Consider the following 288,358-nt stretch of genomic DNA (forward strand, 5'->3'; position numbering starts at 1 on the left):
TTTTAATGAAATCAACAAGCAATCTATTTGTTTCATTATGATCTTGTACATACTCAAATGGCCGATTGACTGATTATAAAATTTAGGTCTTGAAGACCAAGTGCTGGAACCTATCAGGATTATTCAGCTCCATAATGAAGGGGAAATATATAAATTTATATGACTGATAATGAATAGGTGAATGATGACATACTAGTAAAATTCATTGTTAAAATATGAACATAAAAATGAAGAATGATATTGGATAGAACCCACAAAAAATATATATTAAACTTTTATATTCAAAATATGTACTTAGTATATATAATAAATATGGCTAAAATCTTTATTAAATATATCAAGATCATATCTCATAAAATAACCAGATTCTTTCAGATAACCCATAAGGTTATCTACCTCAACGTGATCATTTAAAATTTCTAAAATAGTCTTCTCAGTTAGTAGTACTTTGCCCTAAGGTGATTAAATTTAGGACAGTGCGCCAGCATGCGCTCAACGGATAGCTGACCACCACAGTGAGCACAAACTGGGGCACTGGCTCCTTCTAAAATATAGCTATGAGTGAAGCGGGTATGGCCAATCCTAAGTCGTGTTAGGATGATCTCAAATCTTCTGTTATGATTAAAACCGGAACTCCAAAAATTGATACTTTCTCTAATGTTTCTGTACTTCGTATTTGTGGATAAAATGGGAGAAGTCTATCTCTGCTGCCATTTTGTGCGAATGTATCATCTGATAACTGGACACATATCCAAATGTGGCACCTCATTAGTTAAGAAATCACATCTTGCAGCATCCTTTGCTTTACTATCAGCCAGTTCGTTCTCTTCTAGACCAGTGTGCCCAGGAATCCAACAAAACTTTACTGATCTGTGGCTAACAGAAACATAAAAAAAAGCCATTCCTGAGCCTTTTGAGTTAAGGGATAGGTAGGGTTAAACTTCTTTAGGGCTTCTAAAACACTCCTTGAGTCACTATATATTACTGTGGATTTGAATTTCTTATCAGAAACAAGATTTAAAGCATCAACTGTGGCTGTTGCTTCAGCAGTGAATATGGATGAGGAGTCTGATAACTTTTTTATATATGATTCCCCCTCACACACCACTGCACATCCTACTCCACATCATCCGATTTTCATCCGTCAGTATAGATTTTCCTGTCATTTATATGCCTCTCATCATGCTCCAAAAACTTGTTTCTGACTTCTGCTTCTGGACAATCTTTCTTCTTTGTCTTTTTAATGCAGACATCTATTGCTGGAATAAACCATAGAGGGATAGCAGGATGTTTAACTTGTAGGATCTTCTGTGTTTTTATGCTTTCATCCTCCGGTTCACCCAGCTGTCTGATTTGAAATGGAACTGAAGATCTAGGTCCAAAAAGACTTGGGTCACACTGTTTTAAGATCTCAAAAGAAGGATTCTCCTTCAAGCTTTTCAGCTACATGGTGTGTCTCAGACCTAGCTCATACCTCCTTAAGTCCAGTGTGAAGTTCTAAAAGCTCCAGTGCAGATCCTTAGCCCCATATTATGCACAGCTTCCAATTCCTTAAGTTTAGTCTTTGAAGCAGATGAGTATACTTGGCAGCCATAGTCTAACTTAGATAAACATACTGCATTATAAAGCCTTAACAATGATTTCTTACCAGCACCTCAATTAAAAGTAGATACTACTTTTAAATTATTTAGTGATCTCTTCACTTTCACTTTTAAGTGGTCAATATGATTATTCCAAGTGAGCTTTTCATCAACGACCATTCCTAAAAATTTTACTTCAGTAGAGTAAGGTAGAATAATTCCATTTAAGGCAAGAGTTGGAATGGTTTCCTTAGTTCGGCATCCGCAGAACCGAGCAGCAACAGTTTTAGATTCGGAAAATCGAAACCCTTGCTCATTAGCCCACTTGCTTACTTTATCAATGGCTCTTTGCATGAACCTGCTCGTAGATGCTACATCATATCCTCTGTGCAGTACAGAGCCAAATCATCTACAAATAAAGAGCCTTTTACTGGTGATGATATCTTTTCTAATGCTCCATTAATGGCAACAGCAAAGAGAGTGACGCTAAGGACACTACCCTGAGGAACTCCCTCTTCTTGTAAGAAAGGTTGTGATACAAGATTCCCAGCTCTTACCTTTATATATCTTTCTGATAAAAACAAATTTATAGATCTAATAATTTTTTCTTTAATGCCATCTTATACAACTTTTTTTATAATACCATAATGCCATGTCATGTTATATGCCTTTTCTAAATCAAAGAAAACTATTGTTTGGCTCTATTTAGCAAAACCTTGCTGTATTTGGTATGAGAGCCTGAGCAAGGGATTTAAAGTAGATCTACTTTTCCTAAAGCCAAACTGGAATGAAGAAAGCAATTCATCTGTTTCTAAGTGCCATATAGGTCTGGTGTTAATCATCTTTTCCATCAGCTTACAAACACAGCTGGTAAGAGCTATTGGTCTGTAGCTGCTGGCTTGGTTTCTTCATAGGGAGGATTAATGATAATTTCCAGCTCTTAGTAATAATACCAGTTTCCCAGATTTCATTTATTATATCTTAAAGACATTTCTTTAACTTTTTTGGGAGATGTTTCAGCATTTCATAAAGTATTTTATCTTCACCAGGGGCTGATGGTTTGGTATTCTGCAAGGCACCTTTGAGTTCCTGCAGTGTAAATTTTGCATCATATGGTTCAAAATTATTTTCACTTAAATCAAGATAAATCTGGGCATTTCTAATGTCTTGGAATTCTAGAGAGTAGTTCTCACTACACGATATTCTCAAGAAATGTTCCCCTAATTTTTCTGCAACCCTCTCTGGTTGGGTGATTAGGTCACCATTTACCTTAAGGGTAGGCACAGGTTCAGGGACAAACTTGCCATTTAGTTTTTTAATTTTCTTCCAAATCATTTTGGATGGTGTTTTTGAGCTAATGCCATTATTGTAGTACATCCATGACTCTCTTTTTGCTTTTTTAAAATATTTATTTTGCTTGGCCACAGCACGTTGGTAAATAACTTTGGCTTGGGCAGTTCCACTCCTCTTATACTTTTATTTTCTAGTGATCTTTCTCATACTACTGCAGGTTTTGTTCCACCAAGGAACTGCTGGTCTAGAGGGTTTCCCTTTTGTTGTTGGAATAGAGGCAATTGCACTGTTGATGGTGGTGTCATTGAAGTAATTATATGCCTCTGAGATGGATGGAAATGATTTTACATTCCTGTCCATGAGAAGAGACTCACTAAATTTCTTCCAGTCTGCTTCATCTACCTTCCATTTGGGAGGTGACTCTGAGGGCTGATTCTTAACTGCTTTTATATGAATTGGGAAGTGGTCACTCCCATTTGGATATTCATTTACTGACCATTCATAATCAATGTGAACACCAGATGAGCAAAAACTCAGATCGATAGCTGAATAAGTATTGGAGTAGATGTTATGGTGAGTCATGGCTCCATTATTGAGTATAGTGATATTATGATCATCCATAATACCCTCCAACATCCCACCCTTGGCATCTTTCGTGTTCCCACCCCATATGGGGTTGTGAGCATTAAAATCACCAAGGAGGAGGAAAGGAGTAGGAAATTGATTGATCAGTAAATGAACATCATTAGAGGTGAAATCCAAATCAGGAGGAAGACAGATGGAGCAAACTGTAATTTGCTTGTCTAAAATGAAAGCTACTGCTACAGCTTGGAGATGAGCATTAATTGATAGCACAGAGTGTTGCAACGACTTATATGCAATAATTGCTGCACCTCCCTTAGCTCTATCTCCGATTGGTGGTAGACAATTACACATGCTGTACAGTGAACCCCCTGTATTCGCGGGGATGGGTACCACACCCCCGTGAATAGCTAAAATCATGAATACATAAAACCCCTCTAAAAACACTTAGAACTGCCCATTTTGATACTTTAAACACAAGAAAAACCCTGTAAAAATGCTTATACCTGAGTATTTTAATAGTTTTATCACAAAAAGTGCATTTATTCATGAAAATTATCTGAAAATACAGTAATTAGTGAATATTTCTCAGTGAAAAATACCGCGAATGGGTGAATTTTCCACAAATAATGGGTAGATATGTTCCATAGAGAAACCCGCGAATGTGCGAGTCCGCGAATCGTGAGAACACGAATACAGGGGGTTTACTGTAATTTAACCCAGGATTAAATTGTGTGCTTCCAAGCTCAGTTTCCTGGAGACACACAATACCTTGGCTATGGTCATGGAGCAGTACCTTCAGCTTTTCACCTTGAGTCCTAAGATCTCTACAGTTCCATTTTAGTATTGACGTGAAAACTATTATTTTGGGCTTGGTGGAAAGCCCTTTGGATGGAGCCTCCTCATGTACTCTCTTTTGTTTATGAGTATTATCAAGAGATGATTTGGAAAGGACTGGTCTTAACAGGTTTGGTTTATTACCTGGATTTACTGGTGTCATTTTGTTCCCTTTCTTGTCAATTTGCTTAAAGTCAGGCTAGGGTTCTTGCATCGAGCTGATTACTTCGTATCTATTACTAAGTGATGCACGTTTTATTGGAGGAGAGGATGAGGGGAACGTCTTCTCTTTTGGTGCTTTTGCTCCTCGGTCTCCATTAAATCAGGCAGAGACTCTGTCTGAGACAATTCCATTGTGGTTGGGTTAAGTACCATCTTATCCTCTTGGAGGCTTGTGCTCTAGCCTCAACAGGCCGAGCACCTGACCCAGATGGCTGGGCCACTACCACAGGGGTTGATGCACCTGCTACATTAGAGGGTGTTGCCAGGGCATCCCTAGTGGTAGATATGGGTAATGGCTTAAGAACTTGAACACAGCTCATAGGTTGTTGTCCTAATTGTCTTTTTGCAAAACCAATCCTTATATGTTCTGCACTGGCTTATTTAGTGCAGACAGTTCAAATTTGTAAATTTCACAATTTTTGTTATTGGATTTATGTTCCAGTTGACAATTAACACATTTGGCTTTTCTATTACATTCACCATCATGATGGACACCGGAGCAGTTTATACATATTTTAGCTTGTTTGCAGTTTTTTGATGGGTGGCCAAACTTAGAGTAATGATAGCACTGAATTGGTCTTTGCTGGAAAGGACATACCCGTACCCTTTCATTTTCAAATATGACATGAAAAGGTACTTCAGAGTCTACAAAGGTGACAATGATCATGTTGACAATAGCTGCCTTTTTCACTCTCCAAAGTGAAGTGGGACTCATTATTAGAATTTCTTCTTCTGTCATGTCATAAAGGTCTTCACCAAATAGTACTCCTCTCCCATAACTAAAACTTAAGTGGGGCTTGATCTTTGTAATCATTTCATCATTTTTTATGTCCAACAAGGTCAGCATATATGCTTGAGTTGTGATTTTGGCATGAATAAGAATGGTGTTCTTACCAAAACGAGAAAAATCACCATTCTTTATTCCTCCCACCTTTTCCTGAAGAAACCTGCAAAATTTATAGTAATTATAATTTTCCTCCTTGGCTGAAGCTACCACCCACATGAGAGGTTTAGGAGTCCTTATTTCTGCATTCTGGTTTCTCTCTGGTTTGTCCTGAGCCCATTTAGACAGCACATAAACGTCCATGTCTTTGGGACTTTGTCTGTTAAGGCTCCTTGTACTGTAGCTTGACCTATTTGTATGGCACTTATCATATACTAGCCTTTAGAGCCTCATCGTGGCTACTTAAGGTACCCCACGTTCCCATTTAGATTCAATATTAATGAAGTTCATCCTGATTTCTACAACAGTTCCAAATGATTTCAGAGCTGTCAAGATCATTTCATAATTACAACAGACTGGTAAGTCTTCGATATGGAGCATTCTCAAATTTTTCACACAAACTGGCTATGTTGAGGATTTAAGTTTAGATGAAGATTTCTTAGAGAAGTCTGTGTCCTTGCTTGAAGTCGTCATCAATGAAGTATGGCTAGAGGGTCCAGGGGAGGGGAAGTCAGGAGGGGGATCAGGATATTTGTTATTACTGCATTTGGTCAATTTATTTTTGGAGAAGTCATCAACATTTGGAGAAATTTCAATCTCCAAGGTGAATGCCAGAAAAGTACCATCAGAGGGTCCAGGGGTACTCGAATCCTTAAAATACTATTCATAAAGATTTGAGAGGGGTAAAAAAAATAATAATAAACCTGAAAACCTTAAAAAGATATCACCAACCTTTCATTAGGTTTATTCTTCCACTAATGGCACAAGTGAGAACCAACTCCCAGATGTCCTCATCCCTACCCTACCCTACAGGGGATGGCACAACATGATTATAGTGGCCCAAGTGTAAGCCAAACCCACTTGCTAGGACTGATAATATTACAAGAATACAATCATCCTCACCCTAGCCATATTATGGGCAAACTGGGTAGAATACCAGGAGTCCTATCCCCAGAACCAGACTTCCATGGAATCCATGGTCCAGCCCTAAAGAATAGTTCTGCCTTTGAGCTATCAATCTGATGACTCTCAGGTCCGAATATTATCGGGCAGTTGATGGTCCTACCACAGTTCCCATTATTTAGCTTCGGATATAAACCCAATCCCAGCTATGATACCTTTTCCTATTTATCAGGTCCAATAAATTTTACAAAAAGTGGAAAATTCCAAAAAATTAGTCCAAAGAAATATATAATACATGAGACTTTTGGACTCAAACCCAGAAACAAATTCCTGGGGGTTCAAGAGCCCACCCTCACCACATCAAGGTGGTCTCACATCGAGGGGGAGAGGCCTCTGTGAAGTCACTCAAGCACCTAATCTTAACAACAGCACCATCCAGCAATACTGACTGTGAAGCATTCAACCGAGGATTGTTAGAGCTCCGAATACTCCTAACTTCACAAGGCATTCCCCTGCCCAGATCCTGTATGGCCGACCTCTCAGGTCATGCATCACTGCCCACCATCAATTATTTTCACAAGAGTGGCAGGCCAAGACTAAGGGCTGTGACCGTCGTGCTGCTGTCCGTGCTGAGCAGGTCAAGACTCGGTACGACAAGCAAGCTCATCCCTTAGCAAGCTCATCCTTTAGCAAGCTCATCCTTTACCCAGATTTAGTGTTGGACAAGTTCAGATCCAAGACTTGACATCTCACTGCTGGGACAAAGTTGGAATTGTCATGGGATGTGGGACGTCCATGGATGATGAGATTGATCTCCAAAGTTGTTGTGTGTGGTGGCAAAACCGTCGTTTCCTTCGCCCACTGACACCCTCTAATACTGACCCCCTCCCTACTTCCTCCATGACCCCTTGCTCCGACCTAGAAAAGCAGTCCTTAGAAAATATCTTCCCAGTGACCCCATGTTGTTCTCAAAAACTCAGAGGAAAGGAGTCCTCTTGAGAGTGTGCCACGAGCATGAGGGAGGGAGGGAGGTGTTGGTATATGAGAGACCGTAGTGTGTTTGATGTACAAGAAAGACTTTGCTTATGTTCACTGCATTTATTCCCTTGTACCCTAATACTGAATATTTCATTATGTTAATAAGTATACTATTAAAATATCTCCCTTATTAATAATAATATTCATATGTTTATGTGCAACTTACTCCTCCTTAAAGTATGTATGTCATGGCAATAATGACATTTCACCATGTTGACAATACTGTTGCTTCAGGGACAATCATACAGTTAGCTGGAGACTGTCCTGATGGTTACCTCTAATTTGTGTCCAGTGTATATTTTATATTGTTCCACAAGATTATACTGTAAGAACCTACTTTACATTGGTGTTTGCTTTCACCCACCATTAGTGATAAGCAAGATCTCCATAGACATACAGTTTAACAGTACATAATATTAACCCAAATAATACTGACATTTGAATCTACTATAAATATAAATTACTCAAACTCCTTAAAATGACATATTTTATGAATATCAACTTCCTAAACAATAGGTAAGATAATCCAAAATAATACTGACCAATCTGTATATATTAAAAATACAAACTCCTGAAATGTATTAAAAATGACAAATTTTAAAAGTAACCTGTAATTTTTCTACCTATACAAACCTGAGGTCTTTACATGAGGAATTTGCTTCATTGTAGTTGGAAACCAGCTGTTTAATTTTTAAACAAGATGGTTAGGTAAACTACCATCCACCTGGTGGGAGTCCCACCCACCCGGACATTAAGCTTTCACTTTGCCTTTTGGCCCAGGTATCAGAATAAGGGGTGGCATGAGGTGAGCAGTAAATGTAAAGACCTCAGGTTTGTATAGTTAGGAAATATACAAATTACTTTTAAAATCTGACTTGCTTCCTTGGTGGGAGGAATCTGAGTAAGCTTCTGAACTGACTGGTAGTTCGCCACACCTGGGCCTCCTTCCTGGTTGTGTAGAGCAAAGGGAGGAGTCCCTGCCTCTGACATGTTGAACATATTTGCTCAACTGTGAGACTTTTGGACCTTTTCAAATGAATGGGTGTGTAGGCAACATTAATTCAAAAAAGGCTAGGTTGCTAGGCCCTCTCTCCCCTTGTTAGAGAGAGGGTAGGACTTGCTCCTAGTGATCTAAAGAATACAGATAAAAAATAGGAAGGGTGCTCAGTTGCACAACTCACGTGCATCAATTGCCAGTCCAGCACAAGACAGCTCGTTAACCTAGGGTTAGGGAAAGAAAAAGGGAGGAGGCCAGTCACTCACACACGCACTCTCTCTTTCACAACTGAACACCTTAGGTGAGATGCTGCCTGTCCCACTAGGGGAGCTGGGTAAGCTACATAACTTGTTGAGCAGCAACCACAGGACCAAAGGAAAAAGTGCCCAAGGACTTGTGGGCAACGTCCTGAAGATAGAAGGTGAAGGTGGTCTAGCGCGACCACACCCCCACCTTTAGTACCTGAAGGTCTGACAAATTCTTCCTGAATGAGAGGGTTGGAGCAATGCCCAACAAGTCAGCCTCCTAAGAACAAGAGTCACATCCCACGCAGGAGCCGAGTTCCTGGGAGGGCAAGACCTTTCGAAGCTTCTCATCAGCAAAAAAATCTCCAGCAAGGATTAGGCCCTTAACAGCTGAGACTGAGAGAAGCTTCTCTTGGCAAAGAAAGATGAGAAAGGCCACTACCCGCTGGTACGCAGACAGAGGATTGATGCAGGTATCCAGACATCTCTATTGCTGTGCAGCAAGACAAACCTCTCGCTCACAAGTGATGCTGGATAGTCTCCAGCCGTGAAATGAAAGGTACTCCACTGACTGGTGGTACCATTCTATGTGTGGTTAACACAGAAGGTTGTGCCAGGGGGGAATCTTTCGGTGCCTCACAGAGCAGAGCTAGCAGGTCTGGATACTATATGGCATGTGGCCATTTGGGAGCTACCAGGGTCATTCTGAGATACGGGGTGATCATTGCCCTGTTGATCACCTTGTGAATCAGACAAAACAGAGGAAAAGCGTACATGTTTAAGTTCGCCCATGGGTGCTGGAAGGCATCCTCTTTAGATTCTCCCATGGGTGCTGGAAAGCATCCTCTGCTGCAGCCCATGGGTCTGGCACAACAAAACAAAACACCTGTAGCCTTCTGTTTTGACATGTGGCAACAGACTGATCGCCAGTTGACCCCCAAGGTCAAACAGCCCCTCTATGATGTCTGGGTGAAGGGACCACTCTGTCCCTACCACCTGACCCTGGTGACTGAGCTTGTCTGCCACTACATTCCTCTTACCTGCACTGTCAACAGGTGAAGCGGAAGACACACTGGGCCCCTCTGCTTGTTGACACATGCCACTACTGTGGTGTTGTCACTCATCAACACTATGGAGTGCCTCATCACTTGATCCTGAAACTCTTGGAGAGCCAGGAAAGCTGCCTTGAGCTCCATGATATTGATGTGAAGGTGCCTGTCATTCCAGCTCCACACACCTGAAATCAGCAACTCCTCCAGTGTGAGCCCCATCCCTTAGTCAATGCATCCGAGAACAGAAGCATCTCCGGAGAGGGAGTGCATAGAGACACATTCTATTACGAGGTTCCTGTCATCTACCCGCTAGAATAAGTCCCATCTCACTTCCTCTGCAAGAGGAATGAGAAGGAATGGGGGTTCCCTTGCTGGAGACCAGAACTCCTTCATCCTCCACTGAAGGGAACGAAGGTGAAGCTGCCCATGAGGGACTAGCTTCTCCAGGGATGACAGGTGACCAAGAATGACTTGCCACTGCCGAGCTGGTTGCTCCCATTGAGACAGGAACAACTGTGCTGCCTCCCTGAACCTGCTGATATGTGAGTCTGAGAAGACTCTCACTGCTGCCATACCTGTCAACATGCCTAGGTACTTTATCCTCTGCTTGGTTATGAGATTGAACTTCTTGAAGTTTACCACAACTCCCAGTTCAGAGCAAAACTCGAGAAGGCGATCCCTGTCCTGGAGCAACTGCGACCGAGAGCTCACCAGGACTAGCCAATCGTAGAGATACCTCAGGAGACGTATCCCGTGTGAGTGGGCCCAAAACAACATCAGGAACAGCTGAGAGCCCAAAACAGAGTGCCCTGAACCAGAACACCGTCTCCGCAAAGATAAAGCGGAGGTACAGTACTTGTGAGAGGACAGATGGATGGGTACAATATTTGGAAACACAGTGGGTCCCCAACAGATCACAGATCTGCAATTGCACTTTCAGTTAATAGCAGGTTTTTCTGTAGAACTTATCTCCAAATATAACATGGAAAATTCACTACTTCGCAGATTTTTCACAGAGCAATATTCACTAATTACTGTATTTTCATTTTATTTTCATGACTAAACACTTTTTTATGATAAAATTATTTACTAATTTTCAAATACTACTACTGTAAACACAGCAAAATATCGATAAAATGTTAAAATAAAAACCCTAAAAATCACAAAACACCTTACTATGTAAACATACCTCAGTTCACTTACAGAATTCATTTATACTGGATCATTATGCTGTATACTGATCTACTATCATCGTACTATGTATGCATAAAAAAATGATTGTCCTGATATTTGTAATTGTTTTTACCGATGTAAACATAATATCAGTTCACCCTCTCTCTCTCTCTCCATGACATTAACTATGTGTATGTTATTATTATTATTAAAAAAGTTTAACCAGACCACTGAGCTGACTATCAGCTTTCATACAGCTGGCCTGAAGGATTAGGATGAAATGACCAGTCTAGGCTAGAAGCCTAGCACTGGGACCAAATAGGTCACTCTGTATGGTTATGAATGAATGAAAATGAAATTAAAAGCTGCACAAGGCATACTGTACTCTCTCATAGTGTACACACTCACACAATAAATACATTTATACTCATGTTTCCATATATACTCACTGAAAAGGTATATTAAAATCCAAAATAAATTAAATAAAATTTTAAAATTTAGTCAGTTTTAAAATATTAGGTTTTCGTATTTTTGTTATTTACTTTTTATATTTTATCAATTAAATCACAGTTCCTCATGAACATTAAAATGGGTACTACTGAAAATGTTGAAGATTCTGATAAAATTTCTTTTATTGATCTATTTCCAAAATTTGATAATCGCTGCAGGTTATATTTTGGACATTCACACAGTACATGCTTAACTGTTATCAACACTTTGCAATCTGGGCATTCGGGAGGAGGGCCACATGGACTGTTCATTAAGTGTCCATGTGTCAAACGAGTATGTCCTATTCGAAGACGCGTCAGAATTACTTGTGTATCTCTCTCTCTCTCTGATATGAAGAACTCCATTTTCCAACACTGGATTTTATCTGTTTTAATTTATTATTTTCAGGTTTTTAATTCCATATATTTTGCCATTTACTTTCAATGATTGTTTTTATATATCTTATACAGTCGCTAATAGGGATGTCTACATTTGCTCTCGTCATGTGAACTGCTTCTTTAGCTGCTTTATCAGCCACTTCATTTCGTTTAATCCCTACATGGGCAGGGATCCAACATATTTCAATATTTTTTCCAATATTATACAATTTAGTCTATGTGCATGAGTTGTATTTTTGTTCTCTCTCTCTCTCTTAATGGAATATGAATTACTGTATCATAAATACATTATGATGATAAAAAAATGATTTACTGATTTTCAAATATTAAACATTAAAATATCAATATAATGTATTTTTTTAATGCACTCTTGAAATTTAACATAAAGCAACCCCCATCTCTCTCTCTCTCTCTCTCTCTCTCTCTCTTAATGAAATATGAACTACTGTATCATTAACATAAAAACTCCAGGAAGTTCACAAAGCCATCATCGAATGAGCACATACGTAAGTGTTAAAATTTTGTATTGCTTTGACGTAGGCTCCATGACAACATGCTTCTGGTTGGAGGAGTCGGAAGTAGCTAATCAAAGAGCTAGTAACAAACCCCCTATCTCCTTGACGACATGCTATTGGCTGGAAGGTTTGGAAATAGCCAATCACAAAGCTTGTAGCTGAGATGGTTTGTGATATACTGTCAGAAGGGTAAGTTGTATTTTCTCTCTCTCACTGAGATAAGAGAGAGAGAGAGAGAGAATATTTTTTATGCATATGTAACATGTTTATTTTTGTATAGTTTTATACATAACCATGGTTACTTTGTCATTCATTTTTCATATTTTCCATGCTATAATTACAACTTTTTGCATTTCAATAGCCAAGAAAATATGTTAAAATACAGTAAACTAGGCAAGATTTTAGCATAATTCTGTGGAATTCCAAGTCTTTTTCTGGTAGATAAGTGGGAGAGGAGTGAAGCCCTCACTGCCAGTCCTTTTGACATATTGACATGAAGGGTCTGGGCAAACATTCTCTCTCTTTCTCTCAGATAAGAGAGAGAGAGAGATATTTTTTATGCATATGTAACATGTATATTTATTTGTTTTTAATAGTTTTATAGATAAACATGACGTTACTTTGTCATTAATTTCTTCTTAGTTTCAATGCTGCATTTCAATAACTAAGAAAATATAATAAAATATAGTATTTAGGTAAGGTTTTAGCATAATTCTGTGGAATTCCAAGTCTTTTTCTGGTAGACAGCTGGGAGAGGAGTGTAGCCCTATCAACCATTTTGACATATTGACGTGAAGGGTGCTGGGGGGTACCAACTTAGCGTGGATTTTCGCTTACTGCAGGTGGTTGTGATCCTAACCCCTGCGAATATGGGGGACATACTGTGTGCATCCTTCAAGTTCACCGTAAGCATGAAGTCGGACTCCCTGATGGTTGCGAGCACATAACATGTCATTTCCATCATGAACAGAATGTGGCGAACGAATCGGTTCAGGGGAAAAAAGTTTATGACCAGCCCCCAACCCCCCATCACTTTCTCTATGAGAAAGATTCAGCTGTAAAAGCCTCGGAACCAGTCTTTCATGACTTACACAGTGCCTTTCCTCAGCATCACTTCCACCTCTCCCCATAGGGCAAGGTCCTTCCTTGACCCAGGAACATGTCTGGAGATGGACTGGACTGTTGGTGGCCGAGACTTGAAATGAAGTAGATATCCATCCCAAAGGACATCCACTACCCATGTCTCTACTCCGTATCGCTGCTATGTTGCCCAGTGGCTCGATAGGCATCCCACACCAACGGCAGCATGTGCGGGGGTTGCCACTCCTAGCGTCCTTCTATCTTCTTGCCCTTCCCCCTTTTTGACTGGAAGGAGGGCTGAAAGGAGTATAGCTGTATGCCCTTCCTGGCAGGGGCAGAAGAAGGGTGGGTGTTCTGACAAGGACCCTTTGAAGCCTGGGACTTCTTAGGGCCCGTAGAGGAAGCGCCAGCCTGGCCCGAAGGTTGGGCCACAGTGGCACATGAAGGCCTGGAGGTCTTTGCCACTGCCTGATGGACAAGTTGGTCGCTGTTCTTGACTCAACATTTGTCTACCACGGCATCCTGCAACTCTTGAGGGCAGAGAGAGGTGGAACCCAGCAACAGTCTATTCTGTAGGGCCAGTGCTGACTCAGGGCCCACGAACTTGGATCCTTGAGCCAGGACAGTGTCCCTCCTCTTAAGCACTAAGTTTGCCGGCAGGTGAGCCATCTGGTGGGCTAGGTAGGTAGGTAGGTAATGGCCCTACTTCCAGACCGGCTCAGTCCCATGAAGGTGGCTTCCTCTTTGGGGTTCACAGAACTCGAAGAAACAGCGACCTTGGACAATGTGAGGGAACACAAGTCCAACCACAAGACTGCCTGAAATGCCACCATAGCAGTCGATTCCAGGTCCACTGCTTCTTACTGCAAGAGAGTGATACCCTCTGCACTAAGCTGCTGCAGCAACAGACCCAGACCCAGATGAACCAAGTCTGTTTGGGTGGCAAGGATTTCTCCTAAGATGTATAGAAGCACTTCAGTTGACGGGGAGGAGGAGGAAGCATCTTATCTGAACGGCTAGAGAGAAGTGAATTCTCCTCCCCAGAGACCAGAGAGTTCACTTGCTCTTAAACCTGTTCCGAAAGATCGGACCATGGCAGGTCCAACAAGACTCTGGGTTCCTTCTTGCTTCCCCAGTGGACTTTGAGGGCAGAAGGACAATTACAATCATGCCCTCTGCAACTCATGCAAAGGACGTGAGGGTCAACGTGAACAGATGAGCAGTAATGGTTGTAAGGCTTAGAGGCGGTACCAGGACTCACACGCTTAGTACCAGCCTTCCGCTCATCAGCGTTATCAGATGATTCGTGGGTTTGCATGATACACTATCACAAACACACAAATATACACAAGATATTTAAAAAACACCAAGAAAAAATCCCACTGCGAATGTCGGGAGAAAAACCAAAGCAAAACGGCAGGCAGGGTACAAGAGACTTCCACATCGCACGATGGCCGAAAGCAAAATGAATGCTTACCATCCAGGTGGGCGAGACTCCCACCAGGTGGACGGTAGTTAACCATCTAACCACCTTGTTTTAAAAGTAAAACGGCCGTTTTCCAGCTATGCTGAAGCAAATTCCTCATTAAAGACCAATGGTTTGTATATTGTGTATGGACACTGATATATTTTATGAAGATCAACTTCTATAAAATTAAAAATCTAAAAATAAAAATTAAAAATTTAAAAATAAAAAAATAACTTTCTCTTCAAGTATCCTGAACAGGTAATACTGTAGATACTTTCATTCTAGCACTTGGAGACAAAATACCATTTACATTCAACAAGGGCATGATGTCACTTGTGAATATTTGATCTTTAAGGGACTAAACCAGTCATGCAAATGATTGGAGCTGACCAGCCATTAAGATATCATGTGGGTGGGTGTTCAATTATCAGAGAGTCAAGAACAATCTCCCACCATTGTATACCTGATTTGATATTTTCTCTTAACTACCAAACTGATTTGCCTTATCATGTTGCCTATTCATCTAAAGAAATACCAATGAAGACTGCAAAGAGTTGTTTTAGGGCAGATCTGTTGGGGACAAATATTTTATGAATATGATGAAATTATCAATGAATGGTCTTTTTAACCATGCATATGTTTCACTGATAAAGGTGAGTAGAGTTTAAGGGTACTTCTTACTGGCTACTTAATGAGTTTAACTTAACTCTGTACAATACACTATATACTGAACATATGTGGTACACTAGACCTCAGGTATTCGTGTGGGTTAGGGACCACAACTGCCCGCGAATAGCTAAAATTCACGAATACTTGAGACCCCCTCTAAAAATGCTTATAACTGCCTATTTTAATAGTTCAAACACCAAATATACCTTAAACTATCATTCTAAAGCACTTCATATCATTTCAAAGTTATCATACAACATTACCCTTAACAATATATGGCTTACAGCTATGTGTAAACACTCCTACTACTCTTACTCTTACCAAGGCGAAAACTAATCAAATTACCACTACATTCAGGCACACACATTTTCTTTCCTACAGTATTCAAGCCTTACTGTTTTCTTTTAACGTAGATAGGGGTAACATTGGTATGTACATCGTTTGGCAAACGATTTTTAAGAAAAAAAAATTCTATTGATGCATTGCTGTGTTTACATTAATAGTAATATTTGAAAATTAGTGAATCATTTATCACAAAAAATGTATTTCATCACAAAAATAACATGAAAATAATTAGCGAATATTTTAGATATGCTCTATGTACTAATTTATTTCTTCTTTTTTATATGTGGCATCTCTTCTTCCTAACAAACACCATATTCTTTGGAAGCTTGAGTTTCAAGTCAATGGCCCCTGTGGGCTTGTCCCATATGAATAGGTTTCATTTACTGAATAATAATAATAATAATAATAATAATAATAATAATAATAATAATAATAATAATAATAATAATAATAATAATAATAAAATAATAATAAAAAATAATAATAATAAATATTAATAATAATAATAATAATAATAATAATAATAATAATAATAATAATAATAATAATAATACGAAAAAATCCGCAAATAGGCAAATTTTCCGTGAATTAGTTGGAGCTATGTTTCACAGGAAAATTTGCGAATAGGTGAACCTGTGAATGCTGGACCGCGAATAGTCGGGGGTCGACTATACAGTAATAGCAGCCATTGATGTGCACTTTCATGGCAGATTATTTTAGCAAGAAAATCACCAAGAGCTTACTTTGTACCTATTACGAAGGTTAACAGCAATAATTCTAATACAGTACTATACTAAGCAAAGTTTATTGATTTCTCCCTCAATAAAACATGGGCATAAAACATACAAATGAGTCATCAACATTATTAATAATATTTTAATAAAATAATCTTCAAAGTAGTAATACTGTACAGGCAAGCATAAATATATTTACTTGACTACTTGAGCTTACACTGTACTTTAAATAAAGAAAACTTACAATCTTTAAGTGTACAGAGTGACAGTTATCAAATATGTTTGCTTCAATAAATGCCACTTCTTCATGTATAGACTTGATTCTCATACAAATGATACTGTAATGTTCAAATTCTAAAATTAAAAACTGTAAATATTTCCTGAAATTACATTATCAGTCAATGAGAAATTGAAATTTGAGTCATCCGTTTAGATGAACATCATTGGCAGGATAACCACAAATCAATACAATCAAGAATTTAAACTGATATACATTAAGTATTAAAAGGATTTTTTCTTTTTAAATTCCATTACTGTACTACTGTTGCCAAAAATTTCTAAGACTACTGGCAAAAACATTCAACTTGTTATAAGTGGCTTTATGATGGCAACTTTCATAAAATATTACATGTAAAGTCATAAGTTGCATGTTTAAACTTCAAAATAATAAAATCACAGGCTTACTTTCAAATATTACTACTGTACAAACCTTAAAAGTAGAAAATCAAACCTTTATTGGGTCTACTGGCATAAATTTACGCTTTACAACATGGATATTTTTGTTAGAAAGACAAACGACGTAACTGTGGTCAGTATAGGTAACTGTAAAATAAAAGGAAAAGATAAGTATATGTATCCATCATGCAGAAAATATGATCAGTTTTTCATAAAAATTATTTTTCATCAAAATATAATCCACTCATTTAAAAGAACAATTTATAAAAAATACTTTCTGAACAGCAGACCATCCAGAATGTTTCTTAGAGAAAACCAATGCCTTATTAACATTATCCATCACACTATTGCTTTTGACGGGTAGACCGTCCAAATATTACAAATTGAATAATCAATGCCTCAGCATGATAATTCACACTTAAGTTTCTGAAGGGTACATCATCCAAAATTTACAAAGAAGAAAACTAAAACCTTTGCATAAACCTTTATACAGTACTTCATTTGTAGGGTGGATCATCTGAGATTTATCAGTGCCTCAGTATTATTATTAATACTTCAGTTTCATAAGTGTAGATCATCCAAAATTAAAAGAGCAGAAAATCAACAACTTTGAATTATCTTTTATACTTCAGCTTTGACAGTGTATATTATTATTATTATTATTATTATTATTATTATTATTATTATTATTATTATTATTAAAATAGTTTAACCAGACCACTGAGCTGATTATCAGTTCTCACAGGGCTGACCCGAAGGATTTGAGGGAAATACCAGGTCTAGGACAGAGGCCAAGCACTGGGACCAAATAAGTCATTCAGTATGGTGATGATGATTAAAAAAAGGATTTTGACAAGGGAAAAATCTATTTCTGGATCGGGGTCCCGTGTCACCCGGTGAAATAATCCATTCAGCACTTATTTCTAGGTAATTCCGTTGCTAGATACCAGAGAAAAGCTAAATGTAAAGCTGGGGTTACTACCCCAGAGCGAGCTCAAGAAATGGAGTCGTGTATGGTAAAGGGTGAGATTGTCACAATCACGGGACCCTGCCCTATAAAGATTCCCAATGTCAAAAGTCCCAACGAGAGGTGCCGATACAAGCCCATGCACTACTCGCGGACTGTACACAAGGCAATACTAGCCGCATTCCATGTTAGCACCCACCCCACCAGAATGATGTTTACCATGGGAGGGAGAGAGTGAAAAACAGGGGTGGGTCACCGGGTGACACGGGCCCCCTCCCCAGAAATAGATTTTTCCCTTGTCAAAATCCTTTTTCTGGATCGGGGTCCCATGTCACCCGGTGAAATAATAACAGAGAAATAAATATCATTCTTATGCTATTAAAGACAATGAACTGCTTGTAAGGGAATAACTTAGGCAGTGAAGGGGAAAGTGACTAAGAATCAGAAAGGGAACCAGAGAGGGACAAAGTTCCTTGCAGGAATTTAAGAGCTGCTACAGATTTCGAATAGAGACGTTGAAAACTAGGGGAGAATTCCACCCTGAACATTTGGTAAGGTCCCCCAAATTCATGTAATGAAAATAATTAATGTAAGTGGCCACTGCTCTAATACCATGAGTTCGGAATTGAGCCTGAATAGGCTTGTATTAAGAAAATACAAAACTTGCTGCCTAATAGCAGACACAATGACAGTATCCCCCCCTTTTCTAATAAAAAGAGGGCCTGACAAAATTGCGAGGTCCTGTCTAAATAAGCCTGTAAGGAATAAACTGGGCACAGAGACAGACCTTTTGAAAGGGGAGTACTTTCCAAGGTGACCACCCAAAATGAGGACCAACTTTAGCTAGAAAGTTAGGGTGAGGAATTCGCAACACTACCCCTGATGTGGGGAAACCAAAATGGTTGGTTCCGCTAGACAGGGCAGACAGTACAGGAATACTAGCACTAGAAGCTAAGCTGATTAAGATTAGGGTCTTCCCCAACAAGGAAAGGTAAGAACAAGATGATTGTTGGTTACCGAAGCTAACTCCGATACATTACTCAAAGACCAGGAAACCGAATGTGGACGGAGTACTGGTCTCAGACGAACACAGGCCTTAGGGTTGAAAGTTAAGGGCCTGTGAGTCTGATTTCAACAAAACACTTTCCTCGGGGCCGATGCGGCTGCATCATTACTGTAGCTTCAGAAACTATGTGAAGAGTGCTAGTTACTTAACTGCAGAACCATACTGCAGCAGAGTAGAATCCCTTGTCTGATTCTAGGAAGACAGTAATAACAGGACCAATACCAGTTTCCCCCTAAACTGTAAATTTCACAAAGACCACAAAGCTAGGGCACCGTAACTTTGAGGAGGCTGACACAGGCTGAGTTTATACCACTCGTGGCAGTTTTGGGTCGTAGATTTGGAGCACCAAGGTTTCAACCCCAGAAGGAGTGGAAACCAACTGGCTTCCGGCCCGTTGGGAGTTACTAGACCTACTCAACCTTTGAATGTTCTGAACTTGTGAAGGACTTAAATAACAGGTTCACCGGGGGAACAGATAAACTAACTTCCACCCGTTCAAACCTAACGACACTGTGTCCGTGGAGAGAGCTAGAGGGTCCAGGTTGGGGGGCTACACAACAAGATAGTTTGTGGCTGAATTGGGTTGCAAACAGACCTACTCCTAGGTCCGGAAATAGATCGCAAAACTACCTGAATGACGCTCCATCTAAGGACTATTCCGACACCAGGGGGGAGGTCCTGGATAGGGAAACTGTAGCGACCTTTTGGACCCCTACGAGAAGGGTGGCAGACAGATGCCACTTGTGTCTGTTTGCTATGGAGAAGATTGAACCATAACCTGATTGATTCGATTCGACTTCAAACCCACTTGTTTACGCAGCGCACTACTGCTGTGTTGTTCAGAACCAGCCTTAAATGAATCCTCCTGGGAGGAAAAAGTTTTCCCAAGGGCAGGAAGACTGCCACAGCCCCCCAAAGCATTGATATGGAACTGCCGGAACGCGGCCGACTAAGTTCCATGTACTTCATGGAGCTAAAAATATCCACCCCCACCCGCCCAGAGAGGTGACGGTGTGGAATACTGAGGCCGGAGGGGGAAGCTGAAGAGGAACTGACTTCGATAAGCTCTTGACTGTTGCCCAAGGCCGGAGGCCCTTGTTCAAATAGGAGAAACCAGGGAGACACGTCCCTGACTCCGCCATACCCCGTTTATAAACTCCAGCTTTGACTTCAGAAGGAGAACCGTCACTGAAGCAAACTGAAGAGAGCCCAAGACCTTTTCTTGGGCACGGCGAGAATGCGCTTGTGTTGATGAAATGCCTGGTTGCCCTTGCTATCTCTTTCCGCTTCCACTGGATTCACAACCACTGAAGGCTACCCTCCGGAATCAGGCGGGATTCCTTCCTGTGTACTTGGAAGCCCAGAGACGCCAGAAAGCCGATTATAATGGCCGGCACTCTCCGGCAATCTTCGACGCTGGATGCCCAAATGAGCCAGGCGACTAGATATGCGGCTAGCATAACCTTCTAATACCGGAGCTGTTGAACTACGGTATCGTTCAAACTGGTGAAGATTCTGGGGGCTGCATTGAGGAGGGCATGATCCTGAAGGGGTACGCCTGCCCCCCGAGCCTGAATCCCAAGAAGGGAGAGAACCTTCCTGCAACTAAGACGTGATAGGAAGCGTTGGAAAGGCCTATAGAGTTGGTTACGGCTCCACGGTGCACTAGGATCCGAACCTACAAGACTGTAAGCAACCGAGACTTGTCGCATTGAATGAGGAATATAAACGGGACAAGTCTGGAAAAATATTCCAGCGAAAGGGAACTTCTTTGGCAGACTGAAAAAGTCTGCCTTGCAATTACCAGTGTCTCGCTTTCTTTAATGCCTGTTTCCTTAACAGACCTTTCACAAAGTCCTCCAGAGCCCTGGCCGGTAACTGACAGAACCTGATTGGGGGAGGGGGACAAACAGTCCAGCTCCACCCCAGGCCTTTGATAACTATACTCTGGGCCCAGGGACTGAAGTTCCACTGGCCCCGAAAACGGTACAGCCTCCCGCCCACCTGAGAAATACCACTGGGAGGAGGCTTGCCTGCCTCCCCTGGAGCCTTTGCCTTCCCAATTTCTCGGAGAGGAGCAGGATGCTTCCCTGCCCCTGTGATAACCCCGAGGCTCAGTGCCTCTGGTAGAATGCCTAGTGAAAATTCTTTCCTTGGGTTTTCGTATGAAGCAATGAAAACCCCGGTGAGACATGGGGGAGGCGGAGACATATGGGGGAGCCACTAGGGGCTGATGTGTTGGTTGAACCAGCACACATCGAAGTGGAGGCTGGGAGTGAGAGGCTGACGGTTGTCCAGGGGCAGGAACCTGAAGAGCCTGCACCACTGCCTGAGCAGGGGGGCGCTTGAACTACATGAACTTCTTGCCGGACTTGGGATAGGGCCCGACAAGTACAGATTGTTTCTGCTTGTAGGGTAGACCCCAACGAGAACGGAGGCTCTGATTAACATTAGTAGCCCCGGACAGACCGTAACAACGCCCACCTGGGGAAAAGATTAATTCCCCAGGTGAAACTGTTCATAAGTCTTTTCGGCTCAAGGCGGAACGTGGCTGCCGAAAGATGTGTTTTCAGCTGTCCATCCGGACTGTGATGAAATTAAACAGGTCCTGCAGAAAACCTGACAAGAGGGATTTTATCAGGACCCGAAACAACGAACCGCCATTATATACCACAGACATTGTTCCCATTAAAGTCAAAGATTTCCAGGACCTGGCAAGCCTGTCCTTACACCTTGTTTCAGTTTCTGGGAATCGACTCCGGAAGCTTAGGGAGCTGTACGCTGAATAAATTAGAAGCGTAGTCCGGAGATTTGTCAGTGGTTTACTTCCGAAACAAGCCTGTTGATAAGAGGGGCTACATTCGGAGCACAAGGGGTAGGAAGCAGGTCTCTTAAAGAGAACACGGTAAAGACACCTTTTGCTGGCGTGAGCTTGAAATTCTCCGCCTGGCACTCCGCTAGAATCCTCAACAGAGACGATTGTGCCCAGGCCCTAGGAAAGATGAGGGTTTCCTTAGGGATCTTGTCAGATAGATACCATGCCCCTTCTGCCAGTCTGGCAAAACCCGGATAAGGGGATACCAGACCGGAAGGGAAGAAATGCAATTCCGCCAACCTCCGTGTGCCCACACCCTCGATAGAAGGGTACCTTCATGCCGGGAAGCATAAAGGGTTAGGCGCCAAAGGTTCCCCAGACCGAAGGGGAAAAGGGGTGGAGGTGTCCAGAACGGAGTAGGATTCCGGAACGGAGCAGGATTTTTCAGGTGATCCGCTGTTAATGAATCCTGAGATTAATCCCTTTTGGGATTTAAGCTCCTGGGAAAGGGAAAGCACGGACCCATGAGGCAGATAGCTGGTTAGATAGTTTTGATAGTTTGTCAATGACCCTCATGTCGAGCTCCTTATAAGGAGACCCGTAAAAGAGTCTGCAACAAAGGAAGGAGGGGGTAACCGCCTTACTCTGCTTGGGCCGTGTCCCTTTCCAGAAGACGAGGCCTAACTCGTGGACGGCACCGGACTAGAGATCCGTGACGTCCTCGAGGGGGTTCCGGAGCGGGTCTTCTGGGTTTTAAAAAGGCCTTTCTTGACTGATTTCACCTTAGGGACGGTAGACCAAGAACCGCCCAAAAGGGATGAGGATCTAACGAATCCCCTAAAGGAAAAAAGCAAAAGAAGGAAAAGAGCTAAGCGGAAAAGTTTGTCTCACTTATTCCCGAGCTAAGAGGAAAAGGTTTGTCTTGTTTGTCTCACTTATTTCCGCACCTACTTATCGCTCCGGGACGATGTTCACAGGTTCGAGAACGAGACTGAAGGCCGCAACGTCTTCAGTAAACCCTCCGTAAATAGCTAATTTATTTTAAGAGGACCGGGTCATCTCTTGGACACCGGTAGTCATAGGGGCAGCAACTTCTTCAGCAACTGACGTTGAGATCTGGGCGCCGGGGAAAGGAACATTACAAATGTCCACCGAAAAAACATAGGAATTTCCGCCTCTACGTTTCGCCCGAAGCTGCTGACCCCGGACTAGAGGGTGTGAAGCGAAGAGTTACGAGACTTGCGGCCGGCCTCCAGGAGGGGGAAAATTAGGACCCCAAACACCGGAGGAGCAACTATTAATAAGTCATATGAGACGGAGTTTGGCGGAGGAAGACCGATAGGTGTATACGAAACCTACCGATTCATCAAGAATCTTGCCCGGAGAGAGCCCAAACACCGAAGGAGCGACTATTAATAAGCCATATGAGGCGGAGTTTGGCGGAGGTAAAACTGACAGGTGTATATGAAACCTACGGATTCATCTAGTAGCCTGCTCGGAGAGAGCATAGCGTACATCACAACCTTCCGGGTGCCAAACTATTAATTCTCCAACACAGACCGCACACCGGAATGGGAACTACAGACTCCGTGGTCGCTGGCTTGTTGCAGGATAGCGGAGCATTCCTGCACTTGACAAAACCAGCTGAAAGGGTATGAGATATGAGCATGCTGGAACGGATGCCGGAGCAGAGTACCGTAGCAGCGACTTAGCCTAGTCAGACCAGGAAAACCCACCGGAGTAAACCAGAGAGAAAACCGGACTAACAGTACAAATCTCATAGACACAAAAACAGAGTCAACGGAAACATTCCGGAGCGACCATGTTTTAAAATTATGTGACGGATACAAATATAGTGGGAAGGTTATGAACTGTTCGGAAGTGGGCGCACTCAGAGCCAAGAGTGATAGCGGTGTGGGGGATAAACACCGACCGCTAAACACTATAACCGCCGGAGCGGTAAGCAAGGAGAGCGCCCAACAAGATAATGAAACATCGAACAGGTAGTTAGCAAAATGGAGGGGGAACGCCGAAAGCAAATAAAACAGAAGACAGTTAGGTGGAAAACGCTAACTGGCCTCGTATGAGATCCCAACAGCGAGGTGCGGACTGGTAAGAAGCACCACGAAGGGAAACAGTCGACGTAAAAGGAAGGGGGAAGGATAGGCCAGGAGGTTGGTAACCCAAAGTAGCGACCAGGGGTGGGACAGCACTCCCTGGGCGCCCAGAGATCCTCATACGTCCCCTCGCAATGTGAGCTGTGTTGCACGACAAGAGTGAGAGAAAAGGGGAGGAAGGGCAAAAACCTCTACGGCCAGGAGAGCAAAGAAAGGTAAATGGAGTGTGAACAGGAGTGGGGAGAGCACTCCCGGTCACCTCTAGGTCCTAGGTGGGGTGCCAACCAATAAGGTCAGACACTCAACACCGAGGGACAAACCAATCAATGCAGAGGGAGGGGATGTAGGCTACAGCACAAAATAAGGATAAAGTGCTCTCAAGCCTTGATACGTTAACAAACCTTGAAAACGAACCAAGGGGAGAGAGAGCAAAGGGATTGGGTAAACGGGGAAGAAGGGGTTTCTCGATACAATAAATATAGTTGGTAAGCGACCCAAAGAAGGATTGAACTAGGATAGGCTACGCAGGTAAACCCTCGCTATTCCAGCTTAACCTATCAGGAACAGTAGCCTAAGTGAAAAGCCGAAACAGGGAGAGGGTGGACGTAGGCTATATACCCAAGCCAAAACCAAACAAAGGGAGGCACCAGACATAAAACTCATACGTACAGATCGAGATCGCAGACATGAAACTCATATGTACAGATCGAGATCGCCCCCCCTTAACGTTTTTTCCCCGAAGGGAAAAAATGCTATAGCCTACCCCTAGGCTAACCTAACTGAGGCGATGCAAAGGAAGGAAGCCTAGGAGAGGGAAAAAAAGGCTAACTAACCAACCCAAAATAAATGTATAATATAACAGAAAATTACTATAAGGTACATGTAGGAGGATAGGCAGGCCCAACACGACATGAACGTGAAGGGAAATGGCCGACCTCCAGTTATATAAAAGTACCCAAAATAATCAACAAAATTCAAAAGCATCCGAGCACAAGGTCAAACGTAAAGAGAATAATCTTAAATGTACCAATGAAAATCATGTGAGAGTCTAAAATAAGGCATAATAAAGCCATAATAATAAGCGAATAGGCCCGAGGGGGAACCACGTAGCCTAAACAGCAAGACCGCACTTGACCAGCAAGGGAACATAAAATTCACAAAATTTACTAAATTGCAAAAACAAAGCAAAAAACCGTAACAGTACCAATGAAAATAAGATTCCCAGAAGCTAAGAGAAGTGAGGGACAAAATTAAGGCATAATAAAGCCATGATAATAAGCGAATAGGTCCGAGGGGGAAGCTCGTAGCCTAAACGCCAAACTTCACTTCTCGTAGTAAAGGGGCACAGAACAAACATAAAAATAATCAAACCCACTTAAATTAGGAATCACAAATTGGGAATATATCCCAAACAAGAAAAATTACAAATAAATTACACAAAACAAACATGCCGACCCAAGACCAAGAGAGGTCATGAGACTCCTGTGAGAGGAGATCGAGACGGGCGTTATAAATCCCTTTAATTATTAAACTAAAGGAAAATAAGGAGCCTCAATCGCCTAAAAAACAACAAAACACTGGTACTCAAGATGTTGAAGAAGAACCTTGTGGGGATGCCATAATAGCGCAACAAAGGCACAAAATAAGGAGCACAACAAAATTACGTGTGAACGAAATCGCGTGCTAAAATGGAATGCGGCTAGTATTGCCTTGTGTACAGTCCGCGAGTAGTGCATGGGCTTGTATCGGCACCTCTCTCGTTGGGACTTTTGACATTGGGAATCTTTACAGGGCAGGGTCCCGTGATTGTGACAATCTCACCCTTTACCATACACGACTCCATTTCTTGGAGCTCGCTCTGGGGGTAGTAACCCCAGCTTTACATTTAGCTTTTCTCTGGTATCTAGCAACGGAATTACCTAGAAATAAGTGCTGAATGGATTATTTCACCGGGTGACACGGGACCCCGATCCAGAAATGAAATTAAAAAGTGCACAAAGGTACATGCTCTCATACTGGAACACACACAATAAATACATTTACTCATGTTTCCATATACTGTACTGTATACACACTAAAAAGGTATAATAAAATTCAGAATGAGTTAAGTAACATTTTAAAACTTTGTCGTCTTAAAATTCATTAAATGCCCTAAGGGTTTTCATATTTTTATTATTCATTTTCATATTTTATTAATTAAATCACAGTTCCTCATGAACATTAAAATCGTAATTATTGAAAATGTAGAAGATTGACAAAACTTCCCTCACTGATTTACTTCCAAAAGTTGATAAATATTGTTGGTTATATTTTGGACATTCACACAATACATGTTTGACTGTTATCATCATTTTGCACTCTGAGCACTCAGGAGGAGGGCCATGTGGTCTGTTCATTAAGTGTCCATGTGTCAAACAAATACTGTATGTCCTATTTGAAGATGTGCCAGGATCTCTCTCTCTCTCTCTCTCTCTCTCTCTCTCTCTCTCTCTCTCTCTCTCTCTCTCTCTCTCTCTCTCTCTCTCTCTCTATAAAAGTCCTCATTCCATATATTTTTCCATTTATTTACAATGATGATTGTTTTTACATACACCTTATGCAGTCATTAATAGGGATGTTTAAGATGTTTACATTTGCTCTTGTCATGTGGACTGGTTCATTAGCTGCTTGATCAGCTTCTTCATTTCATTTACCAACATATTTCATTATTCTTTCCATTATTATACAACACAACAAATTTTTAAAGTAATTTGTATTTTTCCTAACATACAAACGTCAGGTCTTTACATATGGGGATTAAGTTTCAGTGAGCTGGAAATCCAACCGTTCAACTTTTGCAAGGAGGTCTAGTAACAGTTACCGATGGTAGGGGCAGAAGCACTGCCCACCTAGTCAGTATACATTCAGTTCTATGCAGTTTACCTTCTGGCCCAGGTAAAAGAATGAGGGGTAGTGAGAGGTGGGCCCTTAATGTAAAGACCTCAGGTTTGTATGTTAGGAAAAATACAAATTACTTCAAAATTTTGTCACCTGTTCCTACACGAATACAAACCCTCGGTCTTTACATATGGGAGACTTACTTTTGGAGGGAGGATTTTGAGTAAATCTCTGAACTGACTGGTAGTTTGGTTCACCTGGATACTCTCTTCCTGGTCATGAAAGAGCAAAGGAAGGAGACCATACCTCTGATTAACTGAACAAGAGAGATGTTCAATCGTCAGACTTCTGGGCATTTCAAATTAAAGGAATGTAATATCCTTGATTCAGAAAGGTTTGGATGAACCCCAAGTGTCAGAGACTCTAAAGCTAAGAATAACCAACTGGTTTGCTCATAGTTAGTCCCTCTCTCCCCTTGCTAGAGAGAAGGAAGGATATGCATCTACTAATCCAAATAGAGCCAGATTATAGGTAGGATACTCAGTCATCTAGATCACCTGCATGCATGCCAGTCCAGCATGTGACAGCTCATTTGTTCCTCTGCCCACTGGAAGAGGAAGGAAGACAAGAGAAAGGGAGGAGGCCAGTCCCACACACGCACCTTCTCCTAGCAGCCGCACACCTTAGGCGAGATGCAACCTATCCCTCAAGAGCTGGGTGAACTACACGACTTGTTGAGCATCCACCATAGGATCCAAGGAAAAGGAGTCCAAGGACCTATGGGGAATGTCCCAAGGTAGAAGGAGATGAATGTAATCTGCACAATTACATTCCATCCTAGTACTCGACTGATACGTTCTTCCTGAACGTGATAGACAGACCGATGCCCCTGGCCTCGAAAGGTCTGGTCCAAAACACACTGATGTCACCAAGAAGTTGACGGATATGCTCATTTGATCATCTCACAAGTCAGAGAAATGACAATTTGGACACTGTTTCTCGCCCAACTCGAAGCTAACAAACGAGTTGTTAGCATTGGGTTGAAAGTCTAGTCTATAAACAGGCAACAAAAACACATCATTTTGTCATTTGCACCAGAGGACCATAGAAGTGGAATGATCCATCTCACTGATCACTTCGAAACATGTAGAATGACGAAAGGCATAAGCTTCCAGATGTAAATTGGTACCAAAGATGTCTTGATATAATCAAAGGTGCGAGAGAACAGAACAGAACAGCGCCAACTTCGTAAGTCCAGAAAGAAGGACCATGATCAAGCTTCTTAAGAGGTTGAACGAATTTCCGGAAGTCAAGATGCCAAGAACTGTGGTTAAGTTCCAAGAAAGGAAGTATAGGAGACTGCTGTCCTGGTCAATGTTCTGAAGAATGAAAAATCTCTGGGGGAGGATAGTGTAACCATGGCACTACCTTGGTGTCATTGCTATCAAAGGAGTGCCTATTTGGACACTGAGACTCCTGAAAGTCTCTTAAAATCCACACAATACTATCTCCTCGGGCTGTGGATCAACTGGGAATACAGCAGTAAGCTACTGCTTACATCTCCCACTCCTCACAGGATGAGTGTAACTACATCGTCAAAAGAAATGGCGCTCCGCAACAGAAAAGCCCGAAAAGTCTGAGAGTTCAGTATCATCCCTAAATAGGGAATCTCCTGAGACAGAATCAGAAGGGATTTCTTTTTGTTTATGAGGATGCCTAATTCCTGTGTCAGGCAAAGAGTTCTTCTCAAGTCCTCCACGCACTTTTCCTTTAACGACGAGTGGAGAAGCCAATCGTCTAGAGTGGAGAAGCCAATCATCTAGATATAAGTTGATGTTGATTCCCAGAAGGTGAAGCCAATTCCCCAGAGGAGCAAGGATTCGTGTGAAAACTTGAGGAGTCGTCGATAAGTTGAAGCATAGAGCCTGGAACTGTAGTAACCTGTCCTGAAAAATGAAGCGTAGAAATTTCCGTGAGTCTGGATGAACAGGGACGTGAAAATAAGCATCCTGCATATCCAGGGTGACCATCCAGTCCCCCTGTTGTACTGAGGACATGACAGAGCAAACGGTCTCCATGTGAAATTTCGTCTTCAGTACGAACACGTTCAAAGCACTTACATCCAGAATGGGCCTCCAGCCCCGAGGCCTTTGAGACCCGAAAAGGCGATTGTAGAAACCTTCTGCGTGGGGCTCTAGCACTTCTTCCACTACTCCTTTGGAAAGAAGCAGTTCGACTTCTTGAAAGAAGGCCAAAAACTTTGTGGAACCTTTTGAGTACGCTGTTAAGGCGATTGGAGATGTAGTTAAGGGAGGAGTCTTTACGAAAGGAATGGAGTAGCCCTCCTTGAGAACCTTGATCACCCAGGGGTCTGCTCCTCTGTTTTCCCATTCCTTCCAGAAAAGTAGAAGTCTGGCTCCTACCTGGGCACGGAGGACTAACTTCTCACTTCTTGGGGGTGGATTTGAAAGAAGACCTCTTAAACCTCTAACGCCGAGCCTCTATTTACAAAAACGTCTCCCGTATGCCGGCGGCGTTCGGGAGTTAGCGCCGAAGCGGAAAAAAAGTTTTTTCAAAAAATCACAGCACGTTTAGTTTTTAAGATTAAGAGTTCATTTTTGGCTCCTTTTTTTGTCATTGCCTGAAGTTTAGTATGCAACCATCAGAAATGAAAAAAAATATCATCATATATAAATATTGAAATATATGACAGCGCAAAAAAAATTTTCATATATAATTTTATACAAATCGCGCTGTGAGCAAAACGGTTAAAGCTAACGGGTTATTTTTTTTCTTTGTATTGTACACTAAATTGCGATGATTTTGGTATATAACAAATTGTAAAACGATCAAAGCAACACAGAGAAAATATTATCACAAAATGATGCATGAATTAAAACGCGGACGTAAAAAATGTTTTTTCAAAAATTCACCATAAATCAAAATATTGTGCTAGAGACTTCCCGTTTGTTGAAAAATGAAGCTAATTGATTGAATATTACTAGACTGTAAGTGTTTTAGCTTACAATTGCAGTTTTCGACCATTTCGGTCGAGTTAAAGTTGACCAAAAGTCGAATTTTTCTATTTATCGTGATTTATATGAAAATATTTCAAAAGCGATAAAAGCTACGACCATGAGTTATTTTCTGTTGTATTCTACATGAAATTGCACACATTTTCATATATAAAAGTTTATGTAACGACTAATATAAAACGGTGCAAACATTACGACAACGTGACGAAAGAATTTCTGAGATGTTTGGCTGAGTTACCGCGCGGACGTAAGGAAAATGTTTTTTCAAAAATTCACCATAAATCGAAATATTGTGTTAGAGACTTCCAATTTATTGCAAAATGAAGGTAAATGATTGAATATTACTAGAATGTAAGAGTTTTAGCTTACAATTGCGTTTTTCAACCATTTCGGTCGAGTTAAAGTTGACCGAAGGTTGAAATTTTGGCAGTTATCGTGATTTATGTGAAAATATTTCAAAACTGATAAAAGCTACAACCATGAGTTATTTTCTGTTGTATTCTACATGAAATTGCGCACATTTTCATATATAAAAGTTTATGTAATGACTAATGTAAAACGATGCAAACATTACGACAACGTGATTTGAAAGAATTTCTGAGATGTTAAAAGTTTCTGGCGCAGATGTAAGGAAAAGTTTTTTTTTCAGAAATTCACCATAAATCGAAATATTGCACTAGAGACTTCCAGTTTGTTGCAAAATGAAGGTACATGATTGAATATTACTAGAATGTAAGAGTTTTAGGTTATAATTGCGTTTTTTTACCATTTCGGTCGAGTTAAAGTTGACCGAAGGTTGAAATTTTGGCAGTTATCGTGATTTATGTGAAAATATTTCAAAACTGATAAAAGCTACAACCATGAGTTATTTTTTGTTGTATTCTACATGAAATTGCGCACATTTCTATATATAAAACTTTATGTAACGACTAATATAAAACGGTGCAAACATTACAACAACGTGTTAAAGAATTTCTGGCGCGGACGTAAGGAAAAAGTTTTTTCAAAAATTCACCATAAATCGAAATATTGTGCTAGAGACTTCCAATTTGTTGCAAAATGAAGGTAAATGATTGATTATTACTAGAATGTAAGATTTTTAGCTTACAATTGCGTTTTTTTTACCATTTCGGTCGAGTCAAAGTTGACCGAAGGTTGAAATTTTGGCAGTTATTGTGATTTATATGAAAATATTTCCAAACTGATAAAAGCTACAACCATGGGTTGTATTTGCTGTATTTTACATGAAATTGCACACATTTTCATATATAAAACTTTATGTAATAGCTAATATAAAACAGTGCAAAAATTACAACAAAATGACGAAAGAATTTCTGAAATTTTTCGCTGAGTTACAATGGACGTAAGGAAAAGGTTTTTTCAAAAATTCACCATAAATCGAAATATTGTGCTAGAGACTTCCAATTTGTTGCAAAATGAAGGTAAATGATTGAATATTACTAGAATGTAAGAGTTTTAGCTTACAATTGCGTTTTTCGACCATTTCAGTCGAGTCAAAGTTGACCGAAGGTTGAAATTTTTTGTAGTTGACGTACGGTACGTCCACTCGGCACCCAACAGACAATTTTAGTCGACGTATGATACGTCCAGTCAGCATTTAAGGGTTAATGGACTTCGTAGGAAGTCGGAAGTTTGATCTAGGTCGAGGCTGGGTCATAGCTCTCCCTCCACAAAAGGGTTGAGACTGAAGAGGGGAGAATGATCTAGATGAGGAAGGCACAGGTTCCTTAGGACGTCTAGTGGACTGAGTCAACAAGTTTGAGGTGGACTTGCTCTGTAACTCTAAAAGAATATCCTTCACTATGTGTTGAGGAGAGAGGTGAGACTTTTCTAAGGCAGTGAAGAGTAGAGCTGACTTCTGAGTCGGCGAGACTCCTTTCAAGACGAACAAACACCAGAGCTCCCTCTTCTTAAGGACACCCATAGAAAAAAGGGAGGCGAGTTCTAAAGAGCCATCTCTAATTGCTCTGTCTGAGCATGAAATAACTCCCTGCCAACTGGAGGCAAGATCTTCAGCTAAATCCGGGAAGTCTTCAATCTTACTCCCTAGCGCCCTGATGGCCCAATCTAGGAAACTAAATATCTCAAACACCTTAAAAATATTCTTGATAAGGTGGTCTAGTTCGGCTGAGGAAAACATTATCTTGGCCGACAATAAAGCCTTTCTACGGGATGAATCCACCAGACCAAAGAAGTCCTCTTGGGAGGAGGCAGGAACTCCTAAGGAAGGAGCTTCCCCAGGGGCATAGTAAGAGTACTGTATCTCATCTTCAACAATTTGCTGGGCGGAAAGGCAAAAGTCGCTTTGCCCTGTTCTCTCTTAGTGGCCAGCCAGGCATGAACTTCTTTGAGAGCTTTCTTCGAGGAGGAGGAAAGAACAAGCTTGGGTAGTCAGGTACCTTCCAATAGATGTTTTTCATGAGGTAGGTAGAAGCTGGAGAAGTAGGCCAAGCAGGCATGAAGAAGTCCGGGTAGTTCTCCAGGAGGAAACGCAGGAGAGACGAGTAGGAAGATGAAGAACCGTATCCTAAACAATCTCTTCCTCCTCCGAAGAGATAGAAGACAGTGATTTATCCTTGGACCCTGGAGCAGAAGCAGATTTCTTCAAAAGACCCACAAGCTCAGTCAATTGGCGCTTGAGTGGGGCTAAAGAATCTTCCTGGGCAGATGAAGAAGGTGGAATAGCCAAAGAAGGTGCATTGGTTCCAGAAGAAGAAGCTGGGAATTCGGTTGTGGGCGTTGAAAGTTTGGGAGTTGGCGCCGGGCGCTCTAGAGCTGAAGTCTGGCGCGAGACGGCGGGCGTCTGGTGCTCACTGGCGGAATTCTGGCATATATCAGCGGGCGCCGGGTGCTCACTGGTGGAATTCTGGCGTGAGTCGGCAGGCCCCGGGCACTTATCAGCGGTATTCTGACATGAGTCAGCGGGCGCCGGGCGCTCATCAGTGGACGTCTGGCACGAGTCGGTGGGCGCTTGGCGCTCGGAAGAAGATGGGTGCTTAGCACGCTTATAGCGCTCAGGGCTGTCTTCAAAGAAATAACGAAGATGAGCAGGAGAATCAGGCTGGACTTGAAAGCTGCAGGAAGGCTGAGGGCTAGTCTCTCTATACCTCTTGACAGCCAGGGGAGAAGAATCGCTAATATTCGCATGTCTCTTCAGTGGGTGTGAAGAAGAAGAGTAGCGATATGGCTTCTTGCACAGACTGGAAGATTCCGAATCAGAAAGTCGATGCACAGGAATGCCTTTCCAATGGTGTTTAGTCGAAGCCTAGGAGCGCACGACAGGCTCGACAGAGGGGGGACTGCCTGTGGGCAAACCCCACCAGCCTCCCTTGGACCTCCGGTATGTCTTCTCCCCGGTGCGGGGGAGCAGGACAGTGACCTTCGTCTAGGAGCACTGGTGGGACGGACAGCCACCTCCTCAATATTCACAGCACTATCACTTCTCACTACACTGTCAACACACATTTTTTTCCATTAGAGATTTAATAGCTGACCCCATTTCCACAATGGTACTAGATAATAGAGTAAATTTCTGATCAAACCTAGATTCGAGGCTGGCAATGGCACTAAGAGCAGAATCATGGAAACCTGGAACAGGAGCAGATGGTAAAGTAGGAGGAGGAATTGGAGGAGTGATAGCTCTGTCATCCCCTACACTTTCCAAAGGAATGGACTCTGCATTAGCCCTACTTTCAGCCCTAATGGCTGCTTTCCTCTTCTTATCCCTTTCTAATTTGTCTAGATGAGATTTCAATGTTTTCCATTTCTTATCCTCCCAATCCTGACACTCTATGCAAGTATTATCCTTACTACATTCTTGCCCCCTACATTTAGTGCATTTTGTATGAGAATCGTATGAAAGCTTAGTTAGCCTAGTTCTACAACCCTCGGAACAAACTGGAATCCAACATCGTTAACTAAATAAACTAAAGTTAACTCGAACGACAATTCAACAATGGCAGCAAACCACAAAGCAGCAAATTCTGAGTACTTCACCAAATTCATGCAAAGCAAAGCCAAAAGGCGAAGAAGCAGCTGCTTGAAAACTTCCGATGTTAACCGGAAGCCGGCAGAAAACGAATTGAGCTGTCCGCTGGTTTGTTTCCTCGAGTCCCGGATGGTGGCGGGACGTTGTCACCTACACACTAACGATAACAGCGCCACTGCACGAATTTTGAATTTCTAAGCTGCCGTAGGTTAGGGAACCAATAGCTATGTAATTACTCGGTAAGTTACTTATATAAAACTCGAGTGTTTGCTTTTCAGACTGAGATATCGCTTCTGAATACTCGTATGGCAAAGTTTTTAGGGAAGGCTAGGAGGAAACTGTGGGTAAGTACACTCTTTGGGTTAGTTGTGTATTAGGATTAGGGGGAACTAACCTGTTCAGGCTTTGGATGACTGAAGCAGTTGTGCCCAGTGAATAGGAGCAGGGGGGGGGGGGTGACAAGTGGTGACGTCATTGAGTCGGGGTTATCAAAGTTATCCCACTGTTCCCGTTTTCCTCGAGGCCAACGCTTTTGTGTGGAGAAGGGACTGAAGTGGTTCTCCTTCATCGTTCGCTTCGGCGCTTAGAATTTTTTCTTTCTTTTGTTTTTTTTTTATGGGTCGCAATTGTGGTTAGGGACTTCATGGTTCACATGTGACATTAGTATTTTGCTGTTTTGGGGTTAATAGTTCGCACTGACATTAGTGGAGGGAGTTTGCTGACCTTTTAATTGTTTTTCAATTATTTTTGTTTTTGGTTTGTTTTATGGAGCTGAGATCGGGACATACTCTTGGAACTTGGAGAATTATTAATTCCGACAACATGGCGGAGGAAGATAACGATAAAGTTACAATGTTACATAAGTTTACATCGGTGAATGCCGGCGTTCGTCCTTTCCAGGCCAGGTGGATGGTGTTCTTCCAGTTCCTTTCTAAGTTTTTATAGAGGAGGTGATGAACTTCTTGGTCGCTAAGAAAATAACAGATGGGGTAGAAGCTTTTAATGAAGCAAAAGGTTTCCTTAGTTTGGATAAAGGAGACATCGGAGAACATTGCTAGAGTCATCACTTGTTGAAGTGTAGGACCTGGGATGATCTTAAGGAGAATTTTGAGAGCAGCGTATGGAACAGCTGGAGCTGGCGACGTAGTTCGAGATCTCAGAGCTCTTTTCAAAGTCCGTAAAGGCCAAGATTCGCTGGTTACGTTTAGTGCCAGGTGCTTTGATGCTACAGGGGATTTCTCGAAGGAATTGAGGAATTCTGGCTGGGTGAATGGAGGTGCTATTACAACAGAGGATTTGGAGAAACTGTCACAGTATGCATGGATCTTGAATCATGCCCAGGATGAGATCGTAAATAGTTTTGACAAGGAAATAGAGAGGGGGGCGGACGAGAGTTTGCTTTTCACACAAGTTAGAAAGCATTTAGCAAAGTGTCCTACAGTAGATAGCTCCTTTACAGATGGGATGCTGAAATCTTCCGGGGTTATTCAGAAGCATCAAACACAGTAATTCTGACTCTACAGTGATGAGATTATGTGCCAAGACAGAGGACGAGAAATCTTCTGTGAGTTCGGGATCTCAAGGACGTTGCTACAATTGTAATATGCAGGGCCATACCAAGAAGTTTTGTAGAGCGAAATATTGTAGCGCTTGTAAGTCAGCATATCATGCTTGGCAGTTTTGTCCACTTCTTAAACAGGCGGAGTCTAGAAGCACACCTTGGGGTGCTAGTCTTGCAGGTCGGATAGCTCCTAGAGGGGGTTTTCCGGAAACTGCTAGGGACGGGCAAAATTTTTGGTGGACAGAGCAACAGAGTACGAAAAAATGAAGATGATGGTTTCTTGAGATATAGGACTTCTGGGGGAACTCTCGGGGTTGAAGCCGGTTGTAACTGGGTCGGTAGACGGGATAAATGTAAGGGTCTTTATAGATACAGGTGCCTCGATAAATTTAATGAATTGAGTTGTTCAGGTCAATGTTTCCCGATTGCTCTTTGAGATCTGCGAATGAGGCTGTATGCGATGTTCAACCAAATAGGTTACAGATTTTGGGTTGTGTAGATGTAGATTTATCTCTCGGGGGTAGATCTTTGACAGAACCATTTTTGGTTGTACGGGGGAGTGCTTTGGAGAGTACATTGTTACTAGGTCAACCGGAGTGTCGGAGAAGAAAGATATCTGTTCATACAGGGGTTTCTGGTATAACTGTGAGAGCGCCTGGGGTGTTTGTGCCGTATGAGGGGACAGATGTGTGTAGTGGATGACGATGGATCGGGTGCACATGAGGATCTGGGGGTGAATGCTGAACATTTGTCGGGGGATGAGAAATGCTATAAGGGGGTGTTGATGGATGATGTGGTGCTTGGTCCGGGAATGGTTGCTATGGTGAAATTGCGAGTGAAAGGAGTGCATAAATCCAGACAGATGTGTGTAGATGAAGGTAGCGAGAAGCTGAAGGGGGTTTTGTGTATGGGTTCTATAAATAGGGTATCAGGTTCAAGGGACACTAGGGTGGAATTGCTAAACTGCAATGATTCAGTTCGCAATTACCAGAAGGGTATTTATGCAATCGACTTTGTTGACTGGGTCAATGAAGATAATTCAGTGAATATTGTTGGAGATTTTTGTTCTTTTCGGAGGCAGATTTACAAGCTAGAAGGCAAGTTTTTAGCCAATGCTGATTATAAAGAGTATGTTGGGGGTGTACTGCAGAAGATGTTCTGGCCGAGTCTGTGGACATAGTCACACTCGAAGGAGGTAAGTTAGGATTAAAAAATGTGTTAGAACACAAGGTTCACTTGAATGACAAAACTAAGCCTATCTTTGTTCCTTCATATAGGATTCCTTTTAAGATTAGGGAACAGGTAGAGCAAGAGGTTAATAAGTGAGAATAAGAAGGCATTGTTAGGCCCAGTTCATCACCCTTTTATTTCCTGTTGCTAGCAGTGCCTAAGAGGGATGGTTCAGTCCATGTGTGCGTAGACTTTCGGAGGTTGAATGAGAAAACCATTCCTGATTGCTACCCTGTGGCGTGTTTGCCAGATTTATTTGTAGAGATAGGAGGGAGACGCTTCTACTCCTAAACTGATCTAATGCAAGGGTATTTGCAGGTACCACTTAGTGAGGAGAGTCGAAAGTACACGGCCTTCTCTTTGCCGAAGGGGCATTATGAGTTCACACAAATGCCGTTTGGTTTAACAGGCAGTCCGATGACATTTACTAGGCTAATGAATGCAGTGTTGCAAGGCTTGTGAGGGAAAAGGTGTTCATCTACATGGATGACATCCTAGTCGCCATGGATTCAGTGGAAGAACATTTAGAAGTTCTGAGGGAACTTTTTAGAAGGCTTAGATTAGCAGGTTTGAAGATAAAGTTAGCCAAGTGTAATTTTCTCAAGAAGCAGATAGTATATTTAGGTCATGTCATTTCTAAAGAGGGTGTTGGAGTGAATGATGATAAAGTTAGGGCAATTGTAGAGTTTGCTACTTCCAAGACTAAGAAGCAGATTTGGTCATTTTTGGGGATGGCCGGATTTTTCTGTAGATTTGTGAAGGGTTTTTCTGTTCTGGCCTCTCCCTTGACAGATGTTCTGAGGGATGATGTGCAGTTGGTATGGGGAGATAGACAGCAAGTAGCTTTCCAAAAAATCAAAGATGCCTTGATAAATGCCCCAGTGTTGAGGTTTCCTGATTTGGAACGTCCGTTCACGTTGGTAACAGATGCGAGTTATGACGGTATCGGTGCATGTCTTATACAGAAGTTCAATGGAAGACTCCATCCGATTGCATTTTATAGTAGGAAGTTTAAGACAAGAGGTAGTAACGAACAGTTATGGTCGGTAGTAAACTAAGAGGCCTTTACCGTAGTGTCTAGCTTGGTGCATTTTAAGATGTTGCTTTTGGGCAATCAAGTAGAGGTTCTGACTGATCATAAGCCACTGTTGGATCTTTTTAATAAGCTGGATCTTTCCCCCAAAAAAGCCCGGTGGTATTTGACAATCAGAGATTTTGATGCTAAGCTAAAGTATATAGAAGGTAGACAATGTCGTAGCAGACACCCTTAGTAGGAGTTTTCCTGATGAAGACGGCACTCATGTATGTTATGTATCCAGGGATAGCATAGATTGGGATATTAGTTTAGTAGAAGCAAAGCAAGATGAAGATGAAATTCTGAGAGACCCAAAAGTGTTTCTTAAAGGGATTAGTTAGGAAGGGTTATAAGCTTCCTTTTGCAGGACTTGAATTAGAGGGTAATTTGTGAGTTAGGAAGATTAGATACAGACTAAGAAATAGTGAGGATAAGGGTGATACGACACAAATAGTTGTTCCTACAAGTTTAGTACCTACGGCATTGGATATTGTTCACGGTAGGTCTGGCAGTCCGCATTTGGGGATTGAGAAAACTTATCAAAATGTATGGGGGCAATTCTTTTGGAAGAATGTGCTTAGCGCGGTAGAAGACTTTGTGAGAAGCTGTTCAGTCTGTGCGTGTTAAGCCATCAAGGGCCATTTCGTGTAAATTGGGTTCATTCCCGATTCCTACCAGACCCGCAGCAGGAGTCCACATGGACCTGCTGAGCAATTTCTGTGAATCTAGTTATGGCCATAGGTACCTGTTGGTGGTTGTTGATGAATTAACCCTTAAACGCCGAGCCTCTATTTACAAAAATGTCTCCCGTATGCCGCGTGCGTTCGGTGAGTTAGCCTGACGGAAAAAAGTTTTTTCAAAAAATCACAGCACGCTTAGTTTTTAAGATTAAGAGTTTATTTTTGGCTCCTTTTTTTGTCACTGCCTGAAGTTTAGTATGCAACCATCAGAAATGAAAAAAAATATCATTATCATATATAAATATTGGAATATAAGACAGCGAAAAAAAAACATATAATTGTATACAAATCGCGCTGTAAGCACAACGGTTAAAGCTAATGAGTTAATTTTTTTTAGTTGTATTGTACACTAAATTGCGATGATTTTGGTATATAACAAATTGTAAAACGATCAAAGCAACACAGAGAAAATATTATCACAAAATGATACATGAATTCGTAACACGCAGACGTAAAAAAATGTTTTTTTCAAAAATTCACCATAAATCGAAATATTGTGCTAGAGACTTCCCGTTTGTTGAAAAATGAAGCTAATTGATTGAATATTACTAGACTGTAAGTGTTTTAGCTTAAAATTGCAGTTTTCGACCATTTCGGTCGAGTTAAAGTTGACCAAAAGTCGAATTTTTTCTATTTATCGTGATTTATATGAAAATATTTCAAAACTGATAAAAGCTACAACCATAAGTTATTTTCTGTTGTATTCTACATGAAATTGCACACATTTTCATATATAAAACTTTACGTAACGACTAATATAAAACGGTGCAAATATTACTTAACAACGAGACGAAAAGAATTTCTGAGATGTTCGCCGAGTTACAGCGCAGAGCGTAAGGAAAATGTTTTTTCAAAAATTCACCATAAATCGAAATATTGTGCTAGAGACTTCCAATTTATTGCAAAATGAAGGTAAACGATTTAATATTACTAGAATGTAAGAGTTTTAGCTTACAATTGCGTTTTTACCATTTCGGTCGAGTTAAAGTTGACCGAAGCTTGAAATTTTGGCAGTTATCGTGATTTGTGTGAAAATATTTCAAAACTGATAAAAGCTACAACCATGAGCTATCTTCTGTTGTATTCTACATGAAATTTCGCACATTTTCATATATAAAAGTTTATGTAACGACTAATGTAAACGATGCAAACATTACAACAACATGACGAAAAAATTTCTGAGATGTTTGGCCAAGTTACGCAGCAGATTAAGGAAAAAGTTTTTTTAGAAATTCACCATAAATCGAAATATTGTGCTAGAGACTCACCAGTTTGTTGCAAAATGAAGGTACATGATTGAATATTACTAGAATGTAAGAGTTTTAGCTTATAATTGCATTTTTTTACCATTTCTGTCGAGTTAAAGTTGACCAAAGGTTGAAATTTTGGCATGTTATTTTGATTTATATGAAAATATTTCAAAACTGATAAAAGCTACAACCTTGATTTATTTTCTGTTGTATTCTACATGAAATTGTGCACATTTCCATATATAAAACTTTATGTAATGACTAATATAAAACAGTGCAAACATTACGACAACGTGTTTAAAGAATTTCTGGCGTGGACGTAAGGAAAAGTTTTTTCAAAATTCACCATAAATCGAAATATTTCTGAAAACTAGAGACTTCCAATTGGTTGCAAAATGAAGGTAAATGACTGAATATTACTAGAATGTAAGAGTTTTAGCTTACAATTGCGTTTTTACCATTTCGGTCGAGTCAAAGTTGATAAAGGTTGAAATTTTGGAAGTTATCGTGATTTATATGAAAATATTTCAAAACTGATAAAAGCTACAACCATGAGTTATTTAATAGTTGTATTGTACATGAAATTGCACACATTTTCATATATAAACTTTATGTAACGGCTAATATAGAACAGTGTAAAAATTACGACAAAATGACAAAAGAATTTCTGAAATTTTTGTCAGTTGCACGTGGGATCCAGCAAAAGTTTTTTAAAATTCACCATAAATCGAAATATTGTGCTAGAGACTTCCAATTTGTTGCAAAATGAAGGTACATGATTGAATATTACTAGAATGTTAGAGTTTTAGCTTACAATTGCGTTTTTCGACCATTTCGGTCGAGTCAAATTTGACCAAGGTTGAAATTTTTGTAGTCGAACGTTCGACGGTACGCCCACTTGGCACCCAACAGACAATTTCAGTCGACGTATGATACGTCCAGTAGGCGTTTAAGGGTTAACTAGGTTCGTAGAGATTTTCCTGTTGAAGCATAAAACAGCTGAAGAGGTGGCAATTGCATTCTTTAATGGGTATATTTGGCAGTACGGGTCACCAGAGGTTCTGATTACAGATAATGAATTTATCAATCGGACAATTCAGTCTGGCGGATGTAATGGGTATTAAGAAAGTCAATATTATACCCTATAGACCTACTTAATGGCCTGTGTGAAGGGGCAAATAGGAAAGTCATTGAAGCTCTTCGAATGACCGTGGGAGGTAATGATCCAAATTGGGATCGATATCTTCCACAGGTCCAACACAGTATTAACACGTCAAGCAATACCATTGGAATGTCTCGCAATGACACGCTGTTTGGTTACCCTGAGCGGGGTGCGTTCGATTTGTTGCCCATTCCATCAGGTGACGATACAATTAGGTCGCTGGTAGGTACCGCCAAGGTCTAGAGAATACAAGGTCTTCTCACGGCTGACTCAAAATTGGGATCTAATGCGCAGGTAGAGGTTGTGACGTCACGCGGTCTACTGACTGATCAGTTCGTTTACAGACAAACGGTTGTAGGCCTTGCTTCCACATATTTGGTATTGATATTGTCCGTAATAGCGGCCTTATATTTTTCTCCTTCTTGCTGCAATTTAGACAGTTTAAGCGATGTGAGCCAAATCTTGTGCAGTAAACAGGTACTTTGAAAATAGGAAAAAAATAGGCATCTAATTCTTCATAGATTTCCTACGGACGACAAGTGTAGCGTCGCAAAAAGATGGAGCTATGATAAAGGCACAAACGCTTTATATGAACCTAGATCAAAAGTGCAATGTGTAAAGGTCAGGCCTTAGAAACAGCTTATTCATTATAATTTTGACACCGATATAACTAAAATTCTCCTATTTGAATTCATCATTAAGATAGCGAGAGCTGGATTTCCTATAGTTGGTATGGTTCATGACTTGGGGCAACAAATATAAGGTTATGGAATTCAATAGGCATTGGCGTAACTAATCCAACATTGTTAACCCTGCGGATAATTGCAGGGAAATACATGTATTTGCCGATGCTCCTCACTTGATAAAACTCATCAGAAACACTTCACTTTCTTAGACCATGGATCTAGGTTACGGACTGTAGGACTGCTTACATTGAGTCAAGGAACTAAATAAGAAAAGTAAAGGTGATCTAATGACAGCTCGAAAACTATTTGAAAAGCATTCAAGTGTTACAGGTATGGAGGGTACGACAGTGAAATTAGCGTTACAGTTACTCTGCCACTCACAAAAATCTCAAACACTTGAGTGGAGAAAAGGTCTGATTGTGGATAGGCACTGGGAGAGTGCAATCCAGTTCATTTGCCTTGTTGATAAGTGGTTTGATTTATTCAGTTCTGGAGTGCTTTCGATAGAAAGGCTTCACTGTGAATGCTTACGGGCTAATCTTAGAAACCAAAACAAAACATTGCAAGAGATGATACACCTATCCAGAACAATGAAAAGTCTGGGAGGAAAAGGACTTTACCCTTTCCAAAAAGACCTTGTGATACCTTGCAAATCTCTAACGAACTTGCCAGGGATGTTAGGTGAAATTTTGCAATATCATACATCTTGACTCATAGGTTGAATCGAGATTGACTGGATCACTTTTTGGCTGACCATACGGTAAATGGGTGCATGTCATCAGCACCCATCACCTGTTGAATTTAAGCGCCCAGTATGAGCCCATCTCCTGGGAAAAGAGAGAACTCTGTGAGGCGCAAAATACAATGTTGAAAATTGTATTAGCTCAGATAATATGACTGAGGTCTCAGTAGTTTTTCTAACTTGATAACTAAAGAAAGCACTTCTTACGAGGGTGAAGAAACATCTCTTCAGAAAGCGTTGTTTATCGGCAATATTGTTTGAGATTTGCCAATGGAGGAATTGCAGGATGTCAATGAAGACAAAACTGAAGAAGGAGGCATGTAATATGTGGGTGGTTTTGTAGCCAGTAAGTTTCCCAGTATGACTTTCTAGGAACTAAAGAACCGAAGGAGATGGCACAAGGATCGGCACTATAAGTAGAACAAATGAAAAGCCTGGGGAGTGCTGTCCCACCCCTGGTCGCTGCTTTGGGTTACCAACCTTCTGGCCTATCCCTCCCTCCCCTTCCTTTTACGTCGACTGTTTCCCTTCATGGTGCTTCCTACCAGTCCACACCTCGTTGTTGGGACCTCATACGAGGCCAGTTAGCGTTTTCCACCTAACTGTCTTCTGTCTTATTTGCATTCTCGTTTCCCCCTCCATTTTGCTAACTACCTGTTCGGTGTTTCATTATATTGTTGGGCGCTCTCCTTGCTTACCGCTCCATTGTTCTATAGTGTTTAGCAGTGGTGTTGTTCATCCCCGCTATCACTTTGTTCAGGATATCTTCCTCTCTTGGCTCTGAGTGCGCCCTCCTCCAGACAGTTCATAACCTTCCCACTATATTTGTATCCATCATATAATTTTAAACATGGTCGCTCCGGAATGTTTCCGGTGGCTCTGTTTTTGTGTCTATGCATTTTGAACTGTTAGTCCGGTTTTTCTCTGGTTTATTCCGTGGGTTTTCCTGGTCTGACTAGGCTATAAAAAGTCGCTGCTACGGAACTCTGCTCCAGCGTCCGTTCCAGCATGCTCATATCTCATAATTTTACAGCTGGTGTTGTCAAGTGCAGGTATGCTCCGCAATCCTGCGACAAGCCAGCGGCCATGGAGTCTGTAGTTCCCATTCGGTGCGCGGTCTGTGTTGGGGAATTAATAGTTTGGCACCGGACGGTTGTGATGTATGCTACGCTCTCTCCGAGCAGGCTACTAGATGAATCCGTAGGTTTCATATACACCTGTCGGTTTTACCTCCGCCAAACTCCGCCTCACATGGCTTATTTATAGTCGCTCCTTCGGTGTTTGGGCTCTCTCCATGCAAGATACTTGATGAATCGGTAGGTTTCATATGCACCTATCGGTTTTATCTCCACCAAACTCCGTCTCATATGACTTATTAATAGTTGCTCCTCGGTGTTTGGGGTCCTAATTTTCCCCCTCCTGGAGGCCGGCCGCAAGTCTCATAACTCTTCGCTTCAGACCCTCTAGTCCGGGTCACTTCGGGCGAAACGTAGAGGCGGAAAAATCCTATGTCCTTTCGGTGGACATTTGTAATGTTCTTTGCGCTTCAGATCTCAGCGTCAGTTGCTGAAGAAGTCGCTGCCCCTTTGGCTACCGGGGTCCAAGAGACTCCCCGGTCCTCTTAAAATAAATTAGCTATTTACGGAGGGTTTACTGAAGACGTTGCGGCCTTCAGTCTCGCTTCTCGAACCTATGAACATCGTCCTGGAGCAATTAGTAGGTGCGGGAATAAGTAAGACAAACTTTTTCCGCTTAGTTCTCCTCCTTAGGTTTTGCTTTTTTTTTCTTTGGGGATTCGTTAGATCCTCATCCCTTTTGGACGGTTCCTGGTCTACCGTCCCTAAGGTGAAATCAGTCAAATAAAGACTTTTTTAAAACCCAGAAGACCCGCTCCGGGGCCCCCTCGAGGACGTCACGGATCTCTAGTCCGGTGCCGTCTACGAGTTAGGCCTCGTCTTCTGGAAAGGGACACGGCCCAAGCAGAGTAAGGCGGTTACCCCCTCCTTCCTTTGTTGCAGACTCTTTTGCGGGTCTCCTTATAAGGAGCTCGACATGAGGGTCATTGACAAACTATCAAAACTATCTAACCAGCTATCTGCCTCATGGGTCCGTGCTTTCCCTTTCCCAGGAGCTTAAATCCCAAAGCAGGATTAATCTCAAGATTCATTAGTCAATGGATCACCTGCAAAATCCTGCTCCGTTCTGGAATTCTACTCCGTTCCAGACACCTCCACCTATTTTTCCCTCCGGTCTGGGAACCCTTGGCGCCTAACCCTTTATGCTTCCCAGCATGAAGGTACCCCTTAATCGAGGGTGTGGGCACATGGAGGTTGGTGGAACTGCATTTCTTCCCTTCCGGTCTGGTATCCCCTTATCCGGGTTTTGCCAGACTGACAGAAGGGGCATGGCATCTGTCTGACAAAATCCATAAGTGAAACCCTCATCTTCCCTAGGGACTGGGCACAATCGTCTCTGTTGAGAATTCTAGAGGAGTGGCTGGCGGAGAATTTCAAGCTCACGCCAGCTAAAGGGGGTCTTTACTGTGTTCTCTTTGAGAAACCTGTTTCCTACCCCTTGTGCTCGAATGTAGCCCCTCTTATCAACAGGCTTGTTTTGAAAATAAACCACTGACACATTCCTGGGGACAGATATCACAGATATGTTCACAGTGAATCTTCTAACCCCGGACTACGCTTCTAATTTATTCAGCGTACAGCTCCCTAAGCTTCGGAGTCAATTCCCAGAAGCTGAAACAATGTGTAAGGACAGGCTTGCCAGGTCCTTGAACTCTTTGACTTTAACTGAAGCAATGTCTGTGGTATACAATGGCGGTTCGTTGTTTGGTCCTGATAAAATCCCTCTTGTCAGGTTTTCTGCAGGACCCAGTCCGGTTGGACAGCTGTTTTCAGCAGCCACGCCCGCCATGAGCCAAATAGGCTTATGAACAGTTTCACCTGGGAATTAATCTTTTCCCCAGGTGAGTTGTTGGTCTGTCCGGGGCTACTAAAGTTAATCAGAGCCTCCGTTCTCGTTGGGGTCTACCCTACAAGCGGAAACAATCTGAACTTGCCGGGCCCTATCCCAAGTCCGGCAAGAAGTTCATGTAGTTCAAGCGCCCCCCTGCTCAGGCAGTGGTGCAGGCTCTTCAGGTTCCTGCCCTGGACAGCCGTCAGCCTCTCACTCCCAGCCTCCACCTCAATGTGTGCTGGTTCAGCCAACACATCAGCCCCTTGCCCCTAGTGTCTCTGCCTCCCATATGTCTCCGCCTGGAGTTTTCTTTGCTTCATACGAAAACCCAAGGAAAGAATTTTCACTAGACATTTGGCCAGAGGCTCTGAGCCTTGGGGTTATCATAGGGGCAGGGAAGCATCCTGCTCCTCTCCGAGAAATTGGGAAGGCAAAGGCTCCAGGGGAGGCAGGCAAGCCTCCTCCCAGTAGTATTTCTCAGGTGGGTGGGAGGCTGTACCATTTTCGGGGCCACTGGAACTTCAGTCCCTGGGCCCAGAGTATAGTTATCAAGGCCTGGGGTGGAGCTGGACTGTTTGTCCCCCTCCCCAATCAGGTTCTGTCAGTTCCGGCCAGAGTTCTGGAGGACTTTGTGAATGGCCTGTCAGGCTTTTTCAGTCTGCCAAAGAAGTTCCCTTCCACTGGAAAATTTTTCCAGGCTTGTCCCGTTTATTTTCCTCATTCAATGCGACAAGTCTCGGTTGCTTACAGTCTTGTGGGTTCGGATCCTACTGCACCGTGGAGCCGTAACCACCTCTATAGACCTTTCCGACGCTTCCTTCACATCTTAGTTGCAGGAAGGTTCTCTCCCTTCTTGGGATTCAGACTCGGGAGCAGGCATGCCCCTTCAGGTTCATGCCCTCCTCAATGCAGCCCAGAGTCTTTGCCAGTTTGAACAATACCGTAGTTCAACAGCTCCGGTATTAGAAGGTTATGCTAGCTGCATATCTAGTTGCCTGGCTCATTTGGGCATCCAGCGTCGGGAATTGCCTGAGGGTGCCGGTCATTATAATCGGCTTTCTAGAGTCTCTGGGCTTCTAAGTACACAGGAAGGAATCCCACCTGATTCTGGAGGGTAGCCTTCAGTGGTTGTGAATCCAGTGGAAGTGGGAAAGAGATAGCAAGGGCAATCTTATCATTTCATCAAAACAAGCATACCTCTCGCCGTGCCCAAGAAAAGGTCTTGGGTTTTCTCAGTTTGCTTCAGTGACGGTTCTCCTTCTGAAGTCAAAGCTGGAGTTTATAACGGGTATGGCGGAGTCAGGGACGTGTCTCCCTGATTCCTCCTATTTGAATAGTGGCCTCCGGCCTTGCACAACTAGTCAAGAGCTTATCGAAGTCAGTTCCTCTCCAGCTTTCCCCCGGCCTCAGTATTCCACACCGTCACCTCTCTGGCGGGTGGGGTGGATATTTTTGGCCCATGAAGTACATGGAACTTAGTCGGTCACGTTCCGGCAGTTCCATATCAACGCTTTGGGGGGCTGTGGCAGTCTTCCTGTCCTTGGGAAACTTCTTCCTCCCAAGAGGTTTCATTTTAGGCTGGTTCTGAACAAAACAGCAATAGTGCGCTCCAGTCTGTAAACAAGTGGTTTTCAACTCGAATTGAATCATTCAGGTTATGGTTCATTCTTCTCCATAAGCAACAGACACAAGTGGCATCTGTCTGCCACCCTTCTCGTAGGGGTCCAAAAGGTCACTGCTTTTTCCCTATCCAGGGCCTCCCTGGTGTCGGAATAGTCCTTAGGCGGAGCGTCATTCAGGTAGTCTAGGAGTAGGTTTTTTGACCCAATTTATCTTCCAGCCCCCAACCTGGACCCTCTAGAAGACACAGTGTTGTTAGGTCTGTTTGCAACCCAATTCAGCCATTCAAACTATCAAGCTGTCCTTCTGGGGTTGAAACCTGGTATAAACTCAGCAAAACTGCCACAAGTGGTATAAACTCAGCCCCTCAGCCTCTGATGTCCTGGCTTTGTGGTCTTTGTGAAATTTACAGTTTAGGGGAAACTGATATTGGTCCTGTTATTACTGTTTTCCTAAATCAGACAAAGGATTCTACTCTACTGCAGTATGGTTCTGCAGTTAAGTAACTAGCACTCTTCACATAGTTTTGAAGCTACAGTAATGATGCAGCCGCATTGGCCCGAGGAAAGTGTTTTGTTGGAACCAGACTCACAGGCCCTTAACTTTCATCCCTAAGGTCTGTGTTCGTCTGAGACCAGTACTCCGTCCACATTCGGTTTCCTGGTCTTTGAGTAATGTATCGGAGTTAGCTTTGGTAACCAACAATCATCTTGTTCTTACCTTTCCTTGTTGGGGAAGACCCAAAAATTTTTAATCAGCTTAGCTTCTAGTGTTAGTTTTCCTGTACTGTCTGCCCTGTCTAGCGGAACCAACCATTTGGTTTCCCCACATCAGGGGTAGTGTTGGATTCCTCACCCTAACTTTCTATCTACAGTTGAAGGTCCTCATTTTGGGTGGTCACCTTGGAAAGTACTCCTTTCACAAGGTCTGTCTCTGTCAGTAACTTTTATTCTACAGGTTATTTTGAGAGGACCTCATTTTTGTCAGGTCACCTTGAAAAGTAAGTGTAAGGTACCAGAGGGTCTTATTACAAGGTCTGTTTATTTTTGTTTTTGTTTTTCCTTTTTTTTCTTGTTTTGAGATTTAATAATTTAGGGTGGTTTTTTTTTTTTTTTTTTTTTTTTTTTTTTTTTTTTTTTTTTTTTTTAGACAGTTTACTCATGACCGTGGTTTGGGCTAAGTTTTGTCAGGCTCCTCTGTTATTTTAAAAAATGGGGGGTACTGTCATTGTGTCTGCTATTAGGCAGCAAGTATTTTCTTAATACAAGCCTATTCAGGTTCAATTCAAAGCTCATGATCTTAGAGCAGTGACCACTTACATTAATTATTTTCATTACATGAATTTGGGACCTTACAAATGTTCAGGGTGGAATTCTCCCCTAGTTTTCAACGTACTGTTTGAAATCTTTAGAAGCTCTTAAATTTTCAGGGTAGCAGGGAATGTTGTCTCTCTCTGGTTCCCTTTCTTAGTCAACTGCCTCAGTTATTCCTAGTTTTTATTGTCTTTAATAGCATAAGAATGATATTTATTTCTCTGTTATTATTTCACCGGCTGACACGGGACCCGATCCAGAAAAAGGATTTTGACAAAGGAAAATCTATTTCTGGGGAGGGGCCCGTGTCACCCGGTGACCCACCCCTGTTTTTCATTCTCTCCCTCCCATGGTAAACATCATTCTAGTGGGGTGGGTGCTAACATGGAATGCGACTAGTGTTGCCTTGTGTACAGTCCGCGAGTAGTGCATGGGCTTGTATCGGCACCTCTCTCGTTGGGACTTTTGACATTGGGAATCTTTATAGGGCAGGGTCCCGTGATTGTGACAATCTCACCCTTTACCATACACGACTCCATTTCTTGGAGCTCGCTCTGGGGGTAGTAACCCCAGCTTTACATTTAGCTTTCTCTGGTATCTAGCAACGGAATTACCTAGAAATAAGTGCTGAATGGACTATTTCACGGGTGACGAGTTAAAGTGGCTGTTGGAGATAGGTTTATGTGAAGATAAATGTCAGAAATGAGTTGAACTATAAGCTGGGTCCGTTATTTGAAGGTCCTTTCCGTGTTGTGGAAGCAAAGAAGGGAAATAGATTTGTTGTTCTAGACGAGAACACAGGTGTGTCTCAGTTGACACATATATCTAAGATTAAAAAAACGGGTTACTGGGAATCGCTATGGGTTAATTCCAGTGTTGTACTGGGGGTATGATCATTTTTTTCCTTTCTCTTTCTTTTTCTTTGGGGGGGGGGCGTATGTCTCTCTCTGTTTTTTTTAAATGGGTTGTAAATGGGTGTGACTTATGATGTGGTTTACCTGGGGGAGGACATTAGTCCGTAGAGTGTGCAAATCTTTAATTGTCCCAGTTCAGTTTTTGTTCGTATGTGTTGCAATACTTAGTTAAAAGTAAGTGTAAGGTACCAGAGGGTCTTATAGATATATAAATTTCTTTGTTATTTTTTTTTTTTTTGTTTTTCGTTTCTTTTCTTTCTTGTTTTGAGATTTAATAATTTATAGGTTCTTTTTTTTTTTTTTTTTTTTTTTTTTTTTGAAGATGCTGAAGTTTCGTCTACTCATGACTTCAGGGGTCGTGGTTTGGGCTAAGTTTGTAGTAAGGCTAGGCCTGGGTGTTATTATAGAGGAAGACTATGATGTATGGCTGTCTTCTGATGCAATATCTTTGAGTACAGAATTTGAAGACTTGGATTCCGCAAGGTTCGAACTTGAAACATTCCGGGGGAAAGTTTAGTCACTTAGGAAGTTTCTGAGCGAGATAGAAACCGGACAGGATCTGTCTGACCCGTTACGGAATTGGTTACACAAACCCAATGCTACTGCGGTTAGTGTTCAGGGTAGGATTGAGAAGACTTTAACATGGTTTCCACAGGTAAATACTTCAGCCTCTGAAACTTCTTTTTCGAGAAGGAAGAGAGCAGCCCCATTGGCAGTTGGAGCAGTGGTGCTCATATGAGCGGTTGCTAGTACATCAGTTTCGAATTTGGTAAGAATTGAACAGATGCGAGCAGATTTGGCTAACCATGGTAAAACTTTAGTGACTTTATGGAATAGTAATAAGGAATTGAGGGAGGGATTTGATATGTTATGGAATTCTTTAAATGGGTTACTAGTCACAGTTGATAAGATGAGGGGAGACCTAGATATTACGATAGCGTTGCCTTCCTGTCATACTACCTTGTTGAATATTGAGAAAGAAGCAGAATCCGTGTCATCGGAGATTCAAACACATATTCAGGAAATAGTGGCTGGTTCTAAGGGGCATATTTTTGCATATATTCTTCCTCTCGGGGCTTTAGAACCGACTTTAATGAACACAGCATATCGTCTTGGGTCTCAGGTAATTTTTCCTGGGGAGAATTTGTATAGATATTATGGGATTCTTAAGGTTAGGGTTTCTGATAGAGGGTTATTTGTAGAAATTCCAGTTAGTAACTTAAAATCATTTCATAGTTTTATCTTACGGCCTTTTCCGAGTACTTTTAATGGCTCAGTAGTAGTGTGGGACGATGAAATATGTATCTTTTGAGGGACCAGTTGCAATCCGCATCTGTCAATTATAGGTCAGAATGTGTGTTGGTGCATGATAGATATGTTTGTGACAGTAGGGTCTTTACCCTTGCTAACGCTGACTGGTTAGGATGTGAAAAGATGTTAGTTCATGACCAGATTCCCTCTGACTGTGACTTTCGACCATTCCAACATGAGTACGAGGTGGCCTCTACGAAGACCTTCGACGCAGTGTTCTGCCAAAGTTGCGAAGTCTCCGTCCGGTGCCACAATTCATCAGACACGTTCCTTCTACGGAGATCGAGGCTGGTTGATGCGACGTGTAGCCTAGGCACGCTGAGGTTCCGAGTTCTGGGCAAGAGCGTCTTCAATTCTACTACTCAGATCTTCATGCAGCATCTTCACAGGGACCATCGGGTGGTTTCAGTGCCGCCTTTAAGGAGGTTATTTCTACCACTGCGCCTTTATCTCTGATTTTGAAAGATGAACTTTTCCCCATCCCAAATCAATACCTCCTCATCGCGATTATAACAGTGTTTGGGGCGGTTGTCATCATGCTCGCAGTAAAGTGGACTGTGCGGTCCACATGTACAGGGTGCGTGCCCACACTCACACCTGAAGGTTAGCCTGCTGAGGGTGTGGCTGTCTGGTGGTGCATGAGGCCGGAAATTAGACAGGGCTATATCCTTAGCGCTGGGGTCAGCACTTCCTTTGGTACAAGCATCTAAAACATGGAATAAGGACGAGTGAATTAACAAGTGGGCATAGAAACCACTCCAAAAGTTCCTGAGGAATACTGAGTGTATATCTGACGTGTTTCCTCATTAAAGAAGCTTGGTGTCATTCGTTGTAAAGTGTGAGACCACATGACCTGACATGGCAGGTATGTTCGCCAGAAGTTACAGGTTCCGGTGCGGATGTACGTTTGTACGTGTCTTTTGGGGCGGGGTCCCAAGATGGGAGGAAATAGGAAATAGGAAATAGGAGGGCATTATACGACCAGCCCGTGGGTGAAGTGTGTTCAAACCTTAAGTTGTCTGATACGCTGTGATGAGGTAAGAACCACATATATTTTACTAAACTGTAATTTTGTTTGATCCATTTATGTCATGTGTTTTTTTTGCTTTTGAGTAACATGGGAGGAATTCCTATTTTTGCCTTTTTCTTTTGTATTTTGCTTACTTCATTGCTACGATATACATGGGAGGAATTCCCATTGTTTAATATTTCGATTTTTTTAAGAAACTAAAGGAACAATTCCAATTTTCTTCCTTAGGAGTTTCACCAATCAAAGAGGTCAAGGATGTACTCTGTAGGGAAGAAATAGACTCTGACCTATTCTTATGACCTATGCAAGTTATCGAATATGACTATTTTCAGCTGGGTTATTTTGGGTAACTAGAAACTAGGACGTATAATCACGGCTGAATTCTTGGAATCGCATCTTGTCAAGATTGTCTCACATCTTAATATTACCTTTGCCATTTAGTCTTGTTAAATATTTAGAGAAAATAAATTATTTTGGGTAAAGAGTTTCGTTGAAGCCTGAGAGAGAGAGAGAGAGAGAGAGAGAGAGAGAGAGAGAGAGAGAGAGAGAGAGAGAGAGAGAGAGAGAGAGAAGTCAGTTTGAGTGAGTGTCGAGGTCATCAGAAGGGCTGCCATAAGGGGAGAGACGATCAGACTTTCAGAAGCAGGTAAGCAGAAACGTCCTGTAATTTTCTTGGTAATATATTTTAAGTGTGTGCAAATTCTTATTTTATTCATAGTCCAAGGGGGAGGTAATTTTACTATTGAAAGCAATTGCACATTTATATTCAACGACTCAAACAGTCCGTTAGCTCTAAGAGGGAAAGGTGGTTGGTGATTGTTTATAAATACATCTCTTAATTCAAATAATTTTTTGGTTGGAGAATCACCTGTCTGAATTCTCAAGGCAGTCTTCATTGTTACAAACTATCGATGGAGAGACAGTGGTAGTTCACCATATTCAACTTGTAAAGATGAGGTTGGTGATGATCTAGAGGCTCCTGAACATATTCTAAAGCCTTCATCATGAACTGAGTCTAACGTTTTCAGCACTGCATCTGATGCTGAGCCATATATTTCACTTCCATAGTCAATGATAGACAGCAATGTTTCTTTATACAGCACAGTAAGGGTATGTCTATCGGCTCTCCAAGTAGTGTTTGATAGTTTTTTAATTAGATTTAATGCTCTGTTACATTTAGACTTTACATATGTTATGTGGGCTTTCCAGTTCAAGTGAGCATCAAATACTAATCACAAAAATTTTGCTTTTTACAATTGGTGTCTACGATGGTTTCTGATTTTTAAATCTATTTCTTCACCTTTTCTCCACTTTTTATTTTTATTTATATAAAACATTACTGCTCGAGTCATTTGTATGGATAATTTACAGTCTACAGATGAGGCCCAATCATGTATTTTTATTCACCCTGCATGTTTTAAGCGAGATACTGAATAATATACAGCAAAATCATCCATATACAAGTTACTTTTAATTCCAATAGGTAGATTATTACTGATGTCATTTATTGCTAATGTAAACAGTGTGCCACTAAGGACGCTTCCCTGTGGAACACCATTTTCAAGTGGAAATGTACTTGACAATACCCCATCAATTCTCACTTCAAAAGTGTGTTTTGTCAAAAAGTTTTGGATAAACCTGGGTAAATATCCATGGATGCTGTTTTTATGTAATGTTTTTAATATTGCATATCTCTATGTAGTATCATATGCCTTTTCAATGTCTAAAAAGACAGTTATAGTAATTTGTTTTCATTCAAATCCTCTTCATATGTGGTCTTCTAAGTTAGATATAGAATCCAATGTAGATCTGTTACATTGTGACACTGAGGGAGTCAAAATTTATTTCTGAAACCAGCCCGTGTCACGGTGAAATTCCACATTCTTACGAATTTCTGGTACCAATGTTGCTAAACATACCAAAGAAAAAAACTTGGGGTGCTGGGTTACTGCCCCCAGATCGAGCATCTTCAATGAGGCGTCGGTGTAACCGGCGGTGAGTGGAAGAATCCGCAACCACAGAGGCCACACTCGATGAGCATCCCCATGTCAGTCACGCGGGAAGGCGAGGGCGTGCCAGCGCCAGCTCACAAGCCACTTATGCGCGGCTCAGCATCATCTGAACTCATTCCATTTCACAGCACTTGATTCTGGCGCTGCTGTTTTGTTGCCTTGTGTTTTCTTATTTTCTTCTGCATCATGTCGTCGAGCATTTAGTATCAGTTCATTGCCATCTTATTGTGGGGTGTCTTATGATTTGTTGGCTGTCTTGGCCCGTGTTGTGGTATCATTAAGCGTTATGGCCTTCTGGCGTCCCCAGCCAGCCATGTTGTCCGCGAGTTTACCCACCCAGCTTGTTCTGTTTGGGTTTCCTGGTCGACTCATGTTATCTTCCCCATGGGTCTCATCCTGGTGGTTTTACAAGCTGGGTTGTTGGTTTTTCTCTATGATAATGTTTTGATCCATTACCTTTGAGTTCCGCATCGGGTTCCGTTATATTCCTTGAAGCATCTCCCAAGATGTTTCCTCTTGGACGGATTTAACTTTATAATTATAATTTTATTATTTATTATTATTATTATTTTGCTGATTGCTTTCGACATCATGCTGTTAACCTGCCTTGTCTGATTCCGTGGGGGCCGTCCAGGCTCATCCTGTAGCCTCACCGGTTTGGCTATCGCCCGAGCAAATTATATTTTTGCCCCATTTTTATTTTATTTTATTTGTTTGCACACATGGGTGATTTGGTTAGTCATGCTGTAGCCTAGTGTATGTTAGGCTTTTATGGCCCATGACCTCCTGCTCTTCCCTTCCCTGAGGTTGGGTTGGGTGGGAGGAGAGGGTCAGCAGGTTGAGGAGTTTCTGTTGTCGTGCCTTCCTCTGTCCGTTGTTTGGAGTGTTTGAGTGGACCTACTCTCTTCCTCTTCCTTACAGAAGAGTTGAAGTTTCCGTGGGTGTGTCTCACTCCACGTGTTGTACTCACCACGTTCGGCTCTGGCTGGTCTTACGACTGGAAATTTCTCTCCTATTTGACCCTTTTCCCCTTTCCTTCTCCCCCTTTTTTACTTTGGGCCAGGCTGCATCTGTATTATTATAGGTGAGAGTAGAGGTCTTAGTCGTTTTCCCTCTTTTCCCACTTGGGTGTAGGCCGCGTTGGGAATCACGCAGTTGTGGGTGGCTTCTCCCCCAACCTCCCCTGTTTTCCTCTGCTCTGGCCTCTCCCGCCCTGTCCCACCCACTCCCCTACCCTGTTTTGGGTCCAGCTACGTCATCTTCTGCGATGGGTGATGTCAAGTGTCGACTTTCACTCCACGAGTTGTGGATCTTTCCTGAGTCAGAAGTTCCTCCTCCCAGAGCTGATTCAGGTGACTCGTTGCTGGAGCTCGATGCTTGGTTACCCGCTCTCCTAAGTTGAGCAGGTTCTGTCGAACTTCTCAGGAGTTTCCTTCACCGACCTTGTTCTATGTTCGCTCCGGCGTTCGAGATACTCTAGTTGGTTGTTGGCGCTTCATCTGCGGTGGATAGTGGTGTTTGACAGCCTCACCCTTCTTTGGTTCTCGATAAGACCTGAATTGGTGAAGGTGATTACGGACTCGGGAACGTAGATTTGTATATTTTTGTTAACCAATTGTATATTTGCATCTTATATATGTTTATATTTCCCAGCGACTCACATATGTAGTTTGTGTATGTTTGTTACTGCTGGCGTGACATGGAAGTCAGATATGCGATGATTTATTTTCGACCACCCGCCGTCGAATATGTATTTATTTGTTATTTCGCAGTGGTCGCAAGTCTGGTGATTTCACCGCCAGGTTCCGCGATCACTGTTCGGCATCCCTTGCGGTGGGGTCCGTTGATTCGGCTCCTCATTCGCCCGGTATACTCCGGCAGTCGAGAAAGTTTTTATCCTGCCACCTTAATTTTAGATTGCTTTCTGTTAGGCCCGTCTCTGGCGGTTTTTCATTCGCGGAGCACTCGGTGGTTAACTAATCTGCCTTAGCGAGATTTAAGTTTCTTAGGAAGGTAGCTCATTTACTGTTTTTCACTTACAGACTGTTAGCTGTGAGAGCGGGTGTACCGCCACTCTCCAACAGCTGCGATGCATGTGGTGCAGTGTCGGACACGCGGATGTCTTGGTCGACTTGATGATTTGGTCGTTTGGCACCTGGAGGCTGCGAGGTGTGCTTTGCTCTTTGCGGGTGCACCCACGACGAGTCGGTAAGCTGTTTGCTTTCCACCCGCATGTTAGTTTCTGCCTTCCATATTGCAATATATTGCGATATTTTGTGTTTTTATTTTATTTAAAAATTGTTTTCAGCCTCCTTTTGATTCACCCCCTTTTTCAGGCGGCGGTCACTCAGAAGGAGTCTCTTGATCCTCCACGCGCCTGTATGTGTGCTGTGGGTATCGGGTTTGGAGCGTTCGTGGAAGCCATGATCCTCGACGAGAGTGGAAGAATCTTCTCTGCCCGGGCCCCGGATACGCTCTGCTGGCCATTACCAGCTGAGGTAGCACCTGTCATCGAACGAATCGGGAGTTTGCTGACAGCCACTCGCAAATGAGACCCTCCTACGCGGAGGTTTGAGAAGGGCATTCGCCGCTCTGGACTTGGACCTGGGCCCATGAATACTGAGCAGGACCAGGTGGGTGGTGAGGTAGAGTGGGCAGCAGGAGCGGCGCCCTCTTTGATTCCAGCCATCATCCACCTATTCATTTCAGGGCTTTTCTAAGTCTTCCATCTTGAGGACAGTGCTCCATCTGTCCCCAAGTTGGAAACTTAAATGGAAGCGAAAGACTTCAAGTCTTCGTCTTCCGGGAAAGGCATCGCCCTTCCCCATCCCGAAAAACAAAGTTCCGCACCTCTGGCCTCCGGGAGCAGAGCTGGAACCTCGGGCAAGAGGCAGGTAAGAGAGGCGGCAGACCCAGCCCTCCTGTAAGCCTCCAGCTGACCCCTGAGGCATTTGCTGGGATGCTTTTGGCTGGGTACTGCAGGGGTTGATTTCAGCTTTCTAGAGCTTGCTGACAGGTGCAGAGTAGGGTGCAGTGCGTGCCAGCCGCTCGGCGGTGCCGGACCTGCTTCTCAGATCCCTGATACTGCCTCCCCTCCCTCCTTTTGGCATTGGAAACCGTGGCGTTTTGCTCTCGTGCCAGCCATGCGAATACCCCTGACTTCTCCGAGGAGTTTGGTGCGAGGCGTGGAGGGTTAGGAGTGCCTCCAGCCTCTTGCCCCTGCAGGAAGCCGTTGGGGCGGAGGAGAAGCCTGGGTACCCGTCAAACAAGATCCCAAGGAGACAGTGGTCTTCCCTAGGGACCAAGCCCAATCGGCTCACTTCGCACTCTCACGGGTATGGCCCGGAGAATACAAAACTCACTCCATTCAAAGGCAACTTCTCCCGTGTTACTCCTTAGAACAAGTTGCCCACTCCCTGCCTGAATAAGTTGCTTTGAGCGGGCCCGGGGCCGGCCGGCAAACACTGCCTCAACTCAGGAGTGGACTCCACATCCCTGGTGACTTCGAGGGTGAGGGATTCTGGAGGGCGTCCATCCACGTTTCTGGTGATGGAGTGGAGAAAGTGCCCTTCTGTGCGTCCTCATAATTCAGCAAGCAGCTTCCCAAACTTCCAAGCTCTCCTGGCGGAGTTGAGGCAGGATAAGACTGGCTGGTCTTTGAATTCCTTGTCTGTGGGGCGGTGGCAGTCTCCTGCATAGACAGACAGCTCTTCAGGTTCTGGCTAAATCCCTGTTAGCAGGTTTTCAGTCAGACCTGTAGCAAACTTCATGGTGGCAAAGTTGGAGTGCCGCAGAGTGTTTACAGATGCCACCATTCGTCACTTGAGCCTAATAAGCTCATGAAGAGTTCCATCTGGGGATTAATCTGTACACGAGGGTGAAGTCTCAAGGTCTGGCGGGAGCTAAGGCTAATCAAAGCCTACGTGCTGGGTGGGAGTATTTCACTTCCTTCAATGAGAAACTCCAAGCTGGCAGTTTCCCAGGGTAAGTTGGGGCAGCCCCAGAGGGAGAGACACAGGAAGCCTCATCACAGACAGTGGTTCAGGCTGTCCCAGTCTCGGCGGTGGGCCAGCCTCCCCTCAAGGCTCCTTACTGTCATTGCTGGTTCAACCCAGCCCAGCTTATGCTCACCATCGTGGAAGTCTCACTCCCGGGCGTACAGATTCCCACCTGAGAGCGTGGAGTGTCTTTCACTGACCCCTTAGCCAGCGCAAGGAGGCAGAGGTCGCGCCCCATACAGAGGTAGGCTGGATCCGCCTCTCGGGGAAAATCGGAGGCCGTGGTAGAAGCAAACCTCTTCCTCCCACTGAGACCAGTCAGGTAGGTGAGTCGCCTCTGCTGGTTCAAGACCAGTGGACCTTCAACCTGGGCACACAGCCTGTGTCCAAAGGTCTGGGTTGGAGCTGGATCAGGATCCCCACTCAGCACGATACAGAGTTTACAGCCCTCCTCCAAAACCTAGTTTTTGTGACAGAGCTTCTCAACAAAGAGAGCAATAAAGGATGGGCTTTCAATTTGGCAGGTGTTGTGTTTAAGTTTGATAGGGATGATTTGGAATTATAAAGTATAATGTTATGGATCAGACGATTTGGCATTTGAATAGCTCAGTGTGGTTCTGCTGGTGGAACGTGCCTCATGATGTGGACATATAAGTGCGTTCTTGTGAACTCCTCTCCTACTGGGTTTCAAACTAGAAACAAGCCTACTCCTTCAGAGTCATGCCTTTCCAGACTCAATATGGCCCCCGTTTTTGAAACTGGCGGAAACAGTCGTTCAGCAACTACGGTCCCGGGGAATCTCCCTGGCGGCTTACCTGGACGATTGGATAATCTGGGCTCCGACAATTCAGGAGTGCCGGAAGGCTACGACCATAGTGATCAAGTTCCTGGAGTCGTTAGGCTTTCAGTTGAACAAGGAGAAGTCCACGCCTGACTCCCAGAATCCCGGTTCCAGTAGCTGGGTCTCCAATGGGACCTGACCTGTCTGAACTGTCCCCTCTCGCCATCAGCGGAAGGAGATTACACGCCTTCTGGAAATTTTCGGAAGGGGGCAAGCAGCATCCTGCCGATACTCAAGAAAATTCTCGAAAGCTCCTTCCCAGTTAAGCCTCAGTGACGGACCTGCTCTTGAAAGCGAAACAAAGATATAAACAGTGTAAGGCGAGCCAATATCCCTGAAACAAGGGCAGAACCTCGCTAATCCGCGAATCTTGAGAGAACGAGATCCCGACCATGGTCACAGCCGGTAGCCTGTCGAAGTGGTTCCTCCATTCCCCACCTCGGCGTTATTAGTACGGATGCTTCATTTAAAGCGATTTGGGAGAATTCACTCGCAAAACAAAAGTTCCGCGGAGGCGTGGTCTGCAATGTTCAACCAGTTTCATATAAACACCTTGAAACTATGGCGGTGTTTCTGCGACTCAAAGCTTCCTTTACGCGAGCGCAGATTCATCAGGCTTTGCGGCTGGACAGTGCCTTGGTGGTTCATTGCATCAACAGGGCGGCTCTTCAAATCAGGTAGCGTAAACTGGTGTTGGTAGCTATCTTCTCCTTGGCAGAACAAACCACGGCTGGCATCTGTTCAAGCCACCCACCTACTTCCGAAGTGCGAGCGTGATGGCGGGACCACCAGGACCACTCCGTTGGAGGCAGGTGGTCTCTGGGCGGGGACTCCTTCAGGATGGATTAGGCGCTGGGTTTCGGGCCTCCAGGTGGATCTGTTCTTGCGGAGGAGCCGTCACAAGCTTCCCTGTTAAATGGCTCCCAACCTGGACTGAGCTACGCCACGGATGCGATGTCAGATTGGAATTATTTGGGAGAAGGGGATCTGCTCTGCTCCTCCAATAAACTTGTATTTATTTAAAGAAAGTTCTGCACAAACTCAGGTCCATTCAACGGCCAGTGGCTCTGGTGGCTCCTATTGGCGGGCAACTGGTTCCTCTGCTACAAGAATAAAGTTCTTGAGTATCAATCTTAAACCAGACCTTTGGCCAAGTAGGCTCGAAAGCAAAGAACTGTGTCAGCTTCACCAAGAATTCAGAGATACTCCCTGGTTTTATGGACATAAAGTTTGCTGCAAGAAGGGACGACGTGACCCAAATCAACACTGTTTTGAATCAGACAAAGAGAGATTCTGCTCTCGACAGTGTATTCGGTCAAAAATTGGCGTCCTTTTTAAAGGCATCTGGAGCTCAAACTGCCCAGTGACAACCAACTTAGCAGTTGCTGTTTGGGTCATTGTTTGAAAAGGCGCACCCACGGCCACTATTACTACAGCTAAATCAGCAAAGAGGTATTTTTATGCGGTTTTAATGTCGACCTTACAGATTCATACTTCTCCTCCATCCCTAGAGCATGTGCCCGTTTGAGACCAGTAACTCGCCCTCATTCCGTTACCTGGTTCCTCAACGATGTTTTGAAATTAGCCACTGACATTGATAACTCTCTATGCTCATATCTGGATCTGTTAAGGAAAACCTTGTTTCTGACTAGCGGCTGGTGAATTTCAGAATATCGGCCCTCACTAAGTGATGATCATGTTGATTTCCTTCATCCCGGAGAAGTCCTCCTTTCCCCTGATCTTACGTTCCTAACAAGAATGAGACCACTCAGGACTGGGTGGTGCGCCCTGGAAGATGGTGCCTCTTCCTCCAGGACCAGTCATTATGTCAGTATACCTTAAGTCTTACCTACCGAAGACTCCACGAGTTTAAGTGGATTCATCTTTTTTATCAGGAGAAAGGTGGTACTCTCTCTTTGAATGCTATAAGACAACAAATTCTGTATTTTATTATAAACAAGCTAACCAGTTCAGTCCCAAAGGTTCATGATATCAGAGCAGTGGCTACCTCCACTGTTATTTTTATAATATGGATTTTGCTGAACTTACCCAAGTATACAGGATGGAAATGCTCTAGTGTTTAGCATACTATTTAAAATCCTCAGCTCTGGAATTTTCTACATTGGCTGTAGAGTGTCATCTCACATGATGTCATATCACTCCTTTTCCCCACTCCTGCCTGCTCATTTATTTCACTGCCTGCTTTCTGAATTAATCATGTACTGCCTTGCTCCTCATAATCGATACTGGTATTAACCTGATTGTTGTCTTGTGATTTAGTTTGATATGTTGTGAGTTTAGATTAAGTCAGAGTGAGTACTGGGCGGTTTTATTTTGTTCATGAACCTCAATTTTTGTCTTTCATTATATCTCATTGTCTTAGGTTTTAAGTTTATAATTACTGGTTTATTCTATTGGGTTGTGAGGGCCCTTTATTTTTACCCCTAATTGTACTGTAGTTGGTTATTCTACCTTGTTCCTAGGTTAGGTTACAATTTCATTATCTTTTGATGTAGAATTGTATTATTCCCACCAGTATTTACTATAGTTAAGCCCAATTTTCATTGTTAGAGATATTTTAGAAAGAATTAAATCCCTATTTTCCATAGCATGTGTTTCTTTCGATTACCTTTGTATACTGTTGTAGCTTTGCAGTCTTGGCATGATTCTCTGACACACTATTTCACCGGGTGACCTGGGCTGAGCTCAGAAAAAGGATTTTGACAAAGAAAAATCTATTTCTGAGGAAACCCGTGTCCTCAATCAAGCTAAGTATTTACAGGTGCAGGTTCGCCACCCCTACTGGCTCATGCCAAGCCTGGGTGTGGTGCTGATCTGGAATGAGTTCAGATAGGCGCTGGAGTCGCGTGGCGAGCTGGTGGCGTGGGGCGCTGATGCGGCCGCTCTTCCCGGGGATCTTGACATGGGATGTCTGTCGAGTGTGGCTCTGTGGTGTGATTCAACTACTCACCCTTGGTTATACCGTCTTCATTGAAGATGCTCGATCTGGGAGTAATAACTCCAGCATTCTCACAAGCTTTTCTCTGGTATGTTGTAATATTTACCTAGAAATTCGTGTAAGAATAAATTTCACCCGGGTGACACAGGGCCTCCCTCAAATAGATTTTTCAGCCTTCAAAATCCCTTTGTCAAATGTGCCATGTTAGTCTAGCATTTACCATTTTCTCTAGTAATTTGCATAAGCAACTTGTTCAAGAAATTGGTCTTTAATTGTTTACATTACTGGGATCCTTTCCAGATTTGGGGATAGGAATAATTATAGCTTTGTGCCATTCATCTAGAAATAAATTTTGAAGCCATAAGTGATTATAAAACTCTAATAAGTATGACTTTGCCAAAGGTGCTAAGTGGCAGATCATTTCACAACAAGTATTGTCACCTCCAGGGACAGATTATTGCTGTTCAACAGAGCAAATTCCAACTCTTCCATATTAAATTTTCTATTATAATATATCTTCTATGGTTTCAAAATTTTTTATTAATTCTATACTATTTTTCTTTGTGCAGAAGTGTTCATCTAAATTTTTATCACTGGTTACTTTTGCAAAGTTTTCGCCTATTACATTACTTATTTCTTTTGGATCAAATTCTTTTCCATCTTTTGATATGGCATGTCTAGGTGGTTTAACATGGGTACCAATTATTTTCCTGAATTTTTCCCATATTTTTTGTATGGGAGTATTATAAGAGAGATCTGATACCTATTTCCTCCATGAAATGATTCTTCCTTGAATTACTTTTTTTTTTTTAATTTTGCAGATATTTTGTTATACAGAGGTTTTAATGTATCAATTTCTAATAATAATATAGTTTTTGTAAATTTTCTTAAATATCGGTAATGTTTTATTCACTCAATTTTCTATTCAAATTATCTAATCGTCTTCCAATTTGGTGTTTTATTTATATTAAATCTGTTAGTTTTCAGACCACCATGGGACTTTGTGTTTTGTTGGATGAGATTTTGATTTTGGTATTGCTTCACCAGCAGCATTTTTAATGAAATCAACAAGAAATCTATTTGTTTCATTATGATCTTGTACATACTCAAATGGTGGGATATTCCTAGTGTGGAATTCATATGGTTCCCAATCTACTTTATAAATGTTATATTGAGGGACATGCTTGGCAGGATTATTTTGCAACAATGAAATTAATATTTGGATATGCTCGCTGGTGCACAAGTCATCAACTGCATACCAATCCAATCTGTCTACTATGCTTGTTGTACACAAGTTCCATGTGTTTTAGAAAAATATGTGCTGATTTCGTTATCATTTATACAGAACATGTCATTTGAATCTATGAATTCTTCTATTTTACTTCCTCCTCTATTTGAGTTTGTACAATTACAGTCCCATATTGCATTGTGAGCATTAAAATCACCTACTATTAAAGTAGGTTCCTAGGCACTGTTATATAATTCTTTAAGTTTATCAGTGTCGTAATATTTATTAGGTTGGTTGTATAAATTATAAATTACATTATTATTGTTTTTTACTCATATTCTAATACTCGATATTTGCAGTCAGTAAAGTTTACAGGTACTGTGTCATAACATACTTTGTTATGTACATAAATAGCTGTACCTAAATTTCCCTCTTCCTCTCATGATGTAGATGGTAAGGTATATTTACCTACTGTTGATATTGTTTTGTATATAAATAGCTGTACCTAAATTTGCCTCTTCCTCTCATGATGTAGATGGTAAGGTATATTTACCTACTGTTGATATTGTTTTGTTGACATGTTGTGAAGATAATATCACTGGTTCATATTCTTTTAGTAATTGTCATATTTCTCATTAGTCTGTAGACCAATTATATTCCATTGTATAATATAGCTATTGAAAATATTATGTTAGAGTGGTAGAGTTTTACTTTCTTTTTTGTATTATCAACTTGGATTTTTCTAATAATTTACTCATGACATTCATTTGTTTTTCTTTATAAAATACTAAGTGCTCAATGCACATGCAACCTTTTTCATGGGTACTCAAATCTGTGGGTTTTTTTCTGTATTCCATAAAATTTCTTATATGTTTGTTAAACCATCTTTTGTTATGTTTTTGTTGTTATTGCACAATTCAACAAAACAATCATTACATCCACATGTGTTTTCATGTACATTCCTTGTTTCATTTGCTCTTGTACCAATCATTGGTGATGGAGTAATCTCCTCTCCCTTAACATAATCATTGTTGTCTATGGTGAGATGCTCTTCCATTTCTTCAGTGTTTTGGATATCTGTATCCATTGGTTCTACTATTATTTTAGGAGATAGAGGTATATTCTTAGCTTGTTTTTGTTTTTGTTCTTTCTTCATATCCTTTGTCTTTGGTTTAACCGAAGTTCCTCTAATAATAGTCAGTTTGTTTTGGGTGGCGTTCTCTCCAACGGTCTCATTTTTTATCTTTAATTTTCGGTCCTTCACAACTTCCCTCTGGTACTTTTGTAGTAGTATCTTCTTGTGCTCGTATTTGCATTAACATTTCAAATGAATCTGATATAATATTATCAATATCCTCTGTACCCGTTTCTTGATTCTTTACCATTTTAGTTTTTATCTGTAAAGCATTAATTTCTTGAGATTTATTTAGCTGTGTTTTATTACTTCTATCTGTATGTGCTTTTGTTTCATTATTGGTTTTTGTTATCAAAGAATATGTAAGTTTCTTAGCAGGATCTTGAATTCCTCTCACTTTTAGTACTAATTAAGCCTCTTTTATAGACATCCCTGTTCTTTCTTGTAACATTTTTAATTCCATACTGTATATGCAATACATGAATTCTTTTGATCTTGCAAGATGATTCTGACCAGTTTATACACTGGTTCATTGCACTTCCATTGTGTGATTTGTTCAGTAGATCCACCATTGTGTGGTTTGTTCAGTAGATCCACAATATACACATACCAGTTCATTTCTATATTATTTCTTTGTGCGCCCGTACTTACTGCAACTTTGACACTGCAGTGGCTTTGGGACATAAGGTCTTAACTCTTTGTTTTGGCGTAAAATTTTTATTTTCTGAGGTAGATCTTCACCCTCAAATTTTATTTTTGCTATTTTTTATATTAGTTTATTGCTTTTTTTTTACCTGATACAGCATATGCCTCACAATCCTGGACCTTGGGGTACCTCTTTTTGAGACAGTCTAATAGCATTTTCTTTTTGATTGGTTCACTGTTATTTTCAGGAAGTACAATAGTACCCTGAATGCTGCTCATCGGATCATGTTTTTCCACTTTTACGTTAATGTTATCTATATTTTTCAAAGACAAATACTCTTCGGACTGACTTTTTGTTGTGGCTTCTATAGGCCAAGTCTTCTCTTTTATTTGTCTGAACAACATTTCTGCCATTGGATGCCGATTTAATGGATAATTTTCTGATTTTAAGGCTGAAATATTTTGGTCAGCTTCCATGGTTAGAAATCCTGACCAACTTCCACTCCCAAAGAGGGAGCTGAAATGAGTCAGGTTGGGTCAAGACAATATTTACTTCTTTTGGGTTTTTTCTGCACTGGAGCATAGGGTTCCATTGTAATTATACTAGTATGTTTCTTGGATTTTTCCAAACAAAGGTTGCCAGAGGAGGTTCTAGCGGTCATCAACTGTGCTGAGACTGTACCATCATCAAAGGGACCAGGGGTACTTAAATCCTTATGGTCACTATTCATAAAGATTGGAGACAAAAAAAAAAAAACTGAAAACCTTAAAATGATATCATCAGCCTTTCATGGAGTTTATTCTTTCACCAATGGCACAGGTGAGAACCAACTCCCAAATGTCCATGTCCCTACCCTTCCCCACAGGGTATGGCACAACATGATTACAGTGGCCCAAGTGTATATCAAACCTGCTTGCTAGGACTGAGAGTATTACAAGAATACAATCATCACCCCCTAATCTGTTATGGGCAAACCAGATAGAATGCTGAGAGTCCTATCCTCAGAACCAGACACCCTGGAATCCATGGTCCAGCCCTAAAGAATAGTTCTGCCTTTGAGCTATCAATCTGATAACTCTTAGGTCCAAACATTATCAGGCAGTTGATGGTCCTACCAAAATTCCCACTATTTAGCTTTGGATATAAACCCAATCACAGGTACGATATCTTTTCCTATTTAACAGGTCCAATAAATTTTAGCAAAAGTGGAAAATTCCACAAAAATTAATCCCATTACCCCGTCTTTTTGATCACTCATATATGCGTCAAATGAGACACATATCTATTTCCCTTCTTTGCTTCAACAACACTGAACAGACCTTCAAACTTAGGACCCAGCTTATAGTTCAACTGATTCCTGACATTTATCTTCAAATAAACCCTATCTCCAACAGCCACTTTAACTCTATCTGGCTTTGCGTTGCTCCTATCTATCATGTCTCGCGTTTTCATTTCAAGATTCTTAGCAAGGCACGCATATCTATCTTTCGCAGCTGCTATTAGCGACTTTACTGTATCGTCACCTGTTGGAATAGGCAATAGATCAAATGCGCCTCACGCTGGATATCCAAACAGCGCTTTGTTGGGAGACATTCCAGTGGTATCGCTATGCATGATACTGATACTATGCTGGACCTGTGGAAGATAGCAGCCCCAATTTGGGTCATTACCTCCCACAGTCATTCGAAGAGCTTCAATGACCTTTCTATTTGCTCGTTCACACAGGCCATTCACTTCCGGTCTACATGGAATAATATTCACTTTCCTAATACCCATTACATCTGCAAGACATTGCATTGTGTTATTTATGAATTCACATCCATTGTCAGTAATCAAAACCTCTGGTGTTCCGTATCTGCAAATATACCCATGAAAAAATGCAATTGCCACCACTTCCGCTGTTTTATGCTTCAACAGGAAAATCTCTACGAACCTAGTTAATTCATCAACAACCACCAACAGGTGCCTGTGGCCATAACTAGATTCACAGATATTGCTCAGCAAGTCCATGTGGACTCTTGCTGCGGGTCTGGTAGGAATCGGGAATGAATCCAATTTACAAGAAACAACCCTGTGATGGCTTACATGTATTACGGACTGAACAATTTCTCACAAAGTCTTCTACCTAAGCATATTCTTCCAAAAGAATTGTCCTTGTACGTTCTGATATGTCTTCTCAATCCCCAAATGTGGACTGCCAGACCTACTGTGAACAATATCTAACACTGTAGGTACTAAATTTGTAGGAACAACTATTTGTGTCGTATCACCCTTACCTTCACTATTTCTCAATCTGTATCTAATTTTCCTAACTAGCAAATTACCCTCTAATTCAAGCCCTGCAAAAGGCAGCTTATAACCCTTCCTAACTAATTCCCTAAGAAATGCCTTTGCATCTCTCAGAATCTCATCTGCATCTTGTTTTATTTCTACCAAACTAATATCCCAATCTATGCTATCTCCCAATATATAACATACATGAGTGCCTGGCTCGTCAGAAAAACTTCTACTAAGAGCGTCTGCTACAACATTCTGTCTACCCTCTCTATACCTAATTTTAGCATCAAAATCCCTGATTGTCAAATACCACCGGGCTCTTTTTGGGGAAAGATCCAGCTTATAAGAAAGATCCAACAATGGCTTATGATCTGTCAGAACCTCTACTTGATTGCCCATCAACAACATTTTACAATGGACGAACGACAAGACCACGGCAAAGGCCTCTTTGTCTACTACTGACCATAATCGTTCATTGCTACCTCGTTTCTTAAACTTCCTACTGTAAAATGCAATCGGATGGAGTCTTGCACCGATACCGTCATAACTCGCATCTGTTACCAACGTGAACGGACGTTTCAAATCCGGAAATTTCAACACTGGGGGATTTGTTAAAGTATCTTTGATTCTCTGAAAAGCTACTTGCTGTCCTTCTCCCCAAGCAAACTGTACATCATCCCTCAGAATATCTGTCAAAGGAGATGCCACCACAGAAAAACCCTTCACAAATCTATGGAAAAACCCGGCCATCCCTAAAAATGACTGAACCTACTTCTCAGTCTTGGGTGTGGCAAATTCTACAATCACCCTAACTTTATCATCATTTACCCTGATACCCTCTATAGAAATGACATGCCCTAAATATACTACAGGCAGTCCCCGGGTTACGACGGGTCCGGCTTACGACGTTCTGAGGTTACAACGCTTTTTAGATGTATTCGTCAGAAATTATTTCCCGGTTTATGATGCATGTTCCAGGGCTATGACGCATTGTACTCCGATCCGACGGAAGAAATATGGCTCCAAAATGGCAGAATAATAAAAATTTTGAAGTTTTTTTTATGAAAAACTCAATAAAAATGCAGTTTACATCGTTTTCAATACACCCAGAGCATTAAAAGTAAGGTTTTCTTAGAATTTTTGACGATTTTTCAGTTTACAACGCGGCGTAAGAACGGATCCCCCGTCGTAAACCGGGGACTGCCTGTATCTGCTTCTTGAGAAAATTACACTTAGCTAACTTTATCTTCAAACCTGCTAATCTAAGTCTTCTAAAAACTTCCCTGAGAACTTCTAGATGCTCTTCTACTGAACCAGTGGCAACTAAGATATCATCCATATAGATATGGACTTTTTTCCCTAACAAGCCATGCAAAACCATATTCATCAATCTAGTAAAAGTCATCGGACTGCCTGTCAAACCAAATGGCATTTATGTGAACTCATAACGTCCCTTCGGCAAGGAGAAGGCAGTGTACTTTAGATTCTCCTCACTCAGCGGTGCTTGTAAGTATCCTTGCATTAGATCAATTGAACTGTATAAATTTTTCCCTCCTATCTCACAAAATAAATCTGGCAAACACGCCACGGTAGCGATCAGGAATGGTTTTCTCATTCAATTTCCTAAAGTCTACACAAACCCTAACTGATCCATCCTTCTTTGGGACTGCGAGCAATGGAAAATTAAAGATTGATGAACTAGGCCTAACAATGCCTTCTTCTTCTTACCACTTATTAACCTCTTGTTCTACCTGTTCCCTAATCTTAAAAGGAATCCTATATGAAGGAACAAAAATCTGTTTGGTGTTTTCTTCTAAGTGCACCTTGTGTTCTAACACAGTACACCTTGTGTTCTAACACACTTGTTAATCCTAACTTATCCCCTTTGAGTGCAACTATGTCTGCAAACTTGGCTAAAACATCTTCTACACCCCCAGCATATTCTTTATAATCAGCATTGTCTAACTGATCCCTAAAAAATTGCCCTCTAGCTTGTAACTCTCTTTCTGAACAATAACCAAAACCCCCAACGACATTCACTGGATTATCTCCATCGACCCAGTCAACAAAATCGGATAAGTACCCTTCTGGTAATTGCGAACTGTATTGTTACAGTTTAGCAACTCCACACGTTTCTCCTGACCCCGTTACATTATTTATCGAACCCGTACACAAAACTCCTTTCAACTTCTCGCCACATTCATCCACACACATCCATCTGGATTTATGCACACCTTTTACACGAACTTGTACCATCGCAATCATCCCTGGATCAAGCACGACATCATCAGTCAAAACTCCCTTATAACACCTGACAATACCCGGCACCCGTTCACCACTCAGCCCCGGACCCTTATATACTCCTGAGACATTCTCATTCATTACATTCACGTCTACCCCCCTCATATGGTACAAACACACCAGGTACCGCCACAGTTATAACAGAAACCCCCGTATGAACTAATATCTTTCGTCTCCGACACGCCAGATGTCTCGGCAAAAGCACACCCCCGTATTACTAGAAACGGTTCTATCAAAGATCTACCCCCGAGAGATAAATCTACATCTACACAAACTAAAACCTGTAGCCTATTTGCTTGAATATCACATACAGCTTCCTTCACAGGACTCAAAAGCCCAATCGGGAAACATCGATCTGAACATCTCTTTGTTCATCAGGTTAACAGATGCACCTGTATCTAGAAAAACCCTTACATTTCCACCATGTACAAATCCAATTACGACTGGTTTCAACTCCCGAGGGTTCTCCCAATAGTCCTATATCCCAAGAGACATCTTCCTTCATTTCTTCACATTTTGTGTCCCAGTTCCCCAAAAATTTTGCCCACTCCTCACAGTTCCCGATAAACACCCTCAAGGAGCTATCCTACCTACGAGACTAGCGCTTTGAGGGGTGCTTCTAGACTCCATCTGTTTCAGGAGTGGACAGAACCACCAACCATGGTATGCGGACTTACAGGCACTGCAATATTTCACTCTAAAAAACTTCTTGGTGTGTCCCCACCTATTGCAATTGTAACAGCATCCTTGAGATCCCAAACTCACAGCAGAATTGTTTCCTCCTGTCTTGGCACATAGTCTTGTTACCGTAGAGTCAGAATTACTCTGGGTCTGATGTTTTGGAATAGCCCTGGAAGATTTTGGCATCCAGTCTATAAAAGAGCTATCTATAGTCGGACACTGCTAAATGTTTCAAAACTTGTGTGAACAGTAAATTCTCATCCAAATTGCTCTCAATTTCTCTATCAAAGCTATTTACAATGGCGTCAGGGATATCATTCAAGATCCATGCATACTGCAACAATTTCTCTACATTTTCTATTGTAATTGTGCCTCCATTTATCCATTTAGAGCTTCTCAATTTCTTAGAGAAATCCCTTGTAGCATCAAAACATCTGGCACTAAACGTAACCAGTGAATCTTGGCCTTTGCGGACCTTGAAAAGGGTTCCGAGATCTCGAACTACATCACCCGTTGCAGCTGTTCCATATGCCGCTCTCAAAAACTCCTTAAGATCATCCCAAGTCTTACAGTTCAAAAAGTGATGACTCCGGCAATGTTCCCCGATATCTCCCTTATCTAAACTAAGAAAACCCTTCGCTTCATTAAAAGCTTCTACTTCATCTGTTATTTTCTTCGCGACCAAGAAATTCGTTACCCCCTCTATAAAAATTTCAAGAGGAACTGGGAGAACGTCATCCACTCGGCCTGGAAATGGCCGGACACCGGCATTCACTGATGTGAACTTGTGCAGCATCGTAACTATCTCTCTATTTTCCTCACCCATACTTGCAGTTCCAACAGTATGTCCAGATCTCAACTCCATAAAACATCCAAAAACAAAAAAAAGAGAGAAAAAAAAACTATAAAAAGTCCCTAACCGCAATTGCGATCCATGGAAACAAAAAGAAAAAGGAGAAAAAAAAATTCTAAGTGCCGAAGCGCACGTTGAAGAAGAACTACTTCAGTCCTCCCTCCACGAAAGAAGTTGGTCGCTTAGAAAAAAGGTGCCGTAGCCTAACTCTGATAACTTCGTCTTAACGCCGTCATCACTCATCACTGGCCCCCTTGCTCCCACTCCCCAAACAACTGCTTTTGTCAACGAATGTCTGAACTAGTTAATACCACCTCAATCTTATTAACGAGTAACACAAAGTGAGTACTTACCAACACTTTCCCCTTACAGTCCCTCTTAATCTATGTTACGCTAATATTCGAACGGCATTACTTCAATCTGAATATAAATACATGCGAAAAATATGCAACCCCACTTAATTTACTCCCTAACATCCCCACATCGTGCACTATATTATACACAACCGCCTTTCCTCAGCGTCTCCTTCCCAGGGGCGACCCAAAATTACCTCAGTTAGCTTACAGAGCTACCACCTCTCTCTCTTCATTCAAAGACTCACTCTCTCTCTCTCTATCTCTCTCTCTCTCTCTCTCTCTCTCTCTCTTTGCTCTCTCTCAACTCTCTCTCTCTCTCTTCTCTCTCTCTCTCTCTTTTCTCTCTTTGTAAGTCACTAACAAATAACTAGCAATGAAGATTCCCAAATATTCCAAACTCTCTGTCCTGACTAAAGAAAACCAAGTCACAATTCAATGGTACACCCAGGTCATAAATTCAAGTCAAAGTCAGTTAGATATACTGAGTACAATCTTGACCTCTATACATGTCGAAACATTTGAGGAACCGAAAGAAATTCTCTCATTAGTTTCTACAACATAAAAATGCAAAAATAAAGGGAATTCTTCCCATGTTACTCAAAGCCCCAAAAAATATATAATAAGGGAGTGAGCAAAAATATATAAAATCAAGATACAGATGGAATTCCTCCTTTTCTGTCCAAAATCAAAAGACATATCAGAAATTGACAGTTTATAATTTAGGAATCAGATGTGCTTCTTACCTCCAGCAGTTCTGATAAACAGTTCAGAATCAAACGCCTTCACACACATACACACACAGGTTTCTAACTTTCGATACCTGTGTACAAGGTTTTGGCTGGTCTCCGAATGACCTTTGATTCCCCCATTTCGCCCCATCACTGCTTGGGACCAAGCCTCAATATAGTACGTACAAATATACATCACCCAGTGACATCCGGATTTTTAACAGGATAAAGCTTCTAGAAGTTTCTTTTGCCGATTTTACAATCACGCACATGTGCTGTAAACAAGGGCATTTTGAGGGAATGGACACTACAGTACTAAATTCGAAAAACACACCTAAGCATTCGCTACATGACATGTTCGGCCACCTGATCACATACCTTCGAAAAATGCTATCATCGGGTTTACTTAATCACCATCCCTTCTCACTCGTGGGTGGTTGCTATGCCTGTTTGTCCATCGTTTCATATAGAAGACTCTTGAACTCAAACCCAGGAACAAATTCCTGGGGTTCAAGAAGGCCCCTCACCACGTCAAGGTGGCCCCACATCGAGGAGGTCAACTTGTAAAGATGACAATGATGATGATCTAAAGGCTCCTGAACATATTCTAAGGCCTTCCTTATGAACGTTTTCAGCGTTGCATCTGATGACGAGCCATATATTTCACTTCCATAATCAATGATAGACAACAATGTTGCTTTATACAGTAAAGTAAGGGTATGTCTATCAGCTCCCCAAGTAGTGTTAAAGTTTTTTAACTAATTTAATGCTCTTTAACATTTAGATTTCACGTGTTATGTGGGCTTTCCAGTTCAAGTGAGTATCAAATACTAATCCCAAAAATTTTGCTGTCTGGCTAATTGGTATGCTGTACTATGGTTTCCGATATTTAAATCTATTTCTTCACCTACCCTTTTTCCACTTTTTACTTTTATAAAACATGACTGCTTGAGTTTTATCTCAGGAAATTTTAAAGCCTAAAGATAAGGCCCATTTATCTATTTTTATTATGCTTTTATTATTGATTCATTCTGCATGTTTTATTCGAGATGCTGAATAATATACTGTATGGTAAAATCATCCATTTACAGGTTAGTTTCAATTCCAATAGGTAAATTTTTATTAATACAGTACAGTATCATTTATTGCTAAAGTAAACAGTGTGCCACTATGGACGTTTCCTTGTGGAACACCATTTTCAAGTGGAAATGTACTTGACAATACAGTACATCATCAATACTCCCTTGAAAAGTGCAACTTGTCAGATAGTTTTGGATAAACTTGGGTAAACGTCCACAGATGCTGTTTTTATTTAATGTTTTTAATATTGCATATTTCCATGTAGTCTCATATGCCTTTTCAATGTCAAAAAAAAGGATTTTGACAAAGGAAAAATCTATTTCTGGAGAGGGGCCCGTGTCACCCAGTGAAAAAGTCCATTCAGCACTTATTTCTAGGTAATTCCATTGCTAGATACCAGAGAAAGCTAAATGAAATGCTGGAGTTACTACCCCCAGAGCGAGCTCCACTAGATGGAGTCGTGTATGGAAAAGGGTGAACTACAAAAACACGGAACCTTATCCTATAGAGATTCCCAATGTCAAAAGTCCCAACGAGAGAGGTGCCGATACAAGCCCATGCACTACTCGCGGACTGTATACAAGGCAACACTAGTCGCATTCCATGTTAGCACCCACCCCACTAGAATGATGTTTATCATGGGAGGGAGAGAATGAAAAACAGGGGTGGGTCACCGGGTGACACGGGCCCCTCTCCAGAAATAGATTTTTCCTTTGTCAAAATCCTTTTTCTGGATCGGGGTCCCGTGTCAGCTGGTGAAATAATAACAGAGAAATAAACATCATTCTTATGCTATTAAAGACTTAAATAGAGACGTTGAAAACTAGGAGAATTCTACCCTGAACATTAGTAAGGTCCTCTAAATTCATGTAATGAAAATAATGTAAGTGGTCACCGTCTAAGATCATGAGCTTAGAATTGAACCTGAATAGGCTTGTATTAAGAAAATACTTTCTGCCTAATAGCAGACCCAATGACAGTAACCCCTTTTTTAAAAGAGAGGATCTGACAAAATTGCGAGGTCCTGTCTAAAAAGCCTGTAAGGAGAAAACTGGGCACAGAAACAGACCTTGTAAAAGGGGAGTACTTTCCAAGGTGACCACCCAAAATGAGGACCTTCAATTGTAGATAGAAAGTTAGGGTGAAGAATTCGCAACACTACCCCTGATGAGGGGAAACCAAAATGATAGGTTCCACCAGACAGGGCAGACAGTACAGGAAAACTAACACTAGAAGCTAAGCTTATTAAAAATTTTTGGGTCTTCCCCAACAAGGAAAGGTAAGAACAAGATGATTGTTGGTTACCGAAGCTAACTCCGATACATTACTCAAAACCAGGAAACCGAATGTGGACGGAGTACTGTTCTTAGACGAACACAGACCGGAATTACCTAGAAATAAGTGCTGAATGGACTTTTTCACCGGCTGACACGGGACCCCGATCCAGAAAGACAGCTATAGTAATTTGTTTTCATTCAAATCCTCTTCGTCTATGGTCTTCTACACTAGATAGAGAATCCAATGTAGATCTGTTATATTGTGACCCAAAATTCAGTGGGAGTCAAAATTTTATTTTCTCGAATGTGCCATGTTAGTCGAGCATTTACCATTTTCTCAAGTAATCTGCATAAGTAACTTGTTCAAGAAACTGGTCTTTAATTGTTTACATTACTGGGATCCTTTCCAGGTTTGGGGATAGGAATAATTATAGTTTATGCCATTCATCAGGAAATTTCATTTTGAAGCTATAAGTGATTATAAAATTGTAATAAGAATAACTTTGCCAAAGGTGCTAAGTGACAGATCATTTCAAAACAAATATTGTCACCTCCAGGGGGAGATTAATTGCTGTTCAAGATAGCAAATTCCAACTCTTCCATGTTAAACTTTCTATTATAATATACTGTATATCTTCTATGTTTTCAAAATTTATTGTTATTAATTCTATACAGTAAACCCCCCCGTATTCGTGTTCTCATGATTTGCAGACTCACGTATTCACAATTTCTCTTTGGAGCGTATCTACCCATTATTCATGGAAAATTTGCCCATTCGCTGTATTTTTCACTGAGAAATATTCACTAAATACTGGATTTTCATCTCATTTTCATGACTAAATGCACTTTTTGTGATAAAACTATTAAAATACTCAGGTACTGCTCAAGTTACGATAATTCACCTTACGATAATTCGATTTTGCAATGGGATAATCAGTTAATACTGATATGACATTATTTATAAAATATTTTTAAATTTCGCGAGGGTGCAGGCAGCAGCATAATTAGGCAGTGAGAGAGACCAAATTACAATGGACAACTTTTCCTCGATCTCTTTATCCCATCTTCTAGTTAAAAAAGTAAAAGAGAATGGTAAAAGTATTGTAAGTAACGTTATACTCTTGCATAAATGCGTACAGCCATAAACAACCGACCAAGAATCTGTTGTTTTGCTTATAACCGAATCAGATAACAACAGCCGTTTACCTGTATTTCAACCATTGTACAGTAATAAACAATTACCGTAGGTTATGGCACAAATGATGTTACGTAGAATATGACATATTTTTTTACATTATACCCTTATTTGGTATGCATAAAAGATCGCAAGGAAATATACTGCTAAATTTAAGCTGCAAGTTGTAGCTGAAGCTGAGAAAGCAATGTTCAAGCTGCTAATGACTGCGGTAAACGCCCCGTATTCACGGGAGATGCGTACTGCACCCAGCCCCCTGCGAATACATAGCTAAAATCCGCGAATACTTAAAACCCCTCTAAAAACACTTAGAACTGCCTATTTTGAGAGTTTAAACACAAGAAAAACCCTCTATAAATGCTTATACCTGAGCATTTTAACAGTTTTATCACAAAAAGTGCATTTAGTCATGAAAATGTTATGAAAATACAGTAATTAGTGAATATTTCTCAGTGAAAAAAACCGCGAATGGGTGAATTTTCCCCGAATAATGGGTAGATACATTCCACAGAGAAATCCACGAATAAGTGAGTCCGCGAATCATGAGAACGCGAATACAGGGGTTTACTGTATACTGTAAATTATTGTGCATCAGCAACATGGATGAAACTCGATCATAATTAAAATGGAAAAGAAAGTATTTTAATCAAAACTACTGGGCATGAAAGGCCACATTATTGCTATTTTTACGCCGATAAACGATAAATACATAAAGCTCATATTATGATGAAATAAAGTGAAAATAGCAAACGGAATCTTAAATTTTTTTACGTAAAACAAACACCCCCAAACAACCATCGTCAATCGTCATCTATGAATGGATAAATTAATTTCACAACGAGACATATTTTAGTTATATTTCGACTTAAAAACACTTTGTATAACGAAAAATAACCTTGCCCCTTACAAATAAAGTACCTAGACTCTAGAGATTCATTTACGCTAACTAGAAGCAAGAAAAGTGCTCTGAACTCAGTTAAATGCGGCGAATAAACGCCGTGTAAACATTTCCAAACCAAAATACTGATCAATATGAATCCAATTTTTAATACAAAAGCAATATAAGAATATATACAATATTATTGGATACAGTGAATTAAGGCATAACATTTTAAAAGATCCATGGAAAAGATGCATATTCATTATGTTGATGTTTGTCTAATACGATATGCGAATATAGAGTACAGTATAATGTAAGCTATGCTACCATGTATGTGTACAATATACTGTATCATAGTGTAGGGTAAGCTAATTCTTGTTTGTTATTCAATTTCTCTTTGTATTGACTTATCATAAGTCACTTTGCATGAACCTCCAGAATTAGCTGATGATAATAATTACTATACCGTGTATGTAGAGTATATTTTATACTAGGCTAGGCTACCATATTTGTATACAGTACATGGTACTGAATACCTAGCTAGGCTATGTTCGAGACAGTTTTGTACTTCTTACGGCAACAAACTTTTTTTTTTTTTTTGGAACCTAACCCCATCGTAAGTAGGATAATATCTGTATAAGCATTTTTAGTTTGTTTTGTGTGTGTTTCAACTATCAAAATAGGCACTTCTAAGTGTTTTTAGAAGGGTTCTAAGTATTTGCTGGTTTTAGCTATTCACCTGGGAGGGGGGATGTGAGTGTGGTATGCATCCCCCACGAATATGGGGGGTTTACTGTAATATTTTTCTTTGTGCACAAGTGTTCATCTAAATTATTGTCACAACTTACATTTGCAAAGTTTTCTCCCATTACATTGTTTACCGTATTTGATTCCAATTTCAAGGACATAGAGGGAAAAAAATGTTTGCCTATGTTGATTTTTTAAAAACTGTAGTATTAAGTTATCATATGCATATTGTTTCTTACCAACAGAATCCCGAAAACATTAATAAAGAAGTTATTTACCATATTTATATTTATCAAAATATGTATTATACAATCAGTAGAAAGCTACCTCATAGGTTTACCAATAATTCATTTGTAAACATTGTTTCTTACCGGCAGAATCAACAAAAACATTAATAAAGATGTTTTTAGTTTGTATTGTTATTATATCCATTATATATTATAAAAAGTATGCAATAGGGTAAAATCCAAAATAAAAAGTTTAAAATGTAAATGGCTCGAGTCTCGTGAGCAACTGAACAAAGCCATGTTATTATTCTTAAAAGAGAATGCTAGGCTGAGTATCAAGAGAATGCTAGCACAAGTTTCAACTCAACGAAGCCTTGTTTATTTTAAAGAGAATGGGAATTGTCAACCACCAATTGATCGAAGCCATGTTGTTTGCTGGAATTTTGCCAAGCCTTGTTATCCGTAAAGCTCTCAAGATAATCACCCTGGGTAAGGAATGTGGAATGCAGTGAGCTGTAGAGCGGCGATAATGATCCCATTTTAATGAAAATATCGATAATAACAACGTAGATATTGGGGTGATGGTAAATGTGATAATGATAAATAATTATAATAAACTTTGTTTTTGTTATTAGGATAAAGAATGTTAGGCAAGGCTCAACATCTATGTGTTTCATGTATAATTTCGGCCAAAATTTTAAATTTTGAGCCTACATTTTACTCCCAGGGGATTTTTAGGCCATTTTTTTGTTACATTACTTAATTCTTTCGGATCAAGTATTCTTTTCCCATCTTTAATATGGCATGTCTAGGTGGTTTAACATGGGTACCATTTATTTTCCTGAATTTTTCCCATATTTTTTGTATGGGAGTATTATTAGAGAGATCTGACATATATTTCCTCCATGAAATGATCCTCCCTTGAATTACTTCTTTTTTCAATTATGCAGATAATTTGTTGCACAGAGGTTTTAATGTATCAGTCTCTAATAATAATATACTGTAGTCATTTCTGTAAAGTTCCTTCTAATATCGGTAATGTTTCATTCATTTTGTTAAATTTTTTATTTACTACTCGTCTCCCTACTGAGTGTTTTATTTTTATTAATTCTGTTAGCTTATTATTTTTATTAATTGTTAGCTTATCAGACCACCATGGAACTTTGTGGTTTGTTGGAACAGGTTTTGATTTTGGTATTGCTTTATCAGCAACATTTTTAAACAAGAAATTTAAAAGTTTCATTATGGTCATTTAAATATTCAAATGTTGGGATAGTCTTAGTGTACATTTCATATCACTCCCAATCTGATTTTTAAATGTTATAGTGAGTTACATGTTTTGCAGGATCATTTTGTAATAATGCAATTAAAATTGGGAAATGATCACCGGTGTGCAAGTCATCAACTGTATTCCAGTCTAACCTGTCCACTATATTTGAGGTACACAGAGTTAAGTCTACTGAGGAAAATGTTCCATGTGTTTTTGAATAATATGTGCTGACTTTGTCATCACTTATACAGCACGTCATTTGAGTCCGTAAATTCTTCTACTTCACTCCCTGCTCTATTTGAGTTTGAACAATTATAGTCCCATATTGAGTTATGTAGGTTCCTTGGTACAGTATTGTTAAGTTATTCTTTAAGTTTATTAATGTCGTAATTTTTATGAGATTGATTGTATAAATTATAAATTACATAATTATTGTTTTTATTCACATTTTAATACTGCAAGTCAGTAATGTTTACAGGTACTTTGTCATACACTACTTTGTTATGTACAGATATGGCTGTACCTAAATTTCCTTCTTCCTCTCTAGTGTAGATACCAAGGTATATTTACCTATTGTTGATACTGTTTTGTTGACGTGTTGTAAACATAATATCACTGGTTCATACTCTTTTAGTAATCATTGTACTTCTCCTAGGGCAATCTGGTCTGCAGACCATTTACGTTCCATTCTATAATATAGCTACTGAAAATATGTTATAGCAGTTGAGTTTTACTTTCTTTTTTCGTATTATCAATTTGGATTTTTTCTAATAATTTACTCATGAAATTTATTTGCTTTTCTTTATAATATATTAAGTGTGCAATGCATAAGCAACCTTTTTCATGAGTGCTCAAATCAGTTGTTTCTTTTTTTCTATATTTCATAAAATTTCTTATAACGTTTGTTAAACCATCTTTTATGTTTTGTCAGTACTGCACAATTCAACGAAACAATCATTACATCCACATGTGTCATCATGTATATTTCTTGTTTTATTTGTTCTTGTAACAATTATTGGAAATGGAGTAATCTCTTCTCCCTTGACATAATCATTGTTAGCTATGGTATGGTTCTCTTCAAATCCTTCGATGTTTTGGACATCTGCTTCCATGGGTTTTACTATTATTTTAGGAGATAAAGGTATATTCTTAGCCTGTTTTTGTTTCTGTTCTTTCTTAATATCCTCTGGCTTTGGTTTAACCACAGTTTCTCTATTAATAGTGGGTTTCTTTGTTTTGGGTGGTGTTCTCTCCAAAGGTCTCTCTTTATCTTCAATTTCTGGTCCATCACAACTTTACTCTGCTACTTTTGTAGTAGCATTTTCTGGTGCTATTTGTATTAATACTTCAAATGAATTTGATCAAATTTTATCATATCATTTGTACCTGTTTATTTATTACCATTTTAGTTTTTGTTTGTAAGGCATTTTCTTCTTGGGATTTTTTTTCTGTGCTCCGTTGCTTCTCTCTGTAAGCGTTTGTTTCATTACTGGTTCTTTTTACTGGAGAATATGTATGTTCCGTAGAAGGATTTTGAATTCCTCTCACTTTGTTCCAATTTAGCTTCCTTTACAGACATCCCAGTCCTTTTGTTCCAATTCAGCTTCCTTTACAGACATCCCAGTCCTTTTGTTCCAATTCAGCTTCCTTTACAGACATCCCAGTCCTTTTGTTCCAATTCAGCTTCCTTTACAGACATCCCAGTCCTTTCTTGTAAGATTTTCAATTCTGTATTGTACATATAAAACATGCATTCTTTGGACCTTGAGCGATGACCTAGCACATAGTTTACACACTTTGGCCTACTACACTTCCACTGCCTGGCATGTTCGTCAGAACCACAATAAGCACTTATTCGTTCACTTCGACAGTTTTTCTTCACGTGTCCATATTTACTACAATTTTGACATTGTGGTGGTTTTGGGACATAAGGGTCTCAGTTCTCTATTTTGGCCCAAAATTTTTATTTTTTGAGGTAGGTCTTGGCCTTCAAATTTTATTTTTGTAATTCATAATATTTTATTATTCTATTTACTCTGTATTATATTCTATTTACACTGTATTATATATATATATATATATATATATATATATATATATATATATATATATATATATATATATATATATATATATATATATATATATATATATATATATATATATATATATATATATATATACACACACACACATACATTTATATACATTTATATATATATATATATATATATATATATATATATATATATATATATATATATATATATATATATATATATATATATATATATATATATATATACACACACATACATATATATATATATATATATATATATATATATATATATATATATATATATATATATATATATATATATATATATATATATATATATATATATATATATATATATATATATATATATATATATATATACTTTAACAACAAAAAATGGCCTTTTTAACAAAAAAATGGCCTAAAATCCCAAGCGTCCTATGTACATAATGTAGGCTCAAAATTTAAGAATTTTGGCGAAATTATACATGAAACGTCACATAGATGTTGTAGCCTTGCCTAACATTTGGTGTTATCCTAATAACCTATTAAAAAACAAAGTTTATTATAATTATTTATCATTATCACACTTACCATCACCGCAATTACTACTGCTAGTATTATAATCAATATCTACGTTGTTATTATCGATATTTTCATTAAAATGTGTTAATATCATTATCGCCGTCTACAGCGCATTGCCGCATTCCACATTTACAGACTTACAGTATGTGTGCTGCCACCTACCTTGGTGATTATCTCGAGAGCTTTACGGATAACAAGGCTTCGTTCAGGTGGTAGTTGGCAATTCCTGCTAACATTCTCTTTACGCATAACAACATGGCTTTGATCAATTGGTGGTTGACAATTCCTGCGACCATTTTCTTTAGGCATAATAACAAGGCTTCGTTGAGTTGATACTTCAGTAACTTTCGTGCTAGCATTCTCTTTTAAGAATAATAACATGGCTTTGTTCAGTTGCTCATGAGACTCGAGCCATTACATAGGAAATATTTTTATTTATTGGATTTTACCCCTTGATTGCATACTTTTATAATATATAATGGATATATATAACATATATTACCGTAGGTAACATCTTTATTAATGTTTTTGTTGATTCTGCCGGTAAGAAACAATGTTTACAAATGAATGTGTTGCAATCTATTGGTAAACCTATGAGGTAGCTTTCAGCAGCAGACGAAACATTCGATCGTAGTAAATGGCTGATTGTATAATACATATTTTGATAAATATAAATATGGTAAATAACTTCTTTATTAATGTTTTTGTTGATTCTGTTGGTAAGAAACAATATGCATATGATAACCTAATGCTACAGTTTTTACTTACCAAAATCATATGAGCATAGGCTAGAAACCTTATTTTTTTCCCTCAATGTCCTGCTGAAATTAAAAGCGCCCTATGCAGACATGCATCTTATAAGCCATCAAATACGGTATATATATATATTACTAAAAGGACCTCATTCAAACTGGTTGGTATTTAATGGAGTTTTTATTTTTTTAATAAAAACTCCATTAAATACCATCCAGTTTGAAAGAGGTCCTTTTAGTAATTCTACTAATGCACAGAACAATTTGTATGTATGTGATAAAGTTAATATAAATAATATATATATATATATATATATATATATATATATATATATATATATATATATATATATATATATATATATATATATATATATATATATATATATATATATATATATATATATATATATATATATATATATATATATATATATATATATATATATATATATATATATATATATATATATATATATATATATATATATATATATATATATAATATATATATATATATATATATATATATATATATATAATTATGATTAGCAAGAACTCGCTAGCAAATTGCCTCCCCCTTTTCTTTTGTTGTTCTGTTGTTATCATAGCGCTTTCGATCGATAGTAGACCATCTTCTGGGTTTAAAAGATTAAGGCCACTCCCTTTAAGATCTTTCTTCGAGGCAAAGTGATCTCTGTCTGGTAGTTTCCTTGCAGGCAAAACTCCTGCGGGCATCAGCTGGAGATGATTCAACACCCCCATATGTTGGAAGTGCCCCCTGCCCCATAGGAGGAGATAAAAGCAGAAAACACGAGGCCTCGACCTCACACACGTGCGCGGGACAGGGAGTGAAGAGGACCCAACACCTGGCCCCATCGATGCCCTTGCATCCTAACCACGTGGCCCTTTCAAAGTATACTTTCTCCTCGTGCCCTTCGACCGCGAGCCCTTGATCGCTCCACAGTTGAACTGCCGGATGCCCCACCTGCCATTGCCCGGCCCTTCGTGAAATTCCCACGCGTTGCCCTTCTTCAAGAAGTCCCCATCGCCGTGCCCTTGCATCCTAATACATGGAAGAACTCGCCCTTGGAAATCGCAAGTCATCCACGGACCAATTTTCTACGTTGGAACCACACCTGTCTTACGGTAATGTGCCCTGGAAAACCTCCATTCAGTCACGCTTTTTCCTCGTAACATTTACTTGAATTGAGCGCCATTAATCAACGAATCCCTTGTCTAATGTCCGTGCGCCTCTAGCATCGGCAGTACTAAGTCCTTATTAATTCATCGAAGCCCTTTGGCACCCTCAGTGCAGTTTCGAATTCATTATTCTTTTGTCTATTTTCATTACTGGCGTATAATGTGCATATCTCTCATTTCAGAGGGACCCTATTTCGTGGAAGCTTCTTGGACTGTGTCTGGAATCCCCAGTTTCATTCATCCCGAGGAATCCCCTTCAGGATCAATAATCTACTTGCGTTCCTCTTTCCCCGCACTGATGTCATTTATGTAAATACACTCCTTTAAATTTGCCCACGTGTTTTACGTAATATTTCCCTCAGTAACAAGAGCCCTACGCTCATATGAAATTCCCTTTGTTTTCCTTTTTTTTTTTACGTTTTCCTGGACCCACGAAGTCAGAATCACAAGGCTGAAAGTACCTTAAATTGTTGCTACCTGTCTCACAGAGAATATTTCAAACTAAATCGCCAGGGTAAAATATATATATATATATATATATATATATATATATATATATATATATATATATATATATATATATATATATATATATATATATATATATATATATATATATATATATATATATATATATATATATATATATATATATATATATATATATATATATATATATATATATATATATATATATATATATATATATATATATATATATATATATATATATACAAATATATATATATATATATATATATATATATATATATATATATATATATATATATATATATATATATATATATATATATATATATATATATATATAATATATATATATATATATATATATATATATATCACAATCTTGGACTTTGGAATATCTTAATTTTAAGAGAGTCCAATAGTACATTCTTCTTGATCAGTTCGTTATTATTTTCAGGAAGTACAATAGTACCCTGAATACTGTCCATAGTGTCAGGTTTTTTATAATTACATTTACATTATCGATACTTTTTATGGACAAATAGTCCTCAGATTGGTTTTTTGTTGTGGCTTCTATGAGCCATGTCCTTTCTTTTATTTGTCTGTATGACATTTCCGTTGTTAGATGTCTTTTTAACAAGTAGTTTTCCAACTTTAAGGCTGAAATTTGTTGTTCTGTTTCCATGGTCAGAAACCTTGAACAATTTCCTCTCCCAAAGATGGAGTCGAAGTGAGTCAAGGTTGGGTCATGTCGATATGTAGTCATTTTGAGTGTTTTATATAGTGTAAAGATTAGCGCCAAAATACGCTATGAAAGCGCCCGCCTTTCTGCTTTGCTCGGCCGATAGATAGGCCTCTGTCTATTTTGAACCTGGGAGAAGTAGTGAATACTGGTTCGTGTTAGTTTGAACCAGAAGTCGGGGGGTTATACTCAAGATTTAATCTTTTTGCCCTGGGCAGTAAACTGGCTTTGCATCGTTTTTCTTTGGTACAGAGTAACCCGTTTTCTTTGATATAGAAGCGTGACTAAGGTCAGGACATTTGCCCCTACCCTGTCAGAAGCAATAAAAGGTCAGGGCGAGGACAGCTCTTTCTCACACACCGTCGTTAGTTTAAGCCGAGAGGGCACTTACCTTGCCCACTGCCCTCCGTTCGCTCGCCGCCATGTGGAAGTCGGCTGCCCTTTGCTCCGTGTCCCGACCCACGTGGCCCTCAAAGACTGCAAGTGGGGATCGCAAGTCCCAAAAGCGAGCTGATACTCAACTGCGGCCTTTTCATCATCCCAAGGGCACCCTTTTTCCGCCCCAATCTACGACTTGAAGCAGTACCTTGGTGAGGGAGGCCCATGCTGTCGGCATAAACACGTGTACCTCAGGCAGAAGAAGGCCGCGGGGCGCCGGCGTCGGCCTTATGCCCCCTACAATGTGGTAAAAAGTACCCAAAATGAGTTGCTAGTCCAGATTACTTAAGCCCTTGTGCATTGATTAACTTCTGGGCCCTATAACTGTATTCCCTGATGTTTCTTGGTTCAATCGGCCCATGTGTTCACTGCCTCCCTTCCTCTGAGTTCACAAATGTGGCTCGAATTGATCCATTTAAGCCCTCCCAGCGCACACGGAGTAATTCATTCCCAATTCCAGCATTAGATTAGTAACCTGGGTCTAATATCTTTTCAGAGGACGACCATAGCAGAATTTTTCCTTGGTCCGTGTTCCTGGCATTCTAAGCTCCTCCCCGCCGGGAGGACTTCTGCAACAACAATTTAATGTGTTCAGTTCATTTCCCCTTTGATCTTGTGTCCATTATGAATATACCTATTTTTGTATCCGTGTTTCATACACTTCCCTTTGAGAAAAGAGCCCTCCGCTCCTTGTATCACTACAATAGTTTGTGTTTTATATGTCCTGGTTATCTTGCAAGGCCCTTTAGAGTAAAGTAATAAATGTGGAGTCATAAGAACCTGCACCAGGAAACATATAAAAATGGCGACCTGACCAGTGATTCTCATGTAATGATTTTACATCCCCCTCTTCCCTTTGTTGTTTGTGTTGCAATTTGTGAAATCAGCAATTAGCTCAGCTAAGCTGGATACGAGACAGATTACGAACCTTTGAAAAGCCAGCGCAACAGGCCAAGGAAATTCTGCGTAAGTAAACTGTGTTTATTTAGCGTAGGACACTTTAGCAAACATGACTAACCCTAGGAATTTTTTTTATAGTAGGGCGCATGTCAGAGGAAAACGAGAGAGAATCGCAGGAAATTTAGCTTTGGAAGCCTTTGCAGCGGCTTGCATGCCATTCCAATTAGGTTATTTAGGTGCTAACTCATTAAGGAATAGTGCACATAATATTCCTCCTGTGGCTTAGTGATTTGAAACGAATCCTTAAATGGCGGCGTGGAATCGACCCGGAAAACAACGTGTTGAAAGTCGAACTAGCATCGCTGACTCATTTACTCTCGTTTAGAAATAGGAGCGGCGTATATGATCGCCAAGGGCGAAAAGGGTCAACAACAGTGGTCTGTTCCTTCAGTTCGAGGAAGTCGGGGCTTTGTTTACTTCATTCATTCATTCGGTGCAAACTGGCCTATAAGATAAACACGAGACACGACGGCCGCCATTCGTGGCCAGTTAGGAATGTGTAAAAATTTGTTTGTTTGATTTTCTTCGCTCTACCAAATTGTTTTGCATTATTGGGGGTCTGACATCATATATTGTTCTGTTTTTTTTGTGTGTTTTGTTTTGTGCTTTTACTACGGCTGTGTGTGTTGCCTATCTGTTATGAATGTGGGATGGCCACCCACCTAATTGCCCTTGAGAATAACACTTCTCCCATGAGTCAGTAAAATTAAGACTTCGTCTGTCACGGAATTCTAGGAGCCTATATATTCTATTCTTGTCCCCAATAAACCGGCCGTCGATTACTTTGGTGAGACCAATTCGTTTTCAATTCAGTCCCAGATAAGCCCGCCTCGTCGGTAATTCGGGAGACCCATATATATCCCAATCTAGTCCCCAAATAAACCTGTTCGTCGGTACTTTGGTGAGACCAATTCATTTTCAATTCAGTCCCCAGATAAGCCCGCCTCGTCGGTAATTCAGGAGACCCATATATATCCCAATCTAGTCCCCAAATAAGCCCGTTTCGTCGGTAATTAGGGAGACCTATACATTCCTGTCTTGTCCCCAAGTCAGCCCGTTTTGTCAGTACACTGGGAGACCAATCATTGCTAATCATCGTCCCCAACCAAGCCCGTTTGTGGTGGAGACCAATCATTTGTTCTGTCATCACGATCACCCAATCAGCCCGCTCGATGATGCATCGGAGACCAATCGCTGCTAATCATGACCCCGATAAACCCGCTAAGTCGGTACCTTCCAGAGACCAATCATTTGTTAATCATACGTCCCCAACCAAACCCGTTTTGTTGGTACATTAGAGACAATCATTGCTAATCGTAAATCGCCAACTAAACCGTTTGTCAGTACATAGGGAGACCAATCATTGCTAATCAAAGTCCCCAACCAAACCCGTTTTGTCGGTACATTGGGAGCAATCATTTGTTCATCATTGTCGCCCAATCAGCCGCTCCGTCGGTAGAATTGGGGGAACCAATCCTTCTTATCCACCGTCCCCAACCAAACCCGCTAAGTCGGTGCCTTGGGAATTGTCATTTTGTTCATCATCGTCCCCAACCAAACCCAGTTTTGTCGGTACCTTGGGAACCAATCATTTGCTAATCATTGTCCCCAGCAAACCGATTTTCGTCGGTACCATCGAACCAATCATTTTGTTGTTCATCATCGTCGCCCAATCCAGCCGCTCCGTCGATGCGTCGGAACCAATCATTTTGCTAATCACCGTCCCCAACCAAACCCGTTTGTGGTACCTTGGGGAGACCAATCATTTGTTCATCGTAAATCTCGCCCAATCAACTCCGTCATTAAATCGGAACCAATCATTTGCTAATCACCGTCCCCAACCAAACGTTTTGCCGGTACCTTGGGAAACCAATCATGTTCATCATAAATGCCCAATCAGCCCGCTCCGTCGGTAAATCGGGAGACCAATCATTTGCTAATCACCGTCCCCAACCAAACCCGTTTTGTCGGTACCTTGGGAGACCAATCACTTGTTAATCATCGCCCCCCAAATCAGCCCGCTGTGCCAGGGCGGGAGATCATTCATACGCCCTTTGGGGAAAATTCCAAATTCCCACAGCTCTGGGAAATTAAATCTGTGTGTTACTTGCATCCTCTCCCACCTGCAAAATGTCGACACGGTCTCCAGCAGGCGAGGATTTCAAGTTCTTCATGTGTCCTCCGGGGAAGAACTTCGGCCTTTCCGGGAGAACTAGGGCTGGGTCCGGGAGGATGGACGCCATACAAGAAAAAACAGAGAAGACAGGCTCAGGAGAAAGCGAGAGAAGAAGCAGAAAGACAGGCTCAGGAGACGAGAAGAAGCTGCAAGGCAGGAGCAGAGAAGCAGAGAAGGAGAGAAGCAGAGAGACAGGCTCAAGAAGCGAGAAAGCGGAAGGGAAGAAAGGAGGACAAAGCAGCGTGCCCATGAACTTCGCAGTAACATAGTGGCCTCAGCACTCCACCTGCCACTCGGGATGAGTGCCTTCAGCCAGGCTCTGCCTGCATGCCAAGAGTGGACGGAGGCCGAGCCCGGTGTGGCTCGACGAGCGCGGGAACAGTTTTTAAGGCCTGCCCCTAGTACCTTCGAACTCTCCCTGGTGTTGGGCAAGTTCCTTGGAGAAGGCCTGATCGCCTACCACAAAGCCCTCCCGCCCGGGGAGCAGGAGAATTAGGAGGTAGATCGCCAGACTATATAGCGTGCAAGTAACCCCTGAACACTGGAGGCTGGCGAGGGCAAGTGAAAGAAGCCAATCAGACCTGGGCCAACTGGGCCTGCAGTCAGCGTGCCAGTGCCAAAATGGTTCGAGTCCGTGGGGTTGCGACCCTCAGCGAGCTGTCGAACAGATAAAAATAGAGCACTTTCTACTCTACACCCCTCCCGACCTCGCCACTCCGCGTCGCCCGAGAGGAGCCTGCGACGTTGGTGGAATGCTGTCATCGCCGACTCCTGGGATACTCATGTCACCCCAGGCTCCACTCCGAAAAAAGCAAATTACTCCACCTGCCTTCCCTTCCCGGGTGCCCTCCGCCGAGAAGAGTGGGCAATCCCACAGAAACCCGTTGTGTCTTGGATATTGCAAAGCGGGGCATTCCTCCGATCAGTGCGGAGCAAGAAGCCGGTTCCTCTCTCCTGAAAGCCGTAATCAACTGCCTGTGCCCTCCACAGGGCGGTGCAAGAAAAGACTTCAGCCAGACCTTTGCGGCGTTACAAGGTTTATAGCCATTCTCCGCATGGGTGAAGTGCCCGAGCAATAAACCGTCAAATACTCCCCACCGTCGCCTGGCAGTAACGAATCCAGATCCTTAGGCCCTCTGACGAGGTCCCATCAATGGCACCTCCTCGGGGTAAATACTCCAGCTGCGCCAGGTCAAGGCATTTGGCGACTCTGGCGCGCAAATTTCCCTCCCTCATAAGAGGAGGGACAAAGTTCCATAGACTATAATAGACCGGCGCAGCTTGTCACCATTGAGGCATCGTGATTTTAAAATGGTCTCCTACGGTCCAACTGAGGGTCACCCGACCCCACAGAGCCAGGACGCTTCATTTCGCCCGTAGCGAAACACATTCCAGGAGGCTATGGCGTCCTCCTGGGCCAAGACTTTCGTCCATTTCAAGCCACAACCATTCGAGATTTGTTCCCAATTAATCATCCAAATCCGAGTCAGTGCCCGGCACAGCATCAGTGCCAGTACGAGGCTCAAGCCAGATCTCCCTTGGAGAATCTCAGTTTTCAACTCCTCTGCCAGTGCCGCTTAGGCGCACTGAGCCGTGCAGTCTCCGTCCCGTCCAGACAGGCGAGACCACCACCACATCGCTACCAGCGCCAGTGCCAATGTCCCGGTGCCACGAGCTGGTCTGCACCACATGCAAATGCGACCCGCCTCCAGCCATCCCCTCTCTCGCCACCCGTCGCCAGATTCCTCCATGAGTCATGGTCTGCCCGCCTTCCTGGGCCGATGAACTCTGCGAACCTGCGCCGGTTAGTATCCAAGATGGTGAACAAAGTTCCTGGGTCATTAGCCATGGCATTAGATAGCACCCATGCGCCCCTTTGGCCTCAGGCCCTCAATTCCGACCAAGAACGCGGTCCAAGGAGAGAGAGGTTCGCGGCGAGGAGTCACCACGGGTGTAGGCGTCGCAGGTAGTCCACCTTGAGCTCCCAAGCTCTTCTGGCCCCTGTGCAAACTTGGCATAGGGCCACTTCTTCAGCGACGATCTTGGCACCTTTCATCCAGGAGAGGGATGTCAAAGGCCTTCCCCTATCTTCTTCCTTTCCTTTGGAATTTCTATCCCTCACCCTTCTCTATCGATCTTTCCTTCACTTTCCCTTCCTTACCACATGAAGCGGCTTATTAACATGGATATCATCCCCTTTAAAAAATGCATTAATCATTTGAAGCAATGCAGAGAGAGACAGAGTGGGAAGTGGCAGCCATACGCCCGCCCCTTTTGGCACAAGGCAGGCGTGTCAGCTCTTCCTGAAGGGTCATCTTAACTGGATTTTCTTTCAACCCTTGGGCTGAGAGTTAGCTCTGACCGTGCGTCTATTGGCAACAGAAGTTAGATTAACACTTAAACGCCGAGCTTCGCCCATTACAAAAACGCCTCCCGTATGCCGCAGCTGATGAGTTAGCGGCGAAAAAAGTTTTTTTAAAATTCACAGCACTTTAGTTTTTAAGATTAAGAGTTCATTTTTGGCTCATTTTTTTTTTTTTGTCATTGCCTGAAGTTTAGTATGCAAACCATCAGAAATGAAAAATATCATTATCATATATAAATATTGGAATATATGACAGCGAAAAAAAAAACTCTTATATAATTGTATACAAATCGCGTTGAAAGCACAACGTTAAAGCTAATAAGTTAATTTTTTTTTGTTGTATTGTACACTAAATTGCGATGATTTTGGTATATAAATAAATTGTAAAACGATCAAAGCAACACAGAGAAAATATTATCACAAAATGATGCATGAATTGTAAAGCGGAAAAAAATGTTTTTTTTCAAAAATTCACAAATCGAAATATTGTGCTAGAGACTTCCCGTTTGTTGGAAAATGAAGCTAATTGATTGAATATTACTAGACTGTAAGTGTTTTAGCTTACAATTGCAGTTTTCGACCATTTCGGTCAAGTTAAAGTTGACCGAAAGTCGAATTTTTTCTATTTATCGTGATTTATATTAAAATATTTCAAAACTGATAAAAGCTACAACCATGAGTTATTTTCTGTTGTATTCTACATGAAATTGCGCACATTTTCATATATAAAACTTTATGTAACGACTAATATAAAACGGTGCAAATATTACGACAACGAGACGAAAGAATTTCTGAGATGTTCGGCCGAGTTACCGCAAGCAGACGTAAGGAAAATGTTTTTTCAAAATTCACCATAAATCGAAAATATTGTGCTAGAGACTTCCAATTTATTGCAAAATGAAGGTAAATGATTGAATATTACTAGAATGTAAGAGTTTTATTACAATTGCGTTTTTACCATTTCGGTCGAGTTAAAGTTGATAAAGCTTGAAATTTTGGCAGTTATCGTGATTTATGTGAAAATATTTCAAAACTGATAAAAAGCTACAACCATGAGCTATCTTCTGTTGTATTCTACATGAAATTGCGCACATTTTCATATATAAAGTTTATGTAACGACTAATGTAAAACGATGCAAACATTACAACACGTGACGGTAAAAGAATTTCTGAGATGTTCGCCGAGTTACTGGGCGCAGACGTAAGGAAAATTTTTTTTTTTTTCAGAAATTAACCATAAATCAAAATATTGTGCTAGAGACTTCCAGTTCATTGCAAAATGAAGGTACATGATTGAATATTACTAGAATGTAAGAGTTTTAGCTTATAATTGCGTTTTTTGACCATTTCAGTCAAGTTAAATTTGACCGAAGCTTGAAATTTTTGCAGTTATCGTGATTTATATGAAAATATTTCAAAACTGATAAAAGCTACAACCATGAGTTATTTTCTGTTGTATTCTACATGAAATTGCGCACATTTCCATATATAAAACTTTATGTAACGACTAATATAAAATGGTGCAAACATTACGACAACGTGACAAAATTTCTGGCGTGGACATAAGGAAAGTTTTTTCAAAAATTCACCATAAATCGAAATATTGTGCTAGAGACTTCCAATTGGTTGTAAAATGAAGGTAAATGATTGAATATTACTAGAAGGTAAGAGTTTTAGCTACAATTGCATTTTTTTACCATTTCGGTCGAAAAAAGTTGACCTAAGGTTGAAATTTTGGCAGTTATCGTGATTTATATGAAAATATTTCAAAACTGATAAAGCTACAACCATGAGTTATTTTCTGTTGTATTGTACATGAAATTGCGCACATTTTCATATGTAAAACTTTTATGTAACGGCTAATATAGAACAGTGCAAAATTATGACAAAATGACGAAAGAATTTCTGGAAATTTTCGGCGAGTTACGTGGGCTTAAGAAAAAGTTTTTTCAAAAATTCACCATAAATCGAAATATTGTGCTAGAAACTTCCAATTTGTTGCAAAATGAAGGTACATGATTGAATATTACTAGAATGTAAGAGTTTTAGCTATAATTGCGCTTTTTCGACCATTTTGGTCGAGTAAAAGTTGACTGAAGGTTGAAATTTTTTGTAGTCGATGTGCAGTGCACGCCCACTTGGCACCCAACAGACAATTTTAGTCGACGTATTATATGTCCAGTAGGCGTTTAAGGGTTAATAAATAAACAATAAATACCTCACTCTGTTATCCTTCGTTTTCTGTGTATATTATTTACTCTTGCATTTAATCTTTTCTCTCTTTGTTAACGAATCTTGAGTCACAAGACTCCTGCCCTTACGAGTTTTACAGTTGCCCTTTAATCCTGCTGTGTGGCCCGCCTTAGTAAGAAGTAACGTCCTTCGCTTGTCATTCTGTATAGTTTCCTTTTTTTTTTTATGTTTTATTGAGTTATCCTTGTGGAGAATGTTGGCCCTTGTCCATTTTTCCCTTTATTTGTAATAACCTCCCATTCATACTTCGAAGTCTTTAGTAGCCTATTTATAGCTTACACCCGAAGTTGTAGTCCTGCAGACGTAAAATTTAGCGTAGTTTAAGTTAGAATAATTAAAACCGCGAATAATCCCTTTGCCTCGCCACTGTCAGAATACTGTCACTTCATTTTAGCGTTCGTGGAGGTATTAGCTATACTGGTCGGGAGCTTAGGAACAGTTGTATTTCGATTGAAAAGGAGAATTGAATTTTATTATTACAATTTCTGGTAAAGGGATATTATTTAAAACCAACGGTGTATTGTCACTTATACAAGCCTCTTCAAGGCACAACTAATCGCATGCACGTAACTCCAGGATAGCATTAAGAAGTTGGTTGTTTTACATTTGTTTTCCTTTTACCTACTGCCTTGTATGCTTTATTTTTTTTGTTGTTGTTATTTTGTAACTTTGAAGTGTTCTCTGTTTATTGTCTTTGAGTGCCTTCTTACCCCAGTAAAGTAAAACAAGTAAAGAATGGGTAGATTCAGTACTTACGAAGTATTTCAGCAAGAATTAATTTGCAAGTAAGGGCACCCTTTTCTTAAATTGCAATCTGCACTTAAAGTAAACCTCCAGTTTGTTATTGATTAGTATGGCAGCAGAGTTTTGCAAATAAAGTAAAGTAACAGTTGTAGCAAAGCAGAAGATAGAGTAAAGTCGAACGTTTTCTTCGCTCATTTTTGCTGTTATCGAAATTCGCACCCGATTAAAGGGTGTGAATTTCATCTTGCCAGGGGAGCTGTAAAGATTAGCGCCAAAATACGGAAATGAAAGCGCTCGCTTTTCTGCTTTGCTGGTTTTGAACCTTTGATAGATAGGCCTCTGTCTATTTTGAACCTGGGAGAAGTAGTGAATACTGGTTCGTGTTAGTTTGAACCAGAAGTCGGGGGTTATACTCAAGATTTAATCTTTTGCCCTGGGCAGTAAACTGGCTTTGCATCGCTTTTCTTTGGTACAGGAGAGTAACCCGTTTTCTTTGATATAGCCCTCCGTGACCTGGGTCAGGACATCGCCGCCCGTGTTCCCCTGTCCAGAAAGCAATAAAAGGTCAGGCGAGGACAGCTCTTTCTCACACACCGTCGCTAGTTTAAGCCGAGAGGGCACTTACCTTGCCCACTGCCCTCCGCTCGCTCGCCGCCACGTGGAAGTCAGCTGCCCTTTGCTCCGTGCCCCAACCCACACGGGCCCTCAAAGACTGCAAGTGGGGATCGCAAGTCCCAAAAGCGAACTGATACTCAACTAATGGCCTTTTCATCATCCCAAGGGCGCAAATTTTTCTGCCCCAATCCACGTTTTGAAGCAGTACCTTGGTGAGGAGGTTTTGTTGACGCCCTTTTTCTGTAACACACTTCTGAAGTACCTCAGGCAGAAGACGCCGTGGGGTTCTCGGCACGTCAGCCTTATGCCCCTACAATGTGGTAATGTACCCAAAACGAGTTGCTAGTCACGTTATTTAGCCCTTGTGCATTGATTAACTTCTGGGCCTATAACTTTGTATTCCCTGATGTTTCTTGGTTTAATCCCGGCCCATGTGTTCACTGCCTCCTTCCTCTGAGTCACAAGTAACAACTCGGGTAAGTCCTTTGCGCCCTCAGCAAACACCGGAGTAATTCATTCCCCGAATTCCAGCATTAGATTAGTAACCTGGGTCCTAATATCGTTTCAGAAGGACGACCATAGCAGAATTTTCCTTGGTCCGTGTTCCTGGCATTCCCAAGCTCCTCCCCACTTCGGGAGGACTTCTGCAGCAGCAATTTAACATGTTTCAGTTCATTTCCCCTTTGATCTTGTGTGTTATGAAAATATACCTATTTTTGTATCCAGGTGTTTCACGCACTTCCCTTTGAGAAAGAGCCCTCCGCTCCTTGTATCACTCCTATTAGTTTGTGTTTTATATGTCCTGGTTATCTGGCAAGGCCCTTTTAGAGTAAAGTAATAAATGTGGAGCCATAAGAACCACCTGCACCAGGAAACATATAAAAATAGTAATAAAACTTATTAAAGTTTTAATATCACCCTGATTTTGATTATTTGGATTATTCAGAGAATTGTCTATTTCCATGCCAGATTTACTCTGTACTGGAGCAGCAGTCGTCAACTGTGCCGGAACGGTACGAACAAAGGGCCCAGGGTTACTTGAATCCCTATAATGACTTGTCATAAAGATTGGAGAACAAAAAAAAATGTAAACCTGAAAACCTTAAAGAGATATCATTGCCCTTTCATGGAGTTTATTCTTCCACTAATGGCACAAGTGAGAACCAACTCACAAATGTTTGCCCCCTTCTCTACCCCACAGGGGATGGCACAACATGATTACAGTGGCCCAAATGTAAGCCAAACCCACTTACTAAGACTGAAAGTATTCCAAGAATACAATCATCCCCACCCTAATCAAGTTATGGGCAAACCAGATAGAATGCCGAGAGTCCTATCCTCAGAGTCAGATCCCCTGGAATCTGTGGTCCAGCCCTGAAGAATAGATCTGCCTTTGAGCTATCAATCTGTTAACTCTCAGGTCTGTACATTATCAGGCTTCGGATATAAACCCAGTCCCAGCTATGATACTTTTCCTATTTAATAGGTCCAATAAATTTTAGCATAAGTTGAAAATTCCACAAAAATTAAGCCAAACACATATATAATGATATTTGGGGCTCAAGAGCCCCCCTCACCACGTCAAGGTGGTCCCAAGTCGATCACTCCAAATAAAGTTTTCATTCATTTTTGTATTTATCTGCATTTACTTGCTTTCCCTTAGAGGTTGACATAAGTTTTGTGCCAAAATAGATCCCTGTTGGGATCATAAAATACTATTTCTAGAAAATGTTGGAATTAACTATATATCATTTACTCTACACTATCAATAACCTCAGAAAATCTGCATAAGTACTTTCAGACATGAAACATTTAATACTTGCTGGATATTTTTTTGAAAGCTTCTCCAGAATCTCCTGGCCATAACTGAGCTTTACTGGTGCATGACAACAGGCTCATTATAGTAGCTCCAAGTTGCTCTGCATTTTCAAGCTCACCTCCAGACTGAAAAGAAGAAATGTTTTTAAATTAAACAAACCACTGACTTACATAGCATTACGCTGTGGGTTTTAGAGCAGACCCCATCTCTGTAGTCAAAAAATTAATATTTAAACTCCCTTTCAAAGGACTTTACATACAAGCATCTTTCACCTGTTGCCTTTAGTATTTTAGGTTTAGCCTCAAAATACAAAACAACCCATCTAAACCCTGCAACATTAACCTATCAAATGACTCCAATGTCATGTGATACAATGGACTCCTGAAATTCTGCCACTCATGTCCCCCCATTCCTGCGTTGCGGCTTCTAAATCTCCACTCTTCTCCAGCCTCCTTTCTACCAGCTACCATCCAACTAAGTTTGGGTCTTCTAACTCTTCTGCCACCCAAAGGAGCCAGCTGACACTATCATGCACTCTTTCCCCAGGAACTGGGTGAGGGACATGCCCAAGCAATCTTCATCCTACTGATATCTCTTCTAACTCTATCCTGCCACCTGATTCCTAGAATTCTTCTTAAAGCTTCAGTCCAAACTAAAAAACTTTTTTAGATATAGCTTTATTATCATACCATGATTCACGCCATATAGCATTAAAGACTTCTGTATAATCTTACTTTTGTTTATAATTTCTGCATATTATGATTTGCAGATCTTAATTCAACCTGCGGATCCGCCGTTTGGGCTTTCACTGAATTCCAATACAAGAGAACATGTATTGGATACGAGTTCCTGAAATTCCTATTGTGCACACACACTGTCATCATTAACTCTTTGATAGGATTGGTTTGACATCAATAATGTATATCATCTCTTTGAATAGAAGTACTGGGATACAGGGTGAAAACTTGGAAACCTTGGAAGTCAGATGAGACTTGGGATACAATACAAAACTGACTACAAAGCCAAAAGAAGGTACAGGTAGGCAAAATGCAGGGAGACAGACAGCGTACAAGAACATGCTAAGTGCTAAGTCTACATAAAGCTCAACAAAGATCAAATGATGAGAGTATATTTGGACAACCAGGTTGTGAATGTTGACAGAGCCACAGGTGTGCCACTGGTGTTGGGGTAGCCTACAAAATTATTAATGAAATGTCCAAGGGTGAACATAAAGAATAAAATACCAGTCAAAAGGAGATTATTATTATTATTACAGGCAGTCCCTGGTTATCGGCGGGCTCAGTTATCGGCGATCCGGTTTTACACCGGTTGTCTAGTGACGAAAATCAGCAATTTTCAGCATCAAAAATCACCTATTTCTACTTATCAGCGCCAGTAATCGGGTATTGGCCCTGATGCATCCCTAACAGAGGTGCCAATCTCTGTTTATCGGTGCCGATACCCAGTATCAACGCCGATAATCGCTGATTTTCGGTTATCAGCGATTTCTGCTTATCGCCATGCTGTCAGAGCAGAATCCCTGCTGATAACTGGGGACTGCCTGTAGCAGAGTAGGTTAACCAGACCACTGAGCTGACTTTCAGCTCTCATAGGCCTGGTCCGAAGGATTAGAATAAAATACCAGGTCTAGGCCTCAGGCCAAGCACTGGGATTGTAAGAGGTGTGAAAAAGAATGTAGGTGGACATGTACAGTACTGCTAGTTTATTAAGAAAGCAGGCCGCTTATAAAGCAGCGTGTGGACACCATACAAAGGCATACAATAGGATACAGGTGACCCGAGGTCAATTGTTCTCAATGTGAAACAGGACAGATAAATACAAATAACATGTAAAGATAAAATTACAAGAATTGACACAATAATGTTCTGACACATGTACAACGTAAACAGGCACAAATGAAATCAATAACAGATACGTTTTTACATAGATAAAAATGTGGCTATTTAGCGTGACCTAAGCTTGTGGGAAAGGCACCGTAGAAAACGGGAGGTTCACTACAAAAAAACCCATTGAGCGGGGACTTTACAATACTTCCCCCCACAAAACGTAAGTAACGTCTGATCAAATTAGGTATCTGCTGGGCCGCTGGAGAGTGCTGCGGCTCCGCAAAGTCAGCTGGGGGGTGCTGTGTGAGCAGAAGCAGCTGGCTGTGGCGCTGTCTGGGTCCAGGTCCTTCCAAGGATGGCCACGTGATTTTCTTTTGGGTTGGGCTGGCTGCGGGGCGACATTCCTGCGGAGGGCACTGCATGGTATCGTCGATGTCTTCCTCCAACAGGACGGGCTTGAGGCGGTCTACAGACACCCAGTCGTCCTTCCCGTGGATGGCCAGCTGGAATGCTTTGTTGTTCCTCTCCAGCAGGTGGAAGGGCCCCCTGTAAGGCCTGGTCAAGGGCGGGCGGACAGCGTCGTTCCTGACAAAGACGTGGGTGGTGGAGGACAGGCCGGGAGGCGTGAAAGGCGACATCCTATCGGTATATGTCTGCTGGCAGGGGGAGAACTTTCCGACCATGTCACGGAGCCTCTGGACTGTCAGGTTGTGGCGATCTCCCGTGATGAGTTCGCCCGGGACTATGAGGGGCTCCCTGTAGACTTTTTCTGCTGCAGACAGGTCGCTGTTGGCTCTGGGGGCGGTCCTCAGCCTGAGAAGGACCCAAGGCAGCTGGTACTTCCAAACTTCGGCAATGCAGCAGGCCATGAGGGACGCCTTCAGGGACCTGTGGAATCTTTCCATCAATCCGTTGGCCGCGGGGTTGTAGGTGGTGGTGCTGTGGTGAGAGGTCCCCAGCAGGCGTGCCAGGGCGGTCCACAGCTCAGACAGGAAAGCAGGACCCCTGTCGGTGGTTATGTGGTCCAGGACACCGAACCAGCTGATCCAGCTGGAGAGGAAGGCCTCAGCACACGCAATGGCGGTGGCTTCTTGCATGGGCGTCGCTTCGGGCCACCTGGTGGAGCGGTCGACGATTGTCAGGAGATACCTGGCCCCGCCTGATGGGGGAAGGGGGCCTACCACGTCGACATGGATGTGTCTGAACCGTCTCCCCGGCTGGGGAAACTCGCCCACCCCCGACTCGATGTGCAGCCCTACTTTGCTGGTCTGGCACCAGATGCACTGCCTCACCCAGGCCGTCGCGTCCTTCTGTATACCGTGCCAGACGAACTTCTCTGACAACAGCTTGGCCGTCGTCCTGCCGGAGGGGTGAGACAGCCCGTGGATAACATCCAACACCAGCCGGCAGCGGGAGGCGGGTACCAGCAGGCGGGGGTGGCCGGTGCTTATGTCGCTCAGCAGTGATGGACCGCCAGGGGCGAGGGGCACGTCCTTCCACCTGAGTGACGTGATGGCGGTGCAGTAGGCTGGAATCTCTGGGTCGGTGGTCTGCTCCCGGGCAAGGTCCTTGTAGTCGATCCCGAGCTGCACCACGTTGAGCGCGATCCTCGAGAGGGTGTCTGCTACAGGGTTCTTCCTGCCGGGGAGGTACTTGATTGTGCAGGTGAACTCCGCGATGGTCACGAGATGCCACTGCTGCCTGGAAGACCATGCATCCCCCTGCTTTGTGAAGGTGTGGACCAGTGGCTGGTGGACTGTCCAGATTGTGAAGGGCATGCCCTCCAGGAGGAACTTGAAGTGACGTACCGCCCGATACACTGTGCAAAGTTCTCAGTCGAAGGTGCTGTAGCGGGACTCTGCAGGGCTGAACTTCCTGCTGAAGAAGGCGATAGGCTGGGGGGGCTCCGGTGACGACCTGCTCCAGGACAGCCCCACAGGCGACGTTGCTGGCGTCCGTCGTCAGCTGGTGGGCCAAGGCGGTTGCCTCAGCGAGGGCGGCCTTCATCAGGGAGAAGGCCCACTGTTGGTCAGGTCCCCACACTATGGCCTTCGAGTGGTCCTTCAGGATCTCCGTCAGGGAGGCCATGGTGTGCGCAACCCTGGGGATGAATCTCCTGTAGTAGTTGACCATCCCGAGGAATTCTTGTACGGCCTTGACGGAGGTAGGGGTGGGGAACCTGGTAACGCCTGTGACTTTCGATGCAAGTGGACGGACACCCCCCAGGGTTATCTCGTGGCCCAGGGAGTCAACTCTTTTGACACCGAAGGTGCATTTATCGAACCTGACAACGAGGCTGTTCTCCTGCAGGTACTGCAGGACCTTCCGGATGTGTCGCAGGTGTTCTTTGTGGTGCCTGGAAAAAATCAGAATGTCATCTACATAACAGATGCAGAAGTTCAGGTCCCCCAGGATGCTGTCCATCAGTCTCTGGAAGGTTGCCCCCACGTTCCTCAGTCCGAAGGTGGAGAAGGCGAAGACGTAGGACCCGAAGGGCATGATGATGGTGGTTTTGGGGATGTCCTCTGGAGCTACTGGTACTGAAAGTAGGACTTTAACAGATCTAGTTTAGAAAATATTTTGGCCCCATGAAATGAGGCTGTGAAATCTTGCATGTTTGGAAGGGAGTAATGATCTGGTTCCATTGCGAGGTTGAGCCACCTGTAGTCACCGCAGGGTACCTAGGAGCTGTCTGGTTTCTGCACCATGTGGAGGGGAGAGGCCCAGGGGCTGGAGGCCTTCCTGCATATGCCCATAAGCTTCATCTCGGCAAAAGCGTCCTTGGCCTCCTGAAGGCACCGAGGGGGGAGCCTCCGGAACTTTGCGTGCGTTGGGGGGCCCTTTGTTTTAATGTGGTAGATTCCATGCTTGGCAGGGGCCCCGGGCACCTGACGCAGTTTGGGCTTGACGACGTCAGGGAACTCCTTCAGCAGCTGGGCGTACTGGTGTGGGGCGACGGAGTAGATGGCAGGCGCACTGGGGCCTGTCGCCAGGGGGTGGGACTGGCAGGAGTCGGTGTCCAACAGGCACTTGTGACCGACGTCGACTGCCAGGCCGAAGTGGGCGAGTAAATCCGCGACTATGAAGTTCCAATTGTACCTACGGCCAAGGATGGAGACTGACAGGAGCTTGGTGCCGTAGGAGAGGATGGGGGACCCGTTGATGGCCGTCAGGGAGGCAGCCGGGTCCGCCGGGCATTTGCGGTCCTCTCTGGATGGCGGGAGCACTGATCGTACGGCCCCAGTGTTGATCAGCATCATCCTGCAGGAGATGGTGTCGCGGACGTAAAAACCTACTGGTTTTGGGCTCCTGGGTCCCTCTGCTGCCATGGCAGCCTGTGCTGTTGGCCACCGCCTCCTCCGTTTTTTGGATGGGCAAAGGAGCAGGGGGGTTGACAGTTCTGGGCGTCCTTGCCGTACCGCTGGTGGTAGTAGCAAGGCCCCGGTGGTTGCTTCTTGTGGTGGTATATTGGCCGCCTCCTGGTGACAGCCCTTATCTCCCCCTCCGTGGCCTCCTCCGGCTGGAGGGAGTTGCTGGGGTGTGCGGGCGTGGATGCCCGCTTCGCTGCCCTCGCAGAGTCCATTAGCTGCTGCGCCGTCCTGATCAGGTCGTTGAGCAGCACTGTATAAGGCTCAAGGATCTGGGTCCGAACCTCCGGGAGGAGCTGACGGAGGAAGATCTCCCTTGACAGGCTTATCTCCGACTGCCTGCCTCTACCATCCGTCCTGGGCAGGATGAGGAGGTCCTGGATCACACTCCAAGTCTCCCAGAGGTTCTGGTGTGTCGGGAGTTGTTTACAAGGTCAAGGGCACGGGCGGCCCTCTCAGAGACCGGCATGGAGCAGGTCTCGACGAGAGAGGCCTTCAGCTTTAGGTAGGTGACAGGACCTGTGGCAGACACCGACGGGGCGATCTTCATGTAGACGTCTTCTGGGAGGGCGTTTATCACGGCGTCTGCCTGCAGGACCTCGTCGGCAAGTCCCGCCAGCCTGAACTGCCCCTTGACCCTGTAGAGCCATGATGACGGGTTGCTTTGCGTGAAGGGCAGCAGCTTTATGGAGAGGGTTGACCTTGTTTGGTCCGTCAGGATGGGCAGCGCGCGAGGAGCAGGTACCGGTGTGGAGGAGCACGCGAGCCTTGGCGTGGGGGAGGGCGCGAGCGGTCGCGCCCGTTTTATGCGAGAGAGATATCAGAGTCTGCGAAGTTCGCGGTTATTTGTATGTGGGAGGGAATGTCCGCGTCCATACTCGCTTCTGCACTCTTACTTGGAGTGAGTTACACTCGCGTCAATACGCACTTGGGGGCGCGCTGTGTGGGTCTGCTAATGACGCTGGTGATCTGCCGACGAGAGTCGGTACGCCCAAACGCTTTGTTAAAGCGCTGTGTTTAGGCAGTTGGGGGCGTGGGGTAGTTCATGGAGCCAAGACTAGGTCGCTGTACGAGTCCGCTAATGGCTCCGGGAACCACTCCGGGGTCACCACTGTAAGGGGTGCGAAAAAGAGAGTAGGTGGACATGTACTGCTAGTTTATTAAGAAAGCAGGCCGCTTATAAAGCGGCGTGCGGACGTCATACAAAGGCATACAATAGGATGCAGGTGACCCGAGGTCAATTGTTCTCAATGTGAAACAGGACAGACAAATACAAATGACATGTAAAGATAAAATTACATTATTGACACAATAATGTTCTGACACATATACAACGTAAACAGGCACAAATGAATCAATAACAGATACGTTTTTACATAGATAAAAATGTGGCTACTTAGCATGACCTAAGCTTGTGGAAAAGGCACCGTAGAAAACGGGAGGTTCACTACAGAAAACCCGCTGAGCGGGGACTTTACAGGATCAAATAGGTCTTTCAGTATGATGATGAATGAAAATTAATTAAAAACTGCACAAAGGTCCATACTCTCATACTAGGTCCATACTCTCATACTAGAACACACACACATTGGGTCTGCTATTAGGCAGGAAGTATTTTCTTAATACAAGCCTATTCAGGTTCTATTCTAAGCTCATGATCTTAGACGGTGACCACTTACATTTTTTTTCATTACATGAATTTAGAGGACCTTACTAATGTTCAGGGTAGAATTCTCCTAGTTTTCAACGTCTCTATTTAAGTCTTTAATAGCATAAGAATGATGTTTATTTCTCTGTTATTATTTCACCGGCTGACACGGGACCCTGATCCAGAAAAAGGATTTTGACAAAGGAAAAATCTATTTCTGGAGAGGGGCCCGTGTCACCCGGTGACCCACCCCTATTTTTTCATTCTCTCCCTCCCATGATAAACATCATTCTAGTGGGGTGGGTGCTAACATGGAATGCGGCTAGTGTTGCCTTGTATACAGTCCTTGAGTAGTGCATGGGCTTGTATCGGCACCTCTCGTTGGGACTTTTGACATTGGGAATCTCTATAGGATAAGGTTCCGTGTTTTGTAGTTCACCCTTTTCCATACACGACTCCATCTAGTGGAGCTCGCTCTGGGGTAGTAACTCCAGCATTTCATTTAGCTTTCTCTGGTATCTAGCAACGGAATTACCTAGAAATAAGTGCTGAATGGACTTTTTCACCGGGTGACACGGGCCCCCCTCCAGAAATAGATTTTTCCTTTGTCAAAATCCTTTTACTCATGTTTCCGTACATCCACACTAAAAGGGTAAATTAAAATTCATAACAAGTTAAGTAACATTTTACAATTTTGTTGTTTTTAAAATTCAATAAACGCTCTAAGGGTTTTTGTGCTTTTGTTATTTACTTACTTTTATATTTTATTAATTAAATCACAGTTCCTCATAAACATCAAAATTGGAACGGCTGAAAATGCAAAAGATTCTGACAAAATTTCCTTTATTGATTTATTTCCAAAAGTTGACAGTAGCTGCTGGTCATATTTTGGGCACTCACACAATACATGTCTGACCGTTATTATCACCTTGCACTCTGAGCACTTGGGAGCAGGGCCAAATGGGCTCCTCCTTAAGTGTCTATGTGTCTAACGAGTATGGCCTATAAGGAGATATGTCAGAATTGCTTGTGCATGTCTCTCTCTCTCTCTGATATGATGAACTCCACTTTCCAACACCAGGTTTTATTTGTTTTACTGTATTTATAATTCTCAGGTTCTTCATTCCATATATATTGCCATTTACTTATAACACCCACCTTTATGGGTGTTACATAATCAATAACAGGGATATTTACATTTAATCTGATCATATGGATTGATTCTTTGGCTGCTCTCTCAGCCTCTTCATTTCCCCTGATCCCTACATGGGCAGGGATCCAACATATTTCTACATTTTTCCCATTATTATATAATTTATGAAGTAATAACTTAATTTGTTGTATAATATTTTTTGGTTTGTAACTCTGAATGGCTTTGACGGGGCTTCTAGTCACTAAAAGTTACAAAATTATTGAGTGATGTTTCTTTAATTATATTTATAGCTGAAGAAAGTGCACACAGCTCTGCTGCGAATATTGAAGCATTATTAGGTAGAGAGAACTGATAAGTTTTGTCCTGGGATACTACAGTGTACCCACCCCGTGTTCTGATTTAGATCCATCTGCGTATATTGTGTAATGTGGAACTTTTCGGCTTATATACTATACTGTATGTTGTCTATGGTGTTCTGGTGTATGAGTAACTTTTTGATAAATATTTTAAGTGTGTACAAATTTTAATTTTATTCATTGTCCAAGGAGGAGGTAATTTTACTATTGAAGGTAACTGTAAATTTATATTCAGCAACTCAAACAATCTTCTGGCTCTAATTAGAAAGGGTGGTAGAAGATTGTTTATAAATACATCTCGTAATTTAAATAATTTTTTGTTGGAGAATCACTTGTCTGAATTCTCAGAGCACTTTTCATTGTTACTAGCTCTCTATGGAGGGAGAGAGGTAGTTCACCACGTTCAACCTGTAAAGATGAGGTTGGTGATGATCTAAAGGCTCCTGAACATATTCTAAGGCCTTCATTATGAACTGGGTTTAACATTTTCAGCGTTCTGTCTAATGCCAAGCCATATATTTCACTTCCGTAATCAATGATAGACAGCACTGTTGCTTTATACAGTACAGTAAGGCCATGTTTATTGGCTCCCCAAGAAGTGTTTGATAGTTTTCTAATTAGATTTAATGCTCTTTTACATTTAGATTTCATGTATGTTATGTGGGCTTTCCAGTTTAAATGAGTATCAAATACTAATTCCAAAAATTTTGCTGTTTAGCAAATTGGTATACTATGGTTTCTGATTTTTAAATCTATTTCTTCACCTTTTTTCCACTTTTTACTTTTATAAAACATGATTGCTTGAGTTTTATCCATGGAAAATTTGAAGCCTACAGATGAGGCCCATTCATCTATTTTTATTATGCTTTTATTAATGATTCATTCTGCATGTTTTACTCGAGATGCTGAATAATATAGAGCAAAATCATCCATATACTGTACAGGTTACTTTTAATTCCAACAGGCAGATTATTACTGATATCATTTATTGCTAAAGTAAATAGTGTGCCACTAAGGACGCTTCCTTGGGAAACACCATTTTCAAGTGGAAAATGTTCTGGACAGTTCATCAATTCTCACCTGAAAATTCCATAAATTCTTCTACTTTACTTCCTGCTCTATCTGAGTTTGAGCAATTACAGTCTCATATCGGGTTGGGAGCATTAAAATCGCCTACTATTAATGTACGCTCTTTGGTATTGTTAAGTAATTCTTTAACTTTATAAATGACGTAATTTTTATTAGGTTGGTTGTGTATAAATTATAAATTACATGATTATCATTTTTCATTCAGATTTTAATACCTGATATTTGCAAGTCAGCGATGTTTACAGGTACTTTGTCATAAACTACTTTGTTATGTACAGTCGGCCAAATTAAAATTGGCAGAGTTTCATAATTTTTCGATTACCTGCCTGACGCACGATTCATGCCTGATTAATATATTTATCTGTTCGAAGATGGAATAAATGTTATGTAATGGCGTTAAAATCAGTCACTGTAATCTTTAGAACATCATGTTATAGTATTACGTAAAACTATTTTCCATATAACAAAATTCACGTGAACGAAACGAAGTGATAAAAAACGTCGAATCACAACCACTGCCATAATAGAGTGTTGCCACATTTCCACAGCACTGACTTCCATGGTAGCCTAAATTTTAAAGTCATTTAACCCATAGCTTTCCTTCACAGTCCAAAGATCATTTCCTTTAACTTCCCGTAAATTGATCACAATAATTTTTTACATTTACTAAAACAATTTTAAATAGATTTAAGCTACCATAATTAGATGGAACCCTAAAACTGCTGTCACTCTGATGTCTGCTTTCGACGTGTCAATCAAGACATTTCTGGCTCGATCAACTTCTGCTGCTTTATGATTCAGCGCAAACAACCATTCGTTGATGGCATTTTATTCAGTCATTTTTATATAAAAAGATATATAAATATGCAAATGGCCGAGAATATAGGACAATGAATCATAACATATAAGAAACTAATATATCTGACTACAATAAACCCCTAAAAAGAGTATGAACATTTTTTTCCACACTTGGTGTCGCAGACCGTAAAATGAAGACCCCACTTCTGCATCAAAACTTCCACCGGAGACCACATTTGCACATTTTGGCAACAATAGGAGACAGCTATCATTAGCAGTATCACATAAACATAGTCCTTATATTATCATTTCAGTATAGAGTTGATGGTAGTTGAACTCACAAAATGCTATTAAAGATAAAAAAAAATTATAACAGCGTGAAAAATAGGCCTAGAAGTGGAACTCCTCGAAGCCCCAGAAAAGAGCTAGACAATATGATTGTTGCAGCTGTCAAAGAACAGCCCCAGATGACAGCAGTTGCTGTGAAACAGCAGCTTGGACTGCAAATACGTGTGCAGACTGTGCGGAGTAGGTTGCATGGGGCAGGAATGCATCACAGGATTCTGGTATGGAAACCGTTGCTAACGCAACAGCATGAAGAAAGGATGGGACCTGTTTATTCCTGTTATAAACTGATATGTAGTATATATACTTGAATGCATTATGTTATATATAAAAAAACAAATGGCAATTCGACTATAAAACGAAAATAATACATAGCTGCAAAATGAAAAATCTTTTATTTGATCTTTATTACTGTATATATACTGTATGTCCTAGACCTAAAGCTAAGAAATGACCAATAACTATTATGTATTTGACTGTTCACACAGCAATTTTCTATTTAATGGGGATTATACTGCACATTTATTTTCATATAGTTGTCTTGATATATAATTTTTATTCATACCTATAGGCCATTAGGAAACATTGTAGTTTTCATATTTCTGGATCGGGGTCCCGTGTCACCCAGTGAAATAATCCATTCAGCACTTATTTCTAGGTAATTCCGTTGCTAGATACCAGAGAAAAGCTAAATGTAAAGCTGGGGTTACTACCCCAGAGCATTATGCTCCAAGAAATGGAGTCGTATATGGTAAAGGGTGAGATTGTCACAATCACGGGACCCTGTCAAAAGTCAATGTCAAAAGTCCCAGTTAGAGGTGCCGATACAAGCCCATGCACTACTCGCGGACTGTACACAAGGCAACACTAGCTGCATTCCATGTTAGCACCCACCCCACTAGAATGATGTTTACCATGGGAGGGAGAGAATGAAAAACGGGTGGGTCACCGGGTGACACGGGCCCCTCCCCAGAAATAGATTTTTCCTTTGTCAAAATCCTTTTTCTGGATCGGGGTCCCGTGTCAGCCGGTGAAATAATAACAGAGAAATAAACATCATTCTTATGCTAATAAAGACTTAAAACAGAGACGTTGAAAACTAGGAGAATTCTACCTTGAACATTAGTAAGGTCCTCTAAATTCATGTAATGAAAATAATGTAAGTGGTCACCGTCTAAGATCATGAGCTTAGAATTGAACCTGAATAGGCTTGTATTAAGAAAATACTTTCTGCCTAATAGCAGACACGATGACAACAGTAACACCCCCTTTTTTAAAAATAGAGGATCTGACAAAATTTGCGAGGTCCTGTCTAAAAAGCCTGTAAGGAGAAAACTGGGCACAGAAACAGACCTTGTAAAAGGGGAGTACTTTCCAAGGTGACCACCCAAAATGAGGACCTTCAACTGTAGATAGAAAGTTAGGGGTGAGAATTGCAACACTACCCCTGATGAGGGGAAACCAAAATGATTGGTTCTGCTAGACAGGGCAGACAGTACAGGAAAACTAACACTAGAAGCTAAGCTGATTAAAAATTTTGGGTCTTCCCCAACAAGGAAAGGTAAGAACAAGATGATTGTTGGTTACCGAAGCTAACTCCGATACATTACTCAAAGACCAGGAAACCGAATGTGGACGGAGTACTGGTCTTAGACGCAACACAGACCTTAGGGATGAAAGTTAAGAGCCTGTGAGTCTGGTTCCAACATAACACTTTCTCGAGGCCAATGCGCTGCCGCATCATTACTGTAGCTTCGAAAACTATGTGAAGAGTGCTAGTTACTTAACTGCAGAACCATACTGCAGTAGAGTAGGATTTTAACTGATTTTAGGAAAACAGTAATAACAGGACCAATATCAGTTTCCTCCTAAACTGTAAGATTCACAAAGACCACAAAGCCAGGACATCAGAGCTTGGGGGGCTGGACGCAGGCTGAGTTTATACCAGACGTGACAGCTTGATAGTTTTTGGCTGAATTGGGTTGCAAACAGACCTACTTCCAGGTCCAGGAAAAGGTCACAAGACTACCTGAATGACGCTCCGTCTAAGGACTATTCCGACACCAGGGGAGGCCCTGGATAGGAAAAAGTAGGGACCTTTTGGACCCCTACGAAGAAGGGTGGTAGACAGAGGCACTTGTGTCTGTTGGTTATGGAGAAGAATGAACCATAACCTGAATGAAGCAAGCTTTCGAGTCCAAAACCACTTGTTTACATGGCGCACTATTGCTGTTTTGTTCAACCAGCCTAAAAATGAAACCTCTTGGGGGAAGAAGTTTCCCAAGGACAGGAAGACTGCCACAGCCCTCCAAAGCGTTGATATGGAACTGCCGGAACGTGACCGACTAAGTTCCATGTATTTCATTGGGCCAAAAATATCCACCCCACCCGCCCAGAGAGGTGACCGTGTGTGGAATACTGAGGCCGAGGGGAAAGCTGGAGAGGAACTGACTTCGGTAAGCACTTGATAGTTGTGCAAGGCCGGAGGCCACTATTCAAACAGGAGGAATCAGGAGACACGTCCTGACTCCGCCATACCCCAGTTATAAACTCCAGCTTTGACTTCAGAAGGAGAACCGTCACTGAAGCAAACTGGAGAGAGCCCAAGACCTTTTCTTGGGCACAGCGAGAGGTATGCTTGAGTTGATGAAATGATAGGTCGCCTTTGCTATCTCTTTCCGCTTCCACTGGATTCACAACTACTGAAGGCTACCCTCCGGAATCAGGTGGGATTCCTTCCTGTTTACTTAGAAGCCCAGAGACTCAAGAAAACCGATTATAATGACCGCACCCTCAGGCAATTCCCGACGCTGGGTGCCTAAATGAGCCAGGCAACTAGATATGCAGCTAGCATAGCCTTCTAATACCGGAGCTGTTGAACTACGGTATTGTTCAAACTGGCAAAGACTCTGGAGCTGCATTGAGGAGGGCATGAACCTGAAGGGTACGCCTGTTCCCGAGTCTGAATCCCAAGAAGGGATAGGACCTTTCTGCAACCAAGATGTGAAAGGAAGCGTCGGAAAGGTCTATAGAGGTGGTTACGGCTCCACGGAGCAGTAGGATCCGAACCCACAAGACTGTAAGCAACCGAGACTTGCCGCATTGAATGAGGAAAATAAACGGGACATGCCCGGAAAAATTTTCCAGTGGAAGGGAACTTCCTTGGCAGACTGAAAAAGCCTGACAGGCCATTCACAAAGACCCCCAGAACTCTGGCCGGAGGCTGATTGAACCTGATTGGGGGAGGGGGACAACAGTCCAGCTCCACCCCAGGCCTTGATAACTATACTCTGGGCCCAGGGACTGAAGTTCCAGTGGCCCCGAAAATGGTACAGCCTCCCACCCATATGAGAAATACTACAGGGAGGAGGCTTGATTGTCTCCCCTGAAGCGTATGCCTTCCCAATTTCTCGGAGAGGAGTAGGATGCTTCCCTGCTCCTATGATAACCACGAGGGTCAGAGCCTCTGGCCAAATGTCTAGTGAAAATTCTTTCCTTGGGTTTTCGTATGAAGCAAAGAAAACTCCGGCGGAGGCACGTGGGGGAGGCAGAGGCACATGGGGATGTTACAAGGGGCTGATGTGTTGGCTGAACCCGCACACATCAAGGTGGAGGCTGGGAGTGAGAGGCTGACGGCTGTCCAAGGGCAGAAACCTGAAGAGCCTGCACCACCGCCTGAGCAGGGGGGCTCTTGAACTTCTTGCCGGACTTGGGATAGGGCCCAGCAAGATCAGATCGTTTCCGCTCGTAAGGTAGACACCCACGAGAACGGAGGCTCTGAGTAACATTAGTAGCCCCGGACAGACTGTAACAACGCCCACCTGGGGAAAAGATTAATTCTCCAGGTGAAACTGTTCATAAGATTTTTCGGCTCAAGGCGGAACGGGCAAGCCTGACTTACACCCTGTTTCAGCTTCCGGGAATTGACTCAGGAAGCTTAGGAGCTGTACGCTGAATAAATTAGAAGCGTAGTCCGGTTAGAAGATTCATTGTGAACGTATTCTGTGATATCTGTCTCCCGAAATGCCTCAGCAGTTTATTTTCAAAACAAGCCTGTTGATAAGACGGGCTACATTTGGAGCACAAGGGGTAGGAAGCAGGGCTCTCAAAGAGATCACGGTAAGACCCCACAGCTGGCGTGAACTTGGAATTCTCCGCCTGCCACTCCGTTAGAGTTCTCAACGGAGACGATGTGCCCAGCCCCTAGCGAAGATGAGGGCTCACTTATGGATCCTGCCAGACAGATGCCATGCTCCTTCTGACAGTCTTGTTTGTCAGTTGAAATAATATTTTCTATCGACAGATATGCTGAAAATAACATCGGTACTTCTTCAAGGCGTAGTGGTAGAATATCAGCTGGGTATTACGGATGGATTGCTGCTGCCAATGGACCGGGAGGGCTAATTGCCATCGATGGCGTTTCTGAACACCAATCAGTGTATCGTTAAATTTTACTGGGACATTTTAGTACCCTCATTTCTGAAAAACTATTATTGCTGTATCCCATGCCAGTATATATCACCATAGACAATTCTGCGGTCCACAATGCAGAGGTTGTAAAGTAATGGTTCCAGCAGAATCCAGACGTGGTTCGAATTGACTGGCCTGCCAAGTCTGCAGAGCTGAACCCAATAGAAAACTTATGGGCCTACATGACCCAACAATGTGGTGTTAATTGTGCTTACACCAAAGAGAACCTTATAAAGCATGCAATAGATATTTGGGAAAACTTAGGGCCAAAAAGGGGAGCAGCAAACACTTGCGAAGTCCTCGTTGCATCAATGCCAAATAGGATAAGATGCGTGTCAGATGCACGAGGATTCTACACAACGTTTTAATGAGTTATGCTGCCTTTTCATATAATGTGACCAATTTTATCATTTTATTCTCGTTAGTTTAACAGTGTTATTTTGTATTTGACTTCATTTCGGCTCATTTACTTCTTTAACATTTTCTTATTCATGTGAATCTATACATACAGAACTTATAGGCCTATGTTAGTACTGAATTCCTGCTTAATTCATCTCTCTCTCTCACACACATATGCATAATATATATATATATATATATATATATATATATATATATATATATATATATATATATATATATATATATATATATATATATATATATATATATATATATATATATACATATATATATATATATATATATATATATATATATATATATATATATACCTCTAACTTCCGGAGCAACAGCTCGAAAAAGAACAATCCAGAAAAGTTCAGGGAAAGGCACTGTCCTTATGCATTTTATTAAAATATGCCGACGTTTCACAACTCCTCATAGTTGCATTTTCCAGGCTGCAAACAGCGAACATGGCAATCAGTAAATTAAAATTAAAATCACAAGTCAGAATTACAATTACAATAAAACGTTCACAATAAAATGACTAAAACCTATCCTAAAAAGAACAAGTAAGGCTGTATCAACCTACCCAGAAGGAAGTTAAAAACAAACTACTGCACTCTCGCATTGAGTATTAAAAAGAGAGAGAGAGAAAATAAATAAATAAATAAACATACAGACAGAGAAGAAACAACTTAACAAGACCATCAGGCAATAAACAGTTGTGTAGAGGATGTGTGGGAGTTTAATGGTGGTACAGTTAATTTAATAATAATAGATTCAAGAATTGTTAAATCATTTGCTTTTTGTACTTGTCCTACTACTGAAAAATCTTTATTTTCTATGAATGTTTACATATCTTCGAAAGTGATTCCTGATATTAGACTGTTCAGGGCTGGATAATCTGCTCCCGGTTCTAAAGCTGACTCCTCTATGAGCATCGATGCCAACCCGCAACAGCCTCCTAGTACATCCGACATAGATCCCCTGACTACATCTGGGGCACTTGTACTATATATAACGTTGGATGCAGAAGGAACCCCAACAGTTGGCGCTCTCTTCAAGTTTAAAGACCAGCTCAGTCCCTTGTTTACATCCAACGTTATATATAAGTACAAGTGCCCCAGATGTAGTCAGGGGATCTATGTCGGATGTACTAGAGGTTGTTATGGGTCGAGCATCGATGCTCATAGAGGAGTCAGCTTTAGAACCGGGAGCAGATTATCCAGCCCTGAAACAGTCTAATATCAGGAATCACTCAAGATATGTAAAACATTCATAGAAAATAAAGATTTTTCAGTAGTAGGACAAGTACAAAAGCAAATGATTTAACAATTTTGAATCTATTATTATTAAATTAACTGTACTCTGGGTGATCCATTAAACTCCACACATCCTCTACACAACTGTTTATTGCCTGATGGTCTTGTTGTTGTTTTTTCTCTGTCTGTATGTTTATTTATTTATTTATTTTTCTCTCTCTTTGTAATACTCAACAGTGCAGTAGTTTGTTTTTAACTTCCTTCTGGGTAGGTTGATACAGCCTTACTTGTTCTTTTAGGATAGGTTTTAGTCATTTTATTGTGAACGTTTTATTGTAATTGTAATTCTGACTTGTGATTTTAATTTTAATTTACTGATTGCCATGTTTGCTGTTTGCAGCCTGGAAAATGCAACTATGAGGAGTTGTGAAACGTCGGCATATTTTAATAAAATGCATAAGGACAGTGCCTTTCCTGAACTGCATTTGGTTTATTATATATATATATATATATATACATATATATATATACATACATATATATATATATATATATATATATATATATTATATATATATATATATATATATATATATATATATATATATATATATATATATATATATATATATATATATATATATATATATATATATATATATATATATATATATATATATATATATATATATATATATATATATATATATATATATATATATATATATATATATATATATATATATATATATATATATATATATATATATATATATATATATATATAAGGGATTTTGCCAGAGGAAAATCTATTTCTGAGGAAGGTCCCGTGTCACCCGGTGAAATTCCATTACAGCACGAATTTCTAGGTATAACAATGCTAGATATACCAGAGAAAAAGAGCTTTCAGGAAAGCTGGGGTTACTACCCCCCCAGTCGATCGTCTTTAGAAGACGTCGGTATAATGAAGGGTGAGTGAAATACCACTACCACGGAAATATACTGAAAGATCTCTCCTTATCAAAACCCCTGTAAAAGAGCGGTGAGCCGTTACAGCTCCCACACCTAACACCCGCCAGGACGGCGACACCAGCGCCACCTACTTCATTCCATGCTAGCACTAACCCCAGACTTGGCATGTGCAAGAAGGGGGGGAGTACTAGACTAGACAGGAGGGTCACCGGGTGACACGGGACCTTCCTCAGAAATAGATTTTTCCTCTGGCAAAATCCCTTTTCTGAGTTCCAGTCGTGTCAGCCGGTGAAATAGTGATAGAGAATCATGCCAAGACTGCTACTACTGGAAAACAAGGGGGTAACCTGAAGAAAAGGCAAAATTGTAACGAAAATAATTTTAATTAAGGAATCTCTTCCATGAAGCAAGAATACTTAAAAGTAAGGCAACTTAATTTTAAGGCACACCAATAAACTTAACACTACAAAACACTGGAGGTCCCGGTTTGATGGGGAAAACCTCAAAAATCTTAAAATTACTTAAAAGTAGTGAAACATGAAATGTGCACAGAACAAGAAATACAACCTTAAAACTATATATGTAAACTTAGGCTTAAACATGTAAGAGACAAGACTAATGAAAATAACACATACAATTATCTGGGGTAACGTGGAGCCAACAAAAACTGTCCAGTACCCCAAAGAAAACAATTATGGCTAAACAGATTACAGTTTTCCATCATCAAATACAAATATATCAATATGAAGAGCTAGGCAGTGAGGCATAAACGACCAGGAGAATAAGCAGAGAAGTAAATGAGGTAGGCGGGCGGGGGAAAAGGAAAGGATATAATTATTTAATGTGGGGAGATGACACTTCCCACTGCTATAGTAGAATATTTCAGGGCTTCGAGTGATTTTTAAATAGTGGCGTTTAAACACTAGAGGTGATTTCCAACCCGTATATTTTGATAACTCTGAAAAGTCCATATTATGAAAATAATTAATAGAAGTAGCAACTGCTCGAATATCATGAACTTTAGGAACTGAGTCTGGGTTGGCTTGTTTAATGAAATACAGAATTTGTTGTCTTATACCATTAAGGGAAAGAGTACCACCTTTCTCCCTGATAAAAGAGGACCCGACTTACTCTGTGGAGTTCTTGAGAGGTAAGATTTAAGTGTATGGACTGGACATAAAGATTGGTCTTGAGGAAGGGGCACCACCTTCCAAGGAGACCACCTGTCCTGTGGGTCTTCGTTCTTAGCTAAAAATCTAGGGTCAGGGGAGAGGAGAACCTCTCCAGATGGGAGGAAGTTAACAAAATTATCACCTCTAGTGAGAGCCGACAGCTCTGAAATTCTAGCACCTGAAGCCAAACTAAGTAAAAATAAGGTTTTCCTTAACAGATCCTGATAAGAGCAATGGAAGTTATCCAACTCTGATGCTAACTTAAGGACGTCATTGAGAAACCACGTAACCGAATGTGGACGTGATACTGGTCTCAGACGAGCGCATGCTCTGGGGATGGATGAAAAATAAGAATCTGTAAGGTCGATTTTAAAGCCGTAAAGAAATACTTTCTTCAATGCCGACTTGACTGTGGTAATAGTGGCGGAGCCAGACCTTTCTCAAACAGTGATCTAAAGAAGGAAACTCCTAAATTAGTCGTCATAATTTTGGCTTCAGATGCTTTCAGGAAGGAGGCTAACTTTTTGACTGCTGAGTCATATTGCCTAATAGTAGAATCTCTTTTATCTGATTCTAAAAACAGAGTGTTGACAGGGTCAATGTTTGCTCCTTTTGAGCTGCGAACTTTATAAAGTCCATAAAACTAGGGCATCTTGAATCCTTGAGGAAGCTGACACAGTCTTGGTTTGTACTGTCTGAGTCAGAATGGGCTTGGGAACCAAGACTCCGTAAGCCCAGTTCCTGAAGGAGAGGGAACCAATTGCTCTTCGGCCAATAGGGGCTACCAGAGCTGGTTGACCTTTGAATGTCCTGAGTTTGTGTAAAACTTTCAGCAGCAAATTTATTGGGGGAACAGATAAATTCTCTCCCAATTGTTCCAATCTACTGTCATTGCGTCTGTGGCTAACGCCTGAGGGTCCAGGTTGGGGCCACGTAACAGGGGAGCTTGAAGTTGCTCTCCGTTGCGAACAGATCCACTTGGAGTCCCGAACCCGGCGGCAAATCCATTTGAAAGATTCCGCATCCAGGGACCACTCCGTCTCCAACGGGTAGTCCTGGACAGGAATCCGCCACCACGTTCGGACACCTGCTAGGTGGGTGGCTGACAGGTGCCAACCGTGCTTGTTCGCCAGGGAGAAGATAGCTACCATCACTTGGTTTACTCGACCTGATTTGGAGCCGCCCCTGTTGATGCAATGAACTACCACTGCGCTGTCTAACACCAACCTGATATGAATCCGATTGGGAGGGCGGATTTTCTTCAGAGCCAGAAAGACCGCCATGGCTTCCAGGGTGTTTATATGGAACTGCTGAAACATTGTGGACCACGTTCCTTGTACTTTCTGTTTTGGTGAATATCCCCCCAGCCGCTTAGAGAAGCGCCTGTGTGGATAACTAGTGCCGGAGGGGGAAACTGAAGTGGAACTGTTTTGGACAGGCCCTGACTGTGGTCCAAGGTCGCAGCCTTGTTTTTAAGATCCGAGGGATAGAGGAGACCTTGTCCCTGAGCTTGGTGTTTGCTCGACTCCGCCACACACTGTTTATGTCCTTTAATTTGGCTTTCAAGAGCAGGTCTGTTACTGAAGCAAACTGGAGAGACCCGAGGACCCTTTCCTGGGACCGACGGGATGCTGACTGGATTTTTGAGAAACCTCTTGGTGAGAGATGCTATCTCTTTCCTCTTGGAAGGAGGGAGAGATAACGTGTGGGAGGACAGGTCCCACTGAAGACCCAGCCATTGAAACCGAGACTCGGAGTCAGGCGGGACTTCTCCTGTTCAGCTGAAAACCCAATGACTCTAGGAAATTGGTGACTATGGACGTGGCTTCCTGACACTCCGGAACAGTTGGAGCCCAAATTATCCAGTCGTCCAAATACGCTGCTAGGGATTCCTTGGGACCGGAGCTGCTGTACTACCGTATCCGCCAGCTTGGTGAATATCCTGGGTGCAATGTTCAGACCGAAGGGCATGACCCTGAAGGAGTAGGCTTGGTTCCCGAGTCTGAAACCGAGGAACTGAGAGAAGTTCCGCGCAACTGGGACGTGATAATAAGCGTCTGAAAGATCGATAGAGGTGGTGACGGCTCCACGCGGAAGTAGAGTCCGAACCTGAGCTACCGTAAGCATGCGAAACTTGTCGCATTTTATGTAGAGATTTAGACGCGACAGATCCAGGATCACTCTTTGCTGATCGGAGTCTTTTTTGGGAACAGTGAATAGCCTGCCTTGAAACTTTAGGTGCCTTGCTTTCTTTATTGCTCGTTTGTTGAGCAATTCTTTTACATAATCCTGTAGGATTGATGTGGGTGGCTGGTAAAATCTGTTTGGAGGAGGAGGGTTCTTGATCCAGCTCCACCCCAGTCCCTTGGACACAATGCTGTGTGCCCAAGGGCTGAAGGTCCATTGGTCCCTGAACCAATACAGGCGACCGCCTACCTGCGTTTTCTCAGTGGGAGGGAGCGGGTTTGTTCCCTCTACCACGTCCTCTCCCCTTGGGGTGGTGTTAGACTTTCCTCTGTAGGGGTTTTGCCCCTTCCTCCCTTGCCACTATTGAGGCCGTGAAAAATCCACGGCCTTCATATGTAGGGTTGTATGCTGGTGAGGATACATAGGAGGGCGCCGCTGGTTGGACCAAAACGTATTGTTGGGGTTGGGACTTAGAGGTAGATGGCTGGGCCACTGCCGAGACCGGGACGGCTTGAACCATCGCCTGATGAGGCCTCTTATGTCTCCTGAACCTTTTTCCTCCTCTCGCCTGGGGGCCGGCCGATTCTGGGGTCTTGCGCTTATAGGTGGGAAATTCCCCACCGAGAGCGAAGACTCTGATTGGCCCGTGTAGCTTCAGACATGACGGATGTAACCTCCTCCTTCAGGGAAGAGGTTAGGTCCCCAGATTGAACTTTTAATGAGCTTGTTAGGCTCGTGGCGGATTGTAGCGTCAGCAAAAATGAATTTTCTACATTCCAGCCTAGCCATAACAAACTCATGCAAGTCTAACTGGAAGGTCGCCAGGAAAGACTTAGCTAGGACCTGAAAAAAGGGTTCGTCCGAGCCGGAGACGGCAGTAGCTTCAGTAAGACAGCCGGAGCTCAAGGACCGGGCTAACTTAGTCCGGTCTCAAACTCCGCCTTTAACAATGATTCCGGCAGCTTAGGAGTTGCTCGCTAAACTGCGTGGAAGCGCAAAGAGGGTCCAGCTTGCCTACAGTGAAAGTGGACGGGCGCCCACCCAGAACTCGTTACTTCCTGGGAATACCAGGGAAGTAGGGTCTGTTTCCCTCAATTGAGGAAAGGGATTCCCATCGAGGCATGCTCGGTCGTGGCCAGAGCAATTTTGTCCATGCAAGGAGTGGGAAGATCTTCACCTAGGGTGAACATCGTGAAATTGCCCTTGAAAGGGGTCAATTTTGTGTTCACTGCCTGCCACTCCGTCAGAGTGCGCAGGAGAGCCGACTGGGCTTGGTCTCTAGGGATGATGACAGTTTCCCTAGGTACCTTGTCTCGACCTAATCCAGGCTTCTTCCGTAAGCCTCATGAAGCCAGGATAAGGGGCAAGAGATCGGGGAAGAACTCCAACTCCTCCAACCGCCTCGTGCCCAGACCGTCTAAGGTAAGTTTGCCATCATGTTGATGGCCCGGAGTGCGAACCGCCAAGGGTTTCCGACATCAAACGGCGGGAGGTCCGCAGTGTCGGGGATAGAGTACTGTGGTTCTGCTTTAGGTTGGTGAGCCAAACCTTCCAGTACACTGTCATAGGTGGCAAACTTTTCTGAGATCTTTTCAAATCTAGAATCTAGGTCCTCCGTGAATTGTTTGTACAGTTCAGTGGCAAGGGCTTGTGCGTCAAAAAGAGGCTGGCGAGGAGGGCTTGGTTTTGCCGCCCTCTTACTCGCGCCTTTGCTGGAGGAGCTAGATTTACTCCCGGAGGCTACAGGTCCTGGGACCTTAGCCTTCGACGGGGAAGGGCAATGTCTTCTTAGAAGTCGAGGACTTATAGCCCTTCGCCTTCCATGAAGTCTTCAACTTGGGGATAGCAGACGGAGCTCTATCACCCAAAGAGGAAGACTTCACAAAACCTGCAAAAGATGATACAGATGAAGCAGGGAGTTAAACAAAGGGGCCCGCCCCAACATCCTCACTTACCTCTCCACTTACCACCTGGTCCTGCTCCGTATTCATAGGTTCCAAGTCGAGATTTAGGCGGCAACATCCTCCGAGACCTCAGCGTACATGATGTCCACTTGAGGTGGCTGGGTCGCATCACGGATCTGCTGGATAATAGGGGTGGCAAGTTCTTCTGGTACTGCAGCGGCCACCCGTGCGCCGGGTAAAGCAGGTCCTCAACCTGGCGCCGAGGACGAGGGCTTCCCCGACGGAACATTCCTGCCAAACCCAGCCACCCAGGCCCGGAGGGATTCCAAGGCAGACTTCTTGGAAGTTTCATCCGCCTGCAAGGAAACCTGTAGTTAGTCAGGAATGCAAAGACCGGCGGAGAATATAAACAATAATAACAATATGAGGAGCATGGACCGGAGGAAAGAAGACTTTCACTTACCGACTCGTCCTGGATGGTTGAGGAGAGAGCAAAGCAAACCTCACAGCCATCGGGTGCCAAACAACCAGGTCGCCCAGCCGGACCGCACAACCAGCGTGGGTCCGCACACCACGTGCCCGTAGGGTTGTTGAAGGAGGCGGTACACCCGGCTCCTCACAGCGAACAGTCTGTAAAGGTAACAGTACATGAACCTCACACTCTAAGCAAAATAAAGCTGGCAAGGCCGGAAACTCAACTTACAACCGAATACTCCGTGGAGAAGAACTACCAAATTAAACTGGGACAATAAGCTTTAAATGCACAGAGTGGAAGTTTAGGATTCATACTCGGAGGACTCCGGGAATGAAGGAACGAGAAACCAGAAACCAACCATAAGGGCTGCCAGAAAATTAACGGCGGAGCCCCAGGTGTGGGACCGAATCACGTATATGGTAGAACAAAATAATAATAATAATAACAATAAACAAAATTAACAATGATGGTAACCCTCCGGAGACCGGAGGAGTCTGTATGCTAGCGTGACATAGAATCATCCCACATCTATCTCCCCGCCGGAGAAACAAATGGGTAAAGGATCAATGTTCATAACATACGGGTGGCCACACCTAAACCCTAACCGTGAGCTCGATGGGGAGACGAGAGGTGAGACAGGATTCGAACACGCTCGAGCAACCGAACCACCCACCCCACCACAGCGAAGCTGGGGACGATATGGGAGGGAGCGAATCCCTCTACCAATAGGAGAAGTCCCTGACTCGGAGAAAACGCCATCTAGCGTCACCCGCACGAGTCGCAAGGCTGAGGGGGGGGGGTAGTGGAGAGGAGTAGGCTACCGGAAGGGGAGAGGAGACAAGGAGAACATGACACCCGCTCAACTGCAACCTTCCTTCCCAATGAACTTGGAAGGGAAGCCTACTCCAGGGAGCTACACAGCCCAAAGTCCAACATCTCCTAGGCGTAGCCTAATAAAAACCTAACCTAATATAGGTTAGGAAGGAGAGAGGGGTGAAAAGGAGAGGAGGAACCAACAGGGAGAGAAATTTTGTGCCGAGAGCCAACAGGGAACGAGAAGGGGATAAGTAGGCGACTAGCCTAGAGAAACACATCCAAAGAACTCGATTCCTCCGAAATTGGGGGAAGAGGACTAAGGGGCTCACTCTGACCCTAAAACGAACCCTGAGGAACAGCAACAAAACTCCCTCAACCTGATCTCCACACCCAGGGCAAGGGATGGAGCCCACACTACCACCACCATACAAAAACAATCAAAATAAAATTACGCTCACAGGAAGTGTAGCCTACCTCGGGAGTAATTCAAAATATTTTATAAGGTTCATCAGAGGCAAACTACACAATAAAAAATAAAAACAAATAAAACTAAAAACATTAAACTTAAAATAAGAGCACCATCTTCAAGAATAACATAATAGCCTATGAGACTAAATGAAAAAGAACCCGACCTGGTGGGGGTACAGGATGGAGCAACTCCTAAGAGAGGCCGACAGGCCAAAAATGCAAAACAAAAACTAAAGTTGGAGGGGAGCCATCGCACGGAACCACCAGGAAGGAATTCAAGGGCTAAAATCTAAATATATATAGCGACTGGGAGAAAACTCCGACCGAAAGAACAGAAGGAGTCGCCTCGCTGGTCGACATGGCTGATAGGGGACGCCTGTGTGGCGTCATAAGAAGATCCCAATATTTATGAAAATACGAGACCAAAACAGCCATAATTAGATCAAAACCCCACAAGAAGATGGTACTTAACTTAGAGATGGAAAAGGTGCTCGAAGCCATCGTAGATGAAGAAAAAATAATCCAAAATAGGACGAGCACACAAAAGAAGCGAACGATATCACGTGCTAGAAAATGGAATGAAGTAGGTGGCGCTGGTGTCGCCGTCCTGGCGGGTGTTAGGTGTGGGAGCTGTAACGGCTCACCGCTCTTTTAGGGGGTTTTGATAGGAGAGATCTTTCGAGTATATTTCCGTGGTAGTGGTATTTCACTCACCCTTCATTATACCGACGCCTTTCTAAAGACGATCGACTGGGGTAGTAACCCAGCTTTCCTGAAAGCTCTTTTTCTCTGGTATATCTAGCATTGTTATACCTAGAAATTCGTGCTGTAATGGAATTTCACCGCTGACACGGGACTGAACTCAGAAATATATATATATAAATATATATATATATATATATATATATATATATATATATATATATATATATATATATATATATATATATATATATATATATATATATATATATATATATATATATATATATCATATATATATATATATCACCTGCTAATATTTTCATCTGTTTGTTAGCTTTACTCCTTATTGGACTGCATTACAACTTATGGATTTCTACCTTTTCTTATGTATATATGTATATATATATATATATATATATATATATATATATATATATATATATATATATATATATATATATATATATATATATATATATATATATATATATATATATATAAATATATATATATATATATATATATATATATATATATATATATATATATATATATATATATATATATATATATATATATATATATATTATATATATATATATATATATTATATATATATATATATATATATAAATATATATATATATATATATATATATATATATATATATATATCTTATGTGTGTATATATATACTGTATATTATATATATATTATATATATATATATATATATATATATATATATATATATATATATATATATATATATATATATATATATAAATTTAGTTTTTATTGTAAATATCAGAAATAGACCTAAATGAGAAAGTTACCTTTCATATTTCATAACCTTTCAGCTACGTATAGTATGCTCACGGCAGTAGGTCTAGGCATATGTGTGAAACTGATTCTAATTAATTTCTGTTTAGGAGAAATGAATATCTACATCAAGATTAACCCAAGAATGCTTTCTGAAAGTAATTCTTTTGTCCTAATGTATTCTTCAGCTTTGACTCCCACAGCTTTCCACCGTGTGAGGATGAAACAGGATGACGTGCAAGGAATTAGATTGAAAAAAGACTAAATTGTTTTCGTCTGATTTCTTATGTTGCTTTTTGACATGAGATAGCAGATTAATATAATTTAGATATTGTCAATTTAAACATTCACATGACGCATCCAATAGAGATACTGCTGAAAATAGACCTACTGTAGGTAATCAGGTGTCAGAGTCAGAAGTCAAATTTAGGCCAACTAAATGTGCCATGCCAATTATTTTATTGATCAAAGGACAAAATTAGTTGAATTACACTTTGCTATTAAAGAATGTTGACAGGCTTCATTATTATTTATCGGCTGTAGGTAACGAACGATGACACGGCAGTACTGTACGATATGTTGGGTCATCGTCAAGACTTGAGCAGAAGCAAAGCCAAATTCCAATTGCTTCTGAGGCTGTCACGATTGAAAAGCAAATAATCTGGCACCTTCATATGGCAATATTTCCATAACGAACAACGAATAAAGAAACTGCGCCAATTTTTCATTGGCCGACTGTACATATAGGCTGTACCTAAACTTCCTTCTTCCTCTCGTGATGTTATGCTAAGGTGTATTTACCTATTGCTGACACGATAACCATTGTACTTCTATAGCAGAGTCCACCTAGCTTTGCAGCTAAGCCCGCCCACTGCACGCCAGTGATTGGCTAGCTCTCGAAGGGGAATGATGTCACACTAGTTAACAGTCCAAATGATTACCAGTACGGATTTGACTCCGTTTGGTAATGCTGAGCTTCTTGCATGAATCATGACACCACAGATTTGAGTTCCCGGAGTTATGAAGTATGCAACTGATATCTCTGATAAAAGATATACAGTACATATTAAGTTATATATCATTATGAAGACCATGAATCATTTTGTCTGTGCATCTTTCTTTTATCATGCGCAGCCTGAACACACAAGCATCTTGCTTTTTTTTTTTTATTGGTGTTGGCCTAAATAAGCAATCCCACATAGACCACATTAATTGAAATGAAGCATAGATTTATGCAGCTATGTCAAATGTTAAAATCATTCTGAAATTAGGCCTACATGTCAATTTCCTACATTCTGAGACAATGACAGGGCATAGGCCTACACGTCAGTTTCTTACATTTTGAGGCAATGACAGGGGATAGATCTACACATCAATTTATTATACTTTGAGGCAATGACAGGGCATAGGCCTACACGTCAATTTCTTATAATCTGAGGCAATGGCAAGGCATAGGCCTACATATCAATTTCTTATAATCTGAGGGAATGACAGGGCATAGACCTACACATCAAATTCTTATATTTTGAGGCAATGACAGGGCATAAACCTACACATCAATTTATATTTTGAGGCAATGACAAAGCATAAGCCTACGCGTCAATTTCTTATATTTTGAGGTAACGGCAAGGAATAGACCTACACGTAAATTTCTTATAATCTGAGGCAATGACAGGACATAGGCCTACACATCAAATTCTTATATTTTGAGACAACAATGACAGGGCATGGGCCTAAACGTCAATTTCTTATTGCAAATAGTTTTCTACCCATATCTGTTGAAAATAGAGTAGCTTTTAATTAATATAGTGCAGGCAGTCCCCGGTTATAAGCGGGGGTTCGGTTCTGAGGGTGTGATGATAACCAAAAATTACTGCTAACAGAAAATCGGATATTTTTGGGGGCTTTTCTGGCAATTTTCAGGGTTTATCGGCGCAGAAAAGCGCCGATTTTCAGTTATTGGTGCCTCTATTAGGTATGTATCGGCGCCAATAGCCAATTATTGGCGCCAATCAGTAGAAATTGGCAATTTTTAGCAGCGAAAATTGCCAATTTTCGTTGCTAGACAAGTGCCGTAAAAAGCGACAAAAATTGGCAATTTTTGGCATATAAAATCACCAATTTCCTCTCACTGGCACCAATAAGCCCTGAAAATCGCCGAAAAAGTGCCAAAAATTGCCCATTTTCAGTTAGCGCCAATTTTCAGTTATCATCACACCCTCATAACGGAACCCCTGCCGATAACACGGACTGCCTGTAGTTTCAACAAAATGATATATAATGCATATGCATAAAGTGGAATGTACACGTATAAGCAAATGCACATACACATATTGTACATGCGTGGATGGCCATAGTAATTGTAACACCACTGATACCACAGAGAATAAAAGTAAAACTTGTGGGCATGTAGCCGATGGCAGACACACATCAATCATAGCACTGTCCCAGCCTTACACACAACTATCAAACTGCTCTCGATGAACTATATTGAAAATATATTTACGAAAGGGATAAGAAATTATATTACTGTGATAAGTAAATATATAAGGTTGCTGTAGCATATCTATGAAAATGAAGGCTATGGTAGGAAAGCATCATAAGATACTAAACGAAATAAGAAAAAAATAAATGATAGCTGAAAAAGTTATGTATGATGATCCAAACCAGTCTGCGAGTAAACCATGATTCATTTACTTTCGGGGGCATTCTTGTGGATTACCCTGTTGGACAAAAGGATACATAAGAGTCAGTAATTCTCCCTCTCTCTCTCTCTCTTTTTCTCTGTAGTTAGGAGAGTATTCTAGTGTAGAATATATTCATAAAGATCTCAATTACTTTTACTTAAAATAAATGACAATTTCAATTAACAAGAGTAGGCAGATAATTCTTTACACCAGTATTTTATGAATAGGTCTATGTTTATTCTGCAATGTTAGGTTACCATATGAAAATTTTTCGAAGACACTACAGGCACCATAACAGCAGCAACAAAACCAAGAATAACCACAACAAGAACCACAATAAAATGGCTGAATATAGGATAGCCCTATAATCCAAACATCATAAAGACATAGAACATTATAGGTCTATGTTATTTTTTATGATCCTGTTATTTCCAAAGGAAATCATGTCATTAACCCTTAAACGCCTATTGGACGTATCATACGTCGACTAAAATTGTCTGTTGGGTGCCAAGTGGACGCATCCGACGTCGACTACAAAAAATTTCAACCTTCGGTCAATTTTGACTCGATTTAAATGGTCAAAAAACGCAATTGTAAGCTAAAACTCTTACATTCTAGTAATATTCAATCATTTACCTTCATTTTGCAATAAATTGGAAGTCTCTACCACAAATTTCGATTTATGGTGAATTTTTGAAAAAAAATTTTTCCTTACATCTGCGCGGTAACTCGGCCGAAAATTTCTGAAATTCTTTCGTCATTTTGTCGTAATGTTTGCACCGTTTTATATTACTTGTTACATAAAGTTTTATATATGGAAATGTGCACAATTTCATGTAGAATACAACAGAAAATAACTCAAGGTTGTAGCTTTTATCAGTTTTGAAATATTTTCATATAAATCATGATAACTGCCAAAATTTCAACCTTCGGTCAACTTTAACTCGACCAAAATGGTAAAAAAAAACACAATTATAAGCTAAAACTCTTATATTCTAGTAATATTCAATCATGTACCTTCATTTTGCAACAAACTTGAAGTCTCTAGCACAATATTTCGATTTATGGTGAATTTCTGAAAAAAAAAAACTTTTTCCTTATGTCTGCGCCCGGTAACTCGGCCGAACATCTCAGAAATTCTTTTGTCACGTTGTCGTAATGTTTGCATTGTTTTACATTAGTCGTTACATAAACTTTTATATGTTAAAATGTGCGCAATTTCATGCAGAATACAACAGAAAATAATTCATGGTTGTAGCTTTTATCACTTTTGAAATATTTTCACATAAATCACGATAACTGCCAAAATTTCAACCTTCGGTCAACTTTAACTCAACCGAAATGGTCGAAAAACGCAATTGTAAGCTAAAACTCTTACATTCTAGTAATATTCAATCATTTACCTTTATTTTGCAATAAATTGGAAGTCTCTAGCACAATATTTCGATTTATGGTGAATTTTTGAAAAAAACATTTTCCTTACGTCTGCGTGGTAACTCGGCCGAACATCTCAGAAATTCTTTCGTCACATTGTCGTAATGTTTGCACCGTTTTATATTAGTCGTTACATAAACTTTTATATATGAAAATGTGTGCAATTTCATGTAGAATACAACAGAAAATAACTCATGGTTGTAGCTTTTATCAGTTTTGAAATATTTTCATATAAATTACGATAAATAGAAAAAATTCGACCTTCGGTCAACTTTAACTCGACTGAAATGGTCGAAAACCGCAATTGTAAGCTAAAACACTTACAGTCTAGTAATATTCAATCAATTAGCTTCATTTTTCAACAAACGGGAAGTCTCTAGCACAATATTTCGATTTATGGTGAATTTTTTCAAAAAAAACATTTTTTACGTCCGCTTGTTACTTAATTCATGCATCATTTTGTGATAATATTTTCTCTGTGTTGCTCTGATCATTTTACAATTTGTTATATACCAAAATCATCGCAATTTAGTGTACAACACAAAGAAAAACAAAATAATCCGTTAGCTTTAACCATTTTGCTCACAGCGCGATTTGTATAAAATTATATATGAAAATTTTTTTTTGCGCTGTCATATATTTCAATATTTATATATGATAATGATATTTTTTTCATTTCTGATGGTTGCATACTAAACTTCAGGCAATGACAAAAAAAGGAGCCACAAATGAACTCTTAATCTTAAAAACTAAGCGTGCTGTGATTTTTTGAAAAAAAAAAAACTTTTTTTCAGCTTCGGCGCTAACTCCCGAACGCCGCCGGCATACAGGAGACGTTTATGTAAATAGAGGCTCGGCATTTAAAGGTTAACAGCTCTCCTAGGGCTGGCCCGAAGGATTAGATTTATTTTATGTGGCTAAGAACCACCTGATTACCTACATTTCTGTCATTGGATGTCTTTTTAATAAGAGGTTTTCCAACTTTAGGGCAGAAATTTGATGTTCTGTTCACATGGTTAGAAACCTTGACCAACTTCCACTTCCAAAGAGGGAGTTGAAGTGAGTCAAGGTTGGGTCAAGACAATATCTATTTCTTTTGGAATGGTTTTGTACTGGAACATAAGGTTCCAGTCTAATTACATTAGGATTTTTGGGGGGTTTTTCTAAAGAAAGGTTGTCAGAGGACATTCCAGCAGTTGTCAACTGTGCTGAGTTAGTACCATCAAAGGACCCAAGGGTACTCAAATCTTTAAGACAACTACACATAAAGATTAAAGTTAAGAAAAAAATAAATAAATAAACCAGAAAACCTTAAAAAGATGTCATCGGCCTTTCATGAGTTTATTCTTCCACCAATGGCACAAGTGAGAAATGACCCCCAAATGTCTGCCCCCTACCCTACCCGACAGGGGATGGCACAACATGATTAGAGTGGCCCAAGTGTAAGCCAAACCCACTTGCAAGGACTGAGAGTATTACAGGGATACAATCATCACCACCCTAATCATGTTAGGGGCAAACTGGATAGAATGCTGCGAGTCCTAGCCCCAGAACCAGACTTCCATGGAATCCATGGTCAAGCCCTAAAGAATAGTTCTGCCTTTGAGCTATCAATCTGATAACTCTCAGGTCCAAATATTATCGGGCAGTTGATGGTCCTACCACAGTTCCCACTACTTAGCTTTGGATATAAACCCAATCCAAGCTATGATTATCTTTTCCTATTTAACAGGTCCAATAAATTTTAGCATATGTGGAAAATTTCACAAAAATTAATCCAAATACATAATGATATATAGGACTCTTGGAATCAAACCAGGGAACAAATTCCTGGGGTTCAAGAGCCCCCTCACCACATCTAGGTGGTCCCAAGTCAAGGGGGGGTATCAAAAGGAGGGGTGGATCAATAATGGAAGCAGAAGGGCAACACTGGGCAGAACATTTTTTGTGATGTAAAAGAAGAGGTATGAAGGAGATAATTTCATTGAGATACAGTGGCATCTCAACTGATAGTTGGGAGTCTGCCCTCCATGTAACAAAATCCATTGCATAACAAAGATTTACTTATAGCCTACACAACACCCTGCACCCAACTCACACTGCTTACAGTGTACACTAATTCCGTATAAAGTAATTCTGTAATTATTATTCATGTAAAATATTTACTTATCATTCAATTACAGAAATATATCTGGAAAATTACAGCTAATATTTTTCAAAGAAACTTTGTATTTCCCACCATATCTTTTATCAATGAACAAACATCCAATATTGTTTTTCTGTCTACTTTTCTTTCTGGTTTGCAGTCATCTCTAACCTTGTTAGGCCTCATGGTGACTCACCCTGTATTGCACTAGAATCACCAAAATTAACAAGAATACAAAACAGTTTAGTGGAGTTGTGCACTGAACAACAGCTATGGGTAAACTAAGTGCTTCCTCTTTGCTTCAGCTGGGACCCACACACCTGAATGCACCAAATTCCACACATTTTAGCCACTTGTCTTTCTCCATTTTTAAACGACGCAAAAGTTTGTTATTGGAGATTTCTCCTTGGATAAAATGGCCTTCATCGCAACTGTCCATCAAGTGAGGTGTTCTTTAAACAAGGTAAGAATGTATATCCATATAAAATAAGGTTTGTATTCTTAGAAATAGCTACAATTTAGAGAGCAATATTCACAAATTTAGTGGTCCTATTTATTATTATGATGTAACAAAAAACCTATACAGTAAACACTCAAACAACTAATCTGTAAACAGACGAGAGAAAGGCGATGCTGTGGATAATCATTACATTTTCTCTTACAACCAGCATCAAGTGGTAAATCATTAATGGCATATGGATCCCCAAGCTCTACTTTATTCATCTGCAAGAGGGAATTGCCAACCAGAAATTAGGGTGTCACTTACTTATAGACAACTGAAAACTTATTCAATAGTCATTAAAAGAATCAGTACTGCATTTACAGTACTAGAGTCAATGAAAAAAGGCAAACTTGGAAGAAAGATACTAATGAGAAAACTCTAGTTAATTTTCCTAAAAAACTGATAACTTTCGAATAACTTAAAAAAAATCAAGCAGTGAACTACATTGCTTGAATGAAAGACAACAGGTTCTATATTAGTTTCCATTATACCTTCACTGCAAATGTAGGCCAGGAATACTTTATCCCCTGCAAGGCTACATAAATCTGGCCATTCTGAGGAATTGGACATTGAAGAAAAACCCATTAAAATGGTCAAGTTTGTATCTCTACTGCTGACAGGACTTACATCCTCAGTAAAAATCATACAATAGAAAATTTCTTACTTTCAAGAGGGATGTTAATTTAACAAAGTGGTCAAACTAAATTTACTTTGAATTTCAGGATGAAACAATTTATTCTAAAGATGCACATAGTAAGGGATACAGTTATATGTATCTGCAACACTGCAGATGCATATTACAGTACTTACAGCAATTACAGCTCCATCTTCACTCAAAACTAGATGGCCGACCTCGTCAGGAATTCTGCCTATTCCATGCATAATGCTGCTCTGAAATAAACAAACATATTAGACAACGGAATGGGTTGTGTGAATATTGTATTGCAAATCCAGTCTCAAACATGAACAGCATATTACTGTAATGCTTCAAAGTTGTCTCTTAGCAGAAAGGTCAATTCACAGATGTTGCCACTTAACAAGTTCTCAAGGATTTTTCAAAGTAATATTCCTGAAGTAGTCATGTGTCACAAATTTCAAAGACCATGCACCAAAAGCAATCCTTGAAGTTTGTAAAAATTTCTAGGGTTAGGCTATGCTTCTGAAATGCTCATAAGTTCCAAAATATCACAATTTTTGAAAGTAAATTGTACAGTCACCGCAAACAGAAATCGGACCTACTTGGCAACTGGTAGCATAAACATGGTTATCATCAAGGAAATAAAAACAAACAAACATAATAGAGAATAGTAGCACCTATTTTAATATTTAGTCATATTCCCCTTGGCTTTAAGAACAAGTTTGAGCCGTTTAGGCATGCTGTCAGCCAGTTTCTGGAAGTATTGCAGACATTTCATTCTCCCAGATTGTGGTGATTTCTTGTTGCAGGCGCATGAGGGATGATGTGTTAAACGACTGAAGCTTCTTTTTCATGACATTCCACCCATTTTCGATTGGGACTGTTACCAGGCCACTGTAAGACCTCAATATTGTGATCAGTGAGCCACTTGGTAACTTTCTTGGCCTTATGACATGGAGCACCATCGTGCATGAAGACAGTGCAGCAGTGAGTCTCATATGAAGGCAGGAGGTGATTTTCAAGAACTTGACTGTAGTGGTCAGAATTCATTGTAACATTTTTTGGGAGGAAGTGCAATCCTCCACGACCTCTTAAACCACTGAAACATCCCCAAATCATGACAGATTCGGGGTGCTTGACGGTGGCAACTGTGTAGGCAGGGTCGAATCTGCTGACTGAAGATGGCCGTCTTACTGTGGTAGAACGGCCCTGAATACACTGGAATGGTGATTCATCTGACCACATGACCTTCCTCCAGTCATCAGCTGTCCAGTGGATGTATTTCTTGGCGAAATTCAGTCAAGCTTTCTTCATACGATCTGTCAGAAGAGGTTTGCGTGCAGCACGGCGGATGGGCAGCTGGAGGTCCTTCTGGAGACGGTGTTGGATGCAGCGGATTGATACATCTTTTAAGAGGATTGGGTGAGTTGTTTTTAGCTGAGAAGCTGTAAGACAAGGGTTTTTACGTAGTTTACTCACAAGCAGATGATCAGTGGCCTTGGAAGTCTTCCGTGGGCATCCAGGATAAGGTTTTCTTGGGGGAACGACGTTGGGTGGTAGATCACGAGCGGCAGCCAGCAGCAACATTACGGTTGACTTTGCTCGACCAGTACATCTACAGATTTCTTTAATAAGCACTTTTTCTTGCCTCCAGGCTAATATGCGAGCCTTCTCCTCCTTATTCATGTGTGCATGACCCATATTTAGGGAATATATAAAGAATTAAAAGGCAAGAAGTGCTCCAGTCCAAATACTGGGATCTTGGGGACAGAGCAAATCAAAGCAATAACCTTTCGGTTTGCTGTCTGGGTCAGCACTGAGTCCTGAGGCACACACCTCCCACACACACTAGCACAGGAGAGTTGCCAGATATTACCAGCCAACTCTAGCTCAAACCATAGGGCGGGAAATGCAAATAGATTTCGGACATCTAAACAGTGGATTCTTATGGGTTAGGTCCGATTTCTATTTGTGGTGGCGGTATTTTTCCTTACTATACAAACCTGAGGTCCTTTACATTAGGAATTACTTTCAGGCGTAGGCTGGAAACAGCCATTAAACTCTTGAGCAAGGTGGTTAGGCAGTAACTACTGCCTGGTAGGCGGGAATAACCACCTGCCCGGATGTAAACATTTCAGTTTGCCTTTCGGTCCAGGTTCAGATTGAGGGGTGGCATGAGGTGGGCATAGTAAGTAATGTAAAGGACCTCAGGTTTGTATAGTTAGGAAAAATACAATTTACTTTCAAAAATTGTGATTTGTTCTGACACAATATACAAACTGTCGGTCCTTTACATTAAGAAGACTGACTGGTTGGAGGGACGAATCTGAGTGAGTCTCCTGAACTGACTGGAGTTCTGCACACCTGGGCTACTCCTCCAGGTCGAAAGAGCGAGGAGGAGTACCATGCCTCTGACATATTGATCGGAGTGTAGGAACTGCAAGATCAAATGTCAGATACTGGACCTTTTCGCATGAGTGAGGAAACATAACTCCTATGAAATAGGCTGGAAGGATCTAGAGTCGGAGGCAGTAAAGAAAAGCCGAGATAGGGTTCCCTTATAGCCAGTCTCTCCTTCCTCCCCTTGCTAGAGGAAGGAGCGGAATTGCTTCTATGATTCTAAAAGAAAAATAGAAAAGGTGCTCAATGTGTAGTCTAACCGCATCAGTACCAGTTCCGGCAGCTATTGGTTCGAGTCCTATTCTCATCCCTAAGGAGGGGTAAGAGAACACGACTTGTTGAGCAGCCACCACAGAGCCAAGGAAAAAAGTTCCAAGGGCCTGTGGGCAAGACTGAAGGAAGAAGACAAAAAGTGTGGTCTAAGAGACCACGTCTTGCTTCCAGACCAACAGAAACTTCCAGAATGCGAGGGATGGACCAAGCCATCGACTTCGTGAGCTCTCGGGTGGAAGGTACCGGTATCGTCGTCGTCAGCTGCCGACTACCTACTTTGATCGCTTCACGAAGTCAGGAGGAAGATGTGTCCTTAGACAATTCTTCCTTGGGAGAGACAGTACTAGCGAAAACGTTGACGACATCCAGGTTAGGAATGTCGAGCATTTCGGAAAGTACCACAGCTCCCTAATAGGGAAAAGTAACGAATGATCTGGATCATCGACACAGCGTCCAAGGAGGAGGGGAACAAGAAGGACTCGAACCCGACAGTAGATGCCAATGGATTCGGAGTCCACCTGCAACATCCGAGAAGGAGTCGAGGTATGATCGCCATCCCTGTTCTTCCATCTTCTACGCCAAGGCTGGAGTAAGATGAGAGATGGTCCTAAGAGGGCACATTTCTATCCGACAACTCTCGTAAGGCGCGTGCAGAGCATGGACAGGAACCCTAAACGAGAGTCACATGCCAACCAGGGAACAGTTCCCTGTGACAGCACGACTGAAGAAGCTTCTTGTCCGTAGCTAACTCTCGACTGGGGAGAAGAAGGCTACTTCAGATAGAAGACTAGGTTGCAAGGGCCTACGTTCTTCACAAATGAAAGGGAGAAAAGCAACCTCGGCAGAGAAGACGAGGAAATCCAGATTTGAAGAACGACTCTGACCCGAGAAGAAGTTCCGTCAACAACACCATCAGCGAAGATGGATCCAGTACCTGGGACAGTGTTGCAGAGGACTTCAAGGGATATCCAGCTGTATCCGTTGCCACTCGGCCAGAAAGCCTATGCTTGCAAGGAAAGCTGGAAGGTCCCCCAGTCCTGAACACACAGGGATGTACTGCCTCAAGAATCGCTTCTTGTGTAGCTGCTACATGAGGTTGGGTCAAGCGGAATTCTTCTCAATGCCTCGGCAATCAGGTCAGATGAAGGCGAAGTCTTCAAGTATTTGTCTGTAACTCGGGGTGAGCAATGCTTGTGAACTCCTAGCGAAACAGACAAATATGGAGGGAAAAAACGTAGATATCAAGTTTTCCCCCAAAAAGACAGCATGCCTCACCAAAGCAGCCCCTGGTCTGGTAAGAAGGAGCGAGAAAAACTACCGACTTGTTGTGCAGGGAGGCAACATAAGGAAGGTAGGGATTTCTCAGTCGAGCAGTCTCTGCATCAATCTTCATGAAGAAAAGAGTGAGCAGTACGTTCCGTCCCAATCACTCAAACCCGAGGCCAGGCTTGCCTACCAATACATCCCCACCAGGAATGCATCTGGTTAATTGAGCTGTCGAGTGTGCAATAGAACAACACTTGAGTACCTGCAAATGTCGAGATGAAACAGGAGGAAAAAACGATTAGCTCTTGTTTGTCAACAAATGCCACTACTGTACTGTGGTTTTGTTGTTCAACGAAACCAGTGAGTGCCGCAAAACTCTTTCTGAATTCTTGGACGGCCAAAAGGCTGCCCTGAGCCCAGGACGGTGACGAGAAGGTACTAATCGTCTCGGTCACACAACTTCAAGACAAGGTCTTACCGGTGCGCGCCTATTCCTCAAACTGTAATCCGTAAGTAGACACAAGATGTGAGGGGAATATGCAAGCATATTCAAAGGTTCCTTCAATCAAGCATTAGCCTAATTCCTTCCTCATACTTCGAAGAGGAAAGAAGGACGGAGGAATGGAAGCAGACTTCCATTCTCCACCATGGGGAAGCTTCTGCAAGATGACAGGGTATTGAGACAATTAGCTCTAGCCGGGCTGGCATTTCCTGAATCGGGAGCACGGGAGAGGTGGCGGGACGCAAGTTCGATGGAAAGAATTGCCTAGACCTAAGGGAAATGGATACTTCTCCTGAAGGAATCCATTCCCAGGTCTTGGCAATGTCGCTGCCAGTTCCAGTGATTCGATAAGTATCATTCCATCCAAGCATCAGCAGTTGCAATCTTCTTCTGAAGCCTGCGACTTCTTAGCTAAGGAGTTGAGGGGGGGCTGGCTTGAACTCAAGGTCGAGTTGAGATGAATAAGACCCAAACATCTTGGCCATTGTCCAAAGGACAACGCAGTGCCCTGGTAAGAACCTTGATTACCGAGGTATCTGGCAAATCTCTGAAAGAGAAAGTCAGAACCAAGTAAAGATTCGTTCCTAAGGGTTGAGCCAACTCGGGACTTACGAAACCGGAGATCCGAATTGGGACAGTCCTTCTTCTTAGCACCAGAATTTCCCAAAAAACTGCAGTCAGCAAGACCCTCTGAGGCAAGAAGAATTCATATTCTGTCGAGGTTGGGGGGGGGTGGGGGGAAACTAGGTATCTCGACCTGAATTAACTCCTTCAAAGAAAAGAATTCATCAAATCGAGAACGCTCTCGGAAGCCAGGACACTCTCGGCCCCTCGGGAACTACAAGGATTGCAAGTGATGAAGATTATTCATTGGGGGAGCCGTGGTCCTGTCCTGGGGATCCTTGCGCCGACGAAACGGTGCAAAGTTCTCCGAAAACATGGCGGCGATCACAACTTGAAGAGGAAGACCCTCGCTGTTTCCAAAGTGTGAAACTCCTGTACCTCTCCCCTTGGAGGGAGACATTGACAGATCCCATGAAACCCTCCTCGGCTACCTGGTTATACTACGAGAGAATCGGGGGACCAACACCCAAAGCACACCAAGCAGCCGAACTCTGAAGAAGTTCGTCGGAGCTCTCTCTGTCCATCTCGCGCCTCTCGGAAGAGAGTCAGTCCCTTAGAAGTCCTGCAGGACTCCCAAGGGAATCTCTTCCCTGCTTCTTCTGGTGTTCAAACCGACAGGATCGAGACATCAGGCTGGGAACCCGACCGAGCACTGGCAAGCACTCGGGGAGCGCTTGTGGTGCTGGCAGGAAGAGCTGAGACACCTGGGTGCCTCGGCCCTTTCTCTCGCACCGCTCCCGAACTGGGAAGAGGAAAATCTCTCCAAACCAGAACGGGATACTCAATATTCCATAGAATCTCAAGCACTGGGAGCGGCTCGCGAACGAGCGCCCAAAGCAGCCCCCATCCTAGAGGCGGAACCTCTACGACTGGGAACAGGATCGCAAACCAAGGTCTACGCGCCCGCAGCTTCCGAAACACAAAACCCAGGACATTGCGAATCATTTTCCTAACCCGAAGGTCGGGAAAAGCTAACGAGAGACCCACTGCCTCCTCGGATGGAGACAGTCCCCTAGACGTCCAAGGGCATCAAGGGGAAGAAGCAGCCTTCCTCTCATTCGGCCAAAGGAGGTCTGTCCGATTCTCGGGACCCCCTTGGACCTCAGGAGAGGAAGGGAGACGCAGCAGAAGACGAAATTGAAGATAAGATGAAGAAGACGCAGCTACTTCCACAGGGCGGCTTCCTTCACCTCCACTCCGACAGTCAGGCAGGAACACAACGGACACGGCCCAGGACACCACCACCAGCAGAAGCAGCAGGCATGATCAGGACAGCCAATGCAGGAGCTATGGCAGCAGTTCGGAAGGCAGGAGCTACTGCAACGGCCAGGAACATCACTTCAACAGGGCGACTTCCTTCATCTTCACGCCAACATCTTCTACACGATGGCGGACATCGTAACCTCTGGGGCAGCTGGCAGGAACACAAAGGAAGCGGCCCCAGGCAAGACCACCAGGAGAAGCGGCAGGCATGATCAGGAAGCCGATGCAGGAGCTACAGCAGAGGTTCAGAGGGCAGGAGCTATTGCAACGGCCAGGAACGTCACTTCCACAAGGCAACTTCCTTCCCCTTCACGCCGACATCTTCTACAGGACAGCAAAAATCTTAACCTCCAGGGCAGCTGGCAGGAACACAACGGAAGCGGCCCCGTGTACGACCACTAGAAGTAACGGGCACAATCAGGACAGCCGATGCAGGAACTACGTTAGTGGTTCAGAAGGCAGGAGCTACTGCAATGGACAGAAATGTCACACAAAAGTCACCAGCAGCAACAGGAACAATCAGGGTGGCTGAGGCAGGAGACCAGGAAGAGCAGCCCAGAGACTGTCGTCGAGTTGACAAGAGCATAACAAAGGGAACAGCAGGAGCAGATGGACCACAGATATGCCAGAGGCAGTGCAACAGCATACATGAAGACCAGCAATGACAGCGATCGATCTACATCGGCAGGAACAGAGTCAGAACGATCCCGACGTAGAAATATGTCATCTAACCAGGTAATGTGGTCAATCCCGAAGCAACAATTTGGGACTGCTTCATGCGAGATATCCTTTCATATATCCAGCCAACTACTGCTGTGTCTGCGATGCTAACTGTCAACCCGAAAGAAAAAGCAAAGATGATTAGTAGAGGGGGACTCCTCTCGCTACAAGGGGAACTGCCCGCTATGCAGCGGGAGGAGGTACTCTAGAAGAGGTCGCCCGATTGCTCCCTGCCCTGGTCTTCGCCCAGTGAGCGAGCGCAGAGGGCGAAGGAGAGAGATCTACTAAAGGGGAGAAGGAAGAACCTACGGGAAGGGAAAAAGGATGGAGGGGAGGCCACCATGGGTGCCGTTGAAGCGGAACTTACCGACAACGCACGCAACCTCCCACCCGGCCCGTAGTTCTCGAAGCAAAGGCGGCAAGCATCACTCAGCATAAGTAGGAAGGAAGTAGTGATGCCCCTTATACATGGAGGGCAGAAGCCCAAGAAAGGAATGAACTCCTACGTCCCGATGAATGTAGGGGAGCGAAGATATTACGTCTCAAACTATATCTCCGAATGTACAGGGGCGCCTTCAGTATTTACGTAAAGGCCTGTTGGAAGAGAAGCATTACCACTCGGTTACACTTCTCCAATTACGCCCTTGGCCATCAAACCCAAGACACAGCGCAGGGAACGACGGCTTATGCAAGGTTATCACAAATCGTGGGTTTGTATTAATAAATATCAAACACACGTATATATAAACAAAAATACAAAAAGACCCACCAGGATAATAATGAGCTTAATGACAGTCAGGCAGAGAGAACCAAAAACACGTCAGCAACGCATGACGGCCGAAAGCAAACTGGAATGTTTACATCTGGGCAGGCGGGTATTCCTGCCTACCTGGCGGTAGTTATGCCTAACCACCTTGCTCAAGAGTTTAACGGCCATTTCCAGCCTACGCCTGAAAGTAATTCCTAACGTAAAGGACCGACGGTTTGTATATCGTGTCGGAACAATCATATACATTCCAATGCCATATAGTGGGACAGGTGATTACAGACAGTCCATCCAGATCACCCAAGTACTATTTACTTTGCTTATTTTGAATGCTGATGGCACGAAGATGTAAACTAACTCTGAAAATAAGTATGATTCATCCCAAATACAAGAGATTTTGCATTCCTGACAGGAGAGAGAGAGAGAGAGAGAGAGAGAGAGAGAGAGAGAGAGAGAGAGAGAGAGAGAGAGAGAGAGAGAGAGAGAGAGAGAATATTAACACAGTATAGCCAATTTTGAAAGTAATTTGTAATTTTTGTAACATACAAACCTGAATTTCTCTAAATAAGGGTAAGCTTGTGAACACATTCTGAATCAACCATTCAAACACATTGGCAAGGTAATTAACCACCAACAGGCAGGGGGAAGCCCTGCCATCCTGGTGGTCTGCAGTCCACTTTGCCTTCTGACCCAGGTGACAGATTAGTGGGGTGGCTGAGATGGCCAATCATGTAAAAACTTCAGGTTTGTGTGTTAGGAAAAATACAAATTACTGGCAAGATTTGCTATTTGTCTCTACACAAACACAAACCTTTGTTCTTTACATTATATGACTTACCCATTGCTAGAAGATCTGGGTACTCTCTGAACCAACTTGTAGGTTCACCCAACCTGGGTACGTCATATTCCTGGTCCATTCAGGAGCAAAGGAAGGATGACCCTACATGTCTAGCTTGCTGCCCATGTGGGATGTTGCCGCTGCTAGACTTCTGGACCATTAAGTAATGGTTTTATAATGTACCGTAATTACTAAACCCTGAGAGAATAAAATGTTGGGAGACAATACGGCTGGCCTAAGTCATTGAGAACCTAATATATCTATCCTCCTCTCACCCTTTCCAAGAGGGGAGGGGAACTTGCATCCTTTCACAACCAACAAAATGGCTGATGCTAACCTACATTCTCGCCTGTCCGGCTTGTATACAGACAGGCACACTTCACTCTGTAACTTACAAGAAAGGGAAAAAAGAGCGAGAAGAAGAAGAACCAGTCACTCCTAACCTTTCCTTTGCCAGCAGAATACTTTTGATGCGGTGCCATCTGTCACAAAAAGGCATGAACTAGTTACCCAACCCACAAGCAACCACCACCAGTTCAAGAAAAGTTTGCCTATGGCCAATGGGCAGCATTCCACAGTTTAAAAAAAATGTTCAAGAGATAAAAAACAATTACATCTTCACACAAAATACCTGATGATCTGACAGGTTCCAACTGAGTGCAAAGGATAGGGTGATGCCCCTACCATCATGAGCTCTCATCCAGGGTTGCATACTCAGTCTTTACACAGAGTGAGTCACATCTCCACAGATCAACTCACAGGCCTATTGGCTCTGTTAGAACTAACTAAAGAAACCTCAACATTTAAGACTGAAATGTCATGCTCTTTTCAGATTATCATGCAACACCCACAACAGAGACAGCTGTAATCTACACGTCACCACTGAAAGTTCAGTAAGAAGGTGTGTGAAAGGGATTCAAACTTACATGACTGACAGTTAAGTCTCGACGAAATTCAGGACAATCCTGAACGAACAGAACTCCAACCTCCTGAGTTCCACAGATATGAGAGCTCTGGTGACTTACCCACACCTATGCTGATGTCAGGGATAACTGAAAAATGATATTTTTATGATAAAATAAAGTTTTGTACATACTTACCCGGCAGATATATACTTAGCTATAGTCTCCGGCGTTCCCGACAGAAATTCAAATTTTTGCGAGCACACGCGACAGGTAGGTCAGGTGATCTACCATACCCGCCGCTGGGTGGCGGAATAGGAACCATTCCCGTTTTCTAATCAGATTTTCTCTTCTACCTGTCTCCTGAGGGGAGGCTGGGAGGGCCATTAATCGTATATATCTGCCGGGTAAGTATGTACAAAACTTTATTTTATCATAAAAATATCATTTCTGGATCGGGTCCCGTGTCAGCCGGTGAAAAAGTCCATTCAGCACTTATTTCTGGGTGGTCGATCATTCGTTTCGTTCACATGTCCATCATTGTGTTTTGTGTACGTTTTTCCAATGCGGCGCTCTCCTTAAGTTTTAACTAGGGTCTTTTCATCTTTTGTTTTCCCTTCCCCTGTTTGCGACTTTCAGCGTAGGCTAATAAGCCTCTTGTTTAAGCTGAAATAGCAAGGGATCTCGTGTAGCTTCCCTCTCCCTGTTTGGCTTTTGGGAAAAGCTTAGGCTAATAAGCCTCTTGGTTAAGCTGGAATAGCGAGGACATCACGTAGCCTACCCTAGTTCTGTCATTTCTTAAGGTTAGTTTCCAGTTATTGGTTATGTCGACACACCCTTACCCCTTCCCCCTCCCGAGTGCTCTCTCTCCCCTTGATTCGTTTTCAGTCTTGTTAACTTATCAAGGCTTGGGAGCATTCCTTTCCTTTTAGCCTATAGCCTGTGTCCCCTTCCTCTGCATTGTTTGGCCTGCCCTTGGTACGGTCTCTGACTTTACCAGCCTATACCCCCTCCTGGGACTGCTGGTGGCAGGGGAGCTTCCCCTCTCCCCGTCCACCATCTTTGGCCTTCTTTGCCTCCTCTTCCCCCTTCTGACCATGGAGGTTGTTCCTCTCCCTCTCCTGCTTCTCTCGCGCTTGCTGGGTAGCTGTCTCAGTCAGCGAGTGGGACGTGTGAGACCCGGAGCGCCCGGATTGTGCATTCCCACTCTCTGGTCGCTTCTTTACGGTTCTTCCTCCTGGTCTATTCATCCCTCCCCTCCGTATGTCATCTCCGGCGTGTCGTTTAATTTGACGACACTCCGGTTTAGTCCTATTCTCGTGGCCAGTCAGTGTTTTCCACCTGACTGTCTTCGTGTCCAGACCTTTGACGTTCCCTTCCTTTAGCTAACCACTGTCTGCTTTTCTGTTATTCGAGGCGCATTCCTTGCTTCCCGCTCCGGCGGTTCTAGTGTTTAACGGTCTTCCGTTATCGCTAGTGTCAGAATTTCATTCTTAGTTGCCGGAATGCGCTTACTCCGGACAGTTTTAACCTTCCCATTTTATTTTGTATCCGTCACTTACTTTTAAGGCATGTTACTCCGGCTAGTTCGGTATATTTATTATGTTTATTATGTTTATTTTGTATGAGATTTTATTTTAATCCGGTTACCTTCGGATCATTCCGGCAGGTTTCACGGTTTTATTTTATATACTAATGTGTTGCTCCAGCACACTACTCCGGCACCTTACACGGTGTACTCATAATCTCATACTTTTTACAGGTGGTGCGCTGCCAAGAACAGGGTGCTCCGCGGCCCTCCACCAGGCCAGTGGCCCAAGTTTGTCGGTCCCACTCCGGGTGTGCGGTCCACGTAGGGGATCTCATTGTTTGGCACCCTGACGGATGTGATGTTTGCTACGCTCTTTACGAGCAAACTATCGATGATTCGGTAGGTTGTCATGCATCTTTCCTTTTAGCCAAACTGTATTTTATCGACTTTCCGATTTCCCCACCTTGGTAAACCGCAATAATGTTTTTCTTCCGGCAGGCTGACCGCAGAGTCTCGTGATGAGCTTCAGGCCCTTAAAGTCTGGGTTAGCAGCTTCGGACGCAACGTAGGAGCTGGCAATCCCTATATACTCTCGAAGGACATTTGCAATGTCCTTTTTCCCGGCGCTTGGATCACAGCTTCAGTCACCGACGATGTTGCTGCTCCGTTGATTGCCAGGATTCGGGAGTTGACCCAGCCCTCTCCAGACGGTTCGGCCCTGAGCGGTGGCGTTTCTGAAGACACGGCGGATCTTGACCTTGGCATTGAATCTCCGAACATTGTCCCGGAGCATCAAGCAGGTAAGGGGGTTAAGTGAGGCAGGTTCTTCACTGTTTAGCTCTCCTTCTTCCACCGTTTCCTCTTTTAAAGGTTTCTCTAAATCCTCATACCTTACGGGCATGTCTGGATCTATTGTCCCGAAGGTGAAGTCTGTCAGGAAGAAAACCTTACCTACTCCAGCAGGTCTATCTGAGGTCCCTCCGGCGGCGCGGGCGGCGAGCCCGTTCCGTCGACGGCAGTACAGCCTCCCCTCCGGGTCACAAGCAGAGTCTCAGTCGCGTCAAGTGGTTCCCCCTCCTCCTGCTTTGGATACGGACTCTTTCTTGAGCATTTCCTTGAGAGATTCTTCCGCGAGATTTGAGAGAATCGACTCGAGGGTAGACAGCAAGCTTTCTGGTCTTGCCAATTCTTTTCAGTCTCTTTCGGAGAAGGTGGAGTCACAACAGGAATTCATCCAGGACTGGCCGACCAGCGGATCTCGTTCTAGGTCTCATTCTGTTCCTGACCCTTCCACTCTCCCTCCCCCTTCGATCTGGGGAATCCTTGGCGTCTGGCCCTTTATGCTCCAGTGCACGAAGGTACTCTCACCATAGAGGCTTTGGGCACAAGGAGAGTGGAAGAGTTGGAATTCTATCCTCCGGACCTGACATCCCCTACACAGGTTTGCCAGGCTGAAAGGGGAGGTTTTGGAACAGGTCTGATAAAGTCCCTAAGGAGACCGTTATCTATCCTAGGGACCAAGCCCAGTCGTCTTTGATGAGGACACTTACGGAGTGGCAAGCGGAGAACACTAAGCTTACACCAGCCAAGGGAGTGTTCACTATGTTCACTCTAAGTGATGTTCTCCTTCCTCCTTGTACTCGAAAGTGGCCTCTCTGACTAGTCAGGCTTGCTTGGAAAGTAAACCCCTCCCTCATCTCCGGGAGACGGACCCGACATCTCTCGTCTTTCCCGGGGCACCGAGTTCTGGAAGGAGCCCTAATACGTTTCTGGTGACTCGGCTTGACCCAGACTGCGCTTCTGATCTGTTCAGTGAGCAGCTCCCTAAGATCCCGGAGTCGCTCCTGAAAGCAGAGGCTGATACTAAGGATAGGCTCGCCAGGTCTTTGAACTCTTTGACTTTAGCAGAAGCAACTTCTTTGGTCTATAGGGAAGATTGTTCCAGGTCTTGACGAAATCTCTCTTGGCGAGTTTTCAACAAGACCTTTTTGACTTTATGACTGCCCGACTGGCCTGCCGGAAGCATATCTTTTCGGCAGCCACAGTTCGGCATGAACCAAATAAGCTTCTGAAGAGTTCTATCTGGGGAGCTAATCTTTTCCCACAAGAAGAAGTTGACGCAGTCTTATCTGAGGCGGCTAGGGTCAATCAGAGTCTCCGTTCTCGTTGGGGTCTACCCTATAAACGGAAGCAGTCTGATCTTGCCGGGCCTTCCCTAAAGTCCAGCAAGAAATTTAAACATTTCAAACGCCTCCCGGCTCAGTCCTTCATCCAAGATCAGCCTTCAACCTCTTCCTCCCAGCCTCCGCCTCAGTATGTCCTGGTGAACCCGTCACATCAGTCTCTTGCTGCCCCCTCCTCGTCTCCTCCCCGGCTTTCAATGCTACATAAGACCTGAAAAGCCAGGGGAAATTCGCTCTAGGCAGTCAACCAGAGGCAACAGACCCGTGGCTATGTTAGGGGAAGAGGAGCCCCAGCTCCTCTCCCAGGAACAGAGGAGGTAGAGGCTCCAGAGGGAGGAAGCAAACACAGGACTGATGACATACATCCTGTGGGTGGGAGGCTGTACCACTTTCGGGCCCGGTGGACCTTCTGTCCCTGGGCTCAGAGTATAGTTTCCAAGGGCCTAGGTTGGAGTTGGATCGACGGTCCCCCTCCACCAGTCAAGTTTTATCAGGCTCCGACCAAGGATCTCGAGGACTTTGTGGAAGATCTTTTGCAGAAACAGGCTATAAGGAAAGTGAGGACACTGAAGTTCCAAGGCAGGCTCTTCAGTGTTCCCAAGAAGGGTTCCGACAAGCGGAGAGTAATTCTGGACTTGTCCCGTCTGAATTCCTACATTCGTTGCGACAAGTTTCGGATGCTTACAGTCTCCCAAGTTGGACCCTACTGCCCCGTGGAGCCGTAACCACCTCTTTAGATCTTTCCGACGCCTCTTATCACGTCCCGGTTGAGAAGGTTCTCCCCCTTTCTGGGGTTCAGGCTCGGGAAGGCAGGCATATTCCTTCAAGGTGATGCCTTTCGGCCTCAACATAGCCCCAAGGATTTTCACCAAGTTGACAGACATGGTGGTACAACAACTCGGTCTCAAGGGACTACGCTGGCGTATCTGAGCGACTGGATCATCTGGGCATCCAGCGTCGAGGAATGCCGGAGGGTTACATCCGTGGTGGTCGACTTTCTAGAATCTTTTGGCTTTCGTGTAAACAGGGAGAACTCCCGCCTGGTTCCGAGCAGTTGTTTTCAATGGCTAGGAATCCAGTGGGATCTGAATCTCTCACACTCTCTCTTCCTCCTCCCAAGAGGAAAGAGATAGCCAGAGCAACCAGACAGTTTCTCAAGTCCAAATGAGCCTCTCGACGGGCCCAAGAAAGAGTTTTGGGCTCCCTTCAGTTCGCTTCAGTGACAGATCTGTTGCTGAAGGTAAAACTGAAAGATATCAACAGAGTGTGGCGGAGTTGAGCAAATATCAGCCTCAGAGACAAGGTGTCTCTGATTCCTCCCATCTTGAAAAAGAGACTCCGACCTTGGTCGACTGTCAAGAGCCTGTCCAAGTCAGTCACCCTGCAATTTCCTCCTCCGGCATTGGTTATCCACACAGACGCCTCCCTAAGCGGGTGGGGAGGATATTCTCAACACCAAGAAATGCAGGGGACTTGGTCCCCATGTTCCGCCAGTTCCATATAAACGTTCTGGAGGCCATGGCGGTCTTCCTTACTTTAAAAAGCTTCTTCCCCAAGAAGATTCATATAAGGCTGGTTCTGGACAGCGCCACGATAGTCCACTGCATAAACAGGAGAGGTTCAAAAATCCAGCCGGATCAACCAGGTAATGATTGCACTTTTCTCCTTGGCGTGCAAGAACAAGTGGCACCTGTCTGCCACTCATCTTGCAGGGGTCCGAACGTCGTGGCGGATTCTTTATCAAGGACAACTCCCCTCGAGTCGGAGTGGTCCTAGACAGGGCCTCGTTCAATTGGATCTGCAACCAAGTTCCGGGCCTGGAGGTAGATTTGTTAGCAACCAAGCTCAACAACAAGCTTCCTCATTACGTAGCTCCCAACCTGGACCCTCAAGCTCTTTTCACGGACGCAATGTCATTGGATTGGAACAGGTGGAAGAAGATTTATCTGTTCCCTCCAGTAAACTTGTTGTTAAAGGTCCTTCACAAACTCAGGACATTCAAGGGTCAAGTAGCTCTAGTGACTCCCTACTGGCCAAAGAGCAGCTGGTTTCCACTTCTGCTGGAACTGGAACTGAAACTTTGCCACATCCAAATCCCCAGTCCAAAACTAACACAAGTAGTACAAACTCAGACTGTGTCAGTATAGAGGGATGAATAAATTTGTTTTTATTTAGCATTTCCCAACGTAGAGAGAGAGAGAGAGAGAGAGAGAGAGAGAGAGAGAGAGAGAGAGAGAGAGAGAGAGAGAGAGAGAGAGAGAGAGAGAGAGAGAGTGTAATTGTCGTTAGTGAGTGCTTCGGTTGTTGGAAGAGGGATGAGGTCGTTAGTTTGTTTACGGCGCTGTCTGTCTGTGGAATATATGTGAGGATTTTTCGGTTTTGGAGGCAGTTTTTGAGTCAGAGGTAGTGCTGGTCAGTCGTTTTTTTGGTCTTAAAACAGTTTGTTTGTGTGCTGATACAGAGTTGTTTTTCCTTGTTAGTGTGCTGTTCTTGTTGCTGTATGTTCGTGAGTCGTGTGTTTTTCTGTTTTGGTTTGGTTTGTGTGGTTTTGCGTGCTGTGTTGGCGACCGTGGACGCCTTTACTCCATCTTCCAGCAACCAGGACCAGGGTGAGTGTTGTGTACTGTTTTTTTTGTGGTTTTGAATTCCGCCACATAATATTTGGCGCCCAACGTGGGGCAGCTGGTATTGCAGCTGCAGCAATTGAGATTGGTGGCTGGTAGTGTGACTGAAGAGAAGGATGGAAGAGGAACTGGTAGGTTGAGAGAGGAGAATACGTGGTTGAGGGGTGAGAATGAGAGATTGAGGAGTCAGTTGGAGGAGATGGGGAATGCTAAGAAGTGCGAAAGAAGAAATGAAAGGGGAGATGAAAGAGTCAGAAGAGAGAATGGAAGAGAGGGTGGATAAAAGTTGGAGGAATGATGAAAGGTGTGGAAGAAATGGTGAAAGGTATGTTCAAGGGTGTTTTTGGAGAAGGGGCTGTTGGAGGTAGGTTCTCTGGAACATGTGAAGGGGCAAGAGAGAAAGAAAAGGAGGAAGAAGTGAATGGAAGCGTGAGTGATGAAAGTGATATGGGAATAGGAAGTAAGAAACGAGGGAATGAGAGGCAGGGTAAGGAAAAGGGAATGAAAAGCAAGGGAAGGAACAGAGGGAAAGTAAGGATAAGTCAGGGGAAGAAAAAGGGAAGAAGGGAAAGGAAAGGAAATTGGTAAGAAGGGTAAGGAAGTGGGAAAGGCAGGAAAGAAGGGGAGAGGGTGAAGGCAGTAGTGATAGTGAGGTGGATGGAGGTGAGTGGATAAAGTGGATAAAAAAGAGGGGAAGAAGAGTGTAATGAGTAAGATGAATGTAAGTGCGGAAGTGGACTCTTTGTATTCGGAAGGGGGTATGAAAGGACAGAGTGAAAGTAGCGAAAGTGAGAGTGAAAGTGAGAAAGAAGTGAGAAAGGCTATGTATGTGAGGGAGGTACCCGGTGTGAAAGGTATAATGAGTATGGAAGTAGGGATGTGCATGATTTCTTTAGGGAGTATGAAAGGTTTTGTCAGGATAAGTATGGGGAAAGTAAGAGAGTGTGGGCACGAGAATTAGGAGAATATTTTACCGGGTTTTGCTTGATATGTATAGGGTTATTATGAGTGTGGGAGATGTTGAGTATGACAAGGTGAAAGCTAGACTAGTTGAGCAAGCGAGGCGTATGAAAGCGAGTGTTAAGTATAAGAGGAAGAATGAATTTGATGAGGCAAGAATGAAAGCTGGGGAAACCTTGTCACTGTATGCTTGTAGGCTGGAGACGTTGGCAAGGAAGAAGTTTGGGGATGATGGGATAGATGAATGTAAGGAGTTAGTACGGAAGTTGTTAGGGACAGTGCCAGATGGAGTTAGAGAATTTGTGAACTTGAAGCGGAAGGAGAAGAAAAGATGGACGAATGAAAGGTTGACTTGGGGAGAAATTTTGGAAATTGTAGAAGATTATGAGCTTGACAGGGTTATAAAGAGAGCAGAAGTGTAAGTGTAAGGGCTGGGGTAGATGAGAGTGTGCCAGAGTTTGGAAGCTTTAGGGATGCAGTGTTGAGGGGCCCAATGAGAATGGCCGATAGTGTAATAGATAGGAGTGTAAGAGCAAGTAATGTGGAGGTGCCAGTGAGGATGAATGGTGGGTTTGTAAAGGAACAACGGGTTGGACGGGTTAGGGATAGTAGTGTACAAAGGGGAAGGTCGATGAGTGGAAGTCGAGAAAGTGTTTTAGATGTGGAAAGGAAGGACATACAAAGAATGAGTGTAGGTGGGCTTTAGGGCGTGTTTTGGGTGTGGGCAATCGGGACATTTGGTAAGGAGTGTACGAAAGATAGGGGTTAAATGCTACAGGTGCGGACAGGTGGGTCATATTGCTAATGGTTGTAGGGGTACCAGTGAATGTAATATGTGGCAACTGTGGTAAGAATGGGCATTATGCGAGAATGTGTTCAGAACCGAGAGCGAAGTGTGTGAATGTGGAATGGAAGGGCATGTATCAAGTGTATGTAGACGAAAGAGGGTGACTGTGACAGCAAATTGGGAAACTGAGTGTGAAGGGGGTTCAAATGGGTGGATCCTCCAGGATGCAAGCGGTGCGTGTGATGCATGTAAGTGGATGGATGGATGTATGATATTTAGGGCAAAAGCCCAGGCACTGGGGCCAACAAGGCCATTCAGCGCCGTAATGGAAAGAAAATAAATTATGTTAAAGTTATGAATTCATGAAGGAAATGATTAATAAATAAAATGAAGTGATGTGACCAATAAATAAGGGTATGAAGTTTAATGAATGATGTGCTATATACAAAAAAAAAAAAAAAATTAATGTCATTAAAATTCTACGTGATGTAATAAATTAAATAAAATTAAATATCGTTAAAAATTTTTATACACTTTAAAAAAAGAGATGATAGCAGAAATATCTGCTTCATCTCCCAAAATATCAGACAGGGATTTACCCTGAAAATATCTGTCTCTTTGGTTAAAATATCTGGGGCAGACCACCAGAATGTGCTCCACTGTTAGTGTCTCGTCACAGTAAGCACACTCTGGAGGGCTGCTTCCTTCTAAAATAAACTGATGGGTTAGACGAGTGTGCCCAATCCTTAATCTCGTTAAAATAACCTCTGTTCGTCTGTCAAGCTGGAATGACGAAGACCACGGTAGTACATTATCCCTAATATTTCTATATTTCTTATTATTGGCAAGAAGGAGAAGTCCACCTTTCTTGCCATTTACTTAAAACATAAGATCTAATGGGACCTTTTAGATCTGTATGAGGCACTTTTCTAAAAGAGGTTTCTGATAAAATACTAGCAGCTTTCGCTTCCCTGTCTGCCATCTCGTTTCCATGAATCCCCCACGTGAGAAGGGACCCAACAGAAAGAGACTGATTTACGTCGACAATATATACGAAAAAGCCACTCCTGAACTTTTTCAATTAATGGATGAAAGCTATTAAATTTTTTAATAGCTTCTAAGGTGCTTCTAGAGTCTGAGTATATGACAAAATTAGAGTCACTACTTTGAAAAACTAAATCTAGGGCAGACACTACAGCTGTTAATTCGGCAGTAAATATTGATGCAGAGTCAGGTAATTTAGCTGTGTACGCTGTATCACCAAGGATAACAGCGCAACCAACACCACTATCTGACTTAGATCCATCTGTATAAATTTTTGTAAAATTAGTATGGGTAACATCGTGCTCTAAGAATTTTCCCCTAATCTCTTCTACAGTGCAGTCCTTTTTGTTAAACAGTTTCTTACATATTGATGCTTCTGGGATAAGCCATGGAGGATTTACAGGATATTCTACTTCCAGGACTTTCTGGGATTTAAGGTGATTATTCCTAACATCCTCATTCAGTCGAATTTGGAATGGTTTAGAAGCTCTTGTACCAGAAAAACTTCGAGAGTCTGTTTCCTTTAGTGCTTGAAAGGAGGGATTTTTGGGAGCACTTTTCATTCTAGCCATGTATCGCAACCCTAGCTCTTGCCTTCTTAGATCAAGGGGTAAATGATCTGTGTCGACATAAATGCTTTCAACAGGCGAAGTTCTAAAAGCCCCTGAGCATATTCTCAACCCCATGTTGTGTACAACATCCAGTTCCTTTAGCTTGGTTTTACAGGCTGAGGAATAAATCTGACAGCCATAGTCTAACTTAGATCGACACAGAGAGTCATATAGCCTCAGAAGGGATTTCTTATCAGCCCCCAACTAAATCCAGAGACAACCTTTAAAATATTCATAGATTGTTTAACATTAAACTTTAGGGCATTTATGTGGCTAGCCCATGTTAATTTATGGTCAATAGTCATCCCCAGAAATTTAACTTCACTCGTAAGGAAGGATGGACCCTTTTAAACTAAGTGTGGGAACCTCTTCCACACGCGGCACCTGGTGAATCTTACTGCAACTGTTTTGGAAGAGGAGAATTTGAAACCATTCTCATCAGCCCACTTAGTAATAGCATTAATAGACCTTTGCAAATGTTTACATACGGACAAGGAATCATATCCTGTGCAGTATATTGCAAGGTCATCGACAAAAAGCGAGCATTTAACAGGGGCGAGATTTTTTCAATCACGCTATTTATTGCCACTGAAAAAGTGTTACACTTAAAACGCTTCCTTGGGGGAACTCCTTCCTCCTGCATAAAAGGTTGGGAGAAGGAGTTTCCACTCTTACCTTAAAAAGTCTGTCTGATAAAAAGGAATATATAAACCTGACCATTCTTCCACATATGCCCATCTTGTGCAATTGTTTCATGATGCCAATTCTCCAGGTAGTGTCATATGCTTTCTCCAAGTCAAAAATATGCCAATGGTCTGACACTTTTTGGCGAATCCTTGCTGGATTTGGTTGGTCAGCCTCAGCAAGGGATCAAGGGTGGAGCGGTTTTTCTGAAACCAAATTGAAATGGCGATAGTAATCCTTTGGTCTCCAGGTGCCAAACCAGTCTAGTATTTATCATTTTCTCCATCAGCTTACATACACAGCTGGTAAGAGCTATTGGTCTATAGCTGGTGGCTTGGGAAGCATCTTTATTAGGCTTTTTAACTGGGACAATTATGGATATTTTCCAGTCCTTGGGTAAAATTCAGTTTCCCATATTTTGTTTATAATCTTCAGTAAATATTTTTGGCATCATCTGGGAGGTGTTTCAGCATTTCATATATGATTGTATCCTCACCTGGAGCTGTGGATTCACTTGAGGAGAGCGCCTCACGAAGTTCTCTTAGGGAAAATTTGTAGTTGTATGGTTCAGATTTTCCCGAATCAAACTTCAGACACATTTCAGAATTCCTAATTCTTTGAAATTCTGGACAATAATTGTTAGGGCTGGAAACTTTAGAAAAGTGTTTTCCTAGCTCATTGGCAACTTCAGTGGGCTCTGTGATTAGAGTGTCATTTATTTTTAACGAGGGCAATGGTGACGCTACAAATTTTCCACTCAGTTTCCTTATTTTGCGCCACACCACTCTTAGTGGGGTCTTGGAGTTTATTCCATTAATATAGTAAAGCCAACATTCTCTTTTGGCTTTCTTATAAAAGCGTCGCCGCTGCTTGGCTAAAGCACGTTTGTAGATTAATTTAGACTGAGGGGAGCCACTAGTTTTGTAACGTCTGTAGCATTTCCTAGTCACTTTTCTCATAATACCACATGTCTTATTCCACCAGGAACTGCAGGTCTACGAGGTTTGCCTTTTGTTTTGGAATCGAGCTTTCAGCACTCTTCAAAGTAGATTCAATAAAGTAATCATAGGCATCTAGATGAGAATGAAAGGACTCAAACTCCTATCTAGATTGACACCCTTACTAAATTTATCCCAGTCTGCGTCCTCTACCTTCCACTTAGGTAAAACTTCAGATGGAGCATTCAGAGCATATTTCAAATGGATCGGGTAGTGATCACTTCCATTTAAATCTTCATTAACAGACCAATTAAAATCAAGGTGGATACTAGTTGAAGAAATACTAAGGTCCAGTGCAGAGAAATGATTATCGTGAATGTTGTGGAAAGTCATTGACCCATTATTATACAGGGTAACATCATTCCTGTCAATAAGGTCTTCGATTAATTTCCTTTACTATCTAAAAACCGACTTCCCAAAGGGGATTGTGGGCATTAAAATCACCTAGCAAAAGTAAAGGAGCTGGAAGTTGGTCAATTAACGACTGAATATCTCCAATGTTAAAATCAAGGTCTGGTGGAAGGTATAAGGAGCAGATTGTTATCCTCTTTTCCAAAATGACTGAAATAGCGATAGCTTGTAGTGTTGTATTTAATTGTATTGTGGAGTGCTGTAGAGATTTATTAATAATAATTGCAGCACCTCCATGGGCACGATCACCAATTGGGGATATGATTTAAATATTGAATAATTTAGTCCAGGATTATAAACAGAGTTGCCTAACATTGTTTCCTGTAGGCATATAATCCCTGGATTAACTTCATGCATTAAAACTTTAAGGTCTTCTGTACGGGCTCTGAGACCTTTACAGTTCCACTGAAGAATATCGAGCAAGAATGCTAAGGTGGTAAAATGTGCTACTTCCCACTCCTTGGAGGAAGTACTGTTCCTAGGTGGAGTGGGAAATTCTCCTTTATAAGAGATTGTTTTCTTAATCCCTTTTCATCTGAATTGGTGTTCAGGGTCTTTGGTTGATCTTCATATTTTTATTATGAACCTGATGTTCAGAATTATTGCTGTGGTTCTGTGCACCACTAATCCTATTTGTCTTAGGGCGGCAAGACTGAATTGAACTCAGATGTTTTTGTTCTGAAACTACTTTTGGAACCACCTTTCTAGGAGGAGAGATGTCTTCCAAAACACTGAACCCATTTGAAGTTTTATTATAAAATTATCATTATTTGGGGAACTATTTCTTGTGCGTTTCTTGGTAGTTGCAACCGTAGTTTTATTATTATTTTTGTTTGTGGCTGTGGCGATTGATGGCTCTGAACTAGCTCTATCTAATTGGGATTGTTCCTTTAGCTTATTTTGGTTTGAAGTATTTTCAGAATATTTTCCTGAATTATTGGCCGATTTTGGCACCCTTTATTTTTGGAGATGAATCGGCAGCTGTGGATGTGGTGGAAGATAAATTTTCTGTGCTTTTGGAAGTACAATTTTTGCTACTGGACTTCAAAGCACTTTGCCGACGAAAGTTTCTCACCAGTTTGGAGATTTTCATTATTATTTATGGTTCGAGAAATACCAGGTTTGTGATATCTTCCATCAGACACAGTTATTGGTGGCCTTACATTGTTGGAAGTTTTCATAAGTTTTATTACAGAAGCATACGTAGTGTTGGCACTTTTGTTTGCCCCCCATTACCGTGCGCTTTGCTTCACTAATGCTAATATGTTCATTATCTGCCACTGCCAACACGTCTTGTTCAAATTTATATCTGGGACAAGCCCTAGAGTTTGGTGTGTGATCACCCTTGCAAAGAAAACAGTATCGGGCTGCTTTGCAATCATCAAAATTATCGTGCTCTGCAGAGCACACAGGACATCTTTTATTGTTATCGCAAGAGTTTTGAATGTGGCCATATTCAAAGCATTTGCGACACTGTCTAGGACTTCTTTTATATTTTTAACCTGCATCCTCTCATGGCCAACAATGATGGTATCAGGTAGGTATTGGAGGAGAAGGTTAAAAGGATAGCTGCATCACCACCCAGTTTTTACATGAGATACACAAGGAGGGCATCGATGGAGAATCTCCTCCTCTTTAAAAACATGCAGATCTTTTGAGTAAACTACTCCTTTCAGTGTATTAAAGAATCTGTGAGATGAAATAGATTCAATATTTCCACTTTCAGGAGGTTTAAAGTTAGCTAACAGAACTGCTTGAGTCTCATTTCCAGCTTTTATTAGAAGATTCTTTCCATACCGTTTCAAATTTCCAATGGGAATGGAACCAACCTTGCTCTCAATGCATTCAGCAGCTTTTATCAAATTTTTCCCTCCCTCCTTGTAGATAGCAACATGCCATAGAGGGGGGAGGAAGAGCTCTGGTACATGGGACTGGTCCATGTTCTTCAGCCTTTGGAACAAAGTCAAATGGCTCATCATTCAAGTTTTTCACTGAAAACACTTTCGTGCTGACAACTGAGTCATTTAGAATGTGGCCATGGAGTCTCTGTTGTGCCTCACTAGCTTCCAAGGGAGAGGAAAATTTGATAAAAGCACAAAATGACTGCTTATCTTTTTCTAGAACTAATTTAATTCTTTCCACTTTGCCGAATTGCTTCACTACACTGTATAAACATTCGTAATCTAATGATAAGTTTACATTAGTGCAATAAAGGACCCTATTATTTGAATCAAATCCACCAGATTTATTAACACCCTGGTGTCTCAGTGTTTGGTTCTGTCCAACAGCCAAGCCCGTATCCATGTTCATGCCAGAAGTCGTTGCCAGTGCCGTTAAGTCATCGGATCCAGGGAGGGAGAACTAGAAGCCAAATCCATAAGTTTAAACCAGTCCACATGCAAAGGTCCAAAAAGTGCACACCCGACACCCAAGAGCCCCGCACAGACCCCGACAGCATATCAAAAGGACAAACTGGGCAGCTCCACTGCTCAGCTTCCCACCCCAACACACTCCCAAAGCCCACGAAGAGACCCCAAGATGCCAAGCATGCACACATCAGACCACCACACACAAACTGGTTCATCCACCCACCCAAAACTGCTTGGTCATATCAAGAAAGTATCGTAGATCAGTCAGGTATTCGCATTCTCCACCAATGGCACAAGTGAGAGTTGACTCCCAACAGTCCACCCCATACCCTACCCTTTCAGGATAGCACCAGTACGCTTGCAGTGGCCCAGGTATAAGCCAATCCGCCTGCTGGGAGTTCTGCCCCACTAATGGGGACTGACTCCCCACTCCACCTGTACTCGTGGGCTTCCCGGACCAAAAGCCAGGAGTCCCACCTCCAAAAACCAGCCCCCTGGATTCCGATGGGCTGATCCCCAGAGATGGTTCCGCCCTCAAGATAGCAGTGGGAAAAATCCCATCACCATCTCTTAGGTCCAAACTATCTCGGTGGCGACTCAACCACCACAACTCCCACAATTAGCTTCGAATGCGAACCCCTTCCAAAAACGATCCTTCTCAGACTCACCTAAGCAGTAAAATTTTGCATGAATGTGGAAATGTCCACGCCATTTAAACCAAAAACTATGTAGGATGATTCGTCAGGACCCGGGCCCAAAGGCCAGGGTCCCTTAGCCCCTCACCTCGTCAAGGCGTCCTACTCGAGGGGATGCATGTAAGTGAGGGGTTGTTGCATGAGGAGGATCAGCAATTGGTTTTGATAGAGTATGGTAGGAAACGTAAGAAAGGGAATTTTTATTTAAACGGAATGGTCTAAGTTCCTGATAGGGTGTAGTGCCAAAGTGAAAATGAGTGATAAACATTTAATACGGATGAATGGGATGGTATGAATAGATATGCATATACTGGGTTTGATATAACTGAGTTGACTGAACGTGTGGGTCAAAGTGAACGGTTGGAGGTGAGCGAAAGTGTAAAGTAAGAGAGGACCCAGTGATAGACAAGTGATTGAAAGCATGAATGAATCGGTAATTTCCAAGAATTGGAAAGGTCAATGATCCTGAATGGGATGGGTTAGTTGAAGAATTGGGGAGGTATTTGAGAACGAAATTAGTGGGTATAGATAGATTGTGGATGACTGTTTGAAAATGGGAATAGTTTTGAAGAAGATCTATGGAAATCTGAGAGAGAGAATGGAGGAGAAGATGTGGATTTGAATGTTGCTAGAAGAGAGAATGATTCTGAGAGAATGATTACGTGCCCTGGAACGCCTTCTAAAGGACCTGCTGGTGAGCATCCATGGGTCCAACGTATCGATTTGAATGCAGCGTGAAAGGTGTTGGTTGGGAAATGCTAAAAGGGGGAGAATTATAGAGGGATGAATAAATTTGTTTTTATTTAGCATCGACCAACGTAATGAGAGAGAGAAGAGAGAGAGAATGAGAGGAGAGAGAGAGAGAGAGAGAGAGAAATTAGAGTCATTAATTGTTCAAAGTGAGTGCAGAAAGTTGTTGAAGAGGATGAGGTCGTTAAGTTTGTTTATACGCTGTCTGTCTGTGGAATACCATTGAGGATTTTTGGTTTTGGAGGCAGTTTTGAGTCAGAGCTATTGCCGGTCAGTCGTTTTTTTGGTCTTAAAACAGCAATTCCAGTGTGCTGATTCAAAGTTGTTGTTTTTCCTTGTTAGTGTCGCTGTTCTTGTTGCTGTATGTTGTGAGGTGTGTTTTTCTGTTTTGGTTTGGTTTGTGTGGTTTTGTGTGCTGTGTTCAGGCCGTGGCCCCACCCTGAAACTCCATCTTCCAGCAACCGAGGACCAGGGTGAGTGTTGTGTACTGTTTTTGTGGTTTTAATTAATTTGCACATCAGCTTCCTCAAAATTCAAAATGCCCTGGCTTTGTGGACTTTATGAAATTTCGGCTCAACATTTTTCTTGTTGATCCTGTCAATACCATGTTCTTGGAATCAGATAAGCGGTTCTCCACTCTTGCAGTACTGACTCAGCAGTTAAGAAGCTAGCACTCTTTTTGAAAGAATCTGAGGCTACAGTAATGACCATAAATTTGAGCAATTCTCCTTTTTAGATCACTGTTTGAGAAGGGTTTAGCCTCAAAGTACTGTTATTACAGTCAAGTCGGCTTCACAAAGCATTAGATGGTTTCAAAATTGACCTCACAGATCCTTACTTTTCTTCCATCCCTAAGGCCTGTGCTGAGGCTGAGACCAGTAATCCGTCCACATACGGTTTCCTGGTTTTTTGAATGACGTGTTGAAGTTAGCCTCAGATATCGATAATCAGTCTTGTCCCTACCTTTCCTTATTGATGAAAATCGTTGTTCTTAGTTAGCCTAAAGTGCTAAATTTCAGAGCTGTCTGCACTCTCTAGGGAACCAAACCTGAAAAACTTCCTCCCATCAGGGGAGGTTTTGCTGAACAAATTCGAACTCATCACCCTAAATTCCTAGCCAAAATGAAGATCCGCAGAATAGAAGTACTTGGAAAATTCTCCCCCTTCCTCAAGACCTGTCCCTGTGTCCAGTTCATACATTGAGGGCTTATTTAGACAGGTCCTCTCACATCTCATCTGGCCTCTCTTTATCAGGGGAAGGGGGTAATATCTCATGTCTGCTATTAGACAACAAATCCTTTACTTTATCAAGCAGGCTAATCCTGACTCAGTCCCAAGAGTTCATGATATTAGAGCTGTGGCCACCTCCATTAACTACTTCCATTACATGAATTTCACGGATCTTACCAAATACACTGGTTTGAAGTCACCCTTGGTTTTCAAACGTCACTATTTGAAACCTTAGAAGCTCTTAAATTCTCAGCAGTCGCGGCAGGGAACGTTGTCCCTTCCTCTGGTACCCTTTCTGATTCCTAGTTAATTCTTCCTCCACTGCCTCAGTTATCCCCTTACAGTCATTTCAGTCAGGCGTGCCTTGACTTTCTCACCTGACCGTGTTATCTGTATATTTGTCTAATTGACACATTTATGTTATAATGTTTTCAATTTTGTATAGTTATTTTGTTTAAGTTTATATTTTTATATTGTCATGTTAATTTTAAGCTCCCATCAGTTACATTTAAATGTTATTTGTTATTGAACTAGCAATTAAAATTTTTTGTGGACCTTTGGTCTTCTGTCCCCCTTACATTTTGTTATCTCCTGCAGTTTAAGAATGATATTTATTTCTCTGTTAATTTTTCACCGGCTGACAGGACCCGATCCAGAAAAGGGATTTTGACAAAGGAAAAATCTATTTCTGAGAGAGGGATGTGTCATAGATGGTGACCCACCCTGTCATGTGTCGTGTCCCCATAGTAAACATCATTCTGGTGGGGTGTTGCTTTCATGGAACACAATGCGGTGATTTGTGTTGGTCCCATAAAGTGGTGCATGGGTTTTGTGAACGGCACCTCTCTGTGGGACTTTTGACTTTGGGATCTCTATAGGTAAGGTTCCATGTTTTTATAGAAAACCCTTTTCCATACGGACGACTCCATCTAATGGAGCTCGCTCTGGGGTAGTAACTCCAGCATTTCATTTAGCTTTCTCTGGTATCTAGCAACGGAATTACCTAGAAATAAGTGCTGAATGGACTTTTTCACCGGGTGACACGGTCCCCTCTCCAGAAATAGAATTTTCCTTTGTCAAAATCCGTTTTTTGTACATGCAACTTACCCGTCAGATATATACTTAGCTGACTGGCACCCTTGGAGGAGGGCAAGAGACAGCTAATAACTAAAAAACAGGAAAACAACATATGTTGTAGGATATACAAAAAACCATGGTTCTTACCTGATTGGGCAGAAGACTTCATGGATACTGTCTATGAGTCTGCTTGCCTCAAGAGCTTCAGCAAGGATGTGACCTATGACTGACAGCCCTTCTGGATCGTGTCAACGGGGGATGACCCACTTACATGATAAAGCCTGTTATGGATCGTGTCAATGGGGCTGACCCACTTACATGACAGAGCCTTTACCTGAATCATATCAATGGGGGGCTATCCCTCTTACATGACAGAGCTAGGTATTAACAAAAAAAACTACAAGGAGCTAAACAACCAATCCCGACCACCTGACCAAGCCTAACCTTGTTAGTGATACGAGATGAAAGGGGAGGCTTTACCCAACACTCTCTTTCCAACCGACCATAAAAACACATCACCACGCATTAAAAGAAACAACTAACATAGCTAGACTAAAAGGATTAGATTCAGCTCCTTGACCCAGCACCGAATCCATGGATACGTAAGCTCCGAGAAAGAAGCACTTCTCATAAGTAACACTTAACATCTCTCAAATAATGAGAAGCGAACGTTGAATTACATCTCCAGTAAGTAGAGTCCACAATAGACTGGAGAGACCAAGACTTGTGAAAAGCCAGAGAAGTAGCTAAGGCTCTCACCTCATGTGCATTAACTCTCAGGAGCTTCAAGTGCTCATCCTTGCAAGAAAGATGCGCTCCTTGATGACGTCCTCTGATAAAGAATGCCCAGCGCGTTCTTTGAAATAGTTCTTGTAGGATCCTTTACTGAGCACCAAAGACTTTCAGTATTGCCTCTGAGCTGTTTCTTTTCTATCTAGATAGAATTTAAGGCTTCTCACTGGACAGAGAGTGTTCTCCAACTCTTGTCCTGTTAAAGTCGAAAGTCCTTTGACCTCAAAACTCCTAGGCCATGGTTTGAAGGGTTCTCATTCTTCGCTAGGAAGAGAGGTTTAAAGGAGCAAATAGCAGAGTCCTTTTAAAACCGACTGTACCTTCCAAAGCCTGCAGTTCACTTAATCTCTTAGCTGAGAAGCAAGAGCAAAAAGGAACAAATACTTCCTAGTCAGATCCATGAACGGAAGCCGATGAGGAGGCTCAAACTTCTCGGACATCAGGAATTTCAAAACCACGTCCAAATTCCAGCTGGGAGGTCTAGGGGACTTGTTTTAGACGTTTCAACGATCTGATAAGGTCGTGAAGGTCCTTATTCTCCGAGATGTTCAGATCTCTATGTCTAAAAACCGAAGAAAGCATACTTCTGTATCCCTTAATGGTGGAAACCGCCAGATTACAATGTTCTCTTAAGTAAATAAGGAAATCCGCGATGTCCGTTACAGAGGTACTGGAAGAGGACACTTTCTGAGCTCTGCACCATCTTCTAAAAACCTCCCACTTCGACTGGTAGAGGTGCAAGGTAGAAGATCTCCTGGCTCTGGCGAATAGCCTTGCAGCCCTTGAATGAAAAACCATGTCGCTCTAACCAATCCTTCGATAGTCTGAAGGCAGTTAGGTTGAGAGCGGGGAGATTCTTGTGGAATCTGTCGAAGTGGGGCTGTCTGAGAAGATCGCTCCTGAGAGGGAGCGACCTGGGAAAATCCATCATCCATTCCAGTACCTCTGTGAACCAGTCTTGAGATGGCCAAAAGGGGGCGATCAGGGTCAATTTGGTGCCTGTCGAAGCAGCGAATTTTCTTACTACTTCCCCCAGGATCTTGAAGGGGGAAAAGCATATCCGTCAGACCTTACCAATTTAGGAGAAGGCCGTCTATCGGCAACTGCTCTGGGGTCCGAGATAGGAGAGCAGTAGGTCTCAGTCTTTGTTCAATAAGTGGCGTTAAGAGGTCGATATTGGGTCTCCCCCAAAGGCTCCACAGCCTTTGGCAAACCTCTGGATGGAGGGTCCACTCTGTGGGAAGTAGTTGGTTCTTCCTGCTTAGTAGGTCTGCTCTCACATTCCTTTCCCCTGTACAAACCTGGTGAGAAGAATGATGTTTCTCTCCTCCGCCCACAACAGCAGCTCTCCTTGCTGTGTCGTGAAGGGAGAAGGAGTGTGTTCCTCCCTGTTTTCTGATATAAGCCAGGGCTGTGGTGTTGTCCAAACTGACCCAGAACTACCTGACCCCTGACTAGAGGTTCGAACTGGATGAGTGCCAGATGGATAGCCTGAAGTTCCTTCTTGTTGATGTGCCAGGACATCTGTTCTCCCTTCCCAGATGCCTGACACTTCTTCCGAGCCTAGTGTTGCTCCCCAACCCGATTCGACGCGTCTGAAAACAACACTAGGCGAGGGCTGGGCGGTTGAAGAGGAATTCCTTGACCCAGCTTCTGGGGTCCAACCACCAACTGAGATGTTCCTTTATCTGGCCTGAAACAAGGAAGGAATCTGTTAATTCTTGGGACTTCCGATCCCAATTTTTCTTTCAGGAAGAACTGAAGAGGTCTTAGGTGCAGCCTTCCTAGAGAAACGAACTGCTCCAGCGAGGAAATGGTCCCCAGCAGACTCATCCACTCCCTCACGGAACAACTGTCCTTCTCTAAAAAGGCTGTCACCTTTCTGCAGGCAGCGTTCCCTTCTTTCAGGAGGGAAACGCTTGAAAACCCCGAGAATCCATCAGAATCCCCAGGTAGACAATCCTCTGCTGAGGAATCATCTGGGATTTCTCGAGGTTTACTAAAAGTCCTAGGGACTGGATCAATTTTAAGGTGAGAGACAAGGTCCTCCAGACAACGGTCTCTCGAATGGCGCGAATCAGCCAATCGTCGAGATACAAGGAGATCCTTACCCCCTCTAAATGTAGCCAATGAGCCACATTTTTTTAAATGCTGTGTGAACACTTGGGGGCTGTCGAAAGTCTGAAGCACAGAGCCCTGAACTGGAAGGTTCTTCCATTGACCAAGAACCTGAGGTACTTCCTGGAGGAGGGATGGATGGTCACGTGGAAGTAGGCATCCTGAAGGTCCAGGGACACCATCCAATCCCCTGGACGAAGAGACGACAGAACAGAGGATGTCGTCTCCATCGAGAACTTCTTGATGACAAAAACGTTCAGGGCGCTCACCCCCATCACGGTCTCTAACCCCGAAGTTTTCGGCACCAGAAAAAGCCGATTGTAAAACCCCGGGAATGAAGATCTTGAACGGTTCTATGGCTGCTTTTGCCAGCATTTGTTCGACAGCTAGCAGAAGGGCTTGTCTTGAACAGAGTCCTTGTATCTTGCCGATAACTCCCTTGGAGTTGTTGTCAAGGGAGGTTTTTCCTGAAGGGGATGAGGTATCCTTTCCTCAGAATGGAGAGGGACCAGTCGTCCGCCCCACTCTGTGCCCAGACCTCGGCGAAGTTCAGTAGTCTGGCACCCACTGGCGTTCTGGAGGACTTGATTCTCACTTGGACTTCCTGACCGGGAGTCCTGAAGGTCTTCCTCTTCTTTCAGGTCTCGCCTTCTGAAAGACATGGTACCTCGAAAGGGCTCCTGAAAGGAGCCTTCTCCTTCTTTGCAATTGGCGGTTTGACGCTGCAGGTCTCATCCTTTTCGAGGATTGTGCAAGATCTTGGGAAGCCTTTTCTGACAAAGATAGAAATCTCCTTTACTGTCTCTTGGGGGAACAGATGGCTTGGAAAGAGGAGCAAATAAGAGGGAGGACCTCTGGAGAGGAGAAACAGATTTTGATAAAAGGAGCTGAAGATGGATCTCTTCTTCAGCAACCCAGTTCCAAAAAGGAAGCGATCTCCAGAGATCCGTCCATGACCGCTTTGTCCAGGCAAGACAAAACGCTGACAAGGTCTTCCATACTGATGAAGTGGGAGTCTAAAGTCCTCTTAGATAAGGCCCCAAGAGACCAGTCCATGAAGTTGAAGACTTCCAAAATCTAAAAAGGCCCTTGAGGAAATGATCCAGTTCACACATACCCCAAGAAGCCTTGGCCGAATTGAGAGAGAGCCTTCTTGAAGAATCGACAAAGGAAGAGAAGTCCGATCCAGCCGATGAGGGGAGGGTCAACCCCATCGGTTCCTTGGTCTCATACCATATTCCAGCTCTGCCAGAGAGTCTGGAAGGAGGAAAAGAGAAAACTGTCTTGCCAGCATCTTTTTTCGATTGAATCCACTCCCCAAGCCCTTAAACGCCTTCTTCATTGAGATCGCCGGACGCATCTTCACCATAGAGGAGGATCTAGAGGTCTTAGTACTGTCCCAGCAAAGAGCCAGGAGAAGGAGGAGAAGCAGGTTTAAGGGAATCTCCAAACTCCTGAACTAGTAAAGTTGTCAACCTCTTATAGTCAGAAATACTGACATCCTTGGGGATTCATCCTCTGACAAAACTTCCAAAAAGAGGAGGAGGAGAAGGCTTGGAAGAAGAAGGGCACTATGACAGGAGAAGCAAGCCTAGAAGGAGAGGAGCCTCTGACCACTGAAGAGCGCCTATCAGGGGAGAAGCGCCTGCTAGAAGTCTGGCGCCTGACAGGAGAAGGCTCCTCTAACTGACAACGAGCCCTTACTAGGAGAGGGGCGCCTCTACCAGAAGGGAGGGTGGCTGGGGAGGCGCTTCTATGTGCAGAAGACGAGACTTGAAGTGAGAAGAGCGCTTGTCCCGAGAGAGGCGTTCTGTAACAGGAGAAGAAGCGCCTTTCAAAGGAGAAGAGCACCTGGAAGGAGAAGCGCTATCTTCCGAGGAAGAGCGCCTAGCAGAGAAGTCCTGCAAGGAGAGGAGCGCCTGGAAGAAGAGCGCATGCTACTGGGGCGCTTAACAGGAGAAGAGCGCCTCAATGAAAAAAAAAGTTATCAGGAGAAGGGAGTTCGGAGAAGAGCGCCTGCAAACTGAAGGGCGCTTGCTGGGAGAAGGATGTTTCTTGGAGGACTTGATGGGAAGAGAAACATCCTTCCTACGAGAAGAGCTCTTAGCCAAAGAGCCAGCAAGAGCGAAAGCTGAGCCTGGAGGCCAACCAGGATCTGCTTAGTGGACTCCTGAACCCCTGAAGAAGAGGGGATCTTGAGCTCTCTTCTTCACAACAGGAGAAACCTCTGGGAAGCATTCTGGGCTAGAGAATCCAGCAAGCGTCTCCTCTAGGAGCCTTCCAGGTCCTCTTCAGAGGGCGTGACTCCTCAGCCGAACTCCACCCACGCTGGGTGAAGACGAAGCAGAAGAAGAAAAACACTTCTTCAGGATCCCTTTTCTGTGGCGATCCAAGGCAGCCTGGGGACGCTTCAACAGGAGCTGTCGAAGGGGATGCCTGACCGTTGGGGATGCTCTTCATCCCCCTTGCGGCTTTCGACATTCCTCCTCCCCTGGGTCTGGGAGTTTGGAAGAGGTCAGGCCTAGGAGCGATGTGGAGCCGGTCAGATGCCCCCCTCCACTACACTGGGGACACTACACAAATCACTGTCACTTTTACCTTTTTCTCCTCCACTGCACGCATCTGCAATTGCATCTTACGGATCGTGGCTTTCATGGCAGCCATTTCAGAAGATGAATCCGCAGGTTCTGAAGGGTGAAGGAGCTGAAACCAAAGGAGTGACAGGAGAATCTACAAGAATGTTAGGGTCTACTTCATGCTCCTTAGAGAGAGACCTACTAGAGCTTCTAGAAGAAGCCTTCCTAGCTCTATCCTTCTCCAGCTTCTTCAAATAAGCACTCAAAGCCTTCCATTCTTGATCAGACAGATTCTCGCATTCATTACAAGTGTTATCATTTGTCCAAAGAGCAATCATTCCCCCTGACACCTCATACATACAGTGTGAGGATCTACCGAAGCTTTCGGCAGTCTCACCTTACACTCAGGTCTAACACACACACAGAAAAACAGGCGTGCAACATTCTGATCAGACATCCTTAAAGAAAAATCCAAAGCCAAATTCAAAAAACAATCCACAAAAGCGTATGCCAAACCAAAGATCTAATACGTCACCAAAGGTCAGTCCAAATAAATCCTCAGCAAGCGAAAAATGAAAATCAAAGCAGGAGGAACCAACAACAGATGTTGCTGGAACCAGCGACAGAGAAAATCTGATTAGAAAACGGGAATGGTTCCTATTCCGCCACCCAGCGGGCGGGTATGGTAGATCACCTGACCAACCTGTCGCGTGTGCCGCGAAATTTGAATTTCTGTCGGGAACGTCGGAGACTATAGCTAAGTATATATCTGACGGGTAAGTTTCATGTACAAAACAGTCTTTTGGTTCATACCTATGCCTAACAACCCTCATTAAGTCCTGTATAGGGTACAAGTCAAAAACTCTTATGGATGCAAGACCACAGCTCTGGGGATTGAATCCCAGAGAAAGACCATTTAGAGGTTCTCCTGAGAATAAATTTCTCCCTTGAAAAGGGGAGATCCATGTTTGGAATCCAACCCTGGACTAAGACTGATCCATGTCTTCAGATGCCAATTGTGAAAGAACTTTACAGCAAAGTGGGCAAGAAAATACCAATACCTGCTGATGAGTAGCTCTGACCAGAAAGATACCTCGTCTCCAACAATAAAACTGGAGACAATCCTTCCTTGGTAGGAAGTTGCTCAGGGAATGAAAGTATTCCGAAACTCCTACAATGACCAGAAAGGGAACTCTCTCAATGGAGGCGACAATTGATATCCTCCGACTGTTAAGTGCCATAACTCTCACACCTGAAGACATCCAAATATGAATGGCTAAATATGACAAACAACCAAAGAGAAATATCTCTTGGGACATCAGACAACAGAGCTAGCAGTTCTGGATATACTGTACCTGGCATGGGCACAAAGGAACCTTCAGAATCCGCCAGAGAAACAAAGAAATCATCCTGCTGTTGATTATCGACTAAAAAGGAGGAATAGCAAAACAGACAAGGTTCAAGGTTGTCTTTCTGGAAAGAAAGCCTTCTCCATACTTACTGCAGTCCAAACACAGAGGAGTGTTTCCAGAACCTCCTGTTGTGCCAACAGGCAGCCAGATGTATGCTTGGAACCTGAAAATCTTGAGCAACTTCCTTGCTATACAGGTGTCAAGGGACCAATATGTCCCAAATACCTGTTTCTATTGGTAGAGCCCAAAACATAGCTGGACCTCTACTCTAAAATGAGACTCATCACCCTGAACAACACCCAGGTGTGGCCCACCCCTCAGTGGATGCATCTGAGCAAAACAAAAGGATCCTTGAGGTAAAGTGCCCAGAAACACTTCCAAGTGTGATTCCATGGTGTCAACATTGCCGAGTAAACTGTCTCTGGCAAGACAGAAACATGTGCAACTCCCTCCACCCCCGAGTCTACTGACATAAGAAACCTATGTAGATTTTATTAAGCAAAGGTGACCAAAAGCCTTGAATGAAAACCTACCTCTGAGAATAAATGTGGATACTGTACTTCTAAGGGGATCAATGCATGTGTATTAAAAAAAAATAAAAATCCTTGAAGTTCATCAAAAAAAGACATCACTTCTAGCATGCCAATCATCAACAATGCAAATAAAACTACTGAAAATGAGGTCCAACTGCGAGCCGGGAACAAAGCAAGGAAATGGACCAGGAATGAGATTAAGATTATTATTATTATATTATTAAAATAGTTTAACCAGACCATTGAGCTGATTAACGCCTCTCATGCGGCTGGCCCAAAGGATTAAAATGAAATGGAGAACCAGGTCTGTGCCATAAGCCAAGCACTGGGACTAAATGATGAATGAAAATGAAATTTTAAAAATAAATAAGCAAAAAAGGTATATGCTTCCACACTGGGCCACACGCACACATTAAATACATTTACTCACATTTCCATCAGCACAATAAGAAAAAATCACAATTTTTTAAAGTAAATTGTATTTTTCCTAACTATACAAACCTGAGGTCCTTCACATTAAGAATTACTTACGGTGAAGCTGGAAACAGCCATTAAACTCTTGGACAAGGTGGTTAGGCAGTAGCTACCATCTGGTCCCGCCTGCTCGGATGTAAACATTCCAGTTTGCCTTTCGGCCCAGGTTTCAGATTGAGGGGTGGCAGAAGTTGGGCATAATAAGGTAATGTAAAGGATGGATGGATGTATGATATTTAGGGCAAAAGCCCAGGCACTGGGACCAAGAAGGCCACTCAGAGCCATAATGAAGGGAGAATAAATTATGTTAAGGTTCTGAATTCATGAAGGAAATGATTAATAACTAAAATGAAGTGATGTGACCAATAAATAAGGGTATTAAGTTTAATGATGTGATATATACATAATAAAAAATTTAATGTCATTAAAATTCTATGTGATGTAATAAATATATTAAGAAATAAATTAAATATCGTTAAAAATTTTAAAAAATCACTTTAAAAAATATCAGAGAAATTTACCTAGCAGATATCTTTAAAAAAGAAAATATCTGGGGCATAAAGTTATAAAACCACTGTTAGTGTCTCATCACAGAAAACAGGTCCTGGAAGGATGGATGGATGGATGTATGATATTTAGTTTTTAAAAAAGCCCAGGCACTGGGGGGCCAACAAGGCCATTCAGCGCATGTAATGGAAAGAAAATAAATTATGTTCAAGTTATGAATTCATGAAGGAAATGATTAATAAATAAAATGAAGTGATGTGACCAATAAATAGGGTATGAAGTTTAATGAATGATGTGCTATATACATAAAAAAAAATTAATGTCATTAAAATTCTACGTGATGTAATAAATTAAATAAAATTAAATATCGTTAAAAATTTTAATACACTTTAAAAAGAGATGATAGCAGAAATATCTGCTTCATCTCCCAAAATATCAGACAGGGATTTACCTGAAAAAATATCTCTCTTTGGTTAAAATATCTGGGGCAGACCACCAGAATGTGCTCCACTGTTAGTGTGTCGTCACAGTAAGCACACTCTGGAGGGCTGCTTCCTTCTAAAATAAACTGATGGGTTAGACGAGTGTGCCCAATCCTTAATCTTGTTAAAATAACCTCTGTTTGTCTGTCAAGCTGGAATGACGAAGACCATGGTAGTATATTATCTCTAATATTTCTATATTTCTTATTATTGGCAAGAAGAGGGGAAGTCCACCTTTCTTGCCATTTACTTAAAACATAAGATCCAATAGGGCCTTTTAGGTCTGTATGAGACTCTTTTCTGAAAGAGGCTTCTGATAAAATACTAGCAGCTTTGGCCATCTCGTTTCTGCAAATCCCCGCGTGAGAAGGGACCCAACAAAAAGAGACTGATTTACATCGACAATAGATACAAAAAAGCCACTCCTGAACTTTTTGAATTAATGGATGAAAGCTATTAAATTTTTTAATAGCGTCTAAGGTGCTTCTAGAGTCTGAGTATGTGACAAAATTAGTCACTACTTTGAAAAACTAAATCTAAGGCAGAGACTGTGGCTGTTAAATTCGCCTACTGTAAATATTGATGCAGAGTCAGGTAATTTTGTCTGTTCACCAAGGATAACAGCGCAACCAACACCACTATCTGACTTAGATCCATCTTATAAATTTTTGTAAAATTAGTATGGGTAAATGGTGAAAAACGCAATTTAAGCTAAAACTTCTACATTCTAGTAATATTCAATCATTTCTTCATATTGCAACAAATTGCTTCTGGGATAAGCAAATGGAGGATTTTACAGGATATTCTCTTCCAGGACTATTTCGATTTATGGTGAATTTTTGAAAAAACATTTTTCGAATTTGGAATGGTTTAGTAACTCTTGTACCAGAAAAATTTCAGAAATTCTGTTTCATTTTTGTCTTGAAAGGAGGGATTTTGCACTGTTTTATATTAACCCTAGCTCTTGCCTTCTTAGATCAAAAGTTTTATATATGAAAATGCTTTCAACAGGCGAATTTCATGTAAAAACAACTGAGCAAAATCTCAACCCATGTTGTGTACAACATCCAGTTTATCAGTTTGGAAACATTTTCATATAAATCTGACAATAACTGTCAAAATTTCAACGACACAGAGAGTCAATATTGCCTCAGAAGGGAAATGGTCAAAAATGCAGAGACAAGCTTTAAAAATTCTTACATTCTTTAATATTCAATCATTTAGGGCATTCATTTTGCAACATGTTAATTTATGGTCAAAGTCATCTAGCACAATTTAATTTCGATTTATGATGAATTTTTGAAAAACTTTAAACTAAGCCCATGGAACCTCTTCCACACGCCCGGCACCTCAGAAATCTTACTGCAACTGTTTTGGAAAGGAGAATTTGAAACCATTTTATATTAGCCCGTTACATAATAGTTTTATATATGGAAATTTGCAAATGTTTTCACGGAAAATACAACTGAAAATAATTGCATGGTTGTAGCATTTCATCAGTTTTGAATTATTTTCAATAAATCATGATAACTGCCACTGCAAAAAAGTGTTACACTTAAAAATTTGGGGGGAAAAAGGTTAAAAACGGAATTATAAGCTTTAAAAATCTTACATAAAAAGTAATATTCAATCATGACCATTCTTTTTGCCCATCAAACTGGAATTGTTTCATGATGCCAATATTTCGAGTTTATGGTGAATTTCCAAAAAAAAATGCCAATGGTCTGACACTTTTGGCGAATCCTTGCTGGATTTGGTTGGTCAGCCTCAGCAAGGGATCAAAATCGGTTTTTTCTGAAACCAAATTGAAATTTCGATAGTAATCGTTTGTCGTAAGGTTTGCAAACCAGTCTTATTTACATTCCATCGTTACATAAAGCTTTTAGAGCTATTGGAAAAGCTGTGTTTGGGAACAATTTTATTTATTAGGAATTTAACAGGGATAATTCATGGTTTTAGCTTTTATCACTTTTGAAATATTTTCACATAAATTCACAATAACTTGCAAAAATTTTTTTGGCATCATCTTTGTTTCAGCATTTCAACCGAAATGGTCAAAAACTGGAATTGATTCAGCTAAAACTCTACATTCTAGTAATATTCAATATTTAAATTTATTTTGCAATAAATTGGTTCAGATTTTCCCATCAATATTTCAGATTTATGGTGAATTTTTAAAACAACATTTTGGAGAATAATTTTAGGGCTGGAAACATCTCAGAAATTTTTTAGCTCACGTTGTCCTAATGTTTGGGCTCGCTTTATATTAGTCGTTCATTTAATTTTATATATGAAAATGGTGCGCAATTTCATAGAATACAACAGAAAATAACTCATGGTTGTAGCTTTTATCAGTTTTGAAGTTTTTCCATTAAAATACGATAAATAGAAAAAATTTTCTTTTGGCTTCAACTTTAACTCAACCGAAATGGCTAAAACTGCAACTGTAAGATTAAAACACTGACAGTCTAGTAATATTCAATCAATTTGCTTCACTTTTCTCAGAAAACGGGAAGTCTTCTTCCACAGGGAATGCAGGATTTATGGTTTGCCTTTTTTTGGTCAAAAATTTTTTTACATCTTCAAAGTAGATTCAATAAAGTAATCATAGGCATTAGATGATAATATTTTTTCTCCCTATGTTGCTTTGATCGTTTTACAATTTGTTAGTATACCAAAATCATCTTCCATTTAGTGTACAATACAAAGAAAAAAATGGATCCGTTAGCTTTAATCACTTCCATTTAAATCTTCATTAAAGACCATTTGTTAAAATTATATATGAATACTTTTTTTGAAGTCATATATTTCCAATATTTATAAATGATAATGATATGTTTTTCAAAGTCATTGATATTAAACTGATAGGCAATGACAAAAAGGAGCCAAAATGAACTCTTAATCTTAAAAAACTAACTTCCCCAAAAGGGATTGTGATTTTTAATCAAACTTTTAAAGGTGCTGGAAGTTGGTCAATTGACACTGAATATCTCCAATTTTAAAATCTAAAGGTCTAGTGGAAGGTATATGGCAGATTGTTAATTTGGCAGTAAATATTGATGCAGAGTCAGGTAATTTATTTAATTGTATTGTGGAGTGCTGTAGAGATCACCAAGGATAAAAGTGCAACCAACACCACTATCTGACTTTGATCCATCTGTATAGATTTTTGTAAAATTAGTCAGGATTATAAACAGTGCTCTAAGAATTTTTCCCTAATTTCTTCTTCAGTGCAGTCCTTTTTGTTAAACAGTTTCTTACATACTGATGCTTCTGAATAAGCAAGAATGGAGGATTTACAGGATATTCTACTTCCACTCCTTTCTGGGATTTCAGATGGTTATTCCTAACATCCTCATTCAGTCAAATTTGGAATTTCTTAAGCTCTTGTACCAGAAAAACTTCGAGGGTCTGTTTCTTTAGTATTTTTAAAGGAGGGATTTTTGGGAGCACTTTTTTCTATTCTAGTCACATATAACCCTAGCTCTTGCCTTCTTAGATCAAAGGGGAAATGATCTGTGTCGACTACATAAATGCTTTCAACAGGAGGAAGTTCTCCAAAACAAACCCATTTGAGCATATTCTCAAAATTATGTTGTGTACAACATCCAGTTCCTTTAGCTTGGTTTTACAGGCTGAGGAATAAATTTGACAGCCATAGTCTAGTTTAGATCAACACAGAGTCATATAGCCTCAGAAGGGATTTCTTATCAGCCCCCAACTAAATCCAGAAACAATTTTCAAAATTTTCCTAGATTAAATTAACGATTTCATTTTTGGAGATTGTTTAACATTATTTTCTTCATTTTTTTGGATGGATGGACAATTTTTTACTACTGGCAGTCCCCGGTTAACAGAGGGGCCCATCGGTTTTTAATTTATGGTCGAAAATCAGGTCATCGATTTCCATCAGAAATTTTACTTACATTTCTAACAGAGGGAAGTTTTCGGCGTTTTGGATCGCCAAAAAGTGCTTTTAGTTTGGTTAGCGGCGATTGTGGGAATCACACTTCCAGAACCCCACGCCGGACACCTGTAGTGAATCTTCCACATGCTGGCAATAGTGAATTTACTGCAACTGTTTCAGAAGAGGAGAATTTGAAATCATTCTCATCAGCCCACTTAGTAATGGCATTAATAGACCTTTGCAAATGTTTACATACAGACAAGGAATCATATCCTGTGCAGTATATTGCAAGGTCATCAACAAAAAGCGAGCATTTAACAGGGGCAAAGTTTTTTTCAACCATACTATTTATTGCCACTGAAAAGAGTGTTACATTTTTAAAACATCCTCCTTGGGAACTCCTCCTCCTCCTGCATAAAATGTTGGGAGAGGGAGTTTCCCACTTACCTTAAAAAGTCTGTCTGTTAAAAAGGAATATATAAACCTGATCATTCTTCCACATATGCCCATTGTCTGCAATTATTTCATGATGCCACTTCTCCAGGTAGTGTCATATGCTTTCTATAAGTCAAAAAATATGCTGATGGTCTGACACTTTTGAGGTTTAAAGTTCCTTGCTGGATTTGGTTGGTCAGCCTTTATTAGGGGATCAAGGGTGGAGCAGTTTTTCCTGAAACCAAATTGAAATGGAATAGTAATCCTTTGGTTTCAGGTGCCAAACTCAGTCCAGTATTTATCATTTTCTCCATCAGCTTACATACACAGCTGGTAAGAGCTACTGGTCTATAGCTGGTGGCTTGGGAAGCATCTTTATTAGGCTTTTTAATAGGAACAATTATGGATATTTTCCAGTCCTTGGGTAAAATTCCAGTTTCCATATTTTGTTTATAATCTTGAGTAATATTTTTCGGCATCATCTGGAAGGTGTTTCAGCATTTCATATATGATTGTATCCTCACCTGAAGCTCTGGATTCACTTGAGGAGAGCCTTCACTACAAAGTTCTCTTAGGAAAATTTGTAGTTGTATGGTTCAGATTTTCCTGAATCAAATTTCAGAGACATTTCAGAATTCCTAATTGTTTGAAATTCTGGAGAATAATTGTCCATGTTTGGAAACTTTAGGAAAGTGTTTTCCTAGCTCACTGGCAACTTCAGTGGGCTCTGTGATTAAGTGTCATTTATTTTTAATGAGTCCAATGGTGACGTCAACAAATTTTCCACTCAGTTTCCTTATTTTGCGCCACACCACTCTCAGTGGGGTCTTGGAGTTTATTCCATTAAAATATAGTAAAGACCCCAACATTCTCTTTTGGCTTTCATTATAAAAGCGCAAACTGGTTCATTGGCTAAAGCACGTTTGTAGATTAATTTAGACCGAGGGGAGCCACTAGTTTTTCTAGCATCTGTAGCACTTCCTAGTCACTTTCCTCAGAATACCATGTCTTATTCCACCAGGGAACTACAGGTCTACGAGGTTCGCCTTTTGTTTTTGGAATCGAGCCTTCAGCACTCTTCGAAGTAGATCCAATAAAGTAATCAAAGGCATCTACATGAGAATAGATGAGAATGAAAGGACTCAATCTCCCTATTTAGATTGACACCCTTACTGAATTTATCCCAGTCTGCATCCTCTACCTTCCACTTAGGTAACACTTCAGATGGAGCATTCAGAGCATATTTCAAATGGATTGGGTAATGATCACTTCCATTTAAATCTTCATTAACTGACCAATTAAAATCAAGGTGGATACTAGTTGAAGAAATACTAAGGCCCAGTGCAGAGAAATGATTATTGTGAATGTTGTGGAAAGTCAATGACCCATTATCATATAGGGTAACATCATTCCTGTCAATACGGTCTTCGATTAATTTCCCTTTACTATCTAAAAACTGACTTCCCCAAAGGGGGTTGTGGGCATTAAAATCACCTAGCAGAAGTAAAGGAGCTGGAAGTTCATTAATTAAGGGCTGAATGTCTCCAATGTTAAAAGCAAGGTCTGGTGGAAGGTATTCTCTTTTCCAAAATGACTGAAATAGCGACAGCTTGTAGAGTTGTATTTAGCTATATTGTGGAATGCTGTAGAGATTTATTAATAATAATTGCAGCACCTACATGGGCATGATCACCAGTTGGGGGATATGATTTAAATACTGAATAATTTAGTCCAGGATTATAAGGAGAGTTGCCTAACATTGTTTCTTGCAGGCATATAATCCCTGGATTGAATTCATGCATTAAAACTTCTGTACGGGCTCTCAGACCTTTACAGTTCCACTGAAGGATACTGAGCATGAATGCTAAGGTGGTAAAATGTGCTACTTCCCACTCCTTGGATGGGAAGTACTGTTTCTAGGGTGGAGTGGGAAATTCTCCTTTATAAGAGATTGTTTTCTTAATCCCTTTTCATCTGAATTGGAGTTCAGGGTCTTTGGTTGATCTTCATACTTTTTATTATGAACCTGATGTACAGAGTTACTACTGCGATTCTGTGCACCACTAATCCTATTTGTCTTAGGGCGGCACTAATCCTATTTGTCTTAGGGCGGCAAGACTGAATTGAACTCAGATATTTTTGTTCTGAATCTACTTTTGGAACCACCTTTCTAGGAGAGATCTCTTCCAAAACACTGAACCCATTTGAAGTTTTATTGGAAAGCTATCATTATTTGGGGAAGTATTTCTTGTGTGTTTCTTGGTAGTTGCAACTGTAGCTTTGTTATTATTTTTGTTTGTGGCTGTGACGATTGATGGCTCTGAACTAGCTCTATCTAATTGGGATTGTTCCTTTAGCTTATTTTTGTTTCAAGTATTTTCAGAACATCTTCCTGAATTATTAGTTGATTTTGGCACACTTATTTTTGGAGATGAATCGGCAGCTGTCGTAGAGCTGGCATTTATATCAACTTTGGAAGATAAGTTTTCTGTGCTTTTGGAAGTACAATTTTTGGCATTGGACTCCAAAGCACTTGCTGACAAAAGTTTCTGACCAGTCTGGAGATTTTCATTATTTATAGTTCGAGAAATAGCAGGTTTGTGATATCTACTATCAGACACAGTTATTGGTGGCCTTACATTGCTGGAAGTTTTCATAAGTTTTATTACAGAAGCATAGGTAGAGTTGGCACTTTTGTTTCCCCCCATTACTGTGCGCTTTGCTTCGCTAATGCTGATATGTTGGTTTTATCAGCCACTGCCAACACTTCTTGTTCAAATTTATTTCTGGGACAAGCCCTAGATTTTGGAGTGTGATCACCCTTCCACAGAAAACAGTATTGGGCTGCTTTGCAATCATCATAATTACCGTGCTCTGCAGAGCACACAGGACATCTTTTATTGTTATCGCAAGAGTTTTGAATGTGGCCATATTCAAAGCATTTGTGACACTGTTTAGGATTTCTTTTATATTTTTTAACCTGCATCCTCTCATGGCCAACAATGATGGTGTCAGGTAGGTAACTGGAGGAGAAAGCTAAAAGGATAGCTACATCCCCACCCAGTTTTTTTACAGGAGATACACAAGGAGGACACCGATGGAGAGTCTCCTCCTCTTTAAAAACAAGCGAGTCTTTTGAGTAAACTACCCCTTTCAGTGTGTTAAAGAATCTGTGAGATGAAATACATTCAATATTTCCACTTTCAGGAGGTTTAAAATTTGATAGCAGAACTGCTTGAGTCTCATTACCAGCTTTTATTAGAAGGTTCTTTCCATAGCATTTTAAATTTCCAATGGGAATGGAACCAACCTTACTCTCAACGCATTCAGCAGCTTTTATTAAATTTTTCCCTCCTTCCTTGTAGACAGCAACATGCCATAAAGGGGGAGGAAGAGCTCTGGTACATGGGGCTGGTCCATGTTCTTCAGTCTCTGGAATAAAATCAAATGGCTCATCATGTAAGGTTTTTGCTGAAAACACTTTCATGCTGAGAACTGAGTCATTTAGAATATGGCCATGGAGTCTTTGCTGCACCTCACTAGCTTCCAAGGGAGAGGAAAATTTAACAAAAGCAGAAAATGAATGCTTATCTTTTTCTACAATTTATTTAATTCTTTCCACTTTGCCAAATTGTTTTACCAAATTGTTTTATTACACTGTATAAACATTCATAATCTAATGACAAGCCTAAATTAGTGCAATAAAGGAACCTATTATTTGAATCAAATCCACCAGATTTACTAACACCATGGTGTCTCAGTGTTTGGTTCTGTCCAACAGCCAAGCTTGTATCCATGTTCATGCCAGAAGTCGTTGCCAGTGCTGTTAAGTCGTCGGATCCATGGGAGGGAGAACTAATAGCCAAATTCATAAATTTAAACCAGTCCACATGCACAAGTCCAAAAAGTGCAAACCTGACACCCAAGAGCCCCCGCACAGACCCCAACAGCATATCAAAAGGGGCATACTGGGCAGCTCTACTGCCCAGCTTCCCCACCCCAACACACTCCCAAAGCCCACAAAGAGACCCCAGGATGCCAAGCATGCACACATCAGATCACCACACACAAACTGGTTCATCCACCCACCCAAAACTGCTTGGTTATACTGTATCAAGAAAGTATCGTGGATCAGTCAAGTATTCCCATGCTCCACCAATGGCACAAGTGAAAGTTGACTCCCAACAGTCCACCCCATACCCTACCCTTTCAGGACAGCACCAATACGCTTGCAGTGACCCAAGTATAAGCCAATCCGCCTGCTGGGAGTTCTGCCCCCGCTACTGGGGACTGACTCCCCACTCCAACCATACTGGTGGGCTTCCGGACAAAAGCCAGGAGTCCCACCTCCAAAAACCAGCCCCCCCTGGATTCCAATGGGCTGATCCCCGGAGATGGTTCCACCTTCAAGATAGCCATGGGAAAAATCCCATCACCATCTCTTAGGTCCAAACCATATCGGGTGGCGACTCAACCACCACAACTCCCACATTAGCTTCGAATGCGAACCCCTTCCAAAAAACGATCCCTTCTCAGACTCAACTAAGCAGTAAAATTTTGTGAATGTGGAAATCTCCACGCCATTTAAACCAAAAACTACGTAGGATGATTTGTCAGGACCCGGGCCCAAAGCCAGGGTCCCTTAGCCCCTCACCTCGTCAAGGTGTCCTACTAGAGGGGGGCAATGTAAAAGACCTCAGATTTTTATAATTAGGAAAAATACAATTTACTTTAAAAAAAAATGTGATTTGTTCCTACACGATATACAAATCATCGGTCCTTTACATAAGGAAGACTCACTGGTTGGAGTGAGGAATCTGAGCGAGTCTCTTTGAACTGACTGTAGTTCTGCACACCTGGGTTACTCCTCCTGGTCAAAAGAGCGAGGAGGAGTACTGTGCCTCTGACATATTGATCGGAGTGTAGGAACTGCGAGATCAAATGTCAGACATCTGGACCTTTTTGAATAAGTGAGGAATCGTAACTCATACAAAAACATGCTGGGAAGAATCTGAAGAGTCAGAAGCAGTAAGGTAAAGACCCAAAAAGGGTTTCCCTTATTGCCAGGATCTCCTTCCTTCCCTTGCTAGAGGAAGAAGCGGGATTGATTCTATGATTCTAGAGAAAAATAGAACGGGTACTTGATGTGTAGACTTACTGCATCAGACGCCACTTCCAGCAAGTGTCGGTTCAAGTCCCATTCTCTGCCTGAAAGAAAGACAAGTAGGAGGAGGGGAGGCCAGTCACTCTTGGAATCCTTCTCACTTCTGGAACCATACTCCTTAGGTGAGTACTACCTGCCCTCTTGAAGGAGCAGGGTAAGAAAACACAAACTTGTTGAGCAGCCACCACAGGACCAAGGAAAAAAGGTTCCAAGGGCCTATGGGCAAAGACCCAAAGGTAGAAGACATAAATGTGTTCCAATGAGACCACATCTTACTTCCAGACTGACAAAATCTTCCAGAACGCAAGGGATGGACCAGGCTATCGACTTCGTAAGCTCTTGGGCAGAATGTGCAAGTGTCATCGCCAGCTGTACAGTACATCCTTCCGATCACCTAACAAAGCCAGAAGAACGACGTGTCCTTAGACACTTCTTCCTTGGGAGTCAGTACAGTACCAGTGAAAAAGTCAACGACATCCAGGTTTGGGATGTCGAGCCTTTTCGGAAAGTACCACAGCACCCTAACAGGACAAAGTAGCAATTGATCTGGGTCACTGATTACAAAGTCCAAGGAGGAGGAGATCAAGGACTCAAACTTGGCAATAAATGCCAACATATTCTGAGTTCGCTACGACATCCGAGACAGAGTCGCGGCATTGATCTCCATCCCCTGTAGGTCCATGAAGATCGTCCATCTTATATGCCAAGGCCGAAGTGAGATAAAAGATGGTCTTGAGAGGCAGATCTTAGCAAGGACGCGTGCAAAGCACAAGACAGGAACCCTAAATGAGAGTCACATGCCACCCAGGGACCTGATGTCCCTGCGACAGCAAGACCGAGAGAAGCTTCTCATCAGTATCTAAATCTCGACTGGAAGGCTAGGCTGGATAGGGCCAATGTCTTTCACAACTGAATCGGAGAGAAGTAAACCTCGGCGGAGGCAATGAGGAAGTCCGCAACCTGCTGAAGAGCGGCTCTGACCAGAGAAAAAGTCCTGTCAATGAAACCAACCAGCAAAGACAGCCCCAATCACTGGGTACTGCTGCAGATTCCACTGCCACTTGGCGAGAAGCCTATGCTTGCAAGGAAAGCCGGATAGTCTCTAGTCATGAAGGAACAGGGATCGTACTGCCTGAGGGTCAGGGGGGAACTCTTCTCAGTGCCTCAGGAGAAGATTTGGGGTGAATGACACTTGCTGAACACCTTGCGAATTAGACAAATATTAATGGAAGATAAAACGTCGAGGTTGTCCCACTGTGTCAGCATGCATCACCGTAGCGGTCCGTGGGTCTGGTAAGATTAAGCAGAAGACCTGCAGACTTCTGTTGAGCCGGAAGGTGAACAGAAGGATGATAGGGAGCCCTCAAGTCAAGCAACCTCTCTCTGAAGAACTGGGTGAAGGGAGCTCTCTGTCCCCATCACTTGATGCCAGAGGCTAAGTTTGTCAGTCAATACTGTTCATTCTATTGCCTGGAGTGTATCTGCCTGACAGCTCCAAAGAGCACACCAAAGTTCACTCAAGCACCTGCAGTCAACTGATGTAACAGGAAGGATACGAGACCCTCTTGTTTCTTGACATATGCCACTACTGTTGTCTTGTTGCCTAACAACACCCCAGAGTATCTGAAAAAACCAATCCTGAAACTCTTGGAGGGCAGGAAACTGCCTGAGTTCCAAGATGATGAGAAGGTACCCATTGTCTTGGTTGCACACCTCAAAGACAACGGTCTTACAGGTGGGCACCTATTCCCCAGTTGGTGCATCTGAGAACAGAACCATGTCTCGAGGAGAATATGCAGACATATTCAGGAACACAGGAAAGGAGATGGAACGGAAGTTCGATGAAAGGTGGCCAAGATCCGGAGGAAACTGATACTTCTCCTGAAGGACATCAACTGCCAGGTCTCACCTATGCTGCTGTCATGTAGTCCAACGACTTGACAGTCCTTCCTTCATCAAGGCACCAGTAGGAGGAGAATGCCGTTCCGAGCGTTCTCCCTTCCTCTCTCCCCTCTGCCCTGTTCCCAATGGAAAGAGGGATTGAAAAAGACACATGAATGCAAACTTTCTAAGAAGAAAATGATGAAGGTGGGTGTTCTGCGACTGCCCTTGGAACCTGAGACGTCTCAGGGGCTGAGGAAGGGCTAGGCTGCCGTTGTCCAGAGGACAAGGCAGTTGCCCTGGCAAGTTCCTTGACTACTGTGGTATCTGCCTACGCTCTGCTTAAGAGGGATGCAGAACCGAGTAAAGGTCCGTTCCTGAGGGAATATGACGACTTAGGACTTACTAGCTCCAGTCTAGGAATCAGGACAGTGTCCCTCTTCTTAGCACCACAGAACTGCCCACAGGTTGCTGTCTGGTGCTGGGTAGGCGAACCAACCCCCAGACTGGAACAGTCTCTAGAAGGAAGAGACCTCTTCAGGAATGATCGCATCCGAGGAGGCAAAGCCCTGAAAAAGTTAAGGATCACAGATTCATCAGGAGACTACCTGGAGGGACACCATAGCGGTGTCCTCCAGGTTCACTGTCTCTTGTTGCGAGAGGGAACACCCTTCATGGGCAAAGAGAAAAAGCGAGAGATCCAAGCCTGGGCGAGCTAGAGCCAGGACAACCTGACGGTCGTCATAAGACCCCTCCGAGGCAAGAAGAATCGCTTCTGTCGAGGAAGAGGAAGGCAAAGGAGCTTGATTGGGTGGCTCAACCAAAGTAAACTCTTTTGTCCAAGTGTCCAGGGAAAAGGCATTCATCTGTCCGAGAAAGCCCTTATTGCAAGCAAGGACCATGGGGGCCCCACGAAAACACCCTGCAAGGAGCAGTGAAGAGTATTCACAGGGGATGCCATGGTTTTCTCCCTGAGGTTATGGTGCTGACGAATCGGCATGAGGATCTCTGTGAAAAGAAAATTGAGGTGTCCACAACCCAAAGAAGAAGACCCTCGAGCTCCCCTGGGGCCACGACACTCCCAATCTCTTCTTCTTGGAGGGATAACCTCACCAAAACCCAGAAAACCATCCTCGACTACTTGGATGTACGGCGAGCTGATCCGAGAACAGAGCCCGAGAGGTAGATCCTTTGTAGCTGAACTCCGATAAGAAACAAAACTCATCGGAGTCCTCTCTGCCCAACTCACATCCCCTGGCAGCAACCAAAAGGGTTTGAGGGAAGAGGAGGAGAAAAAGCACTCTTACCTGTCCTGCTAGAAGAACCAGCAGGAGAGGCTGACCGCAGGTGATCATCAACCAGAGGTGATGAAGGCAGCACAGAGGAAGGAGAGAGCTAACGCCACAGCGAAGCACTAGCCTGAAGAGAGCGAAAGTTCACTTGAGCCGAGTCTCCTGAAGGAAGGAGAACCTCGACAGCATTCGGTTCACTAAACTGAGTGAGCCGAGTCGATCACGTAGACGCAATCAGGGGCTGGGCACGCAAGCTGAACCACACGAGCTGATCACCCCAGGTGAGCAAGCCGAGCCAGTCTCGAAACACGATCAGGGTTGGGCAAGTGGGCTGAGCCGATCCGAACTGATCACATAAACACATAAATGCGATCATTGGCTGGCAGAGCAAGCAGGGCTGGGCCAAACCGAGCTAGGAAAGCTCAGCTGTGAACTAGTGCTGTCCTCAAGACATGCTTTAATCTCCTATGAGGGCAAAGCCCCTCAAGAAGGTGGTTTAAAGGGGATTCTTGTCTTCTAATCCGAGTGCTCAAACCCAAGGGTCCGAGACACGAGTTTCAGAACTGATCGACTACTCATAACAAAGCTGGCAGGCAGTGTCAAAACGTCTCAGTGTTTCGACAACTTCTCTTGTCCTGTGCCAAACCAGACTGAAGAATGAACTCCCTAGTACTGGTTTGGGGAGTGCCCGAGATTCCGCAGAATCCCAGACACTCGACAACTCGCTAGTCGAGCGCTCACGATCCCAAGGAATCCGAGCGCTCGAGATTCCAAGGAGTCCAAGCGCTTGGCGAGACTCCTGAACCTCATAAGAACAATCATCGGGAGTAAGCTCCTCTTGGCTTCCGAAGAAAAATGAGGAAGAACAGGCACAGAATCAGCCTTAGATGCAGACCTCTAAGAACTGGAATCGAGAGTGTGGCATCGAAAGGTTGCACACTCAAGGCCCCCGAGACACAAGACCCTAACGGGGAATGCAAATCGGTGCCTGACCCCAAGGGTCAGGAAGGGCCAAACGAGAGAATGCACCACCTCTCCGAAGAGAGGTAGTCCATCATAAGTCCCACAAGACCTCTGAAGGGAACCTCCTGCTTGCCTCTCCAGGGGTTTGAACCCTTGGGACTGAGACACCTGACTGGGAACCTGACAGAGCACTATTTCAGAACTGACTGAGCACTGTTTCGGAACTGACCAAGCACTCAAAACTCAGTACTGGCAGGAAGAACCAAGAAACTTGCCTGTGCCTGAACCGAGACAGAGAGAGGTCTCTCCAACATCGGTTCAGGATGCACAAGACGCCGAAGATTCTCAAGCACTCAGTGTGACTCGACAAAGTCGAGCACCCGACACAGCACCAGTCTAGAGGCAGAACTCCTAGAATGGTGACGGAGCGCAACCGAAGTCTGTGTGCTCATGACTCCCGTAACGCAGGAGCCTGGGGTAAGCGATTCGGTTCACGAGCCCAAAGGCTAGGAAGAGTCTACGAGAGATCTCACTGTCTCCCCATGAAGGGAGGCAGCCCCAGAGAAGCCCCATGGTGGGACTTCCTAGGGGAGGGAGAGGCAGCCTTTCCTCTTCTTTGGCCACTGTTTCGAACACTTTTTCGGAACGAGCCTCAGAGGAAGGGGAGAAGCCAGCAGAAGACAAAGTCAAAGATCAAGTTGAAGATGACTACACCTCACAGGGCACTGGACTTCTCCCTCGATCTTTTCTCCAACATCTTCTAAAGGATGGTGGTCATGAAACACAGGAACCGCTGGGCAGCTAAATCAGGAAGCGCAACGGGAGCGGCCCAGGTGACAGGAACACCAGGAGAAGCAACAGGAGCAACCAAGGTAGCTGAGGCAGGAGGCACGACAGGAGCAGCCCGACTGGCATGAGCTTCAGGAACGTCAGCAGCGGCGACAGGGGCAACCAGGCAGCTGGGGCAGGAGGCACAGCAGGAGCTGCCCAGTGACTAGTCATCCGGGGCAACAGGGGCAAGCAAGACAAGAGACAGCAAGAATACAGGACCACAGAAATCGTAGACACCGACATGGACCTATGCCATCGCCACCAAGGTACTGTGGTCGTTCCTGAAGTAACCACTGTATAAGTGTCAGAGGGAAACTCCTCAATATTAAGATATCCAGCAGTGAGATAATAAGCTATCTACTGCTGTGCCTATGATGGCTACTGTCAACCTGAAAAAAAAAAGCAAAGATGATTAGTACAGGCAGTCCCCGGTTATCAGCAGGGGTTCCATTCTGACAGCAACGATAACTGAAAATTGCCAATAACCAAAAATCGGCGATTTTTGGCACTTATCGGCAAAAAAAAAAATGTAAAAAATCACCGATTTTCGGTTATTGGCGCCTCTATCAGGTATGTATCGGTGCCAATACCCAATTACCAGTGCCTATCAGCAGATATCGGTGATTTTTGGTGCCGAAAATTGCCGGTTTTCGTCGCTAGACAAGCCCCATAAAACCAGACCGCAAATAACCAAGCCTGCCGATAACCGGGGACTGCATGTAGAGGGAGACTCCTCTCGCTCTGAGGGGAACTGCCCTACAAAGAGAGAGGAAACCCCTGAGAATAGGTCCCCTGAAACCCCCACCCCAACAAGAGAGCAAAAGAGAGACAGCAAGAAGGGAAAGCTTACTTGAAGAGAAAAACGAGGACTAAGGGGTGGCTACCATGGCGCCGTCTAAAGTGAAAACTTTCCGACAACACACAGCAACCTTCCTCTGAAGTTTCCTCCTGGCAAACTCACCCACAGCAAGGCAGCAAAGAGCAACACTAAGCACAAGTCAGAATAGGGATGCATCTTGCCCTTGTACAAGCACAGGGTGTGAGGTCCAGTCCACTAAAAGGGGAGCAAACTTGTTACGGCCCTGGCCGCCGACACCAAGACACACGCTGGGGGATAACGGCCTACACAAGACTCTCATAAATCATGGGTTTGTATATTAACAAATATCAAACACACACAATATACACAAAATCAAACACACAATATACACAAAAAGATAAAAAAGATCTCACCATGAAAAAAAAGAGCTTAACGACAGTCAGGCAAAGAGCTCCGAAAACACATCTGCAACGCATGTCGGCTGAAAGCAAACTGGGATATTTACATCTGGGCAGGCAGGTATTCCTGCCTACCAGACAGAAGTTACTGCCTAACCACCTTGTTCAAGAGCTTAACACCCGATTCCAGCTTTGCTGTAAATAACTCCTAATGTCAAGGACCAATGGTTTGTATATGGTGTAGGAACAAATGTAATGTAAAGGACCTCAGGTTTGTATACAGTATTTAGGTAAAATACAATTTACTTTAAAAAATTGTGATCTGTTCCTACACGATATACAAACCATTGGTCCTTTACATTAGGAAGACTCAGTGGTTGGAGGGAGGAATCTAAGTGAGTCTCTTTGAACTGAGTGGAGTTTTGCACACCTGGGTTACTCCTCCTGGTCAAAGGAGCGAGGAGGAGGAGCACTGTGCCTCTGACATACTGATCGGAGTATAGGAACTGCGAGATCAAATGTCAGACATCTGGACCTTTTCGAATGAGTGAGGAATTGTAACTCAAGAAAACAGGCTGGGAAGAATCTAAAGAGTCAGAGCCAGTAAGGCAAAGATCCAAAAGGTTTCCCTTACTGCCAGAGTCTCCTTCCTCCCCTTGCTAGATCAAGTAGCAGACTTGCTTCTATGATTCTAGAGAGAAAAACAGAATGGGTGCTTGATGTGTAGACTTATCGCATCAGATGTCACTTCCAGCAAGTGTCGGTTCGAGTCCCATTCTCAGCCTGAAGGAAGTGAAGTAGGAGGACGAGGAAGGAGGAGGAGGAGAGGCCAGTCACCCTCAGAATCCTCACTTCTGGAACCATACACCTTAGGCAAGATGCTACCTGTCCTCTTAAAGGACCCAAGGAAAAAAGGTTCCAAGGGTCTGTGGGCAAAGACCTGAAGGTAGAAGACATAAATGTGGTCTAATGAGACCACATTTTGCTTCCAGACTGACAGAATCTTCTGGAATGTGAGGGATGGATCAGGCCATTTACTTTGTGAGCTCTCGGGAGGAGTGTACAGGTGTCGTCGTCGCCAGCTGTAGAGTACATCCTTCCGATCAACTCACGAAGCCAGAGAGAAATACGTTTCCTTGGATACTTCTTTCTTAGGCGAGTTAGTACTAGCGCAAAGTCATTGACATCCACCAGAAATGTCAAGACTTCTTCGGAAAGTACCGCATCACCCAAACAGGACAAAGTAGCAATTGATCTGGGTCATCGATTACAAAGTCCAAGGAGGAGGAGATCAAAGAGGGCTTGAACCTGGCAACAGATGCCGAAGGATTTGGAGTCCACTACAATATCCGCGACGGAGCCGAGGCATTGATCTCCATCCCCTGTAGGTCCATGAAGATCATCCAGCCTCTACGCCACGGCAGGAATGAGATGAAAGACGGTCTTGAGGCAGATATCTGTCTGATGACTCTCGCAAGAGCGCGTGTGAAGCACGAGACAGGAACCCTAAACAAGGATCACATGCCACCCAGGGACCTAAGGCCCCTGGGATGGCAAGACCGAAAGAAACTTCTCGTCAGGGGCTAAATCTCAACTAAGAAGAAAAAGGCTATTTTCAAACGGAAGGCTAAGCTGGATAAGGCCAACGTCTTTCACAAATGAATCGGAGAGAAGCAAACCTCAGCAGAGGAGATGAGGAAGTCTGCGACCTGCTAAAGAGTGCCTCTGACCAAGAGAAATAGTCCCATCAACAACACCAACCAGTGAAGACGGCTCCAATCCCTGGGTACTGCTGCAGAGGATGATAAGAGATATCTAGCTATCTCCATTGCCACTCGGCAAGAAGCCTATGCTTGCAAGGGAAGCCGGATAGTCTCTAGCTGTGAAGGAACACGGATTGTATTGCCTTAGGAACCGTTTCATGTGTCACGGACACAGAAGGTCATGTAAGGGAGGAACTCTTCTCAGTGCCTGTGAAGCCAGAGATAGCAGATCAGGCAAAAGGCGAAATCTTTCAGGATTCATCTAAATTCGGGGTGAATGACACTTGCTGAGCAACTTGCGAATTAGACAAATATGAAGGGAAGGTTAAAACGTCGAAGTTGTCCCACCGTCTCAGCATGCATCACCGTAGCAGTTCGTGGGTCCAATACAATTAAGCAGAAGACTTGCAGACTTCTGTCGAGCCAGGAGGCGAACAGAAGGGTGATAGGGAGCACTCAGGTCAAGCAACCTCTCTCTGAAGAATTGAGTGAAGGGAACTCTCTGTCCCCATCACTCAATGCCTGAGGCTGGAATGTATCTGGCTGACGGCTCTACAGTGCACCACAGTTCACTCAAGCACCTGCAAAGTCAACTAAAGCAACAGGAGGGAAACAAGACCATCTTGTTTGTTGACATATACCACTACTGTGGTGTTGTTGCCAAGAGTATCTCAAAAAACCAATCCTAAAACTCTCAGAGGGCCAGGAAACGGCCTGAGTTCCAGGATGTTGATGAGAAGGTACTTATCGTCTCGGTCAAACACCTCAAAGACAACGGTCATACAGGTGTGCACCTATTCCCCGGTTAATGCATCTGAGATCTCAGAACATGTCTCATGGAGAATATGCAGACATATTCAGAGGTTCCTGTCAATCAAGCACCAGCCTAAATCCTACTTCATCTTTCGAGAGAGGAAAGGATTATGAACTGGAAGCAGATCTCCTTCATTCTCTATGATGAGAATCGAAGGCGAAGCTGCCCCTGAGGGGACAGCTTCTGAAGAGACGACAGGACACCAAAGACAACTAACTCTAAGCGGGCTGGCTGTTCCTGAAGCTGGGAACACGGGAGAGGAGACAAACGGAAGTTTGATGAAAGGTGACTGAGACCCGGAGGAAATAGATACTTCTCCTGAAGGGTATCCACTGCCAGGTCACGGCTACATTGCTGCCATATAGTCCAATGACTTACCAGTTCTTCCTTCATCAAGGCACCAGTAGGAAACGCCATTCCAAGTGCTCTCCCTTCTCCTCCCCCTGCCCTCTTCCCGATGGAATGAGGGTTGAAAGAGACACATGTATGCGCACTTTCTAAGAAGAGAATTAGGAAGGCTGGGTGTTCTGCGACTGCCCTTGGAACCTGAGACTTCTCAGAGGTTGAGGAAGGGCTAGGCTGCCATTGTCCGGAGGACAAGGCAGTTGCCCTGGCACATTCCTTGACTACTGTGGTATCTGCCTACTCTCTGCGAAAGAGGGAGACAGAACCGAGTAAACATCCATTCCTGAGGGAATGTGACGACTTGGGACTTACTAGACTGAGATCGAAATCAGGACAGTGTCCCTCTTCTTAGCACCAGAACTGCCCACCGGGGACCTTTTCAGGAATGATCGCATCCGGGGAGGCAAAGCCTTGAAAAAGTGAAGGATCGCAGATTCATCAGGAGACTACCTCAAGGGACACCATAGCAGTGTTCTCCAGGTTTACCACCTCTTCTTGCGAGAGGGAACACCCTTCGCTGCAAAGAGAAACAGCAAGAGATCCAAGTCCGGACGAGCCAGGGATAGGACAAACTGCTAGTCGGCATAAAACCCCTCCGAGACAAGAAGAATCGCTTCTGTCGAGGAAGAGGAAGGGGAAGGAGCTTGACTGGGTGGCTCAACCAAAATGAACCCCTTGTCCAGGGAAAAGCCACTCATCTGGTCCAGAAAGCCCTTATAGCATGCAAGGACCATGGCAGCCCCAACAAAACCTCTACAAGGAGCAGTGAAGAGTATTCACAAGGGATGGTTGTAGTCTTCTCCCTGAGATCATTGTGCTGACCACCTGGCGTGACGTTCTCTACGAAAAGAAATTTGAGGGTGTCAACATCCCGAAGAGGACCTCGAGTCCTCCTGGGGTGCAACACTCCCGATCTCTTCTTTCATGGAGGGATAACCTCACCAGAACCCAGAAAACCATCCTCGACTACTCAGATGTGTGGCGAGCCAATAAGAGAACCGAGCCCGAGATGTAAATCCTTGTAGTGGAACTCCAAAAAGAAACAAAACTTGTTGGAGTCCTCTCTATCTGACTTGCATCCCCTGGAAGCAACTGAAAGGGTCTGAGGGAAGGAGAAAAAGTACTCTTTGCCTGTCCTGCAAGAAGAACCGGCAGGAGAGGCCGACTGTTGGTGATGACGGCAACACGGAGGAAGGAGAGTGCTAACGCCACAGCGAAGCGCTAACCTGAAGAGAGCGAAAGTTCACTTGGGCTGAGTCTCCTGAAGGAAGGAAAGCCTCAACAGTATTCGGTTTGCCGAACTGAGCTGATCACAGCAAGGCAATAAAGAGCAACACTAAGCACAAGTCAGAATAGGGATGCAGTCTCCCCTTCATATAAGCAGAAGGTGTGAGGTCCAATAAAAGGGGAGTGAACTTATGGCTCTGGCCGCCGACCCCAAGACACATGCTGGGGGATGACGGCCTACGCAAGGATATCATAAATCATGGGTTTGTATATTAACAAACATCAAACATACACAACATACAGAAAAAGATAAAAAAGATCCCACCAGAAAAAAGAGAGCTGAATGACAGCCAGGCAAAGAGCTCTGAAAACATATCTGCAACGCATGTTGGCTGAATGCAAACTGTAATGTTCCCATCCAGTCAGGTGGGTATTCCCACCTGCCGGACGGTAGTTACTGCCTAGTCACCTTGTTCAAGAGTTTAACAGCCGTTTCCAGCTTCACCGTACGTAATTCCTATTGTAAAGAACCGATGGTTTATATATTGTGTAGGAACACATAGTCAGTTACTTTATAAGCATTTTTAGAGCGGAGTTCCAGTATACAGTAAACCACCCATATTCGTGTTCTCACAATTCGCGGATTTCTCTGTGGAACACATCTACCCATTATTCGTGGAAAATTCACCCATTCGCAGTATTTTTCACTGAGAAATACTCACTAATTACTGTATTTTCATGACTAAATGCACTTCTTGTGATAAAACAATTAAAATACTCAGGTATAAGCATTTTTTGAGGGTTTTTCTTGTGTTTAAACTCTCAAAATGGGCAGTTATAAGTGTTTTTGGTGGAGTTTTAAGCATTTGCGGATTTTAGCTATTCGCAGGGCACATCCCCCGCGAATCCAGAGGGTTTACTGTACCGAGGATTTTTGGTATTCGTGGGGGATTGTGGTACATAACCTTTGGAAATACGGGGGGTCGACTGTACCAGGGTCCCGGAGAACCCTAGTAGCAGTTGCACCCATGCAAAAAGCAATGGGAACACAAGGCAACCTTCCTCCTCTTCTGCTAGCCAGCTTGGAAGAAGAAGGTGGTGACAGCAGTCGCTGATGAAGACAAAAAAACTAAAGACAACAATGGGGACTTCCTTCTCTCCTTGAATTCGCCGAGTATGTCTTCGGCAACAGCATGTAGAGGAGAACATCACTCGCAGACGATGTATAAGGCAGTACCTGGGAGCTCAATCCGATACTGCATGAGGGGTTTCCAAGGGTGTAGGAGCAGTCCTACAGCTAGCAGACACCGTGGCTGGTAAATAGTCCTGGGCACAGTCAGGGCAGATACTGGTAAGCCCCTCCAGCCTAAGGGATTATCAAGTTCATGATTATTATTCATCTTCTGTAATAACAGACACTTGGCTCTCACAAGAGGCCTAGAGAGGCACAGAACTCTCTAAGGCTCTCGGCCTCCACAACACCTGAAAAAAGAAGTCAGGTTAGATAGTTTATTACACTCATGTCACAGTGTGACATAAGATAATAAATGATAATAAAAGAGGATCAACCCCAAAAAGGAGAGAAACTGAATACTGTACACAGTCTGTCCTTTCATGGACAGTGCCTAACCCAACAGTTCCTCTTCAAAAGGATAAAATGATTGAGGGGTTTGTGCATAATTATATTACATACTGAAATCACTCAAAAAATACATCAACAAAAAATCAAACTCAAGAAAGCAAACGGCAGTCTAGCAGAGAAGCGCAGAGACGTCTTCACACGACAGCGGCCGACAGCAAAGTGGAGTGCAGACTGACGAGCGGGCAGGCCTTTCCCCTACCATTGTTAACCACCAACCTTGTTTGAAAGTTAACGGCCATTCCAGTTCCTATGTAAAGACCGAAGGTTTGTATTTGTGTAAGAACAATTAGGGGTTTGCATAATTAAATAATCAGCAAACAACAACAACCAGTCATATCTTTCATAAACAGAAAAAAAAAAGAAAGCAAACAGCAGTCAGGCAGACAGCGCACAAAGATGTCTGAATGCGACGGCAAAGTGGAGTGCAGATCGGCGAATGGGCAGCGTTTCTCCCTACCACCGTAACTAAAGACCTTGTTTGAAAGCCGAACGTCAGTTCCAGCTCACATTCACAAGCTAAATTCTATGTAAAGACCAAAGGTTTGTATTTGTGTTGGAACAACTTTATGTTGAGTACAAATCGTTTGATTTACTCCCCTACATAGCTGACAAAACCACTGCTCTTCCTCCACATCGCTTCATTTAATGCCATTTTTTTCGGCGCGTTTTCTACAGGGAATTTTTGCCCCCAAAGATGGGGTCCCGCGGTCATTCACAGGCTCTGTCTGTCTGGACTTCTTACATGAGGCCTTAGACTTCCCCTTCTTCTTCCTCCTATGCAGATGATGAGGAGGAGGAGGAGGATGGAGAAGGAGGAGATCATTTCTTCCCCTCCCACTTGCGGGTCTCGGTGGTCTTCCACACCAAAGCGGCAGCCAAGACCAGAACCAAAGATGACAAAGCACCAGCCGTACGACCTGCCACTGCAAGATCTAGGCTGCTCATGCTTTTGACATTTTTGGTGCAGCCAATATAGACAGAGGGGACATGTGGTCTGGTCAATGATACCGCTCAACTATGTCAAGAATTTCGGAGAGAATGAGAGAATAAGGCCTAGCCTAACTTTACCTAACCTTACCCAAGACACTGTGCCCAAACTTGGCCAGGAGGGGGAGCAAGATGTGACCCCTACCCCTACAAATCACCCAGGATCATTTGGTGATCAATAACTATGTACTTCTTTGAAATATGTTATGACTAATGCACACTCTACCTCTCTGATACACTGCGCTGGTTTGTGGTTCCTGTAACCGAAAACTTCTTCGGTTTCCCAGTGGGCCTGCCCCACTCAGGCAATGATATGATTCATGTTAAATACGGCAGCGTGAAATTACATTACAGTAACATATTTATGGGTGTGTATATTAATAATGAGCACAAAGGGCCACACATTACACAAACCTGACAGTCGTAACTGTACGTAATTCAAGCAGAGGTTTAGGCGGCTCGTCGTCACGACCTTGTGACTCGGTTGCTGTTAGTTGCCACTACACTACAGTACAAACTACAGTTGTTGAAACAATCGAAAAGGTAAACAAGTTCTGGCATTTGGCTATTGACAGTAAGTGAAAGTAAACATAATTTTGGTACCATAATTTTTACACTAAATTTGCAGGCAGGCCAAAACAATTTTCTGATAAGTTTTGTGCATTCTAATATATATATATATATATATATATATATATATATATATATATATATATATATATATATATATATATATATATATATATATATATATATATATATATATATATATATATATATATAAAATCATATACTTCGTGTTCAATGTGGCCAAGCCTTCGAAGAACGGGGTGATCCTAAGAAAGAAAAAAATTGAACCAATAGATAGATGGCGGAAAAGTTTCATTCACAAGTTAACGATCCGTAAGCTATGTGTTAATTAATGAGCTGGGGTGTGATAATTTTAATTCAAAGGTTACCAATATGTAAGCCATTTTTTTTCTACAACAAGTATTGTCAACATGTTTCATTGGATTTACCTCGAAAAATATCACAAGCAGTCGTGCATTAGGGTACTTGAAGATTATTTGCGAGTTACTCTGTTAAAAGCAAAAGAAGATTCGGTGGCGTGGATTGATGTGGGATTCTCAACACCATAAGTGGGGTAATTTGATCTTTTCATTTGGAGGACACGGGGTTAACGTTACATATTAACAGAATCCCGTCAACTATTGCAGGCTTTGTGTCGGGAATTTCCTAGACAGACAGGGTCTTTTTTAAAAATTGGGGGCCCGGGCCAGATATGTTTAGGGATGCCCCCATAAAGAAATTGAATTACTTATAAAGAAGAAAGTTGAATTAATTCTTTAAACGAGGAAATGGGTAATCTAAGGTTTTGAATAAAGTTTTTTTTTTTAATTCTAACAATTTCACAGACTAAGGATATTGTATGGCAAATTACTATAAGGATTTGTGATCAGGAAAAGGTATGGATTATCTTGGTATATATATTTCTTCAATTTGTTCAAATTACTGTGAATTTTTTTACAGTGCTTACAGAAATTTCCTCCTTCTACGCATTATTTCAGTAAATTCTTTGACCAAATCAACATGTATCTTTTTTTATAACACTACTTTCTACATCTAACAAACATAAGGCACTTAACCATTCATCAGTCACTGAGGTCCTAAGATGATTTTTTATCAGTGCCAATTTGCTAAATGAGGCTTTGGACGGTCCTTAGTACATTTAATAAACATAGTGATAGGCACCTGCTGTTGCTGCTTCTTCGTGCTGATGAGAGCTTGATTATAGGGCTCCAGTGCCGAATCAAGGATATTTGAAAACTTTAAGAAGCGTTCCATATAAGAATCCCACGTTGAAACCACCTCCTGCACCTTCTTAATCATACTCTTAATTTGGGACAGATGTTCCAAAGTCAGGCCCTCCTCCTCCTCACCTGAACCTGGTGTGTCTTCTTCCTCGCTGGCAGACTTCGTCTGCTCGTCCAAATCCTGGTCTGTCATGAGTTCAGACTGGGCATCAGTGAGGGTGCTGACTTCATCCTCGGTGATGTACTCGAAATCTTCTCCACCTAGAATCGTCGCCAACTGGACCAATGGCCGAACGTTGAATTTCTTCAGGAGAGAAGCCCTTATAATTAAGCACAGACTCTGGCCACAACATATCCAGCACGTGTTCAAGGTCTCCTTCTTCATTTCCTTCAGCGTTCGGTTGATGATGGACAAATTACGCCAATAACCTTTCAGCGTAAATTCACTGTCAGTGTCCACTGCATACAAGGTGCTGGAGGGAGTTCCAGATGTAGAGTGCCTTGAAGGCTTGGATCACCCCTTGGTCCATAGGCTGGAGGGGAGAAGTGGTGTTGGCAGGGAGGAACTTGAGCTGGATTCCTTGGTAAGAAAGATCGAGAGGGTGGCCGCCACCAGCAGCACCTTCAACTCCATGCCCAAGTTGCTCAGGTATTGCCTAACTTGAGGGATGAAGCTGTGATGGAACCAATAATCCATAAGGCTTCGGTGATCCAGGCATTGGGGTTATGAATCCAGAACACAAGTAGCAACACCTTGTTCTTATTTTTGAGGGCCCTGGGCTTTGCAGCCTTGTAAATGAAGGCTAGTTTCAACATGAAGCCAGCAGCATTCCCACATATTAGGAGGGTAACCCTATCCTTCTGGACCTTAAATCCAGAGGCAGGGTCGGATTCAGAAATTTGGGGGCCAGCGCCACTTATGTTTAGGGAATCCCCTCCCCCATAAAGAAATTGAATCATCTATAAAGAAGAAAGTCTAATTAATTCTTAAACGAGGAAATGGGTAATCTAAGGTTTTGAATAAATTTTTTTTTTTAATTCTTACAATTTCATAGAATAATAACTTTGGCCACATTATTCAGTTTATATTGTATGGCAAATTACTATAGAGATCTGTGATCAAGAAAAGGTGTGGATTATTATGGTGCATATATTTCTTCAGTCTGTTCAAATTACTGTTAATTTTTTTTAGTGCCTATAAAAATTCCCACCTTCTACATCTTACCCCAGTAAATTCTTTGACTAAATCATCAAAATGCCTCCTTTTTATAACACTGCTTTCTACATCTAACAAACATAAAGCACTTAACCTTTCATCAATCACTGAGGTCCTAAGATTATTTTTTATTAGTGCCAATTTGCTAAATGACCTTTCTCCTGAACAGTTGGTAACCATCATGCTAAGATATATTCTAAGGGCTACATTAACATTTGGAAAGGTATCAGCAAGCCCTTCATCATGTAACAAAATTGCCTGTTGGGATGGAGTGACACATGATCTGAGCTTGGCAAAAGCTGCTATTTGGATCATTTCCTCAGCAAACACACTACTGTTACTGAAGTCTTTAGGAAAAGCACTGACAAATTTCTCAACCTCTGTTTTTATATCAACATCAATAAAGTACATAAACTGACTACTACTTTGAGTCTGTCATACACCAATTGGTATGCTACCCTCCGTTGTTGCAAGGCAACAGACAATTGATCTAAAATGACATTGAAAGTTTCACATCTGGATTTTTCTCTGGGGGGAAAATCTACTTCCTCTGAGGCTGAAGTTGTTTGTATCATATCGCTTATTTCTCTTTCTTGGCCTCTCTTTAGTTGATTTGTATTCTGTGTTGCCATGCAAGAGGGTGCGAAAGAAAGAGCAGGTAGATGAGTACTGCTAGTTTATTGATTGTTGTTTTTGTTTTAGATTTAGCTGGCCTTGTGCCAGCACGGGCTCTTGCTCCTAGAGCAGCCCGTAACTCTATGTTGATGATGAGTCTGTGAGATGGGTAGGTTAATGAAAACTTTATTATGATACATGAAAGTGATTTTGGTGGGGGTGATTTTTGAAGTGAAAAGAATTAACAGGCAAGGTTGCAACCTCTTTGAACCCTAAGGTACCCATCAGATGAGGATAAATGTATGATGGCAGTGTGTTGGCTAGTGGGAGAGGCTAACAGATGGAAATAAGAAGAATTGAGTAGTAGGCACAGGTAGCTAGTATGCTAGCTCGTGGTGATCTAAAGCCATATTCCTTGTCCAGTCCTAATTCTTGTGTCTGTATGTGTTTTGTGTATTTGTTGGGTGTTGATTGTGGTGGATGGAATGATGGGGAAGGGAGTGATTTCTAAAAGAGTCAGCAGCTAGAGATGAATGGTATGGCTTTTGATTTGTTGTCTGGGTCGGGTCTGTTGTGTCTGATTTAAGAATTGGGAAGGAGAGTGGCTGGTTAAAGGTAAGGATTCTTTAGAGTTACCGTGGTGGTGGGTAGGAGCATAGGAAGCCTGCAAATTCATGAATGTTTGTCAGTATGTGCTTTGTTATTTGGGTAGCTGTTCTTTCATTTCCTTCATAACTTGTTCTTAACTGTTCTGTTTCTGTACAGTCAAGAAGGTAGTGTTCCAGGGGTTCTTCTGGGATTGTTTCACAGTACTTGCATGGTTGAGGGTTATCTAATATTCTTTGCCATGTGCACAGGTATCCTAGCCTTAGCCGATGGATTATGACTGCTAGGGCCCGTGACATGTCTTTGGTTATATTGCATGGTTTTAGGTTTACGGTGTCCATGTACCATTTGGCGGTTTTTTAGCCACCGAAAACAGCTCTTCTGACCTTGCTTTCCTCCTGCAGTTGGCAGTGTGCTGCAGCCTTGTTTTCCAGTTGTGTGAGTGAGGGGGTGATTTTGACAGTTTATTGAGGAAACAGCCCGCTTATAAAGCGGCATGTGGACGTCAGTACAAAGACATACAAGTGCCCCGAGGTCAATCATTCATTATGCAAAAATAAGACAGGTACATACAGATAACGTGACAATAAACATAGTAGATTAAATACAAAGATACTCTGTCACATACACAATATACAAAGACAAAAATGGATAAGTAATGAATGTACAGTTACATAGTAAAAATAGGGCTGATTATCCTGACCTAGGGTCAGGCGAAAAGGCACCATAGAAAACGGGAGGTTCTTCACAGAAAACCCGTTTATCGGGGACTTTACAATACTCGCCCCCACCCCAAGATGTAGGTAATGTCTGATCAAGGCAGGTATCTGCTGGGGCGGCAGAGAGGGCCCACGTGACTTTCTTGTGGGCGGGGTGGGCTGAGGGGGCGATGTCTCCTGCGGGGGCCCCTGGGGAGTGCCACCAACGTCCTCCTCCAGGATTGCAGGCTTGAGGGGGTCTATCGATACCCAGTCATCCTTCCCGTGGATGGCCACCCGGGATGAATTCTTGTTTTTCTCAAGTACGAGGAAAGGCCTCCCTGTAGGGCCTGGTTAAGGGCGGGTGGATGGCGTCGTTCCTGATGAAGACGTGGGTGGTGAAGGACAGACCAGGAGGCATGAAGGGGGACGTCCTGTCGGTGTATGTCCGCCGGCAGGGGGCGAACTTCCCGACCCTGTCGCAGAGCCTCTGCGTTGTTAAGTCGTCCCAGTCCCCTGTGATGAGTTCGCCCGGGACAACGAGGGACTCCCCTGTAGACTTTTTCTGCTGCGGACGGGTCACCATTGGCTCTGGGGGCAGTCCTCAGCCCGAGGAGGACCCAGGGCAGCTGGTACTTCCAGTTCTCGGAGGTGCAACGAGCCATGAGGGGTGCCTTCAGGGACCTGTGGAACCTTTCCACCATTCCATTGGCTGCGGGGTTGTAGGTGGTGGTGCTGTGGTGAGTGGTCTCCAGCAGGCGTGCCAGGGTGGTCCACAGCTCGGACAGGAAGGCGGGGCACCTATCCATAGTTATGTGGTCTGCGACACCGAACCGGCTGATCCAGCTGGAGAGGAGGTCCTCTGCGCACACACTGGAGGTGGCTTCTTCCATGGGTGTAGCTTCAGGCCACCTGGTGGAGCAGTCGACGACTGTTAGAAGGTATCTTGCTCCTCCTGATGGGGGAAGAGGACCCACTACGTCGACACAGATGTGCCCGAAACGTCTCCCTGGTTAGGGAAAGTCGCCCACCCCCGATTCGGTGAGCCGCCTTATTTTGCTGGTCTGGCACTGTATGCACTGTCTTGCCCAGGCCGTTGCGTCTTTCTGTATGCCGTGCCAGACGAACTTCTCTGCCAGTAGCCTGGCCGTCGTTCTGCTGGAGGGGTGGAACAGTCTGTGGATGACGTCGAAGACCAGACAACGACGGGAGGTGGGCACCAGTGGGTGGGGGTGGCCAGTGCTTACATCACTTAGCAGTGTTGGCCTCCAGGGCCAAGGGGCATGTCCTTCCACTTCAGTGATGTGATGGTGGTGGGGTAAGCTGGAGTCTCTGGGTCAGCGGCTTGTTCACGGGCGAGGTCCTCGTAGTCGATCCCGAGCTGCACTGCGTTAATTTCAATCCTCGAGAGGGCATTGGCTACTAGGTTCTTCCTGCAGGGGAGGTATTTGATGGTGCAGGTGAACTCCGCGATGGCCGCGAGGTGCCACTGCTGCCTGGAGGACCATGCATCCCCCAGTTTTGTGAAGGCGTGGACCAGCGGCTGGTGGTCCATCCAAACTGTGAAGGGCTTACCCTCCAGGAGGAATTTGAAGTGGCGTACCGCCTGGTACACCGCGAAGAGTTCCCTCTCGAAGGTGCTGTAGAGGGACTTGGGGGGGCTGAGTTTTCTGCTGAAGAAGGCGATGGGCTGAGGGGCTCCGTTGATGACTTGCTCCAGGACGGCCCAGCAAGCGACATTGCTGGCGTTTGTTGTCAGCTGGAGGGGAGTGCTGGGGTCCTGGTGGGTCAAAGCTGTTGCCTTGGTGAGGGCAGCCTTCATCAGGGAAAAGGCCCTTTGCTGGTCAGGGCCCCACTCCAAGGTCTTCAGACGGCCCGTGGATCTCCATCAGGGGTGCACTCGTCGAACATGATGACGAGGCCACTCTCCTGCAGGCGCTGCAGGACCTTCCGGAGGTGCCATAGGTGTTCCTTGTGGGATCTGGAAAAAATTAGGATATCATCGACATAGCAGATGCAGAAGTTCAGGTCCCCCAGGATGCTGCCCATCAGTCTCTGAAAGGTCGTCCCTGCATTCCTCAGGCCAAAGATGGAGAAGGCAAAGATGTAGGACCCGAAAGGCATGACGATGGCGGTTTTGGGATGTCCTCTGGAGCTACTGGTACCTGAAAATATGATTTCAAGAGATCTAACTTTGAGAATATTTTGGCCCCGTGGAAGGAGGCCGTTAGGTCCTGCATGTTTGGTAGAGGGTAATGGTCGGGTTCTGTAGCGAGGTTGAGCCTCCTGTAGTCGCCGCAGGGTCTTCAGGAACTGTCTGCTTTCTGTACCATGTGAAGGGGGGAGGCCCATGGGCTGGGAGCCTTCTTGTATATGCCCATCCGCTCCATCTCAACAAAGGCCTTCTTGGCCTCCTGAAGGTGCTATGGGGAAAGCCTTCGGAAATTTGCGTGCGTCGGGGGATCTCTTGTCTTGATGTGATGATATATCCCGTGTTTGGCAGGGGCCCTGGGCACCTGACGAAGCTCAGATTTGAACACCTCCAGGAATTCCTTCAGGAGGGAGCCCTACTGGTGGGGAGCAACAGAACAGATTGTGGGCTTCCTGGGGCCTGGCGACAAAGGCAGGGACTGGCAGGACTCGGTGTCCAGCAGGCACTTGCGGCCGACGTCGACTGCCAGTCTGAAGTGGGCGAGGAAGTCCGCACCCAGGAGCGGGGTCCTAACGTCCGCGACGATGAAGTCCCACTCATACCTCCGGCCAAGGATGGAGAACGACAGGAGCCTGGTGCCATAGGATAGGATGGGGGACCCGTTGGCGGCAGCTGGGTCTGGCGGACGTCTGCGGTCCTTTCTGGAAGGTGGAAACACTGACTGCATGGCCCCAGTGTCGATCAATATCATCCTACTGGAGTTAGCGATGCAGACGTAGAAGCCTTCTGGTGCGGGGCCCCTGGGTGTCTCGGATGCTGCTGCCATGGCGGTCTGTGGGGGTGGCCGCCGCTTCCCCTGTTTTTTGGAGGGGAGAAAAGGCAGGGGGCTTCGCAATTTCGGACAGCTTTACCGAACCTGTGGTGGTGATAAAAAAGCCCCGGCCTTTCCTTCTTCTGCTGGTGGGGTGGCCTCCTCCTGTCAACGGCTTTGATGCCCTCTGTGAAGGGGTCCTCTGGCTGGAGGCAGTTGATGGGGTGTGCAGGCATGGACACCCGGTTCGCTGCCCTCGTGGAGTCCGTCAGCTGCTGTGCCACTTTGATCAGGTCCTCGACCAGCAGGGTGTATGGCTCTGTGATCTGACCACGGACCTCTGGTAGTAGCTGCTGCAGCAGGATCTCCCTCAACAGGCTAATCTCTTTGCGCCTGCCACTGCTGTCAGTCTTGGGGAGGAGGAGGAGGTCCTGGAGGCCATGTCACATCTCCAAGAGGTCCGTGTCCTGCCAGGGGTTGATGGCGAGGTCAAGGGCGCGGGCGGCTCCCTCGGAGACCGGCAGGGAGCAGGTCTCGACGAGAGTGGCCTTTAACTCCTGGAAGGTGGCAGGGCTCATCATTGTTGTCACCCACTGAGCGACCTTCTTGTATATCTCCTCAGTTCCTCACTGGGTGAGCGGGTTCTGTTCTCAGCTACCACTCTATTGGTCACGAGTTCGAATCTCTGACCAGCCAGTGAAGAACAAGAGGAATTTGTTTCTGGTGATAGAAATTCATTTCTCACTATAATGTGGTTCGGATTCCACAATAAGCTGTAGGTCCCATTGCTAGGTAACCAATTGGTTCTTAGCCACGTAAAAATAAGTCTAATCCTTCGGGCCAGCCCTAGGAGAGCTGTTAATCAGCTCAGTGGTCTGGTTAAACTAAGATATACTTAACTTTTTTGTATATCTCCTCCGGTAGGGCTTTGATAGTAATGGCTGCCTTCAGCACCTCGTCAGTCAGGCCTGCCACCCTGAATTGCCCCTCGACCCTGTAGAACCAGGACGCTGAGTTGTGATGGGCAAAAGGCAGCAGCTTTATGCTGAGGGCCGCCCTTGGTTGGTCCGTCAGGAGGGGCATCGCGCAGGGAGTGGGCACTGGCATGGAGGAGCGCAGGGAGGGGTTGTGTGAGGGAGACATATGCCCCTAAGAAGTTTGCAGTAATTTGTATGTGGGTGAAGATGTCTGTGTCCATGCTCATTCCAGGCTCTCACTTGGAGTGTGAGGGAACACTCGCGTCAATACACGCTTGGGAGCGTGCCGTGTGGGTCCGCTAATGATGCCAGTGATTTGCCAACGAGGGTCGGTAACGCCCGAATACTTTGTTAGAGCACTGTAGTTAGTCCATTAGGGGCATGGGTTGGTTCATCGGGCCAAGACTAAGTCGCCTTTGGGTCCGTTAATGGCTTCTGTGAACCATTCCCGGGGTCACCACTGTGAGAGAGGTGCGAAATAATGAGCAGGAAGACAAGTACTGCCGGTTTACTGATGAAGCGACCCGCTTATAAAGTGGCGTGTGGACATCTGTGTATACGCAGAGACCACGAGTACAAAAATTTACAAGTGACCTGAGGTCAAACTATTTCTCTACACAAAACAGGACAGGTACATATAGAAAACATGATGATTAACAATAGCTGGTTAGACATAAAAATACTCTGACACATATACGTGGTAGGACAAATGAACAGGTAATAAATATACAAATCACAATATAATGATAATAAGATTGTGTGTGTGCGACCTCAGGTCGGCTGTGAAGGCACCACAGAAAATGGGATGTTCATCATAGAGAACCCGTTGAGCGGGGACTTTACAGGGGGAGACAGTTGTTCTCTGAAATACATAGCATTAACTTTCTACCTTTTGCTGTTTTCTGGGCTTCTTTTATTACATGGAATCCTGTTTTAACAGAAAATATTTCATAGTCGTATACATATATATATATATATATATATATATATATATATATATATATATATATATATATATATATATATATATTAATACAGGCATGCATACTTGTTACGTTTGTAATTCATTTGCATGTATATGGATGGGAATTTTAATCTGCCTCATTTGGGTATTTGTATATATCAAATAATATATTTCTATAGCATTTCCTATAAATGTAACAATAAACACTTTTCTTTATATTGTACGACTTTTTCTTATTTATCAATACATTACATAAATTATAACAGCCTTTTCTTTGCTATTTTCCCTATAACCCATGTTAAATATCACAGAAAGTTTTATTCCCTCAATGATAAAACTCACTAACAGCTATGGCAGCACTTTTGATCTATATGCCTCCCAATTGCGTTTGCATTTTAGTCCGAAAAATAAAGTTTGTCTCAGGACAGGCTACCAGCTGACCCAACGGTCTGTTCTGACGTCACAAATTTTCCCCCTGCCAGGCTCACCCCCAGTTTACCTGCCCGTGGGTTGACCCTTTTCTTTGGATCTTAGATATTTATCAAAAGTTAACAGTCGAGAAGCGGTCATACACAATTAACCGAGTTTCTTTAAAATCCACTTATCGACATCAGGAAACAACTACCGAACACGACACAGGTAGAGACATTCGCCTTTCCACTTCCCTGGCAATAAAGACCGCATTCATCAACAAGTGTTTAATCCATCTTCATTTGGGGAATATTTTCCCTTTTACCTAGTAGATGAGTTTTGCTACTTTGTATCCTTCGGTTATGAAACCGTAGCACTTTTTCTCCTTCAATTAACTTATTAGAAATAATTACATTGTCAAATATCGTTCTCTAATTGTACAATTTTTGGTATGGTGACAACAAAGTAATTGTTCTTGTATGCGGTAATATTTATGCTTTGTGACCCGAACTTTTATTTGTTCGACCTCGGACTCCCAACGTAAATGAAATACAAAAGTGGAACACAAGTCATTTTAATCCGCCTGCAACCACCATATGACCAGAATTTTCTCATGACAGCTTGTCGCGTCTGCCATCTATTGGTAACCATAGTAACTGCAAAATGTAAACAAACTGATTATTTTGCGACGAAACAGTGGCAGTGGTGGAATTCCAGTCATTTGTATTGCGATTCATTTACTCTATACCATTTATTATCCCAAAAATGACATTTCAGTGTCAAATTTACGAAACTGGGAGATTTTAAAAGTTATCATTCCAGCCTGTAGAGGCACCGTAGCCAAGGCTATGAAAGCCTTTGAACTTTCCAAATGTCTTGTGAGCAGACTGATGTGCTGTGAGCTAGGAACGCGAACAGATCGTGTCCCGGCCGAAGGAGAGATCCTGTAACCTACTGGTCGGTGTCAGGTAAGCTTGTGATGTTGCTGCTGCTCAGCGTACGCTAGTGCTGCTTTTGAAGGAGGTGGTGTTTATTACCAGTCAATTATTATTAACCTCATGTCCACCCAACATGGTTGGGGACCCTTTGGGAACGCCGGGTTTTGGAAACGATGGGAGAACAACTGGACCGCCATTCGCAAGTCATTTGGGAGCTAGATGTTTAAGAAGGGATTGGCCAAGGAAACCTCTTATAAAAGGAACTTTACTAACCTAACGTACCCTAACCTAACCTAACCTAGGATGCTGTGTTACTTAGTTGGGGGGTGGAGCCCCCCAAATCCCCCAATGAAGGAAACCACTTTTTACCAAAAGCTCCTCTATAACACTGCAATAGCATTCCAGGATGGCCAACGTACAACTTCTGAGGTTAACTACATGTCAATTGCTGTTGACAAACAAAAAATAATGGTAAATTCTTAATAAGCAACCTACATACTATATAGGAAAAATAAATTTCCAAAGTACAGTAAACCCCCGTATTCGTGGGGGATGTATACTACCCCCCACCCCCCGCGAATACTTAAAACCGCTCTGAAAACACTTGGAACAGCCTATTTTGGTAGTTGAAACAAAAATAAAACCTTTAAAAATTCTTATACCTGAGTATTTTAATAGTTTTATCACAAAAAGTGCATTTAGTCATGAAAATGTTGTGGATATACAGTAATTAGTGAATATTTCTTAGTGAAAAAGACCGCGAATAGGCAGATTTTCCACGAATAATGTGTATATATGTTCCACATAGAAATCAGTGGAAGGGTTAGTCCACAAATCATGAAACTGCGAATATGAGGGGTTTACTTTAATACCTGATGCAGAGCTCTTGCTTAGTTCTACCTTGGGTAATTCTAAGCCGGTTGTCTGCAGTGAGCTAGACTATGGCAATTGATGTTTTCCTATGTTATTTTACTTGCTTTACAAGAATTTAAAGTCATATTTTGTCGGCCGGCTGTAACTAAGCTGTCATTGACCTTTGAAGACTACGCGGCTTGAATTGCCAAAGGCAGGTAAGTCTAAGCCAGCATTCTGCGGCAATCCCCCCACCCCTCCATAGCTAATACGGCAAAATTATAACCAGGAAACACCCCAAAAAATACCAACATAACGTACCCTAGAGGTATTTACTGGTTACAATTTTGCTGTATTAGCTATGGAGGTGGGGGAGAGCCTCGATGGCTCGGTTGGTAGAAGCAGCAACCTCAGACTTCATAGAAGTCTATGGCAAGGGTTCAATCCCTGCAGCCGACGGTCAGAGAGGTGGACACTTTGCTATCCGTGTAGACAGCCCGGGATTACGTATGTAATCAACGGATAGGTTTGCTGAAAGCAAATGGGTGTTACAGAATAATACACACATAAACAAAGCCACTCCAACACCTAAAACATAACAGACACCTCACACGTCTCGAACTGTCAACCTACTCATCCAGTTCTCCTCGCTGCTGGGAGAAAGGGAGCTGGGGATTTGGTAACATGTACACATTCGCTACCGGGGTCTAAGCGATGTCAGGCAGGGCAGCTGATCGAGGCTACGGCCTACCCCACCGCCAAATCCAAGTCCTTCAAAAGAAGGCATCGTGCTTACCCCATATAATAATGGGAAAAAAATGCACGTTAAAAACGAAGAAGAGCTATGGAGGTGGGAGCGGGTGGGCTTGGCGCGGAATGCTGGCTTAGACCTACCCTGCGTTAGGTAATTCAAGTCGTGTAGTCTTCAAAGGTCAATTACAGTTTAGTTACAACCGGCCGACAAAATATTACTTTAAATTCTTGTGAAGCAAGTAAAATAACATAGAAAAACGCCAATTGCCACAGTCTAGCTCACCGCGGACAGCTGGCTTAGAATTACACTACCTTGATTTTTTCTATACTTTTTTCTGATATTTCTTATGGTATCTTGGTTGCGTATTAAGAATTTACCATTATTTTTTGTCGATCAATAGTATATAATTAACCTGTAATTAACCTCAGACGTTGTATGCTGGCCATCCTGGAATGTTATCACGCATGCGTAGTGTTATAGGGGAGCTTTTGGTATATAGTGGAGTTTCCTTCACCAGGGGTTTCAGGGGACAGAGCCCCTTAATTAAGTAACACGGCCTGCTAGGTTTGGTTAGGGTACATTAGTTTAGTTCCTTTTATAATAGGTTTCCGTAGCCAACCCCTTCTTAAACAAATGGCTCCCTGATGACTTGTGTATGTGTGGAACCATTCCATAACAACAATATGGCAGTCTGGTCTTTCTCCCAATGTTTCCAAAACCCCCTTGTTCCCAAAGGGTCCCCAACCATTTTGGGTAGATAGGATGTTAATAATAATTGACCAACAATAAACAACACCACCTCCTTCATCAGCAACGCTGAAAGTATAGGAAAAAATGATTTCCAAGGTAATAGTCCGTGCAGAGCTCTTGCTTAGAAATACCAAAGGTGGTGTTATTGTCAGACAATTGTTATTAACCTCATAACTATCCAGCGTGGTTAAGGACTTTGGGAATCTGTGGTTTTGGAAACGGGAGAAAGACAGGCTGCCATGTTGTTGTTATGGAATGGTTCTGCGCATGCGGAAGTCATCAGGGAGCCATATGTTTAAGAAAGGTTTGGCTAAGGCAACCTATTATAAAAGGAACTATACTAACCTAACCTAACCTCTCAGGCCGTGTTACTTAGTTGGGGGGGGCTCTGCCACCGGACCCCCAATGAAGAACACTCCACTTATTAACAAAAGCTCCCCTCTAACACTGCGCATGCGCAATGGCATTCCAGGATGGCCAACATACAATTTCTGAGGTTAAGTACAGGTTAATTACAGTTGACCAACAAAAAATAATGGTAAATTCATGCTAGGCAACCAAAATACTATGGGGAAAATAAATTCCAACGTTCTACCGATGCTGCTAAAATGTAAGAAGTTTGAATTGGTTTAGTCTGGTATTTAAGTAGATATTCCGAGGTGAGCAGCGTAGGAACAGAACCACTGTCGTAAACCAGGGACTGCCTGTATTTGGTCAGCAAGGGGCTCTTCCAGGTATTGAGGAATTCTTCTGGTGATTCAGAGGCTGAGGAAGTGTTTTGCACGACAGGTGAAACCTGAGAGGATTGTCTTGGTCATACAAGAGAAAATTCATGTGGTTCAAAACCCCTTTGACAAATTGCGACCACAACAAGTCCATCGACTTTGGTTTCCTTCAGGGGTCACCAAAAAAAACCTTCAATGGCTGGCAAACTACTCACAGTGAAGAAAGTTCTTGAGATCGTAAAACTGCCAAATCACACGGATGATCCCTGGAAAAAACTCCCAGAGTCACGCTGTGATCTCTGTACCATTTGAGTATACAGCTGGTTCAGTCCACAGATCAAATCTAGAGTACAGTGGACCCCCGCCTATTCGCAGTTCTGGATATGTGGCTTCACCTATTTGTGGTATTTTTCATAGAGAAATATTCACAAATTACTGTATTTTCATATAATTTTCGTGACTAAATGCACTTTTTATGATGAAACAATGAAAATATTCAGGTATCAGCATCTTTAGAGGGTTTTTTGATGTTTGGAACTATCACAATAGGCAGTTATAAGCATTTTTATAGGCGTGTCAAGTATTCGCGGATTTTAGCTATTCACAGGGGGGTAGTGGTACGCATCCACCGCGAATACCGGGGGTTGACTGCATATGTTTTTGTAGACATCGTCGAAAATCGTAAGAAAACCTTAGAAAACATTACTATTAATCCTTTGGGTGTCTTGAAAACATTATAATCTGCATTTTTAGTGACTTTTTCATAAAAAAACTCTAAATTTTGATTATTCTGCCGTTTTGGAGCCATACTTCTTCCATCCAATTGGCATCAAAACCCTGGAACATGCGTCGTAAGCTTGGAACATCGTAAGCCGAACCTGTCATAACCCCTGGGGACTGCCTGTATGTTGACCTGGTGTTTGGGCCCATTGCTGAATGCCTTCCTGCAGAGGGAGCTTCCCTACCACAGGGCGTGACAATGGAATCAACTGTCATGGCAGCATTCCATACAGTTCCCTGGATGGATCTTTGTTCCATTACATGGCCAAGATTGCTTCTTCCTCTTCAGGGTCTCATAGTTCCGTAGAGGAAGTCACATTCAGGAGACTGATATTGTCTAAAGGTAGAACCTTTTTCTACCTAGCCAACCAGACAGCTGTCTCGACTCAGGTTACCAGGTTTGTTGGTTATGAGTCGGCATTGGTACTTGGGAACAAACCGATACTTGGTTCTGGGTAGTGGTAGAAGTGGATGCCTTGAGTGACATGGGTAGGATCAAGGTTGATCTCTGTTTTCACTGGGCAGTGGCCAAGACCTACAGGTCTTTGCATGATTCTGCAGCTCTGCCTTCGGGCCAGGCTATCCCATCCTCTCCAGTTCCAAGGAAGCCCCAGGCCTGCAAAGGAATACCTAGTCTTCGTCTACACTACCAGAATGGTGTGCAGCAGCGCTCCTTTTAGCCCCCTATCCACCCCAGAGCAGGGCAAGGGTATGAGGAAAGGGGAAGGACGCTTAGGGCAATGTTCTTTTCTACCTTCTACTTTGAAGAGGGGGTACCTGACAAGCCATGAAGCAACATGGCACTGTATGGTGCGGAAACCTTTAAATTCCCACCACCCCTCTCCGATGTGCTGATGTGCAGTCCACCTCCAGACTTCAGTTATGGCTCATCGTCAACCTCGTCCTTGAGAAAAGGTGAAGGGGTTGCTGAAGGCAGTACTGTTAGTACTCATTAGGATACGTATTTCAGAATACATATCCATCTTATGTCTGGGGACAAGAGGCGACTTCTCTAATTTGCTGGGACTTGGCAGGCTTGTCCAAGTTTGAGAAACCCAATCTCACACTTGGGCAGAACACTTATTGTCCTGACATGCTGGTGTTATGGTGTCCTGACATGCTGGTGTTATGGTCTCAGTCCCATATCAGCAGGTTCAGAGAAGAGTACAGTTATTCCTGTCTCTAAAGGAACAACCAGCCTGACAGTAACATCTTCATTCAACCTGTCCCCTTGGGGGAGCCGGGCCCTCATGAGTGGCTTACTCCACCTTCTCTCTCTTCATTGAAGAATGCAGGAGTTCTAGTCTCTGACAAGGGACCCTCTATTCCTTTCCATTACTCCAGAGGAGAAAATGCCTGGTGGCTAGACGACAGGAACCGCGCTGGAGTGTCTTTTCACACTCCCCCTCCCTCCCATCATGTCCCCGTTCTCAGGTGCATCAACCGAGGGAAGAGGCATACACCTGGAAGAGTCTCTGCTTTCAGGTGAGCAGAATCGGAATGGCAAACACCTCCACATCAATATCCTGGAACTCAAGACAGCTTCCTTAAGTCTTCAAGAGATTCAGGATCTTAGTAAGCTACTCTATGGTGCTGATGTGTGTCAGTACCCCCATCGCCATTAGAGTAACTTTTGTCAACAAACAACCGGTGATACTGGTTACATGTTGACGGCGCAAGTGTATGAGTGGGCAGTTAGCCAGATACATTCCAGGGAACTGAAATGTATTGGCAAATAAGCTCAGTCACGTGTGTCAGATGGTAGGGATTTGGCCATTACACCCAGACATTGCTCAGATTTCCCAATCTTTGGAACCTCCCAACAATAGATCAACACAACAGAAGCTGTCAGTGTGCTGTTCCATCATTCTACTTCCTTGTTTGTTGGTAGAAACATCTCCCAACACCCATGGAACAATCTTGAGGCCTCGGAAGAGGCAAAAGGGATCTGTCAATTGCTGTCCCCTGTCTAAGGATATGGGGACCATTGTACTGGGCTCTTTGGACCCCCGTGGCACGGGAGCAACAGAGGCAAGGGTCTCCACAGACACCCATGCCACCGACACCGGTCCCCAGAAGTCACCTTCCCAGGCCAGTGAAAAACCTTCCACCACTCCAGGGACTCCTGAGACCCCATGTATCAGTAGCAACTGTTGCATGGGATTCCACGAACGCCCATGCCACGGGAATTACACGTGCACGAGTTCCGTGAATACATGTGTCACCAGAGGTGCACTGTTCTCCACGGACACCTGTGTCACCAGAGATGCATGGGGCTCCAGTGAGCCCCCATGTCACCAATATCAGCCCTGGGAAATCATTTCCCCAGGCAGGTAAGGTTCTTCTGCCACTGCACAGAGTCCCACAGACTCCCATGACACCAGTAGGACCCCATGATACCAGTGGGACTCCCATGACCCAGGCCCCACTTATCAAGAGAGAGTGAAGGCCCAGCACATAGGTGCAGCCTCACCCCCCCTGCTTGTTCTCGCATGGAATGGTGCCAGGGTCCCAGAAAGGTGATGCAGACCCACAGGTAAGCTCACCCAGAGAAAGAGGTCTCCTACTTAGTCTTCTTGTCTGTAGAGGCCTTGGCCTCGAGGAAGACTACAGCACTCAAAGAGATGAGGTTCTGTCATGGTGGAGTTTCTCCTGGAACTGGTTGGTAGTGATCGTAACAAGATACTACTGTGTCCAGTTAGAGTGCTACGCTACTATCTTTAGAGGACTCGACTATCTCAGACTTGAGTGTCGATGGCTCTTCATTAGTACTGGCTCGACTAAGAAAGAAATGTGCAAGAACATGATTTCTTTGTAGCCTCGTGATGCTGTCATATGTGTGGACTCTACTCCCAACATGTGGCCAGGAGTTTGTTCCAAGCACCTCATGAGGATGTGGACATTGGTCCATCCCTTGCACTCTGGAAGAACATGTCAGTTTTACAGGAATTAGAAGAGAAAACAGTCTAGGCTGTCCACTCTCATGTCTTTCTACCTTCAGGATGTTGCCCACAGGCCCTGGGACACCTTTTCCTTGGGTCCTTTGGTGGCTGCTCAACAAGTTCTGTAGCTTGCCCAGCTCCCATATTGGACAGTTTGCATCTCGTGTAAGGTGTTCGGTGGCAAACAGCAAATGTGAGTAGGGGACTGGGCCCTTAGCTTCTCTCTATTATCTTTCCACTCTCGTAGAGAGAGGTGAGTAGCCATCAGTCACATGCTGGTCGGGCGGGCCATGCAAGTGACCCTACATAACCGACTACCCTGTCTACAATCTGAGATAGATTAATAAATGCAAGTCCTCTCCTCACTCTAGCAAGGGGAGAGAGAGGCTGACAGTAAAACAAACCTGTTGGTTACGTCTAGTTCTAGTGTCTCTGACACTCTGGGTTCATCCTAGTCTTTTCTGAAGCAATGTTGCTACACACACATTAATTTGAAAGGTCCAGAAGTCTGACAATTGAACACATGGTCGTTAACACTTTAGTTCAATATGTCAGACGTATGGTCTCCTTCCTTCGCTCTTACATGACCAGGAAGGAGACCCAGGTGAGGCAAACTACCAGTCAGTTCAGAAGCTTACTCAGAATCCTTCCACCAAGGAAGTAAGTCTTCCTCATGTAAAGACCAGAGGTTTGTATATTGTGTTGGAACGAATGACAAATTTTGAAAGCATATACCTGTAATTTGTATTTTTATGTAACTTACCCAGTAATTACTTAGCTAAGAGTTTCTCTTGCCTCGGCAGATCAAATGAAAAAATTCGCAGGTTAGCACTTCAGTTTAGTACAGGTGACTGGTCTTGCCCACTAACAAGAGTACCAGGAACTACTCGGCAAATACTTGTCATTATGTTTCTGCTGACGCTCGAGTCAACACAGAGTGTCTTTGTCAGCTTTTTTCTTAAATTTAGTAGCCAGAGACCGGATTTTGGTGATGTTTTATCGCTGGTTTTGGGTAGCCTTCAAGCTTACAGCATTCAGGATAGTTTTGATTGTTTTGTTTAAGTTGTCATATTTCATAACAGTCGCGAATTCGTAATCAATTGTGTAACAACCGGTAGCATAGTTTAACCAACGCTGTTGCCTTTACTGGTGAATGTAAACATTGTGTTCATTGCCGAACCAGTAATCATGATTTTGTATAGTTATCTGCAAGTCTCAGTCTTAGTTAGAATTTGAGACTTGTATGTATGATGATACTGTGTGTACTTCGTCTTGATCGGTAAATGTTAATTTCCTTTTCTGAATAGCGTAATTATTAGAAACAAAGTTTTGCGTTTGCTACCTTTTTTTTTTTTCGATTAGCGAAAAATTTTAATATTGCGTTATCTACCCAACCAGTATTTTTGTAAATGAAATGCATAATTGTAAGTCTCAAATAATGTCTGACAGTAATTGAGATATGTATATATCATGGTATTCTGTGTACAGTAAACCCCCGTATTCACAGGGAATGCATTCCAGACCCCCCCGCAAATAGCTAAAACCCACAAATACTTAGAACCCCCCTCTAAAATTGCTTATAACTGTCTACCATGAAAGGTCAAACACCAAAGTATGCCTAAAAATACCAACCTACATCAAATATACATTAAACTATTACCTTATTACTGTATTAATCTTTGAAATTATATTATTATTAATGTAATTTCCAAGCCATCTTAAACATTTTATCATTAAAAAAATATGTACGTACTGTATGGCTTACAGCTGTAGGTGAAAATAATCCAGTCACCCCCTATGTATTCAGCCACGCGCATTTTCTTTCATACAGTTACAAGCCGTCCCGGGACTTTTAAGAGGGGAACCACTGGTGTTTATACGTAATTCACAAAGAGAGAGAGAGAGAGAGACAAAAAATAAAAAAATATGTATGCACAATTTAAAAAATTTAATACTACGTACATATTAAGATTACTACATATGTAAATCATACGGGTACTCACCAGAGATGAATGTTGATTAAAGATGATGATGATGAATTCGCTATGCGGTCCGATGAATGATGAGGATATGACTGCACAGCAAAGCAGAGGAGTTACAACTCATCTGACAGCGCCTCTTCACCTTCAGGAGGCGCTTCGGGAGGCACTTCTTCAGTTGATTTGGGAGACACTACTTCAGGCGATTGGGGAGACACTTCTTCAGGCGATTTGAGAGGCACTACTTCAGGTGATTTGGGGAGCTTTGGAGGGCCTTTTTTTGTCTTTTTGATGAACATGGTGATAGGCAGCTGCTATCGCTGCTTCTTCATGGTGGTGAGGGCTTGATTATAGGGTTCCAGTTCAAAATCAAGGATGTTTGAAAACTTTAAGGAGCATTCCATATAAGGATCCCATGTTGAAACATGCTCCTGTGTATCCTTAATCATTATTTTAACGTGGGACAGATGTTCCCAAGTCAGACCACCCTCCTCTTCCTCCTGCTCCTCCCCTGAACTTGGCATATTTTCTTCCTCACTGGCAGACTTCGTCAGGTCTTCCAAATCCTGGTCCGTCAGGGGGTTAGAGTGAGTACCAATGAGGGTGCCAACTTCATCCTCAATGATGTCCTCGAAGCCTTCTCCACCTAGAATCCTCGGCAACTGGACAGCCTTACTAATGGCCAAATGTTGAATTTCTTCAGGAGAAAAGCCCCTGTGGTCATGAACACACTCCAGCCACAACTTGTTCCAGCACGTGTTCAGGGTCTCCTTCTTCATGTCATTCAGTGATCGGTTGATGATGGTCAGACGTGGCAATCGTGAATTTACGCCAATAAGCTTTTAGCGTAAATTCACTGTCATTGTCCATTGCATCCACAAGGTGCTAGAGGGAGTTCCCGGTATAGAGTGCCTTGAAGGCATGGATCACACCCTGGTCCATAGGCTGGAGGAGGGAGGTGGTGTTGGGAGGGAGGAACTCAAGCTGGACTCCCTTGTAGTAAAGATCGAAAGGGTGGCCACCAGCATTATCCGTGATCAGCAACACCTTGAACTCCATGCCCAAGTCATTCAGGTATTGCCCAACTTGAGGGATGAAGCTCTGATGGAACCAGTACTCTGTAAGGACGTTGGTGATCAAGGCCGTAGGGTTATGCATGCAGAACACAGGAAGCAATTCCTTGTTCTTATTCTTGAGGGCCCTGGGGTTTGCAGCCTTGTAAATGAGGCCTGGTTTAAGCATGAAATCAGCCGCATTCCCACACATGATGAGGGTAACCCTATCCTGGGCCTTGAATCCTGAGGCTTTAGCTTCGTCCTTCATGAGGTATGTCCAGGAAGGCATCTTCTTCCAGAACAGGTCAGTCTCATCCATATTGAACACCTGTTCTGGATGGTAGCCCTTCTCCTCGGTGATTTTCTTGAAGGTCTCCGGATATTTCGTGGCTGCTTCAATGTCTGCAGAAGCTGATTCCCCTTGCAAAGTAACAGACTTGAGGTGGAACCACCCCTTGCTAGCCTGGAAACCTTGAGGTGCTAATGATGGTCCTGCTTTGGGCTCTTCCTCCTCTCCTTCATCTTCTTCTTCTACTTCTGTAGGCGCTGGTTCATCAAAGCCTAAGAATTCTAATTTCCCTTCTTCATCGCCTTTCTCTGCCTGTTCTATGTTGTCGCCTTCCGTAACAGTTGATAAGTGCTGGTAGAGTTGTCGCTCTTTCTCGTGAATGATGTTGGAGTCAAGGGGCACATTCTTCTTCCGGCAGTCCTTTATCCAGAATGCCAGTGGAGATTCCATCTTCATGATTGTTTTATCCTGCACTGTCACAACTGTCTTTGCACTAATGAAGTACTGTAGCTCATACTCACAGACTTTCGTATCTCTGCCTCTTTCTTCTTTATATATCTCACTGTGCTCTCATTAACATTAAAATAGCGGCCAACCGCGGCAAAACTTTTGCCCTCCTTTAACATGTCAAGAACTTTCACCTTTTCCTTGAGTTTTGTAACCATCTTCTTTCTTTTAGACTCTTTGCCAAAAATCTTTGAAGAAGCAAGACGTTTGTCAGGAGGCATTTTAGGGCCGAATACCGCTGATGCACAAAGATTAAGAAACCAAACATAAAGATGCGCGATTTCACACGGTAAGAAGATGCTGCGAACTATGCATGAACAGAGAAGGATGCCGTAGATGTGGTCTCCCAGAATTCTATGTTTGCGAGTTGGTCGTGAAAGTTCAGCCAATCAACACCAAGTGAACAGACAATGAGCACCAAGGAAAATGAATGGCGCTTCTGGATTGGCTGCTTTGCAGATGACAGCCAATAGCGTGTTGAGTATCATTGGTCTTGGGTACACAGCATCCAGCATCTCGAGTTCTTTATATTTGCAGAGAGGTGGCTTGGGTGAAGCACTTGTAAGAAAAACAAATATATGTTATTGAAATTTTGCTGTGTTTACATTAATATGTTATAGTACTGTAATATTTGAACATTAGTAAATCTTTTTTCATCATACAAAATGTACTTACAGTAGTCATGGATATACTTAGTATGTACATGAAAATGCTACGTACCGCAGATGTAAACATACGTACCCTGCTATTCCTGTTGTCTTACGTATTTTAGATATGCTCTACGTACTGCCTGTAGTACTACGTATGATCCTGAAAACACTTTTTGTGTGTAATATTTAAAAATCATCCTACAACAAAACATTTAATAAAATGTACAGTACTGTATGTGCAGAATATCAGTGTTAGTATATGTATACACAGTAGTACCGTGCATATACTGTAGTGGCAAATGACCCAATATAACTCGTTTCATTGCTATCTCTCGTTAGTGTGTTTTGCGTGTACAGTACTATGGACTAAGAATATTTTCTGAAATTGTGCATTAAGATGTCCTCTAAATGCTCTGCTTCTTCTAAGGCCTCTGGCAAAGAGCCTACAATTAATGACTGATGAGGATAAAGTAGACATGATTGTTATGTTAACCCTTAAACACTGAAGCCCTATTTACAAAAACGTCTCCCGTATGCCGGCGGCCTCCGAGAGGTAGCGCCGAAGCGGAAAAAAAGTTTTTTCAAAAAATCACAGCACGCTTAGTTTTTAAGATTAAGAGTTCATTTTTGGCTCCTTTTTTTCTCATTGCCTGAAGTTTAGTATGCAACCATCAGAAATGAAAAAAAATATCATTATCATATAGAAATATTGGAATATATGACAGCGAAAAAAAAAAACTCGTATATAATTGTATACAAATCGCGCTGTAAGCAAAATGGTTAAAGCTAATGAGTTAATTTTTTTTAGTTGTATTGTACACTAAATTGCAATGATTTTGGTATATAACAGATTGTAAAACGATTAAAGCAACACAGAGAAAATATTATCACAAAATGATGCATGAATTCGTAACATGGGTAAAAAACTTTTTTCAAAAAAAAAATCGAAATATTTCTAAACTTTCCAATTGTTTCAAAATTGTTGATTGATTATTACTAGACTGTAAGTTTGTTACCTTACAATTGCATTTTTTGACCATTTCGATTGAGTTAAAGTTGACCGAAGGTTGATTTTTTTCTATTTATCGTTATTTATATGAAAATATTTCACAAATGGTAAAAGCTAAAAGCATAATTTATTTTTTTGTTGTATTCTACATGAAATTGCGCACATTTTGATGTATAACACTTTATGTAACGAATAATATAAAACGGCGAAAAAATTACGACAAGGTGACTCAAGAAATGCTAGGATTTTTAGCGGAGTTTGTGCGCGCGGATGGAAGGAAAGTTTTTTTCAAAAATTCACCATAAATCGAAATATTGTGCCAGAGACTTTCCGTTTGTTGCAAAATGAAGGTAAAGGATTGATTGTTACTAGAATGTAAGAATTTTGGCTTATGATTGCGTTTTTCGAGCATTTCGATCGAGTCAAAGTTGACCGAAGGTTGATTTTTTTCTATTTATCATTATTTATATGAAAATATTTCACAAATGGTAAAAGCTAAAAGCATGATTTATTTTTTGTTGTATTCTACATGAAATTGCGCACATTTTGATGTATAACACTTTATGTAACGAATAATATAAAACGGCGAAAAAATTACGACAATGTGACTCAAGAAATGCTAGGATTTTTAGCGGAGTTTGTCTTGCATGGATGGAAAAAAGTTTTTTCAAAAATTCACCATAAATCGAAATATTGTGCTGAGACTTTCCGTTTGTTGCAGAATAAAGGTAAATGATTGATCGTTACTAGAATGTAAGAATTTTGGCTTATGATTGCGTTTTTCGAGCATTTCAGTCGAGTCAAAATTGACTGAATGTTAAAATTTTGTCAGTTATTGTGATTTAAATGAAAATATTTCAAAATTGTTAAGAGCTAAAATAATGATTTATTTTTTTTTTATTCTACATGAAATTGCGCACATTTTGATGTATAACACTTTATGTAACAAATAATATAAAACAGCGAAAAAATTACGACAAAGTGACTCAAGAAATGCCAGGATTTTCAGCGAAGGAAAAAGTTTTTTTCAAAAATTTATGGATGCCCCTCAGGACACCCCGATGCTTCCTAGGAGTCGTAAAAGGCACGGGATGTGGTCCTTGGTCAGATTCGGTCACACATGGGCGAACAACACGGCGCTGAGAAGCTGGGTCACTTTGGCTGCTGGGTCCTTCTCCAGCATCCCAGTCTAAAACTCGTCTCACACGCTCACTACCGACAGGCAGTATGCGCCTTTCACGGTTCTGACGGCTTTGTGACATCTCTGCAAACGTCCTGTTGCAGCACGAATACGCAAACACTCGCCAAAGTTCTGCAAAACACGGATGCGTCAAAAAATCGCTCCCGCAAGGTCCGACGCTGATGCTATCTGGTGCGAGAAGGGGGAATTCACGCATGCGTGTCTGGGTGACGCTTATAAACAAAACAACAGCTTGATCCGTGAACTCCCAGCATCCCTCAAGGCACGTGATTTGAAACCTTCCGCAAACTAGGCCTATAATTATTTTTCCGCAAAATTTAAAAAAAGCATTTTCAGTCGACATATGCTACGTCCACTTGACATCTGACAGACAATTTTAGTCAACGTATGGTACGTCCATTAAGCGTTTAAGGGTTAAGAGAGGGCAAAAGTCATGGAGAGGTAGCAGCCCATTATGTCATGACATTAATTGCGGTCGCCTTTATTGAGCATGAACAAGGTAAAATACTCATGCAGCCCTACCGTACCATCTTCGTTGCCATGTTCAAATACCTTAACATGACAGCGCTTCCGGAAACCCCTGACAAAGCACCTCCTGAAGAAGGTGAAGAGGTGCCTCAGACAAGATGTAACTCCTCTGCTTTGCTGTGCAGCCATATCCCCATCGTCATTCATCGTACTGCATCGCTAATTCATCATCATCATCTACAGTATACTATAATCAACATTCATCACGAGTTACTGCCCATATGATTTAACCTTATTATATATTATTATTACAGGTACCCAGTGTAGTATTACATATTATTATTTAATTTTATTACTGTTATATGTACTGTAGTATTATTATTAATTTACATTATTATTTAATGTTATTATACAATAAATAGTATGAAAATACAGAATATTGCTATACGAAAAAGACAAAAAATCTGCACCCACAAATAGGCAGGTTCCCCGCGAATATTTTTGTAGATATGTGCCACAGAAAAACCTGTGAATACATGAGTTTTCCCGCAAATAAATTTTAGATAGGTTCCACAGAAAAATCCGCGAATTGTGAGACCGTGAATATGGGGGATTTACTGTACTTCATCTTGGCCTGTAAAGGTTAACTTTCCTTTTCTGAGTACGTAGTGTAGTAAATGTAACCTTGTATTTGCTAGCGGACTGATATTTTGAGAATGAAATACATACTACGAGTCTCAAATAGTATTTGATAAGTATTGAGATATGTATTTATGATGGTGCTCTGTGTACTTCAACTTTGGTTGGTAAAAGTTAACTTTCCTTTTCCGAGTAGCATAAAAAAAACCTATTTTTTTCACCACCAGACCGATATTTTCAGTACTGAAATGCAAATCTGTAAGTCTCAATTAGCATTTGAAAGAAATTGAGATATTTGTATAGTGGTACTCTGTGTACTTCATAAATGTATCCTTAAAGAATTAATTGAACATATTATTACACTTTCCTTTGCAGAGAGCTGAAAAGTGTAAGGGCAGGAACGCAGTGGGAGAGAATTGTGCTCAATGTTTTGGTTATGATGAGGTTTCGAAGGATGACAGGAATCATGAAGAGTTCCACATTTTTTAGCTCCTTCTATGAGCGCCCAGTAGCGCTCTCCTGCTCGAGCTACTGGCTTGACTGGCGCCAACTGCAGTACGCTTGGTGCCAGCTTTCTTGGCTTGACATCCACTTTTGGGCGCTCGAGACTCACTCTCTGGTGCCTCGGCATCCGCTTTCAGGCACTCGGCACCAGTTACTGAGATCCTGGCGCCATCTCTCTCATACTGCTAACCTTCTTACCCATTTTATCCACTTGCTCCCACACCTGGCTCCCTCGCTTCCTTCTCGTGCCATTGCCGGTCTTGTAATAGGTTAACAGATGTTAACCTTGTGATAGTGAAGTGTGAAGTGGAGGAGGTTCTACTCATCCCCCGATTCTCCTAGACAAAGGTCCCTTTCATACTCCCCTAAACTTGGGAGGAGACATACTGGAAGACCAAGGGAGGTCGGGGGTTTTACAACTGGAAGACCAAGGGAGGTCGGGGGGTTTACACATGGGGTATTCGCCCCCTCAGTCGAGCCTGTTGCCAGTCCCAGGTATCGACAGACCACCACTGAAAAGGCGTCTTACTGGATGTGTAGTGGAGGGTGTGGCTATCAGGCCCTATCGGCTCTCCTAAACCTAGTCCCTGTCAGACTTCCCTAAACCTGGGAGGAGGCATACTGTCAGTCCATGGGAGTCTGAAGGGGTTTTGCTCCCGGATAGTTGCCCCTCAGTCGAACCTGCTGTCCGCAGGTGTTGACGGACAGCCATGGGAAAGGCGTCCATAGAGATGTGCCTTTTTTTAGGGATAGTCCAGTGTAGAAAAATGCAGATGGCATTTTTCTAATGAAAAGCGGCCATTGAAGAGGCATTTTTTCTTTCTTCGCTCTTCTCCGCTCTCCTGTGAGCGTCTAATGGGACAGCCTTGTGCTTTTTTCTCCTGAACTTCTGGTTGTGGATCGCCAGTTTTGATGCCAAATGGAACATCAGTATACGAGCATTCTTTTTGTCCGCTTCCATAGCTCCCATTAAGTGCCCGAGCACCTAATAGCACCTGAACTTCCAGTAGGAGCTCCTCTTCATATAGAGCTCACAGCACCAGCTCTCTTGCGTCTGGTGCTATCCTACCAGTGGCTGACGCCAGTCTCTCTTTAGCTTGGCGCCTGTCTCTTCTGGGAACATACTGTTGTTCTTTTTTGAGCACAATTTCCAATTGAAAGCTGGGCTCTGGTCTTCAAGTGGTGGACGCGTCTTTGATCATTGGATGTCTTCTGTGTAGTGTTGGACTCCCTCCTTTGAACACCATACAAATGGTCTCAGGCGATTTTGTATCTTTTCAGCCTCTTCGAAAATCATTACAGGACTTGATGTTTTGACCTTCACCTAGAGTTCCAGATGACTGAATTGCTCTCTTTTGTGACATCAATTGGTGTCTGATAGCACTGTCCTTTGCAGACAGGGACTTTGATGTACGGATTTTGAGCTAGTTGAAGAGAGCTATCACCTATAAAGGGAGTTTGGAACCTAACTTTGGTTTGCAAGGGAGCAAGACAAGTGTTCTTTGTCCATTACCTCCTCTGATCCTTAGATGGATTAGTTCTCCTGGCTGAAACTCTTGTCAAGATTGGAAGTAAGGTCTCTCGTGACTGACCTCAGGAGCAGGGGCTAAGAAGATAGGAGCCTCTAAAGTGTTGCCAAGAGACATCACTTCGGCTGGCCCCTTAATCCTGTCCTATTCAGTAAGGACAGTTAAGTTAGTATTTGGAGATCTCCACTCCTTTGTTGAGATCCTAAGAAGGGAACCTTGCTTGTTTTTCTTCTACTGGGAGAAAAACCCAGCCACTATCAGCCCTGTTTTCTTATTTCAATTATTTTCTTTTCGCAAAGGAAAACGATTCCAGGTAACACAAATTCTGAATAAATAAGCAGAAAAACTTATATTGAATTCTATTCATTAAATATTGTGAAACAGAAAATCAAAATATAAAATACTTAAGAGGTTACAGCAATGAAAAACTTCTCTGTGAATTTTGTTGAGGTACAAATCTGTGTACAGAAAGGAACACACTACGAATCTCATATTTAGAACATACATAAGCCTCCTCGATATTCATCCGTCCTCTTTTCTTCGCCTTCAGCCGTCTACCAAGAGACTCACTGCTGCTTTCAGACGGCATATATCCTCTGTCCATTTTCCCTCTCTTTAGCAGCACCATTCCAAGCACATGATCAACTCCAGAGCTCTTGGCACCAGATTTCTGGCGCCGAATCCCTAGCTCCCAACACCTATTCCTGAGCACTCGAGATTTTCTAGCCATACTAGACCCCCACCTCTGAACGCCTAGTTCCTTTTAACAGTTTGTTTCTTTATTGCAGCAGAAGTTGTGACCTCTGGTTTTGTTCAAGACTGTTTTTTATCCCATGGCTGGATTTCAGTATCTTTTGTGGACTTTCCAAGTTCTGTGAACGTGTCGGATGTTAGTTTTGGCCAAGTACAGTTCTGCATATGTTTTCAGTCTGTTCAATGTGTCATCGAGTCCACGCTGGGCGTTATCGCAAAAGAAGTCTAAACCCCCAATGGCTATGTCTCCATGGCTGTCAAGTATCGGCTGGTCGACAACTTGTCCACTTAGCTATCCATGAGTCTGCACTATGTTCTTCGATGCTCGGTTGCAGAGACTAACAAAATAGTCTTATCGTACAGTACATTCTCCGGGCTGTTTGTATGAAGTTCTTGGTTATGTAGGATACTTCATTTTTTCTTGTCCACATACAGGCAATCCCTGGTTAACGGCGGGCTCAGTTAACAGTGATCCGGTTTTACGGCACTTGTCTAGCAACGAAAATTGGCAATTTTTGGCGCCAAAAATCGCAGATTTCCACTTGTCGGTGCCAATAATTGGGTATTGGCGCCAATACATACTAACATGGGCGATGATAACCAAAAATCGGCGCTTTTAGGCGAAGTTGCCGATTTTCGGTTTAAGCGATTTTTGGTTATCATCACACCCTCAGAACAGAACCCCCGCCGATAACCGGGGGACTGCCTGTACAGACTCCAAATACATCACAGACCCGCCTCACAAGACAGAGTCTACTAGTTCGGGAGTTGTTAGGCTTTGGCAAGCCTTCTGTTGAGTCTTCGCCCCGCACAGGGACAAGGAATCATAGCAAGACTGTTGTTTTTCCCCCAAGACTGGAATTTTCAGTTGGACCTTCGGTGGTATCTGTCTGAATTTAATCTTTCGAAGGAAGTCCTTTCTCATGAGACTAGTCTCAGACTGCTTCTCACTCCTTGTTCTAGTCGAGGGAGCCCACTCAGGGATCTGGAAATTTAAGTGATGTGTCCCCTGGAGAATGGAACCTTCACACTATACCATAAAGCTGAAAGCCTTTCGCATAAGGCTTCAGCTTCAGTCCTTCTCGACTCTCGCTCTTTCCTAGACTGCAGTATTCCTTTAGACTAGACCACAGTCCTTAATGGACACCATTCTGCAAGTTTGTGCTAACTTGGACTCTATGCTCTTCCACCATTCAACATGTTCAAGGAAAAGCTGGCCTTTTCAGACTTGTCAGAACATTACGACATCCCTCGTAACTCCATTCTGAATTGTGATTTATGGTTCCCAGTTGCTGTGATTGATTGGTGTACTCTCTCGGGATCATTCCACCTTTTGTAACTTCTCGAACAATCTCACTTTAAGAGACACTATCAAGGGTGGTACGTTCTTGCATGGACAGGCTTTGGGCTGTCCAGGTGTTTAAGAGGAAGGAGATGCTTTTTCAGAGGTGCTACTAAGACATTTGAGAGATGCAGACGGGGTTATCGAGCTATGTCTGACTCAGTAACGTGGTTGCTCGTTAACTTGGGAATTTTCAACTGAGAACGAAGACCCTTCCATGACCTGGATCTGTTCTCTCTCTCTCTCTCTCTCTCTCTCTCTCTCTCTCTCTCTCTCTCTCTCTCTCTCTCTCTCTCTCTCTCTCTCAAGAACTTAATGGAAGAGAAGATGGATTTGGCAGCTGGGGATTGTGCTCCAGGCTCCCAGGAGCACCCGTCAGCCCGAGTTTTTTTTCCTCACTTGACTTCCACCTCACCTGGTGCCAGCTACAGCCAGGTGCCAGGTCTGCCCTGAGTTTCTAGGAGCGCCCACCATCTCCCGAATTAGTTAGCTGAAGACCAGCTCTGCTGGCCCCACCTACAGCCTGGCACCAGCTCAGTACACCCAGAACATATGTTCCTCTCTTGTGATTGGACTTGTTTTCTGATGCTACTCTTGTTTCTGGAGAGCTATTAGCCTACTTTTAGTAAAAGCTAGACACGTCAGTACAACCTCTACCTCATTAGCTTTCAGGCACTGTGTGCCCCTGATGTCCAGTCTACAATCAACCTTTTCTGAGACACTCTTAGAAGTAAGAGAGTATTTTTCTCATTTTAAGGGAAGCTAAGGATGTCAGAACAGATTCTACATCATTAGCTTTCAGGCACTGTGTGCCCCTGACATCCATTCTATAATTTACCTTCTGGAAGTGTAATCGATCTTAACTCCTCGCTTTTCGAAGAAAGTTAAATCAGTGTAAGATTCTTGCAGTACCTTGCGATCATTATTAGTAACTGGCATGGCATCGCGGAAGGAAGCATAGGATTTTCTCCTACTATCTATTCACTTTGTAGTAAGGTGCCGAGACTTTTGAGAGCTGGGGGTTACAATATACCTGGAGTACCCATCACTGTCAGTGAATGGTTCATGGTCTTTATTTCAGTGCACGTGACAGTCTTATATTGGTGCTGTGCCCAGGGCAAGGGCACTTTTTAAAGTTTTGCTAGCCATCGGATAACTCCTTGAGCTGCATAACTTCCACTGATGCTTTGCTAGCCATCAGAGTACTCCTTTGCAACAAAGCTCCCACTTAAGTAGAGGCGCTCCTGGCTCTACTGCCATGCTGCTACAGGTTAATTGAGCAACATCCAGAGGCAGTTCTCTACTGCAGGCTCTCTTAACTAACAGGGAACTACAAGTATGGACTGACAGTATGCCTCCTCCCGGGTTTAGGGGTGTCTGACAGGGACTGGGTTTAGGAGAGCCAATAGAGCCGGATAGCCACCACCTCCACTACACATCCAGTAAGACGCCTTTCCAGTGGCTGTCTGTCGATACCTCAGGCCGGCAACAGACTCGACTGAGGGGGCAAATACCCGTGTGTAAGCCCCACAACCTCCCTTGGTCTTCCAGTATGTCTCCTCCCAAGTTTTGGGGAGTATGACAGGGACCTTTTTCTAGGAGAATTGAGGGATGAGTAGACACCTCCACTGCACAACACTTCACTATCACAAGATTAACACCTGTTAACCTATAACAAGACTGGCAATGGCACGAGAGGGAAGCAAGGGAGCCAGGTGTGGGAGCAAGTGGATAAAATGGGTAAGAAGGTTAGCACTAGGAGAGAGATGGCACCAGGATCTCAGTAACTGGCACCGAGTGCCCGAGAGCAGAAGCCGAGGCACCAGAGAGTGAGTCCCGAGTGCCTAAAAGTGGGTGCCGAGCCAAGAAAGCTGGCGCCGAGCATTCTGCTGGCACCAGTCAAGCCAGTAGCTCGAGTAGGAGAGCACTACTGGCTGCTCGTAGAAGGAGCTAAAAAATGTGAAAACTCTTCATGATTCCTGTCATCCTCCGAAAGCTCATCGTAACCAAAAACATTGTGCATAATTCTCTCCCACTGCATTCCTGCCCTTACACTTTTCAGTTCTCTGCAAAGGAAAGTGTAATAATATGTTCAATTAATTCTTTAAGGACAAATATACAAAATACACAGAGTACCATTATACAGATATCTCAATTTCTTTCAAATGCTAATTGAGACTTACAGATTTGCATTTCAGTACTGAAAACATCAGTCCGGTGGTGAAAACAATATTGCGTTTTTTTATGCTACTTGGAAAAGGAAAGTTAACTTTTACCAACCAAAGTTGAAGTACACAGAGCACCATCATACATACATATCTCAATACTTATCAAACATTATTTGAGACTAGTAGTATGCATTTCATTCTCAAAATATCGGTCCGCTATGGAATACAAGGTTACATTTATTACACTACTGTACTTGGAAAAGGAAAGTTGACCTTGACAGACCAAGATGAAGTTCACAGAATACCATCATATATACATATCTCAATTCCTGTTACACATTTGAGATTTGCAGTTATGCATTTCGTTAACAAAAATATTGGTCGGGTAGATAACACAATATTAAAATTTTTTTGCGCTAATTAAGAAAAAAACAGGTTTTGACATAGGAAAAATCTATTTTTGGTAGTCGTTGTTGAGTCCTCAAGGAGTCACCCCCATGGTGTGCCAGCGCTCCCATGGTGACTAGACTAGTATCAAAGAAATATTTTTCTAGCCTGGTCTTGTAGCCAGGTATTGTGTTGTAATGAAAACACTATGACACGTGATAGAGTATAATGGACTCAAAGATAAGAGGGCATTTTCCCTTATCTTCAGTGAAGCTGAACCCAGTTTTTCCTACGTCAGAACTGCAAGAAGTGACTATTGCACAATGCTGGTCAATGTAGGATTATCCCTTGCCCAAATCCCATGCCTTTTGTCAGGGAAGTGGGAGGGTTTTGAGGACTCAACAGCGACTACCAAAAATAGGTTTTTCCTACGTCAAAACCTGTTTTTTGATAGCATAGTCGCTGTCTTGTCCTCTAGGAGCTTTACAAAAGAAAGTGACAGGTGACAAAAGGCTTAAGCTCTTAAAATTTTAAATTCCAAACAACCCAAAGGAAAAAACACTTATGGTCCGAGGTCAAGCCACAAGTTTCAAGCCCCATTCCTTATTCTAAAAAACCTTTTGCGGTTTTGGAAACAAGAAATGAGAAACTAAACAAGAACTTGCATTTTTAGGGTGAAGTTCTGTAGTGACTTACCTAAGTATGCTGGGTGTGGTTGCAGTCTTTTCGTATCTTTCCCAGCAATAGTCAGCATACTCACCCGTTAGGAAGACCCCTGGTTTTCTGCTGTAGAGCCTATGGGGTCGGGACTAACCATACCACCTACTGACATGCTGTGCAGATGAATTTGTTTGAACTCATGGCAGTAATGTTTTAAGAACACTGTCTCTGATGCCCACCCTGTACTCTCAGAGATTTCTTCAAAGGAGACATTTCTGAAGAAGGCCAATGATGTACTTACTTTCCTTATGTCATGTGACCTGGGAAAGGAGTGTGGGTTTGCTTTTTTGATTAGGGACACTAAAATTATTCTTAGCCCTTGTAGAGAGAGTGGTTTATTCGTGCTAGGGTGTAGGAAAATTGGACCTTCTGGGATGTTTGCTGTGACCTCTAGGTAAACCTTGAGTGCTTGAACTAGGCATAATGTTTTGTCTGCTAAATTAAGTTTCCTTATAAGAATAGGAGATTTCCTTCTTAAAGGATCCTCATTCTTGGCCAGGAATGATGGGCCTGGGAACAATAATAATTGATTATCAACAGTTTGTGTGATATATCATCCCCGTCGAAGAGAGCCCAGTTCACTAATGCAATTAGGAAGATCGCCTTTTGTAGCTTGTGAGTTGCGGTTGTATTTGGTCCACTGAACTGAGTAGTAGATAGAAGTACAGGTACCTTGTTCAGGGACCAAGTAATTGGGAGTCTTTCGGGAGCAGGTCTTTGTAGAGCAAAAGACCGTAGAAGGGAAGTAACAACTTTTATGCTGGAGTCATCCCGAATCCATAAAGCAAGGGTTCTGATAATGATGTCTTGTATGACATGATTGGTGTAACCGCAAGGCGTTTGTCTTCAAAAAGATATATCATAAAATTTAAAAGTGTTTCTATAGAAATTTCAACTGGGCTCTCAGCATGGATATAATCTAACCATATCTTCCATACGGACTGGTATTGTCGGATAGGTGACGTCCATAACTTTTGCACTAGGTACCTAGCAGTGTTGGGTGAGTAGTTTTCACGGTGGATAATGTTTAAAAAATCCATATGTGAAGGTCTCGGCTCAGAAAGGAGGATGCGTAAATAATTTTCCCTCCTACTTTTTGGGATAGTACAGCGGACGATAGTGGAATTGATCTTTCCGCCCGCTGTTGAAGTGACAGGAACCAATGTCTGTTCGGCCAATTTGGGGCTATTAAGTAAACTGTTCCTTTGAAGGTTAGGCGTTTGCTCAAAACCTTCGAAATCTGGGACAATGGCGGAAAAGGATATATCGTCCTCCAGTTGTTCCAGTCTTGTAGGAGGGCATCTCTTGCTATTGCTTGATTGTCCAAGTTCGGAGATACATATACTGGAAGTTTGTGGTTCTTGTATGTGGCGAACAGGTCCACTTCCGGTTGTGGAAGCATGTTGGCTATTGTTTGGAAAGAGTGGTTCTCCAACATCCACTCTGTTGAGGCTGTCGTTTTCCTCGATAGAGGGTCTGCTATTACATTGAGAGACCCTGTGAGGTGAATTGCAGACAGGTGCCACTTCTTTACTTGTGCCATCCGAAGGATGGCTAGCATTACCATGTTGAGAGGAGGTGAACGTGATCCCGATCTCTTGATGCAGGACATTGCAGTCGTTTTGTCTAGAACCAACAGAATATGTGTCTCTTCTGGAGGTTTGAGTTTTTTGAGAGACAAAAAGACAGCCATCAGTTCCAGGAAATTGATATGACACTTCCTCAGAGTAACTGACCACCTCCCTGCCACCTGACGATCCTCCCAATGTCCTCCCCAACCTGTCAATGAGTCATCTGTGTGTATTATCACTCTTACAGATGGAGGAGTCAGGGTGACCTGTTTCGCCAGAGATTCCTTCCGGGTCCAAGGCTGAAGTATCTCCCCGACTTTTTGATTCTTTTGGTGAGATTTGTCTTGCAGCTTTTGTCTTGCGTGCGACAGCCAAAATTTGTTCAAGTTTTTCAATTGCAATCTGAGTATTGGATCTATTACGGATGCAAATTGCAGTAGACCCATCATGCGTTCTAATTGCCGTCTTGAAACTCTGGGCTGGTCTAGGAACCTTTTGAGGTCTTTCCTTATCCTGCTCTGAGTTTTGATGGGGAGAGACAACAGGCCCTGAAGAGTATCCCAACACAGTCCCAACCACTGAAAGCGTCTGCTGGGTGTGAGACGGGATTTTTCCCAATTTATTAGGAGACCTTTTGACTGGAGTCTGTTGATCACTGCTCTTAAGTTTTTTAGGCATTCTTTTCTTGTGGCCCCCCAGATTAACCAGTCGTCTAGGTAAGGTATTAGTTGTATTCTTCCCTTCCTGAGTTCCTGGACGACTACCGTTGCTAGTTTTGTAAAAATTCTTGGGGCAATGTTTAGTCCAAAGGTCATGAGTTTGAGCCTGTACGTCTCTTTCCCTATCCGTAACCCTAGGAAGGGGCGAAAGGGAGCAGGAATAGGGACGTGCCAGTATGCATCTTTTAGATCTATAGAAACTGTCCAACTCCTTTTTGGAATGACTGAACGTACTTAGGCAATGGTAGTCATCCGAAACTTTTGGCAAAGAATGTACTTGTTGTGGCGGAATTCACACCCACAAACAACACAACACGCAACACTCACCCTGATCTTCGGTTGCTGGAGATGGATAAGGTCCACGGTCGCCAATCACAGCACACAACCACAAAACAAAAACTTAAACCGACCCTCCACCAACAACGAACAAAAAAAAAAAAAAGAAGAGACATGAACCATTAATGCTGGTACCAAAAAAAAACAGATGAACTCCCGTTCACTTTCAAGGTTGGACCTCAACTGCCCAAGACTTCCCAAAACCAAAAACTCCCGACAGACCGACAGACAGACAGACAGCGCCATAAAAACGAACTCCAACAACAGAACCACTCACAACAACAATTACACACTCTCTCTCTCTCTCTCTCTCTCTCTCTCTCTCTCTCTCTCTCTCTCTCTCTCTCTCTCTCTCTCTCACAAAACGTTGGGAAATGCTAAATAAAAACAAATTTCTTCATCCCTCTATATTTCTCCCCCCTTTTAGCATTTCCCAACCAACACCTTTCACACCTCTTTCAAATCGCCTTACGCAACACCCACGGATGCTCACTAGCAGGTCCTCTAGATCGCGTTCGCGGGCACGCAATCATTCTCTCAGACTCGCTCTCTCTTCCAGCAACATTCAGATTTACATTTTCTCCTCCATTCTCTCTCAGATTCACGCTATCTTCTTCACTATTACCACTCTCAATTTCATCCACAATCTCATCTATACCCTCTAACTCGTTCCCAAATACCTCCCCCAATTCTTCAACTAACCCATCCCATTCGCTCATTGACCTTTCCAATTCTTGCAACGATTCATTCATGCTTTCAATCACTCGTATATTACTGCTACGCTCTCTTACTCTTACACTTTCGCTCACCTCCAACCGTTCACTAACCCCTACACGTTCAGTCAACTCAGTTATATCAAACCCGCATATGCTATACGTTCTATTCATACCATCCCATTCATCTGTATTACACGCTTTATCATTCATTTCCACTTTGGCACTCACACCCCTATCACACAACTTACGACCATTCAGTTTACTTACGTTCTTCCCTTTCTTACGTTTTCTACCATACTCTATCAAAACAAATTGCTTTATGCACTCGTCAGTCTTTCCAGCAAAGCCTCCCTCATGCAACAACCCTCACGCATACATGCATCACACGCACCGCTTGCATCCTGGAGGATCCACCCATTTGAACCCCTTCACACTCAGTTTCCCGAATTCGCTGTCACAGTCACCCTCTTTCGTCTACATACACTTGATACATGCCCTTCCATTCCACATTCGTCACACTTCGCTCTCGGTTCTGAACACATTCTCGCATAATGCCCATTCTTACCACAGTTGCCACATATTACATTCACTCGGGTACCCCTACAACCATTAGCAATATGACCCACCTGTCCGCACCTGTAGCATTTAACCCCCCTATCTTTCGTACACTCCCTTACCAAATGTCCCGGTTTCCCACACCCGAAACACGCTCCCAAAGCCCACCTACACTCATTCTTTGTATGTCCTTCCTTTCCACATCTAAAACACTTCGCTTGGCTTCCACTCACCGACCTTCCCCTTTGTACACTACTATCCCTAACCCGTCCAACCCGTTGTTCCCTTACAAACCCACCATTCATCCTCACTGGCACCTCCACATTACTTGCTCTTACACTCCTATCTATTACACTATCGGCCATTCTCATAGGGCCCCTCAACACTGCATCCCTAAAGCTTCCAAACTCTGGCACTCTCTCATCTACCCCAGCCCTTACACTTACACTTCTGCTCTCTTTATAACCCTGTCAAGCTCATAATCTTCTACAATTTCAAGATTTCTCCCCAAGTCAACCTTTCATTCGTCCATCTTTTCTTCTCCTTCCGCTTCAAGTTCACAAATTCTCTAACTCCATCTGGCACTGTCCCTAACAACTTCCTTACTAACTCCTTACTTTCATCTATCCCATCATCCCCAAACTTCTTCCTTGCCAACGTCTCCAGCCTACAAGCATATAGTGACAAGGTTTCCCAGCTTTCATTCTTGCCTCATCAAATTCATTCTTCCTCTTATACTTAACACTCGCTTTCATACGCCTCGCTTGCTCAACTAGTCTAGCTTTCACCTTGTCATACTCAACATCTCCCACACTCATAATAACCCTATACATATCAAGCAAAAACCCAGTTAAATATTCTCCTAATTCTCGTGCCCACACTCTCTTACTTTCCCCATACTTATCCTGACAAAACCTTTCATACTCCCTAAAGAAATCATGCACATCCCTACTTCCATACTCATTATACCTTTCACACCGGGTACCTCCCTCACATACATAGCCTTTCTCACTTCTTCCTCACTTTCACTCTCACTTTCGCTACTTTCACTCTGTCCTTTCATACCCTCTTCCGAATACAAAGAGTCCACTTCCGCACTTACATTCATCTTACTCATTACACTCTTCTTCCCCTCTTTTATCCACTTTTATCCACTCACCTCCATCCACCTCACTATCACTACTGCCTTCACCCTCTCCCTTCTTTCCTGCCTTTCCCACTTCCTTACCCTTCTTACCAATTTCCTTTCCCTTTCCCTTCTTCCCTTTTTCTTCCCCTGACTAGCTCAGTCGGTAGAGCACGAGACTCTTAATCTCGGGGTCGTGGGTTCGAGCCCCACGTTGGGCGCCAAATATTATGTGGTGGAATTCACACCCACAAACAACACAACACGCAACACTCACCCTGATCTTCGGTTGCTGGAGATGGATAAGGTCCACGGTCGCCAATCACAGCACACAACCACAAAACAAAAACTTAAACCGACCCTCCACCAACAACGAACAAACAAAAAAAAGAAGAGACATGAACCATTAATGCTGGTACCAAAAAAACAGACGAACTCCCCGTTCACTTTCAAGGTTGGACCTCAACTGCCCAAGACTTCCCCAAAACCGAAAAACTCCCGACAGACCGACAGACAGACAGACAGCGCCATAAAAACGAACTCCAACAACAGAACCACTCACAACAACAATTACACACTCTCTCTCTCTCTCTCTCTCTCTCTCTCTCTCTCTCTCTCTCTCTCTCTCTCTCTCTCTCTCTCTCTCTCTCACAAAACGTTGGGAAATGCTAAATAAAAACAAATTTCTTCATCCCTCTATATTGTTCAATGTTGATAGGTCGAGGATCACTTTTTTTTCGGAGGAATCCTTTTTGGGAACACTGAAGAGACGTACCTGGTGGCGAATATACGCATGTTTCTCAATGGCACTTTTTAATAGGGCCTTCTGCACATAATCTTCTAGAGAGGGGTTTGATGCTTGAAAGAACCCCTTTAAAGGCGGGGGAGGGTGGGACCATTTCCACCCCAGTCCGTTGAGAATAATGCTGTCCCCAAGGAGAAGACTTCCATTCCTGGTGGTGTCTTTGGAGTTGACCCCCGACCAAACAATTCCTATTGATATCCCCCTCTTCCTCTACCTTTTCCTTTGATGGGCATTCCAGGCGTTGCTTTTCCTTTTCCTTTGTAAGATGGTTTTTGGACCTTATGAAAAGGATGTCCTTGCTTATGTGGCTGTTGCCGTCCTTTTGAAGGGGGTTGTCCTTTCTGGCTACCTACCTGTTTATGAGGAAAAGATTTGGAGGTGATTGCAGGCTTGTATGATTTTTGATCAAAACGAGCCTTTTTTGAGTTGGGTAAAGGGAAATTTCTGGGTTTTTTGTTTCCCAGTTTCTCCTTTTCCCAGAAGAGCATACACTACAATTTTGTTGTCGTGCTTGCTCATTGACTTGTGTTACCTGAATCCTCAAACAGGTCCCTACAGAAGGGATTAGACTGTAATAAGGCAGTTACATTAGGAAGTGAGTTGTTGGAGCCTTCCAATGTTTCCATTCGCACTTTTAAGCGCCAGTCTAAAAAGTCGTAGAATGCTTCCCATAGGGTTCTCATAAGACTTTTAGCCACAGCAGCAAAAAGTGTCCTTGAGTCCTCTGGAAGCCTTTTGGTGGCGGCTTCTAGCAAGATGGAAGAAGTCAAGATACTAAGGAGAAGAGTCCTAGCACGGAATTCTGATGAAGCTGTCTCATCTGAGATTCTTCTCATAGGAGTCCCAAATTGTTGAGTAGCAACATCCAAGGGGAGCTTTTTCCTTTCAAAAGGGAGTTGAAGTGTTGCCCACTCCTTGGTGGAATTTTTCGAAACTGGGAGGACTGTGACAAATGGTTTTAGTTTTGCCATTGCTCCTGTTTTCTAGTTATTACATAATTCTGGAAGTTTGTCTTCACATGGTTAATTATTTTAAAGGTGAAGGGACAGAAGGCTGGAGGTATTTGGTGAGCTAGTTGAGTTTTATTCATGATGGGAGTATAGATCCACCTACCGTTGATCTGGCAAAGGGCATCATCAACAGCTTTTAATGCTGTATTCCCACATAAGAAAACTGTTTCCTTTTGAGGTTTCTCCATGTCCATTAAAGATGGAATCAGGCGCCATTCTGTATTAGGGAATGCTGCCCTGTCTCTAAACTCCACATGTACAACTTCAGTCATGGTTTTTCTCTCGTTAATAAGATACTTACCATCAGGAGAGAAAATACCCATTGAAGCGTCTTGCCAAGGGTTGTTAGCATCATCATCAGGGGAGAATGTTGGAGCCCCTGTTGTGTTCTGACCTGAAGCTTTATAATTAGCCCTGGATCTTGTTTGGGTCAGAGTTTGTTTCCACTCTCCCTTTTTGATTGCAGGATGCAGTACTTTTACACTTTGGAGTGTACATCACTGACTTTATTTCTTTAATTTCCTGTTCGGAATCATGCAAAATGTCCATTATGCATTGCCGTTCTGTGGCAAGGGCATCTTTGATGTTGCTCATTTTTGTCTGATACTCAGCCGCGCTGTTTCTAAATTAACAGTCGGAACGTTCTCTTGAGGGGTTTCCACTAAATCTGGGTAGGCTATTGTCTGTTCTAAGTTTATATCACCTGTAAGGGTATATGCTTCATAAGACCTTACTAATGTTATTGACCCTAGAATACTGTTTATATGCACTACTGGGCTTATTCTTTCTTAGCCTAGTTAGGGTATTAGCTGATCCAGACTTTTATAGATTACAAATATATAGGCTATATAAACTTAGCAATTTGCTAATAAGTAAGCACAGTTAGGCTACTATGTTTGTCTAGCCCAGGTTTGTATCCAATCCTAGGTTATTTGGTCTATTATAACATATAGTAGGCCAATAATGTATACTCTTATAGCTAGGTTATCACTTACTCTAATCTAGGATACTGCCTAATATGGGCTAATTATTTCACATGGGTATGGTTACATAAAATACAAATGCCTTAGTATGTGGCCTTGAGGCTAGGCTACCATCCCATCTTGCACAGGTTACTATTTTCATCTAGTTCTAGATTATCATCTAGTATAGTGATTGTCCAGTAATGGGGTGTTTTTGTAAGTTTAACTTAAACTAATATAGCTACTGCCTATTCCTAGATTATATAGATCATACGCAAGTACTGAGGTTATACAGACAGGAAAATTTTTAGTTTCCTGTTTACCGAATTCTAGGATCCTTGGTGTAAACTGGGCTGTTGCCTAGTTCCATAAAAGAATGTTTTAAAAGGCTCTTACTTACCTTAAATTGGGTTACTATCTAACCCAGGTTATTTAAATCACCTTTAGGATATATAATCCTAGTATATAGGCTACGGGCAACATCTACTACATTTACATTATTCTGACTGAATTTGTTAGGCTACCGTCTCATGTAGGCTACTGCCTAGGCTATTGTGGACACCGTTATCTGAAAGGATTATCTAAATTAATACTAAATTGTGGAACATTTCTTTAGTTTCACATTTTAAACTGAATGATCAAAACATCAAATTTTTAGAGCTTTTGCAAATAACAGAGATCATGAGAGGGCACCAGCCATGTGCTCTGAAGACACCTACCATGTGCTCTGAAAACAAAGTTCAGTTTTTGGGATTCCATACACAAAAAACATTTGTTCCACAGTTAAAACTAACAATTTTTAGAACTCGAGTTTAAAAATAAGCACTTAACTTTTGTGTTCGGATGTTTCCATAATACTTACTGCTTTTACTCTCTAGAAAACAGTAAGAAGCACTGACGGGTTGTGCGTATCACTTGCACTAGCAGAGGGTAATGGTGCTGGTCTTTTTGCCTGCCCGGTCGTAAACAGGATGGCAGATGCGCATGTGCAATAGTCACTTCTTGCAGTTTTGACGTAGGAAAACTGGGTTCAGCTTCACTGAAGATAAGGGAAAATGCCCTCTTATCTTTGAATCCATTATACTCTATCACGTGTCATAGTGTTTTCATTACGACACAATACCTGGCTACAAGACCAGGCTAGAAAAATATTTCTTTGATACTAGTCTAGTCACCATGGGAGCGCTGGCACACCATGGGGGGTGACTCCTTGAGGACGAGATAGTGACTACGCTATCAAAAAAACGAGGTAGCGAACGCAAAACTTTAATTTTCTTACACTGCTTAGAAAGGAAAGTCAGTTCGGTAGCGAACACAATATTATTATTATGGTATATTCAGAAAAGGAAATTAACCTTTACCAACAAAGACTAAGTACACACAGTATCATCATACGTACAAGTCTCAAATTCTAACTAAGACTGAGATTTGCAGATAAGTGTACAAAATATTGATTACTGGTTCGGCAACGAACACAATGTTTACATTCACCGGGTAAACTACACTACTGGTAGTTAAACAATTGATTACGAGTTCTCTACTGTTGTGAATTATGACAAACAAAACAATCAAAAACTATCCTGAATGCTGTAAGCTTGCAGGCTACCTGAAATCGGCGATAAAGCAAAACCAAAATCTGGTCTCTGGCAAATTTATGAACAAAGCTGACAAAGACACTGTGTTGATTTGAGAGTCGGCAGAAACGTAATGTCGAGTACTTGCCAAGTATTTCCTGATACTGTTGTTAGTGGACGAGACCAGTCACCTGCACTAAACTGAGCACTATATATATATATATATATATATATATATATATATATATATATATATATATATATATATATATATATATATATATATATATATATATATATATATATATATATATATATATATATATCATATTATATATCATATATATATATATATATATATATATATATATATATATATATTTGATATTTGTTATGCATTTGAGATTTGCAGTTATGCATTTCGTTAACGAAAATATTGGTTGGATAGATAGCGCAGTATTAACATTTTTTTTATGCTAATTAAGAAAAAACAACGAGGTAGCGAATGCAAAACTTGAATTTTCTTAAACTACTTAGAAAGGACAGTCAGTTCGGTAGCGAACACATTATTATTTTTATGCTAAATTCAGAAAAGGAGATTAACCTTTACCGACCAAGACGAAGTACACACAGTATCATCATACGTACAAGTCTCAAATTCTAAGTAAGACTGAGACTTGCAGATAAGTGTACAAAATAATAATTACTGGTTCGGCAACGAACACAATCTTTACATTCACCGGTTAAACTACACTACCGGTAGTTAAACAATTGATTATGAATTCTCTACTGTTGTGAAATATGACAACTTAAACAAAACAATCAAAAACTATCCTGAATGCTGTAAGCTTGAAGGCTACCCGAAATCGGCGATAAAACAAAACCAAAATCTGGTCTCTGACTGGCAAATTTATGAACAAAGCTTTCAGAGATGCTCTGTGTTGATTTGAGAGTCGGCAGAAACATAATGTCGAGTATTTGCCAAGTAGTTCCTGATACTCTCGTTAGTGGGCAAGACCAGTCACCTGCACTAAACTGAAGCACTAACCCGCTAATTTTTTAATTTGAGCTGCTGAGGCAAGAGAAACTCTTAGCTAAGTAATTACTGGGTAAATATATATAAAACTTTATTTTATTATAAAAATGTCGTTTTTTCTAACTATACAAACTTGAGGTCTTTACATTTACTGCCCACCTCAAGCCACCCTTCATTCTGCTCCCTGTTACAAAAGGCAGAGTGAATGCATACCAACTGGGTGGGTGGGACTCCAACTCGTAGTCGATAGTTAACTACTGTACATAATTACCACCTTGTTTAAAGTTAAACGGCCGGTCTCCAAGCAACCTGAAGCAATCTTGCTCATGTAAAGACCTCAGGTTTGTATAGTCAGGAAAAATGCAAATTACTTTAAAAATTTGTCATTTTTCAAGTTTTAATATTAATTTATGTAAACGTAGCAAAATATCGTTAAAATGTATTTTTTTCCCTTGAAGAACGTTAGCTAAATGAAGCGCAGTTTCAAATAACAAAGCTCGCGGGAAAGAAAATACTGCTTGGGAAGCTGAAATTACCTAGGCACAGTGCTACTTGACACTTGGCTGGCGTTTGCTAAGGAGCCAGTCTGGGAGTGCCATTCGCCATTCATTTTCCTTGGCATTCATTGGCTGTACCTTTGGGGTTGATTGGTTGTACCCTTGGCACTGATTGGCTGTGCCCCCAAAGACTTTGCCTTACGGAGATCGGTGCGGGAGCCTGCACCTCTTCCTGTTCACTGCGTAGACCTCTCCTGTTTGAGCATGTCGCTGCGTATCTGTGTACAGGACTTAGTTTATCTTTGTCTTGTTTTTAATCGTTGTGTATCTTTTTTAATCGTTCCCTAAGAGGCATCCTAAATGCCCTGCTCCTAAGGCTTTTGGCAAAGTGCCTAAGTGCCAGAAGAATGTCATGACTCTCCGGAAAAAGGTAAAACTTCTGGAAATGCTGAAGGAAGGGAAAACTTCACCGCAGTAGCCCACCATTATGGCATGAAGGAGGGTACTGTCTAATACATCAAGAAGAAAGAGGCGGATATAAGGAAGACTGTGGATGCTATCTTCTGCAGTAGTACCAAGATGGTTTCCACTATACGTGATAAGAGTCGGTTGAGCTTCAGACTGTCATTCGATGGGCCGGAGTTCAATTCCCGCGGCCGGCTGATGAAGAGTTAGAGGAATTTATTTCTGGTGATAGAAATTCATTTCTCGCTGTACTGTGGTTCGGATTCCACAATAAGCTGTAGGTCCCGTTGCTAAGTAACCAATTGGTTCTTAGCCACGTAAAATAAGTCTAATCCTTCGGGCCAGCCCAAGGAGAGCTGTTAATCAGCTCAGTGGTCTGGTAAAACTAAGGTATACTTACTTTTTACCGTGAGGATGGAGTCGGCCTTGGCATTGTGGATCATGGTCTGCTGTAAGAAGAATGTCACCCTCAGTAGCAACATCATCCACAAGAAGGCATGAAAACTCTACTAACAGAGTTTGACTTATGGAAGGCGACGACGTACAGGAAGCAGACTTCCTAGGCTTCAGTGACCCCGCTGAAGAAGAAGAGGAAGAAGCAGGACCATCGTCAGCTCTTGAAGCAGGACTATTGTCACCTCCTGAAGTAGGACCATCATCAGCTCCTGAAGCAGGTTCATCGTCAGCTCCTGAAGGTTTCAGGCCAGTAAGAGCCACCATTTCCAGAAGCTGTTCCACCTAATGTCTGTTTCTTTGCATGGGGAAATGGCATCGGCAGACACGGAAGCGGCTGCAAAATATCCCAAGACCTTCAAGAAAATCATCAGGGTCAAGGTCTACTGTCCAGAACAGGTGTTCAACATGGACGAGACTGGCTTTTTCTGGAAAAAAATGCCTCACATACCTCATGAAGGACGAAGTCAGAGCCCCTGGACTTAAGGCCCAGAAGGATAGGGTTACCCTCATCATGTTTGGCAGTGCTGAAACCAGGCCTCATTTACAAGGCTGCAAACCCCAGGGCCCTCAAAAATAAGAACAAGAACTTGCTGCCTATGTTTTGGATGCACAACCCCAAGGCCTGGCTCACCAAAATCCTTATTTCTAACTGGTTCATTCAGAGCTTCATCCCTCAAGTTAAGGACGTGTTCTTGGAGTTCAAAGGTGTTGTTGATTATGAGTAATGCTGGTGGCCACCCTGTGGATCTTTATTACAGGGGAGTCCAGCTCGTGTTCCTCCCTACCAACACCACCTCTCTCCTCCATCCTATGGACCAGGGCGTGATCCGTACCTTCATGGAACTCCACTCCCGGAACTCACTCGAGCATCTTGTGAAGGCAATGGCCAATGACAATGAATTTATGCTGAAGGAGTAATGGCGTAAATTTACGATTGCCACGTCTGACCATCATTGGCCGATTGTTGAAGGATATGAAGAAGGAGACCCTTAATGCATGCTGGAAGAAGTTGTGGCCAGTGTGTGCTCACGATTGTGAGGGATTCTCTCCTGAAGAAATTCAACGCTCTGCAGTTGATAAAGCAGTCTATTTGCCAGGACGCTTGGTAAAGAAGGCTTCGATGACATCACCGTGGATGAAGTAGGCACCCTCATTGATGCCCTCTGAGACCCCCTGACGAAGCAGGATTTGGAAGAGCTGACGAAGTCAGCCAGCAAGGAAGAAGATGTGGCAGGTTCAGGGGATGGGGACGAGGAGAGGAAGAGGGCTTACTTTTGGAACGTCTGTCCCGAATTATGAGGGCAACCAGGGAGCTGCAGGAGATGACTGAGGCATGGGATCCTTATATGGAATGCTCCATAAAGTGTTCAGATACCTTTGATGCATGCATGGCACCCTATAATAACAACCACCTTATCACCACGAAGAAGCAGCAACAGCAGCTGCCTATCACCATGTTTCTCAAGCCCATGAAGAATGACCCTCCAAAGCCTCCTAAAGCCCCTGGAGAAGGGCATTTGGTGGACGCAGTGCCTGAAGAAGGGGGAAGAGGCACCCCCAGAGTGTGCAGTCATATCCTCATCATCATTCATTGGACTGCACAGCTAATTCATCATCTTCAGCCAACATTCATCACTGGTGAGTACCCATATGATTTATATAATCTTAACTTCTCATTATTTTGTATATTTTTTCAATGCATATTTTAATATTTAGGTACAGTATAGTACAGTACTTAACTGTCCCCTGTACTGTACTTGAGAATGTACCAATGTCACCCCTATCTGTGTTAACAGAAAATGGTAAGGCTTGAACATTACTGTATGAAAGAAAATGTACGTGCCTGATTACGTATATGAATAACTTGGTTAGTTTTCACCGTGGCAAGAGTACAGTAACAGTTGTAGGAGTGTCCATGAACAGCTGTAAGCCATATATTTTTAAGGTACAGCAATGGAAATGATATTGAAGTGTTTTAGGATGATAGTTTAAGGTATACATTAGTGTTTGAACTATTAAAATAGGCAGTTGTAAGCATTTTTAGAGGGTTTCTCAAGTATTCGTGAATTTTCGCTAGTCGCAGGCAGTTGTGGTCCTTATGTCTGCAAATATTGGGGATCTACCATATTAAGGCGAAGATCCCTCCCCCATAGAGATTGGCCTTTTTTGGTTTCTCCCATGAGAGAGGTGCCAGAGCCTTGGCACCTGTCTGTAGCCTGCCCTCTGGACTGCCCTGGGTGCGTTGGTCTTCTCCGCAGACAAGGAACCATGGCGTGCCTCTTGACAAAGGTCTGTGCCCTTCACCACCTCTCTCAACCGTCTCTCCGGTTCAGGTTTGGCGCTTTTCTGGATGAGCTTGGTAGTTTGGTGCTCGTTTTGGCTGCCTCACATGTTGTCCATTTTGGGGAAAGTGAAAGTGATGTGTGTGAACTGTAGAGTTATATAGGGATATTACGTTTGCCTCAGTAGTTCTGAGCCATACGCCAGTTCTTCTGTTATCATTTGCTCACCCAGTTTTGTCCTCCAAGCAGACTATAACCCTCCCCCCCTTACTCAGTTTTCCCCTGTATCACCTCGTATTCGTCACCTTATGACAGTTAGTATTCCTTTTCATAATAGCAGCTCTTCCTCTTCCGCTGCTTACTTATCTAGAGTGAGTTAGCCTGGTGATAGAACTGCTCTCGCTTCTTGGTAATCACGTCCTGAGTGTTGTGCAGACAGCACCGACTGTTGTCACAGTTACATGGTGACATCATGCAAGAACCCTCTACCTTGCCTACCTGTGCAGACAGCACTGACTGCTGTCACAGTTACATGTCGACGTCATGCAAGAATCCACTACCTTCCCCTCCCAGATATCCAGTACCAGTTCACTCCGTCTGGTACTTACTACCAGCATTCCTTGACGTCATTGCTGATGTTCCGTGGTATGTTACCTTCTCTGGCATTTTTTCACCCCACCGGCATCATCCGTTTTCTTCTGTCTCAGTTCCTCTGTTTAGACTTCGGGGTTTCAACCGTGATTTGGTTGATTCTCCTTTAGTATTTAAGCGGTGCGTACCTCATTGTTCCCTTTTCCCTTCCTTTTGCTGAAGATGAATCCGTTAATCAGCACTCTTTAGTTTACTTCTACTTTGGCCCCTGTTAGAATGAGTAAGAATTTAACACTGATTTTGGTAAGGTGCATTATCATGGAAGGATAGCCTCTGGGAAATGGATGAAGAGTCGAAAGAGAAAGCTATGAAACTGTTTAGTGTTCAGTCTGCTAAGTAAAGGATGACAGTCGAAAGGCCTTGCAGCACTCCAGTGTTTCTCTTTCCTTCGTGGATTTTGTCCTTATATTATTATATATACAGCAAACCCCCCGTATTCGCTGGGGATGCATACCACACTTCCCCTGCGAATAGCTAAAATCCACGAATACTTAAAACCCCTCTAGAAACACTTAGAACTGCTTATTTTGATAGTTTAAACACAAAAAAAAACTCTAAAAATGCTCATATCCGAGTATTTTAATATTTTTATCACAAAAAGTGCATTTAGTCATGAAAATATAAAAATACAGTAATTAGTGAATATTTCTCTGTGAAAAATGCCACGAATGGGCAAATTTTTCGCCAATAATGGGCAGATACGTTCCACAGAGAAATCCGCAAATACGCGAGTCCGCGAATCGTGAGAACAGGAATGCTGGGGGTTTACTGTATTGAGACCAAAGGTCATATGTACAGGCAGTCCCCGAGCTACGACGGGCTCGGCTTACAACATTCCGAGCTTACGATGCTCTTCAAATACATTCATCATAAATGTTTTCCTGGTTTATGACGCAAATTCTGGGGTCATGATGCTTACGACGCCCATCCCCCCTCAATGTGGGACCACCTTGACATGGTGAAGGGGCTTTTGAATCCCAGGAATTTGTTCCTGGGTTTGAGTCCAAGAGTCCCATATATCATTATATATTTGTTTGGATTAATTTTTGTAAAATTTTCCACTTTTTGCTAAAATTTATTGGACTTGTTAAATAGGGAAGGATATCATAGCTGGGATTGGGGTTGTATTTGAAGCTAAATACTGTAGTGGGAACTGTGGTAGGATCATCAACTTCCTGATAATCTTCAGACCTGAAAGTTATCAGATTGATAGCTCAAGGGCGGAACTACTCTTTAGGGCTGGACCACGGATTCCAGGGGTGTCTGGTTCTGGGGATGGGACTGTTGACATTCTATCCGGTTTGCCCATAACATGGTTATGGTGGGGATGATTTTAGTCTTGTATTACAGTTAGTTCCTGGTTATCAGCGGGCTCAGTTATCGCCGATCCTGTTTTTCGGCGCTTGTCAAGCAACAAAAATTGGCGATTTCCAGCGTCAATATGCATCGCTTTCTGCTTATCGGTGCCGAAAATTGTGTATTGGTGCCGATACGTAACTAACAGAGGTGCTAATACCTGAGAATCTCTGATTTTCAGTGCATATCGGCACCAATAAGCCCCAAAAATCGCCAATTCTCGGTTCGCTTATCGTCATGCCATCGAGATGGAACCCGCGCTGATAACCAGGGACTGCCTACTCTCAGACCTAGCAGGCGGGTTTGGCTTAAACTTAGGCGCCACTAATCATGTTGTGCCATCCCCTGTGGGGCAGGTAGGTGGCTGACATTGGGAGTCAGTTCTCACTTGTGCCATTGGTTGGAAGAGAGTTGTAAATAAAGAGATTTGAGTACCCCTGTCCCCTTTGATGGAACTGTCTTGGCACAGTTGACCGCTGCTCCAGTACAGAGCAGATCTTCTGGTATGGAAATGGACAATTCTGTGGATAATCCAAGTAATCAAAATCAGGGTGGTATTAAAACTGTAATACAGTATAAAACACCCAAAAAGAGTAAATATCGACATGACCCAACCTTGACTCACTTCAACTCCCTCTTTGGGAATGGAAGTTGGTCAAGGTTTCTAACTGTGGAAGCTGACCAAAATATTTCAGCTTTAAAATTAGAAAATTATTTACTAAATAGGCATCCAACAGCAGAAATGTCATTCAGACAAATAAAGAACACTTAGCTTTTAGAAGCCACAGCAAAAAGTCAGTCCAGAGACTATATATCTTTGAAAAATGTGGACAACATTAACATGAAAGTGGAAAAACATGATACTATGAACAGCATTCAGGGTACCATTGTACTTCCTGAAAATAACAACAAACCAGTTGAAAACAAAATGCTATTAGACTCTCTCAAAAGGAGGTACCCTAAGGTCCAGGATTGTTAGGTATATGCTGTACCAAGTTAATAAAAAAAAGCAATAAACAAATATTAAATATTGCAAAAATAAAATTTTGAGGGTGAAGATCTACCTCAAAAAATAAAAATGTTAGGCAAAAACAGAGAGTTTAAGACCCTATGCAGTAAATATGGGCACACAAAGAAAAATTGTAGAAATGAACCGGTATGCACTTATTGTGGATCTCCTGAACTACCACGCAATGGAAGTGCAACGAACCAGTGTGTAAACTGTGGGCAGAACCAGCATGCGAGATCCAGACTGTATGTACTACATATACAATACAGAATTAAAAATGTCACAAGAAAGAATAGGTATGTCTATAAAAGAGGCTAAATTAGAATTGAAAGTGAGAGGAATTCAAGATCCTGCTAAGAAACATACATGTTCTTCGATAACAAAAACCAATAATGAAACAAAAACACATACAATAGAAGTAATAAAACAGCTATCTCAAGAAATTAATGCTATACAGAAAAAAGCTAAAATGGTAAAGAATCAAGAAATGGGTACAAAGGATATGGATAACATTTTATCAAATTAACTTGAAGTGTTAATGCAGATAGGAGCACAAGAAGATACTACTACAGAAGTAACAGAGGAAAGTTGTGAAGGACCAGAAATTGAAGATAAGAAATGAAATCGTTTGAGAGAACACCACCCAAAACAAAGAAACCAGCTATTATTAGAGCAACATCGGTTAAACCACAGACAAGGGATATAAAGAAAGAACAAAAGCAAGCTAAGAATATACCTTTATCTCCTAAAATAATAGTAAAGCCTGTGGATACAGATTTCCAAAACTGAAGACATAAAAGAGAACCATATCATAGATAACAATGATTATGTCAAGGGAAAAGAGATTACTCCATCACCAACAACTGGTACCAGAGCAAATGAAACAAGGAATGTACATGAAAACACATGTGGATGTAATGATTGCTTTGTTGAATTGTGCAATAATAAACACATAACAAAAGATGGTTTAATAAACGTAATAAGAAATTTTATGAAATATAGAAAAAAAAGAAACCACAGATTTGAGTACCCATGAAAAAGGTTGCATGTGCGTTGAATGTTGTTAGTAAATTATTAGAAAAAATCCAGGTTGATAATACAAAAAAAAAGAGCAAAACTCGACTGCTATAACAAAATATTTACAGTAGCTATATTATACAATGGACCATAAATGTTCTACAGACCAGACTACACCTATGAGAAATACAACGATTACTGAAAGAATATGAACTAATGATATGTTTACATGTCAACAAAACTGTACCAGCAGTAGGTAAATACACCTTAGCATCAACATCACAAGAGGAAGAAGGAAATTCAGATACAGCTATATATGTACATAACAAAGTAGTTTATGACAAAGTATCTGTAAACATTACTGACTTACAAATATTAGGTATTAAAATCTGAATAAAAAACAAAGAATTCATAGATTCAAATGACATTTGCTGTATAAATGCTATTGAAATCTGCACATATTTATCAAAAACACATGGAACATTTTCTTCAGTAGACTTAACCCTATGTACAACAAGCATAGTAGACGGATTGGATTGGAATACAGTATAACATTTATAAAGCAGATTGGGAATTAGGCCTATATGAATTCCATACTAGTAATATCCCACCATTAAAGTATATACAAGATCATAATGAAACAAATACTCTAGATTTATTGTTGATTTCATTAAAAATGCTGCTGATACAGCAATACCAAAATCAAAATCTCATCCAACAAAACACAAAATCCCATGGTGGTCTGAAAAACTAACAGAATTATTAAAAATAAAACACCAGATTGGAAGATGATTAGATAATTTGAATAGGAAGTTCAGTAAAACAAACAAAACATTACCAATATTAGAAGAAAATTTACAAAAACTTAATATATTATTTTAGAAATTGACATACTAAAGTTTATATAACAAAATATCTGCAAAATTTAAAAAAGAAGTAATTCAAGGAAGAATCATTTCATGGAGGAAATATGTGTCAGATCCGTCTAATAATATACCCATACAAAAAATATGGGAAAAATTCTGGAAAATAAATGGTACCCATGTTAAACCACCTAGACAAGCCATATTAAAAGATGGGAAAAGAATACTTGATCTGAAAGAAATAAGTAATGTAGTAGGAGAAAACTTAGCAAATGTAAGTAGTGATGATAATTTATATGACCACCTCCTCACAAATAAAAATAATGCAGGTAGTCCCTGGTTATTGGTGGGGGTTCCAGTCCGACAGCGTGATGATAAGCAAAAATCACCGATAACCAAAAATCATTATTTATCGGCACCGATAACCGAGTATTGGCATTGATAACCAGACATCAGCGCCTCAGTTAGGTATGTATCGCCGCCAAAACCCAATTATCAGCACCGATAAGCGGAAGTGTGCATAAAATATCGGTGAAAAAAATGGTACCTGTTTAAACTGTTGCTAGACAAGATGGAAAAAAAACCTGATCACCAATAACTGAGCCTGCCAACAACCGGGGACTTCCTTTATAGAATTAATAACAATAAATTTTGAAACAATAGAAGATATATATTATAGTAGAAAATTTAAATATGGAAGAGTTGGAATTTGCTCTTTTGAACAGCAATAAATCTGCCCTGGAGGTGACAGTATTTGTTTTGTAATGACCTGCCACGTAGCACCTTTGGCAAAGTCATACTTATTAGATTTTTATAATCACTTATGGGTTCCAACCTTTATTTCCTGATGAATGGTGAAAAGCTATAATTATTCCTATCCCCAAACCTGGAAAGGATCCCAGTAATGTAAACAATTAAAAGACCAGTTTCTTTAACAAGTTTTCCATGCAAATTACTAAGAGAAAATGATAAATGCTCGACTAACATGGCACATTCGAAAAATTGTTAGATAAAAACAGCACTTGTGGACATTTATCTACGTTTTTCCAAAACTTTCTGATAAATCGCACTTTTCAAGTGAGAATTGATGATGTATTGTCAAGAACATTTCGCCTTGAAAATGGTGTTCCACAAGTAAGCGTCCCTAGTGGCACACTGTTTACACTAGCAATAAATGATATCAGTAATAATTTACCTATTGGAATAAAAAGTAACCTCTGTATGGATGATTTTATAATATGCTATTCAGCATCTCACATAAAACATGCAGAGCGAACCATTAATAAAACTATAGTAAAAATAGATGAATGGGCTTCATCTGTAGGCTTTAAATTATCCATACTCAAGACTCAAGCAGTTGTGTTTTGTAAAGATAAAAATCGGAAGAAAGGTAAAGAAATAGATTTAAAAATCAAAAATCATTCCATACCAGTGGGCCAAACAGCAAAATTTTTGGGATTAGATTTGATACTCACCTAAATTGGAAAGCTCACATAACATACATGAAATTAAAATGTAAAAGAGCATTAAATCTAATGAAAAATCTATCAAACACTACTTGGGGAGCCGATAGACATACCCTTACTGTATTGTATAGGGCAACAGTGCTGTCTATCATTGATTATGGAAGCAAAATATATGGCTCGGCATCAGACGCAACACTGAAAACGTTAGACCCGGTTCATAACGAAGGCCATAGAATATGTTCAGGAGCCTTTAGATCATCACCAACCTCATCTTTATGAGATGAATGTGATGGACTACCACTGTCTCTCCATAGAGAGTTTGTAACAATAACGAGTGCCTTGAGAGTTCAGACAAGTTATTCTCCAACCAAAAAATTATTTTGATTAAGAGATGTATTTATATTTATAAACAATCGCTCACCACCTTCCCCTCTTAGAGCTAGAAGACTGGTAGAGTCGTTGAATATAAATGTGCAGTTGCCCTCAATAGTAAAATTACCTCCTCCTTGGACTGAATAAAATAAGAATTTGCACACACTTAAAATATTTATCAAAAACTTACTCATATACCCCAGAACACCATTAACAACATACAATAGAGCATATAAGCTGAAAAGATCCACATTACACAATATACACAGATGGATCTAAATCAGAGTACGGGGTGGGATATGCTGCAGTATCCCAAGACAAAATTTATCTATTCTCTTTCCCTGATAATGCCTTGGTATTTACAGCTGAGTTATGCGCAATAGCATCAGCCATAAAAATAATTAAAGGAAGCTCATGTAATAATTTTGTTATTTTTAGCGACTCTAGAAGCAACATCGAAGTCATTCAGAGTAACAAACCAAAAAACAACATTGTACAACAAACAAAGTTATTGCTCCATAAGTTATATAGTAATGGGAAAAATATAGAGGCTGATAAAGCAGCTGAAGAAGCAGCCCATATGACAAGATCGAGCGTAAATATCCCAGTTAATGATTATATAATACATATAAAAGTAGGCATCGTAAACAAATGGCAAAATAAATGGAATGAAGAACCTGAAAACAATAAGTTGAAGCAAATAAAACCTGGAGTTATAAAATGGAGTTCATCATACCAAAGAGAAAGACATGTGCAAGCAATTCTAACACGTCTCCGAATAGGCCATACAGTACTTGTCTGACACATGGACACTTAATGAGCAGCCCACATGACCCAGCAAACATTTGTTATGTGAATGTCCAAATACAACCAACATTGGTTATCAGCTTTTGGAAATGGATCGATTGGTGAAGTTTTATCAGTCTGCAACATTTTCAATTGACTCAATTTTAATATTCATGAGGAAATGTAAATTAATTGATGAAGTATAAGAAGTGATTTATGAAAATACAAAATCCCACGGGGCAACAAATATAAAAAAAATCCAAATTTTAAAAATCTTAAGTTATTCAGAATTTGATCATTGCTCAGTTTTATTGATTTTTTAATTATACAGATGAAACTTGGGTATGTGTATTTGATGTGTGCAGTGTATTCTAGTGTGGAAGCATATGCCTTTTTGCATATTTTAAAGATGTCATTATTCATTCATCATTTAGTCCCAGTGCTTAGCCTATGACTTAGACCTGGTACTCCATTTTATTTTAATCTTTTGGGCCAGGGAAGAAATGTGGCTCCAAAACAGGAAAATGGTCAAAATTTTTTTTTTTTTTTTTTTTTTTTTTTTTTTTGAAAAACTCAAAAATAAAAATGCAGGTTACATCATTTTCAAGACACCCAAAGGATTAAAAAGTAAGGTTTTCTTATGGTTTTCCAGACCTTCAGGCAGTCCCCGCTTACTGGCGGCATTGGCTAGCTATATCGTTAACCAGATTTTCGGCGCCAATCTCACGTTAACGGTGCTGTTATGGGGATTTCGGGGTTGATCTCTGGTTAACAGCACCGTCAAGTGGGGATTATGGCGCTGATCTCCGGTTAACGGTGCCAGTATCCGGTAAACGGTGCTGTTGGTTTTCGGCGCTATTATTGCCAATTTTTGGTTAGCAGTGATTTTTGGCTAGTGGCGCTCAGCCAGGGACGGAACCCCCGCCGTTAACCAGGGACTGCCTGTACTTCCGAGGCTAATGGGAGGAATGTCTTATTACTTTTACAACTTAGTTATAAGTAATGGAAACAGTTGTGTAAAGATCATATAAAGTAGCCCTGCTCAGTCATTAGTAGCTGTTTTTGACAGTGTCCCATCATTGTCTCCTTAACCCCTAAGTGTTCAAGGCCATCACCTAAGATGTCTCAAATCAGGAGATTAGAAAATTCTTAGCACTACCTTTGAAACATTCCCTCTAGGATCTTGCCCCTACAGCCTTTTTTTGCATGTAAGTCCCATATAGAATTTCCCAAACCTCTCTCGAATTCTGCTTCAGTAGCAATCTGGCTCACATTCTAAGTAGGAAATTACATGTGCAGCCGTAACTGATGTTTTTGAACTCCCAGTTCAAGTAGGCTGTGTGGATCCTCAGAATGCTGTATGGAGAGTTTCAGTTGTGTCTGGCAAAGCGTCAGGAAGGACCTTTGGTAGTGGTGGTTCTCAGGAAAGGATACTTTGTTTGTACCTTTTGTTATATTTTTACCCCTATCAACTTCTTATATCCTTCTCCCCACACTCTTCACACACACAAGTTCAGAGTTGGGAGGGGTAGATTGGACAGTTGTTATGCAACGAGGCCATTGAACCATGGGCATTTCCAGTCTATTCATATTACTCCCTTTTCAGTGAGTCATTCAATGTGGTCCTGCTGTCTTTCAGAAGGGCAAAGCATGTTTTCTGTTGACTTGTAGGATACGTACTTCCACATCCTGGTTTGCCTACAGTCGAAGAAAAGTATTTTCCTGTGTGTTGGAGTTTTTAGCAGGATGGATTCATCAGCTTGGTATCATAGTAGTTCTCAATTTTTGGACTACTGGTTTGTTCTCACCAATTTGTTTCTGATGATCTTGAGGGTGAAGAATTATGATTTATGTCCAACCTCAGAGCTGGGCATTTTGTTCAATATTGACTAATGTATGCTTTTCCGATCCAACCAATTGTTTTTCTGGGGATAAAGATTAGCTCTCTCTTTTTGGGGGTTTTTCCAACAGAGAGATAGATAGATCTTTTTCTACCAATTCTGGGAATTAATGGGTTTGCCTGTAGACCTCAAGAACCTTTACACTCTCCTCAGATATCTCAGAGGCAGATTGGGGGCCATTCTGAGAAACATTTGATGTCAGGGAGTTGGAAGGTAAACAACCTACAGCTTTTGGCAGTTTGGAATGGTCTTATACAAGCAGAACATCTAGTCAGAGACAATACAATCACAGTCTTTTCCAAAAATTCAACCTCTCGATTCTTACATAAGATGACAAGAGATTTGTCCAGGCTAGCAAAGAAACTTCCCCCTCATTTGGACAGAGCCCAGCAACATCATTCCTTTACCCTGTTTTGTCCTAGGGAAAAACATTGTTATTGAAGACCGACGCAACTGAAAGGGCAAGGTCTTCAGTCAGATAGTCTCCTCTTCCTCAGGTTTGCCAGAAGTTGTGGAACCTCTGGGGAGACCCAAACACCAATCAGTTTATGACTGCCAAAAATACTACAATATTCTCCCAGTTCACTGCCCTCCTCAGTCATGAGCAGTTGATACCTTCCTTCAGAATGGTCGAATCTAGACCTTTGAGCTTTTGCCTTGTTTGCTGTTCTGAGGAAATACTCAACAAGTTATGAGCTTTACAGAACACAAGGGTGATTTTGATAGCTCGTTGGTGGCCCCAAAGGGAATGGTTCCCCTAACTTCCTTTCTTGGTGGTAGATGTTCCTCCTCTTATTCTACTCAGGAAAGACCTTTTCAGACAGTCTTATTTGAGAAGATTCCATCAAACCTCCACATGCTTTATCTGACCACGTGGGAATTGTCATTGTTACCAGCTAAGGGCATTTCTAGCAGTCCTTAAGTCTAGAAGGCCCTCCACTGCTCGACTTGTGTATCAATAACAGTGGTCAGTTTCTTGATCTTGGTACTTGCCCAGAGTGATGTCCAGCACCCATTCATTAGATCCTGATTCAAGTCCTGCCAGTATCAGGTATGTAAAACAGTTTCCTGTCACAGTGATCAAAGGATACTGCTTTACATTGCATTCAGTTCTGCATCATGCTGACTGGAATATTGCTCACAATTTAAAGTTTGAAGAGGTTTTCTATCTTTTGTGCTGGAAATTTCAATTTTCCTCTCTTGGTTTACAAAGAAATTTAGATGTAGTCCTCCAGATTTTAACATAATCTCAGTTTGAGCCTTTTGATAAGGCATCACTTAAGAACTTTGAAGACACATTTCTTTTAGCTCTTGCTGCGGCAAAGTATGTTAGTGAGCTTCAAGCCCTTTCTTATGTGGGCTTTGTTCTAGTGGCAACCTCTCTCTTTTCTTTCATCGCATAGAAGAAAAGATATAAAAGTGAAAGCCCTTCTCTGATTTGTGACAGTGCCTAATTCAACCGCTTTGGTAGGCAATGCTGAAGTGGCTGTCTTATGTCTAGTTAGAACTCTCGAGGGTTTATATTAGTGAGCTTTAAGCCCTTTCTTGTATGTGGGCTTTGTTCTAGTAGCAACCTCTCTTTTCTTTCATTGCTTAGAGAAAAGATTAGAGTGAAACCCCTTCCCAGATTTGTGACAATACTTAATTTAATTGCTTTGGTAGGCAAGGAAGAAGTAGCTGTTTTATGTCCAAGTAGAACTCTTAAGTGTTTACATGGACTGACATAAACCTTTAAGAGGAGGAGTTAAGTATTTATCTGTGGTGTTAGGAGACCAAACACTCCTATGTCCAAGAATGCTTAAGACAGTGCACACACAGTTGATTCCTGAGCTTTTACCATTTTTTAAATAATCCTCATGGCTTCCGTACCGTAAGCACATCTTTATTTCCTTTACAACCTTTCTCTGGAGAAGGTTGTCTTGCAGCTCAGGGGAGATGTAACTTTTGTTGACTCACATTACTTGTGAAATGTTCAAATTTAGCATGAGGTGCAAAGCACTTAGTCCTAATGTTGCGGCAGGGACGCTTTCTCTTGAACCAAATATGATAGTAACCTTGCTTTCTATCTTATTAGTTGTTAGCAAATCCCACTATTGGATTTTGGGAGCATGAAGGTACACTTGGTGTATAGGAGTGCACCTTCATATACAAAAGCAGTAGTTGTCTTTAGTTTTGGACTGTCAATTATGGGCTTTCGACTCAGGCACAGGAGTCACTAGTACTCTACGAGATAGAGTCCTTCTCCCTGTAAGGATCCCCTGACAAGTCTCGCTATGAGGGCCTTACACCCTATTGTGGTTCCAATGTCTGGCGACAGTACCTTCCAGTAAGGATCACACAATAGGCAGGAATGTTGAGAAGCTTTTTTTCCCCCCTCATTAAAAAGCTTTTACCATATGTTCCTTGACTGAACATTGGCTCTCTGGCCTCACTAACCCACCATCCTAATTCATTGTGTAGGTAGGTAAGCTTCATTCCAAACAATGATAATTTTTGTGAAAAAATTAATTATTTGGATACTTACCTACTGTTAAAGTGGAAACCCACCCAGCCTCCCCACATCTTAGTGGGTGGTCATGAAGAGTTCTGACAAGAACGTCAACATTTCAGCACCACCTGGTGAAAAACAGGTAATTAAAGGTACAGTCCAAGTGGGTTAGCCAAACGATATTTTTTTTATTTCGTATGCCGGTTGCACCCAATGGCGCGAAGATATAAGCTAACTTTAACAGTAGGTAAGTATCCAATTAATTAATTTTGTCATGAAAATTACCATTATCTTGAGTTTGCAATATTTTAGATATTTAGAGAATCGAGGCATAAATTTATGTCAAATTGCTTTGCTTTTCTGTTGCATGTTTAAATCAGTGTCATATTTTTTGTGTTTACGATTCTTTTGCAAACGTTCTAACAGGTGTTTATTTCATATCTGTTTCAGATTTTTCAGGTTAATGTTGCTGAATTAACATCACTGTAATATGTACAATTGTTGAAATGTTTGGGACACAAGAATCAAACAGAGGGGCTTTCTTAGAAGCCACAAGGGAAGCTCGAGAGGAAAGAGCAGCTGAAAGACGAAGAGAAGAAGCTGCCATTAAATTACAAACCTGCATACGTAGATGGCTCTTACAGTGCTCTCAGGACAAGAAAGTGAGGTGAGGTGCAGTAATATTACTTACTGTTTGTTAGACAGTGTTTACAGAGTTTAATTTTCATAATTTTATGTCACCACAAGAGGAAAACATAGCCTAAGTCATATAAATTGTGGTAGCCATATATGTACTTTTTTCCATTTTCTCTTCTATGATATTTTATAAAGTACAAACTCTAGTGTTACAGTAAGCTCTAGTGTGCAGTCATAGTGTTCCCCAGCCCATGTCAAATGTCACTAGTATAAAAAACTCTACCTTGAGAAACCCTGACATGACATAAGTAAAGCTACTACAGTACACTGACCATTAACACATAGCCTTTGGGTTCTGTCAATTAAAAATTTATTTATAATATTAATAAAATAACCAACAATTTCCAATAATCTTAGCTTGTAGATAAGTGTATCATGATTCACACTGTCAAAGGCTGCTCCAAAATCTAAATGACCGTGCATGCCTGTGCATCCTCTTCAAGAGCACTTTGCAGGATGGTAGATACTGTACTGACAGGAGTTCATCAAATACTAAGGCCTTCAGAAAACCCAAACTGTAATGCTGGTAGCAGGTTATTGTCTTCAACAAACCTCCATAGATATTTCGCCTACTTCTGTTGCATCTAATCTGAGACATCCCCAGGAGATGAAGGAGCTGCTGAAGGTACTGTGGTATTCTATTTATATACCAGGGGAACCTTCACTCTGTGCCTATCTTGAACACTTGGCTTCAATCAAAAGTTTCCTGGCTACCATGGTCTCAGCAGACCTCATCACTTGAGCTCAGGTTTCCACCTCCAAGACTGGGTGTACTGCACTTCTGGATGATTTTGCTGCTCCTGCTGTGGCAGGTCCTATTCCAGTCTATTTGGGGTATATGTCTCAACTCTGTTCTCAGAAGACATGGAAAAGGACAGAGAAACCTGTGGTTGTAGGAGGTAGAAAAAGCATCACCATGTTTTGCCTTCATCCTCTTCCTCATTGCCCTCCTCCTCCTCACCTTTCCATCTCTGGCTTAGCAGAAATGTAGGAAGAAAGCTCAAAGTCTGTCCTCCACAATAAGGCTAAGAAGCCTTCTTGTGTGAGAGAATAACTTATAGACGTCAAATGATTTCACCTGAATTTTATATTTTGATGTGAAACTTACCGTCTATGATTAGCTTTAGCTGCGGCAACTTTGCGCAGGTTTGACAAGTTTTGAAATTGAAATAATCATTAACGAACGCTCCCAATAGTTATCCCCACCCTTTGGAGGGTGGGGGTGAGACAGCGAATGTTTTTGTTGTCATTCTTCTCTGTTGGCGAATACGGCCAACCATTTAGACAAGTGCTCTAAAATTTGGTTTGTTCATGAGACTTACCTGTCAGATATAAAAATAGCTGTATTCTCTGATAGTCCGACAGAATTTCAAAACTTACGACACACGCAGTGGGAGATCAGGTGGTTAGTACCCATTCCCGCCGCTGGGAGGCGGGTATCAGGAACCATTCCCATTTTCTATTCAGATTTTCTCTGTCGCCGGTACTGTCAACACCTGTTTTCAGTACCTCCATCTTGGATTTCGGATAAAACTTGGTTGTCACTTAAGTATTTGTTTGACTTTTGGTTCTTTGACTTGGACTTGTGGCTAGGCATACGCAATTGTGGACTGTTTTGGATTTGGCTTTGTTTTTTCCTTGGATTAAGATGTCTGAATCTAGTTCTTCTAGTTATAGAGTTTGCCGTGTGCAAGACTGTAAGGTGAGGCTACCGAAAATTTCGGTAGATCCTCACACTGTATGCTCGGGGTGCAGGGGGCATGTTTGTTTGTTGAATGACCGATGCAAGGAGTGTGAATCTTTGCCTGATGCTAGTTGGAGGATTTATGATTCTTATGTGAGAAAGTTAGAGCGAGATAGGATCAGGAGGTCTTCCTCCAGAAGTGGTAGGAGTCAGGGTAGTGTTTTTTCACCTGCTAACCCTCCCGTAGACGTAGCTTTTCCTAACCCTGTGGTGTTGCCCCCGAGCCCTGGGGGGTTGTGTCTGCATGAAGGTGATGCCCTGGCGGTTATTATGTCTTCCATTCGTAACTTGGAAGCTAAAATGCTCGCTCTTCAAAGTGCTGTGAAGTGCAGTGATAGTGTCTGTCCCCCTAGTGTTGTGGAGGGGGCGTCAGATTGGCCGTATAATGCCTCTAGGCCTAGACCTCTGTCGGACTCCCAGGACTCAGGGAGTGGGCAAGTCGAAAGCCGCAAGAGGGTTATGCGGACCCCCCACCGATCTGGCGTCCCTTCGCAAGTCCTGATGACGCCCCAGGCTGCCAAGGATCGTGCTCGGGCACGAATCCTTATGATTGCTTTCGTCCCCCGATTCCTCCTCCCGGCGCCGGGAGTGGAAATTTCGGAGGACTCTCGCCCTTGAAGAGAAGCTTCAAAGAAGGGGACGCCACGCCCCTTTTCTCGTGACGCTCTTCGCTCTTCTCCGAGAATTTTGACGCCATCCCACCGCAGAAGAGGACCAGGACGTCATCGGACGATGACGCTTTTGAGCGCTCCGCTCGCTCCAGGAAGAAAGCTGTTGCTTCCCCTGTGAGAAGGAAGAAGGCGTCCCCTCACCCCTCGTCTTCTCACAGGATCAGCCCTTCTCCTGAGGAGGAGACTTCTCCTACTTGTAAGCTTCTGCTAGACATGCAGAGGCAATTGGCTTCGTTAATGGCCCAGAAGGAGACTGATACGTGTCGTCGTTGGAAGGATTCCCGGCTGCCGATCAAGAGGTCCAAACCATCCCCTTCTCCTTCTCCGCGTTCGTCGTCATCTCATGCTTCGCCGCCCTCTAGAAGTCCTTTGGCTCAGCGCTTTACTGGTCTCGGCAGGGATCGCCAATTCCCTCTTTCTGAAGCTCTTCATGCTGCTAGGCTTGACGCCCCTCGTTATGACGCTCCTCAGGCTTCTCGCCAGGATGCTTCTCATGCTGCTAAGCATGACGCTCCTCATGCTGCTCGGCAAGACGCCTCCCTTGCTGCTCGGCAAGACGCCTCCCTTGCTGCTCGGCAAGACGCCTCCCTTGCTGCTCGGCAAGACGCCTCCCTTGCTGCTCGGCAAGACGCCTCCCTTGCTGCTAGGCAAGACGCCTCCCTCGCTGCTCGCTCTCATCAGGACGCTCGTCGGGTCGATCGTCAAGACGCTCGTCGGGAATCTCGTCAGGACGATCGTCTAGACTCTTCTGTCCGAGACTTTCGTGACCGCTCTCGGACTTCTTCCAAGCAGAAGTCCCTTTTGCGTGTTGGTCTGCAAGGGCTTCGACCTCCCGGGTCTTCTCCAGTCTCTTCGGTTGTTCCTGTTGAAGAAGGAGAGCTGTCTAGCGCTTCGGAACCTGCAGTTGAGGATCAGTCCTCTACTTCTTCAGCTTCTTCCGACTACCAAGTCTTGACTAGGTTGCTGAAGGACTTGTTTGGGGACAAGTTTCAACCTTCTGCTCCTCGCCCTCCCCCCTCGCAGTTAACCTCGTCTAAATCACAAAAGACTTCTGGTTTTGTGAAAATGGCTACGTCTCTCTCTCACGAAGAGGGCCTTTAAGAAGGTTCAGGAGTGGATGGACTCCAGGAAGGCCCAGTGCAAGACTTCTTTCGCCCTGCCTCCGTCAAGATTGAGTGGAAAAGCAGGGATTTGGTACGAGACAGGAGAGGAGGTTGGTTGGAGAGTTCCTTCCTCTTCCCAAGGGGACTTCGCCAGCCTTGTGGACGCCCCCAGAAGGTCTCTCCTTTCATCAGCGAAGGTGTCCTGGACTTTGTCTGAGACCAATCACCATCTGAAAGGCCTCTTCAGGACATTGGAAGTTTTCAACTTTCTGGACTGGTGCCTGGGAGTCCTGGACTTTCAGGCTCGTAGCCCTGACTCCATTAGTCTGGGAGATTTGTTCAGCGTCCTATCTTGCATGGACAAGGCGGTTAGGGATGGCTCCGAAGAACTGGCTGCCCACTTCTGTACGGGGCTTTTAAAGAAGAGAGCCATTTACTGCAACTTCACTGTGAAGTCGGTCTCTCCTTCTCAGAAGGCAGAGTTGTTGTTCGCTCCGATTTCTAGCCATCTTTTTCCCCAGTCCTTAGTCAAGGATACGGCCGCCACTTTGCAAGAGAAGGCTACTCAGGACCTCCTGGCCCAGTCTTCTAGACGTCCAGCAGTCCCTTCGACTTCTTCCCTTGGGCAGGCTTCCAAGATTCAGAAGCCCTTTCGTGGAGGAGCCTCTTCTAGATCGTCCTTTCGAGGAAGAGGTCCCTCCAGAGGTAGAGCCCCTTCTAAGCCCAGGGGCAAGAAATGACTCCGCGGACCTTCAGACACCGGTAGGAGCCAGGCTTCTTTCATTTGCAAGAGCCTGGAGAGAGAGAGAGGGACGGACAACTGGTCCCTCCAAGTCATCGAAAAGGGATACAAGATCCCATTCCTCGTCTTACCTCCGTTATGCACGAAGCCCAAGGATCTGTCGCCATCCTATCAGCAGGAGAAGCAGCAGATTCTCTTCGACCTGCTCGAGCAAATGCTCGAGAAGAGAGCTGTGGAACAGGTCTCAGATTTACAATCCCCGGCTTTTACAACAGGCTGTTTCTGGTACCGAAGCAGTCAGGGGGATGGAGACCAGTCCTGGACGTCAGCAGGTTGAACCATTTCGTTCTGAAAGAAAAGTTCATAATGGAGACGTCCCAGTCGGTTATGGGAGCCCTAAGACCAGGCGACTGGATGGTTTCTCTCGATCTCCAGGACGCCTACTTTCACGTCCCTATACATCCTCTATCGAGGAAGTACCTGAGATTTGTCCTGCGGGGACAGGTATATCAGTTCAGGGCTCTCTGCTTCGGGCTCAGCACAGCTCCTATGGTCTTCACGGTTTTAATGAGGAATGTTGCGAGATGGCTTCACCTTGCAGGAATAAGAGTCTCTCTTTATTTGGACGATTGGCTCATTTGAGCCTCGTCAATGACGAGGTGTCTGGAGGATCTTCACACGACTTTGAACTTGACGAAGTCCCTAGGACTTCTGGTGAATTTCGAAAAGCCCCATCTGACCCCGACTCAGTCCATCGTTTATCTGGGGATTCAGATGGATTCAGTGGCTTTTCGAGCTTTTCCGTCACAAGAAAGACAACAACAGTGCTTAGACAAAGTTTCAGCCTTCCTGCGGAAAGAAACATGCTCAGTGAGGGAATGGATGAGTCTGCTGGGGACCATTTCATCGCTGGAGAAGTTTGTTTCCCTGGGGAGACTGCATCTCAGACCGCTTCAATTCTTCCTTGCAGAGAACTGGCAGGACAAGGAGAATCTGGAAGTTTCTCTGAAGATCTCGCCAAAGGTGAAAGATCACCTAAGGTGGTGGCTCGATCCATGAAAGTTGGCAGAAGGCCTTTCTCTCAAACTTCAGAACCCCGACCTAGTGTTGTTTTCCGACGCGTCCACCTCGGGGTGGGGAGCAACACTAGGGGGGGACGAAGTGTCGGGCACCTGGAGAGGGGAACAGGTGTCCTTGCACATAAACCTCAAAGAATTGGGGGCGATTCAGTTGGCCCTTCTTTTCTTCGAGGGACGAGTCACGAACCGAGTTGTCCAGATCAACTCGGACAACACCACGGCCCTGTCTTACCTAAAGAAACAGGGAGGAACTCACTCTCGGTCCCTGTTCGCCTTAGCAAAGGACATCCTTCTGTGGGCTCAGGCCCGGAATATTACGATCCTCATGAGGTTCGTTGCAGGCGTAGAGAACGTCCGTGCGGATCTTCTAAGTCGGCAACGACAACTGCTGCCGACCGAGTGGACCCTGCACCAAGAGGTGTGTCAGGGACTGGAAGCTATGGGGACGTCCATTGGTAGATCTCTTTGCAACTTCCAAGACGAAGAGACTTCCTCTTTACTGCTCCCCTGTACTCGACCCAGGAGCGATCTCAGTAGATGCTCTTCTCTGGGATTGGACGGGATGGACGTGTATGCCTTTCCCCGTACAAAATCCTCGGAGAAGTCATCAGGAAGTTTGCGTCGTCGGAAGGGACGAGGATGACGTTGATCTCCCGTTTTGGCCTTCGAGGGAATGGTTCACAGAGGTCATGTCCTTCCTAGTGGACTTTCCGAGAACTCTGCCCATGAGAGTCGATCTACTCAGACAACCCCACTTCGAGAGGTACCACAAAAACCTCCCCGCTCTGAGTCTGACTGCATTCAGACTATCGAGAAGCTGGCCAGAGTGAGAGGTTTTTCTAGACCAGTGGCGAGAGCTATTGCCAGAGCCAGAAGATTCTCTTCCAGTAATTTGTACCAATCGAAGTGGACCGTCTTTAGGAGATGGTGTAGAAAGAAGGGCATTTCCTCTACCACAACCTCTGTGAGTCAGATAGCAGACTTCCTCTTGTTTCTGAGGAGTGAAGTCAAACTAGCGGTCCTGACTATCAAGGGATATAGGAGTATGCTATCATCCGTTTTTAGGCACAGAAACTTGGATCTGTCTAACAACAAAGACCTTCACGATCTATTTAGATCATTCGAAACCTCGAAGGTGCCTCGGCAAAGGACTCCTTCTTGGAATTTAGATGTAGTGTTACGGTTCCTGATGTCCAGTCCTTTCGAACCTCTTCGTTCTGCGACATTGAGGAACATTACCAGAAAGACTATTTTTCTAACCGCTCTAGCAACTGCGAAGAGGGTTAGCGAACTTCAAGCCTTTAGTAGACATATAGGCTTTAAAGGACATAACGAGTTTGTTCTTTAAGTCCTTTTTTTTAGCAGAAAAAGAGAGTTTGTCTAACCCTTGGCCCAAGAGCTTCGAAATCAAGGGTATGGCTGAGATTCTGGTTCAAGAGCCAGAGAGAGTCCTTTGCCCTGTTAGGGCTCTCAAAGTCTACTTAGACAAGACGAAGGAAAGTCGAGGCCCCTCAGATAATTTATGGTGTTCAGTGAAGAGACCGGACTTACCTATGTGTCGAAGAATGCTCTGGCTTTCTTCCTGAGGACACGATTAAAGAAGCCCATTCATGCTGTCAAGACACTGATTTTAAACTTCTGAAAGTCAATGCTCACGAGGTGAGGGCGGTTGCAACTTCAGTGGCTTTTCAGAAGAATATGTCACTCAGTAACATTCTGGGTGCCACATTTTGGCGTAGCAACTCTGTGTTCGCTTCACACTACCTGAGAGATGTGAAGACGACATATGAGAACTGCTTCTCGCTAGGACCATACGTTTCCGCAGATACTTTCCTGGGGGCAGGGAATGACACTCATCCTATCCTATAGAAAATGGTTGGATAGTGTTTTTATGGTTGTTGGGTCGACCGCCTGTGGCGGACTTCCCACTCGTTAGCTTTAGTTGCGATATCCTAACTTAGTTAGGCTTGGTCAGGTGGTTGGTTTTTTACTTCGTTTGCCCTCATTGTATGGTCAATGTGGTCTAGTCACATTGTGGTCACGCCCCCGTTGACAGATCATCTAGAACTCACCAGCTATACAGGTCACACCCTTGCTGGAGACTCTAGTAAAGCAGAAGCGGACTTGGGTGACAGTAATCACGAAGTCAGCTATGCTAACAGGTAAGGAACCAAGGTATCTTTCACCTACATGTATTGTGTTTCCTAAATCCTATTCTGTCTGTACCCACCTCCAATGGTGGTATTCAGCTATATATATATCTGACAGGTAAGTCTCATGAACAAAATGATATTGTAATGATAAAATAAAGTTTGTTCATACTTACCTGGCAGATATATATATTCATAGTGCCCGCCCACCTCCCCTCAGGAGACAGTGGCACTAGAAAATCTGAATAGAAAATGGGAATGGTTCCTGATACCCGCCTCCCTAGCGGCGGGGAATGGGTACTAACCACCTGATCTCCCACTGCGTGTGTCGTAAGTTTTGAAATTCTGTCGGACTATCAGAGAATACAGCTATATATATATCTGCCAGGTAAGTATGAACAAACTTTATTTTATCATTAAAATATCATGTTTGTTTTCTTGGTTAACGAATGGATTGTCTGGATTTTGGTCTGTATTTGGTAAAATGGATTCTTCCTCTCAAGCTTCCCTATTGAAATCTGTTAGATTTTGTAAGGTAAGTGGTTGCAAGACCAGATTGGGTTGACTGATGTATGTACGCACGAACTGTGCATGGATCATCGAGAGTTGAATTGTGATTCAGACAACCTTAGTGATCACTGCAAGGATCGGTCTTTGAAAGAGATAGGGAAGATGATAAATTGCTGAATTAAAGGAGAAGGATAGACGTGAAAGAGATTAAACAGAACAGTCTTGAATCTAGGTTTTCTTTAGAATTAATACCTGTTCAAGCAGATAGAGATAAGTCTATACAGTAGTTTTTATTATAGTGAATATAGATCCTTCTACTCCCAAATGTCAGCTCAGGGTAGTAGGCTAGATTTAATTCAATTATGTGTTGACTTGGTTGAATCTAGAATTGAATTTTGTGTAACAATTTGAGTCTTTTGCATAGAATGTGTCCAGTGCATTGGCAGGTACAGTGGCCCCTCGTTCCTTTGGCCACTCCGTGGGTGCAGCCTTGCCTGTCACTTCGGCACCCCTGCCGACTGGCCTGGTAGTCCTGGGGTTTCCAGACGAGGACTAACATCCCATGATGTTCATGGACTGTGTCCTCTGTCTTCTGCCTTTGCTTTTGGTCCTCCATGGACAGAGTTAGATCATGGTCACATAAGGACAGTTATGGTAGGTCTGTATCTTCAGTAGGTCTGGATCTTGTGTTTGACCCCATAGTCCCACGGTTATTCTAATGATTTGTCTGAGCCAGATAACTGATCGCGATCCGTAGTGAGTGTTGCCGTTGCACATGCTGCCGTTGCTAGTAGCCCTAAGTCTGTGCTTAGGCTGCCAGGAGTAAGCATTCTCTCCTTTTATCACAGATGATCCAAATTTTGTTTTTGACAAGGCCACTGTTATGTCTGTGCCCAGGCTTGTGTGGTTTTTATGGACTGTTTTTCAAGCTTAGGCTAAGTATGCCAGATATTCACTTTTGCCCATTGGTCCATCAGTTCTGCAAGGCATCGAGCCCTTATACAGTTCCTCATATGTCTTAAGTCTGCACGAGGTGTCACTGAGGCTGCATAAGGCATCATCGAGTTCCCCGAGGTATCAGCGAGTCCTCATGGCCAGCAGCAAGTCCTCACGGCCAGCAACGAGTCTGCTCAGTGAGCCCACTGTTGAAGGGGGCACTCTAGTGTTGAGGACTACCGAGAATTCCACCATGTTTCTAATTGCGCTTTGGTGGGCGAGGAGACATTGGTTCCCAGTCCTTCCACATTTCAGTAGAGTTCCTAGGCATTACCTACATAGACAAATCTGCTTCATCAGTTGGGGACAGGGAAGCTACGGAACTATCAAAATGCTTTGTTTAACCGCATGGAACTTTCTTCTAGCTCCTGAGCCCCAGAGACTTTTATAAGTCATCTAGGAACTCTTTCCTAATGACAAGAGGAAAGTCCACTAATTTCTTGTTCAGTATCACAGGAGTTGTATAGATTATGGTGCAAGTCCAGGAGCAGTCCCTGTCTTCTCACCAATATTAACAATATTAATAATGTATAAGGGTTGCACTTCTTGAGAGATGCCAAAGGATTGTCTGTTTCCTCCATCAAGGCTATAAATCCATGCCGACTTAGGCAGAACTGTTCGCACTTTTCATCTGGATTGCTGAAGGTTCTGCTAAGCTGCTTTTAATGAACCTAGTCATTGGCTTAAGACTCCTTAGTGGCCTGCCTTTATACCCCAGAGAGAAGCTTCTCTCAAGGCTTTTTCATAGAATACTTTCTTGTGACTTCGGCTTTGGCCAAAAGAGTAAGTGGGTTACACAAGATATAATCATTAGTAGGGTGTTTACCTGTTTGTGCAGAACTATCATTTTTATTGCACCCTTTCATGCTAGGATGATGTCAAGACCAAAGCTCTTGCAGGAGTTTTCTCTATCCCCATTTTAGAGACTGATTCCTGAGGAAAACGAGCTCCTTGGATTCCCTGTTAGGGCTATAGGGATTTATACATTCCATCTTAACCTTTAAGGAAGCAGTGTAGGAACCTGTCAGGGATCTTTAGGTTCCTAGGTATTAGATGCCATGGCTTTCTTTATTATTAATCCTTAATCCTGTAAGTACACAATGGAGACAATGCAAAGGACTGTCCCCTTTTGTAGGTGAAACTGCTCAATGTCAGAGCAATAGCTCCATCCATTTGTTTTCATCAGCACCTCCCTTTGGACTGTCAAGTCTTGGCTTCACTTCTAACTGCTTGAGGGTCGTCTATATCCAGTAGGGAGACAGCTGTACACTAGCACCTGTAGTTGTGACGGGAGATTTCTCGCTGTCTACCCCATCCTGGATAAGTGAGGAACTTTATGTTTTTAAATAAGTGACTTTAATTACCAAGTAATTACATAGCTAACGTTTCTACTATTGGCAGCTAAAATTTGAAACTCTCGGTAGAAGAGGAACAACTGAGCAAATGATAATAATAATAATAAATATTCTTTATTTTGGCTCAGGGCCGTATACATGGAATATTCAAACACAATACACACAGTCTAGATACAAAAGGTAACATGATAAAAATAATTATTGTATTGGCAGCATCCACACAGTTGCTGAAAAAGTAGAAAAAAATAGAATTCATAAAAATGGTAATGACCAATTATATGGAGAAAAAAAAGATTAAAAATGATAACAATAAAAAATACAGATTGCAGATGTTTAATTTCCATCTGGTGACCTTAGGCGGTTACAAAAGACAGGTCCAGAAGGCTAAATATGAATATTGAAAGTTGCAAAACTCTACAATGATATTAATCACAGTAATAATAAAAAGTAAAACTACCAAAAATAACAAGAAAAGTAGCAATATTATAATAATAATAATAATAATAATAATAATAATAATAATAATAATAATAATAATAATAATGACAGATTCTGAAGATGACACTTCAAAATTGCAAAAGTAGAGAATAAGTCTTTTAACCCTTAAATGCCAAGCCTCTATTTACAAAAGTGTCTGCCTTATGCTGACGAGGTTTGAAAGTTAGCGCCGACGCGGAAAGAAAGTTTTTTAAAAAAATCACAGCACGCTTAGTTTTTAAGATTAAGAGTTTATTTTTGGCTCCTTTTTTTCTCATTGCCTGAAGTTTAGTATGCAACCATGAGAAATGAAAAAAATATCATTATCATATATAAATATTGGTATATATGACAGCGCAAAAAAAAATTTCATATATGTATACAAATCGCGCTGTGAGCAAAACGGTTAAACCTAATAAGTTATTGTTTTTTCGTTGTATTGTACACTAAATTGCGATGATTTTGGTATATAACAAATTGTAAAACGATCAAAGCAACACAGAGAAAGTATTATCACAAAATGATGCATGAATTCGTAACACGTGGACGTAAAAAAAAGTTTTTTTAAAAAATTCACCATAAATCGAAATATTTGTGCTAGAGACTTCCCGTTTGTTGCGAAATGAAGGTAAATGATTGAATATTACCAGAATGTAAGAGTTTTAGCTTACAATTGGATTTTCCGACCATTTCGGTCGAGTCAAAGTTGACTGAAGGGTGAAATTTTGGCACATCGTGATTTATATGAAAATATTTCAAAACTGATGAAAGCTACAACCATGAGTCATTTTTGTTTTATTCTACATGAAATTGCGCACATTTTCATATCTTAAACTTTATGTAACGGCTAATATAAAACGGTGCAAACATTACGACAAAGTGACGAAAGAATTTCTGAGATTTTCAGCCGAGTTATGGCACGCGGATGTAAGGAAAAAGTTTTTTTAAAAAATTCACCATAAATCGAAATATTGTGCTAGAGACTTCCAATTTGTTGCAAAATAAAGGGAAATGATTGAATATTACTAGAATGTAAGAGTTTTAGCTTACAATTGTGTTTTTCAACCATTTTGGTCGAGTCAAAGTTGACCGAAGGTTGAAATTTTGGCACTTATCGTGATTTATATGAAAATATTTCAAAACTGATAAAAGCTACAACCATGAGTTATCTATTGTTGTATTCTACATGAAATTGCACACATTTTCATATATAAAACTTTATTAACGGCTAATATAAAGCAGTTGCAAACATTATGACAAAGTGATGAAAGAATTTCTGAGATGTTGGCAGAGTTAACGTAATAAAAGTTTGCAAAAATTCACCATAAATCGAAATATTGTGCTAAAGACTTCCAATTTGTTGCAAAATGAAAGTCCCGGTTTTCTGACGGTTCGATCACGACGTTCGAGCAGAGCTTTTCAAATATATTCATCAGAAATTATTTCCTGGCTTCTGACGCATGTTCGGGGTTCTTTGTAAAAGACGCCGATCCGGCGGAAGAAATATGGCCCCAAAATGGCAGAATAATCATAATTTCAAAAGGTTTTTGATGTAAAACTCAATAATAATGCAGTTTACATCGTTTTCAATGCACCCAGAGCATTAAAGTAAGGTTTTCTTATGATTTTTGACGACGATGTTCGACCGGCGATTTTTTTGTTGCAAAACGGTAAACCGGGACCGCCTGTAAATGATTGAATATTACAAGAATGTAAGAGTTTTAGCTTACAATTGCATTTTTTCGACCATTTCAGTAGAGTCAAAGTTGACCGAAGGTTGAAATTTTGGCAGTTATCGTGATTTATATGAAAATATTTCAAAACTTATAAAAGCTACAACCATGGGTTGTTTTTTGTTGTATTCTACCTGAAATTGCACACATTTTCATAAATAAAACTTTATGTAACGACTAATATAAAATGGTGCAAAAATTACGACAAAGTGACGAAAGAATTTGTGAGATGTGTCACTGATGCTCTGTAGTGCGAGAAGAAAGAAATTCGCGCATGCACAGCTGGGTAACGCTTGTAAACAAAACAACAGTGTGATCCGTGAACTCCCAGCATCCCTCAAGGCGCGTGATTTAAAATTTTTCTCAAACTAGGCCTATAACTATTTTTCCGCGAATATTTAAAAAATCTTTTTGTAGTCGACTTACTGTATGTCCACTCGGCATCCGACAGACAATTTTAGTTGACGTACAATACTTCCAGTCGGCGTTTAAGGGTTAATAAGATTAAATAACATAAAAACAATAATTTCTCTCTCTCTCTCTCTCTCTCTCTCTCTCTCTCTCTCTTCTCATTTAGATGAGAGAACTTGTCTGACATGTAATGTGTACGTATGTTTTTATTGTATGATAGATGAATGATTTATGTAATCAAATATTAAGATTGATGGTGGTGGTGGTGGTGTGATTCCCAGTCTTTTTATGCTTGACTTGAGAAAGGAGGGGGAAGGGTGAATGTCAATTTACTTGACAGTTTGACATATTGGCCGGAGGGGAAGGAGTGTTGCCCTCAGAAGCACAAGGATTTCAATATTTTGATATCTTAGGAGTTATTCTCCCTCTCTCTCTCTCTCTCTCTCTCTCTCTCTCTCTCTCTCTCTCTCTCTCTCTCTCTCTCTCTCTCTCTCTCTCAGGAAAAGATACTGTTTGTGTGTGTTCATAGTGTTTTAAAAATGTTTAGTAAAAGTATTACATCTTTGGAAGACAAAAAACAAACATAAATTTTGTTGTTGTCAGAGAGATTAAGATAAATTCTCTCTCTCTCTCTCTCTCTCTCTCTCTCTCTCTCTCTCTCTCTCTCTCTCTCTCTCTCTCTCTCTCTCTCTCTCTCTCTCTCTCCCCAGCCAGCCTTGTTGAATATAAGTCAAAGTGGTAACTCTTTCTCTCTGCTTTGGCTGGAAGGCTTAGAAGTATGTATGTATGTATATATCTTTAAGGGTGCTAAAGTTTAAGATGACTTTGAAATTTTAATTATATTAATAATGTCTTTTCAATGATGAATACAGTTATAGGATAATAATTTAGGTATATTTGATCTAGGGTGATACTGTAGGTATACACTTGGTATTTGAAGTTTCAAGATAGGCAGTTATAAACATTTTTATTGGGGGGGTAGCAAGTATTCGTGGTTGTTCCGACACAATATACAAACCCTCGGTCCTTTACATTAGGGATTACTTTCAGGCGTAGGCTGGAAAACGGCCGTTGAACTTTAAACAAGGTGGTTAGGCAGTTAACTACTGTCCGGGAGGCGGGGTACCGCCTGCCCGGATGTAAACATTCCAATTTGCTTTCGGCCGTCGTTGCGTTCGGACATTGATCTTCGCCGCTCTCTGCATGACAGCAATTTTCTTCTCTTTGGTGGGAAATTCTTTGTTTTTTTCTTTAATAATGGAGAAACCAACTAAGCCCTCCTATCCCCAGCGTGTGTGTCCCGGGGTAGGGGGGAAGAAATTTAATTGTTTTAGATCTCGAGTCAACGTGGACCCACACGCCCTCTGTACATCTTGCAGGGGACGTGTGTGTTCACGCGACAATCCCTGTAGTGAGTGTTGTTTGTGGTCCTCCGAGCAATGGGGCAAGTTCGAAGGGAGGCGACATTACCGTCGTAAGCCTACCAAGGAGTCGTCTGAGGGAAATACGCCCCTGACGACTCCGTTGGTGGCGAATGTGTCAGGCTCGTTTCTCCCTCCCGGCGAACTTCCCCTGCTTGCTCCCTCTCCCTCGGGTGAGGACTCCCCCTCCCCTTCCTCATACGTTTCATCGTTTGTGGATGGGCGCGGGGGAGAGTTGGACCACGACATCCTCTCGGAAGTCTCTTCCCGTTCGGAGGGGAGTTTTTCCTCCGGAGCGAGTGGAGGCTTCGGTTTCTGACCCGACTTTTGCTTCAGGTCCCGGACTGGATAGCCAGACACCGAATCCCAGCACATCCTGGTTACACCTGGGCCTACCTGGCTCGGCACTGGAGGGATTGGCTCCCCTGCCCCCCGCTCCAGTCACGACCCACTCGGCAACGACAGTCACCACGACAACCGTCACCTTCTCGAGGTTCGTCCAGATGCCAGTATCAGTTGCTCCGCACCTGGACACCCAAGTGTCGGCGTCACCGCGGGCCAGCACGCTGTTCCACTGCCGCCTGGCTTCCTGGCTCCGTTCACGCGTGCTGGCCCCTCCTACATGGTGACGTCATCTTATCCTTATGTGACTGTCGCTGCCCCTGTTGCTGACCATGGCCTGTCCTTGAATACGGTTCCTCGTCTGACTTTCCAGCTCGGCCCTTCGTCTGCTTCCATCCCCATTCCATCGACCCTGGCACGGCCCCACTTGAATCTTCATGCGGGAGGGGCGGCGCCTGCATTCCCGGCCCCGCCCACTTTTGTTCCTGATAGACGCGAGGCTCTCTCTGCCAAGGCAAATGCTGGCCCGAGCTCCGCTGTTGCTGCCCAGGATGTGCCTTCTGCTGCAGCCCCTCCTGCTGTTCCTGAGTCGGCGGCCTCGCTTTCCTGGCTTGGGGATTTGACTGCTTTCCTGAAGCAGATGGTGAAGAAGAAGAAGAAGAGGTCTAGGAAGGTGTTGTCATTGTCTTCATCTTCATCTTCATCATTGTCATCTTCGTCTGCTGCTTCTTCCGCTTCTCCTTCCGAGGCTTCGCAGCCGAAGAAGAAGAAGTCTGCCTCTCCCCCCCCTAAGAAACCTCGTACCGAGACTTCTAAGGGTCTGCCTCCTTCCACAGGGAAGGCAGTGGGATCTCTCGTCGGCTCTTCCCGATCCTCGAATCAGGGAACCGCTGCCCCGGCCTCCGGGCTAGGGGTACTGGAAGCCAAGGGCGTGCAGACCAAGGTCGGCACTCCCCCCGCGCGCCTAAGAAACTTCCTGCATCTAAGGCCAGCGAGTCCGCGTCGGACACTCATTCGCGAGTTGCTCCGAGTACCGGGGTCTCCAAAGAGACTCAGGTACCCCAGTCTGATCGGTAGACACTTCTTGCCCGTACAGACCAGGGCGTGGGAGGAGAGAGAAGAGAGGGGGCATGCAGGTGCTCCGTCTCTTCCTGCTGGCACTCCTTCAGTGCCAAGTCAGGTTCGGGACAGTGCTTCAGCCCGGGGCCGAACGCAAGGAGAGGTAGGGAAGAAGTCCCCTACTCAGTCTTCCCGAGAGGCCCGGCCTCGAAGAAGTCTGGGGCGCGTCCAGAGGACAGCGCAAGCTCGCGCCAGCCAGCCGCCCGTTCGACTCCTCCCAGTCCCTGGCCACGTCCGCGCAGCCAGCCTGGCTCAGGGGAGGCGAGTGCGCGGCTCGGCTCTCGCAAGCCGCTCCGCTCTCCTCGGGAGATTGCAGCGGCTCTCGCGAGCCGCTCCGCTCTCCTCGGGAGATCGCTTCACCTGGGCTGAAGCAGTCTCCTCAACCCGGGGGCTCGTCATCACAGCGGGTTGGTGACCGCTCTCGGCCCGCTGCCTCAGCTGGTTCTGCCAGTAAAGTAAGTGGGAGCGCCCGATCTTCCTCGCCTGTCCCCTTCGCCCCTTCGGTTTCTTCCAGGGGGCGCGAGTCGGAGAGGAGGAACTCTGGGGAATGTTCTCCTCAGAGTTCTACTGCGTGGGGTATGCACCTGGCTCGGTCCTTGGCTCGACCAGGTCTTACGCCCACGTAGTTCAGGAAGGTCCTCGGGGGTCTGCCGAGGTTTTCCCTCCTGCGGGGAGAGTAGTTCGGGAGGACCGCACTCTAGAAGGACTCAAGGGTCCTCTGCCCCAGGATGCGGACACCCCCGAAATACAGAGGACTTTTGCAGAGGTTATCGCGCTGATTCGTCAGCACAATGACCTTGGGGAAGGGACCACGGCCTCGTCTGTGGATCGTCCGTCGCGCCTCAAATCCTTTTGGGGACCCAAGAAGGAACCCAAGGCTTCGGTGGGGCTGCCGTGGTCCACGCTTGCCGAGGGGGTACTCAATCATGTGAACAGTCTTGTGTCTGGGCAAGACAGTTCGCTTCGATCGAGCCGCTTGGGCAAGCTTCTTCCCCCTCCTCTGCCTCGTCAGAAGCGTTTCTACGCACCAGCGGAAGGAGCGTTGCTGACCAAACAGGTTGACCCGGACCTGACTTGTTTGGATCCGGGTCTGTCGTTGCAGCAATTAACTGCAGAGAACATATCCCTCTCTCAGCAAGAAGCTGCAACCCTGGAAGCCACCGCCATGGCGGCCTTCCAAGCAGTCTCCTGGCTCGAAGGTAGCTGCTTCCTCAGGCGCTATCGTACCCGGGGAGGACTCCACCTTTGGGAGACTGTGCCAGTCTGGGGTTAGGGCCATTTCCTACCTCGCCCACCAGACTGCAAACCTGTGGGCAAACCTTGTGCTAAAGCAGAGAGACGCCGTTCTCTCTCGCTTTGCCAGGTCCGTAGGTCCCGAGTCAGCTATCGCCCTTTGGAATGGACTGTTGCTGGGTTCCTCCTCTCTCTTCCCTAGGGAGTTGGTGGATGCCGCGGTGGACAAGCGGCGTGCCGATGACAGCGACCGGCTTGTTCACCAGGCAGTGGCCAAGACCTCTGGGTCTTGTCATCCCACTGCAGCCAGGTCTTCGGGCCAGGCTGGCACTTCCTCGGCCCCTAAGAAGTCCCAGTCTTCGAAGGGGTCCCGAGAAAACACCCAGCCTGCTTCTTCCTCAAGAAGGGGGGTCACTCCCGCCCTTTTCAGCCCTCTTTCCAAGCCGGTAAAGGGGGCAAGGGTAAGAAGAAGAAGGGGAAACGCTAGGGGCGGCGTTCCCCCCCAAAAGCTGCCGAAGGTGGGGTGTGCCTGTCGAGCCATTGGGCAACGTGGCAGCGACACAGAGCTGAGACCTGGATAGTGGATGTCCTTTGGGAGGGATATCTACTACCCTTCGAGTCTCGGCCTCCCCTCACCTACACTCCGGTCCATCTCCAAACATATCTTCCAGGTTCGTCGAAGGACATCGCACTACAAGAAGTGCAAGCCATGCTGAGCAAGAGTGCTGTAGAAGTCGTGTCGGACCAGTCTCCAGGCTTTTACAGCCGCGTCTTTCTCGTAGAGAAGGCCTCAGGGGGATGGAGACCGGTCATAGACCTCTCTCCCTTGAACCGTTTCGTTCGCCAGACTCGGTTCACGATGGAAACAGCGCAAACTGTGCTGGCCTCCATCAGGGAGAACGACTTCATGCTTACGGTGGACTTGAGGGATGCGTATTTCCAGATACCCATCCATCCGTCTTCACGCAAGTACCTCCGCTTTGTCCTCGGGGAGTCGGTCTTCCAATTCAGGGCACTTTGCTTCGGGCTCTCGACCGCTCCCCAGTTGTTCACGAGAGTTTTCTCTCTCATGTCAGCTTGGGCCCACTCGCACAGGATACGTCTACTGAGGTATCTCGACGACTGGCTAGTCCTGGTGAGCTCTCGCTCGCAGTTGCTACAGGACAGGGATTGTCTCCTCAAGTTTTGCCGGGATCTAGGGATCATGGTAAATCTGGAGAAGTCAGATCTCACCCCCAAGCAGAGGACAAAGTACCTGGGCATGCTGATAGATATGGTGGCAGCGAAAGTCTTTCCCTCGGACTTTCGTATCAGCAAGTTCAGGCAGGCAGCACAGTTGTTCCTGTCACGGCAGGAGCAACCAGCTCGGCAATGGCAAGTCGTCATCGGTCACCTGTCGTCGTTGGAGAAACTAGTACCTCACGGGCGTCTTCACCTGCGGTCTCTCCAGTGGAGTACTGATCCCAGTCCCAAGACCCCCAGTCCTTCCTCATTTCTCTTTCCGAGGAAGTGAGAAAGGACCTTCACTGGTGGTTAGACGACAGGAACCTCTTAATAGGAGTATCCCTGCATATTCCCCCTCCGGACATGCTTCAGTTCTCGGGCGCATCGACCAAGGGATGGGGCGCACACCTGGAGGAGTTGCTGACTTCGGGAGTGTGGCACCGAGACGACAAGCACCTTCACATCAACATCCTGGAGCTCAAGGCGGCCTTCCTGGCCCTCCAGGAGTTCCAGGATTGAGTGATGGGACACTCCATGGTGCTGATGAGCGACAATACCACGGTAGTGGCATACATCAACAAGCAAGGGGGACTGGTGTCCCACCAGCTTCATCAGTTGACGATGCAGGTGCAGGAGTGGGCCGTAGCTCACTCGGTAGAGCTGTCAGCCAGGTACATTCCAGGCAAGAGGAATGTCGTGGCAGACAAGCTCAGCTGCCAGAGCCAGATGGTAGGGACCGAATGGTCCCTCCATCAGGAAGTAGCGGAAAGGCTGTTCGACCTGTGGGGGCGTCCAGCCATCGATCTGTTCGCCACCCGGCACAACAGAAAACTCCAGGTCTTCTGTTCTGTCATGCCGGACCCATGGGCCGCTTTGGAGGATGCGTTCCAACACCCGTGGGACAATCTCGATGCTTACGCCTTTCCCCATTCTGCCTGATTCGCTGAGTGATCAGCCGAGTGATGATCACCCGAATCTCAGAATGACTCTGGTCACCCAAATGGCCCCAGGGTTTGACCGGACCTCTAGCTCTCCTCTCCGAGGCACTGAGAGAGATCCCCCCCTGGCCCAACCTTCTGTGTCAACCTCACGCAGAGCGGTTCCACCTGGCAGTGCATTCCCTGTGTCTTCACGGCTGGAGGTTATCCACCATCTCTTGAGAGCGAGAGGCTTTTCACGCCGCGCAGCAACAGAGATGGCAGGATACCTCGGAAGATCCTCCGCAGCGGTATACCAGGGAAAGTGGTCCGTCTTCTGTGGTTGGTGTCATCGAAGGGGTATCTCTCCGGTCGGAGCTACTGTTCAGCAGGTCGTGGACTTCCTTGTCTTCTTTCGCCGAGAGAAGCTTCTCTCCGTTTCAGCTGTAAAAGGCTACCGCGCTGCACTCGTCCTAGTCTTACGGCTGAAAGGAGTAGACATCTCCTCTTTCAAGATTTCTCTACTCATGAGAAGCTTCGAACAGTCTTGCCCACCCAGGGATCTCAGGCCCCCTGCGTGGGATGTTACTCTCGTCTTAAGGAGCCTGACTTGTGCACCGTCGAGCCTTTAAGAGAGTCGTCAGACCGGGATCTGACCCTCAAGACCGTCTTCTTGCTTGCCCTGTCATCGCGAAGAGAGTTGGCGAGCTTCACGGACTTTCCTTTGATGTTAAACACTGAGGGATGGGGATCAGTTACATATCCTGATTTCATCCAGAAAGATTAAAAATTCAGCATAAGACTCAGAACCCTTCATGGTCCCTGACGATAACAGTTCGAGTCCTTCACGATCCCCTCCCTAAAGATGGACTTTGTAGGTAATGACCCAGAGGGCAGGAGATGCTACTGTGTCCTGTTAGAGTGCTGCGGCGCTATCTGAAGAGGACTCGGCACCTCTGGCCTGAGTGTCTTTGCAAGACTCTTGTTTAGCACTGGCTCGACCAAGAAAGAAGTGTCCAAGAACAAAACCATCTCTTTCTGGCTTCAAACTGTGAGACGATCAATGAAACAAAAAGAGAGCGTAACTCTGCTGCAGGAGAAGACGACATTTTGTCCCGAAAATTTTTGGGGAATTTTTTCCGAGAGTTTTTTCTCAAAAGTAAAAAAAGAAAAAGCATTGGTCCGTCCCTTGCATTCGGGAAAAATATGTCGTAAATTTGAGCTCTTAGTTTGCAAAATTTACCACAGGTGCTGAAGGCGGGTGTGTGGTCCCAACAGACTACCTTCACCTCCTTCTACCTCCAGGATGTTGCACATTAAAAACAAGTCCTTGGACACTTTTTCCTTGGGTCCTGTGGTGGCTGCTCAACAAGTTGTGTAGCTTATCCAGCTCCCCTAACAAAAAGGACAGGTTGCATCTCGCCTATGTTGTCCCTCGAAAATTTTTGGGGAATTTTTTTCCAAAAATCGGTTGTGATTGGGAGAATGAATGTTGAGTGATTGGCCTCTCTTCTTTTTCTCCCCATCCTGGCTCTCTTCCCACAGGCAGGGAGCATTTTGACGTGCCAGTTATAAGCTGGACCTTGGGCTATACAAAAATAAACCGAGGCAGGTAAGCATCCATTAAATAACTGGAGCTCGAAAACGATTTTATCAAACGCCCTTAAACACTCGAGGGGATGGGGTTCTATTTCCGTTCAGGTTAATAGAAGCAACCCCACTCCTTCCTCTTGCAAGGACTTTGGAAGGAGACCATGACTATGAGACAAACCCAATGCTTGTATTTGCCTTATGGTCATCCGACGTCCAAATTCTTCCTAGCCTACTTTGCATGAACTGACGTTTCCTCTTTCATGCAAAGGGACCCAGAAGTCTGACAACTGATCCTGCATTTCTTACAACCCGATCTTTTGTCAGAGGCACTTTTTCCTTCCTGTGGTGGCTGCTCCTCGCTCTTAGCGACCAGGAAGGGAAGACAAGGTGGTGAACTCCAGTCAGGTCAGAGAGACTTTATCAGATTCCTCCTCCAATCAGTGAGTCTCCTAATGTAAAGGACCGAGGGGTTTGTATATTGTGTCGGAACAAATAACACTCCTTTTTAAAAAGTAAATTGTATTTTTCCTAACTATACAAACCCTTTGATGAACTGGTCCTTTGCAAAGGGACCCAGAAGTCTGACAACTGATCCTGCATTTCTTACAACCCTATGCCCACCTCATGCCACCCCTCAATCTGTACCTGGGCGAGGGTTTGTATATTGTGTCGGAACAAATAAAAGGCAAATTATATTGTGTCGGGCAATTTTTAAAAGTAAATTGAATGTTTACATCCGGGCAGGCAAATTGGAATGTTTACTCCCGCCTACCCTGGACAGTAGTTAACTGCCTAACCACCTTGTTTGAAGTTCAACGGCCGTTTTCCAGCCTACGCCTGAAAGTAATCCCTAATGTAAAGGACCTCGGGTTTGTATAGTTAGGAAAAATACAATTTACTTTTAAAATTTTTTATATTTTAACTATGGGGGGGGGTCATCTGGAATGTATCCTCCACAAATACAGGGGTTTACTGTAGTGTAGCTGTCAGGGGTGTGCAGAATGCACTCAGGTTGGCTAGTTATCTAATGAGTTTGTACATAAATCAACCACTTTTGCTAGCACAAAACAATAGTTTTTAGCTGGTGTGTGCACAAATCAAAAGACATACATGAAATTGCACTGTTCTTGTAAAAGGAGAGGTTATAGCTTTTAGTCTCGCAAAATCAGTAAATAAATCCCAGGAGCATGTAATAATACCAAACAAATGAGAGTCCCCATAGCTGGACTAACAGCGAGCTAAAATGATAGGAAAATTGGAAAGTTTTCATTTGAGATTAGAGCGAACTGTCAAAGTTACAGTCTGTTGAGCCAAACAATCTATGAAGGTCAAGTAAACAATAGGGGTGAATGAACTCTCAGCTTTGACATTTGGCCACACGTCGAAAGGTAAGACTTCAGATTCTACTTTGAGAATACTCTAACGCTTGTTGTCATATGAAACACAGAAGGATATTTGCACATACGTTATCTTAAAGGATTATTACTGCAGTTCTTGAACTAAGCAACGATAACAATATCACGTATATGATAGACAAGGTGGAATCAAGTAAACTTATGACATGTTCAGATGATAATTAAATTCTTAAAGTTGACTTGACTACTCTGGTGAAATGAATGGTCAAGTAAGCTCTCGTAGTAAACACTGGGTGAGTGATCAGTTGCCGCAAGGGGTTGCCAGAAAGAATTTCTTAGCAAGGAGGTTATTGTATGTTTTCAAATGGGAATGCGCACTTTCCCGGGTTGTTAAATCATTAACACTTTATCACTGCACTTATCAAACACTTAGTAAATCATCTGAGACATGCTACTTGTAAATAACACTGTACTCACACTCGATAAAGCTACAGTTAAACGGTTTGTGGCAACTCGATCTCAAGGCTACAGAGTGAACCGTGAGCAACCTCTCGTGAGGCAGGAATTTCAAACACTCGAGAAGCACAAATCAAAAAAACATGGAATACTGGAATAAATGGAATAAATATACTTGTTGTGTAGTTCCTCATTGGATGGGTAGGTATCATTCTCAGCTAGCACTCTGTCGGGCCCGCGTTCGATTCTTCAGCCGGCCAGTGAAGAATTAGATAGGAATTAATTTCTCGTTATAATGTGGATCGGATTCCACAATAAGCTGTACTGTAGGTCCCGTTGCTAGGTAACCAATTGGTTCTTAGCCACGTAAAATAAATCTAATCCTTTGGACCAGTCCTAGGAGAGCTGTTAATCAGCTCAATGTTCTGGGTAAACTAAGGTATACTTAACTTTACTTGTTGTGTGCTGTCGTCAACAGATGCCAAACATAGGTTTTGCCATGAAAGTGTGTGGAACAGTAAGGGAAACTCAGATTAGCCAGTCATAACTGTCCTGCAAGTGAGCTGAGTTGTAAGGGGTCATGAATTTCAGTTGAAAATTAATATTGCTGCTTGCCCCAGAGTTCTAAGGATCTTGGCAAGGTCGCCAATGTCATGGGTGCAGCTGTTGTGGTTGAGGGATGGCTGTAAACTATGCCTTTGGAAATGTCAACTGACTAATGGGGCCATGCGCCAGTGATCAGAATGTAATACTGTAGTGAAATTAACACAACTCCATATCAATCAAAAATGGATTTAAAGTAATACCTAGGGTGTCCACTTAAAACATATAATCCACTAAAGGTATCAGAAGATGAAATATACAGGAGCTGTCAATAGAGCTCCGTGGCACTATCAGAATTACTGTACTCAATGACAATCAACAAATAAGAGTGCCACACTAAGTATGTGTCTATGCCTGACTAGGCTAACACACTTTGTTGAAGGGGAATAGGATCCTTAGATACTACAAGGTGGAGTACTGTAGGCAAAGCAGTGTTCACACTGGGAATCCAGAAATCTTGACCAGATATGGCACATGCAGTTTGCAAGAAGATGGCACCGTTGATCTACAGATGATTTCACACAACAGGTTACTCGCAACACGGATCTACAATGCAGGGGATGTTGTAATGTACAAGGGAATTATGAGTGAAAATTAGATTGGAATATGTAAGCAAAATGAAAAAGCAGGCAACAAAACACTGATCTTTAACCCTGAGAATAATCAGTCATTGGACTTTTACACTGTCGTCAAAGAATAGATAAGACTGACACTGGTATTTGAATACTTATAAAACAAATACACCACAGTCAAAATCACGAGGATCTCTGAGGGAGAATTCAAAAGAGGATGTATATGAGAGCAGGAGAACAAGTGGAAAAATTCAAGTAAAAGGCAAAAATGGTGAGGCCAGACAAACAACTTCCAATCACTTTACCTTGGTCCGTAGACAAGACTTGAGTAGATCAGAGCCAATTTCCCGTAGCAGGAATAACCATGGAAGCAGTGTCACATATAGTTCCCCACCATAGAGAAATCAGATGAAAAGTAGGAGGGCACGTCTGAATCACAGATTCATCAGCGCTCAAGGTCCAAGGCAATTTGATAAGGAGCACCTTCAGAGTGACAGCATCACAGGGATGTCTCATGGCGACTCGACCAGAGCCCCTATCCAACAGGATATGTGACAGGGAGACGCCGTAGAGTACATTAGCCAAGGATGTCCTGTTGCAGCCAGTATTTATACCACATCAGTGTTGATGGTGGTCGTGTTATGACAGGCCCTCCTTAATGAGGTCATCTATTATTCTTTAATCAGGGCACACGGATAATCTCAGCATGTACCTGAAAGGTCGTTGAGAACTGGCCAGTGAAAGGTTCGAAGGATAGAGATCATAATAGTAAGATGATTAGATTTGAGAGGCAAGGTTATGAGGACGAGATGCAGGTGCAGGACAGGTCAAGAAAGTGACCCGTGGTAGTGGTTGCAGGTAACAAGGTGGGGAGAGTTTTCCTTTAAATAGATAACAGGGAAATTGACTGGGGACTGATTAACAATATGTGGAGGGTGTGAAGTCTCAAAGGGATTTTCTATAATGTGGGAGAAAGGTTACTAACTCACCCTCGGGTGGTGATTATCAGCTTTGGCAAGGTACTTCTTAATTACTTGGGGAACGGTTACAAATTACCTGCTCATTTGACGTCTGGGCAGCCATAACGGATAATGAAGTGGCGTGGGAGAAACATCAGTTAGCTTCACACAAATATCTTGTAGTTCTTTAAGATTTTACTGTAATTCGTAGTTAATATGGAAAAAGCATAAAACAAATGGTCAAAAAGGACGTTTGTAACAATATTAAAATTATATATATTAAAGTAATATTGAAAGTATTTTAAAATGATATAAAGTGTTTCAGGATGATAGTATAATCATTTTAAGAGGGTAAATTTTATGATTGAAAGTATTTTAAAATAATATATGTGTTTCAGGAGGATAGCATAAGCATCTTAAGAGGGTAAATTTTATGATAAAATAATGATTTACAGTACTAATTTTCAAATATTAATATTAAGTTTAATAAGATTAAATAAAATAACATTAAATAATAAAAATAATTCTCTCTCTCTCTCTCTCTCTCTCTCTCTCTCTCTCTCTCTCTCTCTCTCTCTCTCTCTCTCTCTCTCTCTCTCTCTCTCTCACTGAGATAAGAGAATTTTCATACATATGTAATGTGTAGTATGTTTATTTGCTTTGTATGATAAATAAGTGATTTACTAATTTTCAAATATTAATATTAATGTAAACACAACAAATTGTCAATTCATTAAGCAAAATATAGTGAATTAGTAAGAATTTGGCTAAATAAGTTTTTCCCCTCCTCTTTTTCCCAGTCTCCTTGAATGAGTGGGGAGGGTATAACCTGTCAAATATGTCAAATATCTTGACATATTGACCACAAGGGTAGAAAGTGTTGCCCTCTTGGTGGTGTATGATGTTGCCCATTCAGTGCTCTCTCTCTCTCTCTCTCTCTCTCTCTCTCTCTCTCTCTCTCTCTCTCTCTCTCTCTCTCTCTCTCTCTCTCTCTCTCTCTCAAAGATGAGAGATGGATAGAGAGATATATAGATAGACAGAAAGGGAGAGTGAGTGATAGAAAGATATACATAATATATACTCTATTATTTACATTTTTAATTGTTTAACCATGCAACTGGCTACGTATATATTTTTAAGGGTAAAATGTTAGGATAATAATTTAAGGTATATTTGATGTAGGATGATACTTTATGTATACATTTGGTATTTGAACTTTCAAGATAGGCAGTTATGAGCGTTTTTTGAGGGGGTGTTAACTATTCACGGATTTTAACTATTCGCTGGGGGTCTGGTATGCATCCCTAGCAAATATTGGGGGTTTACTATATACCAGTTAGCCAAACAGTAAAATTTTTGGGATTAGTATTTGATACTCACTTGAGCTGGAAAGCCCACATAACATACATGAAATCAAAATGTAAAAGGCCCAGTTGATAGTGAAGGCCTTAGAATATATTCAGGAGCCTTTAGATCATCACCAATGCCACATTTATAAGTTGAATGTGGTGAACTCTCTCTCTCTCTCTCTCTCTCTCTCTCTCTCTCTCTCTCTCTCTCTCTCTCTCTCTCTCTCTCTCTCTCTCTCTCTCTCTCTCCAACCGAAAAATTATTTGGATTAAGAGATGTACTTATAAACAATCATCCACCTCCTTTCCCAAAGTATTTATAAACAGTCATCCACCTCCTTTCCCAATTAGAGCTAGAAGATTGTTTGAGATGCTGAATATAAATACAGTATACAATTACCCCAGGACACCATAGACAACATACAGTAGAACATATAATCTGAAATGGTCCACATTACGCAATATACACCGACAGATGTAAGTCACAGTATGGAATGGGATATGCTGCAGTGTCCCAGGACAAAATGTATCAGTTCTCTGTACCAGATAATGCCTCAGTATTTATTGCTGAGTTATGTGCAATAGCATCAGCCATAGAAATGATTAAAAAAGCCTCATTTAATAATTTTGTGATTTATAGCAACCCCAGAAGCACTGTAGAAACCATTCAAAGTTACAATCCAAAATATAATAATATTGTGCAACAAATGAAATTTTCACTCCATAAGTTGTGTAATTCAGTAATGGGAAAAATATTGAATTATGTTGGATTCCTGTCCATGTAGGGATTAAAGGAAATGAAGAGGCTGATAGAGCAGCTAAAGAAGCAGTCCACAAGACAAGAGCAAATGTAAACATCCCTACTAGTGACTGTATAAGATATACAGTATAAGAATAATCATTGTAAATAGATGGCAAAATATTTGGAATCAAAAATAATAAAGTGAAACAGATAAAATCCTGTGGCAGAAAATGGAGTTCATCATATCAGAGAGGTAGATATATGCAAGTACAGTAATTGTGACTCGTCTCTGAATAGGCCATACTCGTCTGACACATGGGCACTTAATGAGCAACCCACGTACCCCTGCTCCCAAATGCTCAGAGTGGAAGGTAATGATAACGGTCAGACATGTGTTGTGTGTGTCCAGAGTATGACCAACAACGACTGTCAACTTTTGGAAATAATGATGGAAAGTTTGTTAGAATCTTATGTATTTTCAGTCATTCCAGTTTCGATGTTCATAAAGAGATGTAATTGATAAAATATAAATATAAGTATATGAAAATCCTTTGGTCACTGAGTAAAGTATTTATTGTGTGCATGTGTTCCAGTGTGGAAGCGTGTGCCTTTGTGCAGTTTTTAGTTTAATTTTCATTCATTTGTCATCAGACTGAATGAAATATTCGATTCCAGAGCTTTGCCTCAGGCCTAGACCTAGTATTTTATTTTAATCCTTCAGGCCAGCCCTATGAGAGCTGAAAGTTAGCTTAGTGGTCTGGTTAAACTACTTTAATAGTAATAATGATAATGATACTGTAATCAGACAGGCGTACTCTTCATCTGACAAGGTAGACTGGAGTTCGGCCCAAATGAGAGCTCATGAAGTTGGAGGCATCACCCCATCCCTTGCATCCTGGAAGAACCTGCTGGTTCAGCAGTTACTACAAGCAGGTGTGTGGTTGTGCCAGACCACATTTACCTCGTTTGACCTTTGGGATGTTGCCCACAAGTCCTTGCATACGTTTTTTCCTTGGGTCCTGTGGTGCTGCCCAACAAGTAGTGTAGCTCATCTGGCTCCCCTAGGGGGACAAGTAGCATCTGGTCTTAGGTGTTCAGTAAGCGAGAGAGAATGTGTGTGAGTGACTGGTCTCCTCCCTTTTCTCTTTCACCCGTCTCTCTTGTAGAACAGACTGGCAGGTAGGGAGCCGTCAGGTGACCAGGTTTGCGGGTGACTACATGACGGGCCCTCTGTCCTTCATCTTTTTTTAGACTGATTGGCTTTCCCCCCCTCTCTAGACAAGGGGAGAGAGGGATTGACAATGAAGCAAAACCCATTGGTTTTTTAGCAAGTTTTATTGTCTCCAACACTTTTGGGTCCGTCCAAGCCTTTATCAAAGTAATGAAGCAATCTCATTACTTTACCCCCAGAAGTCCAGCAGTTGCAACATCCCATAATTATATCCAACAAGCTAGAGGTGAGGGTGGGTAGAATTAACCAGTCAGTTCAGAGATTTGCTCAAACTACCCCCACCAGGGGGTGTGTTAAAGAAGGAAGGTTTGTATTGGTGTAGAACAAATAGCAAATTCTTTAAGTAATTTGTATTTTTCCTAACATGCAAGCCTGAAGTTCTTTACATTCACATCCCACCTCAGCCACCCCTCATTCCGGTGCCTGAGCCAGAAGGCAAAGTGGAGTGCAGTGTGACAGGTGAGCAGGGCTTCCCCCTGCCCATTGATAGTTAATGACCCTATCTGAAGGTTAAACGGCCATTCCAGCTCGCATTCGCAAGCTAAATCCTTATGTAAGGAACTTCAGGTTTGTATGTTAGGAAAAATACAAATAACTTTAAAAATTTGCTGTTTTTGATGCTATTACATTGCAAGGAAAAGAAATCAAAATTAAAACTGGACAAGATGTATCTCCTAAAACTTTGAAATCACTGGAATTGTTCATTAGTTGGCAGACGTGGAAAGTATGCTTCAGTTAATTACCTGGAACTTAGGAGACAGTATGCGTACATGCTAACCAACCTGAGCCATCTGAATTTTCTTTTGTTTTTTCTACAAGTGGATTGATGTATCTGGGATCTGTGCATGATACAAAAAAAGACTAGATATCACGAGTTTGTGATGAAACTGCAGACTGTGTAAGTTTTATGCTTTTACTATACTTTTATATTTTATTGAACACAGGAATGTAAGACATTGCAGGATACTCTTGTTTCAAAAGTACTGTATTCTGGTGAACTTATTTTTTTAGTTTTAGCCTATCTAGTTTGCTTGTTCACAAAGCTAATGGTTGTAAACTATTTTCAGAGAGAAATTCGACCTTTTGTTTGAAAAGGAGCTTGCCCAGTCTGACCAGATACCTTCAAGTTTACCATCAGCTATAGATGTATTTGTTCAAGCAACAGAGTTTATTAAAATATTTAAAAAGGAGAAAGATGTTAGAAGATTTGAAGTATTTACAAGGTAATATACACTTTTGCCTTGATAGCTTGAGTGGTGCATGGTGTTCTTTGTATATTATAATTGTATTGGGAAAGTGATGTAGTCTTATTGTAACAAAGGCATTATATCATATATCAAAATTGTGTGTCACTTTTGATAAGTGCAATGTATATGTACAGTAATGCCATGTAATGGCAGTACATAAATTAATTACTGGTGGTGCACAAAAAGAAATCCTTCTTCTGTTTTACCTGTATTTTTATCTGCTGCTTGGCAGAAAAAGTAATTCTCCAGAGTATGCAGTTTTTTAATACTAATTTGGTTTGTTAATACAAACTCATTACTTTGCAGTGACCAATTTGAACATCAGCTTAATTTCCAGACTAGTTTCAGAAAAAGAATTCCTACTTGGCAGTCTGCACATCCAGGATCCAAAGTTCCTCTAGTTTAACAAGTCATTCCATATGTTTTAATATCTCACTTCAAGAGAGGAGGGGTAGGGATGATGGCACCTTTAGTAATATGATTGGTCTGTATACAAATATTCAGTTTTTTCCTAACAATCCAACTTGACAGTGATATAGCATTAAGTTTTTGAGTCACAGCTCACATGGCATTTGAGAAAAAGATGAAGGGGAAAAAAAGGGATTGTACTGTACCTGGTTTGCCATCCTGTTTACCCTTTCACTGGTAAGTAAAGATTAAGTGACTCCACTTGTCATGCCTCAGTTATTTTCTGCTGCCATATTGTTAACGTCACTAGTAATGCACTTTGGCTGTTGGGAGGTAGTTTTATATTTGTGGTATGCCAGAAAATTGGTAGAGTTCTAGGGTATATGTATAGGAATAATCAGTGTGGAACCATTTGTCTCTGACTGAGCATATCAGGCTTACAATGTTAGACATGTATCAGCCAAGCAAGTGATTTGCCTATTAATGTTAAGAAACCATGCATTAAGCACAGAAACAGGAGAGAAGTAAATAAGAACATGAATGATCTTCTTAAAGATGTTTGTTCCAATGTGGAATTAGTAGTTCAGCTACAGGTAGGCTTAGATAGTCATGAAGTGTTCCTGGTTGGCGCTCATGAGCAATCCTATACACCCTTCCACTACCCTTCTTCCTATTCCATGGTAATTGTGTCAAAAGTGCTTCTTCCTCTCTCCCTAATGGTTCAAGCAACAAAACATATGGATATTCAGATCCTTCTGTCTTTTATATAGACTTGCATTTGTTAACAATGTTAGAGGGTGTGCTGTGCCCCATAATATACAAGAACCAGCCTCTGGACTGCCTTGTGTTAGTTCAGTGACTGTCAGAGAGAACTGTCTGCTAGGGAACCAAGTCATGCTGGCAGATGTAGGGTTGTGTGTGTTAGGGATGAAGGTGATTGGATAAGAGAAAATTATTCGCACATCCTTTGGCTCCTTCAGAGCAGTACAAGGGACTGTTTATGTGATAGGACACTGAGTTATATATTTTTAGGTATATGTGATCCAAAACCTGTTCCTTTAACTCCTTCCCTAATTATCCTGAGTATTCTCGTGATTAACCACCATGTATTCTTACAATCATGAAAGTACTCTTTCATACTCATAAAATATTACTACTTATTTCTGTCTTCCCAGTTTAACTCGTTCTGTGGTGAATTACCATTTTTTATATTTCCTATCCCCATAGAAAATGTTTAGTATGTATTTTTGTCAATAGATGACAGTGTGCATTGTTTACTTTATAAATTTCCAATGTCAGACACTGTTCCTGCAAAATTCTCTCCAGGTTCATAACTTTCAAAGCATGAAAAAATACTAAATTTTGAAAATTGCATGAATCTAAATTTTTATTTTCTTTTTACCTTTCTAACATCCAAAATAATTCTTTATAATACTGCATGATATAAAAATGCAGTGAAAATAGAATAATCTATGGGTTAACTCGGGAATGTAAACATCAACAAAAATTATGCACTACCTATTAAAAACCAACTTTCGAACAATTCTAGATACGAATGGCCGTCTGGAACTACTCATTCGCAAGTAGGGTGGTGACTGTATTGTATGCTATTCTATAAAGTAAATATGCAAACTTTTAAGTTGAACAGTTCTTCAGTAGTATTTGCCTAATATTGTTTAAAGTATTACACTGCTTTTATCTTTATTTAAATAATAAACATGAAAACAGAGATATGACAGGCTGTTAACTGATAGGACTAGGTTACTTAAAAGTCTGCAATATATAAAATTAAGTAAATTATATTCCCAACACCAAGTTTGCAGCTTTGACAAGATTTTCCTTGGGGTTATCAGCTTTGTTTTCAGTACCCTAGTTTTTCAGTTCCAAGCCGTGCGCTTTGATCTGAGCAAGGCACTACAGTGATTCACAAGGTTACTTGCTGGTGTCCCAAGTTGTGTCACTTTTGGGTCAGATTTTCTCCTTTGGTGATTGTCTAGCCTTTGCCAGATTTATAGAAGGGAGCATGTTGGCCAAAGATCTGGAGTTCAGTCTTGCGATGAAGAGGAAATATTAGCAAATATTTAGAATTAATCCAAGTTTCATCACAGGTCATAGCCTATGTGGGACTGAGGAAACAAGTAGACTCATTTCATGAAAGTTTTATAGTTTCTTTCCTCAGAGGCCTTGCCAGGCAAGAAATGGCTGTCTCTTCCAGGAGATATGTCCTTGTTGGAGAAGTTTTTCCCTTTTTCCAGACTGAGAATAAAAATTCTGTTCCATCAGAAGGAGTGATGCAGCATGTCTTCTTCCCAGATACCATCTTATTCCAAATTCCCGCAGTTATCAAAGACTCAGAGTTTGTGGAAGAACAGACAATTACTCCAAGAGATCCCCCTAGTAAGAGAGTCCAGACCCAACATTATACCTAGAAGTAGGCTGTGGCATGCTGTATGGAACCTAGATATGTCCTTTTGTTGGTCAAAGAAGGAAATAGGCTTCTATAGAAGCAATCAAGAACCATTGAATGGTTGGGAGAGTCTCTTCAAGCCAAAGATTAAGTCTGAGAGTACAATAGGATGATTCTCAAACAATACATTGAGCCTCTCATGCCTCAAGAAACAGGAAGGACCAGCTTCCTGTTGACCATGGAAGTATATGTTGGTCAGAATTCAAGATTATAATTTTGATACCAGTTTGTTCCAAGCAAGAGCAACATTTTAGCAGGTCAGTTGAGCAGGAAGGACAGATTATCTGACAGAATAGTTACTACATCCATGCGTATGTCAGTACCTGTGGAAAGTGTAGGGCTTGCCAAGCAGTATAATTGCGACAAGCCAAAACAAACAGCTGATGTGCCCCTTTCCCTACCGAGACCATCGAGCTCGGGAAATGGATGGGATCCAGCACTGACCACCTGGTTCAGTCTGAACAAGGAGTTTCCTGTCATCACCCATAGTAGGCAAGATCTATACAAATTTTTGACCTCCAAGAATATGATAGTGACCTTAGGCCAATGGTGGTTTCTGGACCTATTGTCTTCAGTAATAGATCAGCCATGATTCCTATCTTTAAGGCTATATCTGTTCAAACAACACAGGGTAAAATTTTCACCAAGTTCTCTTGTGCTTCATCTAAGCACCTGAAGGCCCACAACCATATCCTACCAGCAGGATGGTTTTTTTAAGCATGTCTCAGAAACTTGTACTCAGTCCACGGAGAGAGTCAACTAATAATATAATTGTAAGCAACAAGACTACCGTTACGAGAATCAGAGTTGGTCTATAGGGATTTTCTGCTTACTTACCACTTTTGTATATGTAACTTACCAAATAATTACATAGCTATAGTTTCTACTTATGCGGCAGCTCAAAATTCAAAATTCCCGGTAGCGCTCTTTTGTTTTGAGTGTAGGTATGTTGCCCGCCCACTTTGGGAAGAATAGGTACAACTTAGCTAAGGAGCTCAATTCGTTTCTGCGGTTAATGACTGAACAGCGGTTATTAGTAGCTCGTTTTTCGTTTTCACCGAATGTTGGAGATCGTCTTTGGTGAAGTACTCTTTTGTTGGTAGCGCAGCTATTAAGCTTAGCTAGTTTTTGGACAATTTGAGTGGTAGTTATTCATTTGGAATTCTTGACCATTATGTCTGACTCTAGTTTATCCAGCTTTAGGTACTGCAGCAAAGGCTGCAAAACTAGACTCACGTTTGTAAAATATGACCAACATACAATTTGTTGTACTTGTAAGGGAACAAATTTGTTCCCTGATTTGACTTGTGACGAATGTAAAGACTGGGATCAGGGTAAATGGAAAACTTTGCAGTCTCATTTAGAGAAATTGAAAAGGGACAGAATTAGGAAAGCTACAGCTAGGGCCGAAGCTAAGGCTTCTGCTAGTATGGGCCATTCTTCAAGGGAAGATATTGATGTTTTACCTATCCCTTCGACGCCTGTGACAGCTTTTTCTCCCATTTCCAGCCCTCCAGCTTTTCCCATCACTCCTGTACCTAATTCTTATTCTGCTGAACCCAATGCCATTGCCAGCTTAGAAGCACGGGTAGACCAGAAATTTAATTTACTTGTTAATACTGTGTCCCAAATTGGGAATTTTGTGAAAGTCCTAATGGACAAATTTAATAGTGTTGTGTCAAGTGATGTGTCAGTGGAGGGGGCGGCTGTTCATCCCACCGATGCTCCTAGACCAAGGTCCCTGCTAAACTCCCCTTGCAAACATGGGAGGAAGCAAACTGACAGTCCAAGGGAGGTCGGTGGGGTTTGCCCACAAGCAGTCGTCGCCTCATCCGAACCCGTTGTCTACCGATCCCAGACCGCGGATGAATACCGTTGGAAAGGTATTAGGATGGATACGCACACTCTTTCTTCAAGTGGATCAGACTCACCCACATCTAAGAGACGCAGTGACCGTTTCTCTCATGTATCTAGACCACTGAAAAGGCTAGGCGCTTCTATGGACTCCGATTCTCCCCGCCTCGTGGCGAGCAGCTGAGAGAGATTATATCCCTCCCGTCTTGTAGTTTCTGGGCATCCCGACAAGAGATTTCGCTCTCTTTCTCGCATCAGCAAGAAAACGCCCAGACAATGTTCGTAAACGCCAGTTACAGACGGTTCAGGATCCGACCTTTCTTCTTCAGAGTGCCCAAAGTCCGAACCTCCAAGATCCGAGCGCCCATCATCGTTTGAGCGCACACCAGCGTCGGAGCGCCCATCACCTGAGCGCACTGCTCCAACCTTACCTGTTCGGGAACGCCCAGCTTCCAAGACGGAAGAGCCCGTGTTGGCCCCCTCGGAGCAGGAACGGCAGTCTTCAGAGCGCCCATTATTGGCGAACCAAGCGTCCACGGACAGGACTTTTGCTTCTTCAGCGGGTGGGCTCATATCATCCATGCGCCCAGTTGTGGGTGGCGCATCTTCAATCAACCCCTCTTCTCATGCGGTCGTGACCTCTCAGCAAGAACTTCCTTCAGTCCCTATAGACCCTTCTTTGGCGCCGCTTCAACTCCGGCTTGACAAAGTGTTGAGCCTTCTTGAGAAACTAACTCCAGCGGTACAGGACACCGCACAGGACCCCGTAGAACCTCCAGGATCTCCTGTTTTGAAAAATTGAAGATCCTGTAGAAGAGGAACAACCCACCTCTCATTACTCGGCTCTACTCAGGTTTTTCCTGGTCTGCTACCTGTCGTCCTTCTCCCGGTCATTCCTTTATCCCCGGGTTCAGCTTACCTTGGCATGCGTCAACCTCCAGGTACCACCAGACTTCCACGCCTGGTGTTGTCTTCATCTTGAAGAAAGCTTTCGGCCGTATGGATGCCTGGCTTGCAGAGAAAAGGAAAGCCAAGAAGGCGGTTTCTGTTCTCCTCCTTCTCGCTTGGTAAGACAGAAGTATCTGGCTTATGCAAAATGGGGAAGCTCCGTCCTTGGGAGGCGCTGCCCCTCTCAAGGAGACTTCTCCAGTATTATCGATGCTTTCGTCGTTCGGCCTTTGCTTCAGCAAGAATTCTTTTTTCATCCTCTGAATTGGACCACCTTCTCAAAGATGTTTTTAAAGTATTTGAGATTTTTAGTTTCTTTAGACTGGACTATAGGAGCCTTGACTAAGAAGATAGAAGACTGTGCATCACTTCAAGAAAACTTCGCATCGGACTGGCTGGGTGTTTTGGGGTGCACAGATAGAGCTGTTAGAGATGGAGCAGTAGAGCTAGCTACCATCTATACTACGGTAGTACTCAAGAAGCGAGATTTGTGGTGCTCGTTTGCAGCTAAAGGTGTCACTCCGTCAGAACGTTCCTCGCTTCTATTTGCGCCTTTAGTCAAGGATAACCTTTTTCCTCAAGATGTAGTAGATTGAATTTCAGTCGATCTTCAGAAGAAGTCTACCCAAGATCTCATCACTCAATCCACCTACGAGAACAACCTCTACTGCAGCTACTAGGACGTCGTCACCACTGCAACAACATCCCTTTCGAGGAGGTAGAGGCCGTCTACAGTCCTGTCCGAGAACCAACCTTCGAACCTCCAAACCATCTAGGAAACCATTCAAGTCTAACATCAGCATGGGAGAAGAGAAATGTGGAACCGTGGGTACTGAAAGTTTTAAGAGAAGGTTATACAATCCCCTTCGAAGAAAAACCTCCATTAGTAACCTCTCCAATCATCTTAGCAGCCTACTCAGTAAACTCAGAGAAGTTTTCTGCCCTATCTCGAAGTTTCAGCCCTTCTGGAAAAGAGAGCAATAGAAATAGTAGGGAATGTAAACTCAAGGGGATTTTACAACCGTCTCTTCGTGGTTCCCAAATCATCGGGAGGATGGAGACCTGTCCTGGACGTCAGTGCCCTGAACCGCTTCGTTCAAACAACGAAATTCAGAATGGAGACAAATCAGTCAGTTTTGTCAGCCATCCATCAGGGAGACTGGATGGTCACGATCGACATGCAAGATGCCTACTTCCATATCCCAATTCATCCGGACTCCAGGAAGTATCTAAGATTCGTGTTCCAGGACAGAGTCTTCCAGTTTCGGGCACTCTGCTTCGGACTATCCACGGCCCCTCAAGTTTTCACCCGGGTACTTGCGCCCCTTGAAAATGGCTTCATCTAATAGGGATAAACATCTCTCTGTACCTGGACGACTGGCTTCTTCGTTCCCCATCGAATTATCAATGCACGGAGGACTTACGGAAAACACTTCGCCTCGCCCAAGAATTAGGACTTTTGATAAATTTCAAGAAGTCGCAAGTAGTCCCCACTCAGTCTATTCTCTATTTGGGGATAGTGATAGACTCTCGGAGTTTTCGGGCTTTTCCATCCCATCAAAGAATACTCGCTTGCTGAAGGAAAGTCCAGGACTTCGTGACTCGCAACTCCTGCTCAGCCAATGCATGGATGAGTCTTCTTGGAACTCTCTCATCCATCGAGAAGTTCGTTCCATTGGGCAGACTGCATTCAAGAGCACTTCAGTTCTACCTCAAAGCCAGTTGGAACAGGAAGTCTTTTCCGGACTCGTTCATTTTCAACATCACTCCCCAGATAAAAGAGGATCTCAGATGGTGGTTGGCAAAAGACAGATTTTCGGCAGGAATGTCTCTAACTCCAACGAACCCCGACCTAACGTTATTCTCCGACGCTTCGGATCTGGGTTGGGGAGCCCTCCTCAACAACATGGAAGTATCAGGAACTTGGTCTCCTTCCGAGAGAAACCCCCACATCAACGTGAAGGAACTAAAAGCAATTCATCTTGCACTTCTACATTTTGCAACGATAACCTACCACAAAACACTAGCGGTGCATTTGGACAGCATGACCCCACTAGCGTACATCAAGAACCAAGGAGGGACTCATTCTTTCACTCTAAACGAAGCGACGAAGGAACTTCTTCTTTGGGCAAGGAGCAACAAAACTCTTTTAGTGACTCGGTTCATTCACGGCAAATTGAACGTCCTGGCGGACGAATTGAGTCGAGGAAAACAGGTCCTACCGACAGAATGGTCACTCAATCCACAGGTATGCACCGACCTGTGGAAACTGTGGGGAAAACCGTTAATAGACCTGTTCACGACGTCGAGGAACAATCGGCTTCCATTATATTGCTCCCCAGCCCTGGATCCACAAGCATGGGCAACAGATGCCATGTTGCAGGACTGGTCGAATCTCGACCTTTACGCCTTCCCTCCCTTCAGCATGGTGAGGAAGTGCTGAGAAGTTCAATTCTCACGCCAACGTGTCAGTGACACTAGTCGCTTCCTTTTGGCCACACAAAGAGTGGTTTCCCGATCTTTTGAGCCTTCTGACAGACATTCCAAGACTACTTCCTCAGAGGAAAAGTCTTCTCAGACAGCCACACTTCCTCCGATACCATCAAGGGTTATCCACTCTCGCTCTGACAGGCTTCAGACTGTCAGGGAACTTGTCAGAGCGAAAGGATTTTCAAGAAAGGCTGCAGAGGCTATTGCTAACTGCAGACGACAATCTTCCTCTGCAGCCTACCAATCCAAGTGGACAGTTTTTAGGAAGTGGTGCCAAGAACAAGGAATTTCCTCTTCTAAAACTTCTGTAACTCAAATTGCTGATTTTCTTTTATACCTCAGAACAGCGAAAGGATTCTCAACATCGACCATCAAAGGTTACAGAGCGATGCTGAGTTCAGTATTTAAACATAGAGGATTAGACCTGTCTTCCAACCAAGACATAACTGATTTAATTAAACATTTCAACACCAGTAAGCAAGCTAAACTCGCAGGAGTCGCTTGGAATTTGGACGTGGTCCTCAACTGGCTTTCAGGTCCACTGTTTGAACCGATAGAGTCGTCGTCTCTTCGCAATCTTACGAAGAAGACATTATTCTTGGTGGCACTTGCCACAGCCAAAAGAGCCAGCGAACTTCATGCCATTGACAAAAGGATAGGCTTCTCACAAGGCAATGCAGTATACTCATTAACTTTAGAATTTTTGGCCAAAAACGAGGATCCGGCTAATCCTTGGCCTCACTCCTTTTTTATCAAGAGCCTTTCAGAAGTATTAGGCCCAGACGAGCAAGAGAATGTCCTCTGCCCAGTAAGAACTCTAAGAGTATACCTTGAGAGAACCAAAAACCTTAGAGGTTCGGCCCTAATCTTTGGAGTTCGTTAAAAATCCCAGCCGTCCTTTGTCCAAGAATGCACTGTCATTCTTTTTAAGATCCGTAATTTCGGAAGCACAGCTGAAGAATTCAAGACGATTTACTTCCCTTGTGCAAAGTAAAGGCTCATGAAATAAGAGCTGTGGCAACGTCTTTGGCTTTTAAACGAAACCTGTCTCTCTCTTCGATTTTACAAACAACTTTTTGGAGGTGCAAGTCAGTGTTTGCCATGTTTTATTTACAGGACGTTGAGACAGTGTATGAAAAATGCAGTACTTTAGGTCCGTTTTTCGCAGCTGGCATGGTATTGGGGGACGAAGGATAGGAGGAACGCCTTCCCTTTTCCTCTATCCACTCTCCTTGAATAAGGGCAGTCGTACTTCTTGGGAAGTTTGATGTACACTGATCTTCAGTGTCATCAATTGGTTTTTATGGTTTTGGATAAAAGGTTGTATGGTGTAGGTTAATTTTATCTGGTCTTAGTTATTCTATTGTACTGCACCCAGGGCAAGGGTAATCCACATATCATTATGTGACTCATTGGATTTTTTAGCTTTGGCAACCTGCGATTGACCTCCTACGTTGCAAAGCACCCACTCAGTAGAGGTGATTCTTGGCTCTACCGCCACACCGCTACAGGTCAAGAAGAGCTACGACCAGAGGCAGTACCCGTCTGCTGTTGCTCCCTCGCCAAGTAAGGTTTCAACAAGCATTCCAAGATGCTAGCTAATTTGCTATCCCAAATTATCCCCCATATCAAGTAGTTTTTTGGGTAGTATATGTTCATTCATCCCACCTCCACTCAATGTGGGATTCAGCTATGTAATTATTTGGTAAGTTACATATATAAAAATGACATTTTTATAATAAAATAAAGTTTTATATATACTTACCAAATAATTACATGATCGGAGCCCGCCCTCCTCCCCTCTCATGGACATAGAGCATAAACGAATTGAGCTCCTTAGCTAAGTTGTACCTATTCTTCCCCGAAAGTGGGCGGGCAACATACCTACACTCAAAACAAAGAGCGCTACGCAAATTTTGAATTTTGAGCTGCCGCGTAAGTAGAAACTATAGCTATGTAATTATTTGGTAAGTATATATAAAACTTTATTTTATTATAAAAATGTCATATTAGTCAACATTATTAAATATTTTTTTTTTCAGGTATTCAAATGTACTTTCTGTTGGTGACATTACAGGTTAAAGGTCAATATTTTCCTCTGTGTTTTATCTTTTTAACACCAGTGTCTCTAACAATAAGGACCTTCAGTAAGTCCTTAGGTCATTCAAAATTAAACACCCTAGCTGCATTTAAGAAAGATATAATTCTAGAATTCTTGAGACCACCTTTAGGATCATTATTTATAATTCTAGAATTCTTGAGACCACCTTTAGGATCATTATTTTAGAAGAATCATCTTGAAAGGATTTGATATATAAAATCCTCTCACTGATAGGTCTCCATCCTTCCTTTGTTTTAAACTGATTTTCTCTTTAATGATAGTACATCCAAATATGACATACCCTATGAGGTCCATTATCCCTGATGGCAGTCCTTGACTGGAATAAGTGACTGCCAGCAGATACCCTACTTCAGGCAGGAGTAATTTATTTGGTTTAACTTTAAAACAACCATGTTTTCTATGGTTTGGGTTTACTGGCTGTCCCACCATCCATGACAGTGTGATAGTCAGATATATGAATGTCAGGTAAGATGCGTAGATAAAGTATCAATTAAAGTATTAAATTAGGTATTTGTATGGTTAATGAACATTCATAGTACCTACCCTGTTTCCCCACAGTCTAGTGGGCAATAGACTAACTTAGGCATGGAAAATGTAC

The 288,358-nt window shown here is 42.7% G+C and overlaps 2 protein-coding genes and 1 non-coding gene across 6 annotated transcripts in view; 2 read left to right on the forward strand and 1 right to left on the reverse strand.

Moving 5' to 3' along the window:
• Window positions 1–16,615: 16,615 nt before the first annotated feature.
• Lamtor4 (Late endosomal/lysosomal adaptor, MAPK and MTOR activator 4) lies at window positions 16,616–188,794 on the reverse strand. 3 transcript variants are annotated; one of them, XM_067122702.1, is made up of 4 exons: window positions 188,632–188,794; window positions 129,460–129,540; window positions 95,624–95,744; window positions 16,616–17,385 (listed from the first exon to the last, which is right to left on the reverse strand). In XM_067122702.1, the coding sequence occupies exons 2-4, from the start codon at window positions 129,529–129,531 to the stop codon at window positions 17,288–17,290; spliced, it is 291 nt and encodes a 96-aa protein (XP_066978803.1). In that variant the 5' UTR covers window positions 129,532–129,540; window positions 188,632–188,794; the 3' UTR covers window positions 16,616–17,287. The 3 variants fall into 3 exon arrangements, with proteins under 3 accessions (XP_066978803.1, XP_066978804.1, XP_066978805.1); XM_067122703.1 differs by having other exon boundaries at window positions 129,460–129,535; window positions 188,632–188,787; XM_067122704.1 differs by having other exon boundaries at window positions 188,444–188,636.
• Window positions 188,795–199,133: 10,339 nt separating this feature from the next.
• LOC136849338 (ubiquitin-protein ligase E3B) overlaps window positions 199,134–288,358 on the forward strand; it is a 961,194-nt gene continuing 871,969 nt past the window's right edge. The window contains exons 1-3 of one of the 2 annotated variants that reach the window (XM_067122700.1): window positions 199,134–199,449; window positions 247,892–248,108; window positions 277,292–277,447. In XM_067122700.1, the coding sequence (XP_066978801.1) occupies window positions 247,948–248,108; window positions 277,292–277,447 (317 nt within the window). In that variant the 5' untranslated portion in view covers window positions 199,134–199,449; window positions 247,892–247,947. The remainder of the gene's footprint in view (window positions 199,450–247,891; window positions 248,109–277,291; window positions 277,448–288,358) is intronic. The other variant, XM_067122699.1, reaches the window with a different exon arrangement.
• Window positions 226,594–226,666, forward strand: TRNAK-CUU (transfer RNA lysine (anticodon CUU)). Its single transcript has one exon. It is a non-coding gene; the product is annotated as a tRNA-Lys (tRNA).

This window comes from Macrobrachium rosenbergii, chromosome 20 (genome assembly GCF_040412425.1).
Source record: "Macrobrachium rosenbergii isolate ZJJX-2024 chromosome 20, ASM4041242v1, whole genome shotgun sequence".
NCBI classification, from domain to species: Eukaryota; Metazoa; Arthropoda; class Malacostraca; order Decapoda; family Palaemonidae; genus Macrobrachium; species Macrobrachium rosenbergii.

Coding starts and splice junctions, on each gene's coding strand:
- Lamtor4 (XM_067122702.1), bottom strand. CDS start 129,531: ATGCATGGAATAGGCAGAATTCCTGACGAGGTCGGCCATCTAGTTTTG. Junction 95,745..129,459: donor AAGATGGAGCTGTAATTGCT/GTAAGTACTGTA, acceptor TCTTCTTTTCAG/TCTGGAGGTGAGCTTGAAAA. Junction 17,386..95,623: donor AGCTTTCAAAAAAATATCCA/GCAAGTATTAAA, acceptor TTTATTTTACAG/TTACCTATACTGACCACAGT.